The sequence below is a fragment of the Vipera berus genome (genome assembly GCF_964194415.1).
Source record: "Vipera berus genome assembly, chromosome: 14".
In the NCBI taxonomy this organism is placed as follows: Eukaryota; Metazoa; Chordata; class Lepidosauria; order Squamata; family Viperidae; genus Vipera; species Vipera berus.
The window spans coordinates 826,131-1,114,488 of NC_138217.1; the positions used below are offsets into that span (position 1 = coordinate 826,131).

The 288,358-nt window shown below is 45.3% G+C and overlaps 4 protein-coding genes across 6 annotated transcripts; all 4 read left to right on the forward strand.

Moving 5' to 3' along the window:
- Positions 1-10,861: 10,861 nt before the first annotated feature.
- SMARCB1 (SWI/SNF related BAF chromatin remodeling complex subunit B1) lies at positions 10,862-48,484 on the forward strand. 3 transcript variants are annotated; one of them, XM_081339105.1, is made up of 11 exons: positions 10,864-11,021; positions 11,182-11,293; positions 11,378-11,407; positions 16,081-16,210; positions 16,436-16,573; positions 33,643-33,770; positions 34,583-34,749; positions 46,934-47,124; positions 47,390-47,425; positions 47,521-47,652; positions 48,207-48,484. In XM_081339105.1, the coding sequence occupies exons 1-11, from the start codon at positions 10,929-10,931 to the stop codon at positions 48,244-48,246; spliced, it is 1,197 nt and encodes a 398-aa protein (XP_081195231.1). In that variant the 5' UTR covers positions 10,864-10,928; the 3' UTR covers positions 48,247-48,484. The 3 variants fall into 3 exon arrangements, with proteins under 3 accessions (XP_081195233.1, XP_081195231.1, XP_081195232.1); XM_081339107.1 differs by lacking the exon at positions 48,207-48,484 and having other exon boundaries at positions 10,862-11,021; positions 47,224-47,425; XM_081339106.1 differs by lacking the exon at positions 47,390-47,425.
- A 6,056-nt stretch (positions 48,485-54,540) lies between these two features.
- Positions 54,541-117,285, forward strand: SLC2A11 (solute carrier family 2 member 11; the record flags this gene model as incomplete). The annotated part of the gene is made up of 13 exons (XM_081339012.1): positions 54,541-54,649; positions 65,054-65,261; positions 97,347-97,445; positions 97,961-98,121; positions 98,999-99,123; positions 100,216-100,345; positions 100,686-100,834; positions 101,231-101,418; positions 101,794-101,904; positions 107,184-107,285; positions 107,423-107,498; positions 107,990-108,117; positions 117,085-117,285. Exons 2-13 carry the CDS (start codon positions 65,109-65,111, stop codon positions 117,283-117,285), a joined length of 1,623 nt encoding a protein of 540 aa, XP_081195138.1. The 5' UTR covers positions 54,541-54,649; positions 65,054-65,108.
- A 676-nt stretch (positions 117,286-117,961) lies between these two features.
- Positions 117,962-180,770, forward strand: LOC308674382 (solute carrier family 2, facilitated glucose transporter member 11-like; the record flags this gene model as incomplete). Its single annotated transcript, XM_081338808.1, has 16 exons — positions 117,962-118,014; positions 119,294-119,442; positions 119,521-119,643; positions 119,931-120,028; positions 127,681-127,779; positions 127,959-128,084; positions 138,750-138,910; positions 139,150-139,274; positions 139,392-139,521; positions 140,048-140,196; positions 150,923-151,107; positions 152,861-152,971; positions 153,262-153,363; positions 164,465-164,540; positions 177,034-177,161; positions 178,646-180,770. 16 exons carry the CDS (start codon positions 117,962-117,964, stop codon positions 178,856-178,858), a joined length of 2,028 nt encoding a protein of 675 aa, XP_081194934.1. The 3' UTR covers positions 178,859-180,770.
- A 69,650-nt stretch (positions 180,771-250,420) lies between these two features.
- On the forward strand, positions 250,421-266,863 carry LOC308674383 (solute carrier family 2, facilitated glucose transporter member 11-like; the record flags this gene model as incomplete). Its single annotated transcript, XM_081338809.1, has 12 exons — positions 250,421-250,444; positions 254,607-254,705; positions 255,648-255,808; positions 257,018-257,142; positions 257,645-257,774; positions 257,923-258,071; positions 263,495-263,682; positions 263,998-264,108; positions 265,109-265,210; positions 265,663-265,738; positions 266,269-266,396; positions 266,657-266,863. 12 exons carry the CDS (start codon positions 250,421-250,423, stop codon positions 266,861-266,863), a joined length of 1,500 nt encoding a protein of 499 aa, XP_081194935.1.
- Positions 266,864-288,358: the final 21,495 nt, after the last annotated feature.

The following is a 288,358-nucleotide window of genomic DNA, read 5'->3' on the forward strand; positions in this document are numbered from 1 at the left end:
TCAACCAGTGGTGGTATGCGGTGTTGCCTTCCTCCCCCCTGCCCGCTCCTTCCCAGCTCACTTGCTTGCGGGGAAGGTGGTGACAACGGTTGTGTCAAGCCCCATGGGCCTGACACACAAAGGAGTGAGGGGAACCCCAGCGCCGGGCTGCCACCTCCCTCCTAGCCTCCTCATCAGCTGGGGCCGCCAGCCATCAACCCGCCAGGAGCTCCCTGTGGACTGGAGCCCATCGGCGGAAGTCGGGGCCAGCTGTACAGTCACCAGCTGATCGGCGGCACTGGATGCAGCCTCCCAGGCACACAGGGTCGACGCAGCAAGGGCGGTGCATGGGCGCGACTTCATTTCCTCCTGGAGGTCACTCCCCAGGGCTGAAGGAGCGACCATGGCGAAGTGGGACCGCTGCATCTTCCCAGAGGGGAAGTTGCAGGGGAAGTGTGCCTGCCGGCCAGCCAGCATGACCCTGGAGAGTGGGCTTTTCCCAGGATGGTGTGGATGCCCGCCCCTGGCATGCTTCGTTCAGGAAAGCAGGGGCATGAGACACAGGTCCCTGTGGCCGGGGTCCCGGGAAGGCTGCAGCAGGTTGGACTGCTTAACCATCCCACCTGTCAGCCGGGAAGGCAAGAGGCCAGCGGCAGCTCTCGGTGCAAGCCAGTCTCGGCTCTGCCTGCCTGAAGGTGATCTTTACTTACATCAACTTTCCTCCCACCCCCACCACCAGTGAGGAGGCTGGGAGGGAGGTGACGGCAGGGCACTGGGGTTCCCCCCCCCTTTGTGTGTCAGGCCCACAGGGCTCGACACAACCATTGCTGCCACCTTCCCTGAGAGCTGGGCAGGAGCCCAGGCACTGGCGCTTGCGGCTTTTCTGCAGCGTAGACCGGAGGGTTGCTTCATTCCTGTTTGGCCTCTCGCAGGACCCAGACTGCCTGCACTGGCGGGAAATGCAGCGCTTCTTTTTCCGCAGCAGTGGAGCGCAGGCGTCTTTGCCTCTCTTTGTTCCGCTGGAGAAATCCCTGTCTTTCAAGAGAGGCAAGCAGGAAATCTTTCGGGTCTCCTTGTGAGGAAGGAAACCCCAGATGCAGGGAAAGCCAGGGAGTGTGTGTGTGTGTGTGTGTGTAGAAATCCCCAGCTGCAATTCCCATGCAAGATTTCCTGCTTGCATAAGGGCAATCACTTCTGCTTCTCTTGTAAAGGAGGATTTCTCCGTTGGAGGATGTCAGCAATCCTCTCTCCTTTGTTCCACTGGAGCAGGGGTAGGCTATGCTGACTCAGGAATTCTGGGAGTTGAAGTCCATGAGTCATAAAAGAGCCTACCCCTGCACTGGCGAAATCCCTGTCTTTCAAGAGAGGGAGAAATGATCGCCCTTTTGCAAGCAGGAAATCTTGTGGGTCTCCTCATGAGGAAGGAAATCCCAGATGTGGGGCAAGCCAGGGAGTGTGTGTGTTTGTGTGTGTGTGTGTGTGTGTGTGTGTGTGTGTGAGAGAGAGAGAGAGAGAGAGAGAGAAATCGCTGGCTGCAATTCCTGTGCAAGATTTCCTGCTTGCAAAAAGAAGGGACAAAGAGGGAGGGAAGGAAGGAAGAAAGAAAGGAAATAAGAAAGATAGGGACAATGGGAGGGAAGGAACAAAGAGGGAAGGGAGGAAGGAAAGGGAGGGAAGGAGGAAGGAAGGGACAAAGAGGGAGAGAAGGAAGGAAAGGTAGGGACAGTGGGAGAGAGGGAGGGAAGGCACTACCCCATTCCCACCCCCCTCCACCAGAGACCTATGGATTTCCCCCCCCCACACACACAGGCACCCTGCAACCTGAGTGATGAGCTGGCCACGCCCCCCCCCCAGCCATTGACTTCGCTTGTCAAAAAGTTGCAAAAGTTGATCACATGACCCTGGGACACAACGTCATATGAATCAGTTGCCAAGCATCCGAATGTAAATCACATGACCCTAGGGATGCTACAACAGTCATAAGTGTAAAAAATGGTCATGTCACTTTTTTCAGTGCTGTTGTAACTTCAAACAGTCACTAAGCAAATTGTTGTAAATCAAGGACTACCTGTACTTTATCATTTTTTCCTTTTTTTGGTCAAGTTTTTGACACCTTGCTGGGTGACCGGATATTGTCTTGTCCTAAAAGTGGTACAACAGGTGAAAAGATTGAAAAGCCATGGTTTATGCAACCATCCTGGTTTCATCTGGTGTCTCTTATTTTTCTTTCTGAGTGGTATTGTGCTAGACTGAGCTTTTATTAACCTCATTTTTCAGTTTTCCAAGCTTCTTGAGTCCTTTTCTCCTTAAAGATTTTCATCTATGGAATCCTTCCCAAGGGAATCTTTCCTTCTTTGTCTTTGTTGAAATAAAAAAAATCTAAGACTGCAATTTGACTTTGTTCTATTGCTTGTGTCTGCATTATGCTGAATTCCAGTATGACGGTCATTCTCCCCCAGTTTCTGCAACTGCAACGGCCTCTATCATTTCATTTTCCTTTAATAATTAAGTCCGGTATAGCTGATCCTCTGGTTCCTTCCTCTACTTTTTGTGACAAAGTTGTCTACCTGGCTCATCAGGAACCTGTTTGATCTCCCATTTGTTGCAGTTTGTCTCCCAGTTGATGTCAGGCTAGTTACAGTCCTCCATTACTATTGTGGTAATTTACTATTTTGTATATGTTGTAAGTGTTTGCTCTTGTTGCACTGTTTGCTAATTGCTTGCATTCAATTGCTAAGTGCTAGTATATGTGTATGTTGTTGCTAGCTGGCCCAGACTGGTTGTCTCCAGCCGGCTAAGTAGGTCTTTGGGAGGGAAACCTATACTTCAAACCTATTGGTCACTGCCTATCGGCCAACCGTACAAATAGCTGCACAGCAGCTCCCTTGTTGCTTCTGTTCTGTTCTAACCTTCAATAAAGCATGTTGCTGTTTTGAACCTTCTGTCTCGTTCAATGCCTGCAAAGAACCGGCTACACAACACTGGCGACGAGGGTGGGATGTGCTGCTTCATTGTAAGAGCCAGAAGTCACTAGTGAGACCAGCATAAAGCCTGGTAGGGAACAGCATTCCCCCCCCCCTCGGTCTGCCTAGCAAGCCATGCTGGAGACCACCCCGCCCTGAGAAACAGTCCCAGGGCCTACGAAGAAGCCAGCAGCACAAAAGGAGTTTTCAGGCACTCAAGGCATTGTTGTCCTCGAACTCGGTGCTCATGCACTTTAACGAAAAGCTGTTACTTTGCATCGCACATGATGCGTCCCCATACAGTGTTGGAGCTGTGCTGAGTCACTTGTTGGTGGATGGGAGACAGTCACCCATCACCTATTACTCAAGGACCTTGTCCTCAGTGGAGCACAAGTACGTGCAAATCGAAAAAGAGGCCTTGGCCATCGTGGCCGGGGTTAAGAAATTCCATGACTATTTATGTGGGACGCAGTACATGGTCTTTACTGACCACAAGCGCTTGCTAGGCTTGTTCACAATGGACAAGGAGACACCTCAAATTCTATCACCACGAATGTTGAGGTGGTATATCTTCCTTTCAGCTTATGACTACAAGCTGGTTCACAAACCCGGCAAAGAGATGGGCCACGCAGACAGCCTTAGCAGATTGCCATTGCCACATGTGGGGCCCGATCTGGCTCCAGCTGCATGCATTTCAGCAATTCAAGACTTGCCAGATTTTTCCCTACATGCGGGAGATGTCGCTGCAGAAACGGCAGCCAACAAAATCCTAAGTTACATGTTGGCTTGGATTCACACAGGGTGACTGGAAAATAGCAGGGCCCCCAAGTTCCAGTTTTTCCAGTTGAAAAAACGAGCTTTCGGCTTACAAGGGGGTGCATCCTTTGCGGCAGCAGGTTAGTAGTCCCCAGTTCGCTCAGGCCTAGAGTTCTACAGTCTCTGCATGAAGGCCATCTGGGCATCGTCCAGATGAAGGCACTGGCAAGGAGCTACCTCTCATGGCCAGGGCTTGATAAAGCTATCGAGGCCCATGTACATGTTGTGACTCAGGGCCAGCCTGTGGGTCCGACAGCCGGCTCCGATGTATCGGATGACTCAGATGAGGGGGAGGAGGGAAACGAACCGGCTGATGATGGTTTGGAGGCTTTGCAGAGCCCTCAGCCGGGGACCTCTTCTCAGCTGCGTGAGCCCGAGAGTGCGGAGGAAGATGACCCACAGCTGGCCCTGTTCAAGGACGCCCGACGCAGGAGGCAGTCGAGCAGGAACAAACAAAGAAAGGCTGCGGGACTCCTCGGGAGGAGGCACAGGGAGACCACGCCCTGAGCTCTCTATAAAAGGAGTGTTTGGGGAGGGGCTGGTTGCTGAAAGCAACTTTTCCGCTTGAGAAGACAAGCTCTAGTGTTTTTGTTAACTGCGTAATAAATCTTGGCAGATGCCTTTTAGCCTTGGACGCTCTCCAGTCTCTTCTTTCTGAATAGGGGTTTGCCTTATTACAAGGCCAGAAGAGGGCTGGTTCAGAACAGTTTGCTTTCAGCCACCCACCCCTTATTACTACGATGGAGCAGCTTCTTGCCGAGAATGCCCAGCTCACCCAGCAACTCACTTTGCTGGCAGCTCAGGTGGCTCAACTGCAAGCTCAGGTACATGCTGCACCCCCACCCAGGAGGAAATGTCAGATAGCTATGCCGGATAAATTTGCTGGTAATCCAGAACTGTTTCCTGCCTTCCTGGGACAATGCCAGCTTTTTATCAGCGTGAGAGCAGCTGATTTCCCCACTGACCGAGATAAGGTGGGATTCGTGTTGAGCCTTCTGTCGGGAGATGCAGCTCGTTGGGGCACGCCTCTGTTGGCACAGCCTAGCCCTTTGTTGGATAACTTTGGGGGGTTTTGTGACCATATGCGCCTCATGTACGAGGACCCGATTAAGGCGCAGACTGCCACCCGACGCCTGAAAGCTTTGAGGCAGGGTCAGCGCCCTCTACAGGCCTATATCAGCGATTTCCGGCTGCTTAGCCAGGATTCCGCCTGGAATGAGGCTGCGCTCGTGGATGCCTTTCAGGATGGCTTGTCAGAGGAGATGTTGGATGAGCTGGCCCGCGTGGACATTCCCTCAGATCTGAATGGGCTGATCCATCTTTGTCTGCGGATCGATGCCCGGCTGCAGCAGCGAAAGAGTCTCCGTGCCACCCCACAGACCCCTGCCGCCCCTGTTGTGCGTGAGCCCCCAGTCCAGAGGGAGGAGCCAATGGAGCTGGGTGCCGCCAGGTCCCGTCTATCGGTGACGGAAATGGACAGACGACGATCGGAGGGGTTGTGTTTTTACTGTGGGGACCCTGGACATTTGGCTGCTTCTTGTCCAAAGAAGCGTCAGCGGGCATCAGTGACCAAGCCGGCCCCGAGAAAGTCCCCTGCTTTGCTCTCGGGAAACGGCCCGAGCCCGATCTAGACGGTGTGATAGATCGGACGACCCACCACGACCACGCCGAGCGACGCCATTCCGATAGTGCCTGTGAACCTCCACGGCATTTGATTTTGGAGGCACGACTGATCCTTCCTGGCAAGCCAGAGGGGATTCCGGTCCATGCCTTAATTGACTCTGGGGCTACCACTAACTTTATGGACTCGGCCTTCGTGGCCAAATGGGCTGTTCCTCAGTGTCCGGTGGATCCGCCCATGCTAGTGGAGACTATTGATGGTCGAGTGCTCCTGTCCGGGCCTATTACGGCCGCCACGCAACCAGTGAGTATGGCTATCAGTTCCCATGTGGAGGCCATTCAGTTCTACATCACTTCGGATCTGCACTTCCCCGTGGTCCTGGGACTGGCGTGGCTCCGGGCGCATGATCCACAGATCTATTGGTCTCAGAACTTGGTCACCTTCCCAAGTTTGCAGTGCGTGGACCACACCCGCCATATCTGTGCCGGCCAGGTGGAGGGCTCCTCAGGAGTTTCTTTGCCTCCCGAACTGTCCGACTTTGCTGATGTGTTCAGCGAGTCAGAGGCGGACCAATTACCCCCGCACAGGCCCTATGACTGTTCCATTGATCTAGTTCCTGATGCGCCTCTCCCAGTGGGGCGTTTGTATTCCATGTCGGAGCCCGAGTTGGCTGCATTGCGGGACTTCTTGACAAAGAATTTGGCTCGTGGTTTCATCCGGCCCTCGTCCTCGCCAGTGTCTGCGCCCGTGCTCTTCGTCAAAAAGAAGTCGGGCGAGTTACGGCTCTGCTGTGACTACCGGAAACTCAACGCCATCACGGTGCGTAACCGCTACCCGCTGCCCCTCATCCCCGAGCTCTTGGACCGACTCCGGGAGGCTAAGATCTTCACGAAACTGGACCTGCGTGGAGCTTACAACCTCGTCAGGGTTCGGCCGGGTGATGAGTGGAAGACGGCGTTTGGTACTCGCTATGGACATTTCGAGTACACGGTGATGCCGTTTGGCCTGACCAACGCCCCCGCTGTGTTTCAGCATTTTATGAACGACATCTTTCGAGATCTGTTGGACCAGTTTGTCGTGATTTACCTGGACGACATCCTGATTTACTCCCCGTCGCGTGAAGCGCATCATCAGCATCTCCGTCAGGTCCTGCAGCGCCTCCGGAAACATCGGCTGTTTGCCAAGTTGGAGAAGTGCCAGTTCTACCAGGTGACCATCGATTTCCTGGGTCACCGCATTTCTCCTGAGGGCATCGCCATGGAACCGAGTAAAGTTGAGTCGTTGCAGAGTTGGCAACCCCCGCGTCGCGTGAAGGACGTTCAGCGACTTCTTGGATTTGCCAACTACTATCGGACATTCATCCCTGGCTTTGCTGCCTTGACAGCCCCCCTCACCCGGCTCCTGCAGAAGAAGACTCGGTTCCAGTGGAACGCCCCCGAACAACAGGCGTTCCAAGCTTTGAAGGACGCCTTCATGAAGGAGCCCATCTTGAAGCATCCTGACCCGCAACGGCCGTTTGTCGTGGAGGCGGACGCCTCCGACATTGCCATTGGGGCCGTGTTACTCCAGGCAGCGACGCCCAGCGGTACCCTTTTCCCTTGCGCGTATCACTCTCGGAAATTGAATCCCTCGGAGCGCAACTATACCATCTGGGAGAAGGAGCTGCTGGCCATCAAGGCGGCGTTCGAGGCTTGGAGGCATCATCTGGAGGGGGCGCGGCATCAAATCGAGGTCCGGACGGACCACAAGAATCTGGAAAGCCTGCAGACCGCTCGGAATTTGAACCAACGCCAGATCCGGTGGTCCCTCTTCTTTGCGAGGTTTGACTTCCGGGTGCGGTACATACCAAGCGGGCACAACCAGAGAGCGGATGCTCTGTCCAGGAAGCCCGAGTACACCCGAGTGGAAGACAAGCTTCCGCCCAGGACAGTGATCCCCGTCGAGTCTTTTGCTGCGGTGCGGGAGCCGGTGGATATACGGGCTCGGATCCGGGAGGCGCAGCAGCAGGAGGCGTGGGTGGCTCAGCGGAAGGAAGAGGTGGGGCCAGATTCGCCTTGGTCGGTCACGGATGGACTCCTGTATTATCGTGACCGGCTCTATGTTCCAGGAGGGCCACTCAGGGGACTCGTCCTCAGCCAATGTCATGATAACCCGGCTGCGGGGCATTTTGGCCTGTTCAAGACTCTGAACCTGGTCTCCCGTACCTTCTGGTGGCCCCGAGTCCGACACGATGTCCAGTCTTATGTCACCTCCTGCGTCCCATGCAGGCAGGCCAAGTCAGCGACAGGGGCCCCGCCTGGTTTACTGCAGCCTTTGCCAACGCCCAAGAGACCCTGGGGGGCTGTGTCCATGGACTTTCTGACGGATCTACCCCCATCCTCCGGCTTCACGACAGTGTTTGTGGTGGTGGACATGTTGACCAAGATGGCGCACTTCATCCCCTGTCGCGGCTTACCGTCAGCTCGCGCCACTAGTCGCATGTTCATCCAACAGGTGTTCCGGCTGCACGGCCTTCCCGATAGGGTCGTCTCCGATAGGGGGGCCCAGTTTACAGCCCGCTTCTGGCAGGAGTTGATGCGGGCGTTGGACATTAAGGTTTGCCTCTCGTCCGCGCATCATCCTCAGACCGACGGGGGTACCGAGAAGGTCATCGGCATCTTAGAGCAGTATCTGCGCTGCTATGTTAACCTGCAGCAGGACAATTGGGTGGACTATTTGGCCATAGCCGAGTTTGCCTTTAACAACTCGCAGCACACCTCCACGCAGATGACACCGTTCTTGGCCAACGTGGGTTATCACCCCAGGTTTTTCCCCCTTTCTCCCGTGGACTCACCGGAGCTGGCAGCGAACGAATTCATGGCGGAATTACAGGCGATCCATCGGTTGGTGCGACGGCAGCTGGAGAAGGCCAAGGCCGACTACAAGAGGTTCGCCGATCGGTCGAGAAGGGATACGCCTCCATTATCGGTGGGGGATCGGGTCTGGCTGTCCACCAGGAACCTACCATCCACTTGGCCGGCGAGGAAGCTGGACCACCGTTACCTTGGACCGTTCCCAGTCGAGGCCGTCATCAACCCGGTCGCCTATCGTTTAACTCTGCCACGTTCCCTGCGCGTGCACCCCGTCTTCCATCGGTCCTTGTTAGTCCCCGAACAACCGGCTTGTCCACTTTGCCAAGCGGAACCTCCCCCATCAGGACCTGGTGATGGCGACAGCACCCCCGAGTACGAGGTCGCCAGCATCAGGGATTCCCGCTGGCTGAAAGGTCGCTTCCAGTACCTGATCGAGTGGAAAGGGTACGGGCCGGAGGACTTCACATGGGAAGACGCGACCGCCGTTCATGCCCCTGCGTTGGTGACTGCTTTTCACGAACAGTTCCCATCCCGACCGCATCCGGATCGGCAGACCCGGGGGAAGGGCCCTGCGGTGCGGGATAGTGTTGTGACTCAGGGCCAGCCTGTGGGTCCGACAGCCGGCTCCGATGTATCGGATGACTCAGATGAGGGGGAGGAGGGAAACGAACCGGCTGATGATGGTTTGGAGGCTTTGCAGAGCCCTCAGCCGGGGACCTCTTCTCAGCTGCGTGAGCCCGAGAGTGCGGAGGAAGATGACCCACAGCTGGCCCTGTTCAAGGACGCCCGACGCAGGAGGCAGTCGAGCAGGAACAAACAAAGAAAGGCTGCGGGACTCCTCGGGAGGAGGCACAGGGAGACCACGCCCTGAGCTCTCTATAAAAGGAGTGTTTGGGGAGGGGCTGGTTGCTGAAAGCAACTTTTCCGCTTGAGAAGACAAGCTCTAGTGTTTTTGTTAACTGCGTAATAAATCTTGGCAGATGCCTTTTAGCCTTGGACGCTCTCCAGTCTCTTCTTTCTGAATAGGGGTTTGCCTTATTACAAGGCCAGAAGAGGGCTGGTTCAGAACAGTACACGGGTAGTACACCTGTCAACAGTCCAGACCAGAGATGCCGTAGGCCCCTGTGTACTGATGGGAGGAAACGCACATACCTTGGTCAAGGATCCACGTCAATTTTGCTGGGCCCTTTCAAGGACAATTGCTTTTAATAGTGGTCAACAGCCACTCTAAATGGTTGGAGGTGGTTCCAATTCCCTACATGACTACTGCAAGGACCATCCAGGTATTGCAGTCACTGTTCGCAATGGACATCTTAGTCTGTGACAACGATGCCCAGTTCACTGCGTCAGAATTCCAGGCCTTCCTCAGGGCCAATCTCATCAGATACGCCACATCAGCTCCCTTTCACCCGTCGTCGAACGGGCAAGCAGAACGGATGGCTCACACAACTAAAGAGTCCCTCAAACGCATTACTGAAAGGAACTGGCATCACAGGGTGGCCGACTTCTTGTTATGCCAGCATACGCCTTGTACATCTACTGGCAAGAGCCCCGCAGAGCTGCACTGGGGCAAGAGACTAATAACAAAACTGGACTGCACCCAGATAGAGTAGCCTCCAACATGGCACACCCAAAGGCGCCTAGGCATTTACAGGTGGGGGACCAGGTTTGGACTCGGAACTATGGGCAAGGGCAGTTGTGTATACCAGCAAAAGTTGTTAAAGTGTCAGGACCACTCTCCTACGAGGTGGTCCTGGAAGATGGGCGAGTCGTTTGCCAACATGTCAACCAGTTGCGCCAGTGACTAGCTGAACAGTTGTTGGCTTGGGATTTCCAAGGGGAGCAGACAGGGAGCCCACAACTTCACACTTCAGCAGAGCAGTTTGGACACTCTGAGACATTTTGTGACAGAGAACAGGGACGGGGCCATAAAAAGCACTTCCCCAGACTGGACTGCAGGGGCTGGGCAGTCACTGCATAACCAGCAGCAGCCATGCCGATTTAGTGGCACTGTTAGACTTTGGGCTAGGCCGACCGGGACAGGCCAGGCAAAGGGACTCGAGTTGTTTATTGCTAAGTGCTAGTTTAGTGTATGTTCTAGGTTGCTAGCTGGCCCAGACTGGTTGTCTCCAGCCGGCTAAGTAGGTCTTTGGGCGGGAAACCTATGCAAACTTTTGGTCACTGCAGCAGCTCCCTTGTTGCTTTTGTTCTGACCTTCAATAAAGCATGTTGCTGTTTTGAACCTTCCATCTCGCTCAATGCCTGCAAAGAACCGGCTACACAACAGGGTGCTTCCTGCACATCTCAGCTAGCTGACCAGCAAACAGCTCATCCATGTCCTCTGCTTGGTTGGGTGCTCTGAGATAGACGCCTAACAGCGATGCCATTTCTTCTTCCTCGTTTTTTGCACTTCTCCAGAGGGGATTCTTTACGTTCATCGCAACTCCGCCTCGTCCTTTATTTGGTCTGTTTCTTCTGAGGAACTCAAATCCTTCTAAGCCTGAGTCTAAGGCATTCCAGGCCCGCTTGGCCCAACCTGGACGGGCCTCTATGCGCCGCCCTCTGCGCTGCGACGTCGCCGAAACGCGCTTCCGGGGAAGCTCCGACCAATGCTGGAGGGGGGGGGGGGACGACCTCATCCGGGTCCCGAGGGGCCGCGCCTGCGCGTTGGCGTCGTGCGGTAGGCCGTGCCCAGCCATGATGATGATGGCGCTGAGCAAGACGTTCGGGCAGAAGCCCGTCAAGTTCCAGCTGGAGGAGGACGGCGAGTTCTACATGATCGGCTCCGAGGTGGGTGGCAGACCGGGCTGGTGCCCGGGCTCTGCGGCCTTGTGGCGGGCAGTGCCGCCGCTGCCCTCCTCCCGGTCCGCGGGCGCCGCCTCGGCCGACCCCACTCGCCGCCCCCGCCCGGCGTCTGACCTGCTGGCGGCGCCCCTTGTGTACCCTGCAGGTGGGCAACTACCTGCGGATGTTCCGCGGCTCCCTCTACAAGCGCTACCCGTCGCTCTGGAGGCGCCTGGCGACGGTGGAGGAGCGCAAGAAGATCGTCGCCTCGTCCCACGGTGAGCCCCGCGGGCGGCAGGCGGACGGGCGGGGCCGGCGTGGGGGGGCTCGGCCTGACGCTCTCTTTGCTCTCCTCTCCGCAGAGTCGCAGCGGAGCCACAGCCCGAGAAGATGTGAGTCTCCGGAGGGGGCGGGGCAGCGGGATCCCGCGGGGGGGCTCTTCCCCCAGGCGCTCTCCGGGGGGAGGGAGGGGAGCTGCCAACCCGGAAAGAAAGGGACCCCCCCTCCTTTGGGCTGCTCCGCATTGAGGGCCCCCAAAGGCCGCCAAGGGCCGGGGGTGGCGCGGGGACAGCGACCCGGGGCGGGGGAAAGGCCGAGGCGCCGGGCTCGCTTTCGGGAACCCGCACTGCCTGTTCAGCTGAAGAAAAACTTCGAAGGCGGTTCCACCCCGTGACCATTTTCGGAGGTTGGCCGTCTTCAGCAAGAAGAGCTTGGAATCCGAGGTAAGGGGGCCCTCAGCGGCCCCAGCAGACCGGGCACCGCCTCCATCTGGAATCCGTTGCGCGGGGGTGGGGAGAAGGGAATGTACAGTACTAATAAATTGGTATATATGTAGTGCAGGATTGAAATGAGGGGGTGCCCTCTGAGCCTGCTTGTTTTCTTGCAGACGTTTCATGACCCAACCCAGGTAGCATCCTCAGTGCTAGTAAGGAGTGGGCTTTGCCTGTCAGTGTTGCTGGAAGTGGTCTTGCAGGTTCTTTGGTTGGACTGTTTGTTGTTGGCTTCTTTGGAAGTTTCTTGATTGTTGGTCAGATGTTAACCTTGGAGTTAATCTATGCTGATCTGGGTGCTGATTGTTGTGGAGAGCTGCTTGGGCCTTTTTGTTCCTTTTTGGGCTGGGTGATAGTCCCTTTTGTATAGTCTATAGATTTTGTTAACGTCTATGTGTCTTATTGATGGCTGATTTCTCAGAGTGCCAAGCTTCTAGAAATGGTCTAGGATGGTCACATTTTCCCAGTTGTGAAATTATGTTGTGAAATTAAAGAATTTTCAGCATATCTTCCGATTGGTAGTTGATGTTCGTGGATGCATTCTGCCAGTCTTCTGCCTGTAGGACACTACATAGTGGTTGTTGCAGTCTTTACATTGTATGTTGTAGATCATGGCCTCCAACTAGAGACTGGTTCCAGGGAGAGAGATTTTTCCCTGGACCAGAGGGGGCTTGGTTTCACATGCTGCCTGCATCCTGCAGATGGGGCTTCATTTGTTTGCATGGTCCGGTTTCTGGCATGCTGTGGACTGGTGCTGGTCCACATACTGGGGGTTGGGAACCCCTGTTGTAGATGACTCCTGTTTTTTCTTCTGGGGTTGTTAGGTCTGGTCTGCTTAGGATGTTTTAAAGGGCTTAGTTGGCTTGTATGCTACGTTGATTTCATGTTGTTGTAACAGTCTGATGGTGGTTTCTGAGATATTCTTGATATATGGCTGTAATTTTTTTAGGGTTTGTGTTGGTTGTGCTGTATTGGTTTGAGTGGTCAGGGACTTTGATAAAGTTGCATAGATATCTATTTTGTTGGAATATGTTGTATAAATACTCTAGTTCCTTTTTCTGCTGTTCGGGTTGCTGTAGTGTGTTTGGGCATGGGAGGTTGGGTTGTTGCTTTGGTAGTGAAGCAACTGGTTAGTATGGGTGATTTTTCTGTAAATTTGCATCTCTAGTTGCCATTGTGGTCTCTGCTGATCAGGATGTCCAGGAAGTATAAAATCGAGGAAGCTTTTCTGATTTTTCTGTTTACTTACTCAGTGGCCTCCAAGCCCCTCTAGGAGTCCCAGATGGTAGTTCCTCCCAAAGGAGGTTCCCCAGCGTCCTCCTCCTAATGCTACCACTAATAAGAAGCTGTCTTGGTTAGTCTTCCTCCATGGTATCCACCACACTGAACGTCTCCTTTTTAAATGAACCAAAAACACTCCAAATGGAATCTTTCATAGTAGGAAAGTTTCATTAGACCTTTTAATTGGCCCTCTTTGTTCCTCTTCTGCTTGTAGAGTGTCTTTCTTCAGTATGCATGGCTGCAAATGTATACAGGTTCTTAGGTTTATACTGTGCTGCTTGAGTTAAAATTCTTTTAGTAAATAAAAAGTGGCTTAACTATTTTATTCTTTGTAGACATAGAACTTTCCCCATAGGAAAAAAATAGAAAAGGAATTCCCCGTGGATGACAGTGTCTCCCTGTGGCTCATAATATTGCAAGCAGCTCTTATCTCAGTATTTGTAGCGGGCCATACTAAACAGCATCCTAGGGATTCTCTCTGCAGGAGGTCCCCAAGTTGCAGCGGAAATGAGCTCTACCAGTTTTGGTAGGAGCGTGGTTTCTTTCTTGGTGACACCTTGATTAGAATGTTTTCTTCCTGCTTGTCTATTGTTGGTCCCTGCTTATCTCGGTGTTGGCTGTTGGGGGTGTTATATTCTAGCTTTTTTTCTTTTGTTCCTAGGCTTTGTATTAACTCCTTTGAATGGCATGTATATGTTGATAATTTCTATTCATTTATTCATCTATTTGTATGGCTGCCCATCTTAGCAAATGATTCTGGGTTGCAAGAAATTTTAAAATAAATTAGAAAACAATTTCTCAACAGAAATACAAACATAATAATAATAATAATAATAATAATAATAATAATAATAATAATAATAATAATAATAATAATAATAATAATTATTATTATTATTATTATTAATAATAATAATTTTACTTATATACCGCCCTTCTCCCGAAGGACTCAGAGAAGCCAAGCAAGATATTGTTATTGCTAATTGCCAGCACAAAGGAGATGAAACCTTTCAACACTCAGGCCCATTCCTGAACCCAGAACCAGAACTTATTTCGTTGTGAAAAGCCAACAGGATTGGGGTCATCCAAATCCTTGGAGGGTAAATGCTCCATAGGGGAGATGCTGTGGCAGAAAAAGCAGGCCTCTTCGGCCCTGCCAGATGGCATTCCCTGACCAATAGGACCCACAGCATGCCCATCCTACTGGCCTGGATCAAACAGGTAGAATCCACTGGAAAAGACTACTCATCAAATAATGCAGACCTGAGGCATGAAGGACTTTAAAGGTGGCAACCAGCACCTGGAATTGCACCAGGAACACATTGGCAGCCAGTGCATCTTGTAGAGCAGTGTTGTTACACATGCCAAATAATGGTCATCCTTTCCTAATCGTGTGGCTGCATTCTGCACCAGCTGGAGCTTCCAAATGCTCTCCAAGGGGAAACTCTCATAGAGCACTTCGCAGTAGTCCAGACTATCCCTAGCTCTTCCTGGTCTGTGGAGGCTGATTTGTTTAAAGGCCAGAGTTCCAGAAGAAGCCCCTGGGATGAGAAGTGAAACATTTTCAAAGGAAAAACCAAGAAAGTCCAGCTGCCTTTTGGAAAAGCACCTTTGGGACAACCATGGCCTGGGTCACTGAGAATCTCTGGAGACATTTTCATCCCTTGCCTAGGTTGAAAGGGAGTTGGAAGAGAACTCTGTAAACCTCTCAACTTCACCAGTGTCATTGCCTTTCATCTTTACCACACCCAAGTCATGGTGTCTTGCTGATCTTTGCAACAAGCTTTCATATTGTTCTGTCCTCAAGCCTGTCAGTTTCTTTCTCAAGGAAGAAAAGCTTTTTATTAGCATCAGGCATGCAATTGTGATAGCCAAAAAGTACCAACTGATGCTTTAATCTGTCTTCTCCCTTATTTTCTTCTTAGCTCCCCATGTTTTCTAGGTCCCATCAGTTGACATATTTTTTAGGAAAGAGACTTGGAGCATTCCCATTCTGTTCGAGAGTATGGCACAGGCTGAAACCCATAACCCTTGCCCTACATCATGTAGGGCTTTATAAGTGAGAATCACCATCTTTGGACTGATGATGGTACCATGAGTCAGTGCAGCACACAAAGAAGAAATGTTACATGGGCATACTGAGTTGCTTCAATGGGCAGTAGTGTGAACTGCTACATTTGGACCATCTGCAGCTTCCCCATTTTGGGAAACCTTGTCTTGGCTTCTGAGGTGTCCTCAACCACCTACTTTTTAGAAAATCTTATGTTAAAGACTTGGCTGTTCTGAAGACCATTGGGGTGCAGATGAATTGCTCCTGGTTTAAATGGAATAGTATAATGCTTTTGTTATTGATTTCATGGAAATAAGCAATTTATACAACTGTCTAATAAATAACCCCTGCTCAAACAGTGGTTTGCAGGAGCATCTGTGGAGAGTGTTCTTGGTTCCCTTTTGTTGAAGAGGGTGGGCTAGAACTTGAGATGAAGGAATGGGAGCCTACTTTTGGCTAGCATTGCTTTCCTGGTCAGTCCAGCCCTGGTGCCAGCCCTGACTTTTGATCTTTTAGTTGTCTGAGAGCTTGGTGCTTCTTAGGTCCCACAATTTCTGGTGTGGGATTCAGAGACCAGTCATCGCAGGGTGTCCTTTCCACTGTGTGATGGCTGCCCCACGTTGGGCGCCAAAATGTGGGATTCAGAGACCAGTCATCGCAGGGTGTCCCAAAATTGTCTGCCTACGCAGAGTTTATTGTATTTATACAGTTTTAACAAGCAGGAAAGAGCACAAAGCAAAAGCACTGTTTATTGGTGTACTCCCTTGTCAGTCTTTAAGAACATCCCAGCCAGGATAGAGTCTCACATATCTTGATGGTTCCTGGCAGTCCTTGGCGGTGCTAATTGGAGTGAGCTCATAGACATGCGGTAAACAAGATACTAAGGCAGGCAGTTTGCTGCACACGGTCCCTTCATATCCTTGACCTCCATCTCTACATTCTGGGTCTCCCCTTCCTGTTCCAGATCATGGGTATACTACCCTGGCCACCAGTGTTACTCTTTTAAAAGCTTCTGAAGTGGAAGAAATCCTGGATGGAAATGATGAGAAGTACAAGGCCGTCTCTATCAGCACTGAACCTCCCACCTACCTTAGGTAACCAGCTGATTTATTTTCCTCTTCTGCATGCAAAGGAGGGGGACATGCATTTCTGGGTCTGGTGGTGCAACTATCTTCCTCGCTTAACTTGCTTTGCTGGATATATACTACGAAATCCCCATAATATGGCAGGTATAAGTGTTTTATGTGAACTCTCACCCAGAAAAGAATGTTTTAAAGAATTTGCCCTTTTTCCTCTTCGTGGGCACTTTTCTCTTCAAGGGAACAGAAGGCCAAAAGAAACAGCCAGTGGGTCCCAACTCTTCCCAATAGCTCCCATCATCTGGATGCTGTGCCATGCTCAACCACCATTAACAGAAACCGCCTGGGCCGAGACAAGAAGAGAACTTTCCCACTCTGGTGAGTGTAGCATATAAATGATTAAATGTGTTAAAACAGGGGTGTCAGACTCGATTTCGTTGAGGGCCGCATCAGCATTGGGGTTACCCTTGGAGGGGGCATGGCTGGGGGCATGTCTGACTGGGTGGGCCTGGCCGGCTCAACGTCAGGGTGGTGCCTGTGGGGGAGATCCAGGGGTCTCAGATGAAAGGGGGGGCTGGAGCATGGTCCACCAGAGAAGCTTTGCTATCCCTCTTGGGATGCACAGTGGGGGGGAACTGAATGGTGGCAGAGGCTTCCTGGAGCCCTAGGCAAGTGTGGAGGGCAAGTGCCCAGCCTGGCGCTCAAGCTCCCATGGTGCCAGAACCCCGCAGCCCAGCCCAGCCCCACTTCCCTGAGAGGGTGCCTGACATCAGCTTAGTGTCCACAACAGTAGCTTCTGTAATTATACCCAACAAAAAGAATTGCGGACAAAACTTTATCTTTTGCTTGAAGATCTTCTGCATATTCCACCAAATTTTTATCCAAAAAGCCTTAACCTTTTTACAAGTCCACCATACGTGAAAATATGTTGCATCTTCACCTCCACACCTCCAGCATTTTGGCTGATAGTTCGGATACATACTTGCAAGCTTTTTAGGATCTAAATGCCATCTATAAAACATTTTATAAAAGTTCTCTCTTAAGTTTTGAGCTTGTGTAAATTTTACGTTCCTCACCCAGATTTTTCCCCACGTGTCCATTGTAATAACTTCTTGGATGTTCTGGGCCCATTTTATCATACAATCTTTAACAAGTTCTGTTTCTGAGTCAATTTTTATCAATGCAAGATATATCCGTTTGATATGTGCTGGGCCCAGCCCAGCCCCACTTCCCTGAGAGGGTGCCTGACTGCACTTACCTCCTCTTTGAGGCTGCTGCTGCTGTGCTCGCTCTACTTGGCCAGGTTGCTCATGTTGGGTGCAGGAGGGTAAAGTGCCTGGGTCAGAGGGAGTTCCACTCCTCTCTCCTTCCCTCTCATTCCAGTCTCCTTCCTCCCTCCCTCCTTCTCATTCCCATCTCTTTCCTCCCTGCCTGCCTACCCAGGAAGGGACGCTGGGGCAGGGAGAGTCCCGATGAAAGGGAATTGCTCTTTGGTTGCCGGGCTGGTGAATGGGACATGGAGGCACTGGTGATGGGTGCGGCACTGATCTACAACTTTGTGGCGGCCATCCAGGCTGGAATGCCGTCATCCTTAGATCTGTCCAGCATGGCCACCCTGGAGACAGTGAGGGGCTGCCTCGTGGGTTTATGCACAGGTGATGAGTACATGTCCCTGGTGACCGTCTTGCCCTGCAGGCCTACCACTTTCTGAGTGGTTCCCTTTCACCCGGGACGCCAACCACCATGCACTCGCTGTCTCCAGGGCAACCCGTTGATTTAAGGCTGACTGTGTTCCAGCCCAGGTGGCCACCATGAAGTTGTAGAGGGGGGCTGGGCTGGGTCCAAGGTGGTGCAGTCCGGTCTCTTGCTGCCTCCACATCGTGGGCCGGATGTGGCCCATGGACCTTGTGTTTGACATGTCTTGTCTTAAAAGATAGTAAGTTTTCCTGAATTACTGGTATTGCTTGCAAAGATTCTGAAAGAATTAAGGCTACATGATCTACAGAAAAGACTGAAGAGCAGGTGGCAGTGTGATCATGAACTCTATTTGGGGCTCCGATTGCCCCCATCCATAGACCAAGAACCTGTGTTCATGTTTACATATGCCTTGGTCATTTGGAATATTGCATCACACTTTACATGGGGCTTCCCTTGAAGACCACTTGGCTCCTACTAGTGCTGGTAATCAATTATGAGCATGGAATTGGGCTGGGTTATTTGCGGGATTGGCCATCTCCAAGTCACAGAGATTTAATGGTCCAGGTCCATTGTATGGAGTATTATCATCTGATGGGATGTACTTTCTCTGTTGGGAATGCCGACCCTGTGGAACAGCACATCTTTCAAGGGTAGGATGGCCACCCATACTGGCCTTTCATAAGGTGCTGAAATCTTTTTCTCTGGATGATTAGTCCAGGGCACTTGATTACTTCTACTTTAATCATGTGCCATTTACCTTTGTAAGCTTTGGTTTTTTTTAAATCATTTGTAGATAATTGAGAAAATTGGAATTATTAATACTACCAACAAAAAGAGCTTCCTAAAGAAAAAAACTACAATATTGTTAAATGGGATGATAGGCCTATGTCTATTCCTTCTAATTAAGAGAATAACCTGTTATTAATAAAGCATTATATTTCCATCTATAAATATCGATTTAAAAAGCCACCAATGTTTTGTCAGTAATATTTGTTATCAGTATATAATAATAATGTCAATAGTCTGACTAGTGAACCCAACAAAAGGATCCTGCAAGGCAATTAATTTCCAAAATGTAAAACTTTATTGGATACATCATCTCGGAACTGAAGAAGCAAAGCCAGCTCTCGGTTTTCCCAGGTGAAAGCTTGCTTAATTAAAACTAACGTTTCATTATCCTTTAGGATGTTGAAGGTATTTAGCATAGAACCTTCTTATTAATCTGTCTGCATTACATTATGGGCGGTTACCCATTCAGCATTAGCTGAGGGATAGACTTTCTACTGTATTAAATACTGTAGTTTTCCTTTAAAAAAATCCCTTGAGTCCAGTATTTTCTTGACCTCATAGTGCTTCCCCCCCCCCCGCCATAACTGGGGGAGGAGGCTTCCTTTCAATTGGTTTTAGGCTAGAGTCTTGAAATGCTTTTAACAGGCTACAGTGGAATACTGGATGGACTCATTTTAAGATTTTTGGCAACGACCATAACTGGGTCAGTCCTAGAGGAGATCAACCCTGACTGCTCTTTAGAAGGCCAGATCCTGAAGCTAAAACTCAAATACTTTGGCCACCTAATGAGAAGGAAGGACTCACTGGAGAAGAGCCTAATGCTGGGAAAAGATTGAGGGCAATAGAAGAAGGGGACGACAGAGAATGAGGTGGCTGGATGGAGTCATTGAAGCAGTAGGCGTGAGCTTAGATGGACTCCAGAAGATGGTAGAGGATAGGAAGGCCTGGAGGAAAATTGTCCATAGGGTCGCGATGGGTCGGACACGACTTCGCAACTAACAACATAACTGGGTTTATAATCCAGACAATTGGGAAGGGTCCTATGTACTTAATGCTTAATTTCTTATAGGGTTACCTCACCTTATTTGGTAGATAGGTATACTTATCCCCAATACTAAATTTCTTCTGGGGAGTTCTCTTCTGGTCAGCCTGCTTCTTATATGAATCCCTGGTCTTACTCGGTGCCCTCTGTACATCCCCGCCCCAGGTGGCTTTTAGGGTTTCCATCCATTTTAGCTAGCAACTCTGAGGAGGGAGGTTTCCTTGGAAGCTCTGGAATCGATAGAAAATCCACTCCTGTAGCTATCTTGAATGGGGTGAACCCAGTGCTACTATGTGCCAAGTTATTATATGCCACTTCTGCAAAAGACAGGAGTTCCACCCAATTGGTTTGTTGATAGTTTACATAACGTAAGTATTGCTCTATTAATGAGTTGGCCCTTTCAGACACCCCATTTGTACTCAGATGAAAACCGGAACTAAGCCCTTGAGAGGACCCTATTAGCTTTATGAACTCCCACCAAAATTTTGTATGTCTCGAGACTCCCTGCAGTTGATACACATGCTGTGCAAAAAATTTGGCCAAACTTCAGGTTAATGGAATCTTTGGGCATGCCATGAAGTCTGCTTGGTTCGAAAACAGGTCGATCACAGTCCAAATCACTGTGTTTCCGGACGTTTCAGGTAACTCCACAATAAAGTCCATGGCAATTTCTTTCCATGGGCTGCTAGGGTTAGCCACTGGCTGCAACAGTCCAGCAGGCTTCCCTGGCAGTCTTTTTTTAAAAGTTTTTTTATTGTTATTTTTTATTCTCTACATACATATGTTAGTTTTTCAAACAGCATGCAAGCTGGGTTCATAACACGCTAATATACAAATTCTACTCTTTGGTTCTCTCTTCCAACCATTTATAAAATAGATTCCAGCTTTTATAGTATTCTGTTTCTTCTTTGTCTTTTAGTCTCATAGTTAATCTGTCCATCTCTGCGCATTCCAAAATCTTCTTTATTACCTCTTCTTCTGACGGTATTTGTTCATTTTTCCAGCATTGCGCATAACTTATTCTTGCTGCAGTTACAATATGTAAAACCAAGTATAAATTTTGTTTGTTAGTCTTTTCTGGTACTATACCTAATTAAAAAAATCGGGATTAAATGCTACATGTTCTCCTAATATTTTTTCTAGCCAAGCATGTATTTTTCCCCCAATAAGCCTTTACTTTATCACATGTCCACCAAATATGATAATATGTACCTAAGTTATGTTTACATTTCCAACATTTGCCTGATACATTTTTAAACATTTTTGCTAATCTAGCTGGAGGTAAATGCCATCTATAAAACATTTTATACAAATTTTCTTTGTATGCAGTTGACATTGTCATATTATAATTTCTCTCCCACAATTTTTGCCACTCTTCTAGTTCTATGTTATAACCAAAGTTTTCTGCCCACCTTATCATTGTCCCTTTAATTTGTTCACTTTCCATCTCTAAAGTTAACAAAAAATTATACAGTTTTTAAATTAATTTCTCATCATTGTTCTTTATAAAATCCATACACTTTCATATCTTTTTCATATCTGCTTTGTATTTGTAAGCATACCCACCATGACATGTTGATACCCTGAGGTTCCAGTTCTCATTTCGATTTTAATGTCCCATCGATATTTAAAATGTTTCTATACGTCCAAGTTTTTTCAAAATCTTAACAAGTTTACATGTGAAAAAGCTTCAATTGTTGATAACCACCCTGGAATTTTTACATATATTTTCATTTTAATTTTTTCTCATACTGTTATCAAAGCATTTCTAATACAATAGTTTTGAAAATATCCATGAATTTTGTTTTTCCCATACCACAAAAATGCATGCCATCCCAGCTGTAAATCATGTCCCTCCAAGCATAACAACCTTTTATTCCTAAGCATTATCCATTCTTTTACCCATGTCAATACAGATGCTTGATAGTACAAAGCCCACTCAGATAAACCAAAACCTCCATTTTCTTTAGTATCTTGCAAAGTTTTTCTCTTTATTCTAGCTTTTTTTCCTTGCCATACAAACTTCAAAACTAAAGAATTCAACTCTTTAAAAAAAATTCCCCCAAGTTTTATCGGAATTGTCTGAAACAAAAATAAAATCTTAGGCAATATATTCATTTTAATTGTAGCTATCCTTCCTAATAGAGACAATTTTAAATTCTTCCATTTTTCCAGGTCTAACTTTATTTGTTTCAATAACCTTGTATAGTTATTTTCTTTTAATGTTGAACATTTAGCTGATAGATATATACCAGGGGTCGGCAACTTGAAAAAGCAAAAGAGCCACTGGGAACCGGTTCCATCACACATAAAAAAAAAGTGGGAGCCGCGCGCATCCACGCACGCGCATAAAACAAAATGTTTTGTGCATGCGCAAAATTTTTTTTGCGCACGCGTGGATACACGTGCGCGGTTCCACTTTTTTTATGTGGACGCACCTGCACGCCAGCGGCGACGGGTCTCCGTGGTGACGGGCGCTGGGTTGCGGCGCCGCCTTCAGCCCGGGTGTCGCCGGAGCCACCCCCAGGACCTCCAAACTGCCGCCCGACCTCCGCCCGAACACCAGCAGGTCTCGACATAGGTGTTCGGGCGAAGGTGCGCGCGCAGCTCCGCCCGAACAGCGGTTTGGAGACCTGCTGGTGCTGGTGGATGCACCTGCACGCCAGCGGCGACGGGTCTCCGTGGTGACGCGCGCTGGGTTGCGGTGCCGCCTTCAGCCCGGGCGTCGCCGGAGCCACCCCCGGGACCTCCAAACTGCCGCCCGACCTCCGCCCGAACACCAGCGGGTCTCGACATAGGTGTTCGGGCGAAGGTGCGCGCGCAGCTCCGCCCGAACAGCGGTTTGGAGACCTGCTGGTGCTGGTGGATGCACCTGCATGCCAGCGGCGACGGGTCTCCGTGGTGACGGGCGCTGGGTTGCGGCGCCGCCTTCAGCCCGGGCGTCGCCGGAGCCACCCCCGGGACCTCCAAACTGCCGCCCGACCTCTGCCCGAACACCAGCAGCTCTCGACACGGGTGTTTGGGCGGAGCTGCGCGCGCACCTCCGCCCGAACAGCAGTTTGGAGACCTGCTGGTGCCGGTTTAGAAAGTTGCTGCGGGCCGCGGCAGCTTTCTAAACCGGCACTAGCAGGTCTCCAAACCGCACCTCCGCCCGAACACCAGCAGGTCTCGACACGGGTGTTCGGGCGGAGCTGCGCGCACACCTCTCCAAAGGTTTGGAGAGGTGCGTGCGCAGCTCCACCCGAACAGCGATTTGGAGACCTGCTGGTGCCGGTTTAGAAAGCTGCCATGGGCCGCAGCAGCTTTCTAAACCGGCACCAGCAGGTCTCCAAACCGCACCTCCGTCAGAACACCAGCAGGTCTCCAAATGGGTGTTCGGGCGGAGGTGTGAGAGGTGCGCGCGCAGCTCTCCAAACCTTTGGAGTGGTGCGCGCGCACCTCCTCCCGTTCGGAGAGGTGCGCGCGTACCGGGTGACTGGGAGCCGCAGGAGACGGCTCAAAGAGCCGCATGCAGCTCCGGAGCCGCGGGTTGCCGACCCGTGATATATACCCAAATATTTTACCTTTTTCACTATCTGTACCTCTGTCACTTCTGATATTCGACTTTTTTGCTTATCCAGAACATTTTTAATTATTATCTTAGGTTTTTCCTTATTAATTTTTAATCCCGCTACTTTACCATATTGTTCTAATTTCCCCCACAATTTTGGAATCATCTCCAAGGGATCTTCCAAAATAAATACCAAATCATCAGCAAATGCTTGCAATTTATATGTTTCACCCTTTATCTCCAAACCTCTAGTTTGTGCATCTTGTCTTATGTTTCGATTTAAAACTTCCAAAGTGAAAATGAATAACAGAGGGGATAGATGGCATCCTTGCCTTGTGCCTTTTTTTATTTCAAAGCTCTCAGCAGTATCTCCATTCACAATCACTTTGGCTGTTTGCTTATTATATGTTGTTCTGTACCAGCCTGCTACCGGCCCTGCAGCAAAAGCAGGGACAACCCCTTTACAAACGGCAAGAGGCTGGAATAAAGCCTGCCAAATTTATTCACATAAAACAGAGCAAGACAAGACACCAACCATAAAACACGAGCTAAGAAACAGGAACAATCCAAGCGGTTGCCTTCAGCAAACCAGCCCTCCCACATTCCCCTTAAATACAGTTCAGGGTGTGGCCTCTCTCTGCCTCCTTCAGCGGTGCCCCATTGCCTTCCTCTGTTTACTCCTGACTGACTGCCTCCTGCGTCGGGCGTCCTTGAACAGGGCCAGCTGTGGGTCATCTTCATCCACGCTGTCAGGCTCACACAGCTGGGTCTGCATCGTGACCAGATGATAGGGGCCTGGCTGGGGGCTCTCATCAAGCTGTCCAATCCCCTCAGCAAGCTCGTCAACACCCCCCTCCTCCTCCTCTGAGTCGTCCGACCCAACTGCCGAACCCACAGGCTGACCCTGAATCACAACATATGTTGCTTTAACCATATTTATAAAATTCTGTCCAAAGTCCATTATTTGTAATTGATGAATCAAAAACTGCCATGAAAGATTATCAAATGCCTTTTGAGCATCTAAAAATATTAATGCCATTTGTTTCCCTGGATGTAATTCATAGTATTCCAGTACATCTATTATCTTAAGTTGTTTTTGATTTGTCTCTGGTAAAAAGTCATTTTGATCCGGGTGTATAAATTCAACCAGATATTTTTTCAGTCTCTCTGCCATTATTGAAGTAAAAATTTTATAATCCACATTAAGTAATGAAATCGGTCTGTAATGCTTAATCTGAGTCAAATCTGAATCATCTTTTGGTATTAAGGTAATGTTTGCTTCAATCCACGTCGTCAGCATTTTAGCTTCTAATAAAAGTCCATTACAATATCTTTCAACGGATCATTTAATATCTCTTGTAAACTTTTGTATAGTTCTGCTGGAAGTCCATCTGGACCAGGAGCTTTACCATTTTTTGTCTCTTTATAGCCTCTGTTATTTCCATCATTGTAACTCCTTCATCTAGCATATTTTTAAATGTCTCTGAAATCTTCGGAAGGTTACTATCTTTCAAGTATTTTACAGTTTTCTCTCTTGAAGTCTCCTTTTTATCATACAGTTCCTTATAAAATTCTTTAACTATCTTTTTTATTTCTTCATTTTTATATTTTAAATAATCTTTCCCATCCAGTAGATTATATATCATTTTTTTTCTTTCTGTTTTTTAAGTTTGTAAGCTAACCAACTTTCCGGCTTGTTAGCATTTTCAAAGAAATTCTGCTTTGCTCTTTTTATCTGTTCTGCCATTTTTTCTGAATCTAACAAATTTAATTTATGTTTTATCATATCCATATCTCTTATTAAAGTCTTTTTTTGCGGATTCTTTTGCAATTCTAATTCTGACTTTCCAAATTCTTTTCTTAATAATGCATATTGCTGTTTTCTCTGTTTATTTTTCCTTGCCATATACGATATAGCTATACCTCTAAAGTATGCTTTAGCTGTGTCCCATAGATTTTGTATCATAGTATCTTCTTTCTTATTTTCTTTAAAAAAGAGTTCCATTTCTTTTTTTGTTAACTTTATAAATTCTTTTTCCTTTAAAATGGAACAGTTTAAAGTCCATCTTAGCCTTTTTTGCGTTCCTTTCCAAGTCATTTTCAGAGGGTTATGATCTGCCTATGTGCCTGTTTCTATTTCAATGTCCTGCACATTCATTCTGAAGTCAGCAGTCATCCAAATTATATCAATTCTTGACCAGGATTTCTGGCTATTTGAGTAAAAAGTATATTTTTGTGGATTTATTTCCCTCCAAATATCTTGAATTCCAATTTCCTCCGCCATATCAAAAAATGTCTTAGGTAATCTTCCTCTACCATTTTTCCTTGTTTTGTTACTTTTATAATCAATTTTTCCATCTATTATTGCATTGAAATCTCCTAGTAAACAGATATTTTGATACTCCATTTCTATTATTTTTCTATGTAGGTTTTTATAAAAATTTTCTTGATTGTTATTCGGTGCATAAATTGCCACTAATAATATTTGCTTTTGATGCAGATAAATTTCTACCATTAATATTCTTCCTTCTTCATCTGAATATACCATTTTCGAATTTATTGTTTCTTTAATATATAGAGCTGCTACTCTTTTTTTCTGTTTTGCTGATGTATAATAAAGTTTTCCAATTTTTGGATATTCCAATAGTTTATGATGTTGTGCTTTTATATGTGTTTCTTGCAAACAAATTATATCCAAATTCAGTTTCCATAGTTTCCTAAAAATCTTGTTTCTTTTAATTGGAGAGTTCAGTCAATTCATGTTTACTGAAAAAATTCCACTTTCTTTATCCATTTCCATTTACTTATATTTCGGTCTAACCGATCTAGTAGTTCTTTGTTCTCTAGCAGGTTCTTCATCCTCCCCCTTTTGGAGACCTTCCTTTTTCTGTTCTTTTGTTTGTGCAGTTGTTCCTTGAGTCTTCTCTTCTGTTTGTTTCTGCTCTTTACTCTCCCCTTGACCTCTTTTTACTCCTTCATCCAAAATTGACCTATTCTTCTCTTCAAAGTCTTCTGCTTTCCAAATTGAATAAAGTCTATATCTTGTATTGTTTCAGTTTATTAAGATGCCTTCTGGCATCAGCCATCTAAAGTTTATGCCATTAGCCATCAATTTCGTAGTCAAAAAATGGTACTCTCTTAGGTATCTGATTTAAGACCACAATTTCTTTATTTTTATATTATATTGGTTCATTTCTTACTTTCCGCAGTATTTCATCTCTTGTTGTCTTCCTTGCAAACTGTACATGTACTTCTCTTGGTAACTTATTTCTTCTTGTGTAGCTTGAGTTAAAGCGGAATATCCCATCTAGTTCAAGTTGAATTCCCCCTCGATCTGCTTTCAGAGCCTCCTCCAGAATGTCAATAATCACTTCTATGTTTTCCGCTCTATCTTCAGGAATATTTTGTAACCTTAAATAGTGTTCCGCATTTGCCATTTCTAAAATCTTGTTATCTAATTTTTCATTTTCTTGCAATAAGACTTCTATCTTTTTGTCATTATCATCTCTTTTTTCTTTAATTTTATATATATTCTGTTGATTTTTTTATTATTTGATTTTGAGTTTCCAGGTTTCCATTTATATCCAAAATTTCTTCATTTAACTTCTCCAGTGTTGCTTGTGTGCTTTTATGATTCTCTTGTGTCTCTAAATGGTTCTTTTCCAAAGTCTCTTGATTCTTTAACATAAGATCCTGAAGAAATTTTAATGAAGTCTGTGTTTCACTTTGAGCTGTGATCTTTTCCCTTTGCAACATAGCTTCAATAGATCCCTGTGTTGTAGGACTAGATTGTCCTACTGAGGGTGCAGAAGAGGTTTTTTTCATAAGTCTAGTAATATTCGAAGAAGTCATTTTGAAATTTACAGTCTATAGCCAAAACAACGTCTGTTTAGATTTAGTCAAATTCAATAGAAGTAACTTTGAGTTTCAGTCTCATAAGAAAGCAGCCTTATCAGCTGCAGCTGTTCTCTTCAAGGTTAAATTTCAATCAACAGAGAATGTTGCAAAACTTTTGTTCTTTTTTCACCACTAGATGTCCTCCTTGGCTTATTTATCAATGTCCAGTATTTTTAACAAAGAGCCTCTCCTCTCCCCCCCCCCGTGTAATTACTCGCCACTCGTAAATCTTCTGGGGGGTCTTTACTTTCCAGCTCTTTCCACTCGGGTTCAACATTTATAGTCCTCTAAGAGAAGAAAAGGAAACATCTTGCTCACCCAGCTTCAGCACGCAGTTGAAATTCCTCTGGTTTGTAATCCTTTGCTTCCCGCTGTAGACGCCTATGGCCGAAGATTTAAAGCAGCCTTTCTCTTCATTTTCCAGAGGGTCCTACAGCTTGCTCTGATCGGGTGCCCCCTGATCTGAGCTCCTGAAGTATCCCTCCTCCTTCATTGACTCTCCAGGGCAGCTTTCTGATCCTTTAAGGGTCGCTAGACGAAGAAAAACCAAGCTGGAAAGCCGAACACTGACTTTCCCAACTTGTCCCGACGGCTGCCAAACAGGAAGTCTTCCCTGGCAGTCTTTTCATGGATGCACATACCAGGCATCCTGTAACATAGTTCTCTATATCCTTGTTCATCTTTTTATTTTTTTTATTTTTATTTTAATTCCATTTATATCCCGCCCTTCTCCGAAGACTCAGGGCGGCTTACAAGCTTAGCAGTAGCCTTCATTCTATGTATATGCCTGCTTATTAGGTCTTTCACACACACCCCAAGCGGCATTATTACAAAGTCAGCTTAATTGCCCCCAACAATCTGGGTCCTCATTTTACCTACCTCGGAAGGATGGAAGGCTGAGTCAACCTTGAGCCTGGTGGGATGCGAACCTGCACTAATTGCAGGCAGCCACCAAAACTGCCTCTTGGCCAGATGGAGAGTTTTCATGAACCTGAAATGGCCTGCAGGTTTCATATTGTGACTTGGTTGCAGAATCTGGGTTCTTAGATTGGTCAGAACATACAACTTGCTCCCTTTCCATGCCAGGTCCTCTCTTACTGTCAATTCTTCCTTATGACTTTGGAACCACTTCTCCTCCTCCAGGGCTTCCTTCAATTTCTGGGTTAATTCATTATCGGCCTGTTGAGGAAAGGCCAACAATCCTAGCCTCATTCAGCCTTTTGCTGCCAGCTGCTGTGAGGGGGCGATCGAGTTACAGTAACTATCTCCTCCTGAGTGCTTTTATATTGGGGCAAACAGGAGAGTGCATCTGTGAGGAAGTTTTTCTCCCCTGGCAAATACCAAAGGGTAAAATTTAACCAATTAAAGTCCTGAGCCCATTGGACCTGCTAGGGCAGGGCTTTTCAACCTTTTCACCCATTGTACCACTTTTAGGATAAGGCAATGTCCGAGTACCACCAGTCGCCCAGCAAGGTGTCAAAAACGTGACCAAAAAAAATCGCTTAGTGACTGTTCAAAGTTACGACGGCACTGAAAAAAGTGACTGATGACCATTTTTCACACCTATGACCGTTGCAGCATCCCCAGGGTCATGTGATTTACATTCAGATGCTTGGCAACCAATTCATATTTATGATGGTCACATTGTTCCAGGGTCATGTGATTGCCTTTTGCAACCTTGTGACAAGCACTTAACCATGTTACCAATTTAATCTCTCTCTCTCCCCCTTTCTCTCTCCCCCTCTATTTCTCTCTCCCTCCTTTCTTTCTCCTTTCTCTCTCTTTCTCCCTCTTTCTCTCCCCCTCTTTTTCTCTCCCTCTTTTTCTCTCTCCCTCCCTCCCTTTCTCTCCTCTCTCTCTCCCTCTATTTCTCTCTCCTTCTTTCTCTCTCTTTCCTCTTTCTTTCCCTCTATTTCTCTCCCTGTCTCCCATTGTTCCTTCCTTCCTTCCTTCTTGTCCTTTTCTCCTTCCCTCTCTCCCATTGTCCATTCCTTCCTTCCTTCCTAATCCATTTTTACCAAGAAACCTGATGCCCACTTAACTCTTTATGAAGCACCCGAGGAAAGTTAGGGAAGATCTATCAATGATACTCGGAGGTTGCTAGCTCATTTAATAAGCTTTATTCCAGCAACAGAAACACCTCATATTCTTTCACAGTCAATCCATGCACGTCAACAATGCTGCTGTGGACCGCGGGGCAGGAAGGCGCTCTTCACACGGGATGGATGGAAGACACACCAAAACGCCCTTTGCCCCACTGCCTTCTGCAGATGCAGCCGGAGTCCCAGGTGGGGGGAGATCCGGGGCTGAGGCACACTCGGGGAAGCACACGGCAGTAAATCACAATCAGCTGCTCTTGGGGGATGGAGGCACAAAGCTAGCCAAACAGGGCTCAGAGCGGTTGACTGTCCTGGACCACAGCTGCGCTTCCACCTTTCCCAAGGCAGCCCCCACAGACACAGCGCAGCGCAGGGAAGATGCGCCAAAGCTTGTCCTTAACGGGGCTTGAAAAAAGCGGGGCAGGCGGTGGCGGCTGCTCATGGGGCCGCCCAAAAGCAAACGGCAAAAGCAAGCAGGCTTCCAAGAGTTTCCTCAGCACTTCTCTCACTAGCTTCACTTGATCCTCCATTGTCTCAGAGTAGATAAGAATGTCATCCAGGTAAACCAGCACCCCCTTATACAGGTGCTCAGGCAGCATCTTGTTAATCAGTTGCATGAACACAGCAGGTGCTCCCTGTAATCCAAAGGGCATCGCTCGGAATTGGTAGCATCCTAGGGCAATTAAAAGCTGTCATCCATTTGTCCCCCCCCCCTCTAATCTTCACTACGTAGTTTGCGTCTCTCAAGTCTAGCTTGGTGAACACCTTTCCTTTGGACAGGTGTCCTAGCATGTCTTTCATGAGGGGAAGGGAGTACATATTTTCCATGCAAATCCCATTAATCCCTCGGAAGTCAACACACAATTTCAGACAACGGTTATTTTTTCCTTTGAAGAGCACTGGTGCTGCCACCCTGGACTTTGCTGGCTGTTTGAAGCCCCTGGCATGAAGTGGAGCTACTGCAGGAACCAGTGGGGCTTGCCCAGCTGCCGCCAGAAGGGGGGACCACACACCCCCGGGACCCTATTGCTCTTTGCCACATATACCCCAACACCATTGATTGGGGCGGAGAAGGGGACGAGGTGGTTGATGCCTGGCCTGCTCCAAGGCCTACTCCCCAGATTGGTGACTTCACGGGCACCGCTCCCTGTATCTCTATTTTGCCAAACTTCTCCCAAAGCTGTTCCATGTAAGGGTTGCGGGTCGTAGTCAGGAGCTTCCCTGCTACCAGCTCTTCTCACTCTGCAGCCCTACTGGCCTTCCACTTGCTTCCACATGTTAGTGCAACTCCTGGCAAGATCAGGGGGAATTCCACTTCAGTAGCTTTCCCCATACTGCTTGTCCATTATACTTTCCGGCCAGTATAGAGGGATCCTGCCACAACCCCTTCTTCAATGGCAGCTTGGCTTTCTCACCACCAGCTGCATTCCACAGTCCGCTAGAGCTGTTGCCAGTGCTTCCTAAGTAGGAACTGCTCCAGATTTTTGTGGCATCAGCCTTCTTCTCGATTCCTAACATCACTACACTACAGCGCTCTCAGAGATATCTGAGTGAGCTGCATTTATAATGAAGAGAGCTGGTTTAATGTCAGTAGTCCAACTAGTGAGCCCAATGAAAGGATTCCTCAAGGCAGTTGAGTCCCAAAGGGTAAAACTTTATTGGATACATCATCTCGAAACTGAAGAAGCAAAACTAGCTCTGTGTTGTGATTCAGGGTCAGCCTGTGGGTTCGGCAGTTGGGTCGGATGACTCAGAGGAGGAGGAGGGGGGTGTTGAAGAGCTTGCTGATGATGGCCTTGAGGCTCCGCAGAGCCCTCAGCCAGGCCCCTCCCACCTGGTCACGATGGAGACCCAGCTGTGTGAGCCTGACAGCGTGGATGAAGATGACCCACAGCTGGCCCTGTTCAAGGACGCCCGACGCAGGAGGCAGTCAATCAGGAGTAAACAGAGGAAGGCAATGGGGCACCTTGGAAGGAGGCAGAGAGAAGCCACGCCCTGAACTGTATAAAAGGGGAATGTGTGGGAGGGCTGGTTTGCTGAAGGCAACCGCTTGATTAGTTCCTGTTTCATAGCTCCTGTTTCATGGTTGGTGTCTTGTTTTGCTGTTTTATGTTAATAAATTTGGCAGGCTTAATTCCAGCCTCTTGCCGTTTGTAAAGGGGTTGTCCCTGCCTTTTCTGCAGGGCCGGTAGCAGGCTGGTACAGAACACACTGGGTTTTCCCACGCCAAAGCTTGCCTAGTTAAATAGTAGTTTCCCTTGCCATCCACTGGGTATTCACATTGTCCAATAGGAATACTTCTTTTTGTAATGGGAACAGTTCACTTCTCCCTTGAGCACCTGCGGTAGCGACCTTAATGTTTTGCAGGCTCTCGTGGTCCCTGGACAGTGTCTTGGCATTTCTCTGCTTTCTTCCGTTCTGTTTTCTACCCCTCCCCCCTTTTCTCTGGCAAGTTGATTAGCAATAGAAGCTAGCAGGTATCATGACTCAATCACTAGGCAATAAAGTTAAGCTAAGAGCACAAGTAGTGTTCTCACCAGTACTCCCAACGAAACGCCAACCATTGAGGGAAAAAAGAATTTAGAAATAAACCATTGGCTAAAGGGTTGGTGTTGTCAAGAAAACTTTGGTTTCCTAAATCATGGACTGCATTTCCTACATGAAAGACTTGGCAAGGGATGGGCTGCACCTCACAAAAACAGAGAAAAAGACTGGTCCAACTCATCAGGAGGACTTCAAACTAAAAGTGAGGGGGAAGGGTTACCAATTTTCAGAAGCTCTAGAACCCAAAAACCATCATAAATCCCAAGAAAAATCAATGAGGTGGGCAGAGTTGAGAAAAAAGAAAAACTCAATCAACATTCAGGAGATGCAGGAAACATGCCAACGGACAGGCATAAAAGTCTTAAATGCTTACATACAAATGCTCAAAGCTTGGGGAACAAACAGGGTGAACTAGAAGCAATAGTACACAAGTGAGGGTATGACATAGTTGTTATTACAGAAACCTGGTTGGACGAAACCCATGAATGGAATGGACTGATGCATGGATACAAACTGTTCAAAAGAAACAGGTCTACAAAAAGAGGAGGGGGAGTGCACTATGTATAAGAGAACACTATATATCTATAGAAATGCAGCTGATCAAAAATAAAATCTCCAGAATGCATATGAGTCAATATAAAAGAGAAAAAAGGGACATTATCATAGGTGTATATTACAGACCACCCAACCAATCAGAAGAGATATATGAATTCTTTGCCAACCAGTTAACAAATGTATGTAGGAAGCATACCACAATAGTAATGGGAGACTTCAACTATCGAGATATCAACTGGGAGACAAACTGCAGTGAGCGGGAGATCAAACAGAGTCCTAACCAACCTAGCCGACAACTTTGTCATCCAAAAGGTGGAGGACGGAACTAGACATAAAGACATACTGGACTTAATTCTTACTAATAGAAAAGAAATGATAGAGGGAGTTGAAGTTACTGGAAGCTTGGGTGAAAGTGACCATACCATACTGGAATTTAATATAATGCAAACACTAGCAACAGAAAACAATCCAACCAGGGTCTTGAACTTCAAAAGAGCTGACTTTAACAAACTTAGAGAGAACCTAGGAAAGATCAGTGGAATAGCTTGCCTCTAGAAATTGTGGGTGCTCCATCACTGGAGATTTTTAAGAAGCTAGACAGTCACTTGTCTGAGATGGTATAGGTTCTCCTGCTTGAGCAGGGGGCTGGACTAGAAGAATCCAAGGTCCCTTCCAGCTTGCATTCTATTCTATTCTATTCTATTCTATTCTATTCTATTCTATTCTATTCTATTCTATTCTATTCTATTCTATTCTATTCTATTCTATTCTATTCTATTCTATTCTATTCTTCTTAATTTATAATGTTCCACCTTCTTTTCTTAGGCAGTGTTCTGAAGTTGGAGAGGAGAGAGTGGACATTTATGGCAAGCTAATGGTATCATAAGAGGAGAAGAAATTATTTTATGATAACCCTAACATTTTAAACCAATGACAAGATTGGGTTGGCAAATTACTGAAGAAAATTTACCAAATTGTTTAGTCGAGCTCAACAGCCTGTTTGGCAAGGGTTCTAATATATCAGATGAAAAATAATCATGTGATTAACTGCACTAATGCTGTTTTATCTCCAGTGGTTTCACAAATATATAGCAGTTGTAGTCCTAATTAAATTAAGAAAATTAACAGGATATGCCAGAATATGCAGGTTTCTTCTCCTGCAAGTGTAGAATCTTCTCCGGAGCCCTCCTGATTCCTGCTCCTTGAATCTGCCCTCTCTTGCTCTGGTGTCTACTATGTCTAATTCAGTGGTGGTCCTACTATTTTTTTCCAGCTTTGATGACCACGACCCAGCAGTGATCCATGAAAACGCCTCACAACCAGAGGTGCTGGTCCCAATCCGGCTGGACATGGAAATTGATGGGCAGAAACTGAGAGATGCTTTTACGTGGAATATGAATGGTTTGTAAAGAAAGATATGCAAATAATCCTGATTCTAGGCATTGAAAGCATTCATGAGCAGATATGGTTTTTTTGCTAAAAATACATTTAATCTACTCTTCAGATTGGAAAGTGTACACATTTGAGTTTTTCTAACTGAACAGAAAATGGCAGCAGTTTTATAAAGGGTTTTGACATTTTCGGGTAAATCAGTAAACCAGAAAATATTTTCTTTTTAACTGCACCAATCAGCATGCTCAGACAAAGCTTTGGAATGAAACCATTGAAACCAAAGCAGCACAAACAGATTTATCTTAGGGCCCTTAATAAGGCAACTGCAGCATGTGCTTGAACTCATCACACCTAGCTTGTATCTTTTTACACTCCTGTGTACAATCTTGATTTTGTTAGTGTTAGAAATGAAAGCTTCATAGAACTATGTTTTGAAAGACTTTTTGCCTGTGAATATAGTGTATATACTGTGTTTTAAGTAAATTCCATTAGCCCCAAAGGTTTTTCTTTGAAGACGTTTCACTTCTCATCCAAGAAGCTTCTTCAGCTCTGACTAATGGTGGGGACCTGAAGAAGCTTCTTGGATGAGAAGCAAAACTTCTTCAAAGAAAAACAAGAAAGTCCAGTTGCCTCCTGAAAAAGCACCTTTGGGACAACCATGACCTGCATGATTGAGAATCTCCATAGTCATTCCATTAACCAATTGAGCAGAAACAAAACTTTTTCTTGTAGCCTTACAAACGTGCTTTAGAATACTGTAGCTCAGAGGCAAGTGTGGCCATGGCGTTTGCCTAATAACACGGGCTTTTTGTTTCCATCAGAAAAACTGATGACTCCAGAAATGTTTTCAGAGATTCTCTGTGATGACTTGGATTTGAATCCCCTCACTTTTGTTCCTGCAATCGCATCTGCAATCCGACAGCAAATAGAGTCGTACCCTACCGACAGCATCCTGGAGGACCAGTCAGATCAGCGGGTCATCATTAAGGCAAGGAGAGGGGAGGCAGCAGGAAAAGTCCCACAAAGCTCTCTTGTGTGTAAAGACATGGCCTTAGCGATGCAGAGCATAGAAGAAAGGAAAACAAAGACTAGAGACCGGAGAAAAGGAAACACGGCAGGTTTTTCCCACACCAATTGTTGCATCTCTCTGTAATTTTCTGTCTTTGAAAATCATTTTTCTTCCAGCCCATCCATACACCAATGATTTAAGTTCTCACCTCACTCTTTTTTTAAAATATACTTTATTAATTTTTTATAATAACAATCTTTAGTGCTTAGTGAACAATGTGTTGTCTGGGTTCATATATTTAAAAACAATTATTTTCTATAGTTGATCAATATGTTAGCTGATAACATATTTCCTTGATCCTCTCTTCTTCCAGCAATATTCTCCTTTTGTCTACGTTACAGAAATATAATTCTTAATACTTTCAATAATATACTTGGGTATAAACATTTTTCAAGTATTTAAATTCAAATAACAATAACATCAACATATCATATAACATTGTTTCTAATCAGCTTATGTTTCAATTGTATTTATAGAAGTCATTGTCATTATATGTCCTGTTTTCAAGATTCTTATTTAAGCTTTATTTCCCCTCAGTATTGAAACCACTCTTATCAATTATAATTTTCTCAAAATTCATTACCTTTATTTATTTATTTTATTTAATAATATTTCTATACCGCCCTTCTCCCGAAGGACTCAGGGCAGTGAACAGGGCAAGAATAAAAATACAGAATTACAAAAATTAAAAAAGGATTAAATACATGCCCACTAAAAACAATCAATACAATATTAAAACCCCAATAAAAACAACAGTAAAAACCCCCACCAATCCCCCATCAGGCCAGGCCGGCTTGTTCAAATAAGAATGTTTTTAGATCGCGGCGAAAGGAGCGAAGATCGGGCGCCATCCGGAGCTCAACCGGTAACTGATTCCATAGCTCCGGGGCGCCCACAGAGAAGGATCTCCCCCTGGGGGCCACCAATCGACATTCTCTGACCGGTGGCACCCTGAGGAGGCCCTCTCTGTGGGAACGCACAGGGCGAAGGGAAGTTGATGCCGGCAGCAGGTGTTCCCTAAGGTACTCCGGACCCCTGCCATGTAGGGTTTTAAACACCATTACTAGTAGCTTGAATCTCACCCGGAAGACAACTGGTAACCAATGCAGCTCACGGAGCAGAGGTGTAACATGGGAGTATCGGGAGACTCCCAACACAACTCTCGCGGCTGCATTCTGTACCAGTTGGAGCCTCCGGGTGGTCCTCAAGGGCAGCCCCATGTAGAGAGCGTTGCAGTAGTCCAGCCGAGAGGTCACGAGCGTGTGAGTGACCGTGCATAAGTCATCCCGGCCTAGATAGGGCCGCAACTGGCGCACCAGGCGAACCTGGGCGAAAGCCCCCCTAGTCACAGCCACTATGTGATCTTCCAAGGTGAGCCGTGAATCTAGGAGGACTCCCAAGTTGCGAGCCCTATCTACGGGGGGTAATAGTTCACCCCCCATAGAGAGAGATGGAATATCCGAATTGACCCGGGATGAAGGTATGCAAAGCCACTCAGTCTTGTCGGGGTTGAGTTGAAGTCTGTTCCTCCCCATCCAGACCCGAACTGCCTCCAGGCAACGGGACATCACGTTGAGGGCATCACTGGGGTGGTTTGGGGTCGAAAGAAAAAGCTGGGTATCATCAGCGTACTGATGATACCCAACTCCAAAACCACGAATGATCTCACCCAGCGGTTTCATATAGATGTTGAACAGGAGAGGCGAGAGGACCGACCCCTGAGGAACTCCACAAACGAGAGACCTCGCGGTCGACCTCTGCCCTCCTGTCAACACCGACTGCGAACGTCCCTGGAGATAGGAGGAGAACCACTGTAAAACCGTGCCTCCCACTCCCAATCCCCTGAGACGCCGCAGCAAGATACCATGGTCGATGGTATCGAAAGCCGCTGAGAGGTCTAATAGGACTAGAACAGAGGAATGTCCCCTGTCCCGAGCCCTCCAGAGATCATTCACCAGCGCGACCAATGCCTTCTCCGTGCTGTACCCGGGCCTGAAACCCGATTGGTACGGGTCTAGATAATCCGCTTCATCCAGGACCAGAGGGAGCTGATGCGCCACCACACTCTCAACAACCTTCGCAAGAAAGCGAAGGTTGGAGACCGGACGAAAGTTGTTCAACACAGCTGGGTCCAAGGCAGGCTTCTTGAGGAGAGGCCTCACCGCCGCCTCTTTCAAGACGGCGGGGAAGCTACCCTCACTCAAAGAAGCTGATATAACTGCCTGGAACCAGCTTCGTGTCCTCTCCCGGGCTGCATAGACCAGCCAGGAAGGGCACGGGTCCAATAAACATGTGGTGGAGCTCAGCCTCCCCATAATCCTGTCCACTTCCTCCGGAGTCACAGAATCAAACTCCTCCCAGGTAATATCGACAAGACCGCCCGTGTCCTGATCGTCAGACTTTGCCTAGTCAGAGTCCAGACCGGTCCGAATCCGAGCGATTTTGTCCGACAGATGTTGATTAAACTCCTCGGCACGACCCTGCAAGGGTTCCTCCCTCACCTCTTGATTAAGGAGGGAGCGAGTCACCCTAAACAGGGCGGCCGGGCGATTATCTGCGGATGCGATAAGGGTAGCAAAGTGATTAGACCTCGCCACCCTTATCGCAGCGAGATAAGACCTAATATAGGCTCTTAGTCGCAATTGGTCGGATTCAGATCGGCTGGATCTCCAACCGCTCTCTAGGCCCCGTCTCCGACGCTTCATCTCCCGGAGCTCTGCGGAAAACCATGGAGCTCGACGGGATCTGCACCGGGTCAGGGGCCGCAAGGGTACAACTCGGTCAAGAGCCTCAGTGGCTGCCCTTTCCCAGGCTTCCACTAAGGCATCTGCCGAGCTGTGAGCGAAGGAGGCAGGTGGGGACCCCAGCGCTGCCTGGAACCTCTCGGGATCCATTAAGCGTCTGGGGCGGTACCATCTAATTGGTTCCACACACCCACGGCGTGGCGTGGCAAAACGGAAGACCAGCCGCAGGAGATGATGATCGGTCCATGACAGGGGCATAACAATTGGGGAGCCCCCACCAAGATCATCTAACCACCGTCCAGATAAGAAAATCAAGTCAAGGGTGTGGCCTCCCACATGAGTCGGTCCCGAAATTACTTGCGTCAGGTCCATGGCCGTCATGGAAGCCATGAACTCCCGAGCTAACTCAGATGATCCTCCCAGAGATGGTAGATTGAAGTCCCCCAAAACTATAAGTTTCGGGAACTCAATCACCAACCCAGAGAGGACATCGAGAAGCTCAGGCAGGGCTGCTGCTGTGTGACTAGGCGAAAGGTACACCAGCAGCAAGCCCAACTGCGCACCAGGGCCGCATCTCAGGAAGAGAGACTCACACCCGACTATCTGGGGAATGGTGGCCTCCCGCGGGCACAAGGTCTCCCTCATAACAACAGCCACTCCCCCACCCCTACCCTGAGCCCGAGGCCGGTGTAGCACCCGGAAACCTGGTGGGCAAAGATCAACCAGAGGAATACCGCCCTCTGGGCCCAACCAAGTCTCCGTGATGCAAGCCAGGTCCGCCTGCTCACCCTTGACCAAGTCACGGACGAGAGGGGCTTTGTTAGCAACAGACCTGGCATTCAAGTACACCAGCCGGAGCTCAGGAGGCTGCACATCCTCACTCCCGGGACCTTGGGGCGGAACCAGAGGGTCGGAGTGCCTCACCGCTTGCAAGCAGCGGAGAGGCCTTCCCTGAGATCGATACGGCCCTCTGTTCCTACACCTGCTGCCATTCCCTAACGTCGTGGGAATGGGTAATCCCACGACCAGCCAAGTTTGAATATCCAAACTTTTCATTCAAATACACCGTCTCAATATTTGTTGTGACTCAGGGCCAGCCTGTGGGTCCGGCAGCCGGCTCAGATGTCTCGGATGACTCAGATGAGGGGGAGGAGGAGGGTGTGGAAGACGAACTGGCTGATGATGGCTTGGAGGCTTCGCAGAGCCCCCAGCCGGGGCCCTCTTCTCAGCTGCGTGAGCCCGATAGTGCGGAGGATGATGACCCACAGCTGGCCCTGTTCAAGGACGCCCGACGCAGGAGGCAGTCGAGCAGGAACAAACAGAGAAAGGCTGTGGGACTCCTCGGGAGGAGGCACAGGGAGGCCACGCCCTGAACTCTAAATAAAAGGAGTGTTTGGGGAAGGGCTGGTTGCTGAAAGCAACCCTTCCGTTTGAGGATTCAAGTTCCAGTGTTTTTGTTTCTTGTTCTGTTGTTTGAGTAATAAATCTTGGCAGACGCTTTTCAGCCTCAGACGCTCTCCAGTCTCTACTGTTTGAACAGGGGTTTGCCTTATTGCAAGGCCGGTAGCAGGCTGGTTCAGAACAATATTTTTACATTTCATATATTATAAAAATATTATACTTATATATTTTATCCCTTTTATATCCAAGCTTTAACTATTCTTTTGACCACGTTCAAACAAGTATTTAATCATAGAATGCACTATCTAGCAATCTTACTATGGGGCCTCTTTATATCCAAACTGTATTTTTTTAACTGTATTTAAACAGGTATTTAGTCATATAGTATTCCATCTGGTACATTGAATCACATCTCTTAAATCTAATTCTGATCATCTGCTTTTGCCAGGTTGCTTTCCAAATCAGTAGGTTTAGCTTATCAAGTTGTATTTTGCAGATATTGTTGGGGATACAAAAGACAAACTGAGTAGAATATTCATTTTTTGTCTCCCATGCTTTAATGATTCTCCATTTTATTAAATCTTCTTTTTTTGTCCTCAAGTTTGTTTTGAAGTCCTGGAAGATAAAACATCTTTTTTATTTCCTTTGCTATAGCAAAATTTTGCGGATTTTCTTTTGTTTGTATTAAGTTGTAGTTCTCTTCATTTGTAGCTTTTATATTTAAGTCATTTTCCTATGATTTGTGTTCTATTGTCAGATTTATTTGTTCATTCTTTATCCTTATTTTTGAGCGTTATTGTGAGTTTAGGTTAGAGATATGTCCATTTATGTTATCAAAGTTGTTTTGAACCTCATCATGATTTAAGACAATTGCCGTTTGAATCTGTCACAGCATTGCATATATTTTTTCCTGGAATGTATTTGTTTTCTCTTGAGTCATTATTCTTGCAGATCTCTGATGTTCCACACTGGGGTCTTCAGGAGGAGGTGTTAGGTGTGGTTTTCTGTCACTTTTAGATAAATATACAACATCTATTTTGTCTCCCTCCTCTAGGTCAGGGGTGTCAAACTCAATTTCATTGAGGGCCACATCAGCATTGTGGTTGCCCTTGGGGGGCCGGGTGGGTGTGGCTAGGATGGGTGTGGCTTACTGGGTGGGTATGGCTAGGATGGGCGTGGCCTACTGGGTGGGCGTGTTCCTTCCTCCCTCCCTTTTTCCCTCCCTCCCTTCCACCCTCCCTCCCTTCCTTCCTTTGCCTTCTCATCTCTTTCCTTCCCCTGCACTCAGGAAGGGGTGATGGGAGGGGGAGGGATTGCCAGCACTAATATGCTGCTGCTGGCCATTCCTATACTATGTGAGTGGGTGGGGGCGGTCCTGTTGAAAGGGATGCCTCGTGGCTGCAAGGCTGGAGGTGCTGGTGGTGGTGGGGTGCTGATCTACAACCTGGTTGCGTCCATCAAAGCCAGAACACACTCAAACTAAGATCCACTGGAACCAGCAAGGAGCTGCCCTGCCACCTCTGTCCTGGCCCCCAGGTGTGCGCACAGGAAACGGCCAGTGCCGGCATCCTGGCTGAAGTCAGCCTGCAGGGCAAGACAGCCAGCAGGGATGACGGACTCTAGTTATGTGCATACCCAGGGGGTGGGGTGGGGTTGCCCCGTGGATTTAAGGCTGTGTGTATTCTGGTTTTGATGGATGCAATCAAATTGTAGATCAGCACCAACCAACCCCCCCCCCCAGCACCTCCACCCTCATGCCAGCTTCAGAGTGTTGCATAGGATGCCAGAGTTTGCAGAGGGATTAACCTTAAAAGGGTGTAAGATATACGTAGACTGTGCAGTATGTAAATCATCGAAATCCAAGGTGTTCCCAGTAAGCAAGAAGAGCACAAGGCAGACAACAAGGGTTCTAGAGCTGATACATGCAGATTTAGTAGGACCAATGCAAGCCAGCTTGGGAGGAGCCAGGTATGCACTGGTCATTGTAGATGACCATAGCAGATTTGGTTCTGCTATTTGCTGAAAAGCAAAACAGAGGTGCTGCAGAAGTTCAAGCAATGGATAAGCTTCGCAGAAAGAAGATATAGGCAGCAGGTATGTCAGCTGAAAATTGATGGGTTCAGAATTCATGTCAGCAAGTTTTCAACATTGGTTGGGAAAGCTAGGAATAAGACATAGACACACAAATCCTTACACAGCAGCTGAGAATGGCATGGCTGAAACAGGGAATGGAGTCTTGCAGACCATGAAAGACTCAGTGCTGGAGAATTCTGGTCTGAGCAGGTCGTATTGGGGCAAAGCCATGTTGACTGCTAATTATTTGGTCAATAGGCTGTGGAGTTCCTCTATAAATGATACTCCATATATGCTGTGCTATATGGGAGAAAGCCATCTCTAGCACATTTAAGGGTGTTTGGAAGCAATGCATTGGGTGCATATTCCAAAGGCAATTAGGAAAAAAGGGCAACTAAAGGCTATAAAGTTCAGGTTTATGGGCTATGAGCCTGGCTCAAAGAGCTATCGCTTTAGTGATGAAAGCAGAAGTATTGTAATTTCCAGATCTGCTAGCTTTGCAGAGCAGAATTGGGGGAGAATTGATGCCAATTCTGGGGATGATCCACTTAGTGATGGTGACTCACTTAGTGATGGTGTCAGCGTTCAGGGAGGAGAAGCTGAAAAAGGACAAGCAAACGAGTTAGAAGAAGATGGTGACTGATATGAAGCAGGAAAGGGTTGACAATCAAGAGCAGTCAATGCCACACAGGTCAGAGCGATGAAACAAGGGGATTCCACCTAACAGGTATTCTGCTGGGAAAGTAAAGGTGTGTGATGTATGGTATGAGCCAAGAAACTATCAGGAAGTATTGGCACTACCAAAGTGGAGCAAGTGAAGTGGAAAGAGGCCATAGACAAAGAAATTAAATCCATGGATGAACATAAAGTGTTCACCTCTATGACTGCCACAAGGCTACAAAGCTGTAGGATGTAAATGGATATACAAAAAGAAAGTGTTACCCAACAATGAAGTCCACTATAAGGCAAGATTAGTGGCACAGGGGTTTTCACAGAAGAAAAATGTGCACTTGGATGAGGTATTTGCACCAATGGTAAAAAGTGAAACTATAAGGTTGGCACTAGCGTTGGCAATGGGCATAAAATTTGGTACTTTGATATAACCACAGCATTCCTCAATACAGAGTTGGAAGAAGAAATTTACATGGTTCAAGCACCAGGGTATGAAAGTAAAAAGCCTGGCACTGTGTATAAACTGAATAAGGCCATTTATGGGCTGAAGCAATCAGTCAGAAACTGGAACATCTGTTTAGATGTGGCATTGAAGGGTCTTGGGTTCAAGAATTGTAAGACTGATGGTTGCATATAGTGGGTGGGGATTGCCAATTATTAGCATTTGTGGATGATCTTAGCTTCATTGCAAAGGATCTGGCTGTGTGAGGCATGTGATCCAGCCTGGGCGTGTCTTTGTCTTCTCTGTGTTGTTGTTTTTCTGATCTCCAAGTTAAGAGTTGTTGATGTTCCCCAGAGCTGAATGAAACTGTATGTATCATGTTTATATATATTTTATAAAGTTTTTCTAAACTATGCCTCCTGCTCATTTTGAATGTGTGCTTATTTTTTGAGTGTTGTTTAATTGTGAGTTTAGATTAGAGATATGTTCATTTATGTTATCAAAGTTGTTTTTAATCTCATGATTTAAGACAATTGTTGTTTGAATCTGTCACAGCATTGCATATATTTTCTCCTGGAATGTATTTGCTTTGTCTTGAGTCATTATTCCTGCAGATCTCTGATGTTCCACGCTGGGGTCTTCAGGAGGAGGTGTTAGGTGTGGTTTTCTGTCAACTTTAGATAAATATGCAACATCTATTTTGTCTCCCTCCTTTGGGTAGTCTTTCACCGATGCCATAGTCTCTTTCATTAGCTTTATCAAACAAGCCCATCTTAAAATCCAAACAACCAAATCTTGTGTAGTTCTTATCTTTATATATAGTTTTTGTTATCTAATACATTTCTATTGTCAAAGCACCACTGAAAAGAGTGTTTTGTAACAGTTCTTTTTTTCAGAGATCTTATGATTATCAACCAACCAAGATTTCAGTCCAAAATGTTTAACCACTTGAAAGCTTTCCAGTGACTTACCTTTAGAAGATTAGCCAAAGGCCAAAGTTTTTCTTTCTCTGCAAACAGTTCTTAAACTTAAAAATGCAGCTCAGTGTGTTTATAATCCCAAAAGTCAACAGTTTCTAAACATATTTAGTTTCACTCTGTATTAGATAGCCCAATGCTTTGTTCCCAGCTGTTTTTTGCTATTTCTGGGCATCTTGCCAAATTCTGAGTCAGTGCAACTATACTTTTCTTTAGTCTTCCACTAGGGGTCAGTAGCTGTTCATTTTCCAACTTTTAAAGCAAACAATTGTTATTCTTTTAATATAATTTTATCAATATTTTTTCAGGTATGGAATCTTTTCCAGAAAATCAGATACAAAACAGAAGATCAAATTTCCCACCCCGTTTCAAGCAAACTGTTCACTGCTGTTCTGGTTGGTGCCTTTGGACTTTGGCTGCAAGTAGCTTGGGCTGGTCACTGAGGTGTAGCCAGCCTTTCTCCTGTCAAGTTAGAGGGGTTCCCTTGGATTGAGCGGGATGACCGCCGTCGTTCTGCAATCATCTGGATGTCTCTCTTCATTGCCTCTCTGGGGCGACTTTAGAGTCCATTTAGGGTCCCCTGCCAGGGCAGAACTAGCCCTGGGGTGCAGAACTCTGCAATCCCTTGGTCGCGTGCTACGGTGCAAAACCAGAAGTCCTTACCTCACTCTTTTTGAGGATCTCATCACCTCTGTACAAAAGCCACGGTCTCTGCCTTTCCCTTTCTCTCAACTTAGTCATCTCTTCTTTATTGGTTTTGTAGTCTACTCATTTGTTTTTATCTGTATGGTAAAATAGTTCAGAGTACTTCTTCCTGCATTCACATTCATTCATCACTCATTAGTTCTGTTTTGGTTGTTTGGCTTCTTTAGTCCTGACTCCATATAACAAAGTGGACAGAAGCCCCTCTGACAAAGAGCAACTTTGTTCCCATCTTTCATCGGGCCTTCCTTGCTACAGACCACATGCTGCTCCACAGCAGTTCTGCTAACAATGTCAGGTCTACTGACTTCTTCCATCAACTGTCCCATCTTACTGTGGAGCTGTAGGGAGACATCTATTGGCTCTCCAGAGAGCTTGATCTTGGCATAATGTATTCAATATATGATAGCAGTAAGTCCTTGACTTACAACCACAATTTGGGCCAGAATTTCCACTGTTAAACAAGACAGTGGTCAACTGAGTCCTACAGATTTTTTGTTAGTGAATCACTGCAGTTTTTAAGTGAATCACATGGTCATGAAATAAATCCTTATTCCCCCATTGACTTTGCTTGTCAGAAGCCAACTGGGAAGATTTCAAATGGTCAACATGTGACACCCCCCCAGGACACCGTAACCATCGTAAATGATTTTCTCTGCATCATCTCTTGATTACTTTGCATCATCTCTTGATTTCTTTGCATCATCTCTTGAAGCAGTTTTAATGAAGTCTGTTTCGCTTTGAGCAGTGCTTATTTTTTCACAACATTGCTTCAATAGATCCCTGTGTTGTTGGACTAGATTGTCCTACTGAGGGTGCAGAAGAGATTTTTTTCATAAGTCTGGTAGTGTTTGATGAACTCATTTTACAGCTTACAGTCTAAAGCCAAAACAGTATCTATCTAAGTTTAGCCAAAATCAAAAAAAGTAACTTTAAAAAGTCTTTTCCCTTGCAATCTCACAACAGGGCACTTTTGTTATTTGCAGCTGTCTCCTCCAAGGTCACTGTTGTAAAAACATTTTTTTCCATTTCTCACTATTTATTTATACTGTCATTTCTTCTTTCACCACTAGATGTCCTCCTCAGCTTATTTACCAATGTCTGATATTCTTTAGAAAGAGCACTTCCCCTTCTTTGTAGTTACTCGCCGCTTTTAACTTTAATCCTTCTGTGGGTCTTTACTTTTCAACCCTTTCCCATCAGGGGCTCAACATTTATAATCCTCAAGGAGAAGGAAAGAAAATTCTGGCTCACCCAGCCTTGGCACGCAGTTGAGAATCAGCTGTTTTGTGGTGCTTCCTTTCCTTCTGGAGACAACTAGGGCTGCCTTGGCTCACCTGGCAGCCTTTCCTCCGCTTTTTCAGAGTGGTCTGCAGTCCGCTCTGATCGGTTGCCACCTGATCTGAGTTCCTGAAGTATCCCTACCTTCTTCGTGGCCCTCCAAGGCAACTTTCCGACCCTTTAAGGCAGGGGTGTCAAACTCAATTTCATTGAGGGCCGCATCAGCATTGCGGTTGCCCTCAGGGGGCTGGGTGGGTGTGGCCTGGGTGGGCGTGGCCTACTGGGTGGGCGTGCCTAAAGTGCATATGGCCTACTGGGTGGGCGTGGCCAGCTCTACATTGTTCGCATCAAGGGTGCCTATGGGGGCCTGGGCAGGAGTGGGACAGATCTGAGGGTCTCTGGCAGGAGGAAGGTCTCTGGGCCAGGGTCAAGGCAGTGGGGGCTGTTCCCTCACTGTTTCCAGGATGGCTTTGCGGGCCGCATGAAACCACTTCACGGGCCGGATCTGGCCCCCGGGCCTTGTGTTTGACATGTCTGCTTTAAGGGTTGCTAGGCGAAGAGAAACCAGACTGGAAAGCCGAGGCACTGACTTTTTTCCCAGTTGTCCCGTCGGCTGCCAAACAGGAAGTCTATACTAGCCATTTCTATAGCAACAAGCCTACCTAATCAGCAAAAACAAAATCAAAGTTTCATTTTTCCCCCCATTGCAAGTACAAAATCCGAAAGCAATTTCCAAATGGAAACTAAATTAAGTATATATTCTCTTCTTTGGATAAAGTCAGTTTAACCATCTCTGCTTCTCCTTGCTTTGGGGAATAGTATATGCTTCTCTCCGCGTAGCAGAGTGAGCACCTCTTACTCGTCCCAGCTTCTGCCAACCTAGCAGTTCAAAAGCACGTAAAAATGCAAGTAGAAAAATAGGGGCCACTACAGTGGGAAGGTAACAGCGTTCCATGCACCTTTGGCGTCTAGTCATGCCGGCCACATGACCACGGAGACGTCCTCGGACAAGCGCTGGCTCTTCGGCTAGTCGGAAATGACTAGCACGCATGTGCGGGTGACCTTTACCTTTACCTTTATATGCTTCTGTTTACTCATTAATCTTTATCAATTGTCATTATTTCAGTTTTTTAACCCTAAAGGGAGAAAACACCTTTTCTAGTTTTTGATATTTTACAAACTTTATAAATTACTCAAATACATAAAAAGGAAGAAAAGAAACTCCTTCATTAATGATGTCATTAATGGTCTTTATATTTAATCTGAGTTTCATTTTTTTATTATGCTTCTCTATTTTCATTACCAAAGTCTGCAGAACAGTTGGATTTTCAGCTGCTACTTTTGCTTTATAAGCAGTATAGATTTTATTTTAATAAGTTAACTGCTATCATTTTTCTATGTTTGGCTAAAAGACCTTTGATGAATTTTCTTTAGATTATAATTGTAACTTATCCTGAAAGATGGAAATATATGCATTTTTATAGGAATAAGCAAGTCCTATGAAGAAGGTTCTGATGGGACATCAAGCAAGAGTAGTTGTCTTGCATGACACCTCTGGGTACCTCTGGATGGTTCCATTTCTTTGCTGGGGTTTCTTTCCTACCCACCCCGAAATCTCCTGAAACAGGTGGAGCATAGAATCTGTTGTTCTCCAGAGGAAGGCAGCCAGCAGGCATGGAGGCCTTGTGTTGAGGGTCAGTCTGTAGCACTCTGAATCAACTTAGTTTGATTCCATAGGAGAGGGATGGCTAGATTCAGGTTTGCCTGGCATATAAAAAATGGAAGACTTCACCTGTGTCTTCTGCTTCTAGCTCAACATTCATGTGGGGAACATTTCCTTGGTGGACCAGTTTGAGTGGGATATGTCTGAGAAGGAGAATTCCCCTGAGAAGTTTGCCCTGAAGCTGTGCTCAGAGCTTGGACTGGGTGGTGAGTTCGTCACCACCATCGCTTACAGCATCCGGGGGCAGCTGAGCTGGCATCAGAAGACATACGCCTTCAGGTATTTATGCTCTGATCCTGTCCCCAAGTGGGGGGATCTGAAGGATGATTTGTGGACCTCTAGGTATTGCTGAATATTTCCTTTGGCTGTGCTGCTCAGGACTGTTGGGAATAGACATTCTGAGAGGCACAGCTTTCCCACTCCTACCACGTGGAGTTCAGCTGTTGTGACTGCTAGAGGCTGTAATGCAGCATCTCTGCTTCCTTGCACCTGGGAGTCCAAGTGTCTTCCACAATCTGAAGCCAACTTGTCTGCTTAACTTCAGATCCAGTTCCTCTGGATGTGGCAGTCCGTATAGGATGTGAGTGAGAATAAAAGGATGTGACCCCATATTCCAAGGTTTGGAGCTCAGGATTTGGTTATCCCTGATTCTTCTCTCTCATGTCATCCTGTTAGTGAGAACCCCCTGCCAACTGTGGAGATTGCCATTCGTAACACTGGCGATGCCGACCAGTGGTGCCCTCTGCTTGAAACCCTCACGGATGCAGAGATGGAGAAGAAAATCCGAGACCAAGACCGGAACACAAGGTACTGCCTGGCTTGTGGAATTATTTATTTTTTCTGCATGAGGTCAAATGTATTTCACCTAAAGTAGCCCCACAGGGAGATAGATGGCAAATAAAATTAACAAATACAAGTGAAAAACTTTCTGTCTTCCCAGTTGTTTCATAGATCTTAAAATTAGAATTAACTAGTTCTGACGACCAGAAGAAGGGTTAAGAGAAAGTTTCCCAGAGTCTTCAGATAAAGTTTTGGATGGTTCATGGATCACCAAACAATGTATGAAAATAATTTAATAAATACTACTTTAATAGTTCTAATAACAACAACAACAACAATGGATTGTCCCATTGATCCTGAGGAACCCTGGCTAATTGTGCCCTTGTGGTTTGCAGGGAGCTTGCCTTAAAAAATGTTCTTGTGCCATGGATTGTGCTGAATTCCATATACTGAAATGGGAATGATGGTTCATTCTACATGCACAGGAGTTGTTCCTGTCTTCTCTTCCAGCCTATTTCCCAGTTTAAGCTGAAATTGTGCCAAGAATCTGCTGATGATGAGTCTTGTTCTCTTCTCTGCAGGCGCATGAGGCGTTTAGCCAACACAGCTCCAGCCTGGTAACCTCTGCAGAGGACCACCGCCCACCTGACTGACACTCTGAAGGACTGGTCTCCTCCTTGAGGCCTGCAGCCCTCTCTGGACTAGCTGGGCAAGCCGGGGGTCCCTTCTTTCCCCAGTCTCTACCTCTGGGGGTCCATTAAAGACAAATTGTGGCAGCTGTCCGAAGCTTCTTTTTCCCACGCCGAAACAACTTTTTAAATAAATAATCATTTGATTTCCATCAAGATGGAAGATGCATTTCCAGATTCCTTTGTCCCCAAATGTATACTAATTATTTTCCTTTTTTTCTCTGTCCGTGTGCCTAGCAGTCAGTTTTTCTTTGCAATATTTGGGGAAAGGGGGGATCACTAAGCCACAATGTGGTGCATTTGGTTTTGGTGTAGCTTATTATATGATCTCAGCTCATTTCTTTAGTAAATGGTGGTTACTAAAGTATGATCTAGGACACAGGTCGGCAACCTGCGGCTCCAGAGCCACATGCGGCTCTTTCAGCCATCTCCTGTGGCTCCCAGTCCTCCGCCATGTACAGTCCAAAAAACAAAACAAAACACGGGACTAAAAAAGTTCAACCAATCAACTCAAACTTCTCATGGAAAAAAAAACTTGTGAAGTTTGAATTGATTGGTTGAAGTTCTTTGGTTTGTGGGACTGCCCACAAACCTTCTTCGGACTGCACATGGCAGTGGAGGAAGAGATGGGAGGACTGCTGGAAAGGTGAGCTGGGGTCAGATGGGGTGTGCGGGTGGGGTGGTGGTTTCTGAGCAGCATATGGAGTCTCGGGTGCTGCCAGACCCCCCTCCTTCTTTTCCCCCTTTTCCCTCTGTGTGTGTGTGTCGGCTGGTAGGGAGGCGGCAGTCTGGCAATTTCCTCCCCCATTTATGTGTGTGTCAGACCCGCGGGGAACAGGTGGGGGGGCAGCAGTCTGGCGTTTCCCCCCCTCGTTTGTCTGTGTGTGTGTGTGTGTGTGTGAGAGAGAGAGAGACCTGCGGGGAACAGCTGGCGGCAGTCTGGCATTTCCCCCCCCCTTGTTTGTGTGTTTATGTGTGTCGGACCCGCGGGGAACGGCTGGTAGGGAGGCGGCAGCCTGGCATTTTTTCCCCCTCGTTTGTGTGTGTGCATGTGTGTGTCGAACCCGCGGGGAACGGCAGGTAGGGAGGTGTCAGTCTGGCATTTCCCCCCCCTCGTTTGTGTGTGTGTCGGACTCGCGGGGAACGGCAGGTAGGGAGGCGTCAGTCCGGCGTTTCCCCCCCTCCATGTGTGTGTGTGTTTGTGTGTGTGTGCTAGGAAGGCAAAGCCTGCCAGCTCCAGGCTGGCCTTTCCAGGAGAAGCGTGCGGTCAAACTGTCAGGCCAGACATCCCTCCCCACCCCTTCAGGCGGTTGTAAGCTGGCAGGAATTGATTCAACCTGGGACTTGACTGGAGACCGGACTCGTCACTCTGCTTTCTGGGCCGGGAGGGCGAGGATGCTGAGGAGAGGCTTCAGTCTGCGAAGCTCAGCTTACCTATCTCTCGCTCCTCGGCTCCTGCCTCCGCCAGTCCTGCGCAAACTCCCAGGCCGAATGGGAACTGCATGGTGCAGCCAGCAACTTTCCCTGCCCCCGCTTCCATCCCTCCCGGCTTACCTAGCCCAGCGTCTGCTGCAGGAGAAGCCAATAGCAGGCGTGGCCTCCCTTGGTGTCGGACCCGTGGGGAATGGCTGCTATAGGTGGCTGTCCGGTGTTTCCCCCCCTGTGTGTGTTGGGCCCACAGGCTCGACACACAGACGCAAACACCAGACTGCCGCCTCCCTAGTGCCCTAGCTTAGTGCCCTTGCGAGATATGGAGGTGTTCCAGGCTTGCGCTCCACTCCCCTCCACTGTTGGTGACTCTCTACAGCTGGCCCCAACCTCCGCTGACTGGAGCCCATCGGTGGAGGTCGGAGCCGGTGGTACAGAGTTGTCAGCCGATCAGCGGCCCTGTGTATGCGTCCTCCTGGGCTCACGGGAGCTCTGGTGACTCCGTAAGTCCGGCCCTGAACTTCACAAGTGGAAATTGAGGGAGATTGCCAGGAACATGAGATTGGCATTTCTCAGCCCGCACTGATCTCGCGCTCCTTTCTTTGTTTCAGCTTGCTTTCTGTTGATCAGCGTGTGCGGAGAAACGCCTATTCCCTCTGCTGCACCGTCCCAATTGCTTGCCTTGCAGCAAGGCAAGCAGTTGGGACGAAGACTCGAGTTTCGGTGTTTCTCCGTGCCCGCTGATCAGCGGGTGCGGAGAAACGCCCATTCCCTCTGCTGAGCCGTCCCAACTGCTTCCCTGGAGTACCTCCATATCTCGGCAAGGGCACTAAGCTGCCTCAAAAGCAGCCACCACTGCTGCCACCAACCTTTCTGTTTCTTCCGCCCGGCAGGCAGGCATTGCTACTCCTGCTGCCAAAGATGGTCCAGTGTCTCGACAAGCGCACTTGGCCGCCCCAACAGCAGCCGCCACCGGTGGGGCGATTGCCTGCTCCTTGAGGCTTGCTGCTGCCATGGGAACCGGCACGGGGATTTGTTTTTGCGGGGGAGGCGGAGACTGACGAAGATGCAACAGAATTCCAACGTCTCTTTTGCCACCGCCTCCACCGCTACTGTCGTCGGCTTCCGCTACAGCTGAACCCGGGCAGCCTCCTCCACCCCCAGCAGTGGCGTCCGAGGATTCTCCGGTTTCATCAGAACCAAGCAGCAAGTGAAAACGTTGGCAGTAGCGGGAGTGGTTTCAATTGCCAAGTGTCCCCATGGAAATCAATGGAGGCGCCGCGGGTGGCCTTTTGATTGGTGAGTGAATGAGAGCGAGAGAGAAACGTTTTCGAGCAAAGTGTGAGTGAATGAGTGTGTGAAAGGCTTTTTAGAGCAAAAGTGAGGGAATGAGAGAACCAGAGAGAAGCTTTTGCAAACAAAACATGAGTGAATGAGAGCAAGAGAGAAGCTTTTCCAAGCAAAGGCGAGTGAATGAGCGGAGGGGGCAGGGCGGCTGCATGTCTTGCCTTAGGCTCCACTGTTGTCAAGCCTTGTTTTGCGTGTGCATGTGCATGCGCACATGTGCGCGTCCATTTTTTGCGGCTCCCAGTTTTTCCTTTTGTGAAGGAACCGGTTCCGAGTGGCTTTCACTGTTTCAGGTTGCAGACCCCTGATCTAGGAACTCAGTTAATGGCTTGTTTTAGAAGTAATGTTTCTTCCTCTGTTGCCTGTCCGTATGACAATTTCTCTGAAGTGCTTAAGTTAACAAAATGAGCTTCCTGATGTTTCTATTCTGGCTGTACATGAGTCTCTTTTAAGCAACACCTGTTATGATCTGCTTTAGTATTTTACCCACTTCTGCAATTGCCAGAGACTTCTGATTATATTTTAATAAAAATTTTCAGTCTGACATAACAAATATTGAAATACTATGGGAATATTTTAGAAGCTTTATAATGCTGGATTTAAAAAGGTTTATATTTTATATTATAAATATATTTATAAACTGCTGTGGACATGGCCTATCTGGATTTCAACGAAGTGTTTAATTCAGTTGCACATAACAAACTCATGAAAGGTTTTTCAGGCTTTGGCTTAACCACTGGGTGGTTCAGTGGGTAGAAAGTTGGCTCAAGGATAGAGCCAACTTTAATGTTAATGGGCCACTGTCTGAGACCTGTCACAAGCAGCCTACTCCCAAGCTTAGTTCTACGTCTTCTTCTGTTCAGCATTTAAATGATACAACAGAAAGGTTGCTAGGTAAGATTTGTCTTTTTGCTGATGACACAAAAATGTGTAATAGAGTTGATGTTCCTGGGGATATTTGTAACATGGAGAATGATTTGGCATGGTTGGAAAACGGTCAAAATGTAAACTGCAGTTCAGGGTTTTTAAATGTAAGATCATGCACTTGGGGGAAAAGAATCCTCTGGCAGGGTCCAGTATTGGGGGTCCAGTGTTGGACAACAGAAGAAAACATGTAGTTGTGTTCATAGCAGATGACTGCAAAATGAGCAAACAGTGTGGCCAGGTAGCTGTGAAGGCAAACAGAATTCTGGGATGTACCACTAGAAGGATCACCAGCAGGAAAAAGGAGGTCCTAATTCCGCTATATAGAGCTTTAGTCAGACCCCATTTGGAACACTGTGTCCAGTTCTGGAGAGCCTACTTTAAAAAAGATATAAGACTGAGCGGGTCCGAAGATGGGCAACAAAAATGCAAGCTTTGAGGGATAAAACATCAGGAGAGATTGAAGGAACTGAATACATGTAGCTTGGAAGACAGAAGGGAAAGGGAGAGGGGACATAGTGTAACAAGATGGTGGGTTTGTTGTCACTGTGAGTTGGGGGGGCATGAAGGGAGGATCAGCCAATCTCCCTGTACACATGTTGTACTTTGATAATAAAGACTCATTCGTTCGTTCATGATTTAAACCTTTAAATATATTAACCTTTCTAACCATGGCCTGGAGGTTGGGGACCCCTGTTCTAGAAGGCAGTATTTTCAGTATTAATCAAAACTCAAGAATACGGGGGCATAACCTCAAACTGACAGGAGGAAAATTCAAAAGACATTCTTCACAGAAAGAATAGAGGAAGCTTAGAACCAGCTTCCAGCAGAGGTTGTAGCTCGATCATAAGTAACTTAATTTAAACGTGCTTGGGTTAAGTATATGTCCATCTGACAAAAATAAAAATAAAAGTTTAAAAATTAATATAAATAGAAAACAAATATTAAAAGGGCAGACTTGATAGCAAATTGCACTTAGACTTATATAGTGCTTCACAGCCCTCTCGTGAGTAGTTTACAATGTCAGTATTTTGCTCCCAACAATCTGGGTCCTCGTTTTATTGGCCTCAGAAGGGTGGAAGGCTGAGTCCTCCTTGAAAAGCTGTGGTGGCACAGTGGTTAGAATGCAGTATTGCAGGCTAATTCTAGTGACTGCCAACTGCCAGCAGTTTGGCAGTTCTAGTCTCACCTGGTCAGCCTTTCATCCTTCCAAGGTCAGTAAAATGAGGACCCAGATTATTGGAGGCAACATGCTGACTGTAAACCCCCACCCCCCAGAGATGGCTGTAAAGGACTGTGAAGCGGTATATAAGTCTAAGTGCTATTGCTATAAAAGCACCCTGGTGGCGTAGTGGTTAGAATGCAGATTACAGGCTAATTCTGCTAACTGCCAGGAATTTGATTCTCGTTGGCTCAAGGTTGATTCAACCGTCCATCCTTCCAAGGTCGATAAAATGATGACCCAGATTATTGGGGGCAACATGCTGACTCTGTTAAACACCCAGAGAGGGCTGTAAAGCACTGTGAAGCAATATTAAGTGTTATTGCTGCATTTGAGATGGTCAGGATTGAATTGCTGACAATGTGAATGCAGAGTCAGCCTGCAATGCCTGCACTGCACCACCACAGTTCCTGGTGATGGACCACCAGGTCTTTTTTTTTACCATCAAGTTTTCTATGTTCCTATATAGGGCCTCCATATAAAATAGTAGCTGAGTAGATCTGCCTTTGGTTTGTTTGCTCTCCCAAATGTTAGGACGGGTGGGGTGAGAGAGCACCAGGAAATCCCAGCATTAGGGTTGGCTAAATGGGTAAAAGGCAGGGCGAAGCCACATCTGCTGCTTTCTCAAAAAGTGTGTCTAATAGTCACCAGGAGTCCAGTCTGACTTGAACTCCCCACCTCACCCCCATAAAAGGGAATGCAGTGGTCTCTCACTGACTTGTATAAATGAGAGAGACTCCCTTTATCATCTCTGCCCCCCCTCCCCATCCAATAATGCTTTCCAGGCTTTTTGCCATGTGGTAGAGTTGATATGAGGGTTTAGGCTGGGGCATACAGTTAAGGCAACCCCTCTGTCCCTCCTGAAATCTCAGGTTGGACTTGCCTGCACTGAATCAAATTCAGAGATCAAGACCTGGAGACTAAAATGACAATGTGGAAGTTTACCACAAGAAGGTTGAGGGGTTGGTGAACTGGTGTAAGGAAAACAGCCTAGTTTTAAATACCGGAAAAACCAAAGAGATCATTGTTGATTTCAGAAAAGGCAGGCCCAGCCACACTTCTCTGTGCATTAATGATTCACCTGTGGAGATGGTTACCAGCATCAAATTCCTGGGTGTGCCGCAAATGAGTAGTCTGGCTTAGTTGCTCAACAGTGAGAAACTGGTGAAGGGGGCACAGCAGCACCTGCACTTTCTGCATTGCATGAGAAAAGTTCACCTTCCTTCTCCTGTTCTGACCACTTTCTACAGGGGGACGATTGAGAGCATCCTGTCATACAGCATCACAGTCTGGTTTGGAAGCATCACTGCTTCAGACAGGAAGGCGGTGCAGAGTGATGACGATGGCCAAAAAGATCATTGGCAGTTCCCTCCCTTCCATCTAGGACATAGCACAGAAGCGTTATTTGAACAGGGTTTTTAAGATTATCTGGGACACTACTCATTCTCTTCACAACCTGTTTTCCTTGTTACCTTCTGGGAGGAGGCTTCGTGGTATCTGTAGCAGAACATCCAGATTCAGCCATAGTTTCATTCCATACAGCATTAACCTTGTGAACTCTCAGGCTTCCTCCTTCCGTTATATATTCAAGATGGACAGTATTTAATATTTTATTGTTACATATATGTAGGGGTGTGAGTGTATACATATGTTGTTTATAGTATGTTTTAGGTATGTGTCATGTATGTTTCACTTTGAGAACGGGAACTAAATTTCATTTTTGATGTGTGCTGTTGTGCCCACAGTAAAAAAATGACAAGATTATCTTATCTAAAACATACAAAGAATGGCTGCAGAATGGGAGACATGGCAGCAGTATTCTAGTATCTGAGGGGCTGCCACAAAGAAGAGGGGGTCACGTTATTCTCCAAAGCACCTGTCAGAACCCACCTCAACTCACATCTTAAGAAAGTAGAACTCTTGGAGAAAGTTTTTCCAAGCAGGAACATTTACTAAGAAATAGATAGCAGACATAATAGACAGGATCTGAGGGATTCCCTTACATCTTGATAATTTTAAAGTGCCCCCAAGCAAACCCCACCCCACAGTTCATTCGGTCAGTTCTCTCCCTTGGGAATGGCAGAATTCAGGGGAAGATTAGATTTGGTTTTAGCACAGAGGAGATAGTTAGAAATAAAATATAAATGCATTCTGACATCCTGCCGCCCTTAAAAATAGGAGAGATCCACCTGTAGAGGAAACAGAAATATAGATGTTAGCCTGGTTTGTTGGGATATTCTGTATGAAACTTCTTTAGCAGCTTCAGTGCTGTGATGTGACATTTATGGACCCAATCGTTTTCTGAGGAGGGAAGGTGTTTCCAAGCTACTAGGTATTGAATTGCTCTGTGATACTTTATACAATCTAGGATTTCTTTTGTTCTCCTTCAACCATGATTGGAGGTTGGGGGGGATTTTTGACCATAAGGGTGACATTCCCTTTTCAGCAAACTAGTGAAAAATTAGGTGTATTTGCCTAGGATTTTTGGGTAGTTCTAATTCTACTGTTACTGGATTTATGATTCTTTTAATTGGAAAAGGTCCTATATATTTTGGTCCAAGATTTTTACAGGGCTGTAGGGATTTTAGGTATTTTGTAGATAAATATAACATTTCTCCTATACTAAATGGTGTGGGTTCGACTCTCTTTTTGTCTGGTTGTGTTTTGTATGCTTGCCTAGCTTTGTCTAAAGCTTTCCTAATGATTGGCCAGGTGTTTTGCATTTGTGCAATCCATTCTTTCAGTGATGGGATTTCTGCTTCATTTGGGATTAGTTCTGGCATAGGGTTGAAACTTTGACCAGTGGCTATTTGAAAAGGAGTGTAGCCTGTGCAGGAGTGGACTGCGTTATTGTAAGCAATTTCTGCGAAGGGCAGTAGTAGGTCTGTCCAATTTGTTTGCTAGAAATTAATAAAGCACCTTAAGTATTGCTCAAGTACTGAGTTTGAGCATTCTGATTGGCCGTTCCCTTGAGGATGATGACTAGATGACAGTCCCTGAGTTGTTCCTAAGAGGGATAAAAATTCCTTCCAAAATTTTGATGTAAATTGCACTCCTCTATCAGATATGATGCATTGGGGTGCCCCATGCAGTCTGTAAATGTGCTGCACGAATAGTTTCGCTAAGATTTTTGTGGTGGGAATCTTTAGGCAAGGGATAAAATGCACTTGTTTGGAAAACAAATCCATAACTCCCCAGATGACAGTGTTTCCGTTGCTTTCTGGTAATTCCATTATAAAATCCTTGGATATTTCTTTCCTGGGGGCTGAGGGGTTCACCACTGGTTGTAACAGTCCAGACAACTTCCCTTGCAGCCTCTTAGCCGTTGCGCACATTGGGCAGCTGGCCACATAGCTTTTTACGTCCTTTTTCATGAATGGCCATCAAAATTGTCTTTTAATTAAATGTAAAGTTTTTACAAATCCAAAATGCCCTCCTGATTTCGTATCATGGCACAACTGCATGAAATTGATCCTCTGGGTGGCTGGTATACATAACCTCTCCCCCACTCAAGGTAGACATGTGTGCACACTCTTTGATTGTGCATACATGTCTATTTGTCTGGAACCATCTGTTTCCAAAGACTCTTGGAATTCGATTCCAGTTTAGCTACCCAGCTGCGGCTTTATTTTAGCTTGGGCCTTGGTGCTTACTGGTGCTGCCAGTAGTGGTTCAGGCATAAGTGGTTTAGAGTCAGTGGCTCATATGCTGTTGTATTGGGGCATGCGAGACAGTGCATCTGCCAGGAAATTCTTTTCCCCCGGCAAGTATTTAAGTGTGAAACAGAATTGGTGAAAGTGCTGAGACCAGCACGCTTGCTTAGGAGTGAGTTTTCTGGATGTTTTTTAGCACTTCCAAGTTTTTATGGTCTGTCCAGACCTGGAAGGGGATTTTATTTCTTTCAAGGTAATGACGCCATGTAAGTAATGACCACCTCACAGTGTAAGCCTCCTTTTCCCACACAGCCCAATGTTGTTGTCAATGCTGCAAACATTGACATGTTTTTGCACTGACAATATAAGAGGCAGACTTTTGCTTTAACTGTTTGGCTTTGAGTCACTAAAGTGCAGGAGGAATTCAACCCAGATGTTTTGAGAAGTTAAGAGCGCGCTTCAGAAGGGAAGTGAAACTTCATGAGTTAAACTAATTGGTGAATGTGATTCATGACGTGTAATTAAGGGAGGGAGATTCTGTATGATTTGATGTGTAAAGGGGAAGAGAATTCAGATTCTGGTATCCACCCATGAGTGCCGATGCTCCATTTTTATTATTATAGACTTTTTTGCAATAAACAATCATGCAGTGTACTTTGATCTGTCTCATTAATCAGAACCATGACATCATGCCAGAATCTTCTTTCTTTCAAACATCCTGGGAGTCCTGAGCCCCCGCCACAGTCTCTAGTAAGGGAGATAAGCTGGCAAAGATTCAGGGAAGAATCTTCATCGTGGGAAGAGGAAGCCTGGCTGCTGATGAAACCTCAGAGGAGGGAGCAATAGATGGCTTGCTGTGGGAAGATGAGTTTGGGCAGATCTCCAACCCTCAGCAGCTAAGTAAGCCTATCTGGTCGTCAGGCTGGAACCACTCCAGTGGAGACTACAGATGCCTTGAGACTGCAAAAGCAGAATGGTGGAGAGCTACTAGACCATCTGCCACTGAGAATTTGGGTGAGTGGAAAATCCTGTCTGCAGACCAGACAGCCTGCCAGCCCCAGGAGTCCCCTGCCAGGCCCTCCAGACCCACAGAGACAAAGGACCCCAGCCTGGGACCGCTGCAACAATGGGAGGTTGGGGAACCCCCACAGTGAAAGGCCAGCAACCTCTGAGGTTGCCACAGCTAATAGAGGCCTTGCAACAGCTGGGACTGGTGCAGAGGCCTGGAGAGCAGAAGCTGGTGGGGACGACAACAACAGCAAGGGTGGTAGCAGCAGGGCCCGAACGTGCAACCCCTGAACATACAGCAGGACCAGTGGGCCCAGCAGCAATGGGGGCCCTGGTAGCCGTTGAATCAACAACCAGGATGGGGCCAGCAGCAACTGGAGACACAACAGCAGTGGGGGCCCCAGCAACCATTGAACCAACAACCAGGGTAGGGCCAGCAGCAATGGGGGCCTCAACAACCAATGATGAGCCCACCTTTCAGAACAACCTTCAATGGGGACCCAGAGAAACTGATTTTCTTCCTCAACCAAGTATGCTCTCACTTGAATCGCTGGGCCCACCTCTACCCGGACCCAGGTGTTATGGTCGATGTGATTGCATCCAGCCTAGAGGGAGAAGCATCTGAATAGTTGAACAATTTATATAACAAGTAAGCCCCTGATTTGGAGGACCTCCACCTTTTCCTCCTAGGGCTGAGGGAAAGATTTGAGGACCCGTCCATTGCCCTCAAAGCGGAAAAACAAATCCACAAGATAAAACAAGCTGGCTGTCCTGCCCTAGAGTACGTGCGGGAATTTTGAAAGATGGCTGGTTGGATAGAGAGATGGCCTGAGCAATCCATAATCCACCTTTTTAGAGAATGGTTAGACCACCTTTCTCAGGCATGTATCTACCGAGCTGATCAGGCAGCTGTGCCTGATCAGCTGCATGAATGGTACCAGGCAGCAGTGAAATTAGATGTTCAGCTTGCCCGCTATAAGAAGCCTCTCCTACCTGAAGCCAAGCCGAGGTCAGAACAACCCGAATGGCAATCACCCCCACAAATCTCCAGCTACTGTGATGGCTGTGATGGCTGAAAGACCCAGGCCACCTGTAGGCCCAGCAATTAAGTGTTTCCGGTGCGGACAGCAGGGACATCGAGCAGCGAAATGCCCAGTCCCCTTCCCCCAACAGCAGAACAGACCAGGACCAACATTTAGAAAGAGACCTGCACAATGGCTAATGGGAGAGAAATCCAACTGGATGATGCAGGAACCTGTTGCCCAGGTCACATCCTCCACATGGGAGGATGCTGGAATTCAGGCTTGATCCACCCCCGTTCTACCCTCTTTCGACAGTGACAACGAAGGAGAGAATGACCCAATGGTGAGCCGACATGTCCCACCTTTTTTACTACCTGCCAAGTTCATAATCCCTAAGTCGGGCGCGCAGGTAGATTTAAAGGTGCTAGTTGATTCTGGATGCTCCCGATGCACCATTAGCTTGCCATTTGCCATGAAACTGGGCATACGAGCAAAACTGCTCTCTAAATCTGTGAGGTTCGAGCAAGCTGATGGCTCCTTGATGGGAGGGACTTTAGTCACGCATTTAACAGAGCCCCTACGCTTAGAAATAGGTGAGCACTGGGAATTTATTTGCTTCCTGGTGGCCCCAAAAATGACTGGGACTGTGATCTTAGGTTTAGCCCAATTGGACAAATGGAAGCTGTTTATATGGTGGGAGAAAGGAATGAGAACTGTGAGACTACCTATAAGGCCCGATCCCCCCATTGATTCAACAGATGTTACAGGGAATTTTAGCCCACCCAATGAGCGAGTGCACATGGCTGCCTCATGGCCACCAGGCGAGCCACTCATCCCCAGCGAGTACCAGCACCTAGCGGAGGCATTTAGTGAGAAAGAATGCGATACCTTGCCTCCTCACCGGCCCAATGATTGTTCCATTGAACTGTTGCCTGGGGTCAAACTTCCATGACCAAGAATGTACACTATGTCTCCCCTTGAAATGGATCAGATGCAGCAATATGTGGATACAAACCTAGCGAGGGGATTCATTGAATGGGCCGTCTACTGTGGGAGCCCCTGTGTTGTTCAAAGAAAAAAAAAGATGGGTCTATTTGTTTCTGTGTAGACTATAAGGGCCTTAATGCTGTGAGTGTGGAAAATAAATACCTTCTCCCCCTCCTGAAAGACTAACTCACCTGGTGAAGGGGAGTGTCTTCACTAAGTTAGACCTGAGAGAAGCCTATTACCGGGTGAGAATAAAGGAGGGGGATGAGTGGAAAACAGCCTTCAACTGCCCCTTGGGAAGCTACCAATTCAAAGTCATGCCATTTGGACTGCAGGGGGCCCCAGCCGTATTTATGCAGTTGATTAATGAGGTCCTAAATGATCATTTATACAAAAGGGTTCTGGTGTATCTTGATGACATTCTGATATTCAGTACGAATATGAGTGACCACATTAGACTGGTCAGAGAAGTGTTAAAGAAACTATTGAATACCAAACTTTATGTCAAATTGTCAAAATGTGAATTTCACCAAACCCGATTAGATTATCTTGGCTATAGAATTTCCGACGAGGGCATCGAAATGGACCCAGCCAAAGTGAAAGCTATAATTTAATGACAGCCCCCAAAGACTCGCAAACAGCTCCAGAGCTTCCTAGGGTTTGCCAACTTCTACCATCAATTCATTCCCTCTTTTGCCAAGATTGCTCTACCTTTTACAGAATTACTCAAAACAGGCAAGGGAGGGGGAAAACCACAACCTGGCCAAACAATAGCATGGATTATGAGTTGTCAGAAAGCTTTTGAGAATTTAAAAAGACTATTTTCTGCTGAACCAGTTCTAAAGCACCCCTGCCCAGGGGAGCCCTTCATAATTCAAGCAGACGCCAGTGACGTAGCAGTCGGAGCTTTGTTACTAGAAAAGAATAAAAGTGGGGTCCTGCAACCTTGTGCCTACACCTCTAAGAAATTCACTGAAGGCGAGAAGAGATGGACAGTCTGGGAGAATGAGGCCTTTGCAATTAGGTGGGGGCTATTAAACTGGCGACACTATTTAGAAAGGAGCAAGGTGCCTTTTGAAGTATGGACAGATTGCAAAAATTTAGAGGCACTAAAAACTCCCCGCAAATTGTCCCCAAAGCAAGTGCGATGGGCACAGTACTTTAACTGTTTTAATTTTACTCTAAAGTACATACCAGGAAGAAAAAACTTCCTAGCTGAGGTGCTAACCCTATTGGCACAATAAAAAAGTGAACGCGAAGAGGTCTATGAGGCAGTTCACAACCTGCGGCACAACTCACACCTCACAGAACCCCTAATCCTGATGACCCTGGAGTGAAGAATATAAAACGAGACCTCCTCACCGATCAATGGTTCAAAGATAATCAAACCTCCCTAACATGCAGGGATGGTTTGGCATACCTTTCATGGACAGACCATTATCTCCTGCGGTTGGGCCTCCGTCATGCCACTCCCCGCTGCTGGGAGGCAGAACCGACCAGGTGGTTCCGCCCCAGGCACCTGATGGACCCAGATAGGTTCCAGACGGTGCTTGGATTGATTCCTTGCTCCCTTTCCCACAGCCCGGTCGAGACCTTAGTTGACGCCTGGCAACGGGCTGCTTCGGAGGTTCTCGACCGTGTTGTGCCTTTGCAGCCTCTGACCCGGCGCAGATCCCGGCTCGCTTCTTGGTTCTCCGTAGACCTGCGGGAGATGAAGCGCCGGAGAAGGGGCCTAGAGAGCATTTGGAGATCCAGTCAGTCCGAGTCTGACTGAACACAGTTAAGATCCTTTTCTAGATCTTATCTTGTGGCAATGGAGGTGGCGAAGCGTGCTCACTTCGCCACCCTCATTGCATCTGCAGATAACCGCCCAGCTGCCCTATTTAGGGTGACCCGCTCCCTTTTAAATCAGGGGACGGGAGAGGACCCCTTGCGGGGACGGGCCGAGGAGTTTAGTGAGTATCTGGTGGATAAAATAGCTCAGATTCGGGCTGGCTTGGACTCTGACTGGGCAGTATCTGACGAGGGGGAAGCGATGGGTTTGGCCGATAATATTTGGGAAGAGTTTGACCCTGTGACTCCAGATGAAGTGGACAAGATCATGGAGAAATTAAGTGCCGCCATGTGTTTGTTGGACCCGTGTCCCTCCTGGCTGGTTTATGCGGCTTGGGAGGTTACATGAGGCTGGCTCCTGGCAGTTATTAATGCTTCCTTGAGTGAGGGGTGCTTCCCTGCCGCCTTGAAAGAGGTGGTGGTAAGGCCCCTCCTCAAGAAACCTGCCTTGGATCCAGCTATTTTAAATAACTTTCGTCCTGTCTCCAACCTTAGCTTCCTTGCGAAGGTTGTTGAGAGCGTGGTGGCACGGCAGCTCCCTTTGGTCCTGGAGGAAACTGAGTATCTGGATCCATACCAATCGGGTTTCAGGCCCGGGTACAGCACGGAGACGGCATTGGTCGCGCTGGTGGATGATCTCTGGCGGGCCTAAGACAGGGGTTATTCCTCTGTCCTGGTCCTATTAAACCTCTCAGCGGCTTTTGATACCATCGACCATGGTATCTTGCTGCGACGTCTTGAGGGGTTGGGAGTGGGAGGCACCGTTTTATGGTGGTTCTCCTCCTACCTCTCGGGCCGTTCGCAGACGGTGTTGGCAGGAGGGCAGAGGTCAACCCCGAGGCCCCTTAGTTGTGGGGTCGGTACTCTCGCTCCTCCTGTTCAACATCTGTATGAAGCCACTGGGTGAGATCATCCGTGGTTTTGGGGTGAGGTATCATCAATATGCTGATGATACCCAGCTTTTCATCTCCACCCTGAACCAACCCAGCGATGCCCTCGATGTGATGTCCCGTTGCCTGGAAGCGGTACGGATTTGGATGGGGAAGAACAGGCTCCGGCTCAACCCGTCCAAGACTGAGTGGCTTTACGTACCGGCATCTCGACTTGTCCAAGAGGTTCTATCTTTGGTTATGGGAGGAGAGGTGTTATCTCCCGTTGATAGGGCACGCAATTTAGGCGTCCTCCTGGACTCACGACTCAGTTTTGAAGATCATATTGGAGTCGTGGCCAGGGGGGCATTTGCCCAGGTTTGCCTGGAGTGCCAGTTGTGCCCCTATCTGGACCGAGATGCCCTACGTACGGTCACTCATGCACTCGTTACCTCCCGGATAGATTACTGCAATGCTCTCTACATGGGGCTGCCCTTGAAGACCACCCGGAGGCTCCAGCTGGTGCAGAGTGCGGCTGCGCGGGTAGTGATGGGAGCACCCGGATACTCCCATATTACACCACTCCTGCGTGACCTGCATTGGTTACCGGTTGTCTTCCGGGTGAGATTTAAGGTGCTGGTACTTACCTTTAAAGCCCTACATGGCCTAGGCCCGGGATATTTGCAGGACCGTCTGCTGCCGGGAACGACTTCCCATCGCCCAGTGCGCTCACACAGAGAGGGCCTCCTCAGGGTGCCGTTGGCTAGACAGTGTCGGCTGGCGACCCCCAGGGGGCGGGCCTGCTCTGTGGGAGCGCCAGCCCTGTGGAACCAACTCCCCCTTGAGCTCCGGAGGGCCCCGGATCTCCGGTCCTTTTGCTGCAGCCTTAAAACATTCCTTTTTCATCAGGCTGACCTGGACTGACGACAGGGTTTTTAAAAATGTTTTTTAAATTTTTAATTGTTTCGTTTAACTTATTTATTGGGGCTGTTTATTTAATTTCTTTTAACTTTTGTATTGTTGTTTTTATTGTTGTTAGCCGCCCTGAGTCCTTTGGGAGATAGGGCGGCATATAAGTCCCAAAAATAAATAAATAAATAAATAAATACAAGAGGGGGAAATTGTATCTACCTGAAGCCCTCCATCTCAATGCTCTCAGACACAGCCATGATGTAAAACAGGCTGGACACTTCAGATATTTAAAAACCCTACACTTCATCCGCCGGCAATTTTGGTGGCCGGGGCTAAAACAAGATGTAGAAAACTATGTCAGGAGTTGTACCGTATGTGCCACCATGAAAAGAATTCTAGGTAAAACCTCTGGGCTACTGCAGTCGGTGGCAAACCCTTCTCAACCATGGGAAGAAATAGCTATGGACTTTATTGTAGACCTACCCCAAAATAGAGGAAATACTGTCATCTGGACTGTGATACATCTGCTTTCGAAGCAGGCTTATTTTATCGTCTGTAAAGGACTCCCATTTGCACGACTGACTAAATTGTTCCTGAAACATATCTACCGTCTGCATGGCACCCCTAAGCGAATAATTTCAGATAGAGGAGTGCAGTTCACAGTGAAATTTTGGAGGAATTTGCTTAAATTAATTGGATCATCTCAAGGCTTATCATCTGCTTTTCATCCAGCTACCAATGGGGCTGCAGAATCCACTAACAAAATGGTGGAACAATATCTCAGATGCTATGTTTCCTACCAACAGACAAACTGGACTGACCTCCTCCCTTTCGCCGAGGTGGCCTACAATAATTCTGTTCACAGCAGCTCTTCCTACACGCCTTTCAGAGTAGCCACAGGAAAAGAGTTCAGCCCAATGCCTGACTACCCTCAGGTGTCCTCCGCTTCCCAGACACTTGATCAGTGGGTGAGGGCGTGGGAAGAGGTTTGGAGAAACATGAAAATGGCATTAAAAAAGACTTCTGAGGCTTATAAAAAACAGGCTGATAAAAAGAGGGGTCCCCAAAGAACATTCCAAGTTGGGGAAAAGGTTTATCTGTCAACTAAATATTTATGACTCAAATTACCCAGCAAGAAATTAGGACCAAAATTCTTGGGGACTTTCCCCATTGTGAGAATCATCAACCTGGTCATGGTAGAATTGAAGCTCCCCAGACTTTTGGGAAAAATTTATCTGGTTTTCCATTGTAGCTTACTGAAAACTTTTTGGGCCTCCACTTTAAGACCTCCCCCTAAGAAAGCACCCAGACCCCTCTTAGTAGTGGGTCAGACCCATTATGAAGTGAAACGTATTCTTGACTCTAGAATCTTTAAGAGAAAATTGCAGTATCTAGTACAATAGAAGGGATACCCATTGTCTGAAGCCATTGGGTGAAATCTAGCAATGTGAAAGCTGACAGACTTATCAAAACGTTTTATGAGAAACACCCCAACAAACCAAAAGCCAGCTCCTAACTTGTGTTCTGTTTACAGGATCAATAGTCAAGCTATTCTCCAAAGCACCTGAAAGCAGGACAAGAAGCAACCGATGGAAACTAGTCAAGGAGAGAAGCAACCTAGAACTAAGGAGAAACTTCCAGTTAGAACAATTAACCAGTGGAACAACCTGCCTCCAGAAGTGATGAATGCTCCAACACTGGAAGTTTTTAAGAAGAGACTGGACAGCCATTTGCCTGAAATGGTATAGGGTTTCCTGCCTGAGCAGGGGGTTGGACTAGATTATTTCCAAGGTCCCTTCCAACTACTACTACTACTACTTCTTCTTCTTCTTCTTCTTCTTCTTCTTCTTCTTCTTCTTCTTCTTCTTCTTCTTCTTCTTCTTCTTCTTCTTCTTCTTCTTCTTCTTCTTCTTCTTCTTCTTCTTCTTCTTCTTCTTCTTCTTCTTCTTATTATTATTATTATTATTATTATTATTATTATTATTATTATTCCTTTTTGTAAGGGCGGCCAGATGTCAGTGCTACAAACATTGACATGTTTTTGCACTGACAATATAAGAGGCAGCCTTTTGCTTTAACTGTTTGGTTTTGAATCACTAAAGCACGGGAGGGATTCAACCCAGATGTTTTAAGAAGATAAGAAATAGCACACTTCAAGGGAAGTGAAACTTAGTTTGTTAAAACTAATTGGTGAATGTGATTCATGACATGTAATTAAGGGAGGAAGATTCTGTAGGATATGATGTGTCAAGGGGAGGAGAATTCAGATTCTGGCATCCATCAATGAGTGTGCGATGCTCCGTTCTGCTCATTATAGACTTTTTAGAATAAATAATTGTGCAGTGCTCTTTGATGTGTGGCCCTCTCTCCCGCATTTGAAAAAGCCCGTTTACTTCTTAGCCATAGCTGGTGGTTTTGCTGGCTCGCGCGTCTGCTGAGGAGGCGGACGGGCCCATGCTTTTCCTCAGCGTTGCCTCTTCAGTAGGTATCTCTGCCTCCTCTGCCAGGAGGAGTATAGTCATTGAGGTGGTGTGGATCCCCTCGAGGCAGGCAAGCATCATACAGGTCGTAGTTTAGCCCGTCTTTGAAATGACTAAGGAGGATGTTTTTCAGCCAGTTCAGCTTGCTGGCAATGGCTCAGAATTCTTGGATATATTCAGCCACTGGGTGTCTGCCCTGCCTCACCCTTTTGATTCTCTCACGAGCCTTGCGATCAGCCAGGGGTCCTCGGATCACCTTCTCAAAGAGGACATGAAACGGTTGAAGTCATTGAGCTCTGGGGCGTTGGAGTCATGCAGGTTCACCACCCAGTCTGCGGCCAGTCCTTCCAGGGCAGAATGCACTATATGGATGCGGGCTTTGTCGCTGGGGATGTCGGGTCCGTATTCTTCCATGTAACTGAGGACTTGAGTTAGGAAAAACCCCAAGATGGCGGCTCCCCCCTGAATTTTGCTTCCAGAGGTGGGAGTCTTTGAATGGACTGGTGCCTTCAGTGCTGGTGGTATTGCCTCCCATTTTGATCCCCATCCATGGGTCAGCGGGGGCTGGGGGCTGCTGAGGGGGTAGCTATGGGTTCAGTGGACATCCCTGGGGCTACAGGTTCCAGATCCCCCCACTGTCTCTCCAGCTGCAGCTCCAGGCACTGGTGTGGCTGCGGGGCTCAGGTTTCTCGTCCGTTAGAGAGCTGAGGGGTTTTTTCATGTCAGTAGCTTTCTCTAGGATCCAGTCTGAGTGTGATGCATAACTCCCATCCTCTTCACTAACGTGCAGGGATTTCTCCATCTCTTGCTTCCATTCAGGTTGGTGGCTGCCCTGGCTCAAGGTGATTTTTCTTGATACCTTTTCCCACTCGCTTTTCCTTCCAATGCCCATCGACAACTGAGGTTGTGGTCAAGTGTCTCCATCACCTCTTCCCCTGAGGATTATGATGCTTCATATCCTGATAGCTGGTGGGGCCTCGGTCGGGGGGGAAGGCTCCCTTCCCATAGGGCTTTCTTCCTTCCCTGCCTCGTTGTTTGACACTGTATTTTTTGCAAAGTCCTCCAGTAAGGATCTTCCTTCCAGGTTAACTATTAATGCAGATCCTGTCTAATGTCAGAACCCACCCCAACCCACATCTTAAGAAAATAGAACTTTTGGAGGCAGTTTTTCCAAGCGGGAATTTTTACTAAGAAATAGGAGATAGCAGGCATAATAGACAGGATCTGAGGGATTCCCTTACATCTCGATAATTTTAAAATGCCCCCGAGCAAACCCCACCCCACAATTCATTTGGTCAGTTCCAGATCAGCCAATCTCCAGGTGGTAAGTCCATCGTGGGAAAGGAAAGATAACAACAATCTGGTTCCGTTTGCAGCACGATCATTTCCACAGCTCCTCACACTTCCTTCGGAGAAATAAACCAGATCCTGGAGGAAGTTATGCCTTTTTTTTATTTAAAAAGTTTTACAATACATTTTATTTTTAACAAACAAAACACAACCCCACCCCACCCCCTTCCCACTCCCCAACCCTCCCCATTTTCACCCACTATTGTCTGCTACGCACTTCCACTTTCAAGACCACTTTCACCTGAATCTCCTGTATCACTCTGCCTGCATCCTCGTTCTCCAAAGTTCTTTCTTGCTAGCAGGGATGGTTGCGGATGCCCTGTTCTGCTCCAAAAAGCCCGGAGCAGAAGTGCCTCGCAGTCCGGAGCATGCCCAGGCTTCAGGGGGGCTCAATCCTTCAGCCGCCAAAATTTTAAGTTCTGGCGGCCCCGGAGAGCTCTACCCCTACCTGGGCGCTCACCCCCTCCTCTTCTCCCGAGAAGGGGGCTTCCGAGCCGCCAAAACAGCTGATCAAGGCTGCCTCCGGCGACGCCTTGCCATCCGGAAGTCGAGGAAGTTATGCCTTATTGATTATATTGAATGCTCATTAATGTTTATTATATTTTGATACCTCTGCAGCAGTTTTCTGATTTTCATTGTTACATGTTTCATTCTTTTTTCTTTTAGTACAGATTGAGTTTAATTTCATTGATCTAGTGGTTAAAGCTTTGGTTCAGTCATAGGCAGCAAAGCTGGCTGGGTGACTTTGGGCCAGTTTTTCTCAACCCAACTCACCTCAGAGGCAAATAGTTGTGGAGAAAATAGGAGAGAGGGAGGAGATTTAGATATGTTCACGATCTTGAGTTATTTTATAAAAACAATAAAGATGAAATATTTGTGATAATTACCCCTTGTGATTTCCCTCATTTATCCTTTTCTGCCCATGCCCAGCTGGCATGATCATTTGCTGCGGAAGGGCCTTTGCATGGACTGTTCTGTGTTGAGGCTGTTTTTGGAATTTGGGTTTGTAGAACTTGGGTGGAGGGGCTTCTATTGTTGCTTCTGATGCTCCTTTGGGTTCATTGATCCCACAGAGCCCTAATGCTTGACTTTGTCTTGAGATGTTGTCATTGGTAAACCAAGGATTGTAGCTTCTTATTATTCATGAACCCAGCCAGTTATTGATTGAAAAGCAAAGGGGTTGCCAGCCATTCCTCTCTGCAGATGACTACACTGACCTAGTAGGGAAGAGCAGAAAATATGTATCTTTTCCTTAGGGCAGAACTGCGTGGTAGGAAATAGTGTAGAGACCAATGGAAGGTTTACAACAAAGCTATCTTCTTTCCTGTTTCTGCTAATAGAAGGCAGAAAAAGTGGGCAAATATCTATTGTAGTTGTTTCTATTCTTGATTTAAATGTAGTTTAGAGAGCAAAAAGAATGTTTTATCAGAGAGTGCATGGTGCTTGAACCAGAATCCCTAGTAATGTTTGTTTCTCCTTTCTAAAAGTCCTGTCTGTTGTGATTTTGACCTGGGTATGAAAAATACTGAGGAGAAGGACTGGGGGCAACATGATAGCAGCCTTGCGGTACTCAAGGGGTTCTCACAAAGAAGAGGGGCTCAACCACTTCTCCAATGCACCAGAGGCAAGACAAGAAGTAATGGCTAGAAGAGGTTGTGGGCACACCATCACTGGAGGTTTTCAAGAAGAGAATGAAGGAGCCAGATTGTTGGGGGCAATAAGCTGACTTTGTAAAAATGCTGTTTGGGGGGGGGCGAAAGCCCTAATAAGCAGGCATATACATAGAATGAAATCTATTGCTAAGCACATTGATTTATGCTTCTTAGATTGTAAGCCGCCTTGAGTCTCCGGAGAAGGGCGGGATATAAATGGGAAAATAAATTAATTAAATTAAATTAAATTAAATTAAATTAAATTAAATTAAATTAAATTAAATTAAATTAAATTAAATTAAATTAAATTAAATTAAATTAAATATTAAATTATTAAATTAAATTAAATTAATAAATTTGTCCAGAATTGTATGGTGTCTTCTGCCATGGACAGGAGGTTGGACTGGAAGACTCCATGTCCCTTCCAACCTTGTTATTTTATTGTTCTGCTTTGTCTTTAACTTCCTCAGAAGCATGAGTTACTGTGCGTGTTCGTAACATCTCCTCCTCTGGCCTAGGAAAAGAGCACTCTAGACAAAGGTGTATGGTTAATGATGTGTAACTCACAGGACAGGAAACAAGTGTAAAAATTTACAGCTTAAAATACAGAAAGGTCAACAGGATCTTACAAAATCCACTTACAAATTGTTCCTGTGGGCTATGGTCTTACTGTCCCAAATGGAGAGGCAGCATGGTAGAGAGGTTAATATTTGACACTTGCTCTCTCTCCCCAATTTCAATTCGTCATGTATTATCTGAATTGCAAATTACCTTGATCATATCCAGCAATTGCAAACCTCTAGTACTGGTAGGTAATGGAACAACAGACCTGTGGAAAGCCCTGTTCAAGACCACCTTTGGCCATGAAAGTTTTGGGAGCTTTCAGCCCAATCTGCCTTACAGAGTTGTAGGAATGCTCTATATGAAAGTCAGGTTGTGAGTGAATTATGAGCTGGAAGATGATATAGGCCAAGGCTCACATTCTAGCAGAAGCCCCCAAAGACCCCCTGCCTTTGTTTCATGGCTCTGGTCATGCTGTAAAGGGCATGTGAGCAGCAAAATCCACACATGAAAGGCCAGGCTGCTTTGGAGGGCATCAGTCCCATTAAGAGCCCCTCAGGAATTAACCCCATTGATTCTGACATCAACATTAGTAGACCTTGCTTGCTCTTCAGCCGATTGGTAAACCTGGTTATTCACAACAAAAGTGGAGGGGCTTCAGAACAACATCTCCTGGTCTGTAGGCATCTGGTCCTCTTGCCCCTTACTGCCGCCGCCTCCCAGTTCAGTGGAAACTTTCAGAGCAGCTTCCCACCTGCCAAGCTAAATGTTTGCATCATGGTGTAACGGGTGACTAAACACACATTCCTAACTTAGAGATTCAGACAGTCATCCAGCATTCTTCCCAAAGAATTCAACAGACTGGCCGGGTGCAAATCTCAAGCAGAATGAGCACACTTCAGCAAGTGGTACAGTTTTAAGTTTTATTTTTGGGATCAGCTGGTTGGCTTAGCTATTCTTCCTGGAATCCATGGGACATAGGTGGGTGGTCACTCCTCTCTTTTCTGGGGAAGCCCAGGGGTTGCGGGGGGAACCTTGCCACACTGTCGTGAGCGATGGGAGCTACTTCCCAAAGCAACAAGACAGCCACAGTCTGCTGGGGAGTGGGGGAGGGTTGCTCTTCAAGGGAAACAACTTGTTGAAAAACAAGTTGAAAAACTTGTCAAGGGAAACAGCGCCTGCAGTTATAATTTTTAAAAGTTGGCTAAGCATCTGCTTTGCTGCAATAATGCCAATGCTGATTGCTCCAAGACAAAAAATGGCAGAGGTTTCATTCTTCTAACAGCTGTTAGGAAATGGTCCCTGTAGCAAGACTTGGAGGTCAGTGAGCAGATTCAGAGATTTAACATTAAAACTTAGAATAATGTGGTTGCATAAAGTTGACACCAATAAACTAATACTTTGCTGAAGAACCTTTTGATTTTATGAGAGCATTCAGTCTTTTGGGGTAGGAGCGTCTCAGCGTAGCATGTCTTGCCTTGGGAATCGGGTTCCAGATTGGTCTGATCGCAAGGGCGTCTCTTGTGAACAGCCCTTTTCAGGTCACCTCACAGATTTTCAAGTAGATTCAAGTCTGGCCTCTGTTTGGGCATTCCAAAACTTTGATCTTCTTCTGATGAAGCCATTCTTTTGCTGATTTGGAGGTATGCTTTGGGTCATTGTCATGCTGAAAGATGACATTCCTTGTCAGCTGCCTCAACTTGGTCAGTTACAAAAGAAAGACTCTCAGGCCCATGGTTAGTCAAATGTACACTTTACTAAAGCCAAGTGGTTACAGAAGAAGCAAAGGTAGATCCAGGGTTTTCATGCTTTGGGCATTCTTAACTTAGTTAACTTTCTCTTAGTTCCATCCACCTGCCTGGTTATCAGAGAGTCCAATTGGGTGCTAACAAATTGTTTGGGTAACAGCTCCTGTCTGTCGACTAGTTGGCTCTGCATTCCTTTACGTGACCTTGAAATGCCTGGCGATTCTCATGGGATGGCAAGATGCATGATTTTGATTCCTCATACTAATCCTACCAGTGATCTTCCCCTTCGGTTGCATATGGTAGTCTGTCAGTAGGCAATGCATAACATAGCAGAATGGCAGCCCTGATATTCCTCTTCATCATTCTAGTAGAGGCCTGAAAGGTTTGTGCCAAAATTGATTGACGTTTGGAACTGTTCATCTGTTTCTCCTCCTTGACTATAGTACCAGTTCCAGGTGAAGAAAAGCAGCTCCAAAGATAAAGCTTTTTTTAATAAAAGTTTTATTTTCTAATATTACATTTAAATATTTAAAAAGCAACATGGTGGCTGAGTTAATAATTTAATAACATACAAGTATCTTTAGTACAAGTCTCAAACTAATATATTAAATATTTCCTCTCTTTTCCCCCTTAGTATTTACTGTCTCATGTTTAAACTAATACAATTCTTATTATATCAATTAAATAAAAATAACATTCTTACACTTATCAGTAATTTTTAGCTTATACATATCCTGGTTATTTTAACATTCAGTCAATAATTGTCCTAATTAGTTTTCCCCAATTTTTAGTTTTCCCCTTAATATTTAAATTTAACATTTAATATTTAAAATTTCCAAGTTTTAAATAACCAAAGTTCCCTTTATCACAATTCATCACAAAATCTAATGTTCAGGATACACTTCATCTATTTGAATATGTTCTATTTCTCACTACCTTACATCAACTAATAATACAATATAATATTCTTATTTTCTATTAATTTCCAAATGTCTTAAATTTATTAACCAAAATTTCTCTTATTTCAACATTAAATACTTCCTCTCTTTCTCTTGATGTCTACTATCTCATATTTAAGCTAGTATTTTTTATTATAACAGCTAAGTAAAAATATATTTATTACATTTATCAATAGATTTTTACCTTACATATATCTTAATTACTTTTACATTCAACCTTTATAAAAAAATCAATATTCAAATTTAACTTTTAATATTTATACTTCCAAGTTTTAAATGACCAAAGTTTTCTTTATCTCAGGTCATAACAAAATCTAGTATTCAAAGTACACATCTTGTCTATTGAGTATGTTCTATTTTAATTCTCACTAATAAGTCAAAACCCCAATTTTCTTCAGCCTTATTCTAGCTTTCTTTCTTTGCCAACTCACCTTCTATGTCTGTGCTTTTAAGTCATCAAATAGATCTCCCTTTGTTATTATATATATTGTTTGAAATAGAAAAGGCCATCCGAACTAACAAATCATCTCTCTATTTTTTCCATCTCGGCGTAGTTGTCCTGAAATGTTTATCTTCCCTTCAGTCTGTTCTTCTTCTTGATCCTCAGGTTTATTCTGGTTTATATAGAAAGTCTTTTCCACTTTCCGTGGTGTCAGTCCCTTTTCTGGATTTTCCATTAACTGTTTTTGTTGATCAGTTGAATCTTCTATCATAGTATTTGATTGTTCCACTTCTTCTGTTATATTCTGTGTAGTTGATTCTTTAGTTGTAATCAAAGTTTGGGTTCATATATCTAGGCTGACATGTTTTTTCCTGTAGCTTCTTATTTCATCAGTAGCTGTAAGAATAGTTTCATAAATTGCTTTCAACATAAAGAGAATCTGTTCCTGATCTTCATCCATGTTCTCTTAGTAGTATGTTAAATTAAAAGCTTTATAATCAGAGAATTAAAATTTTGTCACTGAGTATAGAACACAGCTGTTCTATATCTATAGTCTGGGATTCAAGCCAAGTCTCTTTTAGACAGTAACAAGTTGTAATATCAGGTTTAGCCACAAGATGTCACCCATACCATTTAGGATTTTTTTTAAGTCCAAAAATTTTATAATCCTTTTTCCAATTTTACTTCTTTTTTTGTAAGTAAAAACCCAAATCTTCAATAAAAATAAGAAGTCTTTTAGACCACAAATTTTAGAAAGATAAAGATCCAGTTAGAATCAGGTTATTCTTGCAACATTTTAAACTCCCCTGGATAGTCAGTCGCCAATGTTTTTAGAGGGTGGGATAGAATCTCCCTACCCTCTTTCACAGAGGGGAAAATACTTTGGGCAGCTTATACAGTTAGGATTGAAGAGAGGTAGATCTCACCCAGTCTCATCCGCGCTGCTTTATAGGTGCCTGTTGGTAAGTTTGACTTCGGCTGTCTGCAATCTAGTGACGGGCCTTATTTCTATGGCCGGTCTTTCATACACCAGTTTGGAGGGCTGCCCCAGATCAGGCGGAAGGGCTACTGCGGGATTCCCCTCCTTGCAGGGTGACTTTTGACCCTTTCCTGGGTCCCCCAGTGGTGCAAAATCGGTCGTGGAAGATGGAGCTCGCCTTCCAATGTCCACGGTGGCTGTGTCGGCAAACCAGAAGCCTGAAGCTCCAAACATAATGCTACCAACATTGTCCTTCACTCTGGGTATGGTGTACTTTCGGTGATGCACAGGTTTGTTTTTGGGTCCAACATATTTTGTTCTGTCCCAGTTCATGCAATTAACACCATAAGGATTTGATATATTTATTTCACAACTATATCCTTTCAAACATTCCCAAAGAACCCTCAGTTTTCATGCAATTCATGGAGTTCAAAGGAGTGACTTCCATAACTGGACACCATCCCGTCCAACAAGTGGGCTTGCTGATGGGGTTTGGCTAAGAGTGGCAGTCCAACATGAGAGACACAGGCAACAAGGAGGTGAATGGCTAACCACCAAACAGTAATGCTTGAGCACAGAATAGAGGAAGACCGTCCTAAGCACATGGCCAGCACACTCGAGAGACCTCAATAGTCCAGAGGTGCCATAAGGCAAGAACAGGTCTCATTATGAAAGTTGAACACCCACAAAATCCAGGAAAAAAGATGAAGGAACGATGGTTTCCTTGAACTTGAATAAAGGCAAGGCATGGGAATGAAGCAAGACTCAAAACAAGGATCTGAAGATGTCACACTGAAAATAAACAAGCAGTTGTCTCTGACAACCAACCGCTCCATACTACTCCCTTAAATCACTCCTCACCTAGTGTTTCTCATTAGGAAGGGTGAGGCCGCTTTCTTGAGAGTAGCCTTGCCAACCTCTGCTGTGCCTCACAGTGCTCTGCTTTCCTTACCCATGGGTCAGGTGGGGGAGGCAGCTGTTTCCCATCCAAATTACTCACTGCTGCTGTGCCTCCATGGCTTCTCCCTCTTGTGCTTGCAAGGGCAGCTGCTTTTCCAGGCAATCACTCACCCCACTCCCTGATATTCCCAGAACTGTATCCCTATCAAACATGCTCTCTGCAGTCTCTGGATCCCCCACGTTGCCCCTTTCTGCAGGCCCCAGCTCCAGGCCCCTTTCTGCAGGCCCCTTTCTCCCCAGAGCCAGTTTCCAGCAGGGCCATAACATAATTTTTGGAATTATGGCTAAAAAAATCAAGCATGATCTCATCAGACCACAATGCATTTTGATTGATGCAGGTTTTTGCAAAATGTGGCCAGACCTGGATGAGTTTTTTTGTAAGAAAAGGCCCACCCCACCCCCTATAACATCTGAAGAATCTGGGAGATTGCTGTAGGCCTCTCTGACCAATTTTCCAATTTATTTTTTTAAATCAATGTTGGAGGGACAACCAGTTCTTGAAAATGTCACTGTTATGCCATAGTTTCTCCACTTGTTGATGACTGTCTTCACTGTGTTCCATGGTATATCCAATGCCTTGGAAATTTTTTTGTACCGATCTTTTGTACACACGTGAGGAGAAGAAAAACTATACTAAACTACCTAGAAAATAGAAAAAAACCTAAGAGGGAAAAAAGTCATTAAAAATCAAAATACTTATTCCATATCTCTTTCTACAAGCATATTTAAAGAAAGGAAGACACCACATTGTCAGTTATTTAGCATTGTTCCATCATTTCAATGTTGTGATTTAATTTTTAAATAATGAATTGCACCTAGACCACATGAAGCATCATGTAGCCTGAGCTACAAGCATTCTTTAACCAGCCATATTTTTTTTACTATCCATGTGTCATGTTTCCGATAAGTGAAACCCATCAAAAGAACTTTAAGGCAAAATTCTTCCTTAAAGAACATTTTATTCGGGAAATAAAGTATCAACACTACATAGTTGAACCCAGAAAATAAATTCCCTTTCCCCAGATACAAAGTAGCAAAGTGCAATTCCCACCCCCAATAAACTGTCATAAAGCACATTCCCCAATTAGCTTAAAGTGCAGGCTTTCTCCTCAGCTCCTCAGCCCGCCAAAACACTATCAGCTTGTCCTTGGGTTCCCACGGCAGCGTTATTATGGCTAGCTGAGCTTTCATCCCCCCCCCCCCCGCTGCACCTAATTTCTAAAAGCAAGAAATCATGTTAAAGGAGAAGAGAAAATGGCTGCTTTTTCATCAGTTGTCAGAGCGGGAACATCCAATGTTAGCAGCGTTGACAATGTGTTGGAGATATAATAACCTTGGTACATTTGAACATCCACATCAGGGATGTCAAACTGCTGGTCCACGGGCCAATTACATCATGCAGAAGTTGCACCCACCCCAGCTCTGGCAATGTGAAAAAAGTTATGATATGTCGTGACATGTCATGTGACACGGCGAGTTTGACACCCGTGGTCTACATGATATGGCTGAGTCAGCTCATCCACTGTTTTGGGGTTCTGTATCATTAGTGTGCTAATGATATTCAACAATTGCAGAATAAAGAATAACAGAGTTGGAAGGGACCTTGGGGATTTTCTAGTCCAGCCCCCTGCTCAAGCAGGAGACCCTGTATCATTCCGGACAAATGGCTGTCCAATCTCTTTGTAAAAGCCTCCAATAATGGAGCACCCAAACTTCTGGAGTCAAACCATTTCACTGATTAATTGTTCTCACTGTCAGGAAATTCTTCCTCAGTTCCAGGTTGCTTCTCTCATTGATTAGCTTCCATCCATTGCTTCTTGTCCTGCCTTCTGGTGCTTTGGAGAAGAGATTGACCCTCCTCTTCTTTGTGGCAGTCCCTAGATATTGGAAGACTGCTATCATGTTGCCCCTATTCCTTCTCTTTGTTGGAGTAGATATACCCAATTCCTGCAACCGTTGTTCATATGTTTTAGCCTCCATCCTGCTAATCATTTTTGTTGCTTTTCTCTGCATGTTTCTAGAGTCACAACATCTTTTTTTGGGGAGGGGGGGTGATGACCAAAACTGGACTCAGTATTCCAAGTGTAGTCTCACTAGTGCAGTGTAAAGCAGTGCCATCACTTGAAACTATCTCTTTGTTGATGCAGCCTAGGACTGCTTTGGCTTTTTTGCCAGCTGTCAAAAAACCTTTCCACACTGGGCCAGCCAGGGGAGGTTGTCAAGGGCTTGTCCCAGAACCTTTTGGACTGGGAGGAACCAACTCAGTCCTAACAAAGAATTCTTAAATTCTCAAGTTTAACTTTCATAAAAAGGCATAGCCTAATTTCTCACTTTCTAACTGGCAAGAATCATCTCAGTGGTTAGAAGTGTAAAAGTTTCTCCTCATTCCTTTCTTTTCAGTCTACAAGACCCATTTGCTCCTCAGCCATGACAAAATACCAGCTTCCCTTTAAAAATGGTGTCAGTTCAGCTTTCTAATAAACACTTTCCAACCTTCTTTTAGATGGGGTGGGTTGTTTCCTTTTGTTCCCAAGCAGCTGGTCCTCTTTGTTATCTTTGTTCTTCATTCGTGTCCTTTGTTGGATTTTTTGTTTATTGTTAATGTTTTGTTGTTGTTAGCTGCGAAGTCATGTCCGACCCATCACGACCCCATGGACAATGTTCCTCCAGACCTTCCTGTCCTCTACAAACTTCTGGAGTCCATTTAAGCTCACACCTACTGCTTCAGTGACTCCATCCAGCCACCTCATTCTCTGTCATCCCCTTCTTCTCTTGCCCTCAACCTTTCCCAGCATGAGGCTCTTCTCCAGTGAGTCCTTCCTTCTCATTAGGTGGCCAAAGTATTTGAGTTTCAACTTCAGGATCTGGCCTTCTAAAGAGCAGTTGGGGTTGATCTCCTCTAGGACTGACTGGTTTGATCGCCTTGCAGTCCAAGGGACTTGCAGGAGTCTTCTCTAGCACCATAGTTCAAAGGCCTCAATTCTTTGGCACGCAGCCTTTTTATGGTCCAACTTTCACAGCCATACATTGCAACTGGAAAGACCATAGCCTTGACTATACACACTTTTGTTGGTAGGGTGATGTCTCTGCTTTTTAGTGTTCTGTCTAGATTTGCCATTGCTTTCCTCCACAAGAGCAAGCGTCTTTTAATTTCTTGGCTACAGTGCCCATCTGCAGTGATCTTGGAGCCCAGGAAAATAAAATCTGTCACTACCTCCATTTCTTCCCCATCTATTTGCCAGGAATTGAGAGGGCTGGATGCCATGATCTTGGTTTTCTTAATGTTAAGTTTCAACCCAACTTTTGCACTCTCCTTCTTCACCCGCAACAAGAGGCTCTTTAGTTCTTCTTCACTTTCTGCCATTAGAGTGGTATCATCTGCATATCTTAGGTTGTTGATATAATCTCTTCTGCCTCTGTTAGGTCCCTGCCATTTTGGTCCTTTATCATGCCCATTTTTGCATGAAACGTTCCTTTCATCTCTCCAATTTTCTTGAAGAGATCTCTGGTCCTCCCTATTTTATTGTTTTCTTTTATTTCTTTGCACTGTTCATTTAAGAAGGTATTCTTATCTCTTCTAGCTATTCTCTGGAATTCTGCATTCAGTTGGGCGTATCTTTCTTTTTCTCCCCTGCCTTTTGCTTCCCTCCTTTCCTCAGCTATTTGCAAAGCTTCCTCAGACAGCCATTTTGCTTTCTTGCATTTCTTTTTCTTTGGGATGGTTTTAGTTGCTACCTCTTGTACAATGTTGCGAACCTCCATCCATAGTTCTTCAGGCACTCTGTCTATCAGATCTAATTCCTTAAATCTATTTTTTTATTGAAAAGTTTTACAATACATTTTTGAATACAAAAAAAACCCTCCTCCTCCTCCCCTCTCCCCAACCCCCCGTCCCCTCCCCTCCCCGACTTCCCAGAGCTGAATACAGGGTATAATAATACAAATAAGCATAATCTAAAATATGCTAACAACAAAAATAAAACATTAAATTCTATCGCACTTTAACTCTCCATAGTCAAAATATTAATGAAATAACTACTAACTAGTTATATGTCATAAAAATACTACTTATTCAAATGCTAAATGAAACTTTTTAGTCCCATATTTATTCTGAATATATTCAATCCATCTTCTCCATTCCACAATGTATCTCTGTTGCGATTGATCTTTCAAATATGCTGAAATCTTTGCCATTTCCGCCAAGTTAGAAACTTTCAAAGTCCACTCTTCTATAGTCGGCAGTTCTTCCTTCTTCCAATATTGCGCTACTAAACGTCTCGCTGCCGTAATTAAATTCAACATCAACTTTGAATCTATAACAGTAAAATCTGTAATAATACCCAATAAAAACAATTGCGGAGAAAACTTTATCCTTTTCTTAAATATCTTTTGCATATTCCACCAAATTTTAATCCAAAAAGCTTTAACCTCTTTACAAGTCCACCATATATGAAAATACGTTGCATCCTCACAGCCACACCTCCAACATTTGGGCTGGCAGTTCGGATACATACTTGCTAATTTTTTAGGGTCTAAGTGCCACCTATAAAACATTTTATAAAAATTCTCTCTTAAATTTTGGGCCTGTGTAAATTTTACATTTCTAACCCAAATCTTTTCCCAAGTATCCATTGTTATAACTTCTTAAAAATTCTGAGCCCACTTTATCATACAATCTTTAACAAGTTCCGTTTCTGAGTCAATTTCTATCAATGCATTATATATCCTTTTTATATGTGCTTGACCTTGATCTCTAATTTGTTTTACCAAATTTTCATCAGTCATCGAAAAGCCAACTTTCTGGTCTTCTTTCCATCTTGCCTGTAATTGCCCATACTGGAACCAAGTTTGTACAATCTTTTCTTCTTTTAAAATATTGTTGTTGTTAGCTGCGAAGTCGTGTCCGACCCAGCGCGACCCTGTGGACAATGTTCCTCCAGGTCTTCCTGTCCTCTACCATCTTCTGGAGTCCATTTAGGCTCACGCCTCCTGCTTCAGTGACTCCATCCAGCCACCTCATTCTCTGTCGTCCCCTTCTTCTCTTGCCCTCAATCTTTCCCAGCATTAGGCTCTTCTCCAGTGAGTCCTTCCTTCTCATTAGGTGGCCAAAGTATTTGAGTTTTAGCTTCAGGATCTGGCCTTCTAAAGAGCAGTCAGGGTTGATCTCCTCTAGGACTGACTGGTTTGATCGCCCTGCAGTCCAAGGAACTTGCAGGAGTCTTCTCCAGCACCATGGCTCAAAGGCCTCAATTCTTTGGCGCTCGGCCTTTCTTATGGTCCAACTTTCACTGCCATACATTGCAACTGGGAAAACCATAGCCTTGACTATACGCACTTTTGTTGGTAGGGTGATGTCTGTGCTTTTTAGTGTGCTGTCTAGATTTGTCATGGCTTTCCTCCCGAGGAGCAAGCGTCTTTTAATTTCTTGGCTACAGTCTCCATCTGCAGTGATCTTGGAGCCCAGGAAAATAAAATCTGTCACTACCTCCATTTCTTCCCCATCTATTTGCCAGGAATTGAGAGGGCCGGATGCCATGATCTTCGTTTTCTTAATGTTTAGTTTCAACCCAACTTTTGCACTCTCCTTCTTCACCCGCAACAAGAGGCTCTTTAGTTCTTCTTCACTTTCTGCCATTAGAGTGGTATCATCTGCATATCTTAGGTTGTTGATATTTCTTCCGGCAATCTTAATTCCAATTTTTGGTTCATCTAGCCCTGCCTTTCTCATGATGTCCTCTGCATATAAGTTAAATAGGCAGGGTGACAGTATACAGCCTTGCCGGACTCCTTTCCCAATTTTGAACCAATCAGTGGTTCCGTGTCCAGTTCTCACTGTTGCTTCTTGGCCCACATATAGGTTTCTCAAGAGACAAATAAGATGGTCTGGTACGCCCATCTCTTTAAGAACTTGCCACAGTTTGTTATGATCCACACAATCAAAGGCTTTAGCATAATCAATGAAGCAGAAGTAGATGTTTTTCTGGAACTCTCTAGCTTTCTCCATGATCCAGCGTATGTTGGCAATTTGATCTCTGGTTCCTCTGCCTCTTCGAAATCCTGCCTGTACTTCTGGTAGTTCTCGATCCACATACTGCTGGAGTCTAGCTTGTAGGATTTTAAGCATAACTTTACTAGCATGAGAAATGAGTGCAATGGTGCGATAGTTTGAACATTCTTTGGCACTGCCTTTCTTTGGAATTGGAATGTAAACTGAACTTTTCCAATCCTGTGGCCACTGTTGAGTTTTCCAAATTTGCTGGCAAATTGAGTGTAGCACTTTTACTGCACCGTCTTTTAAGATTTTGAATAGCTCAGCTGGAATACTGTCTCCTCCACTAGCTTTGTTGTTGCTCAGCTTTTCTAAGGCCCACTTCACTTCACATTCTAGGATGTGACTGACCTGGCTCGAGGTCAGTGACCACCTCATTGTGATTATCAGGGACGTTAAGCTCATTCTTGTATAGTTCTTCTGTGTAATTTTGCCACCTCTTTTTAATCTCTTCTGCCTCTGTTAGGTCCCTGCCATTTTGGTCCTTTATCATGCCCATTTTTGCATTAAACGTTCACTTCATCTCTCCAATTTCCTTGAAAAGATATCTGGTCCTCCCTATTCTATTGTTTTCTTCTATTTCTTTGCACTGTTCATTTAAGAAGGCATTCTTATCTCTTCTAGCTATTCTCTGGAATTCTGCATTCAATTGGGCATATCTTTCTTTTTCTCCCTTGCCTTTCGCTTTCCTCCTTTCCTCAGCTATTTGCAAAGCTTCCTCAGACAGCCATTTTGCTTTCTTGCATTTCTTTTTCTTTGGGATGGTTTTGGATGCTACCTGTTGTACAATGTTGCGAACCTCTGTCCATAGTTCTTCAGGCACTCTGTCTATCAAATCTAATTCCTTAAATCTATTTGTCACCTCTACTGTATATTCAACAGGGATATGATTTAATTCATACCTGAGTGGCCTAGTGCTTTTCCCTACTTTCTTCAGTTTAAGCCTAAACTTTGCAACAAGAAGCTCATGGTCTGAGCCACAGTCAGCTCCTGGTCTTGTTTTTACTGACTATATAGAGCTTCTCCATCTTTGGCTACAGAGCACATTGCCAATCTGATTTCTGTGTTGACCGTCTGGTGATGTCCATGTGTAGAGCCGTCTTTTGGGTTGTTGGAAGAGAGTGTTTGCTATGACCATCATATTCTCTTGACAAAATTCTATCAGCCTTTGTCCTGCTTCATTTTGTACTCCAAGGCCAAACTTGCCTGTTATTCTGGTTATCTTTTGGCTTCCTACTTTAGCATTCCAATTCCCCATGATGATAAGGACATCATTTTTTGGTGTTAGTTCTGTAAGGTGCTGTAGGGCTTCATAGAACCGGTCAATTTCATCCTCTTCAGCACCGGTGGTTGGGGCATAGACTTGAATGGTTTGCTTTGGATTCGAACTGAGATCATTCTGTCATTTTGAGGATTGTATCCCAGTATTGCTTTTCCTACTCTTTTATTGACTATGAAGGCTACTCCATTTCTTCTTGCCCGCAGTAGTATACCTGATGGTCATCTGAATTAAATTCACCCATTCCTGTCCATTTTAGTTCGCTGATTCCTAAGATGTTGATGTTCAGTCTTGTCATCTCTTGTTTGACCACATCCAGTTTGCCTTGATTCATGGATCTTACATTCCAGGTTCCTTTGGAGAAAAAATCTTTACAGCATCGGACTTTCCTTTCACCACCAGACACATCCACAGCTGAGCGTCCTTTCAGCTTTGGCCCAGTCACTTCATTCTTTCTGGCACTACTAGTACTAGCCCTCTGCTCTTCCCCAGTAGCACATTGGACGCCTTCTGACCTGAGGGGCTCATCTTCCAGCGTCATATTGTTTTGCCTTTTGGTACTGTCCATAGGGTTTTCATGGCAAAGATACTGGAGTGGGTTGCCATTTCCTTTTCCAGTGGATCATGTTTTGTCAGAACTCTCTGTCCGTTTTGGGTGGCTCTGCATGGCATAGCTCATAGCTTCATTGAATTACGCAAGCCCCTTCACCACGACAAGGCAGTAATCCATGAAGGGGGTTAATGTTTTAACCAGTTGTAAATCACCTGATGTCAGAGGGTGGGTCAAGATGAGAGATGAGAGAGAGAGAGAGAGAGAGAGAGAGAGAGAGAGAGAGAGAGAGAGAGAGAGAGAGAGAGAGAGAACACTTAAACAAAAAGAATTGATTCCAAACACTGAGATACGCAAATAGAAGAGTGTCAACTACTACATGCAAGTGAAATACAATTCACAAAAGTCCATGGCTGATGCTGGAGTAACTTCTCCTGGCTGTTTTACAGCAAACTCCCCTTCTACCACCTGAAACTCTTTCAGTGTCACTACCCTCCTCTTCATAAACCACCCCAGGATTTCATTCCCAGTCAGTCCATCTTTCCTGGTGAGCTCCTGTCCAGCAGATGTACTGCAGCATCTGCCATGCAGCATCTGCCCCCTTTCTCTGCTTTTCCTGCTTCTCCTAGACCCAGGACATGGAAGTGCCACCATCCAGGGAGCTTCCAGTATCTTCCCCCTTCTTGCCTGGATGCTTGTGGTCTTGGAGCATCATCTGCTTTCCTTAAAAGCCATGGCCTTGGCACAGACCAGCTGCTTTCCTTAGGACAGGCACTTCAGTAGGCCACTCACAGAATCCCTGAGAGTTGGACAAAGCATAAATTTAAATTTATTTCTCTGTTTATACAATAAATTTGTTAAGCTGCCCATCTCAACAAGTGACTCTGGGTGGCAAACAATATTAAATAAAAATAAAAGCAATGACAACCATAAGAACAAAAATTAAATTATGCAAATGCAGCTTTGAAATGGGACTTGTCATGCTCAGACCCCTGGCTTGGCACAGAGCTAGGTCTTAGGACTTACAAAAGGCCAGCAGGTTGGGTGAGCTATCCTGATCTCTGGAGTGAGAATGTTCTGTAGGGTGACGTGAAGGCAGAAAAGTATTTTCTGGGCACCCCAAGTAGCACTAGCAATAGCACTTAAGACTTATATCCTGCTTCACAGTGCTTCACAGCCCTCTCTAAGCAGTTTACAGAGTCAACCTCTTGCCCCCAACAATCTGGGTCCTCATTTTACTGACCTCAGAAGGACGGAAGGCTGAGTCAACCTTGAGTCAGTGAGACTCCAACTGCCAAACTGCAGGCAGCCGGCAGTCAGCAGAAGTAGCCTGCAGTACTGCATTCTAATCCCTGCACCAGGATTAGCTGGCAGGACCCAAAGTGCTGGACTGGATTGGACAGGTCCCCAGAGAATAATATTATTTACTATTATTACTATAGTAATATTATTTACTATGTCTTATTGCTTAGCCATAGGTGCTATGCCCCAGGTATTTCATTGACAGCTAAGAATTAAAATGTTAACTATATTCTGGACAAAAAAAGGAACCTTCAATCTATGAAAAACTCTGGAGATACAGCATCTCCTTTGGTCTGTGCTATTTTCTAAGGTTGCCCCAGTGCTTACACTATGCCCCACTCCATCTGTTTGCCTGTAAAGGGCGAGATGTTAGAGGGGAGCCAGGTGGTTGATGGCTGACGGGGGGTGGGGGGGCTGTGCTTAGACAAGTGATGGTGAACCTTTTAGACACCGAGTGCCCAAAAACCGCCCCGCCGCTGTATTGTTTGGCGGGTTCCCGGTTAGAAAAAGGACAGGAGGCTTGAGTGAGATAAGCTGTTTATTCGTCTCCTCAGGAACAACTTTATCGCGTTTCAAACCCCCTTATCCTGCTGGCAGACTCCTGGCCAATCCCTGTTCGGGGATTCTCCCGCTGCTTCCGCTCAACCAATCCCTGCCGACCGCATGTAGAGCTGTCAGGTCGCAGCTGTTATCGGTAGCTGTCAGTGGTAGCCGCGTGTGCAGCTGTCAGCGGGAGCCGCGTGTGGAGCTGTCAGCTGTCAAAGAACTGTCAAACCTGCTAACTTATGTTTATAACTATTAAATCCCCTTAACAACATATATTACACCCCTTCCCCCCATAATTAAACAGTTAACAATATTTAAACATTTGTTGCCTGCTTTTTGGCCGCCTGGCCATACATAATCCTTTAAATAAGCAGGTGGTCTCTTAGCTCTGGTGGAGCGTCTGGGGGGATTGCCACCCGGACTTCCTTGGGTAGACGAGGATGTAGGAGCCGGGGGGCTTTCAGTTGTGGGGACCTGGCTGCTCTGGGGATTTAGGGTGGCACAGGGATTTTCCCCTAGGCCAGAGGTTTCAACTTGGTCTGGAAGGTTTTCAAATTCTGCCCAGGGGTTGGGGTTCACGCTGCCTGGCTCCCCAGTTGCAAGATGTTCCGCTGGTGCTGGGGTTTGGATGCTAGGTCCCCTTTTCCTCAGCTGGTCAATATGACGTCTCAATTGCCGACCCCCTTCAACAAGATATGATATTGGCCCTGTTCGAAGGATGACTACCCCAGGCAGCCACTTGTTTCCAAGTCCAAAGTTCCTGGCCCACACATGGTCTCCTATGTCGAATTGTCTGGAGGGGGCTGGCAATTCTGTCTCAGCTGCTATTCTGTCTGGATGTAGCCTGTCTAGTCTGGTGACTAGGTGGCGGCCCCAACGTAATTCAGCTGGGCTTTTGCCGGTGGTTGTGCAAGGGGTCGAGTGGTGGGCCAGAAGGAATTGAGCCAATCGTTGGTGCCAATTTCCGGCGATGATGCGTTGTAAGGCATCCTTGGTTGTCTGGACCATAACTTCAGCCAGGCCGTTAGTGAATGGCCGGAAGGGAGCCGAGGTGATATGTTTAATCAAGTTGGCCCTGGTGAAATTCTGGAAGTCAGCAGAAGTGAATTGAGGTCCATTGTCTGAAACTATAATATCGGGGAGGCCGTGTGTGGTGAAGAGCCCCCTCAGCACTTGTACTGTGCTGGCTGTGGTCAGGCTTCTGACTGGGATGACCTCCAGCCACCTGGAATAGCTGTCCACTATGATAAGGAACAGTTGCCCCTGGAAGGGTCCAGCAAAATCTATGTGGATCCTTGACCAGGGTTTGTGGGCTGACTCCCACTTGTGTAGAGGTGCGTGTGGTGGCCCTGGTCTGGCTTGTTGGCATGGCTGGCATCCGTCAACATGCTCCTCTATGTGTTTATCCAACCCCGGCCACCAAAGGTAGCTGTGAGCTAAGGCCTTCATTTTTACCACCCCTGGGTGTCCCTCATGCAGGGCTAAGAGGGCTCTTTGCCTGTGTTTTTCAGGGATGACAACTCGGCTTCCCCATAAGATGCACCCATGGTGGGTGGATAATTCATTTCTCCTATTAAAGTAGGCCTGGAATTCAGGCCCTGGGCTATGGCCCTGCCAGCCAGAGGTTACCCAACCCAGTACCCTGCTGAGGAGCCTGTCTGTGGTTGTTGCAGAAGCTATGTCCTTTACTTGCAGCGGGCAATCTGGCACTTCTTCAATGGCCAAGATCTGTCTCCCTGGGGCTGGGGCTGGATCAATATCTGCCAAAGGCTTTGCCGGGCTTGTGAAGTAATTTGAACGTATATGCTGATAAAAATGTGGACCAGCGCAGAACCCTAGGGGACAGAATTTGGGGGGGTTTGTTTGTCCACAGTGAAAAGTCCCAACAAGGGCTTGTGATCTGTAAAGATCGTAAATTCTCTGCCATATAGGTAATCATGGAATTTTTTAACCCCTGCAACAATGGCTAATGCTTCTTTATCTATTTGGGCATAATTCCTCTCTGCTTTTGTTAATGTCCGTGAGTAATATGCTATTGGGTTCTGGACCCCTCCCTCCTCCAGATGGCTCAGCACGGTGCCCACCCCATAAGGGGATGCATCACATGCGATACAAATTGGTTTATGCTCATTATAGTGGGTGATGGTAGAATTGATGGATAGCAGCTCTTTTAGGTTCCTGAAACAGTTTTCATGGAGTGTGGTCCACTCCCATGGGGCATTTTTATCTAGTAATCTATGTAAGGGTTCTGCTCTTGCAGCTTTCTGGGGAAGGAAGGTATGGTAAAAATTTAAGAGCCCCAAGAAGGCTTGAAGCTCTGCTTTATTTTTTGGAGTAGGGGCTTTTTTAATAGCCCTTACCTTGGACTCTGTTGGATGGATCCCCTGTGCATCTATCCTGTAGCCCAGGAATTCTGTGGATGTTACCCCAATTGAACATTTTTCCCTTTTTAGTTTTAACCCAGCAGTACGAAATCTGCTAAGTACTGTTTGTAGTCTCTCTGCTAGTGTCTCTTCATTTCCCCCTGCTATTAGGATGTCGTCAAAGTAAGGACACACTCCCGGAATGCCTTTCAAAGTTCGCTCCATGACTTCCTGGAAAATCCCAGGCATGGCAGAAATGCCAAACTGCAGTCTGTGAACTTTGAAAGCCCCGTGGTGTGTAACTATCGCTTGCGCGTCTGCCGTCTCCCTGGTAACAGGGAGCTGCAAGTAAGCATGCGCGAGATCTAGCTTGCAGAAGACGGCGCCGGACTGAATGGCGGAGAGAACATGCTTCACCGAAGGAACAGGGTAAGCATGTGGGTTGAGCGCATGGTTGAGGTGGCTTTATAGTCAGCGCATATGCGCACGTCCCCATTAGGTTTCACGGGGGTGACTATAGGGGTTTCCCAGGTCCCTCCTTCCATGGGTTCTAGCACCCCTAGTTTTAATAAGCACTCCAGTTCGTCCTCGATTTTTTGTTTGAGGGCGAAGGGAACTCTTCTGGCCTTAATTCTAATGGGGAGGATGTCAAGTTTAAATTTCAGGGAGATTGGGGGCCCTGTGTTCTTTCCTAGGGAACCATCGAATACATCTGCAAATTGTTTGCAGATGGATTCGAGGCTTTTGGCCTGGGTAAGGTGGATTCCTCCTAACCAAATACCCAAGGCCTCGAACCACTTTAGTCCCACTAAGCTGGCCCCCTTTCCTTGGGTGACTAGTACTTCAAGTGGGCCCTGGAATCCCCTGAATCTAACGTTTAAGGTGGCTATTCTCTTAAGCTTAATTGGGGCCTGTTGGAAGTCAGCCAATCTCATTTTAGTAGATTTTAGGGGAATTTGCTGTTTGCTAAGGCCACAGATTGTGTTATAGGTCTCCATAGAAATTATGGAGACCGAGGAGCCGGAATCCACCTCCATTTCGCAGGGAATTCCCTGTAAATGGACTTTGATTCTAATTTTGGGCCTTAACAACTGATGGACATTTAATCGGTTATCAGGTGTTCCTCTCCAGTTAGTAGTCTGAACTGAGGGCCAGGGAGGCTCTGTGCATGGGGTGTAGGGGTTTGTTGTACCTGGTAGGGCTGAATCCAGGTCATTGACATTCCCTCGGTTCTGGCTGCGACAGACAGTGCGGATGTGCCCGGTTTTGCCGCACTCATGGCATTTGGCATTCCTGAACTTGCAGGATGCCCGTGGGTGGGCTGCTCTGCAGCTGGCACATCTCTGACTATTATTCGGCGTATGGGGGTTTTGGTAGGCCGACGCCGGTGATGTTGTGATTCAGGGTCAGCCTGTGGGTTCGGCAGTTGGGTTGGACGATTCAGAGGAGGAGGAGGGGGGTGTTGGAGAGCTTGCTGAGGGTGTTGGAGAGCTTGCTGATGAGAGCCCTCAGCCAGGCCCCTCCCATCTGGTTACGACACAGACCCAGCTGTGTGAGCCTGACAGTGTGGATGAAGATGACCCACAGCTGGCCCTGTTCAAGGACGCCCTACGCAGGAGGCAGTCAATCAGGAGTAAACAGAGGAAGGCAATGGGGCACCTCGGAAGGAGGCAGAGAGAAGCCACGCCCTGAACTGTTTAAAAGGGGAATGCATGGCAGGGTTGGTTTGCTGAAGGCAACCGTTTGAATAGCTCCTGTTTCATGGTCCGTGTCTTGTTTTGCTCTGTTTGCTTTTGTGTCCATAAATTTGGCAGGCTTAGTTCCAGCCTCTTGCCGTTTGTAAAGGGGTTGTCCCTGCCTTTTCTGCAGGGCCGGTAGTAGGCTGGTACAGAACAGTTTGCCTTCAGCCTCCCACCCCTTATTATCATTATGGAGCAGCTACGTGCAGAGAATGCCCAGCTCACCCAGCAACTCGCTTTGTTGGCAGCTCAGGTGGCTCAATTGCAAGCTCAGGTCCATGCTACACCCCCACCATCACCCCCACCCAGGAGAAAATGCCAAGTTGCGATGCCAGATAAATTTACTGGCAATCCAGAACTGTTTCCTGCTTTCCTGGGACAATGCCAGCTCTTTATCAGCGTGAGAGCAGCTGATTTCCCCACTGACCGGGATAAAGTGGGCTTTGTGTTAAGCCTTCTTTCGGGAGATGCAGCTCGTTGGGGCACGCCTCTGCTGGCTCAACCTAGTCCATTGTTGGACAACTTTGTGGGGTTTTGTGATCATATGCGTCTGATGTATGAGGACCCTATAAAGACGCAGACTGCTACTCGATGCCTGAAAGCTCTGAGGCAGGGTCAATGCCCCCTACAGGGCTATATCAGCGATTTTCGGCTGCTTAAGCCAGGATTCTGCCTGGAATGAGGCTGCGCTCGTGGATGCCTTCCAGGATGGATTGTCGGAGGAGATGTTGGATGAGCTGGCCCGTGTGGATATTCCCTCAGACCTGAATGGGCTGATCCATCTCTGCCTGCGGATCGATGCTCGGTTGCAGCAGCGAAGGAGTCGCTGTGCCACCCCACAGACCCCTGCAGCCCCTGTTGTGCGTGAGACCCCAGTTCAAAGGGAGGAGCCAATGGAGCTGGGTGCCGCCAGGTCTCGTCTATCGGTGACTGAAATGAACAGACGACAATTGGGGGGGGGGTTGTGTTTTTACTGTGGGGACCCTGGGCATTTGGCTGCTTTTTGCCCAAAGAAGCGACAGCGGGCATCAGTGACTGAGTCTGCCCCGAGAAAGTCCCCTACTTTTCTGTCGGGAAACGCCCCGAGCCCGATCTAGATGGTGTGATAGATCGGGCGTCCCACAACAACACTGAGCGACGTCTTTCCGATGCTGCCTGTGGACCTCCACGGCATCTGATATTGGAGGCACGTCTGATCCTTCCTGGCAAGCCAGAGGGGATTCCACTCCATGCCTTAATTGACTCTGGGGCCACTACAAATTTTATGGACTCAGCATTTGTGGCCAAATGGGCTGTTCCCCAGTGCCCGGTGGATCCGCCCATGTTAGTGGAGACTATCGATGGTCAAGTGCTCCTGTCTGGGCCAATTACGGCCGCCACACAACCATTATGTATGGCCATCAGTTCCCATGTGGAGGCCATCCAGTTCTATATCACCTCAGATCTGCATTTCCCCATGGTCTTGGGACTGGTGTGGCTCTGGGCGCATGACCCACAGATCTATTGGTCACAGAACCTGGTCACCTTCCCAAGCTTGCAGTGCGTGGACCACTCCCGCCATATCTGTGCCGGCCAGGTGGAGGGTTCCCCAGGGGTTTCCTTGCCTCCCGAACTGTCCGACTTTGCTGATGTGTTCAGCGAGACAGAGGCGGATCAATTACCCCCGCACAGGCCCTATGACTGCCCCATTGATTTGGTCCCTGATGCGCCTCTCCCAGTGGGGCGTTTGTACTCCATGTCGGACCCCGAGTTGGCTGCATTGCGGGACTTTCTGGAGAAGAATTTGGCTCGCGGTTTCATCTGGCCCTCGTCCTCGCCAGTGTCTGCACCTGTGCTCTTCGTTAAAAAGAAGTCCGGCGAATTGTGGCTTTGCTGCGATTATAGGAAACTCAACGCCATCACGGTGCGCAATCGTTACCCACTGCCCCTCATCCCCAAACTCTTGGACCGACTCCGGGAGGCTAAGATCTTCACGAAACTGGACCTGCGTGGAGCTTACAACCTCGTCAGGGTTCGGCCGGGTGATGAGTGGAAGACGGCGTTTGGTACTCATTATGGACATTTTGAGTACACGGTGATGCCGTTTGGCCTGACCAACGCCCCTGCTGTGTTTCAGCATTTCATGAATGACATTTTCCGGGATTTGTTGGATCAGTTTGTCGTGATCTACTTGGACGACATCCTGATCTACTCCCTGTCGCGTGATGTGCACCATCAGCATCTCCATCAGGTCCTGCAGCGACTCCGAGAACATCAGCTGTTTGCCAAGTTGGAGAAGTGCCAGTTCTACCGGGTGACCATCGATTTCCTGGGTCACCGCATTTCTCCTGAGGGCATTGCCATGGAGCCGAGTAAGGTTGAGTCTTTGCAGAGTTGGCAACCCCCACGTCGTGTGAAGGATGTTCAGCGACTTCTTGGGTTCGCCAACTATTACCGAGCTTTCATCCCTGGGTTTGCTGCTTTGACAGCCCCCCTCACCCGGCTCCTGCAGAAGAAGACTCAGTTTCAGTGGAACGCTCCAGAACAACGGGCTTTCCAGACTTTGAAGGAAGCCTTCATGAAGGAGCCCATCTTGAAGCATCCTGACCCGCAACGGTCGTTCATCGTGGAGGCAGACGCCTCCAACATTGCCATTGGGGCGGTGTTACTCCAGGCAATGACGCCCAGCGGTACCCTCTTCCCTTGCGCAAAAACTGAACCCTTCGGAGCGCAATTATACAATCTGGGAGAAGAAGCTGCTGGACATCAAAGTGGCGTTCGAGGCCTGGAGGCATCATCTGGAGGGAGTGCGGCATCAAATCGAGGTCCGGATGGACCATAAGAATTTTGAAAGCCTGCAGACCGCTCAGAATTTGAACCAACGCCAGATCCGGTGGTCTCTTTTCTTTGCGAGGTTTGACTTCCGAGTTTGGTACATACCTAGCGGGCACAATCAAAGAGTGGATGCTCTGTCCAGGAAGCCCGAATATTCCCAAGTGGAAGACAAGCTTCTGCCCAGGACAGTGATCCCCGTCGAGTCTTTTGCTGCGGTGTGGGAGCCAGTTGATATACGGGCTCGGATCCGGGAGGCACAGCAGCAGGAGGTGTGGGTGGCTCAGCGGAAGGAGGAGGTGGGGCCAGATTCTCCTTGGACAGTCACGGATGGACTCTTGTATTATTGTGACCGACTCTACGTTCCGGGAGGGCCACTCAGGGGACTCATCCTCAGCCAGTGTCACGATAACCTGGCAGCGGGGCATTTTGGCCTGTTCAAGACCCTGAACCTGGTCTTCCGTACCTTCTGGTGGCCCCGAGTCCGACACGACGTCCAGTCCTATGTCACCTCCTGCATCCCATGCAGGCAGGCCAAGTCAGCGACAGGGGCCCCGCCTGGATTACTGCAGCCCTTGCCGACACCCAAAAGACCCTGGGGCTCTGTGTCCATGGACTTTTTGACGGATTTACCCCTGTCCTCTGGTTTTATGACAGTGTATGTGGTGGTGGACATGCTGACCAAGATGGCGCACTTCATCCCCTGTCGCGGCTTACCGTCAGCCCACGCCACTAGTCGTATGTTCATTCAGCAGGTGTTTCGGCTGCACGGCCTCCCTGATAGAGTCGTCTCTGATAGGGAGGCCCAGTTTACAGCCCGCTTCTGGCAGGAGTTGATGCATGCATTGGATATCAATATTTGCCTCTCGTCCGTGCATCATCCTCAAACTGACGGGGGAACCGAGAAGGTCATCGGTATCCTAGAACAATATCTGCGCTGCTACGTCAATCTGCAGCAAAACAATTGGGTGGACTATCTGGCCATAGCTGAGTTTGCATTTAACAATTCGCAGCACACCTCCACACAGATGACACCGTTCTTGGGCAATGTGGCATATCACCCCCGGTTTTTCCCCCTTTCTCCTGTGGACTCACCGGAGCTGGCAGCGAACGACTTCATGGCAGAGTTACAGGCGATCCATCGATTGGTGCGATGTCAGTTAGAGAAGGCCAAGGCCGATTACAAAAGGTTTGCTGATCGGTCAAGGCGGGATACGCCTCCACTATCGGTGGGAGATCGGGTCTGGTTGTCCACCAGGAACCTACCATCAACACGGCCAGTGAGAAAGTTAGATCACCGATATTTAGGACTGTTCCCAGTCGAGGCTGTCATCAATCCGGTTGCCTATCGCTTAACTCTGCCATGTTCCCTGCGCGTGCACCCAGTCTTTCATCGGTCTCTGTTGGTCCACTCCACCAAGCGGAACCTCCCCCATCAGGACCTCGTGATGGAGACAGCACCCCCAAGTACGAGGTCGCCAGCATCAGGGACTCCCGTTGGCTGAAAGGTCGTTTCCAGTACCTGATTGAATGGAAAGGCTACGGACCAGAGGAGTTCACCTGGGAGGACGCGACCGCCGTTCATGCCCCTGTTTTGGTGACCGCTTTTCATGAACAATTTCCATCCCGACCGCATCCGGATCGGTAGACCCAGGGGAAGGGCCTTGCGGTGCGGGATAGTGTTGTGATTCAGGGTCAGCCTGTGGGTTCGGCAGTTGGGTCGGACGATTCAGAGGAGGAGGAGGGGGGTGTTGGAGAGCTTGCTGAGGGTGTTGGAGAGCTTGCTGATGAGAGCCCTCAGCTAGGCCCCTCCCATCTGGTTATGACGCAGACCCAGCTATGTGAGCCTGACAGCGTGGATGAAGATGACCCACAGCTGGCCCTGTTCAAGGACGCCCGACGCAGGAGGCAGTCAATCAGGAGTAAACAGAGGAAGGCAATGGGGCACCTCGGAAGGAGGCAGAGAGAAGCCACGCCCTGAACTGTTTAAAAGGGGAATGCGTGGGAGGGCTGGTTTGCTGAAGGCAACCGTTTGAATAGCTCCTGTTTCATGGTTCGTGTCTTGTTTTGCTCTGTTTGCTTTTGTGTCCATAAATTTGGCAGGCTTAGTTCCAGCCTCTTGCCTTCTTGTAAAGGGGTTGTCCCTGCCTTATCTGCAGGGCTGGTAGTAGGCTGGTACAGAACAGGTGGTTTGTTTAGAAGTCTTGTGGCACCTCGCTGTGACAGAGGTTTCTTGTAGCTTTGCTGGATTACATCGATTCCGATGTCGGGGTCTGTTATTTCTTCTTCGTTGTCGGCTGAGTTGCAGATATGAATTGAGCTGTGGGGTCCGTTGGAGGGCTGGTCTAAGTTTTCCTCACGAGTCATTTCGTACACCCGGATCTCACTGATGACCTCGGCGAGACCCATGGTTGGTTTGGTGACTATTTTTCTTTGGAGCCGTTTGTTGACGAGTCCTGGGATGATCTGGTCCTGGATCCTATCTTCTAAGTCCAGAAAATGGCACCAGCGAGCGGCGTGTCTGACAGCAGCAACGAAGTCTGTTGCGGCTTCCCCTGGCCACTGAGTCCGCTGGGCGAACCGCAGTCGCCAGTAAAGCTCTGAACGAGCTGGTATGAAATGCTTGTTCAATAGGTCAGTCAGGACCGCATAAGGGACGGTGTTGACTGGGTTCGGGTTGCAGAGGCCGGCAGCGACATCGTAGATGGCAGGTCTGCTGAGGCATAGTAACGCTGCAGTCTTCGAGCGGTCTTCAGTAATTTTGTTGAATAGAAGGTACCCTTCTACCTGCCTGAAGTGTGATTCCCATCGCTCGGGATATTTGATGTCGAATTCTCTTATTTGTCCCAACGATGTCATGCTGTCCTGGTGCTTGCTGCTTCACGGGTCTTGTGGGGCTATTTCCCCAGTGACTTCAGCTCAGTCACGGTCAGCTCATGACTTCGCTCCGTATTTGGCTCCGTGAAGCAGTACCACCTTTGTCGCCAGATGTATTGTTCGGCGGGTTCCCGGTTAGAAAAAGGACAGGAGGCTTGAGTGAGATCAGCTGTTTATTCATCTCCTCAGGAACAACTTTATCACGTTTCAAACCCCCTTATATAGTCCCGCTGGCGGACTCCTGGCCAATCCATGTTCGGGGATTCTCCCGCTGCTTCCGCTCAACCAATCCCTGCCGACCGCATGTAGAGCTGTCAGGTCGCAGCTGTTATCGGTAGCTGTCAGTGGTAGCCGCGTGTGGAGCTGTCAGCGGGAGCCGCGTATGGAGCTGTCAGCTGTCAAAGAACTGTCAAACCTGCTAACTTATGTTTATAACTATTAAATCCCCTTAACAACATATATTACAGCCCCCCTGCCCACTCTATTCACGACCCTACTCTAGCCCCCCACCCGCTCTACCCTCTTCCTGCCCCTGCCCCCTGCCCCCACCCTGCCCGTCCACAGGACCACCTACCGCCTCCATGGCCCACTGCAGCAGATTGTCCAGGTGGCCCTGCAATGCCATGGTGGCCACGCCCTCCACCCATACCCCACAGTATCATCTGTGGACAATGGGGCGTGACGGCGGAGTCTTGTCCCTGCTGCCCAGCTGCCATGTCCTTGTCTGCAGTGCTCTGTGCTGGCCATGCCAGGGGCCAATTCTTCTCTGGGGGGGCTGGTGGTAAGGAGTTGGTCGCTGGGGGAGGCGGGGCTGGGGTGACGGCATGGGTGCCCACAGAGAGGGCTCTGCATGCCTCTTCAGGTTTGCCACCACTGGCTTAGACTGATCCAGGCAGCTGAGCTATGGCTGAAATATCAAGTCTGCTACTCTCCTCTTGCGTTCACCATCAAGGCCTGGCCATACAAAGTCCCCTTTGGTCCCAAGACCTGGACTTGTTCCCAGAATGAGAGAGAGAAAGGGTTGCATGTATTCAATTTGCTTATTCGTTATATTTTTATCCTACCTTTATTTTTATAAATAACTCAAAGCAGCCAATATATCCTAATATTTCTCTGTGGTTAATATTTATATACAGGTAGTCCTTAAGTTACGACCACAACTGACCCCCAAATTTCTATTGTTAAGTGAAACTGTTCCCAAAGAATATATACAGGTAGTCCTTGACTTATGACCATAATTGAGCCTGAAATTTCTGCTGTTAAGTGAGACTTTTGCTAAGTGAGTTTTGCCCCATTTTACGACCTTTCTTGCCACAGTTGTTAAGTGAATCACTGCAGGAGTTAAGTTAGTAACATGGTTGTTAATTGAATCTGGTTTCCCCATTGACTTAGCTTATCAGAAGGTTCCAAAAGGGGATCGCATGACCACAGCCGTCATAAATATGAACTAGTTTGATCACGTGACCCATGGGGATGCTGCAATAGTTATGTGAAAAACAGTCATTACTCACTTTTTTCAGGACCATTGCAACTTTTGTCACTAAACGAACTGTTGTAAGTCGAGAACTACCACCATACATAAATTTATCTCCACCATCCTAACCCCTTTCAAGGTAAGCAATGTTAAAGCAGAGTGCAGAAAAAATTAACACACCAAAGATGGAAAAGGGGCAGATTTGTGTGAATTCATTTCTACCATGTTCTGAAATAAAAATTTGGCTTGAGGCACAACAGCCTTGCCTGACCTTGTCGCAGTGTCTAGAGAGTAACAATGGAGGGCTGTTGCCAGCCTCCCTGCACTTATTACGTCCGATTGCTTGCTTGACCAGCCTGGTTACCCAGCTGCTAGTCAGCTTCTGATACCCTGCTGTGTATCCTGGCAGGATGGGACTCTCTCCTCTGGGGAACTACATCTTCCCTGATTTCTTACTTCCACACTATTTAAACGAGGGAGGGGGCAAAATGGGGACTGGGACAAGGGCAGACAACCCACCCTAGACCTCCCAAGCCATTAATCATGTGGTGCCCTCTTTTGAGGGTCAGCTGTCAATGCTGCTAACATCGAATGTTATTGCTTGACAAGAGATGAAGAAGTAGCCATTTCATATGTTAAACCTGTGTATTGCTTTAAGAGATTTAGTTTAAGGTTGGGAGGGGGGACGAGTAGGATTGCATCTCTCTAACTAAAGAAGATAAGACCTTGGCGGGTTTTCTAACCGAAGGGAAACTGATTCTTTAAATTAACTGGAGAATATAATTAATGACAAAATTAGAAAGGTGGAGAAATTTGTTTTAATATATTGTGCAAGGGGCGGAGATTTCAGATTCCAGCTTCCGTCAAGCAAGCATTTGCCAGTGTATTAGGCTAATAAAGAACTTTTAAAGTAAACAATGCCTCAGAGTCACTTGAAAAGCCCATATGCCGGAAACTTGACATCAAGTTTCAGCGTCACTAGGTAGATCAGTCCAGGAGGTCAACGGCTAGGAAAGCTAGAACTCCTTTTATTGGGATTTGCTCTTGTAAGTCAGCTTGTGCTGTACTGCCTCATCCTTCCTACAGTTGAACAAAGGAGAGGAACTGTGTCCATAATGTCATGTTGTTGTTCTGGACTTAAGAAATGCTCCATGCACCCCACCGCCCTCATTTACACCTGAAAGGGCAGGGAGAGGGTGCAGAACTTGAAAGAATGACTTCAGCCCTCTCACCCCAGCCTCTCTTAATGCTCCTGAATGAAACAGTTACAGTATTCTGTGTTTATTTTTTTTATACTGGAGTTTCTGAACTTCAACAGTTCTGCATTTTTTCTGCATTTTGTAATAGTGAAACAAGCCATTATTACTTCTGGATATACTGGCATAAGTTGTTACTCAGAAAGTAAAAGATGGAAAAAGTCACCCATGATTTTGATATTCTGGAATAACTGAACAAATGCAAGTGGTCTGCGAAGGTGAAACAGGGCCTTTCCAAGAAACTGCACAGGAGCAAGCTGGGCAGGGGCAGCTGCACTCTCTCCCCCCTCCCCCCATCTTCCCTTGGGGGTCTGGAGCCCAGCCAGGGGCCCTTGGGAGTCTTCAGCTGTGCCTGTGGTGGCTGCTCTTGGCACTGCCCTCCAGGATGGTCTGACACTTCCCGCCACGGGTGCTGCACTTGCCAACCCTTTCCTTGTGATTCTTCCCCAGCTTCGAGGTAAGATCCTGATCCTGACAGTCTGCGCGGCTGGGATTGGTGGCACTTTCCAGTATGGCTACAATCTCACGATCATCAACGCACCCACTGCAGTAAGGCAGCCCTTTTCTTACCATAGCCCTTGACCATCTCTCATTGGAAGAGGCCCCCAAGGGAGGACAGCCTCTCAGTCCGCACCCCCAGATTTTGTGATCATCTCATCTCTGAGCTCCTTGGAAGGTGCCCCCCTTTGCTTATCAAGGTGAAGGACAGGACAGGGTGGGCTTGGGCCTCTATCAGGAGAAACCTAACAATATTCCCAAACTCTTCTGACAGATACGGTAGTGGTCTCTTCTTGTGCAGAGGGTTCAGAAACTGCAGATGACCTCAGGGACAGCTGCCCTTCCAGTAAGGCACTGGCCTTCTGGATGTTTCCCAGATTTTCCTGCAATTTTTGAGGAGTTGTAGCTTGTGGAGTAACTAACCTCAGATTCCTGTAGTGAGTTTCATGGCTCCCACCCAATGCCACAGAAAGCAGACCACAGAGCAGCTGGTTTTCAGTGGGTGGGGGTTCTGTGTGATCCAGTTCTGATTTCTCTCACACAATATTTTTTTCTCCACCTTGTAGTTCATCCAGTCCTTTATTAATGAAACCTGGCTGGATCGCACTGGAGCTGCCTTGGAGGGAAAGATGATCACGCTGGTCTGGTCCTTCATTGTTGCCGTGTATCCTTTGGGGGGCCTGGTTGGAGCACTAATTGCTGCTCCCATGGCTGTGAATATGGGCAGGTGAGGGGTTTGGGAAGTCTGTGCTGGGCTAGGTCAGCCTCTCAGCAGGAGGAATATCTTTTAGTGTCTTCTAGAACCAGATTCAGCCAGGAGCATTTGAATACAGGACTTCAGATAGCTCTCTTTATCACCTACATATAATGACACCAAATGGAATGTAATTGAAGCACTTTTTGCCAGCTTAACACTATCTGATTAATTCATGGTAACCTGCTATTTTCTCCATGTTGACAGGTTCCAGTTGGATGATCCTGATCACTAGTGCAGCCTGCTCCACTAGTGAGGGGCAAGAAACCTGAGTGTTCCATACACTGCCAGATGGAGCTGGGAGCCAGGATTGTAGTCTAGCTGTGCAAGCTTTCTTCAGAGGGCTGCAAACTAAGGAGGGTGGGGGCTGGACAAGGACAGGGACAACCATCTCTTTCCTCCCTTGTGGGCTGCTTGGAGGCTGCCTTCCCTTTTGCTCAGCCAAGCAGCCCAAGGAACACAGGGATGGTAGGGCCAGCTCAGGGTCCCAGGAGAAGCCCCTGTAAGCAGAGACCCCCGAAGTTTCATTTGCATTCAGGCATGCATTGAGGCTTTCCAGTTGGCAATCCCATTTATTTATTTTTATTTATTTTATTACATTTATATACCGCCCAGATTTTCCCTGCTCTCTCAGGGTTTGGCATCTCACCTCTTGGGAAAAAAGGCTACTAACATGCCACGCCCTGTTGAAGGTCTTGGCACTGGAACCCAAGCTGTCTGCCACTCTGGCCACGCAAGGAGCCAGCAGGAGCAGCCATGATGCCAAATGATGGCCAAGAGAGGCCTAGGGAAAAGAGACACACAGAGTGAAATAAGCCTTTGAAACTTTTCTCCCTTGGTTCCCTTGAAGGAAGAAATCTTTACTGGTGAACAACGCATTTGTGGCCCTTGCTGCACTGCTGGTGGGGTTCAGCCGGGTGGCAAAATCCTTTGAAATGATCTTGCTGAGCAGATTTTTTGCTGGCATCAATTCTGGTAGGTCCAAGACATGAGCAGATACATGGCAGCTGTAGCATTTGGAAAAGCAATCTATGCTATCTGACCAGGGTTTGTTCCTTGAAGATAGGGCATGCACCTTCACCATAACATGAGCCAAATATCCATCAAAATCTGTTTTTCTTCCTTTGTCTTGGCTTTCCAATTGGGGTGGAGGTTCTTAATCTCTCAGTTGCTTTCAATACTATTGACCATCCTTCTGGGCTGGCTCTGGGGACTGGGACTGGGAAGACAGTACTTTAGGGTGGTTCTCTTTGTTCTTTTGGGGCTGGTTCCACTATTGTTGGCCAGGATACATTGATGATACCTAATTTTGTTTTTTAACATCAGAGTGGCCAGATGAGGCTGTCAAGGTTAGTTTGGAAGGGAAGGAACCATCTCTGCCTCAGTCCTCTCAATGGCTGCAGATATAAGGTCTCCTGCCTTGGACCCAAGACCTCCAAGGTCTCTTACAGTCCTATGAGAGCCACTAGATCTGAGGATACTCCATCTTTAACTTTGGATGGAGTAGCACCTCCTTATTTAAGGGTGGTGCATGATCTGGTGATCTTTATGGACTTACAGCTCCTGCTCAATATGCAGCTGATAGGTGTGGATAGGAAGGTCTTGGCACAGCAGCAACTACTGTAGCAGCTGTGTCTTTTTCTTGACCAGTAGGCTCTTCAAACAGTCAGTTATGCTGTAGAGTCCACTCTTGCAATGCACTCGAAGACCACTTAGAAGTTTTCGCTGGTCCAGGATGCAGTGGCATGGGCAATGATGGCCATGCCTTGATATGCCCTTGGGATTTCTCTAATCTACAGACTGCATTGATTGCCAGTTTTTTTAAGGTGCAATTGAGGTGCTAGAAACCCTATGTGGTATAGGGCTTGAGGTTTTTTTAAGGGACTCCCTATCTACTATGGTACCTGTTTGGGTGAGGCCAAGGAACCCCTTGGCTGGGAAACTTTCACTCATTTAGCATGAAAAGCTGTGGCTGACCAATCCCTGTCACCAGAAGTGACAGTGGCTATAATAAATGCCATAAAATAAACACATTTCTTTTCTGAGACTGGGGACTTGTCTGCACAGGAGTGGCCATGAGCATCCAGCCCATGTACTTGGGGGAAAGCGCACCCAAAGAGCTCCGAGGAGCCGTGGCCATGACTTCGGCATCCTTCACGGCCCTTGGCTTGGTGATTGGCCAGGTAGCTGGACTCAGGTAAGACACAAAGCTCTGGGGAAACCTTGGGTGTGTGTGTCATCCACAAGGCACACTTCCCTTTGCTAGAGACCTGCTGTAGATTACCAAGGGCTGGGCTATGGCTGCACCTTAAATAAAACTCTAGAAGCAGAAAGATGTTGGGTAGACAGATGCCCTGCCTTGACACCTCCTGCCCAAGTCCAGTCAGCAGTCAGTCCTGTTGTCTCTTTTTTGTATGGATTTATGGAAAGGTGTTGCTGTGATGACAATCAGCAAGTAAGTTAAAGAAATACAGTCTGTTAAGTGAGACCCTGAACCATTTGTCTGTTTCCATAAGTGACTCTGGATTTTAATGTAGGGAAATCTTGGGAGCAGAAGAGAGCTGGCCTGTCCTTCTAGCCAGCAATGCGGTGCCTGGGTTGGTCCAGTTGGTGCTTCTGCCTTGGGCTCCAGAAAGCCCCCGCTACCTCTTGATTGACAGAGGAGATCAAGATTCATGCATCTCTGGTAAGCAAGGGTGGCCTGTCTTGAGATACACCCAGAGAGCAAATCATTATAGGGGCTTGGGAGGGAAGAGAGCTGTGGGGAAATATGGGCTCATTACATGATGCCATTTTAGATTCTGTGGGGATTACAGCAATCCTTGTACCCCACAGAAGTAATGTTTTCTCCCAAAGGGAACTATGTGAGGAATCTGGCCCCATCTGGAGTAAGCAATGGAATCTGTGTTCAGACATTCAAATCCATTCAAATGATTTCTGCCATGAGATGCTGTGCAGTTATTGCACGTGTTCTGCTTTTCTCAAAGGGGGTTGGAACATGTTGAGAAGTTCTAAGGCAACCAACCCATGTTGGGCCTCCACAATGCCCAACAACATCAGGCTAACCTTTGGCTTCTTTCAGCCTTGCGGCAACTGAGAGGCAACAGCGACCTGAGCATTGAGATGAAAGAAATCCTGGCGGAGCAGGCTGCCCTACAGGGACAGGCAGCCAAGACACCCTGGGAGCTGTGGAGCAACCGGGCAGTGCGGTGGCAGATTATCACTGTGGTGGTGCTCAGCAGTGCCATGCAGCTCTGTGGCAATGATTCTGTAAGTCCAGTCACTTGGCCAAGGGGCTGCCCACTGCTATCCTGCATGCCCTTTTCCCAATAGGCCTGGGAACTGAAAAGGGGTTGACATCTGGAACAGGTGGCTTCTCCTTTAGGAGCTTGCTGGCACAATCCAGGCAGCATACTAAAATGTGTGGTGTTGGCATCCTCTGTAATCGCTTTTTGATTTGAGTTTCAAAGGGAGTTGGGAGATATATTTTTTTTTGCTGTTTAAATTGTGATATGGCTTTACATTACCATTTTCATGAGTTTCCTATCTCAGATTAGCAGATTAACCTCCCCGCTTTACATAGCAATGAAAAATAGGGGCTCAGTAACCCAGGGATAACGTGATACTTTTTCTTTATTCCTGCAGATGTACTTCTACACTTCGTATGTTTTTCGAGAGGCAGGGATTCCATACGACAAGATCCAGTACAGCGTTATTGGCACTGGGAGTTGTGAACTTATCATGTCCATGACTTGTGTGAGAATTTTATCTCCTCTTCTTCCTGCCCAATATGGTCTTCTAGACAATCAAAAGGAGTTTTGCTCCTTTGCAGAGCTGCCTTCCATTTCTGAGTAGTATTCAGGACACTTTTGTCACAGCACAGAAATCATGGGTCTGCTTTGGATCATCCTCCCTTCTCTTGTGTTACCTGTAATTTTCCACCTTCTTCTAGTGATTCTCACCTCAGCTCTTGTTCCCTGCAGGAAGGAGACCCATCAATGTCAGCCCAGAGAATTATGTGTATAGTTGTTGACACTGAATCTGGAAAGACTTTCAGATAGTGGACTGGTGCATTGGAACTCTGCCCTTTTCAGATAAGGTCCCTGAAGGCTTCACCACATTGGTCACACACACCCTGTGCTTATCTTTGGTATCAGCTAGGGCAAACTTGGTTCCTAACTCTATGGGTCACTCACAATGTAGGCAAGTATCTTGAACAGTTGGGGGTTCCATGTAATGTATCTCATGATGAGGCCTTTAACCAAGTCATGAGTGGTCAGTGTAGATGTGTAGATGTGATCAGGATGGGAGTGGCAGGGTGGGATAAACTGCAGTCCAAGTCCTAGGGCTGATAGGGAATGAGACTTCTACCTCTATGCCCTGTAGTTTCTAGCTGCAAGTGCCGTGTATCCTTTTGCTTGAAGAGTGGAAAAGATTTAAAATTAAATTGATGAAGTCAATCCTAACCCCACTGCCACTGCTGTATAAAAAGACTCAGCCCTGGTACCACTGAAGGTACTGATAAAGGAGAATATTTGTAGCTCAAGGTTGAAACATGTAGGACAAACAGGCAGAAGACTAGCAGAACACATCCACGAACACCAACTAGTAGTCAGAAGACATGATGAAAACGCTTTAATTTCACAACATATGGACAGACATAACCATAATTTTTACTGGGAAACAGTGACCATCCTAGACCAAGCCAAGTCCCAAAATTCTAGAGAATTCCTGGAAGCCTGGTAGTCTGACAGTTCAGCCATCTATAGACACATAAGCATAAACAGCATTTATATAAGCTTACAGGGACACGGTGGCTCAGTGGGTTAGGACACTGAGCTTGTCGATCAGATGGTTGGCAGTTTGGCGGGTCAAATCCCGAGTGCCGCGTAACAAGATTCAAGGTGTTAGTAATGACTTACAAAGCCCTTCATGGCATGGGTCCGGATTACCTACGGCAACACCTGCGGCCGGCGTCAACTTCCCTCCGTCCAGTGTGCTCCCACAGAGAGGGCCTCCTCAGGGTGCCTCCGATCAAAGAATGTCGATTGGTGGCCCCCAGGGGGAGAGCGTTCTCTGTGGGCACGCCAGACCTATGGAACCGCTTGCCGGTTGAGCTCCGGACGGCCCCCGACCTTCGCTCCTTCCAGCGCGATCTAAAAACGTATCTATTTGAGCAGTCTGACCTGGTCTGATGGGTTAGGGTTGGGGTTTTAAATACGTCTTAATTATTGTTTTAATCTTGGGCATTTATTTAATCGCTTTTAACTTTTGTATCCTGTTTTGTATTTATTGCCCTGTACACCACCCTGAGTCCTTCGGGAGAAGGGCGGTATAAAAATATAATAATAAATAAATAAACAGAGTGAGCGTTTGTTACTCGTCCCAGCTTCTGCCAACCTAGCAGTTCGAAAGCACGTAAAAATGCAAGTAGAAAAATAGGGACCACTACGGTGGGAAGGTAACAGTGTTCTGTGCGCCTTTGGCGTCTAGTCATGCCGGCCACATGACCACGGAGATGTCCTCAGACAAGCGCTGGCTCTTCGGCTTTGAAACGGAGATGAGCACCGGCCCCTAGAGTTGGAAATGACTAGCAAACATGTGCGGGGGAACCTTTACCTTTTATATAAGTTTGGAAGAATAAACTCTCACTAAAGCTTGGAAGAATAAACCTTTGGTCTCAATGACCGACTCAGATTGGGTTCTACAATTTCTACATACTGTGCAAAAAAGACAACACCCCAAAAGGGGAACAAAAAGACCAAAACACCTCCCCACCAGCAATCAGGACCCAGATGAGCATGGACTGATAGATTAGCATCATACCAACAATCAAAAAGTAAACAATACCCCAATCAAGAAACTGCCAAAGAAGCCAACAGTAAACAGGCCAACTAAGGAACCTCCAAGACCATCCCCACTAAAACTGACAGGGCAAGATGCTAGAATATAATCTGAGAGCAAACCACATTCCTTACTAACACTGATGATGTTACATAGTTTGGTTAATAAAATGGCCGCAAAAAAAGAACTAAGCTCAGAGTGCACCAAGGACACCTCGTCATTGGAGGTGTACCTTGACAAGACACCAGCAATTGCCCCTCAGAAAAACAACTTTGAGTGAGATCCCAAAGACAGATTCACATTCACAGTTTGTATCAGGAGCAGCATTGCTCGTGATTAGGACTGATAAACCCCAGATTTGGGCATGCACACTTAAGCCTTTAAAATCACACCATTAAGTATGAAACAATTTCCTGTTACAGTCCATTCTGCAGGCATCCGTCCATTATGTCTGAAGTTGAATCCCTGACTTCTGATTCACCTTAGCCATGTTTCTGCTTTGCTGCATGGAGCAGGTCAGCCCAACTATTGGCAAAAGGTTTAGAGCAAACTTTCTTTCTTTCCTTTCACAAGAATAGAAACTACTCTTATCACAGTCATGACCAGTGAATTCTTTGACTTGCAGGTAAATCAGCTTCATTTGATCTGGCTCTAAAACAAAATGGTCCCAGATGTCTTTTTTGTTCTGAAAATTGCTTTGTTCTTCCTTCTATCTCAAGACAATTTCTTCCCATATCTTTCCTGACCTGATCAGCTCGCTAACTTTCATTTCATGTTGCTTGGTGTGATGTCATACAAGGACTAACCATTTTGGGCTGATCATTGGCCACTGAGCAATGAGGTGGCCTCCCCCCCTCCCCCCAGGGGGCTTCTCTTCCCCGCCACCAATTGGGTTAATTGTTCCTCTTGTGCAAAAAAGTTGGCTGGGTGATATGGGGCCAGTCACTCAGTGGCGTAGCGTGGGTTGTCAGCACCCGGGGCAAGGCAAGTAATTTGCGCCCCCTAACCTGTGGATTTTAGCACTCGAGTCTCTTCCACTAGCTCAGGAATTCTGGGAGTTGAAGTCCATGAGTCATAAAAGAGCCAAGGTTGCCTACCCCTGAGTTAGGTTCAAGGCAAAAAAGGGTCTCTGGAGAAGAGGGAAAATGCTAGTTTAACACTGAAACAAGGCAACTTTAAGGTGCCTCAGCTGTGATTTAGGATGAGACAAAGAGAGGACATGGCGTTGAAAATGGTTAATGGGGCATGTTTGTTCCACTCTTAGTGGACGTCAGGATAAACCCCACGAGAGAATGACCTTACAACAGATGTGAATAGGCTTGGACTACGTTTGTAGATTGAGTGCATACATCACATGGAGCGATGATGGGCTTCATCAAGATTTATGATCCCACAATTGGCTAGTTTTCTCCATCTTGTCCTAAACCCTGGATACCAACCACGGTTTATGGCTTAGCATGTGGCGTGGGGTTGACCCAACATGTTAGGCGACAAACAATGACTTCCAACTTACAATGCCTCAGCTTCCCAAGGTTATTCCAAAGCCGGAAAAGCCAACCAACCCACCCTGCAGCTTTGCCTGCTTAGGCTGAACCCCAGGAATTCATACTTGCTGCGGCGCCCGACCTATTTTCTGCCCAGACGCTGCTTATCCAAGCCAAGCCGCCTCCTTCTCTTTTGCACCTCACCCCAAAGATTCGCCGGCCTGGCTGGAAACTCTCGCTGCTGGCGACGTGTGTCGGGGGGGGCGGTTCCGATCGCCGATGCACGGTTGGATCGGCAACCTGCCGACGCAGCTTTCGTTCCAGAACAGGGACCCCCGGAGAGACGCTGCAGCGATCCTCCCCCCGCGGGAAATCCACCCTCTTTCAAGCCCTGCTGCGCCCCCCCCGCCTTTGGCAACCCCGGGAGGGCCTTGGGAGAGCCTCCGCAGCGGAGCCCCGGGCTTGCAGGAGGGCCGCGCTCTGTGCACGCTCAGGAGCTGCCTTCTTTGCGGGGGGGGGGGAGGAGGGAGAGAAGGCTTCCGTCCAGCGCCGGAGCGAAGGCGGAGCGGCCCGAAGGAGGAGTCACGCTGTGTGGTTGTGTGTTTGTGTGTGTGTGTGTGTGTGTGTGTGTGTGGCGCGCCGTGGGGCATCAGGCCCTTCCCGGCTGGGGCTCCGGTGCCTCCGCCCTGCCGGATCCCGGCGCCGTCGAGCGCGCCCCCCCCAGAAGTTGCGCCCGGTGCGGCCGGCCCCCTCTGCACCCCCCACGCTACGCCACTGCAGTCACTCTCTCTGTTCAACCCATTTCATAAGGTTGTTGTTGTGGGGCAAACAGGAGCATAGGGCATATTGTACACCACCTTGTCTTGTAAAAACTAAAGGTGGGGTATCAATGGCTTGTAAACTTTTCAGCTCCAGGTGGTGATAAAGGCTATTCTGTGCCCCTTCTTTGCCTTATCAGGAAATTTGCATAATTCATGGGCTACTCTTTGCAAAGCATCCATAAATGGATGCAGGGGCAGCTCTTTGGGGAAGGTAAGGCCTTCTTCTCTGGAGCGCTATGCCTGCCAGTCCCATTCAAGTAAGCTCCCTGACAGAGAATCGCTCAGTGGCTTTGCGTGTCCATTGCAGGACCAGCAGTTCTGAGGACTGCAGACCCAAAATCCTTTGTGGAGGATCCTGAGCAGTCGGGCCCTAGGATCCACAAAGGTTTGCATGCATGGAGGCAGCTGTGAAGCTTTTTATGCTTTCATTACAAGAAAAGAGTCCTTCGACTTTCCATTTTGGCCATTTATTTATAGTATGCTAATAGTATGAAAAGCTTCTCCTCTGTCTGAAATGCCTCTTGGAACATCACATGACTGGGATACTGTCTTCTTTAAAGGACTGTAAAAGTTATTTGAGTGTATTGTGCGGTTCCTTTTTTTTATCAGGTGAAGTATCATATTATCCATATGGCATGTAAAAACTGAATCCCTCTCAGTAAATGGCACTTTTTGGAGCTGTTCTAATCCCAAAATGTACAGACTGAAATCAAGGGAGATGATCACTCAGTCAGTCTCTAGAAAGTACCAGCCTATTGATCTCCCCTTTTGTATCTCTTCAATGGTGAAGGGGTGGAGGTTGATCTGTTCAATGGGGAGGGGTAGGCCTCTCTGTGGAGAGCCTGGGTCGGTCACCCATTAAGGGTATTCTCTGTGATGCTTCCAGAACCTCCTCATCGAGTGTGTCGGGCGACGGATGCTGCTCATAGGGGGATACAGCCTCATGGCCACCTGGGCCATTGTGTTCATGGTAGTGTTATCTCTACAGGTAAGAGCCACTCTTTGTTCCTTTGGGTTGAAGGACCTCAGATCTTCCAATTCAGCAAGAATCACATGCTGGGCACTTCCTAGTTTGCCCATTCCCCTCCCTCCCCTCATCTGCCCCACCACTTTTTGGTCTTACAGGAACAATTCAGCTGGATGCCTTATCTCAGCATGGCCTGCATCTTTGCCTACATCCTGAGCTTTGGCATTGGACCGGGTGAGTTACAAAAGCACTGAGGGTCTCAACAGGGGCATGAAAAAATGTGCCACCACCACACATTCATTCATGTCCAGGCGATTTAGAGATTGGGGATCTTTGGGGGGGGGGTTTCTGTGGTAGATGAGGGTCATGCTAGCATTTTAGTATCTGCTTCTTTGAAAACTTTCCAATTCTTCTAATTAGGATAATAAGCAGTAAAGTAGCATCAAGCAGAAAAACAGTCTGTGGGTGGAACATCCTGACTTTGACTGCTTCCCAGGAGAAATGTCCATATTTATTCACATCCATATTTGGGGCTTCGTGGTTGTTTCCAGCTACAGGCAGCTTTTCTGCTTCCCAAGATTCATCAAGACTGCTTACCACTCTGGCATGCCTGGGCAAAACACACTGTGCACCTCAGTCTAGGAAAGGTCAGAAACTGGGCTGATATTGCCATATTTTTATCTTCCTTCTTAGAAAGTAACATTTAATTTGCCTGGTTTCTCTAGCTGGTGTGACAGGAATTATACCCACGGAGATTTTTGATCAGGTTGCCCGCCCAGCTGCTTACACAATCAGCGGTTCTCTACTCTGGATCAACTTATTTCTGGTGGGCCTAGCATTTCCTTTTGTGGTGGTAAGCTCTGTTTATATTTCTGCACAGCATCAATTAGTTCATGAGGGACACAGGAAGTAGGAGCTAGTGGTTTTGAAGCAGACATCCTTTTTGTCCATATTGATGGACAAAAGCATTGTCCTAGCTGTGGATTCAGGGAGATGGAGCCCCCACCCACTCAAGGCTAGGTGTTCCTCCTGTTCTAGATTCAGCTGTGACTCCTCCCAATTGCTATACAGTCACATGACCAAGGATCTCCTCTCCTAGCAGGTTGTTGCTGTTTTCTCCTCCAGATGGTCAGTCCAAGGAGGCCTTGCTCAAGTCTTTCTGGAGTCCTAACTTTCCTTATTTTATTTAAAGCATTTATATAGCCACCCATCTTTTGGCAACTTTGGGCAGCTCCCAGACATAAAATATTTTTTAAAAAACTATTACACTCAACCACTTAAAACATAAAATGTTAAAAAAAACTGGTAACAATCCATGATAAAGCTCCATCATCTAAAGTTCTTCTAGTACTGGGGGAAGAGCCAGGTCTTTAAAGCCTAATGGAAGGGAGGCTTGCCAAACTTCAGGGGGCAAACTATGCTGCAGGGCAGGGGCTGCCATGGAAAAAGCATGCTTCCTAACTCCATCAGATGAAAATATTAGGAGGAAGGAACCAGAACACGTCCACCCTCTCTGACCTAGTAGAATGGGTAAATCTGCTGAGGTAAAGGCAGTCTCACAGATAGGATGGTCCCAAGTTGCTGCATTCTGGACCAATTGAAGTTTCTGGGTGGTCTTCAAAGGCTGCCTCAAGCATACCACATTGCAGTAATCAGACAGGAGATGCCCAAGACATGAGTGACTATAAGTAATGCCTCCACCTCCAAGAAAGGACACAACTAGTGTACCAGATGAATCTGTGCAAAGCCTGCCCTAGTCATGGTTGCCACCTGCTCATCAAGCAGGAACAATGAGTCTAGTCCCCCCCAATTGCATACTAACTCAGCCTGGGAAAGGGCCACCCAATCCAAAGGCAAAGATAAAGAATCATCCAGTCTGTGTGGCCAAAGAACCAAAATGACTCCATCTTGCCAGAGTTGGATGGGCTGGTTCCTCCAGGTGGATGGGAGAATGGAACAGATCCAGCCATATCCAAGGTTAGAATCCTAGTTTCTAGACAATGACCATTCCTGTGTAGAGGTTTCCTTGCAGTGCTTGGTATCTTTTTCTTTCTTGGTCAATAGGAAGAGAATACAGAACAGACTTGGAAGGGACCTTGGAGGTACTTTAATCCAACCTCCTACTCAAGCAGGAGATTCTATACCATTCCAGAGAAATGGCTATCTGATTTCTTGGAAACCTCCAGTGATGGAGTACCCACAACTTCTGGAAGAAAGCCATTCCACTGGCTAATTATTCTCATTGTCAGCAAATTTCTTCTTATTTCTTGGTTTTCTCCTTGATTAGTTTCCACCCATTGCTTCTTGTCCTGCCCTCAGGTGCTTTGGTTGACCTCTTTGTGGCAGTCCCTCAAATATTGGAAGATTGCTTTTATGTCACCCCAGTCCTTCTCTTTGTTAGACTCTGGTAATTGCCAGAACCTCAGGTGAGAGTGACAATGTCATATTGGAATTCAAAATAATGCAAACACAAGCAGTAGAATATAATCCAACCAGTGTCTTAAACTTTAAAAGAGCTGATTTTAACAAACTTACAGAAAGCCTAAGCAAAATTTCATGGATAAAAATCCTAGAGGAAAATAACTCAAGAAGCAGGGGAAACTATGAAAAATATGATCATAAAAGCCCAGTTCAGCATAATACCACTAAAAAAGAAAAACAAGAAATCCAAGAAGAAACCAGCATTGTTGCATAACGATCTCTCTGATAAACAAAAAGGAAAAGTACAAACAATGGAAAGAGGGACACATAACTAAGGCAAAATATCAGCATATAGCCCAAATCTGCAAAGATGATGTCAGGAAAGCAAAGACTCAGAATGAATAAAGACTTGCAACAAAAGTCAAAGATAATAAATTTATTTCAACATATAAATAAAAAGAAAAAAAGTCAAGAGAGAAGATGGCAAAGAAGTAACAGGCAGTAGAGAGAAAGCAGAGCTGCTTAACTCATTCTTAACTCATCTTCACGCAAAAAAACATTATAGCACAACCTATCAAAAACCTAACTGTAAAAGACAGACTAGAAATAAAAATTAAAATAAAAAAACGGTAAAAGAACAGCTGTCTGACCTTGATGAATATAAATCACTGGAGATAATGGACATCCTTGTCTTGTACCTTTTCTTATCTCAAAGTTCTCTGTGTAGTCTCCATTTACAATCACTTTTGCTGTTTGTTTGTGGTATATTGTTTCAATCATATTTATAAAGTTTTGTCCAAAGTCCATAGTTTTTAGTTGTTGAGTCATAAATTGCCAGGAAACATTTTGAGCATCTAAAAATACTAGTGCCAGTTGTTTCCCTGTATTCATTTCATAATATTCAAATATGTCCATTATAACTCTTAGGTTATTTTTGATTTTTCTCTTTGGTAGGAATCCGTTTTGATCTGGATGTATAAATTCAGTTAGAAATCTTTTCAGTCTCTCCGCTGTTATTGAGATAAAAAAATTATAATCCACAATTAGTAATGATATTGGTCTGTAATTTATTATCTGTGTCAAATCTAAGCCTTCTTTTGGTATTAAATTAATATTTGCTCCTGTCCATGTATTTGGGAGTTTAACCTCCAACAAAAGTTCATTAAACAAATCTTTCAATGGTGCACTGTATCTTGTAGGCATTTATACAACACTGCTGGTAACCCATCTGGTCCCCGTGTTTTTTCATTTTTTTGTCTTCTTATAGCCTTTGTCAATTCCATCACTGTTATTTTTTCATTTAACATAATTTTAAAGTTTTCTGAAACTTTTGGTAAGTTATTTTTTCCCATATATGGAATCGTTTTCTCCCATGAATTTTTTTATATATCATACAGTTTCTCATAGTATTCTTTAATTAGCTTTTTTATTTCTTCATTTTTAAATTGTAAACAGCCTTTTTTGTCTACTAGATTATTTATCAATTTTTTCTCCTTCTGTTTTTTAAGTTTATAAGCTAACCATCTTCCTGGTTTATTTGCGTTTTCAAAAAAAATTTGTTTTGCTCTTTCAATTTGCTGTGCCAGTTTTTCTATTTCCATTAAAATTAATTTATGTTTTGTGATTTCCATTTGTTTTTTCAGTATTTTCTTTTGTGGATTTATTTGTAGTTCTAATTCTAGTTTTTTAAATTCTTCCCTTAACAATGTGTTGTTGTCTTTTTTCTTTGGGTTTTTTTTTTGCCATATATGTTATAGCTACACCTCTAAAATATGCTTTGGCTGTATCCCATACATTTTGTAATGTTGTATCTTCTTTTTTGTTTTCTTTGAAAAGTCCATTTCTTTTGTTGCTAGTTCTATAAAAATTTTTTCTTTTAATATGGATTGGTTCAAGGTCCATCTTGATTTTTTGTATTCCTTTCCATTTCATTTTTAAAGGGTTGTGATCTGCCCAAGTACCTAATTCTATCTCAATCTCCTGCATGTTGTTGTTATCTGCGAACTCGTGTCCAACCCATTGCAACCCCATGGACAATGTTCCTCCAGGCCTTCCTGTCCTCTACCATCTTCTGGAGACCATTTAAGCTCACGCCTCCTGCTTCAGGGACTCCATCCAGCCACCTCCAGTCCAACTTTCACTGCCATAGCCGTGACTATACGCACTTTTGTTGACAGGGTGATGTCTCTGCTTTTTACTGTGCTGTCTTAGATTTGCCATGGCTTTCCTCCCAAGGAGCAAGCGTTTTTTAATTTCTTGGCTACAGTTAAATAGGCAGGGCAACAGTATACAGCCTTTTTTAAAAAATCCCATTTATATCCCACCCTTCTCCGAAGACTCAGGGCGGCTTACAATCTAAGAAGCACAAATCAATGTGCTTAGCAATAGCCTTCATTCTATGAATATGCCTGCTTATTAGGGCTTTTGCCCCCCCCCCCAGCAGCATTTTTACACAGTCAGCTTACTGTCCCCAACAATCTGGGTCCTCATTTTACCTATCTCAGAAGGATGGAAGGCTGAGTCAACTTTGAGCCTGGGGGGACTTGAACCTGCACTAATTGCAGGCAGCTGGTGTTACTTAAGGAGGCATTAGCCCACTGCTCCACCAAGGCTCTTGCCAGACTCCTTTCCCAATTTTGAACCAATCAGTAGTTCCGTGTCCAGTTCTCACTGTTGCTTCTTGGCCCACCTATAGGTTTCTCAAGAGACAAATAAAATGGTCTGGTATGCCCATCTCTTTAAGAACTTGCCACAGTTTGTTATGATCCACACAATCAAAGGCTTTAGCATAGTCAATGAAGCAGAAGTAGATGTTTTTCTGGAACTCTCTAGCTTTCTCCATGATCCAGCGTATGTTAGCAATTTGATCTCTAGTTCCTCTGCCTCTTCGAAATCCTGCCTGTACTTCTGGTAGTTCTCGATCCACATACTGCTGGAGTCTAGCTTGTAGGATTTTAAGCATAACTTTACTAGCATGAGAAATGAGTGCAATGGTGCGATAGTTTGAACATTCTTTGGCACTGCCTTTCTTTGGAATTGGAATGTAAACCGATCTTTTCCAATCCTGTGGCCACTGTTGAGTTTTCCAAATTTGCTGGCAAATTGAGTGTAGCACTTTTACTGCATCGTCTTTTAAGATTTTGAATAGCTCAGCTGGAATACTGTCTCCTCCACTAGCTTTGTTGTTGCTCAGCTTTTCTAAGGCCCACTTCACTTCACATTCTAGGATGTCTGGCTCGAGGTCAGTGATCACCTCATTGTGATTATCAGGGACGTTAAGCTCATTCTTGTATAGTTCTTCTGTGTAATTTTGCCATCTCTTCTTAATCTCTTCTGCCTCTGTTAGGTCCCTGCCATTTTGGTCCTTAATCATGCCCATTTTTGCATTAAACGTTCCCTTCATCTCTCCAATTTCCTTGAAAAGATGTCTGGTCCTCCCTATTCTATTGTTTTCTTCTATTTCTTTGCACTGTTCATTTAAGAAGGCATTCTTATATCTTCTAGCTTCTTTCCTTTCCTCAGCTATTTGCAAAGCTTCCTCAGACAGCCATTTTGCTTTCTTGCATTTCTTTTTCTTTGGGATGGTTTTAGTTGCTACCTCTTGTACAATGTTGCGAACCTCTGTCCATAGTTCTTCAGGCACTCTGTCTATCAGATCTAATTCCTTAAATCTATTTGGGATATGATTTAATTCATACCTGAGTGGCCTAGTGCTTTTCCCTACTTTCTTCAGTTTAAGCCTAAACTTTGCAATGAGAAGCTCATGGTCTGAGCCACAGTCAGCTCCTGATCTTTTTTTTACTGACTCTATAGAGCTTCTCCATCTTTGGCTGCAGAGCATATAGTCAATCTGATTTCTGTGTTGACCATCTGGTGATGTCCATGTGTAGAGCCGTCTCTTGGGTTGTTGGAAAAGAGTGTTTGCTATGACCATCGTATTCTCTTGACAAAATTCTATCAGCCTGTGCCCTGCTTCATTTTGTACTCCAAGGCCAAACTTGCCTGTTATTCTGGTTATCTTTTGGCTTCCTACTTTAGCATTCCAATTCCCCATGATGATAAGGACATCATTTTTGGTGTTAGTTCTGTAAGGTGCTGTAGGGCTTCATGTTGTTGTTGTTGTTGTTGTTAGTTGCGAAGTCATGTCCGACCCATCGCGACCCTATGGACAATGTTCCTCCAGGCCTTCCTGTCTTCTACCATCTTCTGGATTCCATTTAAGCTCACGCCTACTGCTTCAGTGACTCCATCCAGCCACCTCATTCTCTGTCGTCCCCTTCTTCTATTGCCCTCAATCTTTCCCAGCATTAGGCTCTTCTCCAGTGAGTCCTTCCTCCTCATTAGGTGGCCAAAGTACACTGTACTTTGTAAGCTCTGTACACCGCCCTGAGTCCTCCGGGAGAAGGGCGGTATATAAAACAAACAAATAAATAAATAAATAAATATTTGAGTTTTAGCTTCAGGATCTGGCCTTCTAAAGAGCAGTCAGGGTTGATCTCCTCTAGGACTGACCGGTTTGATCGCCTTGCAGTCCAAGGGACTCGCAGGAGTCTTCTCCAGCACCAGAGTTCAAAGGCCTCAATTCTTTTGCGCTCAGCCTTTCTTATGGTCCAACTTTCACTGCCATACATTGCAACTGGGAAGACCATAGCCTTGACTATACGCACTTTTGTTGACAGGGTGATGTCTCTGCTTTTTAGTGTGCTGTCTAGATTTGCCATGGCTTTCCTCCCGAGGAGCAAGCGTCTTTTAATTTCTTGACTACAGTCCCCATCTGCAGTGATCTTGGAGCCCAGGAAAATAAAATCTGTCACTACCTCCATTTCTTCCCCATCTATTTGCCAGGAATTGAGAGGGCCGGATGCCATGATCTTGGTTTTCTTAATGTTTAGTTTCAACCCAACTTTTGCACTCTCCTTCTTCACTCGCAACAAGAGACTCTTCAGTTCCTCTTCACTTTCTGCCATTAGAGTGGTATCATCTGCATATCTTAGGTTGTTGATATTTCTTCCAGCAATCTTAATTCCAACTTTTGATTCATCTAGCCCTGCCTTTCTCATGATGTGCTCTGCATATAAGTTAAATAGGCAAGGCGACAGTATACAGCCTTGCCGGACTCCTTTCCCAATTTGGAACCAATCAGTGGTTCCGTGTCCAGTTCTCACTGTTGCTTCTTGGCCCGCATATAGGGCTTCATAGAACCGGTCAATTTCATCCTCTTCAGCACCGGTGGTTGGGGCATAGACTTGGACTACTGTGATATTGAATGGTTTGTCTTGGATTCGAACTGAGATCATTCTGTCATTTTGGAGATTGTATCCCAGTATTGCTTTTTCTACTCTTTTATTGACTATGAAGGCTACTCCATTTCTTCTGAGGGATTCTTGCCCGCAGTAGTATACCTGATGGTCATCTGAATTAAATTCACCCATTCCTGTCCATTTTAGTTCACTGATTCCTAAGATGTCGATGTTCAGTCTTGTCATCTCTTGTTTGACCAGGTCCAGTTTGCCTTGATTCATGGATCTTGCATTCCAGGTTCCTATGGAGAAAAAATCTTTACAGCATCGGACTTTCCTTTCACTACCAGATACATCCACAGCTGAGTGTCCTTTCGGCTTTGGCCCAGTCGCTTCATTCTTTCTGGCGCTACTAGTACTAGCCCTCTGCTCTTCCCCAGTAGCATATTGGACGCCTTCCGACCTGAGGGGCTCATCTTCCAGCATCATATCTTTTTTCCTTTTGGTACTGTCCATAGGGTTTTCATGGCAAAGATACTGGAGTGGGTTGCCATTTCCAGTGGATTACGTTTTGTCAGAACTCTCTGCTATGACCTGTCCATCTTGGGTGGCCCTGCATGGCATAGCTCATAGCTTCATTGAATTATGCAAGGCCCTTCACCACAACAAGGCAGTAATCCATGAAGGGGAATCTCCTGCATATTGGTCCTTAATTCAGGCATCATCCAAATCATATCAATTCTGGACCAAGATTTTATGGCTATTTGAATAGAATGTGTATTGTAATTTTCCTGGATTAGTTTCTCTCCAGGTATCTTGTACCCCAATTTCCTCTATCATATTAAAAATTAATCATCATCATCATCATCATCATGATTAATGATTAACCTTTCACCGCGATCTGAAAACATACTTGTTCGAGCAAGCCGGCCTGGCCTGAGGGGGGATTGGTGGGGTTTTTTACTATTTTTATTGGGTTTTTTTTTTACCATGTATTAACTGTATTTTTAATCGGGCATGTATTTAATTATCTTTTATTTTTTGTAAACTTCTGTGTTTTATTCTTGCCCTGTACACCGCCCTGAGTCCTTTGGGAGAAGGGCGGTATAGAAATATTAATAAATTAAATTAAATTAAAATCATCATCATCATCATCATCATCATCATCATCCTCATCTTAGGTAATCTTTTTCTTCCACTTTTTCCTGTTTTGCTACTTTTATAATCTAATGTCCCATCTACTGTTGCATTAAAATCTCCTACTAGACAAATATTTCTACCATTTTTCTATGAAGATTTTGATAAAATTCTTCTTGTTTATTATTTGGTGCATATACAAACACCAAAAGTGTTTGTTTTTGATTTAAAAGTATTTCTACCATCACAATTCTTCCTTCTTCATCTGAATAAATCATTTTGGTTTCTTTTGGTGTCTCTTTTTTTTCTGAATGGTATTGTGCTGGACTGGGCTTTTAATAACCCAAGTTTTCAGAGTTTTCCAAGTTTCTTGAGTTTTTTTTACTCTTACTGTAATTTTTTTCATCCATGGAATCCTTCCCAAGCTCTCTCTAAATTTATTGAAATCATCTCTTTCTAGTGTCTTCAGTTTCTAAGTCATTAGTTTGACTTTGTTCTGCATAATGTTGAATTCGAATATGACATGGTCACTCTCCCTCGTTCCATTTCTGTTAGTAAGAAATCTCAGTTAGTCACGAAACAGTTCTGGATACATAAATCAACCGAAGAGAACAAGTTAAGCATGCCAGACCTGGCATAGATCTTTGGATCCTTATCTCAGCATACAGGCCAAGGGGTATGGTGTGGGGGAGCAGGATGGTGGGGACCAGGAGTGGGGAACTGGAATTGAAGGCAGTTCTGGAGGAACACTGTCAAAAGCAGCTGCAGTTGAAGGAGTCAAACAAGGGGGTGACAGCACCCTCTTCTTTAAGGACCTCCATTTCTTGCATTTGGGAACAGTAAGTCAACATGGAAAGAAGCAGATCTGCCAATAAAAGCCACACATTACTGGACGGGGGGCAGGGGGAGGGAAGCAGGCCACTCCGAGGACCACTTTGCAGCAAAGCTTTGGCTCTGCTTGCATGTGCCTGTCAACATGTGTTTTATGTGCTGATCACTTTCTTCTCTCCTCCTCCTCTCAGGAAACTCTTGGCTATTACTGCTTCCTACCATTCTTCACCATCTGTGTTGGAACCGCTCTCTATGTCTGGTTTTTCCTCCCGGAGACAAAAGGAAAGAGCTTCCTAGAAATCTCAGAAGAGTTTGTTAAGCGTAACTTTGGAGGTCAGCCCTGTGACAATGCTTGGGTGTGTCCAGAAGAAATTAAATCCACTATGTTGTAGCTTCAAAAGAGAGAGAACAGCTCACAAAGAAGACATAATAATGGCATTCTTTTTCTTGTGAGGATAACATGGGATTCTTCTTCATGGTGTAAAAATCCTCATTTCCTCTTCTCTTTATTAAACTTAGGTATAAAAAGTGGCCTCCAGGGGCTGGAGGAAGTGCTACCTGCCAGTCCAGGCTCAGAAGGGAAGTATCCTGAGCTAAATGTACCCTTCCAATACCAGTCTTGTTTCTTCTATGGAAAAGAGAGCTTTCTTCTGTATGCCAAAGCTTATGAAAGAGAGGTGCAACCTGAAATAAGGAGAAATTTTCTGACAGTGATAGCAATCAATCAATAGAACAGCTTGCCTCCTGGGGTTGTGGGTCACTATCACTGGAGACTTTTAAGAATAGACTGGACAATCATTTGACTGGGATAGTATAAGGCTCCTACCTTGAGCAGGAAGTTGGACTAGAAGACCTCTGAGGTCTGTTCCAGCCCTATGATTCTATGATTTATTGGAGGTCAACTTAAGGACAGGGCTGGTGGATTTCCCCAGCTCCATTGCCTCTCCAAAGATATCCTGCTGAAATTCTCCCTCAAACCAGGACAGACAAATTCAGATGGATGCTTCAATAGCATTTCAGTAGCTATGATGTTGCCCAACAGGCAAGCAGAGGGAGGGAGGACAAGGAATGAACAAGGAATTCACCATCACCAACCCCACCTATCAGCTGCCAAAAGAGAAGTAAGGCTCTGTTTGAAAGGAGACCATTTGAGAGAGAGATTGAGGCTGGATGAAGCTGAGGGCTCAAGGAATTACTTGAAGGCTTCTGATTCAATGCTGGCCATGAGTGGCAGAGGAGCCAGGCCTGACTTATGGTCAGCAGCAACTCTACAAGGCTGGATGTTAGTGGTGGGCAGAATATAAGAAAGAGCATCCCCATGTTACTATGGGCCACCAAAGGGAGTCATCCCTCAGAGATAACACAGAGGAAACTAAAAAACTCCAGTCCAGGAACTGCGTCAAAGGACAAAGAGAACCTATGAGCTTTAAGGTGCCACCAACTTCCATAGGGAGGAAATACCCATTAATTTAGTCTACCATGGATCTTATACACTTGGTTTTCTAATGGTTAAATGCTGAATCTAGTCTCACCAAACAGTAGATGGCTTGTGATCTGTAAGGAGAGAAAATTGTGATTAGTCATTTGCCGTAGTCAGATTTGGAATACAGCCAGTTTGTTGTAGTGGTTGAGGCACCAGGCTAGAAACTAGGAGACTGTGAATTCTAGTCCTGCCTTAGGTTCTAAGCCGCTTGGGTGACTTTGGACCACTCACTCTCTCTCATCCCTAGAATGAAGGCAAGGGCAAACCAATTCGAAGAAAAATTTTGCCAAGAAAACTAGTGTCAAAGTTCTGAATGATGATCCCAATGAAGTAAGCGCAACTGAGACATTCCAATCTCTAAATGCAAAACTTTATTGAGCACACCATATCAGCACTAATGAATAGAAAACCAGCTCTGGCTAAATTGGCACCAGGACGGTAAATTAAAAGTATAGCAACTCCCCTTTCCCCTGACAGTGCAAGTCACATTCCCCAATTAAACACCAGACAATTGTTATGAGAGAAATCTTTCATTACTTTGTAAATAATCTGAATTACCTTGATTTTCAGACTTCACAGCTTACACCTGCAAATACACATTCCATTCAACCCCCTCATCCCTGGATCTGTAGGCAAGCTAAGAAATAGAAATGGCTGAAGCATCATGGGGTTTCTTTGTAGCTTGACACTACAGTGATTGGTCCAGGCAGTCACCAGGAATCAATGCTGAGTCAAAGATGTGTGTAGACCATGGGTCGGCAACCTTAAACACTCAAAGAGCCATGTTTCCCACAGAAAACAAAACACCGGGACCCACAAAACCCTGCTTCTCCCCCTCCCCCATGAAGTGCCCCACCACCACTGCTTTCCCCACCCCCTGACGGAGTGCTCCACTGCCACTGCTGCTTTCCCCCCAGGACGGAGCACTCTGCCACTGCTTCACCCAGTGGTGAAGGTGGCGTTTGGGAAGCAGTGGCAGGGCATAGCCTAGGCATGGCCCAGAAGCAGCAGCAAAGCTCGTCCTCCCAACTCAAGCGGCCACCAGTGGCTTGGGTGCCTCTGTTCCGTCTGAGTTGAAGAAAGCAGAGAGACAGCAGGATTGTTCTCAATAAGCTGGGCACACCTGGCTCTTATTTTTTGAAAGCAATCCTGCTGCTGCACCTCTGCTTTCTTCAACTTGGATGGAGCAGAGCCACCCAAGCTACTGGCAGCCAATTGAGTGAGGACGAGGAGGAGAAGAGCGTGAGGCTGGCCGGCCAGGTGAAGAGTAGGTAGGGCGATGGTGGCTGGCTGGAGAGGGGGAGATCAGCCAAGCCTCGGAGAGGGGGAGATCAGCCAAGCCTCATGGCAGTGGCATTGGCAGCTCCCCCCACCCGGCCCATTTCCCTGGCTCTGTACAAGATGCTTGGCAGAAAACCTACTTCATCTGAGTTGAAGAAACCAGAGGCGCAGCAGTGGGATTACTCTCAATAAGGTGGGCGCACACGAGCGAGCAGTGCACCCAGCTCTTATTGTTCGAGAGCAATCCCACTGCTCCACCTCCACTTTCTTCAGCTCGGATGGAGCAGAGCCACCAAGCTGCTGGCAGCCGGTTGAGTGGGGAGGACGAGGAGAGGAAGAGTGGTGAGATTTTGTGCCAGCTGTCTGGCCAAGTGAGGAGTAGGTCAGGTGATGGTGGCTGGCTGGCTGGGGAGGGGAGAATCATGGCCACTGGGGGGGGATCCACCAAGCCTCATGGCAGCGGCATTGGCAGGTCCCCCCACCCGGCCCATTTCCTCAGCTCCATACAAAATGCTTGGCAGAAACCCTACCCCCTGTGCCCCTGATCGACCCATGTGGCACCTTCTTTCCAGCTCCACCGCAGTCCTGTGTTACTTCCTCCACCACCACATGCAGTCCCACAAACAAAAGAAGTGGGACTAAAAAAAGTTCAATCAATTCCAACTTTGCAAGATCTTTTTTTTCTCCCGCAAGAAGTTGGAATTGATTGATTGAACTTTTTTAGTCCCACTTCTTTTGTTTGTGGGACAGCACATGGTGGTGGAGGACTGAGAGCCACAGGAGAGGGTGGCTGTTTGACGCACACTCAAACACACAAAATCTATTGTCCATATGCAACTAATTGGCACCTCTGACTCCACAAGATGGGGAAGAGATTAGGGTTATACAGATTTTTACAAGATACCCAACTTAAATACATAATTCTGGGCAGTTAATGAATGTATAAGAAAAAGAATTTAACAAAGAGAAGTTAAATAATGCAAAAAGAAAAGAAAACCAAGGCCCCCAACAGGTGTTCCTAAGGTTACAGGCACTCATTCAGCAACCATTCACAGTTATGATAGGGCTGAACAAGAGGGACCTGGTTGCAGCTTCCCAGAGGTCTCAGGATCACAATTCAGGTGTTTGGCAACCGTCACGCAATGGTTACAATGGTTGCAGCACCCTGTATCACAATTGCACAAATTCTAATGCTGGGGAGAAAACCTACTTCAGGTTGTTGAGAGTGTGGTGGTGCATCAGCTTCCTCTGTTCCTGGAGGAAACTGATTACCTTGACCTGTACCAATCGGGCTTCAGGCCCGGGTACAGCATGGAGATGGCATTGGTCGAGCTGGTGAATGATCTCTGGTGGGCTCGGGACAGGGGTTGTTCCTCTGTCCTAGTCCTATTAGATCTCTTAGCGGCTTTTGATACCATCGACCATGGTATCCTACTGCGGCGTCTCAGGGGGTTGGGAGTGGGAGGCACTGTTTTGCAGTGGTTCTCCTCCTATCTCCTGGGCCGCTTGCAGTCAGTGTTGATGGGAGGGCAGAGATCCACCCCGAGGTCTCTCGTTTGTGGAGTTCCTCAGGGGTCGGTTCTCTCTCCCCTCCTGTTCAACATCTATATGAAGCCGCTGGGCGAGATCATTCGTGGTTTCGGGGTGGGGTATCATCAGTATGCTGATGATACCCAACTTTTTTTCTCCACCCCGAACCAACCCAGTGATGCCCTCGCCGTGATGTCCCGTTCCCTGGATGCGGTGAAACAGGCTTTGTCTCAATCCTGCCAAGACTGAGTGGCTGTGCGTACCGGCATCTCGGGTTAACCAGTCTATTCCACCTTTAATGATGGGGGGTGAGGTGTTACCCCCCATTGATAGGGCTCGCAGCTTGGGCGTCCTCCTGGATTCACGGCTCAGTTTTGAAGATCATATAGGAGCTGTGACCAGGGGGGCCTTTGCCCAGGTTCGTCTGGTGTGCCAGTTGCGGCCCTATCTGGACCAAGATGCCCTACGCACAGTCACTCATGCGCTCTTGACCTCTCGGTTGGACTACTGCAACGCTTTCTACATGGGGCTGCCCTTGAGGACCACTTGGAGGCTTCAGCTGGTGCAGAATGTAGCTGCGCGAGTTGTGATGGGGGTTTCCCGATACTCCCATGTAACACCTCTTCTCCGCGAGCTGCATTGGCTTCCGGTTGCCCTCTGGGTGAGATTCAAGGTGCTGGTGATGACCTATAAAGCCCTAAATGGCTTGGGTCCGGGATATTTGAGGGAACACCTGCTGCCAGCATCAAGCTCCCTTCTTCCTGTGCACTCCCACAGGGAGGGCCTTCTCAGGGTACCTCCGGCAAAAGATTGCCGGCGGGTAACACCCAGGGGGAGGGCCTTCTCTGTGGGTGTGCCTGCCCTTTGGAACCAGCTGCCCGTAGAGCTCAGGACTGCCCCTGACCTTTGTTCATTCCCCGGGACCTGAAGACCTGGCTCTTTGAGCTTTCCGGCCAGGACTGAGAATTTTAATTGTAATTTTATTTTAACTGGGTTTTAATTGGAGTTTAACATGGGTTTTATTTTATTCAAGGACTAAATTTAATTAATTTTAATTGTTCTTAACTTTTGTAATTGTATTGCTGTATTGTTATTTTAAATTCCTTGTGAACCGCCCTGAGTCCTATGGGAGAAGGGCGGTCCAATAAACATAAACATAAACATGATGGGAGTAGCTAAGCCCTTGGGTGGTACCTAGTATTTTCAGGAATTTGTGCCAACATTGAGAGGTGAATTGAATGCCATTGCCCAAGATGTTTCATTTGGGGGCATCATGGAGTCTATATACATGTTGCCAGAAAAGTTTAGCCAGTGTGCGTGCTGAGGGGATTTGGGAGCAAGGCATGAAGTGCACCTGTTTAGAGGACAGTTCGGTAATACTATATTTCCAAAGCTTTCTAGTATCTCCACTACAGTATAAAGTCCATGGAAATTTATTTCCAAGGTGCTTGAGGTTTTGTTACTGGTTGGAGGAGCCCTGGGGTTTTCCTTAGTCATTCTTTGGCTAAAGAACAGACTTTAAGACTTTAAGACCTTATGTCCCTGTAGGCCATAAGCGAGTACTCGGAACTGGAAACATTCCAAGGAACAACTGAAAGCTGTTTTGCCAGTTGCAAAACAGTACTCCCCTATGGCCTACAGGGAGCACTCACAGGCTTCATGCAGCTGATAAATGCAGTCCTGCATGAAAATTTACTACCTGAATGACATTCTAATTTACACCAAAACTATGGCAGACCACATGCAGCTGGTCAGAACAGTACTGAAAAAAACTCCATGCCACCCAGTTATATACCAAACTTTCCCAATGTAAATTCCACAGCATAAGATCAATTATCTGGGCTATTGCTTCTCACACGAGGATGTAGAGATGGTCCTGAGAAGGTATGAGCTATACTAGAGTGGGCAATATCTGGCACCTGAAAGCAGCTCCAAAAATTCCTTGGATTTGCCCATTTCTATAGGCAATTTATCCCATCATTTGCCCAAATAGCACTGCCCATCACCAATCTTCTAAAGTCTAAAGGGGAGCGGAAACCCAAACGAAACCAATAATGGATAATGGAAGTGGCATTTGAGAAGCTCGTGTTTGCTGCCAAACCCATACTAAAACATCCAGACCCAAACACCCCGTTTGTTATCCAAGTTGATGCCACTCATGTGGCGGTCGGAGCTGTTTTACTCCAAAAGAATGAGCAAGGGGTCTTGCAACCTTGTGCTTATACCTCCAAAACTGTGGAGGTGGTCAATATGGGGAAAAGAGGCATATGCAGTGCATTTCTTAGAAGGGGGGAAAAAACCCTTTCAAAATATGGACAAGCCATAAGAACCTGGAAGCTTTAAAAACAAAAATTGTCTCTGAAACAAGTCTGTCAGCAAAGCAGGCTGAATCATATACGATGGAGGACCTGACACCAGGAGGCTTAGGACTTGTTCTCAATCACTCTGAACCAGCCTTTTCTCCTTCCCATTAATGATATTTAGGGGTTTCTAGGTGAACGGTCAATCTCAAGTGTTGCAACTATGATCAGTACTTGATCTTCAAGTCTTTTTCCTCATACTACAGAAGGACATGATCTGGGTGTTGGATTCCTACTCCTCCGTTAGCTGCCCTTTTTCACATTTCTCCCTTGAGCAGCAGTATCAGCAGCTCCCTGTTACTGATCAGCCCGAAGGACTATTAAAGTCCAGAGGGGGAAATCATCCATCTCCTGGCTTCAGGTCAGCTGCTGGCAGCATGCTGAAGAGGAGGGAGGGGTGGGGAAAATGGTGACCTCAAGCAGATTCATCTGCTTCTTGAAATTGTTAACCCAACATTGCATGCCATCCTCCAATAGCCAGCAGAGCAGAAATCACTGGGTCATAGTTCTCCTAAATATTCAGATTCAGTTAATGAAACTTGATCAGCCTGACAACTGCCAGCTGGAGACCAGCAGGATCCCCTCCAGAAAATGACAGCCAGTTTCCTCTTGGAATTTGTGAGTATCCTGCATGTTGGGGGTCAACCCTTAGGCCCCCACTCAGTCCCCACTTAGAAAGCTAACCCTAACCCTCATTCTTGATGGAAATATGCAAAAACTGTTTCTTAGGCAACAGGGCTGATTTTTTTTTAAGTTCTAAAAAACAAAATGCCATTCAGAAACAGATTGGGCAGAAGCCTCCCTGACTCACTGGGGTATACGGGGTTGGGCGGGGCGGAGGAGAGGTAGTAGCAAGATTTTATTATTATAACCAAGCTCAATAAATGTAATTCTAGTCTTTCGGTGGAACTGATTTCCTGGTCAGGTCTGTGTTGTCAGAGTTGGAAAGGATAAAAAAATCATTTAGCGCCACCCCTGCTCTGTCAGAATATATTAAAGCATTTCTGACTATGGCTGTCCAGTTTGAGGATTTCCAGCAGAGGAGAACTCCCCCCTTCAAGTGGCTGCCTGTTGCACTGGTTGATGGTTTGTTCAGTTGGGAAATTCCTACCATCTTGAACTTGCTTCTTTGTAACTTAACTCATTGACTCTAGTCCTGCCTCTGGGGCAAAAGGGAATAAGTCTACTCCCTCTTCTAGTTGATGAACTTTCAACTATTTGAAGATGGCTGTCCTATCATTGTGCAGTTGTCTTTTCTATAAGTTAAACAGCAAAGGGCCACGAACCATTCCACTTAATACTTGGTTTCCAGATCCGTCACCATTGCAACATCCTTCCTTTGAATTCATAGTCATGGGACCAGTTAGGATCTGACTAGGAGTGGAATTCTAGCTTGATACAATCTCTGTGTCTTCCTGAATGTTCCCCAGTCTGCTCATTTTAGCAATTTTCCCCCTTTTTTTTACCTTCAACTTGGAGTATACTAGAACACCCAGATGCTTTTCCCATATGCTACTCTCATATCATATATTTCTGCCTTTCCCCCCCAGGTACAGGACTGTCTTTCTTTCTGTAAAAAAAATGTCCTATTCAAGACTGTCTACAACCTTCTGAATTTTCCTTCTTTTCTAAAGTGTCAGCTTTATATTAACTGTGTCTTTCTAAGTGTCCCCTCAATTTCCTCATCCAAGTCCTTGATAAAAATGTTGAAGAGCCCAGGGCTCAGGACAGGACCACCACTCCGTACTCACCTTCAAGCTGCAGAGGTACCACGAAGGAGCATGTGTAATCCTTTAGTCAACTGCGAGTCCATCTAATATCATCTGCCCCATGTTTTACCAAGTTTATGAAAGAGAACGATAGGAGGCACTGTGTTGAAGATTTTGCTGGGGTCTTGGGAGAACATCTGTAAGGCATTCCCTTCCTCCACCAAGCTAATCACTCCATCAAAAATGGAGAAAAGCTTAGTGTTGCATACTTCAAGTCATACTTGAATTATGCAAGTCATATTTATTATAATACCACTGTCCAAGTGCTCACAAATGTACCCCAGGTTGAAAAGCCCTGTTTTAGATGACCCCAGGGCATGGTCCAAAAAATCAATATGGTGGTTGTGATAGTGCAATTAAAGCTCCACTCATTTTTTAATGTGCGTCACACATTCAAAAGTGGCCAGACCCTTGATTGTACCATTGTGACCCATCATGTTGACTTTCTTTTAACCACCCACTTCTGTGGATTTCCCTATTTATAGCAGATAGCGTGGAAGGCTGGAGATCAAAAAGAGAGGCCTTGCAGGCTGGTGTGGATTTTCTGCTGCACTGTGTGGGTGTGAGTGTGGGTGGGTGTGGGCAGGCAGGCAGTGACTTTGTAGCACAAATCCTGCTTTCTTTGCAAATGACTTCGCCTAGGCCATGGACAGACATTTTAGTTGGAGGACATCCTGACTGCCTTCTTTTGGTAGATGAACCTGTTGATCTGAAGTGTCTGGCTCTCATGCTTCTATCTCATCCTCCGCTGCACCCGCTCTGCACCTCTGCACCTGCAGAGCTTCTTCCTCTGCTGCTTCAAGAACAGAGTACGAAAGGGAACTTCTAGATGATGGAACAGAAAAGAACAGAACAGAATAGCTGGAAGGGACCTTGTAGGTCATCTACTCCAACACCCTGCCCAAGCAGGAGACCCTACAGGATTTCTGACAGATAGCAGTCCAGTCTCTTTGTTGTGACCTGTTGGCCACCAGAGAACTCAGCGGCTGATTCAGATGAGAAAGCACAGGAATGGGTGCCGAGTCCAGTGTCAGGGCCATCTGAAACCTCCAACGAAGGAATGGAGCTGTCACAGCCAGGAACAGAGGCAGAGCCTGGGCCATCTGCCAGCCTACAGTTGGAAAGGTTGAGACCTCCATGCCTTGAGGCAAGTGATTCAGGAGAGGAGGATCACATGGGGCCAGTGATTGATGTGCGGTGCGGCAGAAGCTGAGAAGAGGAGAACAGTGAGAGGCTATGGGATGGTCTTCAGGGTGGAAGAGTCACTGCTGCTAATGTATCCCCACCCTCAGTTGTGGATAAAAGGCAGGGGCGGAGATGAATAGGTGTGGCAGACAACTATTCCTTTTCCTGCTGGTCAGCCACTTGTACTTGGGACTCCTGACACTTCTCCTTGGAATTTTTGCAAGAGTTTTTCCGCAGGTCCTGTGGCACTGGAGGTCAGAGCTCCTTCTGAATGTGGGCATATCTTATATTAAACAACAGCCAGCTTGCTTGAAGGACTTTTGGCTGCAAGCATGGTGAGACCGAGAGTAACTCTGGGTATGGGGAGACCCCCTACAGGAGAAAAGGGAGCGAGCTCTGTTGTTTGGAGGCTGTGTGAAACTGCTGGTGTTTCTGAAATAAAAGGAACATTAGAGACTATTTGGTGCTGCTGTTGTGTTTTGGGAGCTGGGTCAGAACACTCTTCTTGAGAGCCTCCAGTGATGAAGCACCAACAACATCTGAAGGCAGTTTGTTCCATTGGTTGATTGTTTTCACTGTCAGGAAATTTCTCCTTATTTCCAGGTTGAATCTCCTGGATCAGTTTCCATTGTTATTCCTTGTCTGGCCTTCGGGTGTTTTGGAAAATAGGTTGACCCCCTCATCTCTGTGACAGCACTTCAAATATTGGAACACTGTTATCATGTCTCCTCTGGTCCTTCTCTTCACTAGACTAGCCATGCCCAGTTCCTGCAACAGTTCTTCATATGTTTAACCTCCAGTACCCTAATCAGCTTTGTTGCTCTTCTCTGCACTTTTTATAGAGTCTCAACATCTTTTTTATAGTGTGGGGACCAAAACTGGTTGCAGTATTCTAGGTGTGGTATTACTAAGGCTTTATAGAGTGGTATTAGTACCTCACGTGATTTTGATTGAACCCCTCTGTTAATGCAGCTTAAGGTTGTATTGGCTTTTTTGGCTGCCACTGCACACTTTTGGCTTATATTTAATTTATTGTCCACTAAGACTCCAAGATCCCTCTCACAGTTGCTGCTATTAAGCCTGGTTTCACCCACCCAATCTATATGTGTCCTTTTGGTTTTTCTTGCCTAAGTATAAGACTTTACTTTTCTCTATGTAGACAGGGTGTTGTCTTTCCAGGTGCAGTACCGGCAGCTGTTCCAAATGGTGATTGTATTAGGAATGAGTGGAACCCTCCTTATTGGCTTCCAGGTCTCTGTGATCACCTATCCATCCCAGGTAAGCCACAGAAGCTTTTGCAACTCAGTATCTGCAGTCCCAAAGCAAAATATGGCCTCAAGAATTCTGGGAAGGCCTCCCTTAGCAGACAAGGTTTTCAATCTATGCAGCTGAACACACAAATCCTAGTGCACACAGTTTTCTGGTCACTCTCCTCTCCTCTTGGTGTCCTTCTCCAGCTTCACTCTGCTGCCGGAGTCATTCACCTGGGCTACTCTGCTGGGCTAAAGATCACCTCTCGTGGGCAGCTCTATCAGCACAATACATGCCACCCATCCTCACATGACTTCTATAGGGGGGTGGAGGTTAGAAATTTCTCTGTTTATTATAAAATAAATATCCTGTGTGGTACAGAGTGAGAACCAGTGGTGGTATTTAAATATGTGAACAACTGGTCTCTGTGTGGATGCTGCTTCCAGAAGTCCATTCTGGGCCTGGGCAACAAAAAATTAGCCACTGCTTCTGCCAAAGTGGTGCAAACTTGCTGAATCCAATCACTGGTGAGAACCCCATAAAATAACAGCTGGCCAGTCACCACTCTGATAAGTCCCAGTAAGGCTGCAGCTGGCAACAGGATGTCTCCTGGGGGATCAGACTGAATTGTTACTAGAATCTTCCCTCTTCATGGACATCTGATGAGTTCAGAGAAGGGCTGGTGACACAAAACCCATAAGTTCCCTTTGATTTTATAAATAGCATCTTCACCACGATGCATTTGGTAACAGAACAACAGATTCTGAGATGAGACAGCCATATTTCTTGCCTACCTGGTATCTACAGGCAATCCTTGACCTACAGCCATTTAGTCAGCAACACTTCCAGGTTATGACAGTGCTGAACAAATGGCAGTTACAGGCCTTAGAGGTCTCGCCATTCCAACACCCCCATAATCTCATATCATGATCTGGTTGCTTGGCAACCCATGTGTGCTTTCAACTGGTTGCCAAGCGCCTCACAATCCCTCTGCAAACTTTCTGGTTGACTTCTCCAGAAAATCGGTGAGGAAGCCAGCAGGAAGCTTGCAAGTTGCTGGGGTAAATAACCCCCACCTGTGCACCCTCCCCCAGCCTTTCTGTGCTAGCTCCACAATGGATACTTGCACATCCCACACACGCCTTCACACTCCCTCATTGCACCCTTGTGTTGTGATTCAGCGTCAGCCTGTGGTTCTGGCAGCTGAGTCGGATGATTCTGAAGAGGAGGAGGAGGAGGGGTTTGGAGAGCCTTTGGTATCAGAGGAAGGTTCTGATGCACTGCAGGACTCTCAGCCTGGCCCCTCCCGTCTTGTTCTTCATCAGACTCAGCCGTATGAGCACAAGAGATTGGAAGAAGATGATCCACAGCTGGCTCTGTTCAGGGATACTAGGAGCAGGAGGCAATCTAGCAGAGCAGAACAAAGGAAGGCAATGAGGCAACTCGGGAGAAGGCAATGAGAAGCCATGCCTTGGGACTGCTGATAAAAGGGGAAGGTATGGGAGGTGTTGGTTGCTGAAGGCAACCGTTTGAAGACCTTCTGCTAGAGTCCTGGTCTGTTATTCTTGTTTAACTCTTGTTTGAACTTTTGGTTTAACTCTTGAACTTTTCGTTTAACTTTTGTTTGAACTCTTTGTAAATAAAGTTGGTTGGGTTTTTTCCAGACTATTGACTATAAAAAGGGCTTGTCCCTGACATTCAAACAGGGCCGGTCGTAGGCTGGAACAGAACACCTTGTGCAACCTCCCCAACCTGAATGGTGCCTCCTGTGCACTCCCATACACCCTCCAAGGCACATGTGGCATCTCTCACACACACCTTTGCACACTTGTGCTCTCTCTCTCTGATCTGCACAGCACCTCTCATGCACACCACATTCTTGCCTACCCTTCCTCAACCCACGCAGGACCTCTTGTGCAACCTTGTGCACTCTCATGCACCCCTGTGCACCTTATTTGACCCATACAGCACCTCTTGTGCAAGCCCTCATACTCTCAAACACAAACCCAAATTGTGCAGCACCTCTCATGCAGCCCCTCCCTCCTCTTCTCAACTCACAGGGTTCTTTTTGTACACTTCCTTGCAGCCTCATGCACTCTCCTGAACTCACACTGCAGACACTGCTGTCATTAAGGGATGCATTTTACACTGTGCCACCAATTGCTTAGCAACTGAAATTCAGATCCGAATTGTTGTTGTAAGTTGAGGACTACCTATAGTGACTTCATATATTTGTGACTCTTATAGCCAGGAAATATAGTAAAGTGAGTGTTGATGGAGTTCAGAATTCTCTTTTTTAGAGATAATATTCTGGCTTAGCTATGTGCCCTCTTTACCACTTTTTATACTTGTCCTTGTTGTCATTCAATTTATCAGAGAGTTCTTTGTGCAGCCATGCTGGTTTCTTTTGAGAGCTGTTATTTTTCTTCTTCGTTGGTATTGTAGTAGACTGGGCTTTTATAATCTCACTTTTCAAAATTTCCCAAGCTTCTTGAATTGTTTTCCCCTTGAGGATTCTCATCCATGGAATCCTTCCCAAGCTCTCTCTGAGTTTATTGAAATCAGCAGTCTTAAAGTCCAAGACTCTAGTTTGACTTGGTTCTACTGCTTGTGCTTGCATAATGTTGAACTCCAATATTGCATGATCACTCCCCCCCCCAAGGTTCCTATAGCTTTGATACTTTCTATCATTTTATCTCTGTTAGTGAGAATTAAGTCCAATATGGCTGAGCATATTGGACTTCTCTACTTTTGGGGAGACAAAGTTGTCTGCTAGGTTTGTCAGGAACCTGTTTCATCTTCCACTTGGTGCAGAGTTTGTCTCCCAGTTCATTTTTCCCCTTTTATATTGACCCAAATGCATTTAAGATGGTTTTAATCATTGTTCTGCTCTGTTTCTGTAGAGATGTATTTATTTCTTATATATAGTGCAACTCCACCTCCTTTATTTGGTCTGTTTTTTAAATAATTTAAATCCCTCTAGCTGCATATTCCATTCATGGGTTTCATCTCACCAAGTTTCCGTAATGGCAACTCAATTACTTGAATTTCTAGTTCATCATGTTTATTCTTCATACTTTGTATGTTGAGGTCTATGTATAGTATGCTCAGGGGCAATTTGGTTAAAGGCCCTTGCCATGTAGGGTACAGAATAAAAGAGTTGGAAGGGACCTTTGAGGTCTTCTAGTTGAAGCAGGAGATGTGGTCATTCCAACCCATCATCAGGGCCTCAACCTCAGTCAAACTGCACAATAGTTGCAAGCTCTCTCAGAAGTCCCACTAAGTCCCATCAGGTGCCTGGGGCAGAATAATCAGAAAGACTGCTCCTCTCTACAACAGGGGTATCCACAAAGAACTGTAGGGGTAAGAGAGAATTATGTGTCCATGACAGAGGCCAATTCTAAATAATCTTGCCACTGCCCAAGGATAAAGACCAGATCTAATCTGGGACCACTGCTTTAAGTTGGATCCATTAATTTGGATCAAGTCTATGGTTGCCGTGATCCCAAGCCCCCTCCAGCTCTGGGCCCAGAGAAGCCAAGTTGAATTTTCCCAGCATCATAACTCTAGGGAATGCCTCCATCGCTAAAGTCCAGAGTATTTTGGGGAGGGATTTCATTACCCCACAGGGAGGGAAGGAAATATGCAGCAGCCCCAATTGATCTTTATGATCCAGTTTCACAAACAGCTATGTCTAGGCAGCACTCCTAAAAGCCCCAGAGATGCTTGACCCTTAGCTACATTCCTATCCCTACCCCAGAATAATTTTTTTTTATTTTAATTCCATTTATAATGGCTGATGCCACACTTGAGCTATCCAGAAGAGCACATTTCCAAAAGAGAAACTATGAACCACGTGTCAGTAGGGTTAATCAAGTCATGGATGAGATAAGCTTTATAGCAGCTGACCCAGCTTTAAGCAGCAACAGGAGGAGTCAGGGCCTCTGAAGCGCCAGAGACCAAGTCTTGGTGTTGACCTGGTCTCTGGATATGTTATCGGTATTAAGCACCAAGTCTGCCTCCCACCGCAGACATGTCACTGCCTCAGTACTGAACATCAATTCCTACATTTTGCACAAATAGAAAATGTAATGGCTGACTAAGTCCCCGCAGTGTCATGGTTCTGACAGATGAAACTCTTCAAAAGAACTTTGAGGCATTGTTTATCTAAAGAATCTTTTATTTGAGTAGCATAATATCAACACAATAATAATAATAATAATAATAATAATAATAATAATAATAATAATAATAATAATAATAATAATAATAATAATAATAATAATAATAATAATAATAATAATAATAATAATAATGTTGGAAGGGACCTTGAAGGTCATCTAGCCCAACCCCCTGCTCAGGAAGGAAACCCTATACCATTTCAGACAAATGGCTGTCCAGTCTTTTCTTAAAAACTTCCAGTGTTGGAGCATTCACCGCTTCTGGAGGCAGGTTGTTCCACTGGTTAATTGTTCTAACTGTCAGGAAGTTTCTCCTTAGATCTAGGTTGCTTCTCTCCTTGATTAGTTTCCATCCATTCCATCTGTTGCCAAAAACTGAATTCCCCTCCCTTGGGCACATAATATCAAAGCATAATTCTCTCCTCCAATTAACAGTCATAAATCACATTCCCCAATTAAGCATGAGCTTCCTCTCCAGTTCACCAGCCCGCCAATATCAGCTCTGGGTTCAATAAACTTGATTCTCATGCTAGGTTTGGGGTTGTTATGTCTAGCTAGACTCTCATTCACATCCCCCCTCCCAGCATCATCTAACTCTAAAAGTGAAAAGGAAAAAGATCACAAATTTCTTTACCAAACTGAGGCTGACCTAATCCGATGGTTCATGTAATTCACGGTGTGGGATCGGTTAAGATCTGCATATGTGGGACTGATTGGGGTAGATTGTAAGGGCGACTCCGAAATATAATGTTATATTTTATCTATATCTTAAATTTGTATTTTATTACTATTTCATCTTAAATTGTATCTTATTTAATTCTATTTTAAATTGTATTTTATCAAATTCCATTTTGGATTGCTTTTATCAAGTTTTGGTGACAGTTTGTTGCTGGAACTTTGCACTTTGATATGGCCCAAGGGCTAATCAATAAAGTTGTTGTTGCTTATATGCCACTTCTGCGAAAGGCAGTAGGTCCGTCCAGTTTTCCTGCTGAAAATTTACATAGCATCTTAAATATTGCTCAAGTACTGCATTAGATCTTTCACATTGCCCATTAGCTTGAGGATGATGACTAGATGTCAATCCTTGGGTAGTTCCTAGCAGGGATAAAAATTCCTTCCAAGCACCCCTCTGTCAGATATGATGCATTGTGGTGCCCCGTGCAATCTGTAAATATGGTGTACAAAAAGTTTTGCTAATGCTTTTGCAGTTGGAATTTTTTGGCAAGGTATGAAATGTACTTGCTTAGAGAACAGATCTGTGACAGTCCAGACAACGGTGTTTCTATTGCTTTCTGGTAGTTCTACGATAAAGTCCATGGCTATTTCTTTCCATGGTGCTGAGGGATTCGCCACCGGTTGTAACAGTCCTAGCGATTTCCCTTGCAACCTCTTAGCCATCGCGCAAATTTGACAACTGCTCACATAGCTTTCTATGTCTTTTTTCATAGATGGCCACCAAAATTGCCTTTTAGTTAAGTGTAATGTTTTTACAAACCCGAAATGTCCTGCTGATTTTGTATCATGGCATAGTTGCATGAAATTGATCCTCTGGGTGGTAGGTATGTATAACTTCTCACCCACCCAAGGTAGCCCATCTTTAATTGTGCACACATGCCTATTTTTGTGGAACCATTCATCGCTTTCAAAGGACTTTCGGAATTCTATTCCAGTTTGGCTATCCACTTTCAGCTTCATTTTTACTTGTGCCCTGGTGGTGACTGGTGCTGCCAGTTGTTGTTCAGGCACAAGTGGTTTAGAGTCAGTTACTTGTGTGCTGTTATATTGGGGCATGCGAGATAATGCGTTTGCCAGGAAGTTCTTCCCTCCCGGCAAGTGTTTGAGAGTGAAATTGAATCGGTGAAAGTGTTGGGACCAGCGGTCTTGCTTAGGAGTGAGTTTCCTGAGCGTCTTTAGTGCTTCTAAATTTTTGTGGTCTGTCCAGACCTGGAAAGGTATTTTATTCCCTTCCAAAAATTGGCGCCATGTTAATAACGACCACCTTAATGAAAATGCTTCCTTCTCCCATATTGGCCACCGTTGTTCTGTTTCCGTGAGTTTTCTGGATGTATATGCGCAAGGTTGCAATGTCCCCTCATCATTTTCCTGTAATAATATGGCTCCGACTGCTACATCACTCGCATCTGTCTGTATTACAAAAGGTTTGTCGGGATCTGGGTGCTTTAGTACAGGTTCAGCAGAAAAGAGTCTGTTTAGCCTCTCAAATGCTGCTTGACATTCCATTGTCCATTTTAGAGGCTGGCTGGATTTCACGCCCCCCCCCCTTCATTTTCAACAAGTTTGTGAGGGGCATGGCTATTTGGCCAAATGAAAGGATGAATTGGCAGTAGAAACTTGCAAACCCCAGGAAACTTTGCAATTGCTTCTGTGTGCAGGGGGGTGCCCACTCTAATACTGCCCTGACCTTCTCAGGGTCCATTTTGATGCCCTCTGGAGATATGCGATATCCCAGGTAGTGGACTTTTTCCTGATGGAATTCACACTTTGATAATTTAGCATATAAGTGGGCAGCTTGCAACTTTTTCAGGACTGCTCTGACTAGTTTGATAGTCTTTGGTCTCTTTGGTCTCCGTGAAGATAAGAATGTCATTCAAGTAAACCAGGACCCCCTTATATAGGTGCTCTCTTAGTAAGTCATTAATTAATTGCATAAAGACTGCAGAGGCACCTTGCAGTCCGAATGGCAATACTTTGAATTGGTAGCACCCCATTGGGCAGTTGAAAGCAGTCTTCCATTCATCTCCTTCCTTAATCCTAATACAGTAATATGCTTCCCTCAGATCTAGTTTAGTAAAAATCCTTCCTTTCAATAGGTGGGATAGCATATCCTTCATTAGGGGTAGAGGGTACAGATTACATTCACTAATTGTGTTCAGATTTCTGTAATCCACACACAAACGGAAAGAACCATCTTCTCCCTGAACAGGACTGGGGCTGCCACTTTGGGTTTGGCAGGCTCGATGAACCCTCTTTCTAAGTTTTTTTTAATGAATCTTTCCATTTCTGCCATTTCCCTTGGGCTCATGGCATACATCCTGGGTTTTGGGAGTTTTGCCCCGGGTTTGAATTCTATGGCACAGTCTGTGGGGTGGGGTGGGGGAAGCTCATCTGCCCGCTCCTCACTGAAAACCTCAGCAAGGTCCCTGTATTCCTCCGGTATCTCTGGTAACCCCTTCTCTTTCCCCACTGCTGCTGTCTCCTCCCTTTGGGTTAGGGGGGGGCGCTTTGGGGGGGTTACGTTTTCCTGCTCCCCTTTTGGGAAGTTGAGTTCTGCTGTCCTCCAGTTTATCCCGGGGTTCCATTTCTTCAGCCATTCCAGTCCTAAAATCATTGGGCATTCCATGCCTGGGCCCACTACAAACATTATGAGACCCCAGGGACAGGTGAATTGGTAAAGTGGCTAGGGTAGCTGGTCCCCCCCTGCTATTGATCCATCTAATTGACTAAAAAAGATTGGTTTTTTTAGTCTCCTCACTGGGATGCTCAATCTCTCCACCAGCGTTGGGCTGATGAGGCAGCAGATGCAACCAGAGTCTATCAGAGCTTTTATTTCGAAGGCTTTAGGCATAGTGGAAGCTAACATAGTCACTGTCTTAAGTATAGGTGGAAGGGGTCCACTTACCAATGGTTCTCCCTTTGAGCTGTCTTCCGAGGTGTCTGTAGTGGTGTAGGCCGGAGTCCAATCCCAGTTCCTGGCAGGGATTGTGGACTCTACAGCCCCTGTCCCCTTCATGGAAGATTCTTTTGGGTTGCCTTGGGGTTTCCCTAGTTTCTTGGAAGGTGATGACTCTGTTTTACGCTGGAGGGGTTGAGCGGCAGAGAGAGGTGACCCTCTCTCTCGCATTTGAAACAGCCTGTTGATTTTTTAGCTGTGGGTGGTGGGTTCTCCCTCTCGTGTGTTTGCTTGGTTGGCGGGCGGCTGCATGGTTTCCCCTGACGGTGTCTCTTCAATAGGTCTATCTCCCCCTCCTCTGCCAGGACATACCAGTCGTCGAGATGGTGTGGGTCTCCTCGAGGCAGGCAAGCATCATACAGGTCATAGTTTAGCCCATCTTTGAAGTGGTTAAGGAGGATGTCTTCTGGCCAGTTCAGCTTGCTGGCAATGGCTCGAAATTCTTGGGTGTATTCAGCCACCGGCTGTCTGCCCTGCCTGACTGTTTTGATTCTATCCCGGGCTTTATGATCAGCCAAGGGATCTTTGAAATGCTGCCTCAAGGATGCCATGAACCGGTTGAAATCGTTGAGTTCTGGGGCATTGGAGTCATGTAGGTTCACCACCCAGTCTGCAGCCGGTCCGTCCAGGGCGGATTGCACAATTCGGATGCAGGTTTTGTCACTGGGGATGTCCCGTCTGTATTCTTCCATATAGCTAAGGAACCATTGTGTTTTTATCATTGTTAGCCACCCTGAGTCCTTTGGGAGATAGGGCAGCATACAAATCCCATAAATAAATAAATAAATAAATAAATAATAAATAAATAAATAAATAAATAAATAAATAAATAAATGGTAGAATAGTCCATTTCTGTAAATATAGGAACTTTGGGCCAAAAGTAGAAAGACAGTAAGTCCAATTAATCAGTATCAGCCTTTTTCTTTTCTCTCCCAATGTAGACAAAGGCCGCCATTAAGGAGGGTGGGGAAAAAAAATCCCTTCCCTCTCTCCTCACAGGGGGAAACAAATTTGGGAAGCTTTTGACAGGAAAAGTAGATGATTAGGAAAAGAAGAAGGCGGCTTCTGGTTCATTTGTGCGGCGCTTCCGGACATGCAGGAACAGCCTGCTTCCTGCCGTCCATTTCCTACTTTTTTGGAGGACCCTGAAAAGGGTCAAAAATCACCCTGGAGGGGCAATTACGAAGAAGAGGACTTTCCTGCGATTGCGGAAGGGTGGCAGCCCTCCGCTGGAATCCTGGATCAACTCCTTTGGCTTGAAGAAGAAGAGACCGGCCATAAAGATGGCCACTCCCTGCCGAAAGCCAAAGCACTACCTAGCACTAAGAAGCAATCTGGAGGACCTGGGTGACCTTTTACCTTTCTTATTCCCCAATCATCTTCCTGTGGGACTTTCCTGAAAATCTCTTTCCCCATTTTTGGAGAAAACAGTGAATATATACAAAGTTACAAAAGAATTTTAATTAATTCAGCAAAGAAATTAAGCAATTTCATCTGTATTTACTAAAAAGCTTCTATTTGTTGCTGGGAATCCACTATCCTATCTTTTCTCTAAGCTGTGAATTAAGGAAAAAAAATTGGACTAATCCTACAAAAGTTCTATATTAATTTGGAAAAAGAAAAGAAAAGAACATTCTTACATTGCATGCTATATGTTATTCATGACATCTTGTGGCGAAACCTGGTACAGCAAGTAAATTTCCTTTTGTTGTGAGAGCTGACTGAATAACAGAGCTGTCCTTGACACTAAGATAAGGGTGGGAACACCTGGCACTGAATACAACTCTTCAGGAGGTGGAAAATCTTTGACTATTATTAAAACAGCCTCTATGGAAGATTTAACTGCAAACAACAACGAAATGGATGAATACATCCCACCACTTGATTATAAACTGATACTAGACACGATTTTGGCAATGACAGAGCAAATTAAAGCCAAACTGCAAGAAAAATCTGACAACTTAAAGCCACCAAATCAAATTTTGACTTTAAATGAGAAAAAGATAACCCAAAATCAATAGAAGAAGTGGAAACTAACACTAAAATAGGAGATTTCAAAGAACAACAAAAGCAACCTACAGAAGACCTTAAAGTCCAAACTTTAATGGCAACTACAAAACTTATAACCCAAAAAGCAGCAGCACCTGACGAAAACAACACCAAGAGTGAAGACACTAAAGGCCTTCAAATAAAATATACTGAGAATTCAATTAATCAAAGGACAACCATAATACTACTTTCTACCTAACCTAGATAGAATTGGAAGAACAAAAAGATTTGACTGATTTAATGACAACTATATTATATCAACCATCAAAACCTGAATTATCAAAGCAAAAATACAATGGTTACAAAGGGGACATTTTCCTTGCAAAACTGACATTTGGATACATTCCCTGGATTCAAATAAGAGGTATAGGAAGAAAGGAAGATACATTTGTGATTTTAAAGATGCCAAGAGGGAAGCATGACTGGCACAAAAGGAAGGCAAGAGTTAGATTTAAAAAACTGAACTTGTTTCTCTTTTGGGATTCCTAAAGATAGACGATTAAAATATCTTTCTATGGATTAAGGGGAATCCCTAAAAAATATAACTGATTTTACATTTAGCTTTTAGATCTGTAAAGGAAAACAAATGTAAGCTTTTAGAATATAACTCCGAACTATATTATAGAACTCGGAATGACATATCAAAAGATAGTATTTTAATAATTGATGTACGGTCAAGATGACTTATAGAATATTCAGTGATTACTTTTGAACCATAGTATAGAATCTAGAATTTTATATATAAAAGATAGTATTTTAATAAATGTTGAATGGTTAAGCCAAAAATATATTTCTAATAACTGGTGATACAATATAACTGATCTATATTGTATAATCTCAAATGTATCTTATATTTGTTGGGGCTGTTGTAGGTCACCAATAAATAAAAAACAAAAAACCTGTTATTGAATTAAGCCATTTTCTGTACTAACACAATATACTCACTCATGAACTATCCAGGTTATCAAGATTCGTATAATAAACCAATACATTAAAAACTAACTCAGGTTGTGTTGTGCTGCAAGATTTGCAACCAGTCTGGTAGCTGAACACTCCCTCTCTTGTTTTCCCAGGACATCAAGAGTTTTATCAATGAGACGTGGCTGCAGCGACACGGTGTGGCTGTCTCGCCAGACAGGCTGGCTGTGCTGTGGTCCTTCATCATCTCCATCTACTGCCTGGGGGGTCTTCTGGGCTGCTTATGGAGTGGATCGCTGGCCATGAGATATGGAAAGTATGCCTTTTTCTCAAGAGGAAGTTTTCATGATGGCCCCTTGTCTTATAGCTGTGAGATTTTCTCGCATATGCTGATGTCAGTGACTATATAATTGTGAGAGTTCTCATTTTCCCCTCCCTCTTCACCTTAAATTAGAACTGAAAGCCTTGAAATGAACTTGAGTCCCAGAGAAATCAGTCAATAGTGGGAAATACACATGTGGCTGGAGTCTAACACCTGGTTGTGGTTTATTTCAGAAAGAAAACTTTGATTTGCAGTGATTTTATTATAATTGTGGGAGCTCTTCTTATTGGTTCCAGTAAGATGGCCAGGTCTTTTGAAATTATCCTGATGGGCCGTTTCCTTTATGGCATCAGTGCAGGTAGGATGAGGAGGAGGGCCTGGGTTTTGACCCTCAGGTAAGCCAAAAGCATCCCCTGGATCAGGAGACATGGGCATGGGGAGAGACCTTTTGATTCCTGTGATTCTTCTCTTGAAGGACTCTGCCTGAATATCCACGGTCCCTATCTCAATGAAATTTCCCCCAAGAAGTTCCGAGGCTTGGCCACCACTACGGCGGCAGTGTTTTTCTCCCTCGGAAAAGCCTTGGGGCAAATCCTGGGCTTAAGGTAAGCTCACTGCCCAGGAGCCATTCCAGCTCTGCCCTTCCCTCCTCCATTCCCATTGAAGGCCAACGATTGTGGCTGTCCTGGGCTGCGATTCTCCCACCTGCTCTGCCAAGGAGAGAGCCGGTCTTGTTGTTTCCTTTTAGACTGTATGAAAACTCCCTCTGAGGGATAATCTGCTCTCCCTCTCAGGGCTCTCAAGGGGTCCTCTGTTCAAGCTGCGCAGTGGTGGGATTTAGCTAGTTTGTACCAGTTCGGCAGAACCGGTAGCTAATTTTTTGTTGCCCAGGCCTAGAATGGACTTCCGGAAGTGGCATCCACACAGAGAACTGGTTGTTCACCTACTTGAATCTCACCACTGAAGCTGTGATGGTGGGAAGTGCACTTTGGCTCTTTTTTTTGTCAAAGAGATGGTGCTGGCTTCACCTCCTTCACTTTGGCCCCTGCTGCAACCTCTTTCCAGTCATCCAATCCTTTCAGAAAAAATAATGGTGTCTCTTTCTCTCCACCCCACCCGGGGTCTCCTCAGAGACCTTTTAGGCACCGAGGCCCTGTGGCCCCTCCTGCTGGCCCTGTGTGGCTTCCCAGCCCTGCTGCAGCTGCTGCTGCTGCCATTCTTCCCAGAATCGCCCCCCTATCTGCTGTTGCAAAGGAAGGACGCCGACGCTTGCCGAAAAGGTGACACATGTCTTCCCCTGTGGGAAAGAACCTCTTTGTGCTTAGCTAAGGGTGGCCATCTAACCATCATGCCTTCCATATAAATGTGACTAATAAATCCATAAATATGGATGATGTGGCTAAGGAGAAATTAAATAAGGCCATAAAAGAGATACTTAAAAGACAACTGTTACCACCTTCAGTGATGAACTAGCTACAGCAGGGCTCTTCAGACTTGGCCCTTTTATGATCATAATCATAATAGTAAAGTTGGAAGGGAACTTGGAGGTCATCTAGTCCAACCCCTGCTCAGGCAGGAAAGCCTATACCAGTGATGGCAAACCTTTTAGAGACCGAGTGCCCAAACTGCAACACAAAACCCACTTATGTACCGTCAGGTGCCGGGTGGGCATGGCCCATTGGGTGGGTGGGGCTGCGGTGGTAACGGCAGACTGGGTGGGACTAAAAAGTTCAATCAATTCCAACTTTGCGAGATCTTATTTTTTCGCACAAGAAGTTGAAATTGATTGATTGATTGAACCTTTTTTTTTGCACACGGCGGTGGAGGCCTAAAGTGAAAAGGTTTCATAAAACCCAGCGGACGTGCCCATAGAGAGGGCTCTGTGTGCCACCTTTGGCACCTGTGCCATAGGTTCACCTCCATGGGCCTATACCATTTCAGACAAATGGCTTTCCAGTCTCTTCTTAAAAACTTCCAGTGTTGGAGCATTCACAGCTTCTGGAGGCAGGTTGTTCCACTGGTTATTTGTTCTAACTGTCAGGAAGTTTCTCCTTAGTTCTAGGTTGCTTCTCTCCTTGATTAGTTTCCATCCGTTGCTTCTTGTCCTGCCTTCTGGTGCTCTGGAGAATAGCTTGACTCCTTCTTTGTGGCAACCCCTGAGATATTGAAACACTGCTATCATGTTACCCCTAGTCCTTACTGAAGTCCAAGTAAATTATATCCACAGCATTCCTCTGGTCCACTAATTTTGTCACTTGGTCAAAGAATGCAATAAGATTTGTCTTGCATGATCTGTTTTTGAAAACCCATGTTGGCTTTTAGTAATGATTTTGTTTGCTTCTAGGTGCTCGCTGATTCGTTGTTTGACTATCTTTTCCAGAATCTTCCCAGGTATTGAGGTCAGACTGATAGGTCTGTATCCTGGATCCATTTTTTTCCTTTTTTGAAGATGGGAACTACATCAGCTCTTTCCCAGTCCTCTGGTAGTTCCCCAGTGTTCCAGGATCTTTGAAAGATATAGTTCAGTGGTTCTGAGATCACATCTGCCAGTTCCTTGAGAACCTTGGGGTGTAATCCATCTGGTCCTGGTGATTTGAACTCGTCTAGGCTGGACAGGTGCTCACTTACCATTTTCTTGCCTATCTTAACTTGTGTTTCTATTCTGTTTTTTATGGCACTATTTTTGATAGGTTGGTCTGTTTTTTCCCTTTGTGTAAAGACAGATGCAAAAAACGAGTTAAATGTTTCTGCTTTCTCCCTGTTGCTTGTCACCTTCTTGCTACTTTCAACTACTAATTTCCTTTACTTTTTTGTTTTTTTACATGTTGAAAGAAGCTTTTTTAATATATTTTTTACTTTGGTCGCAAGCCTTAGTTCATTTTGAGCCTTAAAGCTCACTTTGTCTTTGCAGGCTCGGGCTATTTGCTGATATTCTGACTTAGTTATGTGCCCCTCTTTCCACTTTCTATACTTGTCCTTTTTATCTTTCAATTTATCAGAGAGTTCTTTATGTAGCCATGCTGGTTTCTTTTGAGAGCTGTTATTTTTCCTCTTTGTTGGTATTGTGCTAGACTGGGCTTTTATTATCTCACTTTTCAAAATTTCCCAAGCTTCTTGAGTTGTTTTCCCGTTGAGGATTCTCATCCATGGAATCCTTCCCAATCTATCTCTAAGTTTATTGAAATTAGCTCTCTTAAAGTCCAAGACTCTAGTTTGACTGTATTCTATTGCTTGTGCTTCCATAATGTTGAATTCCAATATTTCATGATCACTTCTTCCCAAGGTTCCTGTGGCTTCAACACCTTCTATCATTTCATCTCTGTTAGTGAGAATTAGATCCAAAATGGCTAATCCACTAGTTCCCTTCTCTATTTTTGGGTGACAAAGTTGTCTGCTAGGTTTGTCAGGAATCTGTTTGATCTTCCACTTGGTGCAGAGTTTGTCTCCCAGTTGATGTCAGAGTAGTTAAAGTCGCCCATTACTATTGTGATGTGCTTCCTACATACCTTGGTTAGCTGACTAGCAAAATGTTCATCTATTTCCTCTGTTTGGTTGGGTGGCCTATAGTATACACTTATGGCAATGTCATTTTTTCTCCCTTTTATATTGATCCAAACACATTCAGGTTTACAGTTTTCATCATTGTTGTGCTCTATTTCTGTAGAGATGTAGTTATTTCTTATATAGAGAGCAACTCCACCTCCTCTTTTATTTGGTCTGTTTCTTTTGAATAATTTAAATCCCTCTAGCTGTGTGTTCCATTTGTGGGCTTCATCCCAGCATGTTTCCATGATGGAGACAATATCATATCTGCCCTCAATTCTGAGAGTTGAAGTCCACAAGTTATAAAAGGACCACGTTTTAAGACCCCTGAGCTACAGCCTTTCAGTGGAGACCATGAATGTTGGTGTCTGTGATGACCCAGGGCACAGCACAGAGGCAATGCAGTCAGCTAGCAATTCAAACAGTTCTTTTATTGCTCCAAATTTTCCCCAAATGCTCCCACATTTGCTGGCAAGCCTCCAACAAAAGAACACACACACACACACACACACACACACACACACACACACCTTCAGTCAACTCTGCCTGAAAGTAGGTTCAAATACAGTCTGATTAGCATAAGAAAATACTCAAGGCCATAGAGATAACAAGGAAGAAAACATAAACTTAATGAGTCTGTTTGAATCCTAGCTTGCCTGAGCAGTTTTCAAAAGAGAGAATCCGAAATACAGTCCGAGGTCTTTAAACATTCAAGTAACGTGGTAAGTCAGTCCAATAGTCAAAGTTTCCAGGTTTCCAAATAGAAGTCACAAAACAAGAGATCAGCAACAATACACAACACTCCAAGGAATCAGCGTTTGCTCCCGACAAATGCCCCTCCCCACAGCAGCTCCTTAAATCTCAGTCTCAAGGTGTTCCTTGTGCCTGCGTTGTTCCCTCCTTCTCTCCACTCTCCATGCTCTAGGATCAGGTGGGGGTGGCCCTTGCTCATTGCCTGAACTCTGCCGCTCCTGTTCCTCCTGTTCCAATCCTGAAGGGCCCTGGCCTGCTTCGGCCTGCTCTTCCCCACATTCCTCTGAAGCCTCTCCCTCGGCCTCCATAGGGTCCCATTCCAGTTCATTTTCCTCTGCAAATTCAGGCTCAGATGGAGGCATGACAGTGTTCTTCAGTAGCCCCAGGTAGTGGGTTGACAGGAAGGACTCTCAGGCAGCCCTGCTTTCCTTATGTTTGCTTTCTTCTCTCTTGAACTGCTTATTACTGTACTGTCAATACATTGTCTTGAACTTCTTCCTAAGATGGAAATCAACAAAACATCCATGAAACTGAGTAGAGACAAATAGAATTTTACTTAGGAAACAAAAATCAGATACACAGTCTTGGGGCATGTCTTGCTTGGTAATAATGTCAGTAAAATATTGTGGAATACAATTAACAGTTGTTGATTAAAATTATTAAGTATGATCATTGTGATCATGCTATAAAAAGGCAAATAGAATTGTTGGTTGCATCCAAAGAGTTTTGAAGAAGAAAAGTAACGGTTCCACTTTATTCTGCATTGCTGACACCCCCAGCTTCTGCCTTCGGTTCTGGTATAAGAAGGACTCAGAGAAACAGGAATTTATTTATTTATTTATTTATTATTGGGACTTATATGCCGCCCTATCTCCCAAAGGACTCAGGGCGGCTAACAACAATAACATACAATAAAGTTAAGATAAAATTAAAATTAAAGGCCTCTGTACAATAAATTAAAATTAAAATTAAAATAAATTAAAAATTAGAGTTAAAAAATTAAAAACATAATTAAAATCCCTGTCAGTCCAGGTCAGCCAGGTGGAAAAGGAGTGTTTTGAGGCCGCGGTGAAAGAATTGCTTTAAAGAAGCACAAAAGGGATGATCGAGGACCTATGATTCAGTGAAGCCATGAAGAGAGAGGGAAGGAATTGGGATTTGGGTGATGAGGACAAAAATTATGATGATTGCTGACTTGCTTTTCCTGTGGGGGCTGTTGCAGTTTATGAGCAGCAACTCTCTTAATTTTTTTCTCAAACGTGACTGTGTTTTTAAGGAGGAAAGTTTAAAGTTTTTGTCAGGAATGCTTTTCAGGAAAGAAAAAATCCCCATTGATGGCAATGGATGCCAGTGATTCAGAAAGGGGGGGGGCTGCAAAGCAATTCCTGTTTGCCCCTCTGACCCCCTGGCTAAAGTAGAAAGTATGAAAGATTGTTGTATTTTTGTAACAGTTTTAGTATTGAAAATGCCTCAATATTTGGAGCAATGGGGCTCTGCAAATGAAATTGGAGACCTAGGTTAAGGGGGGGGGAGGAAATAAATAACAGCATCTTCTGCCAGAAACAAAAAGGGGGAGGGGGGAGTTTGGAACTGCCAGATGCTGGAAAAAAAGCATGAGGCCAAATCTGTGAGAATTGTCCTAATAACATTAACAGGCTGCAGTGCAAAAAGCCAAATTCCTTATATTTCTGTACATCAAGTTGATTTACTTAATCAACTTGATTAATCTAAAAAAGTCTGAATTTTTTGCCACAGAGCTAGAACTAGACCTAACCTTTTGGAGTTACAAAAATCTATATGACCACTAAATGGCAGCAGAGAGCAAACTCCAACTCTTTGCTGCCATCCAATGGTCATATAGATTTTGCAGTTGTGAAAATGACCTTAGTAGAGCTTGATGGTGATTTTGTTTTGTTTTTTTGGATGCCTTCAAGTTAGCATTGATTGCTGGTGACTCCCTGACCAATCCCTATAGTTTTCTCTCCTCCTTTTGAAAATTGAGGTGATATTTGTTCTCCTCTAGTTTTTGGGGACCTTCCTATCCAGGGTTTGTCAAAATTGCTTAAGATAAGCAAGTGAATCTGCTGGAAACCAAGAGGCCTATTGTTAGAATATGTTGTTGAAAAAATGGTTTGTTTAACAGAGTATTATTAATACACAGTGGAAGTTGTACTGGGACTTTTAGGCAAACAGTAATGCACTAACACGAGTTTTATAACTTATTTTTACTCAGACAACAAAAAGAAACACAGTAAGAAATAGTCCAAGTATCAATCCAGTATCATGCACATAAAAGTCAGTCCATAAAAAACATAGTATCAAAATACAAAAGCTGCTTACCAATATCAAAAACAATATACACTGTAGCAAGCAGTTGATTCTTGAGAGAATAAATATCAAGTTAGCAAACAAGAGAACAAGAGGTATCCAAACACTAACATCAAACACATATACAAGAGCAACTACGTGTAACATCTAACTCTCTTTTATGTGGAATAATTACAGCCACACCCTTAGGCCGTTTAACTCCTTAAAGGTGCTTTTACTCCATTATATAATATTGTCACCCAAATCAAGTTTAATCTCTAACAATCTCCCCTTTTGGGTGGCATATTATACATATATTTTTACAATCTCAAATTACACATATCACAAACAGATTTATGCTTTATAGCACCCTGAGCTTTAGTAAACTGGTCAGCAATATTATCTTCAGTTGCACAATATTCCAGTTTAATCAAATTATCTTTAACACATTGTCTGACATTTAGATACCGTAGATCCGTATGTTTTGATCTAGTTTTCACTGCAGCATTAGTTGCTAATTTTATAGCTGCTTGATTGTCTTCATACACTTTTATTGGTTCATTACAATTTAAACCCATATCAAACAATAATTGTTTCCATACCAATAGCTCAGTACATAATAAAGATAAACAAGAAAATTCGGATTCAGTTGTTGATAAGCTTATATGCTTCTGTCTGTTAGACCTCCATCCTACTAAAGCGTTTCCCAATAATACAACCAATCCTGAAGTGGATTTCCTGGTTACAGTATCAGATGCAAAACTAGCATCTGCAAATGCTTTTAGTTCCAATTCCTTTGTTGGCTCTAGATATAGAGAATAATGTATGGTGTGCTTCAAATATCTTAAAACTCTTTTCGCACCTTGCCAACATCTGGTTGTAGGATTCTCACAATATCTAGCTAAATGATTAACTGTAAATGCTATGTCAGGTCTTGACCAGTTACATAAATACATCAAGCTGCCTATTAATGATTGATATATCTTTTTATCAAAGACATTGCTGTTATCTGCTGAACTCTCAAAACCTTGAACCATAGGTGTTTTTACTGGTTTACAGTTTTCCATATTATAACGTTTCAGCAAACCATTAATTTTCTTAGCTTGAGACAGTTTAAATCCTTTACTAGTCCTGACAATATCCAGCCCTAGATAATGACTAATAGCTCCTAGATCTTTTACTCTAAATTTTCTTTTTAACCCTGAAATTATTCTTTCAGTTTCTGTTTCATCTTTTGCTATAATAGCAATATCATCAGTGAATAATAATAACAATGATAATTCACTATTTTGCTGTTTTATAAATAAACAAGGATCTGCAATACTAGCTTTAAATCCCAAACTATTTAACTCTTTTACTAAACATCTATTCCACTCATAACCTGACTGTTTTAAACCATACAAACTCTTATTCAGTTTCCAACAGTACCCTACCTTACTTTCTATTCCTGATGGAACTTTCATATATATATCATGGTTTAATGTTGCATGCAAATAAGCAGTTTCAATATCTACATGTTTTATACTATAATTCTTATTTGCTGCCCAAACTAAAGCAGCCCTAAGAGTGGAAGCTCTTAACGTTGGAGAAAATACTTCATCATAATCACTATTATTCTGTGCAAATCCTTGAGCAACTAATCTTGCTTTATGTATTACCTCTCCTGTAACACTTTCTTTCAGTTTAAAAACCCATTTACATCCAATTAACTTTTCTGTTTTAGGTATTTTAACCTCTTGATAAACATTAAGATCTTGCAAAGACTTTATTTCTTTATCCATAGCTACTTTCCAATTCTTTCTTTCATTCTCAGGATACATTTTTATTTCTTCAACATTAGAAGGTTCAATGTCTATTTGACAAATTAAACCTGCCTCGAAACGATCAGGCTGTCGTCTTTCCCTGTTAGACCTTCTGAGAATTATTGGACTTATAGGTACATTTACATTATTATCTTCTTCCTCTCCTGTCTCCACTATCAGTGGTTCTTGTTTGATCTCTCTAGCAGGTTCCTCCTCTTCTTTATCACTTTCATTTGAGGAGTTAGTTAAATCTTGTTGAGGAATATATACAATATCTTCTACCCTTTCCCAGCCTGACTGTTCTTGAAAAACAGCGCTAGAACTACAATAAATGTTTCTAGTACCTTTCTCCCAGAACCGATAAGACTTATGGTTTAACTCATAGCCAACAAAAAATAATTGTTTAGCTCTATGTTCTCCTTTATTTCTTATTGAACTTGGAACATGTACCCAAGCAGGTGTCCCAAATGTGTGAATATAACTAAGATTTGGTTTTCTCTTATACCATAAGGTATAAGGAATTTTACCTGTAGCTGAACTAACCACATTGTTTAAAATATGATTAGCACATTTTGCTGCTTCTCCCCATAAGCTATCAGGTAAACCAGAATCTTCAATCATAGATCTAATCATAGCTTGCAATGTTTGGCCCCTCTGTTCAACAAATGCATTATGCTGAGGTCTATAAGGAGCTGTACGTCTATGCTCTATTCCCTCTGAAACTAACAGCTCATTGAACTGTTTATTAACAAACTCAGTTCCATTGTCTGTTATTATGGTTTTTACATTTAACTGAGTTTTCCTTTGTACAAACTTGAGCCAATTAGATATTGTTTGTATAGTTTCAGTTTTTGACGTAAGGAGATAACAGAACCCATATCTGCTATAATGGTCTAGAATATTTAATATGTAGCAAGCACCCCCTAAACTGGGTTTCATAGGACCTATCAAATCCATAAATACCAGTTCTAATGGAGTTGTGGTTTTAAATCCATCTAACCTATTAGCTGGTGCTGCCCTGCTCTTTTCTCTACCACATACGTTACACTGCAGATATTTCTTACAAGCCTTTAACTTAAACCCATTAGACAAAGCTACAGTTCTTTTTAGTGTATTAAAATTCACATGACCCAATCTTCTATGTAATAAATGAATACATTCATCATGTGGTTTTTGATTTGTACAAGTAGTAGCCATTATAATAGGATCATTGCTAATTACAAACAAACCGTCTTTCATATTAGCTATTAAGTTCACTTCATTCTTTTGAATAAGACATTCCTCCCCTTGGAAAGTAACTTTAAAACCTGCTTCCAATAATGCCTTAACTGATAATAGATTATAATCACATCTGGGAACATATAGCATTTCCAAATTTTGTTTTAAAAATGAACAGTAAACCTTACCCTCTCCAGAGACCTTGACTCTCCAGCCATTAGCCATAGAAATATATTTTTTACTAGACCTTATATTCTCAAAATCCCTTTTTATTTTTGAAATACAGTGTGTAGCTCCACTATCTACCACCCACCAATTGTGGTTATTAGTAGTTCTATTAGCTACAGCTACATTAATCAGCTTTTTATTCTTTCTATGGCTTTCCTTTCTCTGACAATTACTATTCTGACAAAACTTAGCAATATGTCCCTTTAACCCACAATTAAAGCATTTCCTTAAAATATAAGCAGATTCAGTCTTCTTTATTTCTTGTTGCAATGGCTCTCTCAACTGTTTTCTCTCCATACGACATCTTGATTCTTCCAACAACCTTCCAGTTATTGAAGAAACAGTTAGGTCTTCTTTGGACAAAACCTCCAAGGACGATACAAAGGCATCATAGCTCTCATCCAATGATGATAAAATGATGTAAACCTGGTGAAGCTCTGAGAAAATAAGTTCTTTTTCTTGCAGTTCCAACAAAGTTGCTTTTATAAAGTTAAGGTGAGCTAACATATCGCCATTCTTTTCCAGTCTAGCTCTAAATAGCTTTCTGGTAAGATTTATATGAGCACCAACACTGTCCCGAACAAAAATCTTTTTCAACTTAGCCCAACATTTAGCAGCAGATTCTTCTCCACGCACATGGACTAGCTGTTGGTCTCCTAATGTTAGCCCAATGATAGATAAAGCCTTATCATTGTCTTTATTGAAGTCTACAATCTTCTTGTTATCTTCTTCATTAGTTGGATCCCAGGCAGTTACATCAGGAGGATTATGGACTATTTTCCAAAGACCTTGATTTTGTAATAGCAAACTACATTGTGTAGACCAAGATACGTAGTTTGACCCATTAAGCCGGGTAATGCAGAATGGATTGAATAGTCCTTGTGCCATTGTCTGAATTTGAAAACTCAGTTAGGAAATATAAATACAATACTGTGCCTGTCCTCAGCACCACACTGGATCTGGGCCCATAACCATTGTTAGAATATGTTGTTGAAAAAATGGTTTGTTTAACAGAGTATTATTAATACACAGTGGAAGTTGTACTGGGACTTTTAGGCAAACAGTAATGCACTAACACGAGTTTTATAACTTATTTTTACTCAGACAACAAAAAGAAACACAGTAAGAAATAGTCCAAGTATCAATCCAGTATCATGCACATAAAAGTCAGTCCATAAAAAACATAGTATCAAAATACAAAAGCTGCTTACCAATATCAAAAACAATATACACTGTAGCAAGCAGTTGATTCTTGAGAGAATAAATATCAAGTTAGCAAACAAGAGAACAAGAGGTATCCAAACACTAACATCAAACACATATACAAGAGCAACTACGTGTAACATCTAACTCTCTTTTATGTGGAATAATTACAGCCACACCCTTAGGCCGTTTAACTCCTTAAAGGTGCTTTTACTCCATTATATAATATTGTCACCCAAATCAAGTTTAATCTCTAACACCTATCATGAATGACATTTTGGCACAGTATCAAATATACTGCTCAAAAAAATAAAGGAAACAGAAAATAAGACATCCTACTATTAAATACAGTACATTGTGTTGTTTAAGTGTTCCCTTTATTTTTTGAGCAGTATATATAGCTCTACTTGCCAGATGATATATAGTTACAAAAAGTACAAGGAATTTTTCTTTAAAATTTTGTCATGGTTTTGATGTTTTGGTTTTTTAAAATCTGATTAATGCTGTAGGGTGTGCAAAATCTCCACAAATGTAACAGCATATAAAGTGTGCTTTTTTTAAAAAAATCCAACCATCCAGTATGATGCTATTTCAAAAATCAATTCCAATTTCTATAAACGTCAGGCACAGGAAACCTGAAATAGAAGTTTATTCAGCTACCTATACACAAATATCTGGTCTACTAATGGCCAAGCCAAATTGGCTCTAAATAAAGATAAATGGAATTCATGGGGGTCTGAACTTGGGTCTCTTGTGGCTGTGCAATGATTCCAAACTGATGACGCATTTAACCCTATCCTCCAGCTCAGCTACTTATCTCCTACCCTAAATTTCCCTAATGGGAAATTGTCCAGTTGGGTGAAAAAATGAGTACCTAAATTTCTCTTGTTGGCTCAGCTAAATGTGATTTTTTTTTGGATGAACATTTGAATTGTTCGTCTCTCCTTCCCAGCAATGAAAGACCTCTGGGGTGAAAGACATCAGCAATTGGAAATCGAGGAGGCATTGAAAGAGATGACCATTGCTGGCTCCAAGAACCTGAGTATCTGGGAAGTGATGAAGGAGCCCAGCTTGCGATGGCCATTGCTTATCGCCATTCTGCTGGTCACAAGTTTGCAGCTCTGTGGCCTGAGTGCAGTTGAGTAGAATACTATTTGGAAACAGCTAAGAAAGTGACCTTTCTTTTCCTTTTTTGATGTTGCTATTTGTAGACAAGACCAACAGGATTGTGCCTTCCTCTTTGTGCTCCATACAAAGACAGTGATACTAAGAAGGAAGAGAGGAATTGTGCAATTTGGCTCAGACCTTCTAGCCTTTTTTTTGCCCCAAGGCATTCAACAGGACCAAGGACAGTTACTAAATTTCTTGTATTTCCATTTCTAACCAAGGACCCCAAAACCTATTTCAGATCAATATATTTTCACACATCCTTTTCAAATTAGTCTTTGTCCCTAACTTTTATTATAGTGGTATTTAATCCTTGACCCAAACAATGATCTAAAGGTGCATGGGTTGTCTAGTGATGGTAATAAGATGGTAATTAAAAAAAAAGATCAGGTCCTGACCTTCTTTAAGTATTAGTGCTATATTTGCATCTGTCCAACTTTCTTGTATCCTTCCTCTATCCAGAATTGAATTTGTCATTTTTTAAAGAGATGTAATAGTTGATCTTCAAAATATTTGTAATAGGAAGCTGTTAATCCTTCTGGGCCAGGACCTTTCTCAGACTTTTCTCATAGATTTCCTTTATTATTACTATAAATCCATTCATCAGCTGCTTTAGTCATTAACTTTGGTAAATATTTATTTAAATATTTATTTTTGCCAGGGGAAATACTTCTCTGTAAAGTTTTGTATAATACTGATGGAAACCTATTTGCATATTTAAAGGTAAAGGTAAAGGTTTCCTCTGTTCAGTTATTTCCAACTCTAAAGGGAGGTGGACATCTCTGTTTCTTAGCTGAGGGAATCAGCCTTGTCTGGTGACCCATCTGGGCTCATGTGGCCAGCATGACTATACATGCATGGAACACTGTTACCTTCCCATCAAGGTGGTATCTTTTTATTCACTCACATTTGGGTGCTTTCAAACTGCTAGGTGGGCAGGAGCTGGAACAAGAATGGGAACCACCCCCACCCCCACCCCCATCATGCGGTGCTGCTAGTTTAGGGTTACAGTTAAATAGTAATAAACCAGACTTTGACCACCACCTAATAGGTGCTTATAACAAGATAGGGGCTGGTTGAGACCAATCCTTTTCAGTGGAAATTGTCCCACAGCCTGGTCTCATTTGCTTGACAATTCCACCAAGTGTCTCTTAGCCAAGATGCCTCAGACCAAAAGGCCACAAAGGGGTTAGAAAACTAGGAAAGACAGTTCTGGGGAGATCAGCTTCCCCCCCCACACACACACATACACACTTAAGTGATGGAGACAAAATAGGTAGCTATTTAAGATGGGGGCAGAGACAGTAGAAAGAGAGGGCTTAATTTGGACTTTTTGGGGTACATGTTGATTTTCTACAGCTCTGATGGGGAAGCTTGTAGGCTGTGACTGTCTAACTTCTGAGTTCAGGCATGTTCAACTTTTATATTGTAATGAACAGTTTGCCAAAAGGAAAAGGAAAACGAGCCCTGAGGAAAAGCTTTGCCATTCAGCAACACTGGACAACTGCCACCCTAAAAGGAAGACTTGATAGTAATGACAATGAGTAGCCTCTTCTTGCAAAGACAATTTATAAATAACACATTTTTTTAAAAAAAGCTAAAAACAAGCACAAAATGCAACAATGGAGCTTGAAAGTCTGCAGCTCTTGTCCACTATATACTGTATATAAAACCTTCATCTTGAAAACCTGCGGTCCATGATTCCCCTTCCTCTGCCTTCCAGATATACTTCTATGCTTTTGAAGTTTTCCGCACTGCCAGGCTGGAAGAGCTGGTCATCCCTTATGTCACTCTGGGCATTGGTCTCTGTGAATTTGCCTCTGTGCTCCTGTGCGTAAGTACAGATGAGTTGCTCACTCGTTTTGCACCATCAGCTGCAAAGAGAAAAGGCCAGGCAAGCAGCCTCCTGAGGGAGACAAGTCAGGTGGCAGCAGCTGGATCGAGGCCCTGGTGGGTTGGCATCCTCTCCTCCAGATGGATGTCTGTCAATCAGAAGTCAAGGCGGAGGGTGGCAACAAAGTCAGACCAGGCTTACTTGCCTCCTCCTGTGCAAGTGCGCATGTGGCCTGTCAGGGTCCTTTGGGGTGAGCTTCTGTTTGGAGTGACCATCTCTTTTGCCCTCAGAGCTCCATCATTGACCGCCTAGGCCGGAGAGTTCTGCTGTGGGGCGGTTTTGGGATGATGGCCCTCACATTGGCTCTCCTTGTCCTCACTCTGTCTCTCCAGGTAAGCAAGTCCCACCTGGCTAATTCCTGGCTTTGGGCAATTCTTTCATTTTAATTCACATTTCTCTAACCACAGTATTATCTTATTAGAAGGCTTCTGTTTATTGTTCCACTTGCCACAAAATGTCACAAAGGTTTTTACTCAACAGATACTAGTTTCTTCACTTTAATGTTTGTTTTTTATCTAAATTTTAATTATACTAATGCTGCTTTATATGTGTGTGTGTTTGTGTGTCTGTGTGTATAGTCTTTTTTTAGTCTTGTCATTTGCTGATTATCAAAATAGAAATGCAAGATAAAAGTTCATTAACAATTTAAAAGATGTGTAAGGATCTGCCTCAAGAAAGCAGAACCAAGAAAGCAGAACTCTTGAAACAGGAACTTTTAATGGCAGGTACAGAGCTAGGCAGGATCTGAGGTTTTTCCACCTGAATCAATAGGTTAAAGGAACAATCAAAACTCCACCCCAACTGTCTATCTGGTCGGTGTCAACTCACTGTGGGAAAGAACCGATAAGGCACCTTTTCTCAAGGTGGTTAGGTCTCCACAGCTTCTTCCCTCTGTCTGGAGATAAGGCAGATGGCCTAGAGCAGGGGTCGGCAACCTTGGCTCTTTTATGACTCGCGGACTTCAACTCCCAGAATTCCTGAGCCAGCTATGCTGGCTCAGGAATTCTGGGAGTTGAAGTCCGCGAGTCATAAAAGAGCCAAGGTTGCCTACCCCTGGCCTAGAGAGACATTCCATTCACACCCCCGAGAAGATTCATCAAAGAGGACAGAGCAAAGTGAAAGAAGTGTCCTCCCCTCCCCCCACATTAGCACAGCAAGGGCCCCGCAAATCCCCCTACCCCCAGGAGAATGGGAGAACCAAGGAGGTTATGATATGAAAATATAGGGCTCTGACAACATGAGGTAAAAAAAAGTTTGTGCTAGAAATTAAGGTTTCACTAAAATTCAAACTAAAATTCAGAATAGGGCAGTAGAGAGAATCAATGTAGCTGGAAGGGACCTTGGACGTCTTCTAGTCCAACCCCCTGCTCAAGCAGGAGACTCTGTACCACTTAAGACAAGTAGCTGTCTAGTCTCTTCTTAACAACCTCCAGTGATGGAGCACCCACAATGTCTGAAGGCAAATTGTTCCACTTATTAATCTTCTCACTGTTAGGAAGTTTCTCCTTAATTCCAGGTTGCTTCTCTCCTTGATTAGTTTTCATCCACTGTTTCTTGTCTTGCCTTCTGGTGCTTTGGAAAATAAGTTGACCCCCTCCTCTTTGTGGCAGCCCCTCAAATACTGGAACACTGCTATCATGTCACCCCTAGTCCTTCTCTTCTCCAGGATATCCATATCCATATCCATATCCTGCAACCATTCTTCATATGTTTTAGTCTCCAAGCCTTTGATCATCTTAGTTGCACTTCTCTGCACTTTTTCCAAAGTCTCAACTTCTTTTTTGTATGTGGTGACCAAAACTAGATGCAGTATTCCAGATGTGATCTTACTAAAGTTTTATAAAGCGGTATTAATATGTCATGTGATTTTGATTATAAGCCTCTGTTTATACAGCCAAGGATTGTATTAGCTTTTTTGGTTGTTGCCACACACTGCTGGTTCATATTTAAGTGATCGTCCACTAGGACTCCAAGGTCCCTCTCACAGTTACTATTTTTGAGTCAGGTTTGACCTAATTTGTACTTGTACCTTTGCCTTTTCCTGCCCAGGTGTAAAACCTTGCTTTTCTCCATATTAAATGTCATATTTTTGGATAGGGCCCATTGTTCAAGTCTGGATCCTTTCTGGATTCGGACCTTGTCTTCTGGGGTGTTGGTTATTCCTGCCACATTAGTGTCATTTGCAAATTTAATGAGTTCCCCTTCTATTTGCTCATCTAAGTGAATAATGAAGATATTGAAGAGTACTGGACCTAAGACAGAACCTTGTGGTACCTCCTTGCTTATTTCCCTCCATGTAGATATAGTACCATTAAATACTACTCGATGAGTACGGTTTGTCAGCCATGTGATGCTATCTATCTCACATTTTTCTAGCTTACCAAGAAGTAGGTTGTGGTCAACTTTGTCAACATATGAAGAACGGTTGCAGGATTTGGGAATGGCCAGTCTAGAGAAAAGAAGAACTTGGGGGGGGGGGACGGGGGACAGGATAGTAGTATTCCAGTATTTGAGAGGCTGCCACAAAGAAAAGGGGGTCAATTTATTTTCCAAAGCACTAGAAGGCAAGACAAGAAATAATGGACGATCACTTTTTTAAAAAGTAGCTAATTTCATTGTTTAATATTCTAATGCTTCTAAATATCATAAATCAATTTTCATAGTGTCCATAATGATCACTTCCATTGTATACGTACAGTGAACATTTCCTTCTTTTTTCACCTTCATAAACTGTGACATTTTTTCCTTTTTTTTATTGAAAAGTTTTTAAAATACATTTTTTAAAAACATAAACTCCCTCCATCCCCCTCCCCTCCCCCTTACCCTCCCTTACCCTCCCCCCCCCTGACTTCCCAGAGCTGAATACAGGGTATTAACTTTACAAACTTAAGCTAAAATATGCTAAATAACTAAAAAAAGACATATTAAATTCTATCACACTTTAACTCCCCTTAAACATAACTAAATTACTAACCAATAATGAATAACTAATAATACATCATATAAAACTTATACTTATTCAAATGCTAAATGAAACTTTTTAGTCCCATATTTATTCTGAATATATTCAATCCATCTTCTCCATTCCACAATATGTTGCGATTGTTCTTTCAAATATGCTGAAATCTTTGCCATTTCCGCCAGGTTTGAAACTTTCAAAGTCCACTCTTCTATAGTAGGCAGTTCCTCCTTATTCCAATATTGCGCTACTAAAAGTCTTGCTGCCGTAATTAAATTCAAGATCAATTTAGTATCTATAACAGTACAATCTGTAATAATACCCAACAGAAATAACTGTGGAGAAAACCTTATCTTTTTCTTAAATATCCTCTGAATGTTCCACCAAATTTTAATCCAAAAAACTTTGACTTTTTTACAAGTCCACCATATATGATAATACGTTGCATCCTCACAACCACACCTCCAACATTTAGGCTGGCAGTTCGGATACATACTTGCTAATATTTTAGGATCTAAATGCCATCTATAATTTAATTTAATTTAATTTAATAACATTTATATACCGCCCTTCTCCCTGAGGACTCAGGGCGGTTCACAGGGCAGAATAAAATACCAAATACAAACATTAAAAAAAAGATTAAACAGTTGCCCTAGTTAAAACAATAGAAGTACAATTCTAAAAACCCCAAGATAAAATTAAGAGACCAAAGATAAAACAACCCCACCGATCCCCATCAGGCTAGGCCAGCTTGTACAAACAAAAACGTCTTGAGATCGCGACGAAAGGAGCGAAGATCGGGCGCCATCCGGAGCTCTACCGGTAGCTGATTCCACAGCTCCGGAGCGCCCACAGAGAAGGATCTCCCCCTGGGGGCCACCAATCGACATTCTCTGATCGGTGGCACCCTGAGGAGGCCCTCTCTGTGGGAACGCACAGGGCGCAGGGAGCTTGATGCCGGCAGCAGATGTTTTTATAAAACATTTTATAAAAAATTTCTCTTAAATTTTGTGCCTGTGTAAATTTTACATTTCTGACCCATACCTTTTCCCAAGTGTCCATTGTGATAACCTCCTGAAAATTTATCATACAATCTTTAACAAGTTCCGTTTCTGAGTCTATTTCTATCAATGCATTCTATATCCCTCTTATATGCGCTTGACCTTGATCTCTAATTTGTTTTACCAAATTTCCATCAGTTATCGAAATACCAACTTTCTGATCTTCTTTCCATCTAGCTTGTAACTGCCCATACTGAAATCAAGTTTGCACAATCTTTTCTTCTTTTAAAATATTATATGGCTTTAATTGCCATACATTCCTTTCTATCCTTAAAATTTCTTTATATGTAATCTCATCATGTTTAAATCCAACATTTATATTTTCTATTGCATGTTTAGGTATTGCCCAAATTGGTATTTTATAATTTAACTTATGACGATATTTTTTCCAAACTCGCAACAGAGCATACCTTAATATATGTGTTTTAAAAACATTATCCACCTTCTTGTCATACAATAAATATGCATGCCAACCAAATAACAAATCATAACCCTCAACATTCAATAATCTCCCTTGTGTTAAATTAAACCAATCACTAATCGATGATAAAGCAGCAGCCTCATAATATAATTAAAAATTGGGCATTTTAAGACCACCTCTTTATTTTATTTTTATTTTATTAAATTTATATACCGCCCTATTCCCGGAGGACTCAGGGCGGTATACAGGGAAGATTAAAACAAACATACAAAAATTAAAATCAGATTAAAACAGTTAATTAAATAAAGTCCCCGAAATTTAAAACTAAAGCCTAATAAAAATTAAAACCCCTCAGCCTGGGCCAGACAGCTCAAAGAGCCAAGTTTTCAGGTCCCTGCGGAATGAGCGAAGGTCGGGGGCAGTCCTAAGTTCCATGGGGAGCTGGTTCCATAGGGCCAGCGTACCCACAGAGAACCCGCCGGCATTCCCTAACCGGCGGTATCCTGAGAAGGCCCTCCCTGTGGGAGCGCACGGGACGAAGGGAGCTTGATGCCAGCGGGCAGGTGTTCCCTCAGATAACCCGGACCCAAGGTCATCACCAGCACCTTGAATCTCACCCAAAGGGCAACCGGAAGCCAATGCAGCGCGCGGAGTAGAGGTGTTACATGGGAGTATCGGAAAGCCCCCATCACAACTCGCGTGGCCACATTCTGCACCAGTTGAAGCCTCCGAGTGGTCCTCAAGGGCAGCCCCATGTAGAGAGCGTTGCAGTAGTCTAAACGGGAGGTCACGAGCGCATGAGTCACGAGGTCACGAGCGCACGAGCGTAGGGCATCTCGGTCCAGATAGGGTCGCAACTGGCGCACCAGGCGAACCTGGGCAAAAGCCCCCCTGGTCACGGCTCCTATGTGATCTTCAAAATTGAGCCGTGAATCAAGGAGGGCTTGATTCACTTTTCGCTAACTCTTTTTGCTTATATTCCAGTTTACGCCTATATTTATTATTCAAGTATATTAACACTCCTCTCATATAAGCTTTACTTGCATCCCAAACCATTTCAATAGAAGTACCTTATGCATATTTATATTTAAAAAAATTTTCATCTTTTTTTACATTCTTCCACATTTTCTTGATAACTAAACAGATTTTCATTCAATCTCCAAGACCTCCTCTCTCCACTCTCTTTTTCCAGTTCCAGCCATACTGGACTATGATCTGATAGAGTTCTTGGACATATCTTCTTAATCCTAGAAAAAAAATCATTAGTAATTAATACAAAATCGATCCTAGAAAAAGATTGATGTCTATCAGAAAAAAAAGTAAAAAATTTCTTCCAAATTTCTTTCTCTCCAAACATCTCTCAATTCCAAGTCATCTTTCATCTCAAAAAAGGATTTAGGCAATCTAGCATGATTTGGTATACTTCTAAAAAGACCATTTTTGTCTTTTTGTACATCCAGGACACCATTCCAATCTCCCATCAAAATACATGATTTATAATCCCATTGAACTATCTTGTTATGTAAAAGTTTATAAAATTCTCCTTGCTGTTGATTAGGGGCATATAATCCAACCAAAAGTATTTTCTTGCCTTCTATTAACAATTCAATTATAACATATCTTCCTTGTTTGTCTGTTTCAATTAAATTAGCTGTTCAATTCTTCTTCACGTAAATAACTACTCCATTTTTCTTATCTGGAGCAGACGCATTAAACTGTGTACCCAATCTAAAGTTTATCAAATATTTTTGATCAGCTGCTCGAATATGCGTTTCCTGTAAACAAATAACATCATTTTAAAATTGTTTCAAATACTGAAATACTTTCTTTCTCTTGTGCAGGGAATTTAATCCATTAACATTCCAGGTTGGAAACTTTGTTGCCATCTTTTGCGACCTGAAGCTTTCGGAGCGCCTCTTGCAAAACCACCTGCACCTGCCTCTTCGATTTCGCTCCTCCCACTGCCTCACTATAAGTAGGTTCTTGAGATGTAATTGTAGCTTTCTGTTGTTCTTGTTCTTGTCTCATTCGTCTAATTGCAGCCCGTGTCATTCTTTGTTCTCTAACCTCTTCTGATGACATCTGGGACTGCTCAACTTCTAGAATTTGCTGAGATTCTTTATCCTTCTGCAAAGTAACTCCTTCAGCTCCTTGTATCCACTCGAATCTGACGGTCTCCTTCGTCCTTCCTTCCTTTAAATTCTGAAGATGGTGGAGAACCTGCCTTCAATATGTTAGAATAAAAATCTCGTGCCTTCAAAACTGTATTAAGATGATATCTCGTGACAGCATAATTCACCACCAAGCCTACTGGAATCTCCAATCTAAACTGAAGCTGCCGTTTCTTTAATTCCTCTACCAAAAAAGCAAATTCTTTTCTTCTCCTTAAAATTCTTGGAGGAATCTCTTTCAGAATCAAAACTTCTTGCTCAGCAACTTTAAATCTATTGTTATAAAAGGCTATAATCACATTTCTGATTGATCTCTTTGTAAAATAAACCACCACATCTCTAGGTAATTTTCTTTGTCTGGCAATCCAAGAATTAACACGAAATATTTTGTCTATATAATATCTTAATATCATAATATCTTCTGCTTGATGCTCCAAAACCGGTTCGAGGGCTTGTGCCAATAACTCTTTCAAGTTTTCCTTTGGGTCTTCCTTCAATCCTCTAATCCTCACAGCAAACTCCATATCTCTATATTGTATCATAACTACATCATCATCAATCTTTTCCATCACATTTTCAGCTCCCAACATTTTAGCATCCAATCTCAAATTATTTTTATTCAACTCTTCCATACGATCATCCATACGCTCAATACAGACTGCCAGCCCTTGAAATGCAGCTAAAATGTCTGCTCTTCTCCTCAATAAGTTCAGCTATTTGCTGGGATTTTTTTTAAAAGCATCTTGTAAAGCATCTTGTAAATCTTTTACTGTTAATGCGGGTGCGGGTGCCACAGGAGGAGGCATCAAAGCCTGTAATTAAGAATGCTGAACTGGCGAAGCACCAGCACTTCTAGGAACTTTAGTTGGTTTAGAAGCCATCTTAACACCCAGTTAATTTCTATTGCGCACTTTCACTTTCCACACCGCTTTCCACACCGCTTTTCTTTCAAAATAAACCAGAGTTAAAGTCCGAATACTTCCTGTTCCAATATTCTCCTGCACAGCTCTGCCTGCATCCAGGTAATCCAAAGTTAATTGTTGATTGCAGGGATGGTTGGAGCATCCTGCTCCACTCCAAAACCTTTAAGCAGAGGAGTCCCCGAGTCCGGAGCTAGTTCAGGCTTCGGGGGGGGGCTCTCACCCTTCAACCCCCAGAATTTAAACTCTGGGGGTCTAGGGGAGCTCTACCCCTACCTGAACACTCACCCCCCTCTTCTCCCGAGGAGAGGGTTTCCGAGCCGCAAAACAGCTGATCATCGCTGTTTTAGTGGCTCCAACGGAAAACAACAGGGCTGATGGCCGGAACGGCCGCCATCGATGGAGCCTCGTCCCTAGTGGACGATCACTTGACTATAAAGCAACAATGTGCAACAGCAGCCAAAAAAATCTAAAGTCTGTCATTGATAACCAAATGGAGGTTTATTTCTGAATTGCCCTCATACGAAGGAGAAGTCAAGAGAAGCCTGAAAAAATGGCTGTTAGGATGGAGTTGATGAGATTCTGGAAAAGAAAGAGGAGATAAAGTTGAACTTATCAATGAACAAGGTGGAAGCAAGGTGAGAAAGGCCCAGAAGCATATACTGCAGGATAAAAACTTTGGGACAGCTATGAGCTGGATGACTGAGAATCTCCATAAGCATGTAGGACAAAGCATGGTTATTCGGGAGACTTTGTGTCCCCGGGAGGCCACCATTGTCCAGATGGCCGGGAGTGAATCCCTCCTCTTGAGATGTGGTCCTCGGGTTCAGTTGGGCTTGTTGCTCACATACCTGGCGCCCAGCTGTGTGGCAACAGCCCTGCCTGAGCTGCTCGACACCCTCTCAGGGTTGGCGGTGGAGTTCCCCAGGCTTATAGTCCTGGGTGACTTCAACCTGCCGTCACTGGGGGGGTCGTCGGAGTTATCTCGGGAGTTCATGGCTTCCATGACAGCCATGGGCCTGACCCAGGTTATTGAGGGCCCTACTCACGAGGGGGATCATACTCTCGACCTGGTGTTCCTGTCTGGACAGTGGTTGGATGATCTGGGAGGGGGTTCTCCGTCCATCACCCCTCTGTCATGGTCAGATCATCACCTCCTGAGGCTGGTTTTCCGTCATGCCATCCCCCGCCGCTGGGCGGCGGAACCGACCAGGTGGTTCCGCCCCAGGCGCCTAATGGACCCGGACCAGTTCCAGAGGGCGCTTGGGCCGATACCTATCACCCTTACCCACAGCCCAGTCGATGCTCTGGTGGAGGCCTGGGAAACGGCTGCCACCAGGGCACTCGACTGTGTTGTACCCATGCGACCTCTGACTCGGCGCAGATCCCGCTGGGCTCCATGGTTCTCGGTGGAGCTCCGGGAGATGAAGCGTCGGAGACGAGGTCTAGAGAGCGGTTGGAGATCCAGCCGATCCGAATCTGACCGATTGCAGTTAAGAACCTTTATAAGGTCTTATCTTGCGGCGATAAGGACGGCGAAGTCTAACTACTTTGCCGCCCTTGTCGCGTCCGCAGATAATCGCCCGGCCGCCCTGTTTAGGGTGACTCGCTCCCTCCTTAACCAGGAGGTGAGGGAGGATCCCTTGCAGGGACGAGCCGAGGAGTTCAGTCATCATCTGACGGACAAAATCGCTCGGATCCGGACCGGCTTGGACTCTGACTGGGCAGAGTCTGATGTGGAGGAATCAGGCGGTCTTGAGCATGTTATCTGGACTGAGTTCGACCCTGTTTCCCCTGATGATGTGGACAGGATCATGGGGAGACTGAGCTCCACCACCTGTTTGTTGGATCCGTGCCCCTCCTGGCTAGCTTATGCGGCTCGGGAGGGAACACGAGGCTGGTTCCATGCAGTAATAACTGCTTCTTTGAAGGAGGGTGTCTTCCCTGCCGCCTTGAAGGAGGCGGTGGTGAGACCCCTCCTCAAGAAGCCTGCTTTGGACCCGGCTGTTTTAAACAACTATCGTCCAGTCTCCAACCTTCGCTTTCTGGCGAAGGTTGTTGAGAGTGTGGTGGCGCATCAGCTCCCTCTGTTCCTGGAGGAAACTGATTATCTGGACCCGTACCAATCGGGCTTCAGGCCCGGACACAGCACGGAGACGGCATTGGTCGCGCTGGTGAATGATCTCTGGAGGGCTAGGGACAGGGGTTGCTCCTCTGTCCTGGTCCTATTAGATCTCTCAGCGGCTTTCGATACCATCGACCATGGTATCCTGCTGCGGCGTCTCAGGGGGTTGGGAGTGGGAGGCACCGTTCTACGGTGGTTCTCCTCCTACCTCCAGGGCCGCTCGCAGTCGGTGTTGACAGGAGGGCAGAGATCCGCCCCGAGGTCTCTCATTTGTGGAGTCCCTCAGGGGTCGGTTCTCTCGCCTCTCCTGTTCAACATCTATATGAAGCCGCTGGGCGAGATCATTCGTGGTTTTGGGGTGGGGTATCACCAGTACGCTGATGATACCCAACTTTTTCTTTCCACCCCGAACCAACCCAGTGATGCCCTCTCCGTGATGTCCCGGTGCCTGGAGGCGGTTCAGGTCTGGATGGGGAGAAACAGGCTTCGTCTCAATCCCGCCAAGACTGAGTGGCTGTGCATATCGGCGTCTCGGGTTAACCAAGTTATTCCACCTCTAATGATGGGGGGGTGAGGTGTTACCCCCCGTTGATAGGGCTCGCAACTTGGGCGTCCTTCTGGATTCACGGCTCAATTTTGAAGATCACATAGGAGCCGTGACCAGGGGGGCTTTTGCACAGGTTCGCCTGGTGCGCCAGTTGCGTCCCTATCTGGACCGAGACGCCCTACGCACAGTCACTCATGCGCTTGTGACCTCCCGTTTGGACTACTGTAACGCTCTCTACATGGGGCTGCCCTTGAAGACCACTCGGAGGCTTCAACTGGTGCAGAATGCGGCCGCACGAGTTGTAATGGGGGTTTCCCGATACTCCCATGTAACACCTCTACTCCGCGAGCTGCATTGGCTTCCGGTTGCCCTCCGGGTGAAATTCAAGGTGCTGGTTATTACCTATAAAGCCCTACATGGCCTGGGTCCGGGTTATTTGAGGGAACACCTGCTGCCGTCATCAAACGCCCTTCGTCCAGTGCGCTCCCACAGGGAGGGTCTGCTCAGGGTCCCGCCGGTAAGAGATTGCCGGCGGGTGACACCCAGGGATAGGGCCTTCTCAGTGGGAGCGCCTGCCCTCTGGAACCAGCTGCCGGTGGAGCTGAGGACTGCTCCTGACCTCCGATCATTCCGCCGGGGCCTGAAGACCTGGCTCTTTGAGCTCTCGGGCCCAGGCTGAGGAGAAAATTTTAACTGGGGTTTTTAGTGTACAGGGTGAATTTAATGCTTTTAACTGGTTTTTAACTTTTGTATGTTTTGATTTTTAATTCCCTGTAAACCGCCCTGAGTCCTCAGGGAAAGGGCGGTATACAAATGCAACTAAATAAATAAATAAATAAATAAATAAAACAGTTTTCATTATGATACCTTCTTTTTGCTGTGCAATTTCTCTGGCTTCATATTTGCAATTTCTTTTCTTTGAATCACAGAGTTGGTTGTCCTGAAAGGAATGAGATGATGGGGAGGGATGGAGGTCTGCTAATTCACAGAGACATTGACTGCTAATACTCCATAGAAGTTGTTAAGATTTTCTGTTGCTAGAACCACTATCACTGCAGCAGCTAAATCCATTGTAAGCTGAATAATTTGGGTTTCCTATTTCAACAGTCCCCTCCATACACAGGCAGCAAAAGATATCGTACAGCAGGGGACAATGTCTGGTCTAAATTTTGGTTTGCTGGCAGTGGGCCCCCACTTTAATCCCACCTGCTCTTGTTCCTCCCTTTTAGGATCAGTCTTCCTGGATTTCATACAGCAGCATTGCCCTCATCTTCCTCTTCATCACTTTCTATGGAATTGGTCCATGTGAGTACAGTGAAATCAAATACGGAGAAGCCATGACACAGAACATAGAATAATAGGTTTGGAAGGGACTTTAGAAGTCTTCTAGTCCAACCCCCTGCCCATGGCTGGAGACCCTATATAATTCTGGACAAATGTCTCTTCATTCTCTTCTTGAAAACCTCTGGTGATAGACTAGAGCACCCACAGCTTTTTCCACCTATTACATCTTGTCCTGCCCTGGTGCTTTGGAGAATAGGTTCACACCCTCTTCTCTGTAGCCCCTCAAGTACTGGAAAACTGCTCTCATTATCAGCCCTAGGTCTTCCTTTTGTTAGAGTAGACATACCTAGTGTTCTCAGTTGTTCATCATTTATTAGCCTCCAGATCTTTTATCATCTTTGTTGCTCTTTTCTGCACTCTTTCTAGGGTTTCAACATCTTTTTCTGTATTCTGAATTCAATGCAATATTCAAAATGTGGTCTCACTGATAAAATAGTACTGATAAAATAGTACTATCACTTCACGTGATCTGGAAACTATCCAGATAGTCTGTGGAGTACTTTGTCAAATGCTTACTGAAGTACAAATATATTAAGTCCATAACATTTCCCTTATCTACTAATTTTGCCAGTCAGTTTGTCAAAGAATGCAATAAGATTTCTTTGGCATGATCTGTTTTTAACAACCATGTTGGCTTCTAGCAATAACTTGTTCTAGTAATAACTTGCTTGTTTTAGGTGGTTGCAGATCCATTGCTTAATTATCTTTTCCAGGATCTTCCTAGGTATTGATGTCTGACTGACTTGTCTGTTGTTTCAAGGATTGACTTTGTTGCCCTTTTTGAATGTTGGAACCACATCTGCTCTTTCCAGTCCTCTGACAGTCCTCTTATGCTCTAGGTAGGATCTTTGAAAGATTTCATTCAGTGGTTCCAAGATCACATCTGCCAGCTCTTTCAGAAATCTGAGATGTCATCCAACTGGTCCTGGTGATAGGAACTCCTCTAGGGTGGATGGGTTACTTTATCTTTTTCTTGACTATTTTGACTTGCCTTCCTATTCTGTCTGTTACAGTATTGTTTTTGATAGGTTGGACTGTTTTCCCCCCTTTTGTGTAAAAAGAGATGCAAAGAATGAATTAAGCAGTTCGGCTTTCTTTCTTCTGCTCCTTGCCATCTTCTACTAGGTGACCAATCATTTCCTTGACTTTTTTGTTTCTTACGTTACTTTGCAAATGACAAATGGCTGCTACTCAGTCCCTGAATAAAGGGGAGGCTTCCATCTTCTTTGGCAGGGGTTCTCTTGCCTCACCTCAAAGAGCCTTTTTCCTGACATTCCACCAGAACCTATGTCAGGACCCACCTCAATCCACATCTTAGGAAATAAGAACTCTTGGATGCAAGTTTAGTCCAAAAGGAAAATGTTTACTAGGATGGAATCGATTGTGGCAATACAAGACGGAATCTAACAAAGTTACATTTCAATCCTATATAAAGCATTCCCATTTCAGCCCCCTCCCATCATTTACTTAGGTGTCAGGCCCTTCCGTGGGAAAGGGAACTCTCCTTGTTTTTATTGTTATTGCTTCTTCCTTTTCAGTTGTAAATGAAGATGCGATCCAGATCTGTCTCTCCCCCTCCCTCCCCCAGTTCAAACGTTTCCCTGTTGTTTGAAGATCGCCTTAAGTAACCATCCTCTCCCCCCCCTCGGAGAGATGTGATATAAATGGATTCTGACATTTGGCTCTCCTTTCAGAAAAAAGATGAGTCCATCTGTGGGGGAAAAGAAAACATATAAATGTTAGCCTGGTTTGTTCGGATATTCTGTATGAAACCTCTTAAGCAACTTAGGTGCTTTAACATGGAGTTTGTTAACCCACTCATTTTCTGAGGAGGGGAGGTGTTTCCATGCCACTAAATATTGTATCGTTCCATGGTGTTTTCTGGAATCTAAGATTTCTTTCACTTCAAAATGTTGTTCTCCTTCCACCATGATGGGGGGTGGTGGTGGTGGGATTTTTGCTCATAGTGGTGATTGTTGTTCTCTCTTTAATAGACTGCAGTGAAAGTTTGGGTGTATTTGTCTAAGATTTTGGGGTAGTTCTAATTCAACTGTTACTGGGTTTATGATTCTTTTAATTGGAAAGGGTCCAATATATTTTGGTCCTAGTTTTTTACAGGGTTGGAGTGATTTCAGGTATTTTGTGGATAAATATACCATCTCTCCTACCCTAAATGGTGTGGGATCAGTTCTTTTTTTGTCTGCCTGTGTCTTGTATGCTTTTCTGGCATCTTCCAACGCTTTCCTAACGATTGGCCATATATTTTGTAATTGAGCAATCCATTCCTTCAGATCAGGTATGACCGGTTCTTTTGGGGTTAGTTCTGGTATTGGGTTGAAACTCTGGCCTGTAGCTACTTGAAAAGGGGTGTAACCTGTGCTTGAGTGGACTGCATTATTATATGCTACTTCTGCAAAAGGCAGTAGGTCCGTCCAGTCGGACTGCTGAAAATTAATAAAGCATCTCAGATATTGTTCAAGTATATTATTAAGTCTTTCAGAAGCTCCGTCTGTCTGAGGATGGTGACTAGATGACAGTCCTTGTGTGGTTCCTAAGAGGGATAAAAATTCTTTCCAAAATGCCGACGTAAATTGCACCCCTCTGTCAGATATGATGCGTTGTGGTACCCCGTGCAATCTGTAAATATGCTGTACAAAAAGTTTTGCTAATGCTTTTGCAGTCGGGATTTTTTGGCAAGGTATGAAATGTACTTGCTTAGAGAACAGATCTGTGACAGTCCAGACTACAGTGTTTCCATTACTTTCTGGCAGTTCTACGATAAAATCCATGGCTATTTCTTTCCATAGGGCTGAGGGGTGCGCCACCGGTTGTAACAGACCTGGCAGTTTCCCTTGCAGTCTTTTGGCCATCACGCAAATTTGACAGCTACCCACATAGCTTTCTATGTCCTTTTTCATAGATGGCCACCAAAATTGCCTTTTAGTTAAGTGTAAGGTTTTTACAAAGCCAAAGTGTCCTGCTGATTTTGTATCATGGCACAGTTGCATGAAATTGATTCTCTGTGTGGCAGGTATATATAGCTTCTCCCCCACCCATGGCAGTCCATCTTTAATTGTGCACACATGTTTATTTTTCTGGAACCATTCATCACTTTCCAAAGACTTCCTGAATTCTATTCCAGTTTGGCTATCTACCTTCGGCTTCATTTTTTCTTGTGCCCTGGTGGTGACTGGTGCTGCCAGTTGTTGTTCCGGTACAAGTGGTTTAAAGTTAGTAACTCTTGTGCTGTTATATTGGGGCATGCGGGATAATTCATCTGCCAGGATGTTCTTTCCCCCCGGTAAGTGAAATTGAATCAGTGAAAATGTTGGGACCAGCGGGCTTGCTTAGGAGTGAGCTTCCTGGGCATTTTTAGTGCTTCCAAATTCTTGTGGTCTGTCCAGACCTGGAAAGGTATTTTATTTCCTTCTAAAAATTGGCGCCATGTTAGTAATGCCCACCTCAACGAGAATGCCTCTTTTTCCCATATTGGCCAACGTTGTTCTGTTTCTGTGAGTTTTCTGGATGTGTATGCACATGGTTGCAACGTCCCCCCATCATTTTCTTTTTTTTTTTATTGAAAAGTTTTAACATACAATTTTTCTTTAAAACCCCCCCTCCCCCTCCCTTCACCCTCCCCCCCTACCTCTCCCCCCTCCCCCCCTCCCCCCCCGACTTCCCAGAGCTAAATACAAGGTATATATAAAAAAAAACAATCATAAACAATCATATACTAACAACTATAAGCTCTAAAATCCATCACTCTCTAGCTTATATAGGATAAAACAAACCTTAGTAATATTAAATATATATATAAAAAAAAAACTAAAAGAAAAAAAAAGAAGAAAAAAGAAAGAAGACTTATTCAAATGCTACATAAAACTTCTTAACCCTATACTTATTCTGGATAAACTCAATCCATTTTCTCCATTCCATAATATAGCGTTCTTGCGAGTGATCTTTCAAATAGGCCGAAATCTTCGCCATCTCTGCCAGGTCGGAAACCTTTAAAGTCCACTCTTCTATAGACGGCAATTCCTCTTTCTTCCAATACTGACCTATCAGGAGTCTTGCTGCCGTAATTAAATTCAACATCAACTTAGTGTCCACAACTGTAGCATCTGTAATTATTCCCAACAAAAAAAGTTGCGGACAAAACTTTATCCTCTGTTTAAAAATCTTCTGCATGTTCCACCAAACTTTTATCCAAAAGGCCTTAACCTTTTTACATGTCCACCATATATGAAAATATGTTGCATCTTCATCACCGCACCTCCAACATTTAGGCTGATAATTCGGATACATACTTGCGAGCTTTTTGGGATCTAAATGCCATCTATAAAACATTTTGTAAAAGTTTTCTCTTAAATTTTGAGCTTGTGTAAATTTTACGTTCCTCACCCAAATCTTTTCCCACGTGTCCATTGTAATAACTTCCTGGATGTTTTGGGCCCATTTTATCATACAATCCTTAACAAGTTCTGTTTCTGAATCAATCTCTATCAATGCAAGATATATCCGTTTAATATGTGCCGGTCCCTGATTTATAATTTGCTTTATCAAATTTTCATCAGTCATTGTAAAACCATTTTTCTGATCTTCTTTCCACCTGGCCCGTAACTGAGTATATTGGAACCAGTTTTGAACAACCTTCTCTTCTCGCAAGAGACTATATGATTTCAAACACCATACATTTCTTTCCAAACTTAGGATCTCCTTGTACGTAGTCACATCATGTTTGAAACCAGCATGTATATTTTCTATTGCGTGTTTTGGAATTGCCCACAGTGGTATCTTGCAATCTAGCTTATGTCTGTACTTCTTCCAAACTCTCAGCAATGCCTGTCTTAAAATATGCACTCTAAACACATTGTCTACCTTCTTGTCATACAACAAATATGCATGCCAGCCAAACAACAAATCATGGCCCTCAAGATTTATTAATCTCTTCTGTGTCAAATTAATCCAATCACTTATTCCTACTAATGCAGCAGCTTCATAATATAGTTTAAGATTGGGCATTTTAAGCCCGCCTCTCTCACGAGTATCCTGCATAATCTTAAGTTTAACTCGTGGCTTTTTCCCTGCCCACACAAATTTATTGATACCTCGCTGCCATTCCTCCAAATTAGAATCTTTCTTAAGAATCGGTATCATTTGAAATAGAAATAAAAATTTAGGCAGGACATTCGTTTTCACTGCTGCAATCCGTCCCAACAAAGACAATTGCAATTTTTCCCAATTCTCCAATTCTTTTTGAATTTTCCCCCATAGTTTTTCATAATTATTTTTATATAACTTTGTATTAGAGGGCGACAAAAACACCCCCAAATATTTAACCCTTTTAACAATCTCAAATCCAGTTAGTCCTTCTAAAAGAGCCTTTTGCGAAACTGTCATATTTCTGACCAAAATTTTGGTTTTCTGTGTATTAACTTTAAATCCAGAAACCTTCCCATATTGTGTTATTATCTCCATCAGGTCCACAACAGAGTTCTCTGGCTGGGTCACTGTAACAACCAGATCATCTGCGAATGCTCTCAATCTATAATCCTGATCTCTAATTTGTATCCCCTTAATTTTTTCCGAATTCCGTATTTTAACCAATAATATCTCTAATGTTAACACAAATAACAAGGGCGATAACGGACAGCCTTGCCTTGTGCCCTTCTCAATATTACATGCTTCTGTCAAGCTATTATTAACTATAATTCGGGCAGTTTGTTTTTGATATAATGCCCTAATCGGTTGCAAAAATTTTTCCCCAAAATCCATTTTGTCTAAAACTTTCAACAAAAATTGCCAATTCAATTGATCAAAAGCTTTTTCAGCATCTAAGAAAATTAGCGCCGCAGAGATCTGGTTGTTCCTTTCCAAAAACTCTAACACATCAACTATATGCCTCACATTATTTTTCATTGGTCCCCATGAATCACCTGTTGCAGAACCCTCATCAATCTATTAGCCAAAACCTTAGCAAATATCTTGTAATCTGTATTTAAAAGCGATATCGGTCTATAATTTTTAACTTGAGTAGCATCTTGGTCTTCCTTCGGAATCAAGGAAATAAAAGCTGTTCTCCAAGACGGTGGCACCTTTCCCCCCCTCTGGATTGTCTGGAACAGTTCCTTTAACGGTTTTATCATCTCTATTTGTAGATTTTTGTAGTAGGCCGCAGTCAAACCATCCGTACCTGGTGCTTTATCCACCTTCAATTCCTTAATTGCTGTAACAATTTCTTCTTCTGTAATCAATTGATTAATCCCTTCTTTTTGTACTTGCGTAAGAACCGGGATGCTAGCATTTTCCAAATATATATCAATGTCTTTTTCATTAATTTTCTCCTTAGCATATAATTTAGAATAAAAATCCACAAAAGCGTCCTTGATAAGGTCCTGTTGAAACACAACCCTTCCTTTATGCTCAATCTTGTCTATATTAGAAGCCCTTTGTTTTTTCCTCAATCTATAAGCTAACCATCTACCTGGTTTATTAGCGTTGCAAAAAGTATTATGCCTGGCAAACCGCAAATTGGTTGCCACTTGGTCAGCCATTAATTTATCAAATTGTCCTCTTAACAATTTAATAGCCTCCTTAGTTTTCACATCCTTTGAGTTCAAAATCAAAGCCTTTTCTTTTTCCTTTATTTCATTCTCCAGTTCTTTCCTCCTAGCTTCCACAGCACGTCTATGTTTATTATTCATATATATCAACACCCCTCTCATGTAGGCCTTGCTAGCATCCCACACCATATCCATAGAGGTACCTTTGTTCATATTAGTTTCAAAAAAATCCTTCATCCGCTGTTTACATTCTTCCACATTTCTCTGATTTCTAAACAAATTCTCATTTACGCGCCACGAGCGCCTGCCTCTTTTCTCCTTATCAATCTCTAACCAAACTGGACTATGATCAGAGTTAGTTCTTGCACAAATCTTCACCTTTTTAGTCCTCAAAAAAAAGTCATTAGTCACCAAAATAAAATCAATCCTCGAAAAAGATTGATGTCTATCAGAATAAAAAGTATAATCCTTTTCCTGCAAGTGTCTCTCACGCCAAATATCTCGCAGTTCCAAGTCATCCTTCATTTCAAAAAAAGATTTAGGCAGTGTAGCATGACTTGGAATGCGCTTAAAAGCTCCAGCCTTATCCATCTGTACATCCAAAACACCATTCCAGTCCCCCATAAAAATAAAAGATTTATAATCCAACTGGGTAAGCTTTGTATGAAGTAAACTAAAAAAGTCAGCCTGTTGTTGTTGATTAGGGGCGTACAGTCCAACTAAAAGTGTCTTTTTGCCTTCTAGCAACAAGTCTATCAGTACATATCTTCCATGCTTGTCTGCTTCAATTAAGTCCGCTGTTATGGCACTTTTAATATAAACAACCACTCCATTTTTCTTATTCATTGCAGAGGCAACAAAGTGCGTACCCAGTCTTGAGTTCAATAAAAGCTTTTGGTCCGTAGCCCTAATATGTGTTTCTTGCAAACATATAACATCTATCTTGAATTGTTTTAAATATTGAAAAACTTTCTTTCTCTTCTGTGGTGAATTTAGTCCATTAACGTTCCAAGTCAAAAATTTAGTTGCCATGCATATCCTCCCAAAGCTCTTGAAGCACTGCTTTGATAGGACTATCTTCTTTAGGCCGTGCTCCTCCCACTGCTTGGCTATGAGTACGTTGTGAAGATTCCGAAGACTTTTGCTGGTCTTGTTCTTTTATTTTCTTTGCTCGTTTTAAAGCAGCACGCGTTACCCTTTGCTCTCTAGGATCATCCAAAGAAGCTATAGCTTGATCTCCTCCAGCACCGTTTTCCTCTACTTCAACCTCTTGATGTTCTCCCTCTCCAGATCCCTTTGCAGCTTCCAGAAGTGTTAATGGGGTTGCTTTTAAAACGTTATTATAGAAATCACGCGCTTGCTTCACAGTAATCAGCCGGTACCTTTTGCCTTCATACATCACCATCAACCCATCTGGAATCTCCCATCTGAACCTTATATCTCGTTGCTTAAGCTCTTGCACAAGAAATGTGAAGTCTTTCCTTTTCCTTAAAATCTTTGGAGGAATTTCTTTTAAAACCAAGACTTCTTGATCAGCAATCACAACTTTAGCATCATAGGCAGCTTGTATAACTTCATCTCTAATTTCTCTTTTTGCAAAGTAGACCACCACATCTCTAGGCAGCTTTCTCTGTCTAGCAATCCATGAATTCACACGGAACACTTTATCCATAGCTCCTCTTATTTCAGATGCTGGCTGATTCAATACCACTTCGAGAGCCTCAGAAATCAGCTGCTTTAAATCTTCCTTAATATTCTCTTTTAAGCCTCTGATTCTAACAGCAAACTGCATCTGGTAATATTGAGCAAGACTTAATTCCCTTTCCATTTTATCTCTTAAATCTTCATTCTCCCGTACTTTTGCTTCTAATATGGCATTCTTTTGAGTCAAATCATCCACTTTTTCATCCAAATCATCCACACATTCCGCCACTTTATGCACTGAAGACAAAATGTCTACCTTCATCACGCTGAGCTTCTGTTCCATCCTCTCTTCTATTCTCTCCTCCAGTTTCTCCAATTTCTCCTCCATCTGTGCAAATTTATCACCCATTGATTGATTAATTGATTCCAAAAGTTTATCCAGAGCATCTCGTAAGTCCTTCGGTGTCAATACGTCAGGAGGGTGCAACGCCTGTAATGATGATTGTTGCACTGGAGAAGATCCACCACTCCGAAGAGTTTTAGGGGGAGGTTTAGCCGCCATCTTTTACTTTCACTTGTGACGCACTTTCACTTAAAGTTTAAAAAATCCATCAAGCTCGAGAGTAAAATAAAATAATCCTCTTCACCTTTTCCTCTTGTACCGCTCTGCCTGCTCCTTTTAATCCATAGTCCTTTCTTCAGGCAGGGGTGGTCGCAGACGCCTGGCTCTGCTCCAAGAAATCCGGAGCAGAGACGCCGGCCAGCTGGGAGCAACCCAGGCTTCGGGGCAGTTCAATCCTTCAGCCGCCCAAGCTCCAAACTCAGGCGGCCCCGGAGAACTCTACCCCTACCTGGGGCCTCACCCCCTCCTCTTCTCCCGAGGAGGGGGCTTCAAATTCGCCCAAACAGCTGATCAGCGCTGTTTCGGGCGAAAAAACACTCAGCTGAGCCGCGGGCAGCCCGGGAAGTCTGTCTCCGTCGCCGCGGAGCCACCGGAAGTCCCCCCCATCATTTTCTTGTAATAGTACGGCTCCTACCGCTACATCACTCGCATCTACCTGTATTACAAAAGGTTTCTCGGGATCTGGGTGTTTTAGGACAGGTTCAGCAGAAAAAAGTCTCTTTAGTCTCTCAAATGCTGCTTGACACTCCATTGTCCACTTTACAGGCTGGCTGGATTTCACGGGGGACCCCCCTTTCGTTTTCAACAAGTTTGTCAGGGGCATGGCTATTTGGCCAAATGCAGGGATGAATTGGCGGTAGAAATTTGCAAACCCCCGGAAACTTTGCAATTGCTTCCGTGTGCGGGGGGGGGGTGCCCACTCTAATACTGCCCTAACTTTCTCAGGGTCCATTTCAATGCCCTCTGGGGATATGCGATATCCCAGGTAGTCAATTTTTTCCTGGTGGAATTCGCACTTTGATAATTTAGCATATAGGTGGGCAGCTCACAACTTTTTCAGGACTGCTCTGACTAGTTTGATAGTCTTTGGTCTCTTTGGTCTCTGTGAAGATAAGAATGTCATTCAAGTAAACCAGGACCCCCTTATATAGGTGCTCTCTTAGTGAGTCATTAATTAATTGCATAAAGACTGCAGAGGCCCCTTGCAGTCCAAATGGCAATACTTTGAATTGGTAGCACCCCATTGGGCAGTTGAAAGCAGTCTTCCATTCATCTCCTTCCTTAATCCTAATACAGTAATATGCTTCCCTCAGATCTAGTTTAGTAAAAATCCTTCCTTTCAATAGGTGGGATAGCATATCCTTCATTAGGGGTAGAGGGTATATATTACATTCACTAATTGTGTTCAGATTTCTGTAATCCACACACAAACGGAAAGAACCATCTTCTCCCTGAACAGGACTGGGGCTGCCACTTGCTCGGGTGGCAGGCGGCCCCATGGTTTTCATCTGCGGTGTCTCTTCAGTAGGTCTATTTCCACTTCCTCCGCCAGGATGTACCAGTCGTCGAGATGGGGTGGGTCTCCTTGAGGCAGGCAAGCGTCATACAGGTCGTAGTTTAGACCGTCTTTGAAGTGGCTAAGGAGTATGTCTTCTGGCCAGTTCAGCTTGCTGTCAATGGCTCGGAATTCTTGGGTATATTCAGCCACTGCTCGCCTGCCCTGCCTCACCATTTTGATTCTCTCCCGGGCCTTACGGTCAGCCAAAGGATCCTCGAACCGCTGCCTCAAAGATGACATGAATCAGTTGAAGTCATCGAGTTCTGGGGCGTTGGAGTCGTGCAAGTTCACCACCCAATCTGCAGCCGATCTGTCCAGGGCGGATTGCACAATTCAGATGCGTGTTTTGTCACTAGGGATATCCCGACCGTACTCTTCCATGTAGCTGAGGACTTGGGTTAGGAAGAATCCCAGTCGTGATGGCTCCCCCTTGAATTTGACTTCCAGGGGCGGGAGTCTTTGGCTGGAGCATTGTCTGCACCGTGGCCGGTATCACTCCTCATCCTGGTCCCCGTCTGTGGTTCTGGGGGGGGGGTACTGCTGAGGCAGCAATTCCTGTTCCAACAGCCCCGGGGTTTCAGGTGCTGGATCCCCTCCGTTACCTTTCCAGTTGCGTCCCCAGGCGCTGCCTCGGTTGCGATTTTCAGCTCTCTCCTCCCTTAGTGAGCTCAGGGTTGCTTTCATCAGATCAATGGCCTTTTCGAGGATCCGCTCCTCCTCACTGGCATGCAGGGAGCTCTCCATCTCTTGCCTCCATTCTGGTTGGTGGTTACTCCGCCTCAGGGTCACTTCTCCCAAAGCCTTTTCCCACTCACTTTCCTTCCAACGCCCATCGACCACCGGGGTTTTCGGACGTACTGCTCCACCGCTTCCTCCCTGGGGAAATATGCCGCTTCAGCTTCCCATCGTCTCTGGGATTCCATTTGGGGGGAAGACTCCCCCTCCATGGGGCTTCCCTCCTCTCTTGCTTCGTCGCCAGACATTGTATTTGTTGCAAAGTCCCCCGGTAAGGTTTTCCCTTCCAGGTTGACTCTTATAGCAGATCCCGTCTACTGTCAGGACCCACCTCAATCCACATCTTAGGAAATAAGAACTCTTGGGTGCAAGTTTAGTCCAAAAGGAAAATGTTTACTAGGATGGAATCAATTGTGGCAATACAAGACGGAATCTAACAAAGTTACATTTCAATCCTATATAAAGCATTCCCATTTCAGCCCCCTCCCATCATTTACTTAGGTGTCAGGCCCTTCCGTGGGAAAGGGAACTCTCCTTGTTTTTATTGTTATTGCTTCTTCCTTTTCAGTTGTAAATGAAGATGCGATCCAGATCTGTCTCTCCCCCTCCCTCCCCCAGTTCAAATGTTTCCCTGTTGTTTGAAAATCGCCTTAAGTAACCATCCTCTCCCCCCCCCTCAGAGAGATGGCAGAATCCCCAGAATAAGCACAATGTTCTACCTATACATTTATGAAATGTGATATAAATGGATTCTGACAACCTACTTTCCTATAAGTTATACTTTTGTTCTGAGATCTTTTGTGTGACTTCCTTTTCAATATTTGAAGGACCTGTCAGACCTCCCTTCAATCTTGTCCATTTAAACAAAATGGAACTATTCATGCCCGTGATTTCATGTCTTGAATTTGCCTCTTCTTCAATATCAAGATTCTTTTTCTTTGAACAATTGCCAAGTGACATATTTCTCATCCAATACCTGTACATTTCTGTTTCCTAAACAGCAACAACTTTGCTTCTTGTTCTGATAAATATGATTGGAGTTTTTTCCAGTCCTTTTCTGCAACAGGTGATTCTGCTTGCAGAATACTGATGTAGATGACAACTGCACTTATGCTGCCCAAAGGAGGTCCAGCAGCAACTAATTTCTCCCTGGAATTCATGCTTTCTGCCACACAGGCTTTTTCCTGGCTTCTGCCCCATCACCAATCTTGGAAAAGCAGTTTTGCTCTCATCCATCCCAGGGAGTGCATTTTGTGCAACAGATTATTATTATTATCTCGCATAGTGGCACGGGGGTGATGGGGGTGATGTGTCTTTCCCTCTTCTGACTTATCTTGGGGGCAGGGGAGAAGTCCAGTGCTTGAACATGTCCACACAGAGTTCTGGGGATCAGAATCCTGACTATGAACTATGTTGTATTTTAAATTAAGTGAAAGACATACAGAGATTAGGAGCAGTCTCCACAAGCTGTTTCGTGCATTAAAGGGACCCAAGGCTGCTCAGTAGCATGGAGGGAGAGTCTTGACTTTCTAGGGCTGTCTCTTCTTTCAGCTGGCGCCATCTTCTCTGTCATGGTGGAGATTTTCCGTCCTGATGCAAGACCATCTGCCCTGGCCCTGGCCGGCTCGTTCAGCTGGGGGGGCCTCTTTATCACCGGCATAGGTTTTCCCTTTGTGGTGGTAAGTTGGACTGAAAGTCATGAGTCCACAGGGAAGGAGAAATAAATTAAAATAATTAAAATAATAACATGAATCAGGTATGTAATGGTGATTGATTTTAGAGCTGATTTCCAATTAACCATTTCAAAACAGTCTTATTGAGAACAATTGCAGAGAAATTAGAAAATATCACTTGGGTTTGCTTCTGCCGTCCTTCAAGTGTCTTAAAATGGGCAGCTCAATATACCATTTTTTATTGTTTCTTTCAATCATTTCCAAAGAAGGTTCCCTACCCACAACTCTTCTTTGCCCCAACGAATACTCTGGGCTTCCTTTCCTTCTTTCCTGTTTTAACTTTCACGCTCCAAGGCACTTTAGGGAGCATCACTCAAAAGGGACCTGACTGACCAGCATTTGAGTAGTCAAATGCCCTCGGCCTGACCTTCTTCACAGAGTGTGGCTCTAGAGATAAAGTGAAGGGCCATCTCAAAAGAAACTGCTTGGAGCTGCTAGAGAAAGGGCAGGAAATAAATATTTTAAAACCAATCGATAATTAATTAGCAGAACATAAGATTTTGACACTGAAAGGATATAAAAAGACAGAATAAAAATCTAATTATCATCATCCCCACCATCCCCACCACCATCATCATCTGGCACCCATGGGAAGATTTGCCCCAGGGAGGCTGCACCCCACTTCAACAACTTTAAGTGGCTCTTCTACTAGCATTCTGTGGGGAGAGGCAAGTGATTGTGCTCAAAGAGTTGGCACTAAAAAATCTGCTCCCCTGAGACACGAGGAAGTGAAAGCCGGAGTGATTATTGTCATACCCAGGAGTAATCACTCCCCTGGATTAACAGATTGAGAGCAGAAGACCACCAGAAGAACTTGACTTTCCCACTCTGCCTCTCTCCTCTGTTTGCTTCCCAGGTACACTCAGATGCCCTGTTCTGCTTTGTTGTTTGGAGGAAGGTTGAAAATGTCTTTAACGCTGCCTTTAGCCACCACAGGTTTCAGCCTTTAGGTTCCTGCCTCCAGAAAGGGCCTGTGCTGCTCCTGACTTTCAGCTACACGTCCACCCACGTCCAGACCTTTCTGAGCTCTCTTGAATTTGTCTGAACTTTTTAAAATTTGAGCCACTGAGCACTTTGTCCACTCCTTCTTGGAGACTATGTGATGGATAAAAAGGACTTTCTTATTGTCCATCAGAGTCACTCGGTGACTTGGATTTCATTAGATTTTCAGTTCTCCAGTTCCCCTTAGTCCCAAACAACTATGCAGGGAGATTGTGGTTCTGGGAAGGGAGCCTTTCTGGGAAAACCAGAAAGTGACTTAATTACATTCCGAAAGTCCAGAGTGGATTGAGGTTAGACAGAGAATCTGTCACCTTTACCCATGGGAAATTCTTACCCTCCCCAGAGTCCGGCAAGACCTCAGTTGCACCTCAGTCTCCTGTAAACCTCAGCCAAGAAATTCATCCTTGCCTCTGATTTTCTGTCCTCAGGAGGCCCTTGGTCACTACTGCTTTCTCATCTTCTTTGGTGTGCTCATCGGAATGGGACTTTTCACCTACCTCTTCATTCCAGAGACAAAGGGGAGGTCCATCCAAGACATCACGGAAGACCTCAACAGGATCCCTCTGGGGAAGAGGCACACATTACCTGCTCTGGAAAGCAGCTCTCCCCTCAGGAGCCATGGCCTTTGCACCAAGTTATGACCACAGCCCTGCAAGCCCTGCAAAGACAGACTTTGGTACTAACAAGGAAAAGACAGACTTTGGTACTAACAAGGAAAACCACCAGGGTGAGGGAGGAGAGGGGCGGGGAAGATGCTCCTGACGGGATCAAAGCAGCCAGAGGAGAAGGCCTTGTGCGCTTCCCTCCTTCCATCGAAGCTGGAAAGCTGAGATTCTTCCTCAGGCATGACAGGCACAACTCTGGGTCTCATGAAGCTTCTGGGGTCTAGCACAAAAGCCCTAACTTAAAAAAAACCCCAACACATAACATCACAATGTGTGTATCCTAAAATTAAATATATTTAAGATATTATTACCATGTGTTTATACAGTATTTATATTTGCTGCAATGTGTCAGAGTGGATGGGATTGCTTTGACTTAATAGATGAATTCTGACCAAGCCTTGACATGATAGAGGCATTTAATTGCAGAGATGTTGATTCTGTCCTCATAGCCTACAACCTTGCAGATGTTGATTCATAGCCTGAACCTTGCAGAGATGTTGATTCTGTCCTCATAGCCTACAACAACCTGGGTGCAGGACTAAGCAAAGAAAATTAGATATATAATTTATATTAAAGAAATTTCTGAAAGGATAAAAACAATACAAATTATGAAAGAAAAAAAGTAAGGAAAATAAATAAAATAATATGTAAATGAAAAAATGCAAATAAAAATAGAGAAGAGAAAGAAAAGAAAAAGTTATAGAGAAGTGGCTTCTGATCTTAACAGCACATAACAAGGACATTTATATTTTACCTTCTTTCTCTCTCTCTAAGGTTGCCTGACAAGTTCCTTCTTTCCATAATTTGCCATTTTTAATGATTAAATATATTAAATAAACAAGCTCATTTTTTCATGTTTCAACAAAAAGTCCGTAAGAGGTTTCCAGTCATTAATAGTAATTATTGTCCTTTCTCTAATCTAAGTCATCTCTGCTAATCCTGTCATCTTCACCAGCCATTCCTCCATTGTGGGCATTTCAGAGTCTTTCGGGGGGGGGGGGGAGAAACCAAACCACCCCCCCGAAAAGCCCTCCCCTGAGATCATAATAGGCCCTCCCTGATTTGAATCAAATTGTCATTCCCTGAGAAGATGATGATTTGCTTAAGGGGTGGGTTATGGGAAGAGGAGATGATCTTCTGATCATAACTTTACAAAAGGTGAAGACTGGTAGTAATTTCTTTATATATTTATTTTCTTTTTCTTTAGATTACTCTTTCCTTTTTTCTTTCTTTGTACTTTTTATTCTCTCTTTTTATTTTATTTTCTTTCTTTGAGTTCAGTTTGTATTAGTTTTTATTATAGTCACTAAAATCATCAGTAATAATTACATATTTTTTTAAAAAAGAAAGGAAAAGTTAGCCAAGACTTAGGCTTGGCCCATCTACTATTGATAACTGTTTCATTTTATGCCACCTAGAAAAACATGCAGCTAAGTGGGGCAAACTGTTTACCCCATCTGCAGAGTGCAGAGCACCATCTGACTGAATGAACAGGGAAACAACTGATGGCCCTCAGGCAGAGAGCCATTGGCAAGTGATACGCGACTGTCCTAGAGAAGTGGTAGCAGGGTGGAGAGGAATGAGCTGAAGCGGCAGCAGCCCCACACAAGCCCAAGAGAGAGACAGCTGGAGCTGCAGGGCTGTCCAGGCTCTGCAGAGGTGCCAAGATCAGTGCCGGGCTCCAACTGATCGGTGCTTCCAGGAGCTGGAGATGCCCGGAAGAGAAAAGGAGGAGGGTGGAGAGGAGAGGATATAAAAGGATGTGGCTTTTGCGGGAAAGGGCCAGTGAAGGGCTGCCCCACCCTGCCCCCTGGGCATGTGAAGAGGTGGTGAGTGCCCAGCATTGCTGCTGACTGTCCCTGCTGATCACTGAGAAAGGAAAAAGGTAGAAGAAGCACTTCCCTTTCCCCTGGGACGCCAGCACTCACACGTCACCGCCTTCTCCGTGCACCCCCAAGGACAGGGGAGAGATGGGGGAGGGGCCTAGCTGGCTCCAGGGCTTCCTATGGATCTAAGGCTGAGCATGTTTTGGCTTTAATGGCCACCCACTGGTGGTAGATCAGCACCATGCCCACTCGCTGACCTATCCTTGAAGCCACCAGGCTTCCATTTCATTGGGACTGCCCCTGCCTGGTTGGATGGCTATGGCCAGTGTCAGCATGGCTACCGGCAGTGTTGGCAATCTCTCCCTCTCCTGTCATCCCTTCCTGAACATGGAGGAAGGAAAGAGAAGCAGGGCAGGAAGGAGGAGGGAGGGAGGGAGGGAGGGAGGGAGGGAGGGAGGGAGGAAGGAAGGAAGGAAGGAAGGAAGGAAGGAAGGAAGGAAGGAAGGAAGGAAGGAAGGAAGGAAGGGAGAGGCAATTCAGTTGGAAATGCCCCAGTTCAAAGGAGAAAGCAATTTTGTGTTCTGTTTTGTCACAGAAAATACTTTGTTGGCAATCCAAGTTAACATTGGTATTCTTGAATTGTGAACTCTTAGGAAAGTATCCCCTCCTTGTGTGTAGCTAACAGCCTCTTCAAGTGGGGAAAACAGGACAAAGCAGAGTGGGGAAAAATTAGGGTCCCTGCAAGAGAGTCCTTCTAAGGATTATGTATTAATAGACCTGCTTGAGCAGGGTCTGTAAGATTGTCTGGGACACCAAATATCCTTTTCATGACCTGTTTTCCTTGTTACCTTCTGGGAGGAGGCTTTGTGGTATTTGTAGCAGAACATCCAGATTCAGCCATAGTTTCATTCCATACAGCATTAATTAACCTTGTGAATCTCAAGCTTCCTCCTTCCGTTATATATTCAAATAGACAGGGGTGTGGGTCTATACATATGTTGTATACAGTATGTTTAGGTGTGTGTCATGTATGTGTTTCACTTTGAGAGCGGGCAACTAAATTTCATTTTTGATGTGTGCCGTTGTGGCCACAGTAAAAAAAAAGGCAATAAAGGTTATCTTATCTTATCTTATCTTAAAAGCAACTAAGCTACCTCTGTTCCTAAATGCTAAAGCTATTGCACATAAAAAGCGGAGGATCTCTGATCAACTATCACAGCCACAATTTTGATGTTTTTCTGTACTGTTGTCTGTGGACACCCCACTAAATGCACACACAGAATAAACTGAGCCTGGTTTTTCTCAATCTTTTATTTAAGTGGGCACAAACTACTAGCAAAAGTAGCATTTGATCACAAGGCAAGGAGGCATTGAGAAATGTTTCCTCTTTTGCATCTGAGCATCCCAGAAGAGACCGGAAAGGAGAAAGGGAAAGAGGAAAGACAAAGAAAGAGAAAGAAAGAGGGGAACAGAGCAAGGAAGAAAAAAGAAGGAAATAGGGGAAGGAAGAAAAAAGAAAGGAGAATGAAGAGAGAAGGAAAAAAAGGGAAGAAGGAAGACGGAAGGAAGGAAGGAAGGAAGGAAGGAAGGAAGGAAGGAAGGAAGGAAGGAAGGAAGGAAGGAAGGAAGGAAGGAAGGAAGGAAGGAAGGAAGGAAGGAAGGAAGGAAGGATATAATGAGAGGAAGGGAGGCTCTGAGGTAAGTCTTGCCTTAGCACTTGGCCACCATCAGCCCCGCTGCCCTTTCCCCATCCCCTTGCCCTCTCCTCCTGGCCTAACGTGGTAGTTTCCCATCCTATTGCGAAGGATGCTTTGGTTACAAAGCCAGGTCTGCTCACATGGAGAGGGAGTGGGCCTCCCTCTGACCCATGCACTTTGCCCTCCTGCACCCACCATGAACAACATGGCTAAGGAGAGGGAGCACAGCAGCAGCAGCAGCCTCAAGGAGGAGGGAAGTGCAGCCAGCACCCCCTCAGGAAAGTGGGGCTAGACTGGGTTGTACTGCAGGATCCTGGTGCCCTGGGAATTCAAGGGCTTGCCTGCCATTGCCCAGGGCTCTGGGCATCCCGCACCACCATCTGGGAGTCTCCCGCATGGCCCAAGAGGGACAGTGAGGCTCCTCACCCCAGTCCAACCCCCCTCCACTGGAGACCCCTGGATCTCCCCCACAGCCTCACCTGCCCCCCCCTTTACAAGCACCCCCCAGCCATTGACTTTGCTTGTCAAAAGCTTGTGTTGCATGGGGGACTCCCAGACGGTGGTGTGGGCTGCCCAGAGCCCTGTTTGGTTTTCTATGAAAGCAAAAGTGAGGGGGAGGATGACCCAATGGTAAGTGGACCCTCCACCCCAAGTAGTGCCCCAATCAGGAGCAAGGGGCCCTGTTAGACTCAGGGTGCACCCGCTGCTTAGTCAACCTGCAGATGGTAGAAAAGTTGAGTCTAAGACTTAAGACTAAGGCAGTCTATGAAAGACTGTGAAATTCGAGCAAGGGGATGGTCGCTCGGGGTGTGGTGGGGGGAAGCAGGGTACCTGCAACCTGCCTAACAGAGCCTGTGAGCCTAAAGACAGTGAGCCATGAAGAGACTCTGGCAACTGGTTTATTTCCACTTTCGGAAGGAAAGGTGCAAAGTCCTGACAAAACATCGCTGCAACCCTGAGACAGCCTGACGTTATCAGCTGTTTCCCACAACAGACTTAACACCTGGAGATTGGCCCATTTGAACTGACCGGATGAACTATTGGGGTGGGGTTTGCTTGGGACACTTTTAACCTATTGATCTGAGCAGGAAACCCTCAGATTCTGTCTATTATGCCTGCTATCAGCTTCTCCTAATAAAAGTTCCTTTTGGAAGAAACTGCTTCCACATTCTGCTTTCTTAGGATGAGGTTTTGAAGTGGGCCCTACATTAGACAGGATCTGCATTAATAGTCAGCTCAGAAGGAAAGCCCTTACTGAGGGACTTGGCAAATCATGTCAGACAATGGAATAGAGAGAGAGGAACCTGCTACAGGGGGGGGAACCCTCCTGCCGAGCAGACCCCTGCAAATCCTCCATCTCCGGATCCTCAAGCTCTTTGGAAGATGAGGTGGTGACAGAACGCCGTCACAAGCCTAGGTGGTTAATGGGCATTGGAAGGAAGGATGGCTGGGAGAAGAAGGCCAGAAAAGTGACGCTCAGATGGGGCAGTCATCAGCCAGGCTGGAAGGAGGAGATGGAAAGGTCTCTCCATCTCAGCAAGGATGAGGAGGATCATCTGGGGCACTCCAGCCAATTGCTGGAACAGGCAATCAGCATGATGAAAATATCCCTCAACTCCATGAAGGAGTTGAAAGCTGAATCCTACCGAGGTACCATCCGCCTGGGATTCAGCAGGAGAGCCAACGAGGGGGAAACTGAATCCGAGGCTCCAGACCCATCTGACGGAGCCATCAAAATTGGTGCAGTCACTGCTGCTGCAGCCACCCCTTGTCGTGTGGAAACTACAGACAGAGAAGGGAGATGACACAAGTGGAAAAAGCGGCACTGATCCATCCAGTAGTTCCCTCCATTAGATGTGAAGTTCTGTGAGGCATCACGTCACCTGGGATTCTTCTTAAACCAGGTGCTAAACTATATGGAAGAGTACGGCCGAGACATCCCCACCGACTAAGCTAGAATTCTCATCATGCAAGCCGCCCTGGATGGCATTGCAGTGGACTGGGTTGTAGACCTCCATTCTTCCAACACCCCAAAGCTACTGAACTTCAATCAATTCATGGTCTCCCTCAGGCACTGTTTTGAAGACCCTTTGGCCAACCAGAAAGCCCTGGAATGGATAAAGATGGTGAAGCAAGGCAGGCGGCCAATGGTGGAATACACCCAGGAATTCCAAACTGAACTGGCCAGAGGACATCCTGCTCAGCCATTCCAAAGGTGGATTGAACAATGACTTCTATGCCTGCCTTCCTTGGGGAGATCCTCATTGGCTGCAAGACTGGTACATCCTAGCTGAGGAAGCTGAGATTGACCTGGCCAAGGGGGAAGTCGCCATCGGAGCCGACCCATGAGCCAACAAAGCAGCCATCGACCTCCAAAGGAACCACAGGATGCTTCAAGTGCAGAAAAGAAGGGCACTGCACTGCTGAATGCCACTCTCACACCCTGACTGGAAAATCAGACCGGACTGTGACTGGGAAGCCCAGAAAACCATCAGCAAAGCCAAAGGGGACAGCCATGAAAGGCATGGAGGCCGTCGAGTTCTCTGCCTCAGTTCCGTGAGGAAAGGGAACTCTGGCCCACACTGGAGGAGTGTTCCACTCATCTGATGACAACTCCGAGAATGAACCCCTGTTAAATGGACCCATTGCGCCCCTCACCAGGACAGTAACTTTGTTAGCCCTGGACATGCTTGAAGCCGTAGAAGTCAGGACATTAATTGACTCTGGTTGCACCCGCTGCCCTATAAGCCCAACATTAGTGGGGAATCTAGGAATGCCAGTGAGGAGGCTGAAGAAACTGATCTTGTTCGGTCAATTAGATGGGTCCATAGCAGGGGGAATGCCCGCTACCCTAGCAATGCTACCATTCAACTCACCCTAATTTCACATAGAGACTATAACGTTTGTGGTAACCCCTGGCATGGAATGTCCCATAATCCTGGGCATGGTGTGGCTTGCCAAGTGGAACCCATGGGTGGACTGGAGAATGGCAGAGCTTAGATCCCAAAAGGGAATCAAGCAAGGCACCATCCCAGCTCCCACCAAGGGAAGCCCCAGCCGAGAAAGCTGCAATAGGGGGAGAAAAAGAACTACCCAAAATAGCAGAGGAGTATAGAGACCTGGCTAAAGTATTCAGCAAGAAAAGCTCTGATGAATTGCTGCCTCATCCACCCACAGACTGTGTGATAGACCAGGCATGAAACTTCCCAAGCCTAGATTGTATTCCATGAGCCCACAAGAATTGGAAGAAATGCAGAAATTCATAGAGAAAATTTTAGAAAAAGGTTTCATTCAGCTGGCAAAGCCAGAAACAGCTGCCCCTGTATTATTCCGAGAAAAGAAAGATGGAACTCTTCGCCTCTGCATGGATTATAGAACTTTGAACGCAATAAGCGAAAGCAATCTATACCCTCTCCCCCTCATGAAAGACATGTTATCCCACCTTTCAAAGGGGAAGATTTTCACCAAACTAGACTTAAGGGAAGCTTAATTCTTAATCAGAATTAAGGAAGGGGATGAGGGGAAAACCGCCTTCAATTGTCCCTTGGGATGTTACCAATTCTGGGTTCTACCTCTTGGGTTACAGGGAGCTCCCGCTGTATTCATGCAGTTGATAAATGACATGCTAAGGGAACACTTGTACAAAGGTGTACTTGTTTACCTGGATGACATCCTTATATTCACGGAGACCATGGACGAACATGTCAAACTGGTCAGAGCAGTCCTAAACAAACTATGGGCAGCTCACCTCTATGCAAAGCTTTCTAAGGGTAAATTTCATTAGGATAAAATAGATTATCTGGGATACCACATATCCCCAGAAGGCATAGAAATGGACCCCAAGAAAGTCCAAGCAGTGTTAGAATGGGCGCTGCCCTCCACGAGGAAGCAATTGCAGAGCTTCCTGGGATTCGCTAACTTCTAACATGTCCAGTTCTCACTGTTGCTTCTTGGTCCACATATAGGTTTCTCAAGAGACAAATAAGATGGTCTGGTACTCCCATCTCTTTATGAACTTGCCACAGTTTGTTATGATCCACACAATCAAAGGCTTTAGCATAGTCAATGAAGCAAAAGTATATGTTTTTCTGGAACTCTCTAGCTTTCTCCATGATCCAGCGTATGTTGGCAATTTGATCTCTGGTTCCTCTGCCTATTCGAAATCCTGCCTGCACTTCTGGTAGTTCTCGATCCACATACTGCTGGAGTCTAGCTTGTAGGATTTTAAGCATAACTTTACTAGCATGAGAAATGAGTGCAATGGTGCGATAGTTTGAACATTCTTTGGCACTGCCTTTCTTTGGAATTGGAATGTAAACTGACCTTTTCCAATCCTGTGGCCACTGTTGAGTTTTCCAAATTTGCTGGCAAATTGAGTGTAGCACTTTTACTGCATCATCTTTTAAGATACTGTCACCTCCACTAGCTTTGTTGTTGCTCAGTTTTTCTAAGGCCAACTTCTAAGGCCATATCTGATAGAGGAGTACAATTCACATAGGAGTTCTGGAAAAAGCTCCTGGCTCTGCTTTCTTACGATGAGGGTTTTTTTTTATTGAAAAGTTTTACAATACATTTTTTAAAAACATACTCCCTCCCTCCCCCCCAACCCTCCCCTCCCCTCCCCTCCCCTCCCCCCTCCCCAACTTCCCAGAGCTGAATACAGGGTATAAACTTACAAACTTAAGCTAAATTATGCTAACAACAAAAATAAAACATTAAATTCTATCTCACTTTAACTCTCCGTAAACATAACTATATTACTAACAAATAACTAATAACTAATAATACATCGTATAAAACCACTACTTATTCAAATGCTAAATGAAACTTTTTAGTCCCATATTTATTCTGAATATATTCGATCCATCTTCTCCATTCCACAATATGTCTCTGTTGCGATTGTTCTTTCAAGGATGCTGAAATCTTTGCCATTTCCGCCAAGTTAGAAACTTTCAAAGTCCACAGGCAGTTCCTCCTTCTTCCAATATTGTGCTACTAAAAGTCTTGCTGCCGTAATTAAATTCAACATCAATTTAGTATCTGTAACAGTAAAATCTGTAATAATACCCAACAAAAACAACTGCAGGGAAAACCTTATCTTTTTCTTAAATATCTTTTGCATATTCCACCAAATTTTAATCCAAAAAGCTTTAACTTTTTTACAAGTCCACCATATGTGATAATACGTTGCATCCTCACAACCACACCTCCAACATTTGGGCTGGCAGTTCGGATACATACTTGCTAGTTTTTTAGGGTCTAAGTGCCACCTATAAAACATTTTATAAAAATTCTCTCTTAAATTTTGGGCCTGTGTAAATTTTACGTTTCTAACCCAAATCTTTTCCCAAGTATCCATTGTTATAACCTCCTGAAAATTCTGGGCCCACTTTATCATACAATCTTTAACAAGTTCCATTTCTGAGTCAATTTCTATCAATGCATTATATATTCTTCTTATATGTGCTTGACCTTGACCTCTAATTTGTTTTACCAAATTTCCATCAGATATCAAAATACCAACTTTCTGATCTTCTTTCCATCTTGCTTGTAACTGCCCATACTGAAACCAAGTTTGCACAATCTTTTCTTCTTTTAAAATATTATATGGCTTTAATTGCCATACATTCCTTTCTATCCATAAAATTTCTTTATATGTAGTCTCATCATGTTTAAATCCAACATTTATATTTTCTATTGCATGTTTAGGTATTGCCCAAATTGGTATCTTGTAATTTAACTTATGTCTATATTTTTTCCATACTCGCAACAGAGCATACCTTAATATATGTCTTAAAAACATTATCCACCTTCTTATCATACAATAAATATGCATGCCAACCAAATAACAAATCATAACCCTCAACATTCAATAATCTCCCTTGTGTTAAATTAAACCAATCACTTATTGATGATAAAGCAGCAGCCTCATAATATAGTTTAAGATTAGGCATTTTAAGACCACCTCTTTCACGTGTATCTTGCATTATCTTAAATTTGACTCGTGGCTTTTTCCCTGCCCAAACAAATTTATTAATACCTTTCTGCCATTCCTCCAAATTTAAATCCTTTTTAAGTATAGGTATCATTTGAAACAAAAATAAAAATTTTGGCAAAACATTCATTTTTACTGCTGCAATTCTTCCCAATAAAGATAATTGTATTTTTTTCCAACCATCTAGCTCTTTTTGTATTTTTAACCATAACAATCCATAATTATTTTTATATAATTTCACATTTGAGGCTGAGAGATAAACCCCCAAATATTTAGTCTTTTTAACTATTTCAAATCCTGTTAACTCTTCTAAAACAACCTTTTGTTCTATAGTCATATTTTTAGACAATATTTTAGTTTTTTTGCGTATTTATCTTAAATCCAGAAACTTTCCCATATGACGTTATTATCTCCATAAACTCTACAACTGAGTAAGTCGGTTGACTTACTGTAATAACCAGGTCATCCGCAAACGCTCTCAATCTATAATCTTGATCTCTTATTTTAATTCCCTTAATTTTATTTGAGTCTCGTATTTTAATCAATAATATTTCCAATGTTAAAACAAACAGCAAAGGTGACGACGGACACCCCTGTCTTGTACCCTTTTCAATATTACATGTTTCTGTCAAGCTACCATTAACTATTATTTGAGCTGTTTGCTTCTGATATATTGCTCTAATAGATTGTAAAAAATGTTCCCCAAACTCCATTTTCTCCAATGCCTTAAATAAAAATTGCCAATCCAATTGATCAAAAGCTTTTTCAGCATCCAAAAAGATCAGAGCTGCAGAAACCTGGTTATTTCTATCCAAAAATTCCAATAAGTCTACAATATGTCTCACATTATTCTTCATTTGTCTACCACTTATAAATTCTGTTTGGTCATTATAAATCATTTGCTGCATTACCTTCATTAATCTATTTGCTAAAATTTTTGCAAATATCTTGTAATCAGTATTTAAAAGCGATATTGGCCTATAGTTTTTAGCTTGAGTAGCATCTTGATCTTCCTTCGGAATCAGCGAAATAAAAGCTGTTTTCCACGATGGAGGCAACGATTGCCTCCATCGTTTTCCACGATGGAGGCAATTCCCAATTGAATTGTCCTAAACAATTCTCTTAAAGGTTCCACCATTTCTCACTGTAACTCTTTATAATAGACGGCAGTCAAACCGTCTATTCCTGGTACTTTACCCACCTTTAATTGCTTAATTGCTAGAATCATTTCTTCATTATTTATCAATTGATTCATCCCTTCCCTTTGTTCTTGTGTAAGAACAGGAATGTTAATTTCTTGCAGATATCTATCTATATCTACATCTTGAATCTTGTCTCTAACATACAACGTAGAGTAAAAATCAACAAAAGCCCCTTTAATAAGATTCTGCTGAAACACCACTTTACCCTTGTATATATTTCTATCTATATTACGTGACCTTTGTTTCTTCCTTAACAAGTAAGCTAACCACCTACCCGGCTTATTAGCATTGCAAAAGGTATTGTGTTTAGCATAACGTAAGTTGGTTGCCACTTGATCTGCCATCAACATATCAAACTGGCCTCTTAGTAAAGTAATTACCTCTTTAATCTTCCCATCAGATGGGTTCAAAATTAAAGCCTTCTCTTTTCTCTTAATTTCCTCCTCTAATTCTTTTCGCCTATGTTCCAGTTTACGTCTGTATTTATTATTCAAATATATTAACACTCATATAAGCTTTACTTGCATCCCAAACCATCTCAATAGAAGTACCCTTATGCATATTCATATTAAAAAATTCTTTCATCTGTTTTTTACACTCTTCCACATTTTCTTGATATCTAAACAAATTTTCATTTAGCCGCCAAGACCGTCTATCTCCACTATCTTTTTCTATTTCCAACCATACTGGACTATGATCTGATATAGTTCTTGGACATATCTTAATCTTCTTAATCCTAGAAAAAAAATCATTAGTAATTAGTACAAAATCAATCCTGGATAAAGATTGATGCCTATCGGAGAAAAAAGTAAAGTCTTTTTCTTGCAAGTGTCTTTCTCTCCAAACATCTCTCAATTCCAAGTCGTCCTTCATCTCAAAAAAAGATTTAGGCATAAAAAAGATTTAGGCATAAATATATTTTAGAATAATAATAATAATAATAATAATAATAATAATAATAATAATAATAATAATAATAATAATAACAACAACAACAACAACAATAATATAATAATAATAATAATAATAATAATAATAATAATAATAATAATAATAATAATAATAATAATAATAATAATAATAATAATAATGCTACTGCTAAGCTTGTAAGCCGCCCTGAGTCTTCGGAGAAGGGCGGGATATAAATGGAATTAAAATAAAAATAAAAAATAAAAAAATAATAATAAGTTGGAAGGGACCTTGGAGGTCATCTAGTCCAACCCCCTGCTCAGGCAGGAAACCCCATACCATTTCAGACAAATGGCTGTCCAGTCTCTTCTTAAAAACTTCCAGTGTTGGAGCATTCACCACTTCTGGAGGCAGGTGGTTCCACTGGTTAATTGTTCTGTCAGGAAGTTTCTCCTTAGTTCTAGGTTGCTTCTCTCCTTGACTAGTTTCCATCCGTTGCTTCTTGTCCTGCTTTCAGGTGCTTTGGAGAATAGCTTGACTTCCTCTTCTTTGTGGTAGCCCCTGAGATATTGGAACATTGCTATCATGTCACCCCTCACTCTTCTCTTCATTAAACTACACATACCCAATTCCAGCAACCGTTCCCTATATGTTTTTGCCTCCAGCCCCCTAATCATCTTTGTTGCTCTTCTCTGACTTTCTAGAGTCTCGACATCTTTTTTACATCATGGTGACCAAAACTGGATGCAGTATTCCAGGTGTGGCCTTACCAAAGCATTGTAAAGTGGTATTAGTACTTCACTTGATCTTCACAGCCTAGCACTGTGTTGGCTTTTTTGGCAGCTGCAGCACATTGCTGGCTCATATTGAAGTGATTGTCTACTAAGACTCCGAGATCCCTCTCACAGTTACTACTATTGAGCAAGGTACCACCTATACTATACCTATGCATTTGATTTTTCCTGCCTAAATGTAGAACCTTACTTTTTTCACCATTGAATTTCATTTTGTTAGATAGTGCCCAGTGTTCGAGTCTGTCCAGATCCTTCTGTATCTTCTGGAGTATTGGCTATTCCTGCCAGCTTGGTGTTGTCTGCAAATGACTCGGTGTACTTCCAAAAAGGCCTTTTTTATCCATTTGTACATCCAAAACTCCATTCCAATCTCCCATAAAAATACAAGATTTGTATTTTTGGATGATCACTGGATGATCACTGGATGATCTTGCTGTGTAATAATTTATAAAAATTATAAATAATTTATAAAATTCTCTTTGCTGTTGATTAGGAGCATATAATCCAACCAAAAGTATTTTCTTGCCTTCTAGTAATAGTTCAATTATAACATATCTTCCTTGTTTATCTGTTTCAATTAAACTAGCTGTTAAAGTGTTTTTAACGTAAATAACAACTCCATTTTTCTTATCAGGAATAGAGGCAATAAACTGTGTGCCCAGCCTAAAGTTTATCAAATACTTTTTTATTTTTTTTTAAATTTTTTAAATTTATTAAGTTTATTATTTAAAACATTGGACACAGTACAAATGGACTGACATACCTTCTTGTCTACAATATTCATATATGTATATATACACATAAAATACACTTAAGATACATATCAATTATATATAATAATACAATACTTAGAGCAATCAACCAATCTATAAATTCTAATAGAGACCTTCCTTTTGTTCCCGCCAAAAATAAAACTTATTCCAAATTTTGTAATAACCTGATTGATTTTTATTTTTAATTTCCAAAGTTAATTTATCCATTTCTGCGCATTCCCAAATTTTCCTTATTACCTTGTTTTCTACTGGAATTTCACTCCTTTTCCAATTCTGGGCAAATGATATTCTTGCTGCTGTAATAATATGAATCATCAGATACAACTCTTCTTTGGAGTATTTCTCTTTTGTTATGCCCAATAGAAAAAATTCTGGACTAAACTCAACTTCTTGTCTTTTAGCCAGGTCCAAATCATTTGCCAAAATCTTTGTGACTTGCTACAGGACCACCACGTATGAAAATATGTACCTAATTCTTCGGAGCATTTCCAACATTTGGGAATGTCTTATACATTTTGGCTAAACGTGCTGGGGGAAGAACATTTTGAATAGGTTTTCTTTGTAAGATGAAGCCAGTGTTATTCTTTTATTTCTGTCCCAGAGTGTTTGCCATGTATCAAGATCAATGCCATGACCCAAATTTTTAGCCCAAGTCAGCATAGGGTCCTTCACTTGTTCCTTGAACAACTTATATCTCAGGAGCAAATTATATAATTTCTTTATCTGTTTATTATCTGGGCCCAATAATATTTTATCCAAGGCCGTTTCCTGGGTGTTTATCCCCCATTCTTTTTTATCTTTCCCGAATCTTGATTGAATCTGTAAATAGGCCCACCAATCTAGTTTTATTCCTTGTAAATCTAATTCAATTCCCCCTCATCATTCATGATGTCCTTATATGAAATTATGTTGCCCAAGTTGAATAGATTTGGATAAACAATTGTTTCGAGGGTGGATAGCCAGACTGGTACTTTAGTATAGTTGTGAATTCTAATTTTGTTCCAAATGTTAAATAATGCTTGCCTAATCTGATGTTTTTGAAAATGTGAAAATAATCCTTGTTTCTCAGTCCATAAAAAGGCGTGCCAACCAAATTGTAAATCATGACCTTCTAAAGTCAGTAATCTTATATTTTTCAGAATTATCCATTCTCTAATCCAATTTAATGCCACGGCATGGTAATATAACTCCCAGACTGGCAATCCAAATCCCCCGTTTTCCTTTGTATCCTGCAAGTATTTCATTTTAATTCTTGGTTTTTTCCCTTGCCAAATAAAATTTAATGACAGTTTGTTCAGATTTCGGAAAAATTTTGAGTCAAGTTGTATTGGGATATTTTGGAACAAGAACAAGATTTTGGGCAGGACATTCATCTTGATAACCGCAATTCTCCCCAATAATGAAAGGTTCAAGTTTTTTTTAATTACATTTATATCCCGCCCTTCTCCGAAGACTCAGGGCAGCTTACAAGCTTAGCAGTAGCCTTCAGTTTCCCCATCTTTCCAAATCTCCTTTTATTTGTTTCACTGTTTTATCATAGTTATCTTCTTTAAGTGAAGTGCATCTAGCCGTAATATTGATTCCTAAGTATTTTATTTTTTGGACTATTTCTATGTCCATAATTCCAGCCAATTTTTCTTTTTGTTTGTTAGTCATATTTTTAACAATCATCTTAGTCTTATGTCTATTTATTCTCAATCCAGCAACTTCACCATATTTAATTAATTCTTCCAGTAATTTTGGTCCCGTGTGATATGGGTCCTCCATGATAAAGACCAGATCATCCGCAAATGCTTGAAGTTTAAAAGTTTCCTTTTTAATATCTAATCCTTTTATCTGTGGTTCATTTCTGATTATTCTCATTAGGACTTCTAGTGTCAATATGAACAGCAGTGGAGATAAGGGGCAACCTTGCCGTGTTCCCTTTTGTATTTGAAATTTCCTAGATGTTTCCCCATTAATAATTACTTTTGCTTCCTGGTTGGTATAGATTGCCCTAATTATGTTTATAAATTTTTCACCCATAGCCATAAAATTAAGTTGTTGATATAAAAAATGACCATTTTCATTTCATTTCATTTATTGGATTTCTATACCGCCCTTCTCCCTAGGGACTCAGGGCGGTTCACAGGGCATATATAAATAGGTATACAAAAATTAAAAGAGAATTAAACCATGCCCAATTAAAATACAGCAATAGTAAAATAATAAAACCAATTAAAAAACCCATATTCCCCTTCAGGCCAGACCAGCTAACTCGAACAAGTGGGTCTTCAACCCGCGACGGAAGGATCGGAGGTCCGATGCCATCCGGAGCTCAACCGGCAGTTGGTTCCATAGTGCCGGGGCACCCACAGAGAAGGCCCTCCCCCTGGGGGCCACCAGTCGACATTCCCTGACTGGAGGCACCCTGAGGAGGCCCTCTCTGTGGGCACGCACAGGGCGGAGGGGAGTTGACGCCGGCAGCAGGTGGTCCTCGAGGTATCTCGGACCCATGCCATGTAAGGACTTAAAGATCATAACCAAGACCTTGAACCTCACCCGGAAGACAACTGGTAACCAATGCAGCTCGCGGAGCAAAGGTGTAACATGGGAGTACCGGGAAACTCCCAAGACAACTCTCGCGGCCGCATTCTGTACCAGTTGGAGCCTCCGAGTGGTCTTCAAGGGAAGCCCCATGTAGAGAGCATTACAGTAGTCTAGGCGAGAGGTCACGAGCGCATGAGTGACCGTACACAGGGCATCCCGGTCCAGATAGGGCCGCAACTGGCGCACCAGGCGAACCTGGGCGAAAGCCCCCCTAGTCACGGCTACTATATGGTCTTCCAGGGTAAGTCGTGAATCTAGGAGGACTCCCAAGTTGCGAGCCCTATCCACGGGGGGTAAGAGCTCACCCCCCATAGAAAGCGATGGAACATTTTGAATGTCCCGGGATGCCGGAATGTACAGCCACTCAGTCTTGTCAGGGTTGAGTTGAAGTCTGTTCCTCCCCATCCAGACCCGTACCGCCTCCAGACAACGGGACATCACAGCGAGGGCATCACTGGGGTGGTTTGGGGTCGAAATGAAAAGTTGGGTATCATCAGCATATTGATGATACCCAACTCCAAAACCACGAATGATCTCACCCAGCGGTTTCATGTAGATGTTGAACAGGAGAGGCGAGAGAACCGACCCCTGAGGAACTCCACAAACGAGAGACCTAGGGGCCGATCTCTGCCCCCCTGCCAACACCGACTGCGAGCGTCCCAGGAGATAGGAGGAGAACCACTGAAGAACTGTGCCTCCCACTCCCAATCCCCTGAGACGCCGCAGCAAGATACCATGGTCGATGGTATCGAAAGCCGCCGAGAGGTCTAATAGGACTAGGACAGAGGAATATCCCCTATCCCGAGCCATTTTACATTATCAAAAGCCTTCTGGGCATCTAGAAATAGTAACGCCATCTGTTGTCCGCTGTGTAGTACATAATATTCTAACGTATCCATTATTACTCTAATATTATGTTTAGTTTGCCTCTTAGCAAGGAAACAATTCTGGTCTACATGTATGAAGTCATTCAGGAATCTTTTAAGTCGTTCAGCTATAATTGTTGTAAACATCTTATAATCCGAATTAAGTAACGATATAGGTCTGTAATTTTGAATTAATGTATGGTCAATATTACCTTTCGGGATGAGGACTATATTTGCCTCAGACCATGATTTAGGCGTTCTTGCATCTTCTAATACCACATTGAACACCTCCAGTAAAGGTTGTGCTAAAATATTTTGTTGTTCCTTATAAATTTCTATCGGAAGACCGTCAGGACCCGATGCTTTATTATTTTTTTGTTCATTAATGGCCATTATCACCTCAGACAACCTAATTTCTTCGTTCAACATATTTCTGATTTCCTCTGTAACCTTAGGTAATTTGGCTTTTTGGAAACAATCCTCCACTTTCTCCACGTTTACCTGACTATCATCTTTGTATAATTGCTCGTAAAATTCCTGGGCTATAGTTTGTCTGTTTCAATTAAATTAGCTGTTAAATTCTTCTTCACGTAAATAACTACTCCATTTTTCTTATCTCAGCCAATGATTTTTTTGATGGCCTTGATTCCCAGGCTGGCCAGCTCACAGGTGCATTGAGTACTCTAAACATCCCTCCTTCCCCTGCTACTGTTGGCAAGTTAAAGACAACTATGGATGAAGTGAAATAGGTTTCTTTGGATCTTGACAGGTGGGTGCATGAGCATTTGCCACTTATACAAATGGAGCTATGCACAAGTATGAGCATCTGCCACTCGTGCAAGTGACATTGCGTGTGCACATGCATGCTCACTTGCCACTTGAGCAGCCTGCTTCTGAATGGCCCAATAGTGAACAGCCTGCTTCTGAATGGCCCAATAGTGAGTCATGGCCCAGGGGTTCGGGACCCCTGGTTTAATGGGTTTTCTTGCATGCTGCAGAGGGCTGGACTAGATGATCCTTATAGTATGGTCCAACTCAACAATGCTGTGATTTTGTTGAATAGAATAGAATAGAATAGAATAGAATAGAATAGAATAGAATAGAATAGAATAGAATAGAATAGAATAGAATAGAATAGAATAGAATAGAATAGAATAGAATAGAATAGAATAGAATAGAATAGAATAGAATAGAATAGGAAGGGACCTTGGAGGTCTTCTAGTAAAGCTACCTGCTTAAGCAGGAGGTCCTATACCATCTCAGCCAGATGATTGTCCAGTCTCTTTTTAAAAACTTCCAATGATGGAGTGCCCATGATTTTTGGAGGCCAGCTGTTCCATTGGTTGATTATCCTCACTGTCAGGAAGTTTCTCCTTAATTCTAGATTGTTTCTCTCCTTGATCAGCTTCCAACCATTATTTCTTGTCCTTCCCTTTGGTGCTCTGGTGAACAACCTGGCCCCCTCTGCTCCCTCAGATACTGGAACACTGCTATCATGTCTCCCCTATTTCTTCTTTTCTTTAGACTGGCCAAACCCAAATTCTGCAGCCATTCTTTATACATTTTGGTCTCCAGGACTTTGATCATCTTAGTTGCTCTTCTCTGAATTTTTTCCAAACTCTCAATATCTTTTTTGTGATATGGTGACCAAACTTGGCTGCAGTATTCGAGGTAAGGTCTTACTAGGGCTTTATAAAGTGGTACTAGTACTTTGCATGATCTTGATTCTATGCCTCTGTTTATACAACCCAAGATTGTATTAGGTTTTTGGTTGCTGCTGCACACTGCTGGCTCATAGTCAAGTGATCATCCACTAGGACTCCAAAGTCCCTCTCACAGTTACTGTTTTTGAACTGGGTCTTGCCCAATCTGTATTTGTACCTTTGGTTTTTCCTGCCTAAGTGTAGGACGTTGCTTTTCTCCACATTGAAACTCATTTTGATGGATAGGGCCCATTGTTCAAGTTTGTTGAGATCTTTTTGCATTCTGAGTTTGTCTTCTGGGGTGTTGGCTACTCCTGACAGTTTGGTGTCATCTGCTAATTTGATGAGTTCCCCTTCAATTCCCTCATCTAAGTCATTGATGAAGATATTGAAGAGTCCTGGGCCTAAGACTGATCCTTGTGGTACCTCACTGGTTACTTCTCTCAATGTGTATGTAGTGCTATTGAGGACTACTTGTTGAGTACTGTTTGTCAGCCAGCTATAGATCCATCTGGTGGTGGGGTTGTCCTTTTTCTAGCTTACCAAGGTTGTGGTCTACTTTGTCAAATGCCTTACTGAAATTTAGGTATACTACGTCCACTGTGTTTTGTTGGTTGACTAGTTTAGTTACTTTAACGAAGAATGAGATCAGATTGGTCTGGCATGATCTGTTTTTAACAAACCTGTGCTGGCTGGCTGCTTATGACTTGGTTTGCTTCTAGGACAGCCCTAATGTTCTCTGCCTTCTTGAGAACCAGAATCCATATTCTACATTCAGGCAGGAGAGCATCTTGGAGCTGTGAGCCTCCCTGAACCAAATTGGCAAGGATTAGTGAGCAGATTTTATAACTAGAACAGGAAGGAGATTTATTTATAGGAAATAAAGAGAATGCTGGAGTGTGTGTCCATGCATGAGCCTGAGAAGGAAGGTGGAAGAAGGTGACATTTGGAAACACAGAAGGGGCACAGTGGAAATCCCCTCTTCAGCTGCCCCCTAAAGGTCAGTAGGACATGAGGTGGTGAGGAATCAAAAGAGGTTTGGGCTTCCAACAAATTAGAACCAAAAAGCATAGAAGGAGCACTGGCTTCGCAAGCCTGGGAATTTGCTGATAGATTTGGATTTCATGCCTAAATGAGTTTCAACTTTCTGCCATCAAGCATTCCACTTTTTTATTCTGCATATATTAATGGATGAATTATCCAACAATCCCGTCTTGCCCAATGGGCAGGAAGAACAGAAACAGGCAGGGTTAATGATTACTCTGCTCTCATGGTTTACGAGGCTCAGTGGAATGAAAACCAGCTGGCCTTCCTCACTCAAAGCTCCTTAGTGAAGAGGAATTACAGGAGGATGCAAGGGCTCTTTTCCAACCTGGTAAGTAAGCAAGCAGTAAATATGATAGTCTGTGGCTGAGGGGCATGGAGCACAAAGGTTTACTGTCCCATCCTGCACCATTAAGTCCACCTCTGGATCATCGTCTGGCTCCAAGGCCAGGATGGCACATTCTGGTGAGGCTCTGTGGCTTTACCCAGCACACTGCAGATGGCCTTATGTTTGTTTGCTTCTAAGAGAGTTTAGCTGCCATCTGCCCACCTTCCTACTTGGTTCTCTTGTCCATTCTACCTTGCTACCGTTCTTCTCTCTTGTAGGCCCTTCCTGCTGCTCAATCATTCACTTCAAAAATAATTGTAATTATAAGCCATAATCATCAAAACCCATAGAACATAGACCTTCCAGTCCAATCCTCTATCCAGCAGGAGATTCCATACTATTTCAGGCAAATGACTGTCCAGTCTCGAAAACCTCCAGTGATGGAGCACCCACAGCTTCTGGAGGGAAGCTCCTCATTGGTTAATTGTTTTCACTATCAGGAAATTTCTCCTTAGTTCTAGGTTGGATCTCTCTGTAACGATCCATCATCATTATGATATTAATGATTATTATTATTAATTATGATATTTAATGACCCATCATGTTTCCTGCCATGGAAAACAATTCTAAGCAACTTCTGAACATGATTCCTCCTAATCACAGGACTTGGGATTCTCTAGCCCAGAGTCCCCCTATGTTCTCCCCCCACCCCAGAACATATTTTTAGGGTTTCACAAGGTTGCAGGACCTTCTGAAAGAGGGCAACTTTTGTTCTGGTTTTTATCTGTGCTTTGTTCTCCCTACAGGGTCATTACCAGAAGTTCTTTCAAATGATCCTTGTCCTGGGGATTGGTGGGAACCTTGTTGTTGGCTACCAGATTTCTGTGATCAGTTACCCCTCTGTGGTAAGAGAAACCTTGTTGGTGGGTTGGGAGGCAGAGACCCCTGTGCCTCCCAACAGGGGTGCAACAGGGTTAGGGTAGGGATTCATCCAAGGCTGCTTCCTGTCTTTTCTGGATCCAGAAGGCCACCATAACTGTTTCCACAACCCACTGCCATGCTAAGACAACTCCCTTTCTGTGTGTTGAGTGGAGTCATTCTAAGTCGGAGGAAGACAGAGGAAGACAGAAATCAAGTTAAAGTGGATTGCAAGGCCTTCATCTCCATATTAATCGATGTATTTGGCTGATAGGATAAAGTGAACTCTAAGGCCAGGATAGCTTTCAATTAGCAGCTTACCCTGATAGGTCACAGCCAAAGTGCTGGGCAACCCCCCAGTCAGGAGAGAAATAAATACTCAGGAAGTGAAGGTGCAGGATTGGTCTGCATCCCTTTGAATTTACTTCCACAACCTGCCCTTTCCTTAACTTGGGCTCTTCCTCATGGCTGGATAGTGTACATTTTTCCAGGCTGTGATCTGGCAGAAAAGCTGTCCTGCCTCCCAATTATGGGCTATCTAAGTCAGCCAGATGATTTTTAATCTTTGTTTTTGCCATGAGAAGCTCATCTGCCAATCGGGTGCAGATCAGTGGCTCCCTCCCACTTCATTGGGCTCCTCCATGAAGTTCCACTGACTGTTCAGCCAGAACGCTTTGTCTGCGAATGATACACATCAATCAAGCCAGAACTTGCATGGATGTGGACCTTGCTTCATCCCTCCCGCTTCAGCTGCCAGCCAAGATTTTATTCATTTATTTTCCACATGAGTCAATCAATCTCCTCCAATAGCAGTAGTGCTTTGGCTAGATAAATACATAAATACATTCTGGGCAGATAGGCCTGTTCTGTGCAAGCCAGATGCCCTGTCTCTCTTGCGGCCAAGCCCAAACGGACTTGAGGATCTGTGCCCATCAGAAGGAAGCAGACCAAAAGAGGCTGGGACTTAGGCTCCCATGTCCTAACCAACCACCTGACAGTTGAGATATTCCTAGTTATAAGCAACAGCAACAGCAGCAACAGCAATATAGGCTGCACAAACTAAGTGTCCAGCACAATTAGCGATATGCATTGGCCATATCACCAATGCATCAATAGCCCAATATCCAGGCCAACTCTCCAGCCTCAAGTTTGACATTGTTGTGGGTTTGGGGCCTCATACTGAAATGCTACAAATTCCTTTTCAAAGGGATCATTTATTATGGCAGGTGGTCCTGTAGGTTTTTTTTTTAAAAATAGCGCCTGTTACTATGGATGTGTATTGCTTAAAAATAGTACAAGGACCATTTGGGTCTATCCCCCTCTTGCCATTGCTAAAATTAGGTTCACTTTATCTGCAAAGAGCAAAGCAGGGCTTCTTCAGACACTTTCACGTTGCATGTCCTGCTTGTAGGCTTGGTGTGCAATGCACTCAGCCACAGCTTTGGGGGGCAAAAGGCTACCTGTTCTGCTGAGGAATTCAATAGTAATTTAGTCTGGAGAAGAACTATCACTGTCATCATCACCACCATGATGCTTTTGGCTGACATCTCTTCCTCCCTCTGTTCTCAGTACATCAAGAGGTTCATGAATGAAACCTGGCTGGAGCGCTCTGGAGCCCCCCTCAGTGAAAAGACGCTGCTCTTCCTGTGGTCATTTGCTGTGTCTGTCTATGCAATAGGAGGCCTGCTGGGATGTCTCTGCAGCGGATTCCTGATCGTGAAATATGGGAAGTATGTGTGCCCTGCAAGAGCTAGAAACCCAGCAGACTCCTTGGAGAATAGCTGAGAAACAAATGTATCAACCAGTTGCAAAAGAAACTGCCAGGCTGCTGGTCCAGAGGAAACAGGGGAGCCAAAAGCCAGCAAGAGGGCCACAAAACAGCTGCAGGCCTCTTGAAACTCAGAAGCTTGAAGTTGTTTTATAGCAAATCAATGGGCTTATTCAAAATGCAAATGCAAAAGGGATTTAAAAAGGGATTTAAAAAGGGGATGTCTTGTTCATGTTTCCACAGGACCATCAGCCCTGCTGGCATTTGGGATGCTGTCTCTGTTTTAGAAAGTCACCCTGATTCACTCTTAAACCTTGTTCTCCCACACTTGTGATATAATTCCCTGCCACTTTTAGATGGGCAGGCAACTTTCCCGGCCTGCTGGCAGGAGGCCCTCGCAGCAGATGGTCCCTGGGGGTCCAGGGCTTGGAGGGAGCAGTGGATGGAGCCAGCCCCAGAAACAGGCTTGTAGGCAAGGCAGCCCAAGGCAGGGAGGCAGCTAATGTGGTTACTTTTTTTCCCTACCCCTTTTCTTGGCCCCAGAAAGAAATGCCAGCTGAGCACAGACCTCCTAGTCATCCTGACTGCCCTAGTCATGGTCTACAGCAAGAGAGCCAAGTGCTTCGAAATGGTTCTGCTTGGACGATTTGCTTATGGGATAAGTGCTGGTAAGAAGCCTTAGAAGGCTGGGCTTTAATGTGGCTTTGGATATTCTCTGGGGAAAGCCCAGGGGCCCAAAGTCAGTCTCCTGCCACATGCCAGCCAGCCTGCCAGGGAACCCCAAGAGAGAAGGCTGCTGTTGCTGTGCCCACTTCCACTGATTCTCATGGGGGACAATAACTGATCAGCCTTTGGAAGAAGAGGGCCATTGGCTGCATCTACCAGGGCTCTTCTGTCCTTCCAACGTACAGAATAATAGAGTTGGAAGGGACCTTGGAGGTCTTCTAGTCCAACCCCCTGCTCAAGCAGCAGATCCTATATCATTTCAGACAAGTGGCTGTCCAGTCTCTCCTTAACCTCAAGTGATGGAATACCCACAATGTCTGGAGGGAAGCTGTTCCACTGGTTAATTGTCTTCGCTGTTAGGAACTTTTTCCTTAATTCCAGGTTGCTTCTCTCTTTGATCAGTTTCCAACCATTGTTTCTTGTCCTTCCCTCTGGTGCTTTGCAAAATAGGTTGAGCCCCCTCTTCTTTGTGGCAGCCTCTCAAATCATGCCCCTCCCGGTTCTTTTCTCTAGACTAGACATTCCCAATTCATGCATTAAAGTGCATTGCCATCTGCCTAAGTCAGCAAACAACTCTGCTCCTGTGACTGTGTGATTATTTCAAATTTCAGTGGTTTCTGATGGTCCTTCCTTTCTCCTCCCCTTCCTTCTAGGCTTCTGCCTGGCCATTCATTCTCAGTACGTTGGAGAAATTTCCCCCAAGAAATGGAGAGGACTTGCAAATGCTACCTCGGGATTATTTTGGTCTCTGGGGAAATGCTGGGGCCAAATCTTGGGACTCAGGTACAGAAGGAGCAAAATGAGGAAAGAGGGAGGGGGCTGCTCCTCCACCCCCAACCTCCATTCTCCTATTCTCAGGGAGCTCCTGGGAACTGACCTGTCCTGGCCGCTGCTGCTGGCCTTTCCTGGTGTGGCGGCCTTCATCCAGCTGCTCCTCTTGCCCTTCTTCCCTGAATCTCCTTCTTATCTCTTAATCCAGGAGGGAGATGAGGAAGGCTGCCTGAAAGGTAAGTTGTCCTTATGATTTGCTGAGGGGGAGAAACATTGAGCTATAGGACAAAGCCAGTGCATTATGAGGCCAGCTCCCCCCCCACCCAGTGGGCTCCTTTCCCAGGGACCACTTAGAGCATGGGTGTCAATCGTGATCACATCACGTGACATATCGCAATGTATCGTGATGTTTTTTGCCTTTGCAGAGCTGGGGTGGGCTTGGCCTTTCTGGTTGTGGGGGAAAGGGTGCAGCTGACCAGCCACAACTTGGCTAATCTTTGTGACTTAGCATCTTTCCTGCTTCCCCAGCAATGCACCAGCTGTGGGGCCAAGGGGATCACCAGGAAGAGCTTGGTGAGCTGAAGAAAGAAATGGCCCCAGGAGGGCAAAAAGGCAAAGTGCTTTGGCCAGGAGAGCTGCTCCATGACGCATCGCTTCGCCAGCAACTGATCGTCCTGATGGCTATCGTTGTCACTGTCCAGCTCTGTGGCATCAATGCAGTTAAGTGTCCCTTCCTCACACAATCTCCCCAGAACGGAGGGAGAACCGGCTGGTGCCTGCAGCCTAGAAACTGCCAGGCTTCTCCAGCAAAGCCCCTTAAAGAAGAGGGCCTGGGTGGCTAGCCAGGCTAGGGAAAGAGCTGACAACATCTGGAGGGAGACAAGCTGGGGTTATAATATGAAAAAGTTAACAAAATAAATGAATTAGGAAGGCAGCACAATCTCTACCAGAACGACTGCGGGGAATTCCCAAAGTTTCACAAATCCTGTTGCCACCAGCATGACTGGAGGAACAGGAAGGGGCTGGAGAGGTCCTTCTGAGCCAGGCATCCCTCCAGGCCCCACTTTGTGCAAGAGCCCAACTACACAGTCTCTCACTTGTTTTTCACCCTGGAGTCCATGGTTTTGTCTCAGCCCGGCACAAGGCCTTCACCCGCCCATCTCCTGGGCTGCCCTCCAGCAGTTCAGGCCTAGGACAACTCACCACAATCCACTTGCCGTGGCCAATTTGCCATGGGACAACTTGCCATGGAACAAAAGTTACAAAGTATCAAATAAATGGAAGAGAATCATTAAAGAAAGGAGGCAAAAGGAAAAACAAATTGAAATGCGAATGACAAAAAAATATAATTAAATAAAAGTGTTGGATTGTCCCCCAGTGAGTTGGCCGTGGCAAGTTGGCCAGACCAATATGCTAGGCTCTTGCAACATGGCAGCTGGCTTAAAGAAGTGGCATTTTCCCCTCTTGAAATCCTTGCAAGAAGAGAAGGAGACTTTGGGGGGAAAAAACCAACTTTGTTAGCCCTGAGGCAGGACTGCTGCAGAATGGGATGATTCACCATGGCCAACTTGCTGCAGCCAACTCACTGGGGGACAATTCAACACTTGTATTTAATTATTTATTTTTTGTCGTTCAAGAATTTCAAGAGGGAGAAATGCCACTTCTTTAAACCAGCTCCTATGTTGCGAGAGCCTAGCATATTGGTCTGGGGAGGCAAGGGGTCTTTTGCCCACCAGCCACCTTGGATGGTAACAGGGATCTGCAGCACAACAACAGTGCCCTGTGGGAAGGAGGACCACTCTGGGGTAACAAGCTTTGGCACATTTGCCCTTCAGCTGCTTCCCCCCCACCACCCTGATTTCCTCCCACCCCCAACTCCTACAGTCTGAGAGTTTGAGCTGCTGCTTCCATGAAGGAGCTGGCCAGTCCCAGCCCTCTCTGGCTCTCATCTGTAGAGTCTTGTGAGCAGATTGGGGGTGGAGGTGGGCAGAAAATGACAGCAGCCACTGTTAATGCAAACCTTCACAAGAGACCGCTTCTGAGCTTCTGAGGGAGGGGCAGGTCTTCACTGCTTCTTGGCAACTATGAGCATCTTCTTTTTCCCACTTAGGTTTATTTCTATGCTTTTGAAGTGCTTCACAATGCAGGTTTAGAAGAGAGACTTATCCCCTACGTCTGCCTGGGCATTGGCTTCTCTGAGCTCTCCTCGTCTTTCCTCTGTGTAAGACCTGAATGAATGAATGAATGAATGAATGAATGAATGAATGAATGAACCTTTATTATCAAAGTACAACATGTGTACAGTGAGATTGGCTGAGCCTCCCTTCGTGCCCCCTCCACAACTCACAGTGGCAACAAACCCACCATCTTGTTACACCATGTGAGCTAATTGCACAATGTGCCAGTCCCGCAAGTGGAGTTATTTCCCATTCAGGAGGCTGACAGCCCATAGATAGAAACTGTTCTTCAGCCTGTTGGTGCAGCTGGCTATACTTCTATATCTCCTACCCGATGGTAGGAGAGTAAAGAGATACCAACCAGGGTGTGAGTCGTCCCTGAGAATCTTCCTCACTCTTCCAAGGCAGCGGGCCCTGGCAATGTCATCCAGTGGTGTCAGGGGACAGCCCACAATGTTTTGTGCTGTGCTCACCACCCTCTGTAGTATCTTCCTATCCGCGGCTGTCAAGCCAGCATACCAAACCACAATACAATGGTTAAAATAGTCCATTTTATTCTGAAAACCTCTCTTCTCCCCAAGTGTTATGTTGCCATTATGAATCTTCTTCTGTGTCAGTCTCTCTTCTTCCCACACCATCCTCCACGATTCCCCAGAGGCACAGCTTGCATCCCTGCTTGGAGCATGAGATAGCAAGCCCAAACTCTTGCCAGGACCACTTTGGGCTGCCTGTTAGGTTCAGCAAAGCCTTTGGCCAGCCTAGGTCCCCTGACGCTGGACATCCTGGCAGGGCCTGGCCCCCTTGGAGGTGGAAGCACATGCTCCTGGGCTAAACCCCAATCTGGCTTGGGCTGTCAAGCCAACTGGAACCTTCAGACTCCCATAAGGACCAGTTTGACCATGCATTTCCATGGGGTTGAGAAACCAGAGGTGCTGGGTCTACAATTCTCAAAAAGGAAAAAAAGGACCAAAATGTCATTTCTATTGTTTTGATTTTTTTTTTAATTCCATTTATATCCCACCCTTCTCCGAAGACTCAGGGCGGCTTACAAGCTTAGCAGTAGCCTTCATTCTATGTATATGCCTGCTTATTAGGGCTTTCACACACCCCCCAAGCGGCATTATTACAAAGTCAGCTTAATTGCCCCCAACAATCTGGGTCCTCATTTTACCTACCTCTGAAGGATGGAAGGCTGAGTCAACCTTGAGCCTGGCGGGATGCAAACCTGCACTAATTGCAGGCAGCTGGTGTTACTTAAGGAGGCATTAGCCCACTGCTCCACCAAGGCAGTGAATATAAAGGTTCTGCTTGATACCTATTATTTGAATCCACCCGTGTTTCCCTGACATTGGCACATTCCCTTATTTCTCCTCTTCAGATATTTACCATTGAACATTATGGACGGAGGCCGCTGCTGTGGAAAGGCTGTGGGTCGATGGCCTTGGTGCTCTTCTTCCTCACAGGAACTCTTTCTCTGCAGGTGAGAAGAAAAGCTTTGTCTGGAAATTCTCTGTTTTGGCAGAGCAGGCAGCCTAGTTAGCCTCATCCCCTGTAGGAAATGGAAGCTTAGTGCCATCAAGGGAAATTCAGTCTCTTCACTTTATGGTGAATATTTGTCTAGATTATTTTGATAGTCCCATATAATTCTAATGATCAAATCCTAAAATCTTCTTTCAATTTCTTGGAGAAAGTCCAGTATTTCTTCCAAGCAGAAATAAAACTTGCCAAAGTGTTTTCTTTCATCAAGGCTGTCAATTTTGCCATCTCTGTCAATTCCATCAGCTTCACCATCCATCTTTCCACTTTGGGCCATTTAAAGCTCTCAGTACCATTGTCATGTGTAAAAGCAAAGGTCCATGAAATAGTCATTTCATCCATTAAGCCAAAAAGAAAATCCTCTAATTTCAATTGTACCTTCACTTTAAAATCTTCTGCATCAGGAGGCAGGTTGACCCACTACTTCACCCCACAACATCTTAGTGGGATTTAGATCCAGGCTTTGACTTGGGTATTTCAGAACCCACCCATTTCTCTTTTTCCAGTCATTCCCTGCGGTATTTATACTGGAATGTTTGGGATCATAGTTATGGGAGAAGGCTGGAAAGCTGGCTGTTGCCAACCTTGCAAGGTAGACCAGACAGGAAACACAGCCACATTAACTCATCTTTTTTTTAAATTTTAATTCCATTTATATCTCACCCTTCTCCGAAGACTCAGGGCGGCTTACAAGCTTAGCAGTAGCCTTCATTCTATGTATATGCCTGCTTATTAGGGCTTTCACACACACCCCCAAGCGGCATTATTACATAGTCAGCTTAATTGCCCCCAACAATCTGGGTCCTCTTTATTGTAAGGTTACATTAACAAGAGTTGTCCTGCCAGCACTCTTACTGTCGAAGAGCTTAAGGAGAGTCCCTCCTGGACCTCTTCTCCACCCACTACTAGGCAGCTCTAGACCATGCCCTCTCTTCTGTGGCCTTTCCCGAGGCAGCATCCCTTCTCCCAAAAACTTTCCCACATACCACTTCATCACTCTGGGATGCTTGACTTTGGATTCCTGCCCAGAATAGGGTGTCAGATTTGATGGCCTAATGGCCTTTCTGAGTCTGCAGAGTTCCATCTAAGACTTTTGACCAACCCTTCCAATCGGACTCTTGTTGAGATTGAATACAGCTGCCTGGGCTGCTGATGGGAAGGAGGACTCCTGCAGCAACGGTGGGAGTGCAGGCAGCAGCTGTCCACCATTTGAACCTTCTTCCAGACAAGCTCCACAGCCTGGCCTTGCTTGGTGAAGCCTCCTGTTTTCTGAGAAGGTTGCATTGACCGGAGAGCCCCGTGCTGGGGGAGGGGCTTCTGCAAAGCTTCTAGAGTCTAGACTGCCTGTTCTTTTGTTCCCACCTCCAGAAAAACCTCTCCTGGATGTCCCTCTGCAGTGTCATCCTGATTTTCTTGCTTGTCATCCTCTTTGGAGTTGGACCAAGTGAGTATACAAGTCTTTTCACAAGTAGCCATGTGGAAAGAGAAAGAGGCCTGATTGGGGGGCGGGGGGGGGGGTCCTGCCAAGCCACAGCATTGGTGGAGAGAAATAAAGGCAGGAGCAAAGGGACTCCAAGCAGCAAAGGGGGCAGGCAGGCCTGGGTAAGAACAAAAAGCCACACATGGAACAGAAACACTTGCATCTCACAACTGAAGCTTCCAGATACTCTTCAACCTCTGTAAGGTTTTTCAGCTCAGAATCCCAATGAGACTCTGAACATGAGGCCTCTGAATCAGAACACAGCTTTATTTTCTTTGATCAAAGATATATGCTGGGCACTCCACTCTCCTTTAGACAGCAGAGAAGATGGAGAGCAGAGAGCATTTAATCAGAAAAAAATGCTTTTTATAACTAATACACATCACAAGGTTTCTGCGCATCTAAAAAGTTCCTTTGAATCTCCTTATTCTGACGATACACTTCTGCATCTCTAAGCTTGAACACAGATAGCTGGGAATTAGCTATTAACTTTGTTACTTTGCAGGCAGGTAGAGAGCTGTTACATTTTAAAGCCAAAGCAGAGAAGATTTACAATCCAAGGAGAGAGGAGCAAAGTGTTGCAATTTCTTAGCTAGGCTTTCCCTTGAAACAACACAGTTTAAAGTAACAGAAACATTTTCTTTCCTCAGTACAATTCAGAATAGAATGGAGCACAAACAGAAAGCAAGCAAAAATAAATGGACAATAGCTGTTATACACGAGAGAATATAATAAAAAAGATTATATTTTAAAAGATTATACTTGGCTTGATCTCTACACCTCATTCCAATAGTCCAAACAAGAATTGATTGGAGTGTGGGTGACTGTGAGAAGAGCACACTGGCCAGGAATGGATGTGCAAAGGCCCTTCTGGCCACAACTGCCATCTCTTCCTCACACAGGATCCATGGGTCAGGAAAAACCCCAGATTACACCCCTGGTCTGTGCAACCCCAGCCAGGAGCAAAGATGGCAAAGTGAGCTTCTTCCTCTGTGCAGTCAGGCTCACCAACAACAGCCAGTCCTCTCACACATAAAGTCTCACAAAAATAGGCACGCACAAACATATCCTCAGCCTTTCCAGAAGAAAAGGAAAAAGAGGATGGAGACATTTTCTTCTGAAGCAGCGCAGCAGACAACTGATATAATTTGCATCATTTGGACAATCATATTTTTATTTATTTATATCATGCCTTTATTATTTTTACAAATAATTCAAGGTGGTGAACATAGCCAATAGTCCTTCCTCTTCCTATTTTCCCCATAACAACCCTGTGAGGTGGGTTGGGCTGAGAGAGAGACTTTTAATGTTATCTGCATCAATTGCAGAAAATGACATAAATGGATGCAAATAAGGTAAGAATATCAATTATGGAAATGACCTATTGATAAAAGGACACCCCCTCCTCACCCCCAAGAAAAAATATCCTGGCAAATACAGGAAGATCCCAATACAAACTAGTCTGACTCAGTGACAGCCTTAGGCTGAATAAACAAACACTTCACAAACACTGGCTACAGGAAATGCAGAATGGGCTAACAGCAATTAAAATTGATAGAATTAGAATAGAAACACCAGAAGGTACACAACAATAAAGTCATTAACACCGGACCTGAAGCAAATGTTAACACCTTTTGGACAGAATTGAGAAAGAAATTAACCCAACAATAGACACTGACCAACAAATCAGAAAAGACAAATTTAAACTCACGAATCAGAAATGACAATTTTGGAAACCAAGAAAAGGTATAAGAACTCATGCTTGAGGACCATTCTGTCTAGCTAGCCGGGGATTTATGCTGAATTGTCACTCAACTTTAATCTCCGTGATTAAACCTATCTTTCCGGTAGCTGGCTTCACGTTCTATTTGTTCTCCTCTGCACTGCTAGTGAGAATCCCAGCTGCAAGAGCCTGGACAGGAGAATTCCTCCCAACACTATATAGATACAAATGATATCAAAGTTAATTATGCAGATTACCCCAATTAAGATTTGACTGCCATTGAACTATAATGGACACTCCTTGCCCCTAATACTCCATTAAATTGAACTGAACTAAATAAAAATTGCGCATCTGACAGAGTTAATGGAGATTTATTGTTTTTCTTTTCTTTTTCCATTTCTGGATACTACTGTTGATGTTTTTGTTTATAGACCCAGAGAAGATTGTGGTTTGCCTGCCACTGCTAATGGTTTTCCGGATAAATGAATTCTTGCTTATCCTGGGCTAAAAACGGTCTCTCTGGGTTTGAACATATTTCTCTTTATTGTTCCTCTTAGATGGAGCCACGTTCTCTATTATGATGGAAATTTTCAGCCAGTCCTCCAGGCCAGCAGCATTCACGGTTGGTGGTTGTCTAAACTGGGCAGGCCTCTTTGTTGTCGGAATCGCCTTTCCCTTTGCTGAGGTCAGTTTTTCCCAGCCCTCCATTTCTGTCCCCTGAGTGGCCTTCACATGGCAGCCACACTTGCTTCAGGCACTGGGTTGGGCTGCAGGTGAGGAGATGTACCGCGTAGAGACCCATCTTAGTTGGGAATGAGCCCTTCAGCCAGCCCAGGGCAGTCACAAAATGTGCCCAAAGCGGCTAGAAATAGCAATAATATACAGAACAGTAATAAAGGTGGTTATTTAGCTGGAGGCTAAACCATATGACAGATGACTGAAGGAACTAGATATGTCTAGTCTAATGAAGAGAAGGACTAGGAGTGATACAATAGCCATCTTGAGGGGCTCTTACAGAGAGCAGGGGGTCAATCTATTATACAAAGAATCTGAGTGCAGGACCAAAAGGTGGAAGATCATGAAAGAAAGATTCAACTTTTGTTGAATTTGTGTCTTCATGCAAAAAGAAATTACAGTCCAACATATCAAAAAAACTACTGCAAAAGACAAACTACAAACAAAAATTAAAATAAGCAAGAAAATGGTAGAACATCTATCCAACCTTCACAAATATAAATCACGGGGACCCGACAGATTATATCACAGAGTTCTGAAGGAGCTGGCAGATGTTATCTCAGAACCATTGCACCATATCTTTCAAAAATCCTGGAGCACCGGGGAAGTATTGGATGATTGGAAAAGACCTGGTGTGGTTCCTATGTTCAGGAAAGGGGAAAAAAATACCCAGGAAACTACAGTCTAACATCAATACCTAGGAAAATCCTAGAAAAGATAATCAAAAAACAGATCTGCGAATAACTAGAAGCAAAGTTATAACCAGTAGCCAGCATGGGTTTGTCATAAACAGATCATGCCAAACCAATCTCATCTCATTCTTCGATAAAATTAGTAGACTAGCAAAACGCTGTGGACATAGTATACTTAGACTTCAGTAGACCACAATCTGCTGCTTAGTAGGCTAGAAAAAGGTAGAATAGACAACATCACCACCAGATGGATCTGTAGCTGGCTGACAAAGGTACTCAATCAGTAGTCCTCAATGGCACTACATCCACATGGAAAGAACTAAGCAGTGGGGTACCACAAGTTTCCATCTTAGGCCCAGCACTCTTCAATATCTTCATCAATGATTTAGATGAGGGAATAGAAGGAGAGCTCATCAAATTTGCAGATGATACTAAACTGGTAGGAGTAGCCAACACTCCAGAAGACAAGCTCAGGATCCAAAAAGATCTTGACAAACTTGAAAGATCTTGACAAACTTGAACAATGAACTATCTAACAAAATGAGTTTTAATGTGGAGAAAAGCAAAGTTTTACATTTAGGCAGAAAAAAATCAAAGGTTTAAGTACAGGTTAGGCAAGGCCTGGCTTAAAAACAGTATCTGTGAGAGGGACCTTGGAGTCCTAGTGGATGATCAGTTGATCATAAGCCAGCAGTGTGCAGCAGCAGCCAAAAAAGCTAATACAAAGCTAATACAAAAGCTAATACAATTGTATTATATACAACCCCAGGAGGGTTGCATAAACAGAAGCATAGAATCAAGATCACACAAAGCATTAGTACTGCTTTATAAACTGCTTTATAAACCCCTAGTGATACCACACCTGGAATACTAGAGAAGGGCGGGATATAAATGTAATAAAAATAAATAAAATAAATAAATAATACTACAGCCAATTTTGGTCACCATACTACAAAAAAGATGTTGAGAGTCTGGAAAAAATCCAGAGAAGAACAACTAAAATGATCAAAGGCCTGGAGACTAAAACATATGAAGAATGGCTGCAGGACTTGGGTTTGCCTTGTCTAAAGAAAAGAAGAACAGGAGTCATATGATAGCAGTATTCCAGTATTTGAGGGGCTGCCACAAAGGGGTCAAATTATTCTCTAAAGCACCAGAGGGCAGGACAAGAAACAATGGTTGGAAGCTGAACAAAGAGAGAAGCAACCTGGAATTAAGGAGAATTTTCTGACAGTGAGGACAATGAACCAGTGGAAAAGCTTGCCTTCAGAAATCATGGGCACTGCCATCACTGGAGATTTTTAAGAAGAGACTAGACAGTCACTTGCCTGAAATGGTATAGGTTCTCTGGCTTGAGCAGGACTAGAAGACCTCCAAGGTCCCTTCCAGCTTCTCTTCTCTTCTCTTCTCTTCTCTTCTCTTCTCTTCTCTTCTCTTCTCTTCTCTTCTCTTCTCTTCTCTTCTCTTCTCTTCTCTTCTCTTCTATTCCATTCTATTCTATTCTATTCTATTCTATTCTATTCTATTATTCTATTCTATTCTATTATTCTATTCTATTCTATTCTATTCTATTCTACTCTACTCTACTCTACTCTACTCTGTTCTGCTCTGCTCTGCTCTACTCTACTCTACTCTACTCTACTCTACTCTATTATACTCTACTCTACTCTACTCTACTCTACTCTACTCTACTCTACTCTACTCTACTCTATTCTATTCTATTCTATTCTATTCTATTCTATTCTATTCTATTCTATTCTAACCTGGAACTAATGAAATTTCTTGACAGTGAGAACAATTAACCAATGTAATGACGTGCCTCCAGAAGATGTGGGGTTTCCAAGAAAAGATTGGACAGCCATTTGTCCAGAATTTATATGGTCTCCTGTTCAAACTAGGGGTTGGATTAGAAGACTCCAAGGCCCCTTGGAGTCTTATTTTATTCCATGTTCTGTATATTTTTAAATATATGCCCCATTGGGTCATCATTTCAGAGGTATTTCCTACCTAAGGAGCACAACTGTGGGAGGGCAAAAAAGCAGGGGAAGCAGGAGCAACTTCCAGCTTCCTGCCAGCTTCCTCATTGATTTCTGGCTGGGAGCATCAGAAATCGTCCTTCGTCCTTCCTGCCCTCCCATTCATGCTGGTTTCCCCGTTGGCTTTACTGTGATAAGCTTGCAGGGGAAAAGCCACTGAGGAAGCCTGCAGGAAGTTGCAGGTCCAAGGTCATCAGGCAGGTAAGTGGCTGCTCCAGGTAGTGAAGGGATGAGGGGATTCACTGGAGCATAGTGGAGTGCGGATGAGGAGTGAGGGGCTGTGCAGGGCAGGAAGGGTGCATGGGGGTATCCCATTTGGGTCACACAGAGCATGCAGGTGGGCAGTGTAGGTTAAGAAAGGTGCATAAGGGGTATCAGAGAGGTGTGAAAGGTGCTGCATGAGTTGAGTAGGATGCATGAAGAGGTAGCATAGATGAGGAAGGGTGTGTGGGGTCACAGAGCTATGCATGATGTGCCACGTGGATCAGGGAGGGCATGTATGGTGCAGGGAGAGAAGACTGCCTGGAATTGGATGTGAGAGATGCCATACAGATGTGTGTATAAGGGGGGTCAGGAAGGATGCATGTGAATGCACAAGAGGTTCAGGGAAGATGAAAGAATTGGGGGAGAGTGCGGGGTAACTGCATGGGCCAAGAAAGGTTCCTTCCTACCTTCCTTCCTTCCTTCCTTCCTTCCTTCCGTCCTTCCTTCCTTCCTTCCTTCCTTCCTTCCTTCCTTCCTTCCTTCCTTCCTTCCTTCCTTCCTTCCTTCCCTACCTTTCCAGCAGACAAGTAAGGGGCTGCTGCTGGGTGGGGGATAAAGCAAGGTATTGTGAGACTGGCTGAGAAAGTGTCACAAAATATTAAAAATAAAGATCACACAACCGCAGCGGTAGCCCAGAGCCAATGGCACTGAAGCAGCCACAACTTTCCCAAATTTCATTTCCTTGGGAGTCATGGGTCCCAGATTTTGGACATATTGTGTATGTTACCCTATCTGAAGTACCATGGCTCCAAAAGTGTTGCCCTGTGATGCACTGTTTTGCCCAATTAAAAAACATGAAACAAATAGTAATAGAGGCATCAGTTCAAGAGACCAAATAAAGTCACTGATGACACAATCACAAATGGGCCTGAATGTCAAAGCTCTGTCTTTAAAATGATTCTGTATACAGCAGATGAAGTAGAAAGAAGTTCAGTGGGAGCATCTAGACATGATTCTCTTGAATTTCTGCCCAAATTAGCTTCTGTGGTTGGTGACACAAAACAATTCCTTGACATTGTGAAGATTTACAGAGGAGAATAAAATCTTTCTGATAAATTCTTCCTAGCCATAGGGACTTCAGTTGTGCTCAGAAATAAAATGCAATTGATAAACCAAAGATAGCAGAGAAGTTAAAGCAAATATCAACATGCAGATAATGGATAGGCTTGAACCAGCTAAACTGTCTAAGCACCACCCAGAGCAACGTAGAAGGGATGGAATCCATACACCATCCTTAACCTTTACTGGATTATTGGATTTACTCATTTTCAGCATTCACATTAAGCTGTAAATTTGACAGCATCACACACTCTTAAAGTCAAGAAATCAAAGTCAATCTCATCAGATGCGTTCTTTTCCTTATCCTCTCCCAGAGATGCTTGTAGCTTTCTCTAGATGCAGTTTCTGATTCTTTACCATTAGACCACAATTCCAGCTTGAACTCTGGGGACAATGGAGATAATTTGTTCAATGGCTTCAGACACTAATGAGACTGTTGCTGTTTATTGTGTCCATTACAGGAAAGTCTAGGCCCCTTTTGCTTCCTTCTCTTTGCCACTGTGCTCTCTGGCTCTGGGATATTCTTCTACTTATTCCTTCCAGAGACAAAAGGCAAATCTACAGTAGAGATCACAGAAGAATTCAGCAGATCGACTTTGGGAAAGAAACGTGCTGTTCTCAGGAAAAATTTCAGTGAGGACCATTCAGTCTACTCCAGTTTCTGAGTTGCATCTGGACTGAGAGCATCTTGGAACTGAGTTACTGTCTTCTTTTTTTACATTTTTATTCTGCTGTTGGCATATTCCAAATTGCTCAGAAATAAAATGTTAGTAAAGCCCTTGGGTGTGTTATTTGTTTCAGGCTAAATACTTTTAAGTCATAAAACAGAAGGAAAGATAGAATGGATGGAGGGAAAGAATTCCAGACCACAACTCTTAAGCAACCACTTTTACACATTAACTAGCTGGCTTTGGTTGATCGAGAGCAACATCAAGATTAGCTCCAGAAGGGAACAAAAAAGAAGCTGAACTCCTAAAGCAAAGGTAAAATTTCTTGACAATGTAGACATTTAACCAGTGCAAGAGCTTGAGTTCAGAGGATGTGGGTGCCTATCACTGGATGTGTTATGTAGGTCACCTGTCCGCCGGGGGGCAGCAGCCAGGAGACCTGATTGGTCAACCTGCCCGGTGGGAACTTGAGGAACTTGAGGGTTGGGTGAACCTGTCTGGCAGGAAATCTTGAGAGATCGGGTTGGCTGGGTTCAGGTGGACGGGGAACATATATAAGAGGGTACCAATGAGGAGGGGGAAGTTCCGCCATGTTGTAGTCAATAAAGAAGGATAAAACTATACTGTCTCCATGTCTCTGTCACATGGCCACTCAGACACAACAGTGGCGATGAAGGTGGGATCCATGTAAGCACAGAGAAGCGAGCAACGAATCAATAACAGATTTCGTGGCTGCTGTAAGAGAAGCCGCGCTCCGGCGCAAATACGATAATTTGGAGGTGAGAATTCGGGACAGAGTAGTCCTCGGCCTCAGAGATGAGCAATTGCAAAATCGGATAATCGCCAAACCCATGGGGACTCTGCAAGAGGTATTGGACAAGCTGCTAACATAGGAAGTGACCGGCCAATGAGACCCCCCCAATAGCGATGGCATGGGTGGATCAATTCACCATGGGAGCCTCGTGGACGGTGGGTAGGTGGATTATGAAGTAGAAACCGACATCAATGCAGTCACCCAAAGCGTTGAGAGAGCCGCCATCAGGTCCGAATGTCGAGACAACCCCGACCGATACAGGAGAATGGCCTCGACCCCCGCAACCAGAACGCAGAAGGACGGAATAAACAAGCACAAAGACATGGAACCCAAGTGCGGCAGCTGCAGGGGAAATCACCCCAGAGCTGTGTGCCAGTTCTGGAACGCCAAATGCAGGAATTGTGGCAAGACTGGACACATCCAAGTGATCTGCAGGAGCAAACTGCGGAACAACCTCAACGACATCGAGGCCTGGGGCCCAGGTAAGGTAACCCCCCCTTAACAGTGGCATAGAGACCCGGAAGCCACAGACACGCACCTCTAACCAGGGAAGGGTTGGCTCCATTAACCAGTTGTTAAGGCCAAAACTCGGGATCGATGTCCGTCTGCAGGGCATCCCCTGCAAGATGGAGATCAATTCAGGGGCATCAGTCTCCATAATCTCTGGGGAAACACTGGCACGAATAGAAGAAAGGAGCGGGCGCCACATCCACATTAAAAGCACTCCCATCAGGCTAGCGGATTTCCAAAGGACACCCATAAAAATAATAGGGTCGGCCACCATCGATGTTTGTTTCAAACAATTTAAGGGGCCATTAGAACTATTGGTGACAGAAGGTCAGAGGACCAGTTTAATAGGATTAAACTGGTTTGAGCCGCTGGGAATATCGGTCGGGGGAATAAACGCAGTACAACATAAAACCCTCGATGCAGTCTGCAAAAGCTTTGCAGACGTTTTCGACGGGACGTTAGGGAAATATAAGGGCCCCCCAATCAATTTTAATTTGAATCCCTCAGTACTCCCGATAAGAATTAAAGCTAGAAGAGTCCCATTCACCCTCAAACAAAAAAGTGAGAGCGAATTGGACAAACTAGTGGGTCAGGGAGTACTGGAACCAGTAGAGGGTGAGCCCTGGGAAACTCCCATTGTCACCCCCCTGAAACCCAATGGCAACGTGAGGATCTGCACTGACTATAAGGCCACCCTGAACCGGGCCTTAAACCAGCATGCTTACCCCATGAAGCAGGTCCTCGCTGCCATCCAGAAGGGCGCCATCTTCGTGAAGCTTGAGTTAGCACAGGCGTATTTGCAGCTCACAGTTTCAAGGGAAGCAGCAGATGCACAAACGATAGTCACCCACAAGGGGGCGTTCCGAGTTAACAGATTACAGTTCGGTATAGCAGCAGCCCCTGGCATCTTCCAAGAGGTGATGGAAAAAACACTCAAAGGCATACCTGGAGTGTGCCCATGTTTTGATGATGTGCTAATTGCTGGAGAAAGTGAAGAAGAGCTGGCCAACAGATTAAAAGGGTATTAGAAAGATTAAGAGCTGCTGGATTAAAATTAAAAAAAGAAAAGTGTTCCATAGGTGTGACATCCACTGAGTTCTTGGGATACAGGATTGATGCTCAAGGCATCCACCCAACAGAGGAAAAAATTAAAGCAATCAAATCTGCTCCAGCACCCAAAAATAAGGCGGAGCTACAAGCATTCTTGGGGCTAATTAATTTCTACCACACGTTTCTGCCACACAAAGCAGCAATAGCAGAACCTTTACACAGGTTGCTGGATAAGAAAGCCCTATGGACGTGGCAGGAACAACACAATAGAAGTTTTGAAACTCTAAAAGAAATACTCTCTAGTAACTCAACAGTGACACATTTCATTGAAGATAAGCCTATATACTTAGCATGTGATGCATCTCCTTATGGAGTGGGGGCAGTCATTAGCCACCCGGGATATAATGGGGAGCAAAAACCCATAGCATACTATTCCAGAACCCTCTCCAAGGTGGAAAGGAATTATGCCCAAATTGACAAAGAGGCATTAGCAATCGTGGCAAGAGTTAAAAATTCCACGATTACCTATATGGGAGAAGGTTTACCATATTCATGGATCACAAACCCCTACTGGGGCTATTCACCACTGATAGACAAACACCCACAAATAATGTCCCCAAGGATGTTAAGGTGGTCAATATTCCTCTCAGCTTACACATTCACAATTGTATACAGACCAGGGAAGGAGATGGGTCACGCAGATGCTTTAAGCAGGCTACCATTACCGGAAACAGAGCAAGACCCAGCACCTGCGGGCCAAATCTTGGCATTACAAGAACTCCCTGAATGTCCCCTAACAGCAAAAGACATTGCAAACACCACAGGCAGGGACCCAATACTAAGCAGGGTGGCATTATGGGTCCAATGTGGGTGGCAAGAAAAGAATCCAGGGCCACAATTCCAGGCATACTTCATGAGAAGGAATGAGATGTCATCCCACAAGAGATGCCTCCTATGGGGAAATAGAGTAATAGTGCCTGAAAAATTTAGAGGGAAAGTCATAAGGGAATTGCATGAGGGGCACCAGGGAATAGCGCGCATGAAAGCCTTGGCACGAAGTTACCTGTGGTGGCCAGGACTAGATAAAGCCATTGAGGAACAAGTAGCGGGATGCTATCAATGTCAAAGGTCCAGACCCGAACAAGCACATGCACCGGTACATAGGTGGGAGGTAATACACAACCCATGGTCCAGAGTGCACATAGATTACGCGGGGCCATTCCAAGGACAAACATTTTTGGTTGTGGTAGACAGCTATTCCAGATGGTTAGAGGTGGTGCCTGTAAAGAGTGGTGCCTGTAAAGAGGTGGTGCCTCTTTGCCACACATGGGTTACCTGATGTGATTGTTTCTGACAATGGGCCTCAATTCACCTCTACTGAATTTCAGGACTTCCTCAAGGCCAACTTGATTAGGAACACAACGGCGGCACCATTCCACCCATCCAGCAACGGTCTTGCAGAGAGGAATGTGAGATCTACCAAGGAGGCACTGCGTAGAATCATCGTCGGGGATTGGCACCAGAGACTGGCTCAATTTTTACTAGCACAACACACCACACCGTGCACAGCAACGGGGAAAAGCCCAGCTGAAATGAGGTGGGGAAGGAGACTGATAACCAAACTAGACAGACTCCACCCTGATAGAGCGGCAGCCAAGACCGAACAGGACACAACTGCCAGGTCATTGGCTGTAGGAGACTTAGTGTGGGCTAGGAACTATGGCACGGGTGAGAAGTGGACACAAGGGGTTGTTGTGGACAAAATTGGTCCCTTATCTTACATCATTAAGGGGGAAGGGGAGCATCATGTTAAGAGACACATCGACCAGCTGAGGAAAAGAGCTCCAGAGAATACCCCGCAAGTATATAACGAGGCCCAGCAACAACACTGTGACATACCCATCGCACCATTCCAGGGGCAAACTTCACCAGTGCGGTCATACCAGCCGTCTACATCTGGATCAGCTGAACAACCAGGAACAAGGCCAGCAAAGGCACCAACAACAGGCCCGTCAGCAACAGATACAGCCAACAGGACAGTGACAAGGGAGTGTACTGCAGTTCCGGAGTTAGGGGGACAGCAGCAGAGCGGGAGACAGTCAATACCTAATGTAGAAGCCCTAGGCGGGGCAACAAGGTTGGCCACACCACCTGGAAGATACCCAACCAGGGCTCACAGAACTCCAGCATACCTGCAAGATTACATGCGTTAGGAATCGTGTTCAGAAGAGCCAAGAAAAATACAAGAAGTAGTTAGTTGAGCTCACATTGGGGGGGAAGGGGTGTTATGTAGGTCACCTGTCCACCGGGAGGCAGCAGCCAGGAGACCTGATTGGTCAACCTGCCTGGCGGGAACTTGAGGACACCGGGTTGGGTGACACCTGTCTGGTGGGAAATCTTGAGAGATTGGGTTAGCTGGGTTCAGGTGGACAGGGAACATATATAAGAGGGTACCAATGAGGAGGGGGAAGTTCAGCCATGTTGTAGTCAATAAAGAAGGATAAAACTATACTGTCTCCGTGTCTCTGTCATATGGCCACTCAGACACAACAGGATGTTTCTTTTTTTTATTGAAAAGTTTTAAAATACATTTTAAAAACATAAACTCTCTCCCTCCCCCTCCCCCTTCCCCTTCCTCCCCTTCCCCCCGACTTCCCAGAGCTGAATATAGGGTATTAACTTTTACAAACTTAAGCTAAAATATGCTAACTAACTAAAAAAAAACACTTTAAATTCTATCGCGCTTTAACTCCCCTTAAACATAACTAAATAACTAAATAATAATAACTAAATAATAATACATCTTATAATACTAATACTTATTCATATGCTAAATGAAACTTTTTAGTCCCATATTTATTCTGAATATAATCGATCCATCTTCTCCATTCTAAAATATATCTCTGTGGCGATTGTTCTTTCAAATATGCTGAGATTTTTGCCATTTCTGCCAGGTTTGAAACTTTTAAAGTCCACTCTTCTATCGTAGGCAGGTCCTCCTTCTTCCAATATTGAGATACCAAAAGTCTTGCTGCCATTATTACATTCAAAATCAATTTGGTTTCTGTAACAGTACAATCTGTAATAATACCCAACAGAAATAACTGTGGAGAAAACCTTATCTTTTTCTTAAATATTTTCTGCATATTCCACCAAATTTTAATCCAAAAAGCTTTAACTTTTTTGCAAGTCCACCATATATGATAATATGTTGCATCGTCACAACCACACCTCCAACATTTAGGCTGATAATTTGGATACATACATGCTAATTTTTTAGGATCTATATGCCATCTATAAAACATTTTATAAAAATTCTCTCTTAAATTTTGTGCCTGTGTGAATTTTACATTTCTGACCCAAATTTTTTCCCAAGTATCCATCGTTATTGGCTCCTGAAAATTCTGCGCCCATTTTATCATACAATCTTTAACAAGTTCCGTTTCTGAATCTATTTCTATCAATGCATTATATATCCTTCTTATATGCGCTTAAGGGACGTGGTGGCTCAGTGGGTTAGGACGCTGAGCTTGTCGATCAGAAGGTCGGCAGTTTGGCGGGTCGAATCCCGAGTGCAGCGTAGCAGAGTGAGCGCCTGTTACTCGTCCCAGCTTCTGCCAACCTAGCAGTTCGAAAGCATGTAAAAATGCAAGTAGAAAAATAGGGACCACTACGGTGGGAAGGTAACAGCGTTCCGTGCGCCTTTGGCGTCTAGTCATGCCGGCCACATGACCACGGAGATGTCCTCGGACAAGCGCTGGCTCTTCGGCTTTGAAACGGAGATGAGCACCGGCCCCTAGAGTTGGAAACGACTAGCACACATGTGCGGGGGAACCTTTACCTTTACCTATATGCGCTTGACTTTGATCTCTGATTTGTTTTACCAAATTTTCATCAGTTGTCGAAATGCCAATTTTCTGGTCTTCTTTCCATCTAGCTTGTAACTACCCATACTGAAACCAGGTCTGAACTATTTTTTCTTCTTTTAAAATATTAAACGACTTTAATTGCCATACATTCCTTTCCATTCTAAGAATTTCTTTATATGTAGTCACATCATGTTTAAATCCCACACTTATATTTTCTATTGCGTGTTTAGGTATTGCCCAAATTGGTATTTTATAATTTAACTTATATCGGTATTTTTTCCAAACTCGCAACAGAGCATATCTTAATATATGAGTTTTAAAGATATTATCCACCTTATCATACAACAAATATGCATGCCAACCATATAATAAATCACATCCCTCAATATTCAGTAATCTTCCTTGTGTTAAATTAAACCAATCACTAATTGATGATAAAACCGCAGCCTCATAATATAATTTAAAATTGGGCATTTTAAGACCACCTCTTTCACGTATATCTTGCATTATCTTAAGTTTTACTCTCGGTCTTTTCCCTGCCCAAACAAATTTATTAATACCTTTCTGCCATTCATCCAAATTTGAATCTTTTTTAAGTATAGGTATCATTTGAAACAAAAATAAAAATTTTGGTAAAACATTCATAAAACATTGCAATTCTTCCCAATAAAGACAATTGTAATTTTCCCCAACTATCTAAACTCTTTTTGTATTTTTAACCATAACAATTCATAATTATTTTTATATAATTTCACATTTGAAACTGAAATATATACCCCTAAATATTTAATCTTTTTAACAATTTCAAATCCTGTTAATTTTTCTAGGACTTCCTTTTGTTCTATAGTCATATTTTTAGACAGTATTTTAGTTTTTTGCCTATTTATGTTAAATCCAGAAACTTTTCCATATTGCAAAATTATCTCCATCAAGCCAATAACCGACAAAGTCAGTTGAGTTAATGTAATAACCAAGTCATCCGCAGACGCCCTTAATCTATAATCTTGATCTTTTATTTTAATTCCCTTTATTTAATTCCCTTTATCTTATTTGAATCACGTATCTTGATCTTGATATTTCCAATGTTAAAAGAAACAACAAAGGTGACAACGGACATCCCTGTCCTGTACCCTTTTCAATTTTACAAGCCTTTGTTAAACTACCATTAATTATTATTTGAGCTGTTTGTTTCTGATATATTGCCCTAATAGGTTGTAAAAACCTATCCCTAAACTCCATCTTCTCCAATACTTTAAATAAAAATTGCCAGTTCAATTGATCAAAGGCCTTTTCAGCATCCAAAAAAAATCAGCGCTGTGGGGACTTGATTATTTTTCCCCAAAAATTCTAATAAATCTACAATATGTCTCACATTATTTTTCATTTGTCTACCACTTATAAATCCTGTTTGATCACTATGAATGTTTTGCTACATAACCTTCATTAATCTATTTGCTAGGATTTTAGCAAATATCTTATAATCAGTATTTAAAAGCGATATTGGTCTGTAATTTTTAGTTTGAGTAAGATCTTGATCTTCCTTTGGAATTAACGTTTTAAAAGCTGTTTTCCACGAAGGAGGAACTTCTCCAGACTGAATTGTTCTAAATAATTCTTTTAGAGGTTCCACCATTTCTATTTGTAAGTTTTTATAATAAATGGCTGTCAAACCATCCGTTCCAGGTGCCTTACCCACTTTTAGTTGTTTAATTGGTAAAATAATTTCTTCAGCAGTTATCAATTGATTCATTCCTTCCCTTTGCTCTTGTGTAAGTACAGGAATATTCACACCTTGTAAATATCTATCTATATCTAGACCTTGAGTTACATCCCTAACATATAATTGAGAATAAAATTCAACAAAAGCCTTTTTAATAAAATTTTGCTGAAACACCTCTTTACCCTTATATTCTATCTTATCTATATTATGTAACTTTTGTTTTTTCCTTAACAGATAAGCTAACCACCTACCTGGCTTATTAGCATTGCAAAAAGTATTATGTTTAGCGGTATGTAAATTAGTTGCCACTTGGTCTGCCATCAACATATTAAACTGCCCTCTTAACAGATTAATTGCTTCTTTCACCCTCTTATTAGATGGGTTCAAAATAAAAGCCTTCTCTTTCATCTTTATTTCCTCCTCTAGCTCTTTACGCTTATATTCCAATTTATGTCTATATTTATTATTCAAATATATTAACACTTCTCTCATATAAGCTTTACTTGCATCCCAAACCATTTCAATAGAAGTACCTTTATGCATATTTGTTATAAAAAATTCTTTCATATATTTTTTACATTCTTCCACATTTTCTTCGACCATGGTATCCTACTGCGGCGTCTCAGGGGGTTGGGAGTGGGAGGCACCATTTTACGGTGGTTCTCCTCCTATCTCCTGGGCCGCTCGCAGTCGGTGTTGACAGGAGGGCAGAGATCTGCCCCGAGGCCTCTCGCTTGTGGAGTTCCTCAGGGGTTGGTTCTCTCGCCCCTCCTGTTCAACATCTATATGAAGCCGCTGGGCGAGCTCATTCGTGGTTTTGGGGTGGGGTATCATCAGTACACTGATGATACCCAACGTTTCTTCTCCACCCCGAACCAACCCAGTGATGCCCTCACCGTGATGTCCCGTTGCCTGGAGGCGGTCCGGGTTTGGATGGGGAGAAACAGGCTTCGTCTCAATCCTGCCAAGACTGAGTGGCTGTGCATACCGGCATCTCGGGTTGACCAAGTTATTCCATCGTTAACAATGGGGGGTGAGTTGTTCCCCCCCGTTGATAGGGCTCGCAACTTGGGTGTCCTCCTGGATTCACGGCTCAGTTTTGATGATCATATAGCAGCCGTGACCAGGGGGGCTTTTGCCCAGGTTCGCCTGGTGTGCCAGTTGCGACCCTATCTGGACCGAGATGCCCTACGGACAGTCACTCATGCGCTCGTGAACTCCCGTTTAGACTACTGCAATGCTCTCTACATGGGTCTGCCCTTGAGGACTTCAACTGGTACAAAATGCAGCCGCGTGAGTTGTGATGGGAGTTTCCCGTTACTCCCATGTAACACCTCTACTCTGCGAGCTGCATTGGCTTCCAGTTGCCCTCCGGGTGAGATTCAAGGTGCTGGTGATGACCTATAAAGCCCTATATGGCTTGGGTCCAGGATATTTGAGGGAACACCTGCTGCCGGCATCAAGCTCCCTTCGTCCTGTGCGACCCACAGGGAGGGTCTTCTCAGGGTGCCGCCAGTCAAAGAATGCCGGCGGATGACACCCAGGGGGAGGGCCTTCTCTGTGGGGGCGCCTGCCCTCTGGAACCAGCTGCCTGTGGAGCTTAGGACTGCCCCCGACCTTCGATCATTTCGCCGAGACCTGAAGACCTGGCTCTTCGAGCTTTCCAGCTCAGGCTGAGTTTTAATTGGGTTTTAACTGGGGTTTTACATGTTGCAGGGACTTAGTTTAATCTTTTTTAAATTGGTCTTAATTTTTGTATTAATGTTTTAAAATTATACCCTGTAAACCGCCCTGATTCCTTCGGGAAAGGGCGGTATATAAATTCAATAAATTAAATTAAATTAAATTAAATTAAATTAAATTAAATTAAATTAAATTAAATTAAATTAAATTAAATTAAATTAAATTAAATTAAATTAAATTAAACAAATTTTCATTTATCCTTCAAGACCTCCTATCTCCCTTTCCCTTGTCCAACTCCATCCATACTGGGCTATGGTCTGATAAAGTTCTTGGACATATCTTAATTTTCTTAACCTTGGAAAAAAATCATTAGTAGTCAATATAAAATCAATCCTGGAAAAGGATTGATGTCTATCAGAAAAAAAAGTAAAATCCTTTTCATCCACGTTTCGTTCTCTCCAGACATCTCTCAATTCCAAATCATCTTTCATATCAAAAAAAAAAAAAAAAGATTTAGGCAATCTAGCATGATTTGGTGTGTTTTTAAAAGGTCCTTTTTTATCTTTCTGTGTATCCAGCACTCCATTCCAGTCTCCCATCAAAATACACAATTTATAATCCATTGAATTATTTTATTATGTAAAAATTTATAAAATTCTCCTTGCTGTTGATTAGGTGCATATAGTCCAATTAAAAGTATTTTCTGCCCTTCTATTAAAAGTTCAATTACAATATATCTTCCTTGGTTATCTGCTTCAATTAAATTAGCTGATAGGTCCTTCTTCACATAGATAACTACTCTATTCTGAGTACCCAATCTAGAATTTATCAAATATTTTTGATCAGATACACGAATATGCGTCTCTTGCAAACATGTAACATCATTTTTAAATTGTTTCAAATACTGAAATATTTTCTTTCTCTTTTGCGGTGAATTTAAACCATTAACATTCCAAGTTAGAAACTTTGTCGCCATCTTTTGCGACATGAAGCTTACAGAGCGCGTCTTGCAGATCCTCACGCACCTGCGCACCTCCCACGCACCTGCGCACCTCCCACTGCTTCACTATAAGTAAATTCTTGAGTTGTGGTTATAGATTTCTGTTGTTCTTGTTCTTGTCTCACTCCTTCTTCAGATTTTTTAGTGCCAACTCTTTGAGCACCATCACTTGCCTCTCCCCACAGAATGCTAGTAGAAGAGCCACTTAAAGTTGTTGAAGTGGGGTGCAGCCTCCCTGGGGCAAATCTTCCCATGGGTGCCAGATGATGATGGTGGTGGGGATGGTGGGGATGATGATAATTAGATTTTTATTCTGTCTTTTTATATCCTTTCAGTGTCAAAATCTTATGTTCTGCTAATTAATTATCGATTGGTTTTAAAATATTTCTTTCCTGCCCTTTCTCTAGCAGCTCCAAGCAGTTTCTTTTGAGATGGCCCTTCACTTTATCTCTAGAACCACACTCTGTGAAGAAGGTCAGGCCGAGGGCATTTGACTACTCAAACAATGGTCAGTCAGGTCCCTTTTGAGTGATGCTCCCTAAAGTGCCTTGGAGCGTGAAAGTTAAAACAGGAAAGAAGGAAAGGAAGCCCAGAGTATTCGTTGGGGCAAAGAAGAGTTGTGGGTAGGGAACCTTCTTTGGAAATGATTGAAAGAAACAATAAAAAATGCTATATTTAGCTGCTCATTTTAAGACACTTGAAGGACGGCAGAAGCAAACCCAAGTGATATTTTCTAATTTCTCTGCAATTGTTCTCAATAAGACTGTTTTGAAATGGTTAATTGGAAATCAGCTCTAAAATCAATCACCATTACATACCTGATTCATGTTATTATTTTAATTATTTTAATTTATTTCTCCTTCCCTGTGGACTCATGATGTTGTGTATTAAACAAGTGGAAACCGACATAACCGCCATGTGGGAAAAGCGCAGCAAGCCCATTAACAGTTGACAGCTGTCAAAAGGGCTGCCGCTCAGCCACATGCATGCTGTTCTGTACCAGCCTGCTACCGGCCCTGCAGAAAAGGCAGGGACAACCCCTTTTACAAGAAGGCAAGAGGCTGGAACTAAGCCTGCCAAATTTATGGACACAAAAGCAAACAGAACAAGACACGAACCATGAAACAGGATCTATTCAAACGGTTGCCTTCAGCAAACCAGCCCTCCCACGCATTCCCCTTTTAAACAGTTCCGGGCGTGGCTTCTCTCTGCCTCCTTCCGAGGTGCCCCATTGCCTTCCTCTGTTTACTCCTGATTGACTGCCTCCTGTGTCGGGTGTCCTTGAACAGGGCCAGCTGTGGGCAATGTTCAGTCCGGTGCTCTCCTCAAATAAAGTTTCGAGAAACGTACCTGTGCTAGTACAGGCACGTTGTATTGCGAATTTAATTCCTTGTTGAGACACTTATTGGTCTGTTTAAGCGAATTTAGTCACATTTAACAGCCCTTTCCAGACAGTGAACTCATAAAGCACCTGGTTCATCTGAAATACCTTTATTTGCATGTAGAAGGTGGTTACAGCAGAGAAGGTGTGGTCAGTTGAATCTGGTCGGAGCTTTAAGGTCAAAAGACAGTAACAGGATTACTGTCCGCATGGCTTGTGTTCAGATGTTACAATGGAGGATGGAACACAAGGGAGCAAGGAGAAGGAGGAAGTCCAACCCAGAAGGGTACAGCATCATGAGCAGGATAGGAAATACATCACAAAGGGGAAGGTACTGGTGGACCCAATTAGCATATTGGGAATTTCCCAAGAACAGCCACGTGGTGGCAGCACACTCCCTGTCTGGTATTTCATAATACCACTATATAAATCCCATAACGGTAGTTATGTAAATGCAAAATGTTGTTGTCATGAAACACCTAAGAAATATAAGTAATACATCTGAGAAATAGACATAAAACTGAGATATAAAAATTAAACATGCATACATATAAATGTAAACTTGAGGGATATAAGAAAAAAATAAACATGATATATGAGGCATAAAAACCTGAGAGATATAAGATAAACATGCATACATATTGCAATAATAAAACTGCCATTTCAGGCTGAGGTTTTGCTTGTTGCGTTCAAGACCTGAAAGATATAAAAGAACATGCATATATATTGCAACAATAACAATTGCCTTTTCAGGCTTCAATAGTCTGGATCGGGTTGAAGGCACTTTTCTTCTAGAAGGCAGGATTCAAGAAGGAAGGCGAGTTCAGTCTTCAAGAGGCAAAAGCAGGAGAAGTTCTGCGATGGTCTGGTGAAAGTTTTGGTGTCTTTCGAGTCTTGAGCTCATTGGACGTTGAACAGAACAAGGTCTCTAACTTGAAGATCGGAGTTAAGATGAGACGTTTGTGACTGGAGCGTGACTTTGATGCTCCCCACCATGCTGCTCCCCGCCATAATTTGAAGCAGGGTTGGATACAGGTGGTTGCTGTGTATTGCCTAGAAGTGGAGCAGGATGCATAACCGTATCGTGGTTGTTGCTGCCACATTCTGTGCACTTGATGAAGGCTTTACAATTTTTAGCGAAATGGTCATATGAGGCACAGCACCTGTAGCATATTTGAAGTTTTTGGAGGACCTCTTTCCGCTCTTGTACAGTCATTGCTCTAAGCTGACGACATTTCCTGAGAGGGTGTGGTTTTTTGTGAATAGGACACTGACGATTAGGATCATCATTCCCGCTACCTGAATCACTCCATTTAGGAGGAGGTGGCACAGGAGGCAAGATGTCCGTCTTTCTTGTAAACACAGCACTATGTGCGTCACTGTGTTTAGTTGTGGTATTATCATGCTTTGATGATGATGATGGAGTAGGCACACTGGATTGAGGGTGGTTGAAACTGTGATCATTTCTTGTCCAGGTGTGTCTGCCGGTGGACCATGATGATAATGATGTAGCATGCGCACTGGATCGAGGGTGGTTAAAACTGGGATCTGTGTTCATCCAGGCGTGTTGACTTATGAATTCACAAAAAAATGGGAACGGGGGATAAGAAACATCATGGCATCGTTTGTAGTCTGTGCCCTGCCGTTTCCAGTCCATCTGCATGCTGTAGGGCAGTTTGAACACCAATGGATCGACACCGAAGGAGGAATCCAGGTGTCGTAGACCAACTAGAGGTGGGTCTTTTTTTGCCGATTCTATTTTGGTGAGAAGATCACTTAGTTTCTGAAGCTTATAATGGTCATTGTTGCTTATGTTTGGAAAGTTATATAGTCTTACGTATAAGGCAGCCTCTAACGCTTCTGGGCTTCCGTAGGTTCGGTCAAGTCTTGTCCATGCAGCAGCAAGACCTGTGTCTGGGGAGTCAACGTGTGCTACACTCAGCCCTTCCACACGATCTGCGGATTCTGGGCCTAGCCACTTTATGAGTAGTTCAAGTTCCTCTCTGGCGTTGAAGTTGAGATCAGCAATAGCAGCTTTAAAGGTTGCTTTCCAGAATCTATATTTCTCTGGATGGTCATTAAACTTTGAGAGGCTAGAGTTGAGAAGCTCTCGGCGAAGCATATATTTGGCATGATCAGAGTGTTCTGACCCTTCAGTCCATGATGCCAAGGAAGCTTGTGGGACTCCTTGGTTGTGAAGGTTCTCTGGAGAAGAAGGATGAGGTGCACTGGGATGGAAAGATGTTGCAAGAGCATTCAGCTGTGGTGTATGCCCTGCGGTTTGTGCAGGCTGTGGAGTCAACCGTTGATCTTGGTTGGGAATTACGTTGTCAGTGACAAGAGGTGATGCCGTTTGAAGTATTGGCGCACCTGTATTGTGGGGTTGACTAGGTGCAGGTGTCTGCAGGCTTGGGGTCTGGGTGCTGTTTGAAGGAAGCACGGTTGATGCACCTGTGTTGCTTAGAAGAAGTGTAGGCCCTAGCAGGCATGGGGCTTCTGTGCTGTTTGGAGGGAGCACAGCTGCCGCACCTGTGTTGCTTTGTTGAAGAGGTGTAGACCCTTGCAGGTGTGGGACTTCTGTGCTCTTTGTGGGAAGAACGGCTGACGCACTTGTGTTGCTGTGTTGAAGGAGTGCAGGCCTTTGCAGTTCTGGGATGTCTATGATTTTTGTAGGCAGTGTGGAACATCTTCCACACATGCATCGTTGCAAACATTTTGCTTTAACACATATTGACTGGTGCGCTCCATCGGAGCCTTCACTTCTATTGGGATGGAGCACTCCGCATCATTGTTTTTCTTTGCTGCTTGTTCATAGATCTTCAGCTTTGCTAAAGCAGCTGCTCGTTCCTTTTCTATTTGCTGAATTTTCATTTGGGCTTCTCCTCTGCTTGGCGGATTTTTCTCTGGTCTTTCTCCTGTGCTTGACGGGCTTTCTCCTGTGCTTGATGGACTTTTTCCTGTGCTTCCAGCTCTGCTTCCTGTTTGGCAAAGGAAGCATGTACTTTCGTTGCTTCTAGGTGTGCACGTGCCTCTGCCAACTTGTGATATATCGTTGAAGACCTGGAACGAGAGGATCTAGCAGGGTCTACTTGATGTGGACCTATGAGATCTAGTCTCTTGCAGGTCAGCAATGCGGTTTACTGTGTGTCTACTTGATGTGGACCTATGAGATCTAGTCTCTTGCAGGTCAGCAATACGGTTTTTTGCCTTATACTTTGCCCCTTGCACCAGGAGATCTCTTTGCTGGTTCAGATCCTCAATTTTAATTAATTCTGTTGAGGAATCGTCTACATTAGAGTCATTCAAAAAACCTATGTATTTTGTAGACAGCTGCTGGTAACGTTCATAAGCTACAGATAGGCGATCTATGGAGTCTATTAATTCAGTAGGATTACCATTAGGGTTGAGCAAAATTCTCATGGCGTGTGCGGTTCTGTCCCATAACTGTGACAGATTACTGGAAAATTCATCTTTCTTTGCCTCATAAATTTCTATGAGTTTCTGGGTTGGTTTTATTGTATGTTTGGGTCTTCCATATTCTTGATGCAATTCAGGGTTGTCTGGCTGAACCGGTTCTTCAAAATCAAAGAGACATTCCGCCATGGCTAAGACAGATACAGAAATTTTCTAGATATTTTCTGATTAAATTAGGTGAACTTTGCTATTTGGCCAACAGGGGGTGCCTTCTGTGTGGTCAGAAACTTCAGGGAAGTTCGCCTGTTGGCCACTAGGGGCACTTTTTGTGTGGTTAGGGACTTCAGGAAAGTTCACCCTTTGACCACTAGGGGCACTCTACACGTGCCTGAGGACAAGCCTTTTAATTGCTGAGCAGCCACTGGAATGCTGCTTGTGTAGGTGAGTACTTCAATGAACTTCACCTCTTGACCACTAGGGTCGCTGTTTGGATGCAAGCCTGGTATCTTCCCTAGCTTAAGTTGGAACATTAAGTGAAGCAACTGTTCTTCCCTATGACCACAAGTTGTGAGCCGGTTTGAAACCCTTGCAGGAACTGTCTCTCTGCCCTAACAAGCAGGCATATACATAGAATGAAGGCTACTGCTAAGCTTGTAAGCCGCCCTGAGTCTTCGGAGAAGGGCGGGATATAAATGTAATAAAAATAAATAAAAAATAAAAAATGTTAAGAGCTAAACCGTAGGCTGTAACTTGTCACTGACAGAGGTTAATTGCTCCCTCGTTCCTTTGTTTAAGCTAGTGGGCTGGGTAGGATTGATTTGCTTGCTGAATGATCTCCTTTTTGGAGATTTAAAACACCTATTTTAGGATTTTAGATCATTTGCCTATCATATAAAAATGCTTGCATAGCTTGCTATAAGTATGAATCAAAGTCTCTCTCTGTATACAAGCTTTCAGATGCGTTTCAATTTTGCAGACAGTTTAAGTGTTTCAGTTTGGCCACCAGGAGTCGCTGCTTGTTACTAGGCAACTAATTGCTTAATGGCTCTTTTATAGTTGTTTCTCAGAAATCTTTATTTTGCAAAAGAGAGAGGAAAGAAAAAAAATTGCTAACTGGCAAACTTTTTGTTGGAGCTCAACTTTAAAAAACAATGGCTAATAGCACAGGATGATCTCTGTAGAAATGCTTGCATGGCTAGTCATAGATTTCATTTGCAACTGGCAAAATTTTTGTATGAGCAAAAATTCAACTCTAAAGACAATGGCTATCAATGAATGCCTTTCTCTCTGTATAACATCCAAGCTTACAAGCTGTTGCACAGCTCGCATTCCTAAGGTGGGGTGAATCACCAAGAGCTGGTCACCAGGACAACAAATTGTTTTATTGTCTATGTTTATGACCACTAATAGCTTAGCCAGAGAAGCGGAGTTCTTTTTCAAAGGGTGAATCTCTGAAATTTCTAGAGAAAGACTATTTGAAAAAAGGGCAGGCAGGAAATTTCTTTAAACTTTCTTTTGGTTTCACAAACTTGAAGGTTGCAAACAAATAGTCATTCTAAATTGCAGGCAAGAACTGGCAAAGAGGCAATGAGATGTTTACTAGCCTTTTCAAACAAAAGTTCACAGGATGTTAACTCCAAATCCTTTGTTACCTCTGCCTTGCTCAAAAACAACATGCACATGAAGGATGCAGAGAGAAGGAATTCAGATTGCATTTCCTGACTGTTTAAACTTGATTGTAGAAACGTTACAGACTTTAAATTGCAGATTTTAGAAATTAAAACACATTTCTAACTGGACTTTAAACTTGATTGAGGTAAACACATGCAGCCAGTAAGAGTAATTGTTATCCTTGACTTCTTACTTGTAGACAACACACATAATGCAGCCAGTAAAATTGATCACTGATTTTTCACTTAAGTTTTGCAGATAACATGCATACACAATGGATTGCAGGCAGTAAAAATTAATAACTGTCTTTTGACTTTTGACTGCACGTTGTATTGCGAATTTAATTCCTTGTTGAGACACTTATTGGTCTGTTTAAGCGAATTTAGTCACATTTAACGGCCCTTTCCAGACAGTGAACTCATAAAGCACCTGGTTCATCTGAAATACCTTTATTTGCATGTAGAAGGTGGTTACAGCAGAGAAGGTGTGGTCAGTTGAATCTGGTCAGAGCTTTAAGGTCAAAAGACAGTAACAGGATTACTGTCCGCATGGCTTGTGTTCAGATGTTACAATGGAGGATGGAACACAAGGGAGCAAGGAGAAGGAGGAAGTCCAACCCAGAAGGGGTGGATCCTAGTACAGCATCATGAGCAGGATAGGAAATACATCACAAAGGGGAAGGTACTGGCGGACCCAATTAGCATATTGGTAATTTCCCAAGAACAGCCATGTGGTGGCAGCACAGTACCTGCTGCCTCTCGGTCTTTGCTTCACGCTTATTCACCTGGCGACGAGGATGGGATGAGGTCTGCTATGCTAAGCTGAAGTCACAGAGCTGAAGTCACGAGCCGAAGGAGGGAAGCCGCCCCACCAGCCGACTACCACTGAAGTCACCAGCTGGATAGGAGGAGCCCTCCATCAGATCTCCTCATAGCAGAACCGCGGACCGGACAGCATGGCCACTTGGACATATAACAGAATTCGATATTCTGCACCCAGAAGGCTGGGAGTTGCACCTAGGCTACCTCCTAGTAAACAAAATCTTCGAAGACCGTCCCAAGGCCGCTGCACTACTGTGCCTCAGTGGACCAGTGGTCTATGATGTCACCGTCGGACTCTGCAGCCCGGACCCAGTCACCACTGAATTGGTTGACCTCCTCAATCGACACTTCATGCCAAGGCGGTCAGAACTGTATTGGCATCTGAACTTTGCCTGACGATACCAATGACCAGGCGAAACAGCCACTACTTTCATTGCTGAGGTACGCCACCCAGCCCGCCATTGCCACTTCCCAGACCTCGAGGACCGCATTCGCGACCAGGTCATAGTAGGTCTGCGGAATGAATGCAAAGGAAGATCGTCGCTAAGCCAACAATGGACCTTGCTGAGGTAACGCTAGAAATAATGGCTTACAAAGATAGCCATCGAGAAGAAACGGCCACGCCGGGCAATACCCTCAACGGATCAGTCCACCAGGACTACCTGAGAAATCCCGACAACGAGGGACCAGAAGAAGAAACGGGAGTAGATGCCATCCGTCCGAGACCCAACAACCCCCAGGCATGCCGCAAAACCGACAGATGACCTGACAGACCAGGTGTTTCCGCCAAAAAATCTCCAATTAATCGAGCAAAGTATGCCAGCTGTGGCGGGAACTACGCCAGAGCCGCCTGCAGGTTCCGGAACGCTAAATGTCACGGCTGTGGAAAGACTGGACACATCCGAGCTGTCTGCCGCAGTTTGAACAGAGAGACCCTCAATGAACTGGAAGTCGCCCCGCCAGGTAGGATGTCCCCCAAAAACAGAACCAGGGTATCCCCCACGGCATCAGTCCTAACTGTCCTCTCGGACCAGGGGTCTCTAGCCATTAACCACCTCAGGCCAAAGTTAAAAATCCAGGTCAACTGAGCCCTGAACCCCCACGCTTACCCAGTCCCAGCTGTCAAAGATGTCCTGTCAGAAATTCAGTCAGGCACCATTTTCGCAAAGCTAGACCTAGCACATGCGTTCCTACAGCTGCCAGTCTCCAAGGAGACAGCAGACGCTCAGACCATCATTACTCACCGTGGGGCTTTTAAAGTGAACCGCCTGCAATTCGGCATAGCCGTGGCTCCTGGCATCTTCCAGGAAGTCATGGAGAGAACACTTAAAGGAATCCCCAGGGTTTGCCCCTATTTTGACGATGTGTTAATTGTAGGGGAAACTGAGGGGATTCTAGCTGAAAGGCTGCAGGAGGTGCTGAACAGATTTTGCACCGCTGGGTGCGAAAGGAAAAATGTTCAATTGGGGTCCCTTCCACTGAATTTCTGGGCTACAGAATCGATGCCCAAGGATGGATTCCCACAGATTCTAAAATTCTGGTCATCAAGGCAGCCCCACCCCCTATAAACAAAACCGAGCTACAAGCTTTCCTGGGGCTTCTTAACTTTTACCATGCCTTCCTCCCCCAGAAGGCAACCATCGCTGAGCCCTTACACAGATTGCTTGACAAAGGGGCCACATGGCAGTGGACTCAAACCCACGATGACAGCTTCAGGCATCTTAAACAACTCCTCTCTAACAATTCCACTGTCACCCACTATAGAGAGAAAATGACCCTGTGTGTAGCATGCAATGCCTCCCCATACGGAATAGGAGCAGTTCTGAGCCACTTACACACGGACGGGACTCAATCTCCTGTCGCGTACTATTCCAGAACTCTTTCTAAGGCAGAACGCAACTATGCACAAATAGATAAGGAAGCTTTAGCAATTGTGGCAAGCGTGAAAAAATTTCACGATTACCTATACGGCCGCCCCTTTACGATCTTTACAGATCACAAACCTCTGCTAGGGCTCTTCACATGGGACAGGCTAACACCTCAAATCCTGTCCCCAAGAATGCTGCACTGGACCACATTCTTGGCAGCTAGTACATAAACCTGGGAAGCAAATGGGCCACGCTGATGGTTTGAGCAGACTGCCCCTGCCCAGCCTGGGCTCAGACCCAGCTCCAGCAGGCCACATCCTTGCCATCCAGGAGCTAAAGACATCGCCTCAGTGACAACCAGGGACAAGGTCCTTAGCAGAGTACTTGCATGGGTTCTGTCTGGATGGCAATCCTGCAGTCCCGGCCCTGAATTCCAAGCCTACTTCGTTAGACAACATGAACTGTCTGCACATTTAGGCTGTATTCTATGGGGCAGCCGGGTTATTATTCCAGACCCTCACAGATCCCAAGCTCTACACTCACTCTATGACGGCCACCCGGGTATTATTAAAATGAAGGCACTGGCCCGCAGCTACTTCTGGTGGCCAGGCCTCGATAAAGATATCGAAAGGCACGTAGCTGGCTGCTACATGTGCCAACTAAACAAGACCCCCCCCCCGCCTCAGGCCCCCGTCCATAAATGGGAAGTGACTAGGAACCCCTGGTCCAGGGTTCACATCGACTACTCCAGCCCTTTTCAGGGCCAGGTTTTCCTTATCGTGGTTGATAGCTTCTCTAAATGGCTGGTGGTCATTCCAGTCTCTAGCACGACCTCAGCCGCCACAATCAGAGCTTTGAGGGGGTTTTTTGCTACCCATGGGCTGCCTGACGTCCTGGTCAGCCCCCAATTTACCTCTCGTGACTTCCAGATTTTCACCAGGGACAACTCAATTAGGCATACTACGTCAGCTCCCTTCCATCCATCTTCGAACAGCCTTGCAGAGGTCATGGTTAAGACCACCAAGGACTCCCTACGGAAAATCATCACCGGGGACTGGCACTGCCGCTTGGCCCAATTCCTCCTGGCCCAGCACTACCACCGGAAAATCACCTGCAGAACTCCGATGGGGCTGCCGGCTGGTTACAAAGTTGGACAGACTGCACCCGGACAGAGCAGCCACGGAAGCAGAACATCCCTCCCAGCCAAGGACCTTCGCCACGGGTCAACTCATCTGGGCACGGAACTTTGGGGCAGGGGACAAATGGCTTCAAGGCATTGTCTTAGAGCAAACCGGCCCTGTCTCCTATGTGATTGACTTGGGAGGGGCACATCAGGAGACATGTAGACCAACTCAGAAACTGGGGGGCCCAAAATCTCCCCCTTTACCCGTCCTCCAGCCCAGCCCCCAGGGAGCCACTAGGGGAAGGAAACCCTCCCATGCCTACTCCAGCACCAGAGGTTTACGGCCCTACCCCCATTCCCCCGACTTCACCACCACATGGGGACCAGAGGGCCACGGACCCTCCACTTCTTCCCATTAGGGGGAAGGGGGACCAGGTCAAAGAAACCCCCCTCCTCCGCTCCGGTAGGACCAAAAGAGCCCCTGCATACCTTGCAGATTTTGAATGGGCCGGAAACAGGTCAGGAAAGCAATAGGGAAGGAAACGCCATTACAGCCAGCAGAATCCAAGGTGGTTGAATCCAAGCAAGGGGGGGGGAAAGGGGTGTTGTGTATTAAACAAGTGGAAACCAACATAACCGCCGTGTGGGAAAAGAGTGGCAAGCCCATTGACACTTGACAGCTGTCAAAAGGGCTGCCGCTTAGCCACACGTATGCGCAGCGGCCGGCTGACAGTGACAGCTGTCAAAGGCGGCCACGCAGGCGCAGTCAAATGACAGCTGTCAAGCTGCCTGCGGCCACACACACACAATAGCTCTGAGCTGTCAAACAAGGCCGACCAGCTGGAAAAGAAGCACGGCGATTGTTCACAGCTCCCAGCTGTCAGAGCTCGCCGCCTGATTGGCCGAAGCCATGCAGTGGGAGAACTCCGCAATGTTATTGGTTGTTTGACTGTCAAAGTTATGTATAAATAGCAGGAAGCCCCGGCAATGTTCAGTCCGGTGCTCTCCTCAAATAAAGGTTCGAGAAACGTGCCTGCTGCCTCTTTGCTTCACGCTAATTCACATGACTTTCAGTCCAACTTACCACCACAAAGGGAAAACCTATGCCGGTGATAAAGAGCCCCCCCCAGCTGAACGAGCCGGCCAGGGCCAGGGCAGATGGTCTTGCATCAGGACAGAAAATCTCCACCATGACAGAGAAGATGGCACCAGCTGAAAGAAGAGACAGCCCTAGAAAGTCAAGACTCTCCCTCCATGCTACTGAGCAGCCTTGGGTCCCTAGTGCCCCTTCCTTTAGTGCACGAAACAGCTTGTGGAGACTGCTCCTAATCTCTGTATGTCTTTCACTTAATTTAAAATACAACATAGTTCATAGTCAGGATTCTGATCCCCAGAACCCTGTGTGGACATGTTCAAGCACTGGACTTCTCCCCTGCCCCCAAGATAAGTCAGAAGAGGGAAAGACACATCACCCCCATCACCCCCGTGCCACTATGTGAGATAATAATAATAATAATCTGTTGCACAAAATGCACTCCCTGGGATGGATGAGAGCAAAACTGCTTTTCCAAGATTGGTGATGGGGCAGAAGCCAGGAAAAAGCCTGTGTGGCAGAAAGCATGAATTCCAGGGAGAAATTAGTTGCTGCTGGACCCCCTTTGGGCAGCATAAGTGCAGTTGTCATCTACATCAGTATTCTGCAAGCAGAATCACCTGTTGCAGAAAAGGACTGGAAAAAACTCCAATCATATTTATCAGAACAAGAAGCAAAGTTGTTGCTGTTTAGGAAACAGAAATGCACAGGTATTGGATGAGAAATATGTCACTTGGCAATTGTTCAAAGAAAAAGAATCTTGATATTGAAGATGAGGCAAATTCAAGACATGAAATCACGGGCATGAATAGACAAGATTGAAGGGAGATCTGACAGGCCTTTCAAATATTGAAAAGGAAGTCACACAAAAGAGCCTTGGTGCAGCAGGGGGCTAATGCCTCCTTAAGTAACACCAGCTGCCTGCAATTAGTGCAGGTTCGAGTCCCACCAGGCTCAAGGTTGACTCAGCCTTCCATCCTTCCGAGGTAGGTAAAATGAGGACCCAGATTGTTGGGGGCAATTAACCTGACTTTGTAATAATGCCGCTTGGGGTGTGTGAAAGCCCTAATAAGCAGGCATATACATAGAATGAAGGCTATTGCTAAGCTTGTAAGCCGCCCTGAGTCTTCGGAGAAGGGCGGGATATAAATGGAATTAAAAAAAAAAATCTCAGCACAAAAGTATAACTTATAGGAAAGTAGGTTCTGGTGGAATGTCAGGAAAAAGGCTCTTTGAGGTGAGGCAAGAGAACCCCTGCCAAAGAAGATGGAAGCCTCCCTTTTATTCAGGGACTGAGTAGCAGCCATTTGTCACTTGCAAAATAAAGTAAGAAACAAAAAAACTCAAGGAAATGATTGGTCACCTAGTGGAAGATGGCAAGGAGGTGATGAGAAGAAGGAAGAAAGCAGAACTGCTTAATTCATTCTTTGCATCTCTTTTTACACAAAAAGGGGTGTCAGAACCCATTCCTATTTCACTTCTGCCTATCCCCTCTGACCCAAAATCAAATCTCACCTTTCCTTGGGTTCTGCCATACTCCCAAGGGAGAGGGGAGATGTGCCTGCTTCCTCTATCTGCTACAATGTAAACTTTTGCTTCGTTTATTGCCTCTGTGCCCTCTACCCACCAGCTGCAATGTAACAATTTGCTTCCTGTGTTATTTCTACCTCTGAACAATATCTTCCTAAACTGTCTGCTAGAACAAAGGAGGAAATAAGGAACGTAACCTCCATGCCTGGTTTATTTCTATGTGCTAAGAGGAAGGTGTGAAGAAGCCGCTGACCATTGCTGTGTGAGCTGAAGATGGGCCGATGTTATCTCCCCTTTTCCCACGATGGACTTAACACCTGGAGATTGGCCGTCCCACATCGGGCAGGTGGACTATGGGGTGGGATCTTCTTTGGGGATACTTTAATCTATCGCTCTACATGGGAAATCTCAGATCCTGTCTATTATGCCTGCTGTCAACTACTCTTAATAAAAGTTCCTGTTGGAAGAAATTGTTTCCAAGAGTTCTGCTTTCTTAAGATGTGGGATTGAGGTGGGTCCTGACAAGGGGGGGAAACGGTCCAACCTATCAAAAACAATACTGTAAAAGACAGAATAGGGAGGCATGTCAGAATAGGCAAGTAAAAGATAAAGCAACACCTGTCCACCCTAGACGAGTTCCTATCACCAGGACCAGTTGGATGACATCCCAGATTTCTGAAGGAGCTGGCAGATGTGATCTTGGAACCACTGAATGAAATCTTTCAAAGATCCTAGAGGACTGAAAGGCCCCAGGCAGCAAATCCCCATCTTTCACAATGGGACACAGGAAACTACAGGCTTCTCAGCTTGAAGTTGTTCTGTTACAGAAAAGGGTGAGACAATCTGTTCTCCAAAGCATTTGATTGCAGGATAAGAAGTAATGGGCGGAAGATTTAGTTATTTTTATTTTTTTAATTTTAATCCCATTTATATCCCGCCCTTCTCCGAAGACTCAGGGCGGCTTACAATCTAAGGACAAATCAATGTGCTTAGCAATAGCCTTCATTCTATGTATATGCCTGCTTATTAGGGCTTTCGCGCCCCCCCCAAGCGGCATTATTACAAAGTCAGCTTATTGCCCCCAACAATCTGGGTCCTCATTTTACCTACCTCGGAAGGATGGAAGGCTGAGACAACCTTGAGCCTGGTGGGATGCGAACCTGCAATAATTGCAGGCAGCTGGTGTTACTTAAGGAGGCATTAAAAAAAAGAATGCAATCATTAAAATATGAAGCCAGAAACCAGTTTATAGATAGCTCAGAGAATGAAAGATTCTTTAGTGAACAATATAGAATACAGTATCACAATCATGGATAATAAAATATGTGTGAAATATGAAATTCTTTAATATAGAATAATAAGTTGGAAGGACCTTGAAGGTCTTCAGGTACAACACCCTGCTCATGCAGGAGACCCTCCAGGGGTAGGCAACCTTGGCTCTTTTATGACTCATGGACTTCAACTCTCAGAATTCCTGAGCCAGCATGGCTCATTCCCCTCCCCTGCTACACTTGGCTAGCAATCACGTACCACCTGCCATGTGGTACGTGTACCACCAGTTGAAAAGCTAGGTCCCTTCCAATTCTATTATTCTATGTTCTAAGACACTGCAGGATAAATTAACAAGTTGTACATTTGTGAGCACTTGGACAGTGGTATTATAATAATTATGAATTACATAATTCAAGTATGACTTGAAGTATGCAACACTAAGCTTTTCTCCATTTTTGATGGAGTGATTAGCTTGGTGGAGGAAGGGAATGCCTTACAGATGTTCTCCCAAGACCCCAGCAAAATCTTCAACACAGTGCCTCCTATCATAAACTTGGTAAAACATGGGGCAGATGATATTAGATGGACTCGCAGTTGACTAAAGGATTACACATGCTCCTTCGTGGTACCTCTGCAGCTTGAAGGTGAGTACGGAGTGGTGGTCCTGTCCTGAGCCCTGGGCTCTTCAACATTTTTATCAAGGACTTGGATGAGGAAATTGAGGGGACACTTAGAAAGACACAGTTAATATAAAGCTGACACTTTAGAAAAGAAAGAAAATTCAGAAGGTTGTAGACAGTCTTGAATAGGACTTTTTTTACAGAAAGAAAGACAGTCTTGTACCTGGGGGGGAAAGGCAGACAGATATAAAATAAAATAAATAAATAAAATAAAATAAATAAATAAAATAAATAAAATATATGATATGAGAGTTGTTGTTGTTAGCTGCAAAGTCGTGTCTGACCCATCGTGACCCATCGTGACAACATTCCTCCAGGCCTTCCTGTCCTCTACCATCTTCTGGAGTCCATTTAGGCTCACGCTTACTGTTAAGTTTGGAGCAGTAACACAAACACGCATGAAGGCTACAATTGGTCTTTATTGGAATGGCAGACTGAAACAAAGCAAACTGGGGAAAAGAGGTTACTTGGGTCCTTTTGTACCTGTCCAGGTGAGCGCTAGCCAATGGATTCAAACCTGGTTTTCCCACCAGGCTGCCAACCAATGGGCTTGCAAGGTTTTCCCGCCGAACACGGCTCCTTACTGGAGCTGTCCAGTACAGCACCTCCTGTAGTTGTTAACCTGTATGTCAGTCACATACATTACACCCCTTCCCCCATAAGAACAGACATGCTATACATTTGTGTTCCCCCCCCCTTAACCTATAATGTATAACTATTATTGACTCTATGTTCCTCTCAAGACCACACATAATCTAAGAGGTAGCTCGGGGGTCTGTGTTCCCGGCCTGACCGCCTCAGCATCCCTCCTGAGTCCTGTGTAGTGTTGTTTCCCCGTCTGCGTTGTCTATGTGTCTGGGTCCTGCTGTTGTTGTGTCTGTGCGGGCCCTATGGTCCACAGATCAGTGTCCCCACTGTTAGCTTCTGTATCTGATTGGTCCGGATTGTCTAACCAGGTCAGGGTGTTTGAAATCTGGGCTCTCCCGCTGGTGTGTTATCAGGTGCTCTGCTCCTTACTTGGTCTACATGTCTCCTCCATTGACTGCCCCCCTCCACCCTTACTATGAATGATAATGGCCCTGTTCTATGAATCACTTCCCCTGGCACCCACACGTGTCCAGACCCATAGTTCCTAGCCCAGACCGGTTCTCCGATGTTGAATTCTCTGGGGGGTTTGGGTTTCTCTGTTTCAGCTGCAACCCTGTCAGGGTGAAGTCTGTCCAGTTTTGTGATGAGTCTTCTGCCCCAACGCAGCTCCGCTGGACTTTTTTCTGTGGATGTGCAGGGTGTGGTGTGTTGATGGAGTAAGAATTGTGCTAACCTCTGTCTCCAGTCCCCATGCAGAGCATCTTTGGTTGTGCGCACCATGTGCTCTGCCATCCCATTAGACGATGGATGGAACGGGGCAGTCATGACATGTCTAATCCCGTTGGTCTTCGCAAACACCTGGAATTCCGTAGACGTAAATTGAGGACTGTTATCCGAAACTAACACATCAGGGAGGCCATGTGTGGCAAAGAGTTCCCTGAGCACTTGGATTGTCCTTCCCGTGGTCATGCTACTTACTGGCACCACCTCCAACCACTTAGAATGGCTGTCCACTACTACTAAGAATGTCTGTCTCTGAAATAGTCCCGCAAAGTCAATATGGACTCGGGACCAAGGAGTGTGTGTAAGTTCCCACTTGTGGACTAGTGCCTGTGGCTGTACAGACCACCTCTGGCAGGTGTAACAACCAGCTACCTGTTCCTCTGTGGCCTTGTCCAGTACCAGCCACCATAGGTAGCTCCTGGCTAGGGCCTTCATTCACACAATTCTGGGGTGCCCCTCATGAAGTAAGTGTATGACCCTATTCCTCAACTTCTCTGGGATTATGACCTGGCACCCCCACAGCAAACAACCTTTGTAGGCAGACAGTTCATGTCGCCTGTTAAAGAATGCTTGGAACTCCTGGCCTGGTGATTTATCTTGCCACCCTGTGCTCACCCACGACTGTACCCTGCTCAGCAGTTTGTCAGCCAGCGTTGCTGCTGCAATGTCCCTTGCATTGATGGGACACTCAGGAAAATCCTGCAGTGACAATATTTGATGTGCAGGAGCTGGATCAGGTTCAGTGCTTGCTATGGATAGTCTGCTCAATCCGTCAGCGTGGCCCATCTCCTTGCCTGGCCTGTGTACTAGCTTGCAAGCATAAGCCGACAGGAATATGGACCACCTGGGAGATGGACCACCTGGGAGCATCCTGGGAGATGGGGTCTGCTTGTCTGTGGTGACCTAATAGGGGTTTATGGTCAGTGAAAATGATGAATTCTCTGCCATACAGATAGTCATGGAACTTCTTCATTCCTGCGACTATTGCCAGGGCCTCTTTGTGCGTAATTCCATTCCGCCGCTGACAATGTCCTGGGATAATATGCAATGGGGACTTGCTTCCCATTGTCTTCTAAATGGCTTAGGACTGCCCCCACCCCATAGGGGGATGCATCACAAGCAATACAGGTTGGCTTGGACTCTATGAAGTGAGTGATTGTGGCATCACTTGCTAAGAGATCCTTTAATGCCCTGAAACTCTTGTCATGCATGTTTGTCCACTTCCATGTAGTGTTCTTGTCCAGAAGCCTATGTAAGGGCTCTGCTATAGACGCTTTGTGGAGTAAGAAGGCATGGTAAAAATTCAATAGCCCCAGGAAAGCTTGGAGTTCTGCCTTATTCTTTGGTGTGGGAGCTCCTTTAATTGCTGCCACCTTGGATGCTGCAGGGTGGATACCCTGAGCATCTATCCTGAACCCCAGGAATTCAGTCTCTTTTACCCCAATGCTGCATTTGTCTCTTTTGAGTTTGAGACCTGCAGCCCTAAATCTTTCAAGCACAGCATGTAAACGCTCAGCCAATACCTCCTCGTTCTTACCTGCAATCAGGATGTCATCAAAGTAGGGGCATACTCCTGGAATGCCCTTGAGCGTTCGCTCCATGATCTCCTGAAAAATGGCTGGAGCTACGCTAACTCCAAATTGCAACCGGTCTACCCGGAATGCCCCCTTGTGGGTAACAATCGTCTGTGCATCTGTGGTCTCTTTGCTGACTGGCAACTGCTGATACGCTTGTGCCAGATCGAGTATTGCAAAGATTGCGCCGCCCTGAAGCGATGCAATGATGCTACTGACTGTTGGGACCGGGTAAGCATGCTGATTTAAGGCTCTATTTATAGTACATTTATAGTCCATGCAGATCCTCACCTTTCCGTTTGCCTTCAGTGGGGTGACTATAGGAGTCTCCCACTCAGCTCCATCAACTGGCTTTAGGACCCCTTGCGCGACTAATTTATCCAGCTCCCTCTCTATCTTGTGTTTGAGGGTGAACGGTACCCTCTGGGGTTTGATTTTGATTGGGGTAATGTTGGGGTTTAATTTAAATGTAATTGGTGGCCCTAGAGTCTCATCAAATACGTCTGCAAAAGCATTGCAAATGGATTCGATGTTGTGAGCTCGGGTGGTATGTATTCCTGTTATACTGATGCCCAGAGGCTTGAACCAGTTTAATACTCTGCCCTTCAACCACTAGGACATCCAATTGCCCCTGGAATCCCCCATAGCACACTGCAAGTGTTGCCTCCCCCTTAGGCGTTTGCTGAAAGTCTGTTAGTGCGAAACTAGATGGCCTCAAGGTGGACCTCTGCTTGCTCCAGCTGCAAATATGGGTAAATGTCTCATGAGACTGCTGAGACTGCTGAGCCAGAGTCAAGGTCCATGTTACATGGGATGCACATCCAGCCTGATTTTTGGAGTTAACAGCCAGCGGGTCTCCGTGTTATAAACGGCTCACCTCCTAACAGTTAACCGACGTAATTTGCTGTTCAGCCCCAGTACCTGTCGATTGAAGATCTTCCACGTCCACATCGTGTAGGCTGTTGCAGGTGCGGTTGCAGCAGACAGCCGCGCTGTGACTGGTCTTCCCGCATGCTCTGCACTTGGCCATCCAGAACTTACAGGTAGACCGGGGGTAGTTGCCTCCGCATCCTGCGCATTTCGGCTTGGTGTTGCAGCAAGAGCATCCAGAGCATTTCTTTTCTGGGTTGGCTGCTGTCGACCGTTGTCCCCTCTGGTCGTCTCGTCCCGTTTCATCTGGAGTGCATCCACTCCGGTCTGGTCGATGGTGCTGCCGCTTTTTCCGCACACGTTTGCCTGGTGAATGGCTCCCCCAGAACTGCTGGTCTGGGACTCTGATTGTTCTGATTGTTCAGCCATCTCTCGGGCCAGCACCTCATTCTGTACCTCCTGCAGTATCAACTTGGGTCATGCAAAAAGTTTCTGCTGCAGCTTTTGGTCTCAGAGACCGAAGATGATTCTGTCCCTTAGACATTCTTCCAGGTTGTCGAACTTGCACAACTGAGCCGCTTGTCGGACCCCAGCGATGAAGTTAGCAGCCGACTCACGGGGCCGCTGATCTCGCTGCACGAACTGGTATCTCCAGGCCAGCTCCGACATCCGCAGGTTAAAATGCTGGTCCAACTTGGACCAGAGATCACTGTAGTCAGCTTCGTCTGGGGAATCCGGAGCGCACAACCTTATTGCTATATCGTAAACATCTGATCTACTCGAGCAGATGTTTTAACTCTTTAACTCATCGTCCTTGATGCGGTTCATTTTCATGAATAGTTCCACTTGACCCACGTGTGACTCCCATCGTTCGGGATGCATGATGTCGAACGCAGGTATCTGACCAAATTGTGCCATCTTGTCCGATCTTGCCGTTTCTCTGCTCCTGGGTTCCGATCCTACTTCGAGCATCCGCCAGGTTGACCGGTTGAGCGTGGTTGCTTTGGCGGTCGATGCTGGGTAGACCGGTTGAGCGTAGCTGCTTCGGCGCTCTACGCTGGGTTGATCAGCTGGTTGCGGATACCTCGGCAGTTGCTTAGCGGATACCAAAACAGGATCCCACCTTCGTCACCACTGTTAGGTTTGGAGCAGTAACACAAACACACGTGAAGGCTACAATTGGTCTTTATTGGAATGGCAAACTGGAACAAAGCAAACTGGGGAAAAGAGGTTACTTGGGTCCTTTTGTACCTTTCCAGGTGAGCGCTAGCCAATGGATTCAAACCTGGTTTTCTTGCCAGGCTGTGAACCAATAGGCTTGCGAGGTTTTCCAGCCGAACGCAGCTCCTTACCGGAGCTGTCCAGCACAGTGCCTCCTGTAGTTGTTAACCTGTATGTCAATCACATACATTACACTTACTGCTTCAGTGACTCCATCCAGCCACCTCATTCCCTGTCGTCCCCTTCTTCTATTGCCCTCAATCTTTCCCAGCATTAGGCTCTTCTCCAGTGAATCCTTCCTTCTCATTAGGTGGCCAAAGTATTTGAGTTTCAACTTCAGGATCTGGCCTTCTAAAGAGCAGTCAGGGTTGATCTCCTCTAGGACTGACCGGTTTGATCGCCTTGCAGTCCAAGGGACTCGCAGGAGTCTTCTCCAGCACCATAGTTCAAAGGCTCCAATTCTTTGGCGCTCAGCCTTTTTTATGGTCCAACTTTCACAGCCATACATTGCAAATGGGAAGACCATAACCTTGACTATATGCACTTTCCTCAGCTATTTGCAGAGCTTCCTCAGACAGCCATTTTACTTTCTTGTATTTCTTTTTCTTTGGGATGGTTTTAGTTGCTACCTCTTGTACAATGTTGCGAACGTCTGTCCACAGTTCTTCAGGCAATCTGTCTATCAGATCTAATTCCTTAAATCTATTTGTCACCTCTACTGTATATTCCCCCTTCATGGATTACTGCCTTGTCGTGGCGAAGGGGCTTGTGTAATTCAATGAAGCTATGAGCTATGCCGTGCAGGGCCACCCAAGATGGACAGGACATAGCAGAGAGTTCTGACAAAACGTGATCCACTGGAGAAGGAAATGGCAACCCACTCCAGTGTCTTTGCCATGAAAACCCTATGGACAGTACCAAAAGGCAAAACGAACTATCGCACCATTGCACTCATTTCTCATGCTAGTAAAGTTATGCTTAAAATCCTACAAGCTAGACTCCAGCAGTATGTGGATCGAGAACTACCAGAAGTACAGGCAGGATTTCGAAGAGGCAGAGGAACTAGAGATCAAATTGCCAACATATGATGAATTATGGAAAAAGCTAGAGAGCTCCAGAAAAACATCTACTTCTGCTTCATTGATTATGCTAAAGCCTTTGATTGTGTGGATCATAACAAACTGTGGCAAGTTCTTAAAGAGATGGGCGTACCAGACCATCTTATTTGTCTCTTGAGAAATCTATATGTGGGCCAAGAAGCAACAGTGAGAACTGGACACGGAACCACTGATTGGTTCAAAGTTGGGAAAGGAGTCCGGCAAGGCTGTATACTGTCGCCCTGCCTATTTAACTTATATGCAGAGCACATCATGAGAAAGGCAGGGCTAGATGAATCAAAAGTTGGAATTAAGATTACCAGAAGAAATATCAACAACCTAAGATATGCAGATGATACCACTCTAATGGAAGAAAGTGAAGAAGAACTAAAGAGCCTCTTGTTGAGGGTGAAGAAGGAGAGTGCAAAAGTTGGGTTGAAACTAAACATTAAGAAAACTAAGATCATGGCATCCGGCCCTCTCAATTCCTGGCAAATAGATGGGGAAGAAATGGAGGTAGTGACAGATTTTATTTTCCTGGGCTCCAAGATCACTGCAGGTGGAGACTGTAGCCAAGAAATTAAAAGACGCTTGCTCCTCGGGAGGAAAGCCATGACAAATCTAGACAGCACACTAAAAAGCAGAGACATCACCCTGTCAACAAAAGTGCATATAGTCAAGGCTATGGTCTTCCCATTTGCAATGTATGGCAGTGAAAGTTGGACCATAAGAAAGGCCGAGCGCCAAAGAATTGAGGCCTTTGAGCTATGGTGCTGGAGAAGACTCCTGCGAGTCCCTTGGACTGCAAGGCGATCAAACCAGTCAGTCCTAGAGGAGATCAACCCTGACTGCTCTTTAGAAGGCCAGATCCTGAAGCTAAAACTCAAATACTTTGGCCACCTAATGAGAAGGAAGGAGTCACTGGAGAAGAGCCTAATGCTGGGAAAGATTGAGGGCAAGAGAAGAAGGGGACGACAGAGAATGAGGTGGCTGGATGGAGTCACTGAAGCAGTAGGTGTGAGCTTAAATGGACTCCAGAAGATGGTAGAGGACAGGAAGGCCTGGAGGAACATTGTCCATAGGGTCGCGATGGGTCGGACATGACTTCGCAGCTAACAACAACAATAACAACTGTATATTCATCAGGGATATGATTTAGTTCATACCTGAGTGGCCTAGTGCTTTTCCCTACTTTCTTCAGTTTAAGTCTAAATTTTGCAACGAGAAGCTCATGGTCTGAGCCACAGTCAGCTCAGGTCTTGTTTGCACTGACTGTATAGAGCTTCTCCATCTTTGGCTGCAGAGTACATAGTCAATCTGATTTCTGTGTTGACCGTCTGGTGATGTCCATGTGTCTTGGCAACACAATTCCTCCTCATCTGGATACCAGCATCCATCCTGACCATTTCCAGCCTGGGTTCCCCATTTCTAATTTTCACCGCTCAACAAGCCAGCTTTGTTGCTGCAGAAATCCCACATCACCTTGCTCTGCTCCAAACTCCACCTTCCAGAAAGCTTCTCACTGGAAGAGCACTGGCAATGCTCTCCTTGTTGATTTCTTCACTGGAAACAAGTCACAAGAAGCTTCTGACCCAAAGCTACATTCTGGGTGACCTGTGATCACCACAGCTTCTGACCCACTGTGGCATGACCCTTGGCTAGCCAGTCCGCACAGCACCATGAATGTAGAAAGGTGAGACTTGGGTTTGACACCAACTCTTAGCCTGACTTTACATTTCAAATTTTTGGAGGATGAGAGTCTATTGAAGCAGGTTTTGTACCCTTAACAGAAAATTGATTCCTTTATAGGAAATATACGAGGTAAGCACCATAGTTCAAAGGCTCCAATTCTTAAGTCTAAATTTTGCAACGAGAAGCTCATGGTCTGAGCCACAGTCAGCTCAGGTCTTGTTTGCACTGACTGTATAGAGCTTCTCCATCTTTGGCTGCAGAGTACATAGTCAATCTGATTTCTGTGTTGACCGTCTGGTGATGTCCATGTGTCTTGGCAACACAATTCCTCCTCATCTGGATACCAGCATCCATGCTGACCATTTCCAGCCTGGGTTCCCCATTTCTAATTTTCACTGCTCAACAAGCCAGCTTTGTTGCTGCAGAAATCCCACATCACCTTGCTCTGCTCCAAACTCCACCTTCCAGAAAGCTTCTCACTGGAAGAGCACTGGCAATGCTCTCCTTGTTGATTTCTTCACTGGAAACAAGTCACAAGAAGCTTCTGACCCAAAGCTACATTCTGGGTGACCTGTGATCACCACAGCTTCTGACCCACTGTGGCATGACCCTTGGCTAGCCAGTCCGCACAGCACCATGAATGTAGAAAGGTGAGACTTGGGTTTGACACCAACTCTTAGCCTGACTTTACATTTCAAATTTTTGGAGGATGAGAGTCTATTGAAGCAGGTTTTGTACCCTTAACATAAAATTGATTCCTTTATAGGAAATATACGAGGTAAGCACTAGATCCTAGATCCTACTAGGAGAAGATTCAACAGTGTGATGCAGCTGCAAAAAGAAAAAGCAGGTGAAAACCTAAGCTTGTAATCTGAAGTCTAATGCCCAAATAAAAAAAAGAAATTGTTCCTCCTATTCCATTCCTAAAATGTTGTCCCAGTTCTGAACTTGCATTTCTGAAAGGTCAGTGACTATCTGGAGGTGTGCAGAGGAGAGCAACCCAGATAAAAAAAGGGCTGTGGAAAGAAAACCTATGAGGGAGGTATGGGTTGTTTTTAACTGAAGAAGACTGCTGGGAGTCATGCTAGAGGTCTTTAATATTTGAACGTTATCAAGTGGAAGATGCAGCAGATTATTCAAAATTACTCCAGGACACAAGAAACAATGAGTTTAAATTATGAGGATTCGGTTTGACATCAGAAGAATTTCCTGTGGGGAAGAGTGAACTCAACAGTGAACTCAATAGCCTTGGGAGGAAGTCTTTCCCTAAAGGTGTTTAAAAGAAGATGGATGCTAGATCAGTGTATTCCTGCAAGGGGAAGGGATTGGACTCTAAGGACCTTTCCAATTCTTTTTATGGTCTATAATTCAAGAGTAGAAAAGAAATGCGTGTGGGAAGCAATCTTACAAACAAAGAGTAGGCAGAATAAAAGACAAAGAACAGACATCAAAGGAATTCCTAGTCATCTACAGCCCTTGTGCTGAACAGTGATGAGATGTTGAGAGCAGCCTCTGGTCCCCTTCTGGTGAGTCCAGAAGGAGCTGGAAATGGGAAAGTTAAAAAGGATAAGCAAATGTGGTATTACCTGTCAAACTCTTATCCTGACTCTTGACTTTGGTGGCACTGCGTCTATCCCAGTGCTACTGAGATGGCGCCCTTTGAAGTGAGGAATGTTGGGGAGAACCAGCAGCCACTGCAGGCCATGACTGCAGAAGAGTTGTCTCTGAAGCCTCTTCTTCCCACCATGCTTCATCACAGTCTATGGACAGCCTAAACCCAGCGGACAGATGCACCATTTCATCCTTTGTTCTTGAAATCATTACAGTGAATGATTAATCAGGTAATTTGGAGTTGCACCAAGAAATGAAAGAAAGAGTGCAAAGTCCAGGGCTGCCCTCTGTTAGAGACAAGATCTAGAAGAGCTCCACGCAGAGATGGCACTGATCTTCTGGGATGTGGTAAGTACAAGCCAGACAAGGCTTCCTGGCATCCCACCCCAAGGGGCTACTAAAGGCACAGCAGCAGCTACTTCCAGGACACCCAGACCCACCTGGAGCACATGCTGCACGGGCATTTTCCCTGACCTTCCATCCATGCAAGACTAAGCATGCCAGTTTTGAGAGATTCTGCACAGGCACGAAGTTGGGCTAAATCAGAGTTCCTTAAAGTGGTCAATATTGACCCCATGGGTTGATGGAACTTTCAACAGGGATCACTGACAGTAGTAGTAGTAGTAGTAGTAGTAGTAGTAGTAGTAGTAGTAATAACATTAGAAAATCAGAATAGAGCTGGAAGGGACCTTGGAGGTCTTCTAGTCCAACCCCCTGCTCAAGCAGGAGATCTTATACCATTTCAGATTGGTGGCTGTCCAGTCTTTTCCTAAAAGCCTCCAGGGATGGAGCGCCCACAATTTCTGAAGGCAAGCTGTTCCACTGGTTAATTGTCCTCACTGTTAGGCAGTTTCTCCTTAATTCCAGGTTGCTTTTCTCCTTGATTTGTTTCTATTGTTTCTTGTCCTGCCTTCAGGTGCTTTGCAGAATAGGTTGAAAACTCCTCTTCTTTGTGGCAACCTCTCAAATACTGGAATACTGCTATCATGTCACCCCTAGTCTTTCTTTTCTCTAGACTGGCCATACCCAATTCTTGCAATTGTTCTTCATAATTTTTTGTCTCCAGGCCTTTAATCATCTTAGTTGCTACTAGTAAAGTAGTATTTATTAAATTATTTTAAAAAATAATACTTGGGATGATGAGCAATCTGAAATTTCATGAAGCAATTGATGAGCTGAAGAGTTTGGGGAGCCCTGGGCTAGATGATTTTCAAAGTGCCTCCTAGCACCAAGATTCTGACTTTGTCCTTCAAAAGTTCCATTTGCCCCAATTTGCTCAGGCTGGGTATATACCACAAAATGGATGCCATGAGCTACTGCAGGTTGTGAAATAGGCACTCCACCTCCTCAAAGCTTGTGTTCCCTTGTCAGAGGACCAAATCTTCTTCTGGGAAGCCAGACCTATCACAGTGGAGCTCCAATCTCAGGAAGAAGCCTGTCCTTCTGTCATGGCCTCCCCAGCTAGGAAAGCTCTTTTTATTTATTTATTTATTTGTTTGTTTGTTTTATATACCGCCCTTCTCCCGGAGGACTCAGGGCGGTGTACAGAGCAATAAAGTAAGATACAACAAAACAATAAAACAATAGAGTGAGGAAAATTTGAAACCCAAATCCATCAGGCCAGGCCGGCTTGTTGGAATAAATACGTTTTTAGATCACGCCGGAAGGAGCGAAGGTCGGGGGCCATCCGGATTTCAGTTGGTAAGCGGTTCCAAAGTATTGGCGCACCCACCGAGAATGCTCTCCCCCTGGGGGTCACCAGCCGACATTCTCTGACTGGTGGCACCCTGAGGAGGCCCTCTCTGTGGGAGCGCACAGGACGGAGGGGTGTTGACGCTGGCAGCAGGTGCTCCCGTAGGTAATCCGGACCCACGCCATGTAGGGCTTTGTATGTCATCACTAGCACCTTGAATTTTTTTTGTAGGTTCCAGATCAATACTCACTCCTGGCAATCCTGAGAGTAGTTTCCTTTTCCCCCATCTCTTGTGGGGGGTACAGGGTTACATCTCAGGGAAGGGGGCAGTGAGCGCTGTTGGAGTCATTAGCCTGAGGAGGATCCTCCAGGATTGTTCTCAATGGGTAGATGTGGAAAGGTGAAATATGTTTTCAAATGGTATTATGCCTCTTCTAGGCTCAAGGTGATGGTTTTATAGGGACAAGTCAAAGGAAATCAGCACAAAGAGGAGTGAAAGGAAAGACTATTTTTAACTAAAAGGTTTAAAGCTACATGACTGCATGGCATTTAAAGATTCCGGCAAGGGAAGGGGGCTGAATAATAATAATAATAATAATAATAATAATAATAATAATAATAATAATAATAATAATAATAATAATAATAATAATAATAATAATAATAATAATAATAACAACAACAACAATAATAATAAATATAATAATAATAATAATAATAATAATAATAATAATAATAATAATAATAATAATAATAATAATAATAATAATAATAATAATAATAATTTTATTTGTATACCGCCCTTCTCCCGAAGGACTCAGGGCGGTGAACAGGGCAAACATATAAAAATACAAAAATACAAAAGTTAAGAAAGAATTAAACGAAATGCCCAAGTTATAGCAATAGGTTAAAATACATTTAAAACAACGATAAAATCCAAACCCATCCCCCATCAGGCCAGGCCGGCTTGTTCGAACAAATAAGTCTTCAGATCGCGTCGGAAGGAGCGAAGGTCGGGCGCCATCCGGTGCAGACAGTCTAAGCTGAGGGGTGCCCACGGGCAGCCAGCACTATGGAATGAAGATGCAAACAACTCCACCACCACCACCACCCCCAATTCTGTCCATTGACCCCTGACCTGGCCAGCAGAAGACTGCAGTCCCATTGATTCAGCATATGCCTTGCCTTGCCTTTAACTCCCACTTAGAGGCTTCCTTCCTTTGGGGAGATTTTAAGAGCTACCAGGTGCAGCTCCAAGGGGGGGAGGGTGTTGCTATGGTTACTTCTTATGCCTTTGTGTGATATTTTATTTTTATATATTTATATATTTATCAAATTTATATCTATAAAATAAAAAGTAATGCAATCCATGAAGCCATTAAAAAACCAAGCCACATATCACCCCCAGCCAGAGCCCCAGTAACCCAACATTTGACACACACACACACACACCTGGTGAAAGACAAGGTCTTCACCACCTTCCTGCTTCGTCCGCTGAAGAAGTACGCGAGACAGCTGGCTAACGAAAACCTTTTATTTGACAAGAACTGGGCGAGGAACAGTCTCGCCATGCCTCTATTTATATCCCCAGCTGGCCGACTGGCGACCAATCCGGGCTGTGCCGGTTTCCCGCTTGTCAGCACGGACCAATCGGCGATGGTGAGCTTTGACAGCTCGGAGCTGTCAAGCTGTCTCGCGCCTGCACAGTTACAGGCGGTTTTGACAGCAGAGAGCTGTCAAGCGGTAGCGCTTGCGCAGTGGCTACTGGCAGCTTTTGACAGCTGTCAAAAGCTGCCAAAGGGTTTTACCTCATAACTGTTAACAAGTGAACACAATCATTAAACATAATGTATTGATACACAACACTTCCGATAGGCCAGGGGAGGTGGGTTGCCTCAAGCAGGCCTTTCTGTAGGGAGGCACCATGACTTCAGCCAGTTCCTGCACTCCCAAGCAATGAGGTGGGGGTGGGATGCAGAGCAGGGCCAGTTGTTGACACTCACACACCCAACATTTTGGAAGAGAAAATGCATTGAAGACATGATTGCTTTGGGAAATAATGTTCAGCTCACTTCAGTTGGGTTTGAAAGCAATTGTTTACACTGGCTGGTTTAGAAAAAAATTGTTATTTCTGTGAGGAATAAAAATTCAACTCCAAGAATGTTGGAAATCAAAACAAGTTTTATTAAAGTTTTTGCAAAAGCGGTGGAACTCTTGGTAATGGCAAATCCCAGAGTCCACATCTGAATCAATTTTTGCATAGGTTTTTATACCCTGTTCATGCCACATCCTTTCAAGGTGAGCCCAGTTGATAGGCCCACCCAGTCACATGCTTTCTGACTGCCTAGTAACCATTACAATTACCAGACCCTCCTATTATTAGATCAAATGCCCTTTTTGTTCCTCTCTTATCTTCACTCCCTTTTCTGTGACATGATTTGTAACATTATAAAAGATTTATGTCTTCCCTTGTTATCTATAAGAGTGCCTGCTTTTCATGTAGAAGCTATGTGTGTATCAGAGTTCACGCTTTGGTTAAATATGGCTGCACTTTGGTTCATAGTTATACTTTAAAATACTACCTCCAGGCAGTTTTTATAAAGAATAAGCCTTATACAAATTGAATAATATATTATTTATAAGCTATATGCTATTCTACAATTCTAAAAATATTGTTCCTCTCTATTCCTTCAGCCTACTACATCTCCTTTCCTAAAAATACCTTAGCTAAGTGCCTTTGTATACCTATTTCTTTAGAGAAATGGAAAATTACAACATGTAAATTTCCTATGTACCTCAAATTTCTTTTCCTCTAAGATTCAATATCAGAGACTCCTCTTAATGGTGGTTATTCTGGGAATCGGAGGATCACTGCAAGTTGGCTTCCAAGGATCGATGATCACCTATGCGTCTGTGGTAAGCAGTTGTTGTACCCAACACGGGTCCTAGCCTGGCGCCAAAGCCAATAAAGACCACCAGCCATGAGGAATGGCATTTTCAGCTTCTTTTATTGGACAACTCCGGCAAAAGGGTCTTAGCAGCTAAAAAAGTCAATTCCTTGAACAAAGTACAAGCATGAATGCTATACAGTTGTGATTAAGGAAGTTAACATCCTAAGAATCACACATTCATTACCTTGATACATTTCTATTGATTAGATTCTTCTACCTTGCCTCCTTCTTCATACATCACATGTTTTTGTTAATAAGCTTTCTTGTCAAAAGAAGTGTGTCTTTTACTATTATAATAAGCTAGAGGTTACCAAAGTTTATATACCTATGTACCTTAGCTAGCATCCTTCTAGTGTGTCCTTCTAACCTGTAACTTTCTTGTTGCTAGGCAGCAGTGTCTCGCCATTTGTTACACTCATGGCAGCTGCAACTTTCTGTGTCTGCAATTCCTTTAACAAACTTTCCTAATTCCAACTTGAGTCTTTCATTTCTCCCCTTTTAAAACTTTGATTGAAAAGAATCATTCAATAACCTGGTCTTTGGGATCAACTCGTTGCAACAACTAATAATTGTGGGTAAGCATTGCAAGTAAGCACAGCAAATAAACCCCATCATAACTATTAACACAAGAATCATAACAATATTTCTGAGTCGTGCAAAGTTGGGAAGCCAGCTGGCAAGTCACCAGTCCTCTTCCTCCTTGACTGAACGTTTATATTCTAACCATTCTTGCCTTGTGTACTCTGATCAAGTGGGGTCTCCCTACAAAAAGGGGGAACCAGGAAAATGGCTTACGTTTGCTGTGTTGCTGTGTCTTTTTTAGGCGTCTCCTGCAATTGTGAACTGAGCGTTTTTACCATCCGTGGTGAGAAAACTATCTCTGCCTAACCACATCCCTCTTTTCCAGCACATCAAAGAGTTCATCAATGAGACGTGGTTGGAGAGGTTTGGACATTCGGTCCATCCTTCAACGCTCACCTTATTGTGGTCTTTGGTGGTATCCATCTTTGGCTTGGGGGGTCTCTTGGGCTCCATGAGCAGTGGATGCCTGGCTGCCAAATATGGAAAGTAGGTCCCCATTGAATACTTGCTTCCATCAAGGCGGCCTTGAAAGCATTAAAGAGCCATGTGCCAATAGCCAAGCCCTTTAGAGCCTTTCTGCAGCACTTTTTAGCCAGGCCTTTTCGGTTGCCCTACTAATAGGTCTGATTGGCTGGTTGTTTAATTGTTATAGTTTATTATAAGCCCCTTTAAGTATGGAAGAGGAGGAGGAGGAGATATGCAGTTGAGAATCCCGTGTGTGTGTGTGTGTGTGTGACCCAAAATCAGATGCCATAGCTTGATGCCACAGAATTAAGCAGTAGGGATAAAGATCACTGGAAGTTTATCAGAGTTTTTGTATTAGCAAGAGCTGAATGTATTTTGGAAGTTGTGTAGGGCCATTTTTTTTTAAAGTCAGTAATGCCAAATCTGCCTACAGGGCAGAAAAATACCTTCCTGACCAGATTGTGGTTAGTTGTCAGGGATTTTTTTTTCTGTCTTCCTATGAATTGGATGGATTTAGCTACAAGGCAATGGAGAAGGCTATGCTTGCCCATATCTCAAAGCCAGAGACACAGAAGAAGAAGGTGGTCAGGGCTGATTTCCTCTTCTTCTCAGCTGTAGGACCTGAATTTCAATGACAGAAAAGAGAAACCTCTGTGAAGGTTAGGAAAAAACTTCCTCCAAGGAATGAAGAACCCAGAGAGGCAACTCTTAGTGAGGCCTTATTGGACATTCCCACCATTCTGGCATTCTTCCCAGAATCGCCGTGCTGCGATTCAGTGGCGCCCTCAGAATAAACAGTCACTTCAGCCACCATGGAGATCCAAGCAACATCCTGATCTGGGGGAGGCTCGTGTTGTGCACTGGGGAAGGAGAGGGGCCATTTTGACCCCCAAAGGGGGTCTGAGAGGTTGTACAACCTGTAGATAGGACAAATCTCCTCCTCCAGTAGCTCAAATCAGGGTCCCTGTCTGCCTTAGGAGGCCCATCCCAACCAAGGTGATCCAGGTTGTTCCCTTGGTCAATCTTTCTAGTTCTCACCTCCCCCATCCCCACCCCACCCCCTGCCTGAAGACAATGGGGTGAGACGTGGCAGGCGCTCCTTTTTCTGAAGGAAGAGAAGGCTGCTGCTGGGCCTTCCATGAACAGGCTGCTCCCACTTTGAGCCAGAAACCTCCATCCTCTTCCAAGCATTGTGTACCTGAGCCATCCCTGCCTATTTTTCATAAACAGGAAGAACTGCTTCTTGGGCAGCAATGTGCTGATGGTGGCCAGCGCGCTCCTCCTAGGCTTCAGCAAGATGGCCAGGTCTGTCGAGCTCATTCTGGCAGGACGTTTTCTGTTTGGCATTGGTACAGGTATGCACCAGCCTCTCCCAACTGCTGGCCAAGACCCAAGCGGCTGCCAGAACCTATCAGGACTGAGAGGGAGCACATTATGTGAACATGCAACTGTTGGGTCATAAGGAATTTGGAAGGGCAGAGGAAGGGCCTCCGGTGGGAGCTCCAGAGGGCACCATTGTTGTGCTGACTGTGGGCTGTCCCCTCTTGTGCAAGGTGCTCTTTTGCGATCACCAAGGTTTCAGTCTAGCCATGTCAACCAATCCTTGGCCAAGTTAAGTGAAAAGCTGAGTCCCACCATGAAGTCAGGAGATGTTTGGGAGCCAGACAGAACAAGGAGCCCCACCCAGCCTACCCCACATCCTATGCAGCATGCACAGAAGGTCAAGCCAGTTTCCAATAGTTCCCCATTTTGTGCTTCTCCTCTTTGTAGCCAAACTGCTCTTACTTAGTTTGGATGGTGCAGCAAACATTCGCTACTTGTAATCCCAATAATTTTGTTCTCTGCCTTCAATTCAAGGTGTGTGTATCCTTCTTCATCCCCAGTACCTTGGGGAGGTTTCCCCCAAAAAACTCCGTGGATTTACCAGTTCAACCACTTCCATGTTTTGGTGCTTGGGGAAAGTCCTCGGTCAGGTTATGGGACTAAGGTAAAACCATGCTTTCTTCAATGCCCTGGCTTCATGTTACTTTTTCAGCATTAATGATTGTGGTCATGAAAGCACAAGATGACAATCAGAGATGTGTCTTATCCACAAGCCTTTGGAAACAACCTAGGTTTTCTATCTGCTTTCCCAGGGAGCTTTTGGGAAGCAGGGCCCTCTGGCCAGTGCTGCTGGCCTTCAGTGGGGCTGCAGCCTTGGTCCCCTTGCTCACACTACCATTCTTCCCTGAGTCACCACCTCACTTGCTGTTGCACAAAGGAGATGAAGAAGGATGTGTGAAAGGTAACAGATGACAATTCCTCCTTTCCACAAGAAACGGTAACATTAAAAAGCCTCTGAAAAGACAGAAAAGCACTGGGAAACTGGAGCAAGTCTGAGGGGGGCTACCAAGATGGGGCTGAGTTCGGAAAGGAAGCCCAGCCTAGGATAGCTGAAAGATCTGCAGGTGCTTTGTCTACAAAGACTGGAGATTGGTGCAGATGCCCAATGATCAGACATGTCAAACACAAGGTCCGGGGGCTGGATCCAGCCCGCGAAGCCATTCTGGAAACAGTGGCCCAGCCAACTGGGAGTCAATGTACAATTTCGTGGTGGCCATCTATGCTGAAATGCATTCAGTCTAGAAACAGTGAGGGACCAGCCCCTGCCGCATCGGCCCTGCACCATGGGCATGCGCTGGGGAGGTATCACCCTTTGTGAGGAATGAAGAAATGCACCATCACCTGGAAGTGGCCAGCACATGGCTTTGCCTACTTTGGGCAGGCTAGGGTTGGGCAGTGTTGTGCTTCTCTTCAGATTCATGCCACCTGGCTCAGCCTCTTGACACTGTGAGGAAAGTGCCCCACTGCCTGCCAAAACTGGGCAGGCTGGGGGCTGGGCAGCATTGTGCAGGTAACATCAACTCTCACGCTGCTCATGGCATCCCCTCCCTCAGGGCCCAAGTCGGATATGTGAAGTAGGCGAGGGCCATGTGCTGGCCACTTCCAGGCGATGGTGCAATTCTTCATTCCTCATGAAGGATGACACTTCCCCAGCTGAGTTTCTTGCCTGTTTTTCTCCCTCCCTCATCTCAAATATTTTCCCACCACAGGAAGGAAGGAAAGAAGGAAGGAAGGAAGGAAGGAAGGAAGGAAGGAAGGAAGGAAGGAAGGAAGGAAGGAAGGAAGGAAGGAAGGAATCAAGGAAGGAGAGTTTAAGTTTAAGTTTTATTTAATTTGTATACCGCCCTTCTCCTTGGTAGGGACTCAGGGCGGTTCACAGGGCATATATAAAAAGACAATACAAAAATTAAAAAAGATTAAACCCATGCCCAATTAAAACAGTAATACAAATCTAAAACAACAAATTAAAACCCATAATCCCCCGTCAGGCCAGACCAGCCATTTCAAATAGGTGGGTCTTCAGGCCACGACGGAAAGTTCAGAGGTCTGATGCCGTCCGGAGCTCTACCGGCAGTTGGTTCCATAATGCCGGAGCGCCCACAGAGAAGGCCCTCCCCCTGGGGGCCACCAGTCGGCATTCCTTGACTGGCGGCACCCTGAGGAGGCCCTCTCTGTGGGAACGCACAGGGCGGAGGGGAGTTGATGCCGGCAGCAGGTGGTCCCTGAGGTATCCCGGACCCATGCCATGTAGGGACTTAAAGATCGTAACCAAAACCTTGAACCTCACCCGAAAGACAACTGGTAACCAATGCAGCTCGCGGAGCAAAGGTGTAACATGGGAGTACCGGGAAACTCCCAAGACAACTCTCGCGGCCGCATTCTGTACCAGTTGGAGCCTCCGAGTGGTCTTCAAGGGAAGCCCCATGTAGAGAGCATTACAGTAGTCAAGGCGAGAGGTCACGGGCGCATGAGTGACCGTACACAGGGCATCCCGGTTCAGATAGGGCCGCAACTGGCGCACCAGGCGAACCTGGGCGAAAGCCCCCCTAGTCACGGCCACTATATGATCTTCCAAGGTAAGCCGTGAATCTAGGAGGACTCCCAAGTTGCGAGCCCTATCCACGGGGGGTAAGAGCTCACCCCCCATAGAAAGAGATGGAACATTTTGAATGTCCCGGGATGCCGGAATGTACAGCCACTCAGTCTTGTCAGGGTTGAGTTGAAGTCTGTTCCTCCCCATCCAGACCCGAACCGCCTCCAGGCAACGGGACATCACAGCGAGGGCATCACTGGGGTGGTTTGGGGTCGAAAAGAAAAGTTGGGTATCATCAGCATATTGATGATACCCAACTCCAAAACCACGAATGATCTCACCCAGCGGTTTCATGTAGATGTTGAACAGGAGAGGCGAGAGAACCGACCCCTGAGGAACTCCACAAACGAGAGACCTAGGGGCCGATCTCTGCCCCCCTGCCAACACCGACTGCGAGCGTCCCAGGAGATAGGAGGAGAACCACTGAAGAACTGTGCCTCCCACTCCCAATCCCCTGAGACGCCGCAGCAGGATACCATGGTCGATGGTATCGAAAGCCGCCGAGAGGTCTAATAGGACTAGGACAGAGGAATATCCCCTATCCCGAGCCCTCCAGAGATCATTCACCAGAGCGACCAATGCCGTCTCCGTGCTGTACCCGGGCCTGAAACCCGATTGGTAGGGGTCCAGATAATCCGCTTCATCCAGGACCAGAGGGAGCTGATGCGCCACCACACTCTCGACAACCTTCGCAAGAAAGCGAAGGTTGGAGACTGGACGAAAGTTGTTCAAAACAGCTGGGTCCAAGGCAGGCTTCTTGAGGAGAGGTCTCACCACCGCCTCCTTCAAGACGGTGGGGAAATAACCCTCACTCAAAGAAGCAGATATAACCGCCTGGAGCCAGCCTCGTGTCCTCTCCCTAGCTGCATAAACCAGCCAGGAAGGGCACGGGTCCAACAAACATGTGGAGGAGCTCAGCCTCCCCATAATCCTGTCCACTTCATCAGGGGTCACAGAATCAAACTCTTCCCAGGTAACATTGACAAGACCGCCCGTGTCCTGATCGCCTGACTCTGCCCAGCTGGAGTCCAAACCGGTCCGAATCCGAGCGATTTTATCCGACAGATGTTGGCTAAATTCCTCGGCACGACCCTGCAAGGGATCCTCCCTCACCTCCTGATTAAGAAGTGAGCGAGTCACCCTAAACAAGGCGGCCGGGCGATTATCTGCGGACGCGATGAGGGTGGAGAAGTAATTGCACCTCGCCACCCTCATCGCTGCGAGATAAGACCTAATGTAGGTTCTTAACCGCAACCGGTCGGGTTCGGATCGGCTAGACCTCCAGCAGCTCTCTAGGCCCCGTTTCCGACGCTTCATCTCCCGGAGCTACGCGGAAAACCATGGAGCTCGCTGGGATCTGCGCCGGGTCAGGGGCCGCAAGGGTACAACCCGGTCAAGTGCCTCAGTGGCTGCCCTTTCCCAGGCTTCCACTAAGGCATCCGCCGAGCTGTGAGCAGTGGAGGCAGGTGGGGACCCCAGCGCCGCTTGGAATCTATCAGGATCCATTAAGCGTCTGGGGCGGTACCATCTAATTGGCTCCGTGCCCCCACGGCGGGGGGTGGCAAAACGGAAGACCAGCCGCAGGAGATGATGATCGGTCCATGACAGGGGCATAATAAATGGAGAGCCCCCACCTAGATCATCCAACCACCGTCTAGATAAAAAAATCAGGTCAAGGGTGTGGCCTCCCTCATGAGTTGGCTCTGAAATTACTTGCGTCAGGTCCATGGCCGCCATGGAAGCCATGAACTCCCAAGCTAGCTCCGATGAACCTCCCAGGGATGGTAGATTGAAGTCTCCCAAAACTATAAGTTTGGGAAACTCAACCACCAAGCCCGAGAGGATATCGAGCAGCTCGGGCAGGGCTGCCGCTGTGTGACTGGGCGAAATGTACACCAGCAGCAAGCCCAGCTGCGCCCCAGGACCAAATCTCATAAAGAGAGACTCACACCCGACTATCTGAGAAACGGTGGCCTCCCGCGGACATAAGGTCTCCCTAATGGGAGGGTCTGAGGGAAGTTCTGCCTTAGTCCTGCCCTGCTGCCCTTTCACCATCCCCTTGCCCCTCCTCCTGGCCTATCCTGGGGGGTCTCCCATCCTATTGCTAAGGAAGCTTTGGATACAAAGCCAGGTCTCCTCACATGGAAAGGGAGTGGGCCTCCCTCTTGACTTTGCCCTCGTACCCATCATGAGCAACCTGGCTAAGGACGGCAAGCACAGCACAGCAGCAGCAGCCTTGAGGAGGTAAGTGCAGCTGGGCACCCCCTTGGGGAAGTGGGGTGGGCTTAGTGCCACAGGTGTTTGAGGACTGGGCTGGGCATTTGACCTCTGCGCCACCGTCCAGCCCCCCCCCCTCCCGCATGGCCTGAGAGGAACAATGAGGCTCCTCCAGTGGACCATGCCTTGGCACTTGCCCCAGTCCTATCTCCTTCTGCCAGAGACCCTCAGATCTGTCCCACTCCTGCCCTGGCCCCCATAGGCATCCTTGATGCGAACAATGTAGAGCTGGCCACGCCCACCCAGTAGGCTACATGCACTCCAGCTACATGGTCCCTCCCTGGCCACGCCCACCTGGCCCCTCTGAGGGCAACCACAATGCTGATGCGGCCCTCAATGAAATTGAGTTTCACCCTGCCCTACAATGAGGCTGCTCTCATTTGTCTTTGATCATGGTGGGAAGGCTGACCTAGCATGCACAAGGGGACTTGGTTGGGCTTGGAGGAGGTTGCTTTGCTCACAGCTCTGCCCAGACAGGTTTGGGGTACAGTATCAGCCGATAGGTGGGGGGAGCAGAAGTTTCTATCTGAGAGCCTCTGACTGCATTGTTTACCCAAGGACTGGCTAGTCCCGATTGCCATTGTTAAGTGAGGATCACTTATGGTTATATAGTTTTACTTTTTATTGTCTTAAATTGCTGTATTGTTTGGATCCTTTCCTATTGCTTTCCATGGTTTGTGAGCTGCCCTGAGTCACATATTTGAGATGGGCAGCATGACTAATAAATGTCAAAGGATTTTTCCTATGGAGCAGACTCTTCCCTGGTACCCCAGATGGGAAGGCCAGAACCACTTCAAACCACACGCAACAAGGTTCAGAGCAGGCACCAGGAACAACTTCCTGAATGTGTGTTAGCCAGTGGAACAGACTGCCACAGGAAGGGGGTTCTACCCTTTCTCAAGGTCCTCAAACTGAGGCTAAGTAAGATGACTATCAAAACTGCCCAAGCAGGACCTGCACCAAAGTGATTTTAAGATCATTTCCAACTTTGGGTCTCATTTTCTCTGATACGGGTTGCCTTCGGAAGTTGTGGGTGGTCCATCTCTGGAGTTTTTAAGAAGAGATTGGACAGCCATTTATCCAGAATGGTATGGGGTCTCCTGCTTGTGCACAGGGTTGGACTAGAAGAGCTCCGAGGTCCCTTCCAAATCTGTTTTTCTGTTCTGTTCTGTTCGAGACAGACAATCCTGGCCCTCTCCTTTTTCTACTTTCCCTTTTGTTCCTCTGTTAGCATGGTTGGTCCCCCTGCCAACTCCAAGGGTTCCCCACCTTTTTCATCCACAGAAGGAACAGCTGTTTCTGGTCTGCCACAAAGTGGAGTTGGTGTCACCAAGAAATGGGCCAGGTGGTTCTGTTGCCAGGCAGGGAGCCAGACACGCTGGGCCCAAAGTCATGTCCTGCAACAGGGATGCCCGGTGCCCATGTCCCTGCCATGCACTGTTTCTCATTCCCAGCAATGAAGACCTTTTGGGGGGAAGAGCCTCATCGGGCAGAGCTGGATGATCTGCAGAAAGAGCGAGCGGCCCTGAGCAGCAGCCAAAGCAAGAGCTTCCTGGAGCTCGTCAAGGAGCCTTCCCTGCGCTGGCAGCTCTACATGCTGTTTGTCCTGGCGGTGACCACACAGCTGAGCGGCATCCAGGCAGTTGAGTGAGGCCCTTGGTCCATTGCTTCCAGGCAGGGGGGGGGAGGCTTTCCCTTGGAGATACGGAAGCAATTTCCTTTGAACTATTTTTCCCTTGGGAGTCCAAGTGCCTCCCTTACTTGCAGAAATTTGGGGGTTTCCAAGCCAGGACTGGCTCTTCCTTCTCTTCCTCCCTAAGCCTGCTTTGATGAATGCCCTATTCTGAACTCACCACCTTCCGTTGAAAGCCTCCTCTCTCAGGACTGCTCCTGTGCAGCCGTAGCATCTTCCTCCAGTACCACAGGAGTCCTCTGATAACTTTCTCCTCCTCCTCAGATTTACTCCTACACCTTTGAAGTGCTCCAGACTGCTGGGTTTCACCTTGACCAGATCCCCTACTTGGCCCTGGGAGTGAGCCACTGTGAACTTCTTTCCACTGTTCTTTGTGTGAGTGAATAGCTCTGCAAGGGAAGGGGTGAAATGCAGCAGGAACCAGCCAGGAAGACACCCCTTCCTTCAAAAGGGGGAGAAGCCAGAACAGGACCCTGGATAGACTGCCTGCGGGGCTTTGTGGCCACAGCTTCAACCCTCTGCGAGCATCAGACTTTAATAGCACATTCCTCCTGGTGGGTTTTGCAGTTAAGGGGCTGGCCTAGAAACCAGGAGACTGTGAGTTCTAGTCAGCCTTAGGCAACAAAGCCCGCTGGGCCAGTCACTCTCAGCCCAACCCACCTCACAGGGTTGTGGTGGGGGTGAAAATAGAAGAAAGAAAGAGCATTAGGTATGTTCATCTCCTTTAATTATTTATAAAAATGATAAATGTAAAAAACCCTTTTAATTATTAAATAAATAAGGCATGGGATAACCTCACTTCCTGCTGACCCTTGGAAGAAAGAAGTAAGTCAAGTGTGGTAGCTGGAAGGCTTCAGGAGTTTCTCAAGCAGCAGCACTGCCCTCTGTGCTGGCTATGAGCAGACTTCCACAGTCTTCTTCCCAGAGCATCCTGTTGGGATCTGTTACTGAAATTTAATAAGAATAGAATAGAATAGAATAGAATAGAATAGAATAGAATAGAATAGAATAGAATAGAATAGAATAGAATAGAATAGAATAGAATAGAATAGAATAGAATAGAATAGAATAGAATAGAATAGAATAGAATGGAATGGAATGGAATGGAATGGAATGGAATGGAATGGAATGGAATGGAATGGAATGGAACGGAACGGAATGGAACGGAACGGAACGGAACGCAATGGAATGGAATGGAACGGAACGGAACGGAATGGAACGGAACAGAACAGAACAGAACAGAACAGAACAGAACAGAACAGAATAGAATAGAATAGAATAGTGCATAAACTGGTGCATAAACTCTCAGTGTTAGCCATGGGTCAAGCTGCAAGGGCATCTTCCAAGTGCTCATTCCTCTCCTCAAATCCCACAGAGCTTCATCATCGAACGATTTGGAAGAAAGGTGCTACTCTGGGCAGGCTACGGTTTGATGGGCACCGTGCTGGCTGGTATCACCTTAGCCTTCTCCCTGCAGGTGAGCAAATGCCCCATGAGCTGCTCATCGAAACAAGGGATGCCAGCTTTGAGTGATCTACTGGAGGAGGCCACTGCACTAGGTTACACTCCCCTGATCTAATAGCTCTCTGTCTCTGTCTCTGTCTCTGTCTCTGTCTCTGTCTCTGTCTCTGTCTCTGTCTCTGTCTCTGTCTCTCTCTCTCTCTCTCTCTCTCTCTCTCTCTCTCTCTCTCTCCTCAGAGAGCTGAGCAAAGTCAGAAGAGAAAGTTTCTTCTGCTGACCAGACAAGGGCCCTATAGATGGGGAGGTCAAGAATGGAGGCCAGGAACCAGGATATCTATTATTTTTAGGCTTTTGATAAAAAATCATCACCCACAAGGAACCTCTGGCTCACGAATCATAGGAAGTTGTTGGCATCCACGTTTGATCATACTAAGTTAATGAACTAAAATGCAGTTTTGTTTATTTCAGCCCTGGTTCTCCTGGATGCCTTACTGTTGCCTGTCTTTGATCTTCTGCTTTGTATTCGTCTTTGGAATGGGCCCAGGTAATTTCTTCAACACAGATTTATATGGATACCTAAAGTTACTTTTGGTTTAAATCTTTCAAAGTAAGGAGCAGAATAAAGTAGGGTGGGATGAGTGACTGCAATCAGTCAGAAGGACAAATAACTGTGGGGATGCTGCAGCTTCCGCAACTCTGAAACCTGGTCATAAGTAGCTTTGGGTAATATGTCGTAAGTTCCAGTCACAAACTGAAACTACCTGTACCTTGTCCAAATGTTGCTAAAGATGGGAAAACTGAAAAAAGTATAGGATATGCAAATACTTTGGCAATTGACAAGAGGGTTGTTGGGTACAAAGGGAGAACAGGTGAAAATATATGTTTGCAGTGTCATGATCAGGAACCCTGGCACATTCAGGAGCTGCAGCAGTTGCTAGTTGCCCATCCTAGCCATAGTTAAGTTTGGGATGCTATTGTGTCTGGATCTAGAAATCCCACTGGATGGGAAATCTCTGTAAGATTACTGGTAGAGTTGTGGTGATGGTAACAAACTCTTCTCTGCTTTCACCACAGCTGGTGCCACAGTCTCTGTCAGGATGGAAATCTTTGATCAGTCGTCCAGAGCACCTGCCTTTGCGATTAGTGGGACCCTGAGCTGGGTTGGAGTCTTTGTGGTCGGAATGGTATTTCCTTTGATGGTGGTAGGTGAATTTATTTTTTCCCCTCCAATCTGCATTATCTGCAGGAAAGTTGGGGGAATCAACTGCCAACATCTTGTGGCTGGCTGAAGCTGGCTTGCCGAATGATGCAAAGTTGGCAATACCAGCTGAATCCCAGGGCTTGATATTTAAAAACCAGCCAGGAATATGCACTGGGAATTTGCACAAGAAACAGCCTCTGTTCCACTAAGAGGTGCTTGCTTTGTTATCCTAAATAGTTGGGCTTTTTTTTCTATTCCCAGGAAAACTTCCGTCATTTCTCCTTTCTCATCTTCATGGGGAGCCTTTACACTTCAGGATTTATTATTTACTTCTTCCTGCCTGAGACAAAGAAAAAATCCATCCTAGAAATCCGAGAAGAGTTTGATAAACTTAATTTTAAGAAGAAACAAATTCCTATCTTAGAAGCCAAGCTGACCAAAGACCATGAATTGTGTACCAAACTATGACAAAGTTGGACTCTCAAATCTCAGAGCAGCATGGTCCAACCTGCAGCTTTTGAAGGTCCCTTTAGATGACCCTCCAGAAGCAGGTATCACAATGGTCTCTATTGTGACTTAAGAAGTCACCAAATTATGGTTTTTTGTGATGACAGGATCCATTAAAAATAAAGATCCTTGTATTCTTGACAATATTGCACATTTTGATACACCACACAAGGGCCTAGATGGCTCTAGCAGTCTTTTAAGAAGAAGGAAGAGAAGGCATCCAGAGTCTGTGGCACAGGATGCCAGGTTGACCTTCACTTCTACATACATCATCTGAATCTGGGAAGGTCCTGGAATTTGCCCTCTGGTACAGCACCAGAGGGCACCTCCATCATCACTGTCATCTGGATAGAGTGGCTTATAATCTTCTTGCCACAGGTGTATTTAGTCCCACTTTTAAGGAAATTCTAAAACTGGAATAGAATAGAATAGAATAGAATAGAATAGAATAGAATAGAATAGAATAGAATAGAATAGAATAGAATAGAATAGAATAGAATAGAATAGAATAGAATAGAATAGAATAGAATAGAATAGAATAGAATAGAATAGAATAGAATACTTTATTTGGCTGAGTGTATTAGTTTAGCTTCCAGTGCAGAAGCTCTCAATGTACATGCAAAGCAACAGAGTAATAATAATTATAATAATGATATCAATAAAAGGGGGTTCATTTCATTTCATTTCCAATTCATTTCTTGAGGAAATGAACTCTGTACTCTGAGGGAAAGTCCTTCTAACTCTCCTTCAGATTCACTTCTCCCTCTGCATTTTATCCACTTCCTCAGACACACCATTTGAGTGTCCAGCTACAGTTCAAAGTTTCTGAAGCTCTTTGTACCTCCTTTTTATTTTTATCCTCTACAGATTAGTTGATATTTCCAACCAATTTGGTGACCTCACTCCTTTATTTCAAAAACTGGCCATCTATTTCCACTCTTTAATCTGTTATTGCTTCACAAGCCTGAAATTCATAGATGAAGCTGACTAGATCTATTCACGTCTATAGTTCTGTGTCTTACATTTGCAAGAAAGTGCATTGCTAACTCTTATATTTAAGGAGGAGACGTGGCTGTTCAGTCCACTAAATTTCCTGATCACTCCTTCTTGGTCAAATATCTTGTTCTAGTCCTTCATGGACCAGTGTTGCTGGAAAGTGTTACAGGGACATTTGTACTGCAACTTAAACAGTGAATGATGTCATCCAAGCCTCAGACAGGACAAAACAATAACAAAAGAATGATGAAGCATAAATTGAATTGAATTGAAGCATAAAATACCTTAAAGTCTAATCACAAAGAAAACTCAAAATTCCTAATTATTTTTCCCACAATGTGACAACAATTTCTGGTGGGATTTTTTTGCCAGTTTCTGGCTTCTAGTTTATGCCAAAAAACACCAATTGAATGAACACTGCAAAAAAAGTTGCAAAATTGGATGGAGTCACACCGTGACCTGCTCAATCACTATAATAACCTATGACCATAGTTACAGGCTCAATTACAGTTGTACACTGAGGCCTACCTGTTGTCACATAGAATAACAAATCTTGCCAGAATCGTTTTCCTTTTTATATAACATAACTTCACTGGGGATTTCAGCAACTCTTTGACAAGTACCTCATAACATTCTGATTTGCAAGTCAGTTATGGTCTGCATAGCAGGGAAATCAAGTTAAGTTGGTTGAAAATCACATTCCAAGAACACTCATCGATGCTACGACATCAGAAGTCAGTCAGTGCTGGACTGAGGAATCTTCAGTATTCTTATGAATGATTGGGACAACTGGAAGGAAGAGCTGCTTCTGAAATGCCCAAGTGACCTGATCAAGTAGGCTGATGAAATTCAGAGAGATTTTGGTAAGTTAGAAAAAGCAAGACATTATTCCCCTGTGGAAAAACAAAACCCAGGCTTGCCAAGTGGACTTGGGTATCCTGGCCAGTCACAGGCCAGAAGAGATAACAGCAGTCAGAGAGATAACCTGGCTGTCAAAGCAAGCAGAGTTTTAGGCTGTATTAGGCTGTGTTTCCAAGTCAGAACACACACACACACACACAAATAATTCCATGTTATTTGTCTTGGACCATAAAAATGAAACTTTCACTTTGTTTTGTTTTTGGGAGACTCCCACCTAATCATTTGAACCTCCCACAACAACAAGAGGGTTATGCTCAGCAGCAAAAAGGGTCACCTATAGAACCACTACAGGATCTTTTAGATGGATGGCAACCATCACTCCCAGCAGCAGCAGCAGCTAATCAAGTAGCAAAGCCAACAACATCCCAATCAGGGCTGGCAATGCCATCAGGAACAGACAGTAAAACTGTACCAGAGAATCGGCCTCAGCAGGAACTCACCACAGAGCTAACACCACAGAGCTAACATGGGAGGGGGATCAGAGGGAACTCTTGAAAACGAAACAGTGGCCGGGAAGCAACCGGCCAGGACTCACAAAACCCCAGCATACCTCAAGGACTATGTGAGGCAGTGAAGGGTAGTGGGTAGGTAGGGTAGTTTAGGAATGTAACAGTAGTAGTTGTCTCGTTGGGGGGAAAGGGGTGTTGTGTATGTAGAAATGCCAGGCTAGTATAGCCACCACAACACACCACAACATTGGTTGGGCGTCCTGATTGGTCAACCTGTTCGGCGGGAAATATACAGCACCAGGTTGGGTGTTACCTGGCCGGCGGGAAAATAGAGCAACCGGGTTGGCTGGAGTCATGAAACAAGTACGCTATGAGGGCATTGGGGGGTTTGGGGATTCAGTTCCATCTTGTAATCAATAAAGGTACCTTGCACTATGTTGACTCATTCCTGTGTTCACGCGGTCGCCCATGCTACAACATCCTGTTTTCCCCACTTGAAGTGGCTGTTAGCAACACACAAGGAGGGGATACTTTCCTAAGAGCTCACAATTCAAGAATACCAATGTTAACTTGGATTGCCAACAAAGTATGGCAAAATTGCTTTCTCCTTTGAACTGGGGCATTTCCATCTGAATTGCCTCTCCCTCCCTCCCTCCCTCCCTCCCTCCCTTCCTTCCTTCCTTCCTTCCTTCCCTCCTTCCTTGCTTTTTTAAAAAAACTGCCAGAGGCTCCGGCCAGGAGTCCTTCCATTTTAACCCGTCCCCCCTCCATCTCTGTGCCTGAAGGGCCTCTGCCTGGCTCTCAGCTCACCTCTCCCAGACCCGCTCACGTCTTTGTGTGTGTGTGCGTGTGTGCGTGCGAGCATGTGTGCGGGTGGGCGCAGTATGTGTGTGTCTCTCTCACCCCTTGCAGCCCCGCGTCCTCAACAGAGACCTTCTATGATGGCAAGCTTTCAAGTGTGGTCTCACCATGCTGGTGAGACCACACTTGAAATACTGCATCCAGTTCTAGTCACCACAATACAAAAAAAGATGCTAAGACCTTAGAAAGAGTGCAGAGAAGAGCAATAAAGATGATAAAGAGTCTGGAGGATAAATTGTATGATGAATGATTGAGGGAATTAAATATGTGTACCCTGTCAAAGAGAAGGATTGGGGTAGGGTGGGGACATGAAAACTCTCTTCCAGGACTTGAGTGAATTGAATTCTTCACTAAGGCAGGACTGCCTCAACCTTTCCAGGTTGGTGTGTGTGAGAGAGTGGCAGGCACACGGGCACACTCAGAGCTCCATTTGTGCAAGCAGTGACCATGTGTGCCATTCAGTCACAGAAATGGAGCTTTGTTGCACTAGCGGATGGTGCTTGAGCTTGCACGTGAAGTTCCACTCATGCAAGCGGAGGGCGCTGGCGCTTGTGCACAAAGCTCCACTTGTGCAGAGTGCTAGCACTTGCATGCAAAACTCCACTTGTGCAAACAGAGGGTTTGTGCACAACTCCATTCACACTAATGAGCTTTGCACACAAGCACAAGTGCCCTCCACTCACACAAATGGAGCTTCACATAGTAGTGCAAGGGCCCTCTGTTCATGCGTGGAGATTCACCAAAGCACAAGAGCCCTTTGCGTGCATGAGCAAAGCTTCACATGCTTTGCAGGAGTGGAGCTTCACATGCGCACACTTTCCCATCTCTCCCATGGACCAGTTTGAACAGGCCACGGGCCAGTAGTGGGATGCAGCCCAGGGATTGGGGACCCCGCTCTAAGGCAACAGAGGACAGGAAAGTAATGAATGGAAGTTTGTTAGAAAGAGATCCAGCCTAGAAGTGAGGAATTTACTGACAGTGAGAACAATTAATTAATGGAATTAATGGAATAGATCGCCTCCCAGAGATGTGGCTGCTCCATCGCTGGAGGTTTTCAAAAATAGACTGGACAACCATTTGCCTAGGGTCATATGAGGCTCCTGGCATGGACAGGGGGTTGGACTAGAAGACCTCTGAGGTCCCTTCCTGCCCTATAATTCTATGTTCTATCTTCCCTATTCAAAGACAAAGGGATCAAGGGGGGGAGGGAGGGAGGGAGGGAGAAATATTGTTTCACTGAGAGCAAAACTGTACAGAGTTCAGTAGTGTTTTCCATCTCAACAATGATCATCCACCCCAGTAGGCTGCTTTTCTCTCCACTCTAATGAGCAGAATAAACTTCAGATTTATTGATTGAACGTAGGGTTGGAAGAGACCTTGGAGATCTTCTAGTCCAACCCCTTTAAGCATGGCAGGACATCCTATACCAATCCTGAGAAATGGCTGTCCAGTCTCATCTTGAAAATCTCTAGTGATGGAGCACCCACAATGTCTGGAGGCAAGTCATTTCACTATTGTTCTCACTGTCAGAAAATTTCTCCTTAGATCTAAGCTGGATCTCTAATGATCTTCTCCCATTACTTCTTGTCCTGCCCTCTGGTGCTTTGGAGAACAGGTTGACTCCCTCTCCTCTGTGACAGCCACTCAAGTACTAGTAGACTGCTCTCATATCACCCCTAGTCCTTCTTTTCACTAGACTAGACCAGGGATAGGCAACCTTGGCTCTTTTATGACTCTAGTCCAATCCCCTGCTTAAACAGGAAGACCCTATGCAATTCCAGACATGGCTGAATCTTTCCAGAGTCATATGAAGTACTAATACTTCATATGATTTGATTCTATCCCTCCATTAATGCAATCTCAGGTTGTGTTGGCTTTTTTAACTAGTGTCACACAACACTGGGTCATATTTATTTTTATTTATTTATTTTTATTTTATTATATTTGTATACCGCCCTTCTCCCGAAGGACTCAGGGCAGTGAACAGGGCAATACATGTTAAAAAACAAGAATACAAAAGTTAAAAAAGATTAAACTAGATGCCCAAAAACTATAACAATAAGTTAAGTTAAAATACATAAAAAACAATAAAACCCAAACCCATCACCCATCAGGCCAGGCCAGCTTGTTCGAACAGGTAAGTCTTTAGATCGCGCCGGAAGGAGCGAAGGTCGGGCACCATCCGGAGCTCAACCGGAAGATGGTTCCATAAATCCGGCGCGCCCACAGAGAATGCCCTCCCCTGGGGGCCACCAGTCGACATTCTTTGACCGGTGGCACCCTGAGGAGGCCCTCTCTGTGGGAGCGCACTGGGCAGAGGGAAGTTGATGCCGGCCGCAGGTGCTCCCTGAGGTATTCCGGACCCATGCCATGAAGGGCTTTGTAGGTCATTACCAGCACCTTGAATCTCACCCGGAAGACAACTGGGAGCCAATGCAGCTCGTGGAGCAGGGGTGTAACATGGGAGTATCGGGAGACTCCCAACACAACTCTCGCGGCTGCATTCTGTACCAGTTGGAGCCTCCGAGTGGTCCTCAAGGGCAGCCCCATGTAGAGAGCGTTGCAGTAGTCCAAACGAGAGGTCACGAGCGCGTGAGTGACCGTACGCAAGGCATCCCGGTCTAGATAGGGCCGCGACTGGCGTACCAGTTAAGTGATTGTCCACTAGGTCTCCAAGACACTCTCACAGTTACCTAAAATTTAGGTTTCACTTAAACCATTCCGAATCTTTTTTTTTTTGACAAAGAGGTAATTTCAGTCTACAGGAAAGGCCCAATTCTATAAGGAGTCTCCGTGTGAATTTTTGCAGCTTCCATAAAAAACTAGATATATACCTAAAGAGCAAGACTGATGGAAACATGTCACTTTTAGAAGAAAACAACAGCCAAGAGCAAATCCTCTATGATCTACCTTAGTCCACTCTCATGAAGCCTCTCTGGAATGGAACAATCACTCTCATAACCTCCCCCTAGAAGAAAATATACAGACACTCACAAAATCAATGGTTTCTAAAAAAAAAGAGGCACAACCCTTTTCTTCCTGGGACAGGAAGAAAAGTATTCCAGACTGCTGTAAGAAAAAAAGGAGAATATTTGTTAGATCGTGGACTCTGGACTGCATGGCCAAGATGGACGATGCAGGCCACCTGGTGGTGTCAGTGTCTATCTCTGTGAACATCTCCTATATACATATATACATAACACATACAAAAAAAAACAAATAATGATGGAAACAATAAACAACTAATGGAATAAAAACCCTGAGCTTGATGTTTTTTATAATACCCTAGCCTCAAGACCTTACATAGTCCTTGAGATACGCCGGTGGCCTATGGATCCTTGCTGACCATTTCACTGATTGCCCCGCATTCTGGTCACCCGGATCAGCAAGGGCAACTGGATCTACAATGTAGTCATCCCTTGGGACGCCATCGGGGTCCTGATTACCAGCCAGATGTTGCTCTGGAAACACATTTTGTGGCTTTTCAGGTTGTCTCTTCCTCAACTGGTCAATGTGTCTTCTCACCTCGTGACCCTCCTCCACCTCTACAATGTAAGATACAGGCCCCGTTTTGACCACTACCACCCCCTGAATCCAGGTAGGCCCTAGACCATAGTTCCGGGCCCAAACCTTTTCACCAATGTGCAATTTTCTGGTGGTGTCTGGTTGCTCCTGTTGAGCTGCCACTCTGTCTGGGTGTAGTCTGTCCAACTTAGTAATGAGTCGCCGTCCCCAACGCAACTCAGCAGTGCTCTTGCCCGTAGCTGTACATGGAGTGGTATGTTGCGCCAACAGAAACTGAGCTAACCGGTGATTCCAATCTCCACTGATGATGCGCCTCAATACGTCCTTGGTTGTCCTCACCATTCGTTCTGCCAAACCGTTAGTCGACGGGTGATGTGACATGTCTAATTGAGTTGGCTCTGGTAAATGCCTGGAAATCAGCAGATGTGAATTGTGGGCCATTATCAGAGACCAAGACATCAGGCAACCCATGAGTGGCAAATAGACCCTGAAGCACTTAAATTGTCTTTGCAGTGGTCATGCTAGAGACTGGGACTACTTCTAGCCATTTAGAGTGACTGTCAACCACTACCAGGAACGATTGTCCCTGAAAAGGCCCAGCGTAATCAATGTATAACCTAGACCATGGGGTGTGAGTTGCTTCCCATTTGTGAATGGGAGCCTGTGGCTGTTCTGACACGTGTAGCACCCTGCTACCTGCTCCTCTATAGCTTTGTCAAGACCAGGCCACCATAAGTAGCTCCTAGCTAGTGCCTTTGTCCTTACTATGCCAGGATGCCCCTCATGTAACGATTGTAAGACCCTTTCCCTCAATTTCTCTGGAATAATAACTCTACTACCCCACAGCAAACATCCTTTATGAGAAGACAACTTGTGCCTCCTCATAAAATATGCCTGGAATTCCGGCCCCGAGCTCTTGTCCTGCCACCCAGATGCTACATGAGCTGACCCTGCTCAGTACCTTGTCTGCTCTGGTGCCAGCAGCAATATCCTTCACCTGTAGAGGACAATCTGGAAGATCTTGGATGAGTAGGATCTGCTCCGCCGGTGCTGGATCAGGGTCATTGCTCATCATTGGCAATCTGCTTAATGCATCTGCATGGCCCATGTCCTTTCCCGGTTTATGAACTAGTTTGCAAGCATAAGTGGATAGAAAAATGGACCACCTCAGCATTCTTGGGGAAAGAATTTGTGGTGTTTGTTTGTCAGTTGTGAACAACCCCAACAATGGTTTGTGATCAGTAAAAATGGTGAACTCCCTGCCATATAGGTAATCATGGATTTTTTTTACTCCTGACACAATTGCCAGTGCTTCTTTGTCAATTTGTGCATAATTCCTTTCTGCTTTGGACAGGGTTCGGGAGTAATATGCAATAGGCCTTTGCTCCCCATTTTCCTCTATATGACTTAATACAGCGCCCACCCCATAAGGGGATGCATCACACGCGATGCAGATAGGCTTATTTTCTATAAAATGTGTGATGGTTGAATCACTAGATAACAGTTGTTTAAGATTTGTAAAACTCTGTTTGTGGACCTTGGTCCAGATCCATGGTGTTTTCTTATCTAACAGCCTGTGTAAAGGTTCTGCAATTGCTGCTTTGTGGGGTAAAAATGCGTGATAGAAGTTAAGTAACCCCAGAAAAGCTTGCAATTCAGCCTTATTTGTTGGGGTTGGAGTCAACTTAATTGCTTTCACCTTAGAGTCAGTGGGGTGAATACCCTTGGCATCAATCCTGAACCCTAAGAACTCAGTGGAAGCCACACCAATGCTGCACTTACTTTTTTTAAGTTTAAGCCCAGCAGAGCGAAATCTGCTTAAAACAGCTTGCAGCCTGTCAGCCAAGATCTCCTCAGATTCACCAGCAATGAGGACATCGTCAAAATAGGGACATACACCTGGAATGCCCTTCAGAGTCCTCTCCATCACTTCCTGGAAAATCCCAGGAGCTACTGAGATACCAAACTGTAACCGGTTTCTCGGAAAGCTCCTCTATGTGTCATTATTGTTTGAGCATCAGCCGCTTCCTTATTAACTGACAGCTGCTGATACGCTTGCACCAAATCAAGTTTTGCAAAGAGCGCGCTACCTTGGACAGCAGCGAGGACTTGCCGGACCGATGGAACCGGGTAAGTGTGCGGATTTAAGGCTTGGTTTACCGTAGTCTTATAATCAGCACATATTCTAATTTCTCCATTTGCCTTTAACGGAGTCACAATTAGAGTTTCCAAGTCTCCACCGTCCACCAGTTCTAACACTCCCTGTTCCACCAGTTTGTCCAGTTCACTCTCAATCTTATGTTTGAGTGCAAATGGGACTCTTCGGGGCTTGATACGAACCGGTGGAACGTTCGGGTTTAGTTTAAATTTAATGGGAGGGCTCGTGTACTTCCCCAGCCTGTCATCGAATACATCTGCAAATTCGTTACAGATGGATTCAAGACGTTTGTGCTGGATGCTATTCACTCCCCCCAACCAAATGCCCAGGGCATCAAACCAATCCAGCCCTACTAAACTAGTTCTCCACCCATCAGTCACCAAAATATCTAAGGGACCCTGAAAGTTCTTAAACCCCACAGACACGTGGCCTTTCCCCTGATTTTAATAGGGGTGTGCTGAAAACCTGACAGCTGTAAACTGGTGGGCTTTAAAGGAACCCTCTGCTTACTCCGATCGCAAATTCTTTTAAATGTCTCATAGGAAATTATTGAGACTGCAGAGCCGGAGTCCAGCTCCATCGTGCAAGGTACCCCTTGCAGATGGACCTGTATTGTTATTTTTGGCTTGAGCAACTGATGGACTTCTGTGTGAGACAAGGTCTGTCTGCTCTTTCCAGGGACTGAGGAACTGTGCCGAGGTTTGTGCCGAGGAAGAACAGTACCTTCAAGCTCCAATGCCATAGCTTGTAATTTGTTCAGGCTGTCTCTGCTCCAATTCCGGCAGACGGCTGCAATGTGCCCGGTCTTGCCGCAGGAATGACACTTTACAGATCTGAACCGGCAGGTCGCTCACAGATGGTTTCCCCCACAGCTGGCACATTTCTGGTTGGATGAGTTGGCTCCCCTCAGTTCCTTGCATCCACAGCTGCACGCTGTGCTCTTGTTGGCTGATGATTGTCTCCACTGGCCCCTGTCATTGTCCCGCCACGGTGGATGCTTTCTGGGTCTGTGCTGTACTGCATCTACCTCTGCTTCATCCAGGTCGCCACTTCCGCTGCTCGAAACACACTCATGATGTATGGTCGCTCCTGAGCTGCTGCTATTGTGGTGTGTGTGTTTGCCAGAGTCATTGGCTGCCTCGTAAGCCATCACCTTGTCTAAAACCTCCCGCAGATTCATCGGTGGTTTTGCGAGGATCCTTTGTTGGCATTGCTGGTCTCTCAGTCCAAACACTACTCGATCCCTGATCTGTCTTCAAGATCAGGAAATTTACACTGGCGAGCAGCCTGTCTCAGCGCCGAGATGAATTGCGAGGTCAGCTCACCCGGATGCTGGCTGCACTGGATGAATTTATGCCACCAATAGATTGGAGCTCTTACTGGCATGAAATGCTCCTCCAACTTCTTTTTTAAATCAACATATGAGACATTTTCAATGGGCATTAGTGAGCACAGACCAATGGCCACATCATGCACATCCTGACCACTTAAGCACAAAAGCGCTGCTGCTTTCATTTTATCTTCTGTGATCTTGTTGATCATCAGGAACCCTTTGACTCATCCCAGATGTGCTCCCCATCGCTCTGGCTCATCGATGTTGAAACGAAATTCACTGGTCGCTCCAAATGTAGCCATGTTGCACCGGTCCTAGAATGCTGCTTCATTAGGAAGGTCTCAGAAATTTTTTTTCCTGCCTTTCCCGCTTCAGAGTGACTTCAGCTCTGATTTAAACAGCATCCCACCTTCATCGCCACTGTTAGATCGTGGGCTCTGGACCGCATGGCCAAGATGGACGACGCAGGACAACAGGGTTCAGCATAACATTCTTTATTGATGTAGCACAGACTTGGCAAAAAAGGGGCAACTGCCCCTCTTATATACCTAGCCAGGTATACTTGGAACCAATCCCATTGTCCGAATTTCCCGCGAAAGACTGCCCTGCCAATCCTGACAGGGCACCCTGCCACCTTCTGGTGTCAGTGGCTATCTCTGTGAACATCTCCTATATACATATATACATAACAATATTGATGTTAGGAGATTTAATTCTTAGGGGAACAGAAACAGTCTGCAGATCAACAATCTATCTAGGGAGGTATATTGTCTCTCTGGAGCAAAAATCAAAGATGTAACTGAGTACCCTAATAAAACAACCAACCTCACAGATTACTATCCCTTTTTTCTCCTACACACAACAATGAATCTGAAAACAATAACAAGAGATTGCAACAGCTAGGGAACAAAGTTAAAGAATTAGGAGCACAAGTGATATTTTCATCTAAATTTCCAACAAAAGGCCAACATCCAATGAGACAGCAAAGGATTTTAAAAATGAACTACTGGCTTAAAAAGCTTCCTAGATCATGGTCTGCATTATCTACATGAAGGGGATAATGGAGTCAACCTCACAAGAACTGGAAAGAATATATTCGAGAAATGGCTGGTTCATCTTATCCAAAGGGCTTTAAATTAAAATTGAGTTGGGGGGGCAATCTTCATGATCTTTAGAACCTGATTCCAAGTAAAAAATCTGCAGATAACTAATGAAATAAGGAAGTAAGGAATAAAGAGAAAGAAGAAATAAAAAAAGAAAAACATAATGAAGTAGAGAGTGATGGAAAGGATGGAAATCCCAGTTTCTTACACATAAAAACATACCCAAGATCGATAAAGGACTCAAATGCCTATACACCAATACTCAAAATTTATGGAACAAACAGTGTGAACTTGAAGTACTAGTACATGAAGGCAGATATGATATAGTTAGTACGGAACAACCGTCCATTCTTCTTCCGTTTCGTCCTCGTCTTCATCATCGTCACCAGCGGCAGCATCGGTGGCTTGCGAAGACAGAACAATGGGTTGAGTAGAACTCGTGGAAGGAACATTCGCCTGTGCATCTTGACCATCAGGCTGTGTGGCATCAGCAGCATCATCTCTAGGAAAATAAACTCCAGGATTGTTAGAATGAATCCTGGACCAGTCAGCATCTTCCTCAAAAACAGCAGATTGTGAAATCACTATGACGTGATGAGAGTCAATATATTTGCTCCATTTTGAATTATCATCAATGCCCATATATCTCATCCTTTTTGCTGCAGGACCCCCTTTCTTTCTTTGGGCTAAAGGAATATTGACCATAGCATAGGAACCAAAAATATGGAGATGTGAGAGGTCAGGCTTGTGTCCATATAACATGTAATAAGGGGTCTGATTTATCACACTACTCCAAGTGCGGTTGATGATATGGTTAGCATATTTGATAGCTTCACCCCAGTATGGAAGACTGAGGTTAGCATCTTCAAGAAGGCAACGCATCATGGTTTGCAGAACTCCATTTCTGCGTTCTGCCACTCCATTCTGAGCTGGAGTGTAAGGAGCTGAGGTCTGGTGTAGTATTCCACTCTTACGCATCCAGTCCTGGAAACGCTGAGACATGAATTCAGCACCACGATCACTCTGAATTCTGGCAATGCTGACTTCGAATTGGGTATAGACAAGATTGGCAAAGTCTTTAAAGATCTGAAAGGTCTCAGATTTTTCTCTCATAGGAAATACATAACCATATCTAGAGTAATTATCAACAATTGTCAAGAAATATCTTTTACCACCAATTGTTGGTGCAAAAGGACCCACTATGTCAGTGTGTACCAAATCAAAAATGCGTGTTGACAGGCGTGTAGTGCATTTTGGAATTGCTGCTGCTTTAGATTTGGCTTTCTTGCAGACAGCACAGTCCAAGAACACCTTACACCCCTTTAGATCCAAACCTCTTGTGAACTCTGGCATCTTCTTCAGAACACAGAAACTGGCATGACCCAATCTTCTATGCCACTTATGGATACACCTGGAATGCAAAGGTTTACCTGTTAGTGAATTCTCAACATTAGCATTTTTATTAGGAACCTCAGGCTTGCTATGAGCAACCTGTGTCTTATTTGTCCTTTTATTGGCTTTAGGAGCCTTGAAGTAGTAACAGGATCTCTCTCTGGGACATCTCTCACTGGGCCTGTGCTCTCCCTTTTTGGAGCTTGTATACTTGCCTGCTCTTGCGGCTTAGACTTTGGTTTTAAGTAATAAACACCACCAATCAACATGGTTTCAGCAACAATATCTCCATCTTTGACTATATAACTTGCTTTTTCAAGATGGTGGACCTGAAAATGAGAAAACCTAGACAAATGACTCTGACTAAGCAAATTACTACTGGCAGACGGAACGTAGTAAACATCTGGAATGAGAGCACCGAGCTCTTCAATGTAGACAGTTCCTTTCCCCATGACCTGAACAGGATGATTTGAAAAAGAGTACAGTTCACGAAGTTCAGGTTCAGGCTCGTGCATCTCTGTGTAAAGCTCTTTTCTGTAGGTAACATGTAATGCTGCTCCGCTGTCCAAAGTCCAAAGTAGGCGTCTGTTGTACTCTGGTTGAGGCTGTGGATCGTTGGTTACAACCAATGTGGCAAGTGGAGCTTGAGGATCACGCCTGCGACCACGACCACGACCTTGTCGTCCGCCTCTACCTCTGCCTCCTCTGGAATCTGTTCCTCTGGGCTGGTACATGGCGGGCGCTGGAAACCGTTGGGGACAATCCCGGGTGGCATGTCCCACATGATTGCAGATGTAGCATCTTGGCATCCTTGGAACGTAGGCCCTTCCTTGGAAGGAACGCCTCGCTGAAGCTTTTGATGCAGGTGGTTCCCTTAAATATGATGCAGCTTGCATAAGTGCCTCTTCTTCGGTTAAAAGTCTGCATACATGATCCACTGTGCGTTGAGCAATAGGCACTTGATTAATCTTAGAAATAGCATCTTTCCAGTCATAATTCAAAGAGTTAATGATAATGCTGATCATTTGAAAGTCATCAATAGGATAGCCTTTTTCACCCAGTTCTTTTCTTATTCCTTTCATTTTAGTTAAGTGTTCTCCAATATGTTCACCAGGTTTTAATCTAGAACCATGGAACTTGGACAAAAGTAAACATGTAGACTCAATGGACGTAGGCTGGTAACATGCCTCTAATTGAGCCCAAATTTGTTGGGCAGTTGCATCTTGTGAAAAAGTGAGCTGCAATTCAGTGTCCATGGACATCAATAACGTTGTGCATGCTCTATTATTCAAGTCCCTTATGTCAGGAGGCCATGGCTGGGCAGGAGGATTAAACACCATCACATGGGTACCTTCTCTACGAAGCAAAAGTCCAACTTCACTGACCCATGCCCTGTAATTCTGTCCTGATCGCTTCAGTTTTGAATCAGCAGCCAGTGGTACAATAGAGGATGCCTGTTGAGGAACATGCAATTGGGGTACTGGCTGTGCAGGTTGTACAATTGGGACTTGGCCTGCAGGGGGCACCAGTAGTGCCTGTGCCAGGGCCTGTGGCAGTTGCACTGAAGCTGCTACAGATACTGGTGCTGGGGGTGGCTGTACTTGAGCTGCAATGCCACCCTGGCCAGCAGAAGGTGCTGGTGCTTGAGCTGCTACATTAAGTTGGCCTGCAGTCAGCACTGGCCTTTGTATTTGAGGAACCAGTGGAGGCTGCACTTGGGGTGAAGGCTGCTTTGCTCCATCTGAGACAGGAACTTTAATAGTAGCAGTATTAATAGGCATTCTAGCTGAAGCTCCCAATGAATGAGTAGGTGTGGCAGCTTGAAGCGATGCCTGCTGAAGGGATATCTGTGAAACTGCATTCTGCATTCTTTGAAACAGAAAACAGTCAGGCTCCCATTCGTCTGACACAAGATTCCACTGTGGGCATGCCTCTGTCTTTGAGGGAGAAGGCAAAATGGCGATCCCTTGTGGGTGTGGTTTTGCTTGTGAAGAGGGAGGCAAAATGGCCGATTCTGAAACCTGAATGCCAGCAGAGGCTCTCCCATGCTTTTCATACCATGCTGCACACAACTTTGCGTTTAGCAGCTCCTTCTCTAAAATTTCAATTTGTTCATAATAACTTTGCAAAGTCTTCTCCTGCACAGTTTGCCCAGGGCTTGAAGGATAATGGCTCACCTCCTTCCCTAGTGAAGCACCAAACCTCTCATAATTGGTCTAGCACCAAACCTCTCATAATCAGCCTGATCCCCATGAGCAGAGGTTTATTTATTTATTTATTTATTTATTTATTTTTGGGACTTATATGCCGCCCTATCTCCCAAGGGACTCAGGGCGGCTTACAACAATAAAAACAACAATACAAAAATTAAAAAACGAATTAAATAACAGCCCCAAAATAAATTAACTACAGTTAAAAATTAAAACGTATTTAAAACCCATCATCAATCCAGGTCAGCCTGATGGAAGAGAAATGTTTTGAGGTCGCAGCGAAAGGACCGGAGGTCCGGGGCCATCCGAAGCTCATGGGGAAGCTGGTTCCAAAGGGCTGGTGCTCCCACAGAGAAGGCCCTCCCCCTGGGGGTCGCCAGCCGACATTGTCTGGCTGACGGCACCCTGAGGAGGCCCTCTCTGTGTGAGCGCACTGGGCGATGGGAAGTCGTCCCCGGTAGCAGACGGTCCTGCAAGTATCCCGGGCCTAAGCCATGTAGGGCTTTAAAGGTAAGTACCAGCACCTTAAATCTCGCCTGGAAGACAACTGGTAGCCAATGCAGCTCACGCAGGAGGGGTGTAATATGGGAGTATCGGGATGCTCCCATCACTACCCGCGCGGCTACATTCTGCACCAGTTGAAGCCTCCGGATGGTCTTCAAGGGCAGCCCCATGTAGAGAGCATTGCAGTAATCTATCCGAGAGGTAACGAGTGCATGAGTGACCGTACGTAGGGCATCTCGGTCCAGATAGGGGCGCAACTGGCGCACCAGGCGAACCTGGGCAAATGCCCCCCTGGCCACGACTCCAATATGATCTTCAAAACTGAGTCGTGAGTCCAGGAGGACGCCTAAATTGTGCGCCCTATCAACGGGAGGCAACACCTCTCCTCCCATAACCAAAGATGGAACCTCTTGGACGAGTCGAGATGCCAGTACGTAAAGCCACTCAGTCTTGGCCGGGTTGAGCTGGAGCCTGTTCTTCCCCATCCAAATCCATACCGCTTCCAGGCAATGGGACATCACGTCGAGGGCATCACTGGCTTGGTTCGGGGTGGAGATAAAAAGCTGGGTATCATCGGCATATTGATGATACCTCACCCCAAAACCACGGATGATCTCACCCAGCGGCTTCATATAGATGTTGAACAGGAGGGGCGAGAGCACCGACCCCCTGAGGCACCCCACAATTAAGGGGCCTATGGGTTGACCTCTGCCCTCCTGTCAACACCGACTGCGAGCGGCCCGAGAGGTAGGAGGAGAACCACCGTAAAACGGTGCCTCCCACTCCCAACCCCGCAAGACGTCGCAGCAAGATACCATGGTCGATGGTATCAAAAGCCGCTGAGAGATCTAAAAGGACCAGGACAGAGGAATAACCCCTGTCTCGGGCCCGCCAGAGATCATCCACCAGCGCGACCAATGCCGTCTCCGTGCTGTACCCGGGCCTGAAACCCAATTGGTATGGATCAAGATACTCAGTTTCCTCCAGGACCAAAGGGAGCTGCCGTGCCACCAAGCTCTCAACAACCCCAGGTTACAACTGGGGCATCAGCTTGAGAGTCTGTAGAAACAGAAAACGGTGAAACTGACCTTGGCTCAGAGGCTGCTTCTCCAAGACGTGTAGCCGATGGCAACGGAGTCTGTAAACTTGAAGGAAGATGTCTCTGTAAAACAGCTGCCTCCTCCTCAGCAGAGGGATAACCGGCCTTCCTCTTTCTGCTTTTCCTGGGCATATTGTCAGCAATGAATCACAGCCTCCTCAGTGCCGGACTAACTGCCTGGCTAATTTTTTTTTTTTTTGCCGGCTCCAAAGATGGCAGACGTGATGGGGAGAGCTCCGTGAGCCCCAGTGGTAAGGCGTCCCCCAGGAGCCCCCAGGGATGTCGCTGGACCCCTGGGGTGGGGTCAGAGGTTTGGGCAACTGAGTTGGCAATGTGCCGCCCGCTGCCTCCCCGGACCAGCCGTAGGGGCGCCGGGGCATCTCCGGCCCGCCCCCTGGGCCGTTGACGGCCATTTTGAGTGGGTGCCAACGTCTCCGCTCTGCCTCGGCCGCCTCGATCTGCTCCTGAGCGGCGGCGGCATCTCCAAGCGGATCGACATCAAAGGAGGCGCCGCGGATCAGCTGTGCGGTGGAAGCAGCGGCAGCGAGGGCGACGGCGGCGGTGGCAGCTTCTCCAGGCCCCGGTCGACCGTTTTCCCAGGGGCCTTTGACAGCGGCGGTAGCGGCAGTGGCGTGGCGTCTCCGGCCCGCCCCCTGACCCGCTGCAGCCGTCTTGAGTGGGGCCGGCATCTCTGCTCTGTCTCGTCTCTGCTCTGCCTCGACCACCTTGGTCTGCTCCTGGGCGGCGGCGGCGTCTCCGAGGGATCGGCATCAAAGGAGGCGCCGCGGACCAGCTGTGCGGCGGAAGCGGCGGCAACGAGGGCGACGGCAGCGGTGACAGCTTCTCCGGGCCCCGGTCGACCGTTTTCCCAGGGGCCTTTGACAGCGGCAGTAGCGGCGGCGGCGGCGTGGCGTCTCCGGCCCGCCCCCTGACCCGCTGCAGCCGTCTTGAGTGGGGCCGGCGTCTCTGCTCTGTCTCGTCTCTGCTCTACCTCGACCACCTTGGTCTGCTCTTGGGCGGTGGCGGCATCTCCGAGGGATCGGCATCAAAGGAGGCACCGCGGACCAGCTGTGCGGCGGAAGCGGCGGCAACGAGGGCGACGGCGGCGGTGACAGCTTCTCTGGGCCCCAGTCGACCGTTTTCCCAGGGGCCTTTGACAACGGCGGTAGCGGCGGCGGCGTGGCGTCTCCGGCCTGCCCCCTGAGCCGCTGCAGCCGTTTTGAGTGGGGCCGGCGTCTCCGCTGTCCCTTGGCCACCTTGGTCTGCTCCTGGGCGGCGGCGGTGCCCCCGAAGGATCTACATCAAAGGAGACGCCGCGGATCCGCGGAACAGCTGTGCAATGGAGGCAACGGCGGCGAAGACGGCGGCGGCAGCTTCTCCGGGCCCCGGTCAACCGTTTTTCCCAGGGGCCTTCAGCGGCGGCAGTGGCAGAGGCGGCGTGGCGTCTCCGGCCCGCACCCTGAGCCGTTTGCAGCCGTTTCGAGTGGATGCCGACACCTCCTCTATGCCTCGGCCGCCTCAACCTTTTCCTGGGCGGCAGCGGTGTGTCCGTGCGGATCTTCATCAAAGGAGACGCCGCGGACCAGCTGATCAGTGGAGACAGCAGCGACGATGGCAGCGGCGATGGCGGCAACAACATCTCCAAGCTCCTGGGCCGCGGCACGGACCGCCTTCTTTGAGGCACTTTGAACGGAGGCGGCGACGGTGGCCACATGGCATCTGGGACTCCCGTACCTCTGGGAGGCCGCACTCTGGACGGTCCCCAACCAGTAGGGGCCTATGGAGCTGCGGCCGGGAACAACGCCCAAGGTATCAGTACGGTGAGGAAACTGTAGGGGCGACTGAACCACTGAAGCCGACGCCAGTTGAAGAACATCACCACCTTGCCTTTTGCCTACTCTCAACCTTCCTTGCCCACCCTCTCCCCACAGGACATGATGGGCCTGGGTGCAAGCCACGGTGGCAGAGTGGCTTGGCCTTACACCTGCAGTCCCATAGAGGTGGGAGCTCTATGGGGTATGCTTCACCCAGAGTGCGTTCTGGACCACCCCCGGAAACAGAGTCACAATCCATCGTGAGAGGATGAGGAGTGGCCTGCTTCTGGGGTTCACCCGGCCAAGTGGCAGTGGCTGGGTGACGGTCCAGATACCCACCTACCCGACTCGACCCTCCTGCTAATTCACCATCCAGCGGACTGCCTTCCCGGAATCCTTATGACTCTATGCTCCTTCACTACTCTAGCACAGAACTGCATGCCCTCAGGAGTTCCCCCCTCTCCTGGGTGCGACCCGCCTACGCAACCACCTCCAATCTTGATGAAGGGCCCGACCAATGGGCCTCTGAGAGATGGCCGGGCAGGGTCAGGGGCCTCCAGCATAAATCCAACAAGAGGCCCCTGGTTAAGTTCTTAGTTAAATTTTTTGTGGGGTTAGGGAGGGGGGTGGGAGTGGACTATGCTTGTTCGACGAAGGGGGGCCTTCCAACAACCATAGCGCAGGCCAGGCCTACGATCGTCCGCGAAGGGGAGGAGCGTGGTTCGGTCGCCGACGAAGCCCAGTGGCGAGCCGACGGACTACCAATTCCCAGGACGGTGGGGAACGGCAGAAGGTGCACAAGCAGAGGGCCGTATCGACACCGGGAGGGTCATCTCCGCTTTCTACAAGCGGTGAGACGCTCCGACCCTCTGTCCTTTCCCTGAGGACCCGGGAGCGAAGATGTGCAGCCTCCTGGGCTCAGGCTGGTCTACCTAAATGCCAGGTCCGTTGCTAATAAGGCTCCCCTTGTTCAAGATCTAGTTGAGGGTGAGCACGCGGACCTAGCTTGCATCACGGAAACCTGGCTGGGCCCAGAGGGTGGTGTCCCTCTGGTTGACCTCTGCCCGCCTGGTTTCCGGGTGCTGCACCAGCCTCGGCCTCATGGTAGGGGCGGAGGAGTGGCAGTAATCATCAGGGAGACCCTTAGCCCGCGGGAGACCACCGTCCCTCAGATAGTCGGGTGTGAGTCTCTCTTTCTGAGATACGGTCCTGGGGCGCAGTTGGGCCTGCTGCTGGTGTACCTTCCACCTAATCGCACAGCGGCAGCCCTGCCTAAGCTACTCGATGTCCTCTCGGGGTTGGTGGTTGAATTCCCCAAACTCATAGTTTTGGGCGACTTCAACCTACCGTCCCTAGAAGGATCGTCCGAACTAGCTCGGGAGTTCATGGCTTCCATGACGGCCATGGACCTGTTGCAAATAATTTCAGGACCGACTCATGAGGGAGGCCACACCCCCGACTTGGTTTTCTTATCTGGACGGTGGCGTGATGATATTGGTGGGGGCTCCGCAACCGTTATGCCCCTGTCATGGACCGATCATCACCTCCTATGGCTAGACTTCCGCTTTGCCACCCCCCGCCGTGGGTGCGCGGAGCCAACCAGATGGTACCGCCCCAGGTGCCTAATGGACCCTGATAGGTTCCAGGCAGCGCTTGGGATCCCACCTGCACTCCCTGCTCACAGCTCGGCTGATGCCTTAGTGGAAGCCTGGGAAAGGGCAGCCACAGAGGCACTTGACCGAGTTGTACCCTTGCGGCCCTTGACCCGGCGCAGATCCCAGCGAGCCCCATGGTTCACCGCAGAGCTCCGGGAGATGAAGCGTCAGAGACAGGGCCTAGAGAGCTGTTGGAGATCCAGTCGATCCGAATCCGACCGGTTGCGACTAAGAATCCACACCAGGTCTTATCTCGCAGCGATAAGGGCGGCGAGAACCAATTACTTTTCCGCCCTCATCACGTCCGCAGATAATCGCCTGGCTGCCCTGTTTAGAGTGACTCGCTCCCTTCTGAACCAAGAGGTGAGGGAGGAGCCCTTACAGGGTCGAGCCGAGGAATTTGGTCAATATCTGTTGGATAAAATCGCTCGGATTCGAACCGGCCTGGACTCCAACTGGGCAGAGTCTGAGGAACAGGACATGGGCAGTCTTGTCGACATCATCTGGGAGGAGTTTGATCCTGTGACTCCAAAGGAAGTGGACAGGATTATGAGGAGGTTGAGCTCCTCCACATGCTTATTGGACCCGTGCCCTTCCTGGCTGGCTTATGCAGCTCGGGAGGGGACACGAGGCTGGTTTCAGGCGGTCATCTCTGCTTCTCTGAGTGAGGGTCACTTCCCCGCCTCCTTGAAGGAGGCGGTGGTGAGACCTCTCCTCAAGAAGCCCACCTTGGGCCCAGCTTCATTGAATAACTTTCGTCCGGTCTCCAACCTTCGCTTCCTTGCGAAGGTTGTTGAGAGTGTGGTGGACCATCAGCTTCCTCAGGTCCTGGATGAAGCGGATTATCTAGACCCGTGCCAATCGGGCTTCAGGCCGGGCTACAGCACGGAGACGGCATTGGTCGCTCTGATGAATGATCTCTGGAGGGCCCGGGACAGGGGCCATTCCTTGGCCCTAGTCTTATTAGACCTTTCAGCGGCTTTCGATACCATCGACCATGGTATCTTGCTGCGGCGCCTCAGGGGATTGGGAGTGGGAGGCACGGTTCTGCGGTGGTTCTCCTACTTTCTCCTGGGACGCTCGCAGTCGGTGTTGGCAGGGGGACAGAGGTCGACTCCGAGGCCTCTCGTTTGTGGAGTCCCTCAGGGTTCGGTCCTCTTGCCTCTCCTGTTCAACATCTACATGAAACCGCTAGGTGAGATCATTCGTGGTTTTGGAGTAGGGTACCATCAGTATGCTGATGACACCCAGCTTTTCATCTCGACTCCAAACAGCATCAGTGATGCCCTCGACGTGATGTCCCGTTGCCTGGAAGCGGTTCGGGAATGGATGGGGAGGAACAGGCTTCAACTCAACCCGGACAAGACTGAATGGCTGTACATGCCAGGATACTCAGAGCATTCCATCCCTTAACATCAGGGGTGAGTTATTACCCC

Bases quoted from the DNA above. Each gene is read 5' to 3' on its own strand.
- SMARCB1 (XM_081339105.1), top strand. From the start codon at position 10,929: ATGATGATGATGGCGCTGAGCAAGACGTTCGGGCAGAAGCCCGTCAAG. The intron at 11,022-11,181 runs GTGGGTGGCAGA...TGTACCCTGCAG, and splicing joins TCTACATGATCGGCTCCGAG to GTGGGCAACTACCTGCGGAT. The intron at 11,294-11,377 runs GTGAGCCCCGCG...TCCTCTCCGCAG, and splicing joins GATCGTCGCCTCGTCCCACG to AGTCGCAGCGGAGCCACAGC.